The sequence below is a fragment of the Coturnix japonica genome, chromosome 22 (genome assembly GCF_054131305.1).
Source record: "Coturnix japonica strain WE chromosome 22, WE-NBRP24, whole genome shotgun sequence".
Classification (NCBI taxonomy): domain Eukaryota; kingdom Metazoa; phylum Chordata; class Aves; order Galliformes; family Phasianidae; genus Coturnix; species Coturnix japonica.
The window spans coordinates 303,350-587,237 of NC_140684.1; positions in this window are offsets into that span (position 1 = coordinate 303,350).

Below are 283,888 nucleotides of genomic sequence, written 5' to 3' on the forward strand. Positions count from 1 at the left end.
GTGCAAAATCTGCTGTTGGACTGATGTGGGTCAGATCTATGAGTTTGGAGCTGCTGTGGGGCACATGTGTGTCAGATCTATGGGCCAGGAGGTGCTGTGGGTCTGATTTGGGTCAGATCTATGGGTCAGCAGCTGCTGTGGGTCTGATTTGGGTCAGATCTATGGGGCAGGAGCTGCTGTGGGGCTGATGGGGGTCAGATATATGGGGCAGGAGATGCTGTGGGTCAGATCTATGGGGCAGGAGGTGCTGTGGGGAACATGTGGGTCAGGTCTATGGGGCAGGAGCTGCTGTGGGGCAGATGTGGGTCAGATCTATGGGTCAGCAGCTGCTGTGGGTCTGATGTGGGTCAGATCTATGTGGCAGGAGCTGCTGTGGGGCTGATGTGGGTCAGATCTATGGGGCAGGAGCTGCTGTGGGGCAGATGTAGGGCATATCTATGGGGCAGGAGCTGCCTTGAGGCTGATGGGTGTTAGATCTATGGGGAGGAACTGCTGTGGTGCAGATGTGGGTCAGAGCTATGTTGCAGGAGCTGCTGAGGGGCAGAAGTGGGTCAGATCTATGGTGTAGGAGCTGCTGTGGGGTTGATGTGTGTCAGATCTATGGGGCAGGAGCTACTGTGGGGCTGATGGGGGTCAGATCTATGGGGCAGGAGCTACTGTGGGGCTGATGTTGGTCTCATCTATGGGGCAGGAGCTGCTGTGCGACAGATGTGGGTCAGATCTATGGGGCAGGTGCTGCTGTGCGACATATGTGGGTCAGTTCTATGGGGCAGGATCTGCTGTGGGGCTGATGTGGGAAAGATCTATGGGGCAGGAGATGCTTTGGGGCAGATGTGGGTCAGATCTATGCGGCAGGAGTTGCTGTGGGGCTGATGTGGGTCAGATCCTTGGGGCTGAAGCTGCTGTGGGTCATATCTATTGGGCAGCAGCAGCTTTACATATGATGTGTGTCAGAACTATGGGGCAGGAGCTGCTGTGGGGCTGATGTGGGTCAGATCTATGGGGCAGGAGCTGTTGTGGGGCTGATGGGGTCAGATCTATGGGGCAGGAGCTACTGTGGGGCTGATGTTGGTCTGATCTATGGGGCAGGAGCTGCTGCGGGGCTGATTTGGGTCAGATCTATGGGGCAGGAGCTGCTGTGGGGCTGATGTGGGTTAGATATAGGGGGTAGAAGCTGCTGTGGGGCTGATGGGGGTAAGATCTATGGGGCAGGAGATGCTGTGTGTCAGATCTATGGGGCAGGAGCTGCTGTGGGGAACATGTGGATCAGGTCTATGGGGCAGGAGCTGCTGTGGGGCAGATGTAGGTCAGATCTATGGGTCAGCAGCTGCTGTGGGTCTGATGTGGGTCAGATTTATGGGGCAGGAGCTGCTGTGGGGCTGATGTGGGTCAGATCTAAGGGGCAGGAGCTGCTGTGGGTCAGATCTATTGGGCAGCAGCTACTTTACATATGATGTGTGTCAGATCTATGGGGCAGGAGCTGCTGTGGGGCTTATGTGGGTCAGATCTATGGGGCAGGAGCTGTTGTGGGGCTGATGGGGTCAGATCTATGGGGCAGGAGCTGCTGTGGGTCTGATGTGGGTTAGATCTATGGGGCAGGAGCTGTTGTGGGGCTGATGGGGGTCAGATCTATGGGGCAGGAGCTACTGTGGGGCAGATTTATGAGTCAGGAGCTGCTGTGTGGCTGATGTGGGTCAGATCTATGGGGCAGGAGCTGCTGTGGGGCATATGTGGGTCAGATCTATATGGCAGGAGCTGCTGTGGGGCACATGTGGGTCAGACCTATGGGGCAGGAGTTGCTGTGGGGCAAATGAGAGACATATCTATGGTGCAAAATCTGCTGTTGGACTGATGTGGGTCAGATCTAAGAGTTTGGAGCTGCTGTGGGGCACATGTGGGTCAGATCTATGGGCCAGGAGCTGCTGCGGGGCTGATTTGGGTCAGATCTATGGGGCAGGAGCTGCTGTGGGTCTGATGTGGGTCAGAGCTATGGGGCAGGAGCTGCTGTGTTGCAGATGTGGGTCAGATCTATGGGTCAGCAGCTGCTGTGGGTCTGATGTGGGTCAGATCTATGGGGCAGGAGCTGCTGTGGGTCAGATGTGGGTCAGATCTATGGGGCAGGAGCTGCTGTGGGTCAGATCTATGGGGCAGGAACAGATGTGGGCCTGATGTTGGTCAGATTTATGGAGCAGGAGCTGCTTTGTTGCAGATGTGGGTCAGATCTATGGTGCAGGAGCTGCTGTGGTTCAGATGTAGGGCATATCTATGAGGCAGGAGCTGCTGTGACGCTGATGGGTGTTAGATCTATGGGGAGGAGCTGCTGTGGTGTAGATGTGGGTCAGAGCTATGGGGCAGGAGGTGCTGTGGGGCAGAAGTGGGTAAGATCTATGGGGTAGGAGATGGTGTGTGGCAGATGTGGGTCAGATCTATGGTGTAGGAGCTGCTGTGGGGCTGATGTGGGTCAGATCTATGGGGCAGGAGCTGCTGTGGTTAAGATCTATTTGGCAGGATCTGCTGTGGGGCAGATTTGGGTCAGATCTATGGGGCAGGAGCTGCTGTGTGGCAAATGTGGGTCAGATCTATGGGGCAGGAGCTACTGTGGGGCAGATGTAGCGCTTATCTATGGGGCAGGAGCTGCTGTGAGGCTGATGGTTGTTAGATCTATGGGGAGGAGCTGCTGTGGTGTAGATGTGGGTCAGAGCTATGGGGCAGGAGCTGCTGTGGGGCAGAAGTGGGTAAGATCTATGGGGTAGGAGATGGTGTGTGGCAGATGTGGGTCAGATCTATGGTGTAGGAGCTGCTGTGGGGCTGATGTGTGTCAGATCTATGGGGCAGGAGCTACTGTGGGGCTGATGGGGGTCAGATCTATGGGGCAGGAGCTACTGTGGGGCTGATGTTGGTCTGATCTATGGGGCAGGAGCTGCTGCAGGGGCTGCTGTGGGTCAGATCTATGGGGCAGGAGCTGCTGTGGGGCTGATGTGGGTTAGATCTATGGGGCAGGAGCTGTTGTGGGGCTGATGGGGGTCAGATCTATGGGGCAGGAGCTACTGTGGGGCAGATTTATGAGTCAGGAGCTGCTGTGTAGCTGATGTGGGTCAGATCTATTGGGCAGGAGCTGCTGTGGGGCATATGTGGGTCAGATCTATATGGCAGGAGCTGCTGTGGGGCACATGTGGGTCAGACCTATGGGGCAGGAGTTGCTGTGGGGCAGATGAGGGACATATCTATGGTGCAAAATCTGCTGTTGGACTGATGTGGGTCAGATCTATGAGTTTGGAGCTGCTGTGGGGCACATGTTGGTCAGATCTATGGGCCAGGAGCTGCTGCGGGGATGATTTGGGTCAGATCTATGGGTCAGCAGCTGCTGTGGGTCTGATGTGGGTCAGATCTATGGGGCAGGAGCTGCTGTGGGGCTGATGTTGGTCAGATCTATGGGGCAGGAGATGCTGTGGGTCAGATCTATGGGGCAGGAGCTGCTGTGGGGAACATGTGGGTCAGGTCTATGGGGCAGGAGCTGCTGTGGGGCAGATGTGGGTCAGATCTATGGGTCAGCAGCTGCTGTGGGTCTGATGTGGGTCAGATCTACGGGGCAGGAGCTGCTGTGGGGCAGATATGGGTGAGATCTATGGGGCAGGAGCTGCTGTGGGTCAGATCTATGGGGCAGGAACAGATGTGGGCCTGATGTTGGTCAGATTTATGGAGCAGGAGCTGCTGTGTTGCAGATGTGGGTCAGATCTATGGTGCAGGAGCTGCTGTGGGGCAGATGTACGGCATATCTATGGGGCAGGAGCTGCTGTGAGGCTGATGGGTGTTAGATCTATGGGGAGGAGCTGCTGTGGTGCAGATGTGGGTCAGAGCTATGGGGCAGGAGCTGCTGTGGGTCAGAAGTGGGTAAGATCTATGGGGTAGGAGATGGTGTGTGGCAGATGTGGGTAAGATCTATGGTGTAGGAGCTGCTGTGGGGCTGATGTGGGTCAGATCTATGGGGCAGGAGATGCTGTGGGTCAGATCTATGGGGCAGGAGCTGCTGTGGGGCTGATGTGGGTCAGGTCTATGGGGCAGGAGCTGCTGTGGGGCAGATGTAGGGCATATCTATGGGGCAGGAGCCGCTGTGGGGCAGATGTGGGTCAGTTCTATGGTGCAGGAGCTGCTGTGGGGCAGATGTGTGTCAGATCTATGGGGCAGGGGCTGCTGTGGGGCAGATGTGGGTCAGATCTATGGGGCAGGAGCTGCTGTGGGTCAGATGTGGGTCAGATCTATAGGTCAGGAGCTGCTGTGGCTGCTGTGGGTCAGTTCTATGGGGCTGGAGATACTTTGGGGCTTATGTGGGTCAAATCAATGGGGCAGTGCTGCTCTGGGGCACATGTGGGTCAGATCTATGTAGCAGGAGCTGCTGTGGGGCAGATTTGAATCAGATCTATAGGGCAGGAGCTGCTGTGGGTCAGATCTATGGGCAGGAGCTGCTGTGGGGCACATGTGAGTTAGATCTATGGGGCAGGAGATGGTGTTGGGCAGATTTGGGTCAGATCTATGGGGCAGCAGCTGCTGTTGGGCTGATGTGGGTCAGATCTATGGGGCAGGAGCTGCTGTGGGGCTGATGTGGGTCAGATCTATGGGGCAGGAGGTGCTGTGGGTCAGATCTATGGGGCAGGAGCTGCTGTGGGGCTGATGTGGGTCAGATCTATGGGGCAGGAGCTGCTGTGGGGCTGATGTGGGTCAGATCTATGGGGCAGGAGCTGCTGTGGGGAACATGTGGGTCAGGTCTATGGGGCAGGAGCTGCTGTGGGGCAGATGTGGGTCAGATCTATGGGGCAGGAGCTGCTGTGGGGAACATGTTGGTCAGATCTATGGGGAAGAGCTGCTGTTGGTCTGATCAATGGGGCAGGAGCAGCAGTGGGGCAGATTTGAGTAAGATCTATAAGGCAGGAGCGGCTGTGGGGCTGATGTGGGTCAGATCTATGAGGTAGTAGCTGCTGTGGGCACATGTGGGTCAGATCTATTGGGCGAAGGCTGCTGTGAGGCACAAGTGAGGCAGATGTACGGGGCAGGAGCTGCTGTGTGGCAAATGTGATTCAGATCTATGGGGCAGGAGCTGCTGTGGGTCAGATCTATGGGGCAGGAACAGATGTGGGCCTGATGTTGGTCAGATTTATGGAGCAGGAGCTGCTGTGTTGCAGATGTGGGTCAAATCTATGGTGCAGGAGCTGCTGTGGGGCAGATGTAGGGCTTATCTATGGGGCAGGAGCTGCTGTGAGGCTGATGGGTGTTAGATCTATGGGGAGGAGCTGCTGTGGTGCAGATGTGGGTCAGAGCTATGGGGCAGGAGCTGCTGTGGGGCAGAAGTGGGTAAGATCTATGGGGTAGGAGATGGTGTGTTGCAGATGTGGGTCAGATCTATGGTGTAGGAGCTGCTGTGGGGCTGATGTGGGTCAGATCTATGGGGCAGGAGCTGCTGTGGTTAAGATCTATTTGGCAGGATCTGCTGTGGGGCAGATTTGGGTCAGATATATCGGGCAGGAGCAGCAGTGGGGCAGATGTGGTAAGATCTATTGGTCAGGAGCTGCAGTGGAGATGATGTACGTAAGATCTATGGGGCAGGAGCTGCTGTGGGGCTGCTGTGGGTCAGATCAATGGGGCTGAAGCTGCTGTGGGTCATATCTATTGGGCAGCAGCTGCTTTACATATGATGTGTGTCAGATCTATGGGGCAGGAGCTGCTGTGGGGCTGATATGGGTCAGATGTATGGGTCAGGAGCTGCTGTGTGGCTGATGAGGGTCAGATCTATGGGGCATGGGCTGCTGTGGGTCAGATCTACGGGACTGGAGCTGCAGTGGAGCACATGTGGGTCAGATCTATGGGGTAGAAGCTGCTGTGGGGCTGATGGGGGTCATATCTATAAGGCAGGAGCTGCTGTGGGGCTGACGTGGGTCAGATGTATGGGGCAGGAGCAGCTGTGCGACAGATGTGGGTCAGATCTATGGGGCAGGAGCTGCTGTGGGGCATATGTGGGTCAGATCTATGGGGCAGGAGCTGCTGTGGGGCTGATGTGGGTCAGATCCTTGGGGCTGAAGCTGCTGTGGGTCATATCTATTTGGCAGCAGCTGCTTTACATATGATGTGTGTCAGATCTATGGGGCAGGAGCTGCTGTGGGGCTGATGTGGGTCAGATCTATGGGGCAGGAGCTGTTGTGGGGCTGATGGGGGTCAGATCTATGGGGCAGGAGCTACTGTGGGGCTGATGTTGGTCTGATCTATGGGGCAGGAGCTTCTGTGCGACAGATGTGGGTCAGATCTATGGGGCAGGATCTGCTGTGGGGCTGATGTGGGAAAGATCTATGGGGCAGGAGATACTGTGGGCCATATGTCGGTCCGATCTATTGGGCAGGAGCTGCTGTGGGGCGCATGTGAATCAGGTCTATGGGGCAGGAGCTGCTGTGGGTCAGATTGTCATGGTTTAATAATGTTGTAATTTTGCTATCAGTATTCCACATCATAACATCATATAAAGCATGAATAATTTTACTGAATCTGCAACTTACAGAAGAAGACTACATCTCCCAGAGAGCAACACGATGGGTCACGGGACCTGGACTCTATATTAACTCTGTCGCAGAACAGACAGACGTCTTTCGAGTTCTGGCGTTCAGGGCAGTGTGTGGGAGCCTTCAGCCGTTCGCCCAGATTCACAGTAGGCCTCGGTTACGGGACTCATTCTCTCTCCTATTTTGCTTGATTCATTAGCTCAATTTTCAATTATATTGTATTCTATTGTGTTATCCTGTATTTCGATACAGTATTTAGTAAATAAGTGTGCCTCCTTACATCGTTGCCGCTGTTTTCTTTTCTTAATTAACTTTTTCTTTTCGGCTGAGGGCCCTTCAGGGGCCCACGGCCCTTGTCACGGACGCAGGTGGATTTTTCGTTCAAACCGTGACAGATTTGGTAGCAGAGGATGGTTCCACTGTTGCAGCCACCCCCATAAGGCATTTGCCACCATCCATGAATCAGTATAAAGATGAAGCATTGGCCACCTCTCCCGTTCAGCCACATCTAAAGCCAGCTGAACAGCCTTTACCTCTGCAAATTTGACTTGATTCTCCTTTACCTTCAGTGGCCTCTGCAACTTGTTGTGTGGGGCTCCATACAGCAGCTTTCCATCTGCGATGCTTCCCTACAATACGACATGATCCGTCTGTGAATAGGGCAAATTACTTTTCGTTTTCTGGTAGCTCATTGTATGGTGGTGCCTCTTTAGCACGTGATACCTCTTCTGTAGGTGGTGTTTCAATTTTTTTACTCTCAGGCCAGTCCATGATCACTTCTAGAATTCCAGGACGGCTGAGTTTTCCCATTCCAGCTCGTTGAGTAATTAATGAAATCCACTTACTCCAAGTGGCATCAGTAGCATGATGGGTGGAGGGAACCTGTCCTTTAAACATCCAATTTATTACTGGCAAGCGAGGTGCTAGAAGAAGCTGAACCTCTGTCCCAACTACTTCAGAAGCAGCCCGAACCCCCTCATACACGGCTAAGATCTCCTTCTTAGTCGGAGTGTAGCGCTCCTCAGACCCTTTATATGCTTGACTCCAAAATCCTAGCGGTCGGCCTCGGATCCTCACATCCTGCCCCGTCCGTACTGGCCCCAAGGCCACGGCACGGGCTATTTCTTGTTTTATCTGCTCAAAAGCCTGCTGCTGCTCAGGACCCCATGAGAAATTATTCTTCTTCTGTGTTACCTGATAGAGGGGGCTCACTATGTGGCTGTAGTTTGGGACATGCATTCTCCAAAAGCCCACTACTCCCAGAAAAGATTGGGTCTCTGTCTTGTCGGTAGGCGGAGACATAGCAGTGATTTTGTCAATCACATCTGCTGGGATGTGACGACGTCCATCTTGCCATTTTATACCTAAGAACTGGATTTCCTGGGCAGGCCCCTTCACCTTGCTGCGCTTAATGGCAAAACCAGCTTTCAAAAGAATTTGGATTATCTGTTTCCCTTTCTTGAAAACCTCTGCTGCTGTATGGCCCCACACTACAATATCATCAATATACTGCAAGTGCTCAGGAGCATCACCCTGTTCCAAAACAGCTTGGATCAATCCATGGCAAATTGTTGGGCTGTGCTTCCACCCCTGAGGTAAACGGTTCCAGGTGTACTGAATACCTCTCCAGGTAAAAGCAAACTGTGGCCTACATTTTGCAGCCAATGGGATGGAAAAGAAGGCATTAGCAATGTCAATGGTGGCATACCACCTAGCTTCTTTTGACTCCAGTTCATACTGGAGTTCTAGCATGTCTGGTACAGCAGCACTTAATGGAGGTGTGACTTCATTCAGGCCACGGTAATCCACCGTCAGCCTCCATTCCCCACTGGTTTTACACACTGGCCATATGGGGCTGTTAAAAGGCGAGTGAGTTTTGCTAATCACTCCCTGATTCTCTAATTGGCGAATTAGCTTGTGAATGGGGAGCAATGAGTCCCTATTGGTGCGGTACTGCCGTCTGTGAACCACTCTGGTGACAATTGGTACCTCTTGGTCTTTTACCTGGTGCAACCTCCCAGCACCCGCTGGGAGACCCGGCGCTCGCTGCGTTGCTTCCGTCCTCCGTTCGGGGGGTTCCGTGCGCCGGCGCTGGCGCGTGGAAAGGGGGTGTGCGGCTGGTCGCGCGCGGGCGCGTGCCAGGCCCCCTTTCGCCCGGTTTTTCCCTATCCATCCATCCATCCATGCATCCACCTTCCCGCTTCGTGGCGGCGCGGGGTAGACCTGGGCGACCATCCACCCGCTCGATCGGCGGGTGCAGTTTCCCGTCCATGCCGCGGGTAGACGTGTCGTCCGTAGCGGGGTCTCCGCCGTTCGTCCTCCCTCGGGCACGCTTGCTTCCTCCATTATTGTTGTGTGTTTTTTTTGTTTTTTGTTTTTTTTTAAATATTTTTGTTTCTTTTAAATTCTTTTTCCTTTTTTTCTCCTTTTTTTCCCCATTTTTTCTTTTTTTCCCTTTTTTCCCCTTTTTAAATATTTTTTTCTTTCTTTTTTTTAAAAATTTTCTTTTCCCCATATTTCCTTATTATTTATTTAGTTATTCATGCAATTATTAATATCGCTCTTCCGCTTTCCCATCTTTTTATTACTTTTATTTTATTTTATTTTATTGTTTTATTTTACCGCGACATTTTACGATCTATCTGTACTTTTTCACACCTTCTTCCTTTTTACTTTTCTTTGACTTCTGGCTTCCCTTCCCTTCCCTTCCCTTCCCTTCCCTTCCCTTCCCTTCCCTTCCCTTCCCTTCCCTTCCCTTCCCTTCCCTTCCCTTCCCTTCCCTTCCCTTCCCTTCCCTTCCCTTCCCCTCCCCTCCCCTCCCTTCCCCTCCCTTCCCTTCCCTTCCCTTCCCTTCCCTTCCCTTCCCTTCCCTTCCCTTCCCTTCCCTTCCCTTCCCTTCCCTTCCCTTCCCTTCCCTTCCCTTCCCTTCCCTTCCCTTCCCTTCCCTTCCCTTCCCTTCCCTTCCCTTCCCTTCCCTTCCCTTCCCTTCCCTTCCCTTCCCTTCCCTTCCCTTCCCTTCCCTTCCCTTCCCTTCCCTTCCCTTCCCTTCCCTTCCCTTCCCTTCCCTTCCCTTCCCTTCCCTTCCCTTCCCTTCCCTTCCCTTCCCTTCCCTTCCCTTCCCTTCCCTTCTCTTTCTCCTCATCACCCGCGCGTGAGTAGGCCCGGCACGGCCTCTGTCACGAAGAAGGGGGTCGCTTGCGTGGCCGGGGAGGGATGGAGGGGTCCGCGACGGGGTTGCGGGTATGCGGGTAGACCTGGCTGCCGGCTGGCGCCTGATCTTCCCGGCCACGCGTCCGTCTTCCACCTTCCCCCCCCCCAGTCCACACCGCACGAGTGGGAACCCGACCCGTACCCGACGGCGGCCTGCCTCCGCCTGCCCCCACCCTGGCCCTCACCCACAACCCGCCCTCTCCCGGACGCATCTCGCCCGACCGGCCCGCGACCGTGTTTTTTTATTTGTTTGTTTGTCTTTGTTTTTGTTTTTTTTTTTTTGTTTGGTCGGTCGGTCACTCGCTTGGTTATTTGTTTGGACCCGATTGGCCCGTTTGGTTTTTTTCTTTTCTTTCCTTTTTCCGCCGGGGTGCTCCTGACGGCTCAGCCCAATGGCGGCTCGACTCGGCGACCGGAGCCCGCCAAAACGCCTCGCCACCCCCCAGCCCCACCGCCACCACCGCCACCACCTCCTCCTCCCGCTGAAAATCCCACGTACCGTTCCACCTCATCTGCCGGCTGGGAGAGAGGCTAGGCGCGAACCCCGCGGGGGACGCGGCCGCCTCCCGCCGGCCCACCTCTCGCCGCTGCCGTCTTCCCGCCGCTCTTTCGCCATCCCTCGCCACGCGGCCTGCCCGCAGTCCGGATATCCGGCCCGAACGGACCCCTGGTGGGCGGGGACCGCGCACATTCCTGCAGAGCCGGGGAGGCGGGCGGGAGGCGGGGCGGCTTTTTCAAAAACTAAAAAAGGGGAAAGTAAAGAAGAACCCACGAGAAAAACAAACAAACAAACAAACAAACAAACAAACGGAAAATAATAAAACCGAGAGGGCGCGTGGGGGCACGGACAAACAATCGAACGGACCAAAGTACGAACGAACCGACGAACAAACAAGCACGCAGACAAAAGGGCAAAACCGCGATGGCGGTGGCGGGACGGCCAGCTTCAAGCAAGGCCGAACCGAGAAGCCCGGGTCCGCCCCGACCCGGCGTCTCCGTGGCGCCTCCGGTGCTCCGGCACGGTCAACACAGCTCGACCCCTGGCCATCGCGGCTCGAGTGCACCGGCACGGTCCAGCCTCTCCTGGTGGGCTCCGCTCGGCTTGGACGTTCCGCGGAAGTGGCCAAGTGTCGCTCTCGTGGCGGCTCCTCTGCGCTGGCACTGTCTACCCGGCTCCGAGCGTCTCCGTAAAGTGGGGGGGGGGGGGGGGGGCACGGCGTCGGCGGCTAGGCGTCGCTTCCCATGCGTCTCGACTAGGTCAGCACAGTCTACCCGGCTCCGAGCGGGACATGGTGCTCGGCGGCGGCTGAAAGAGGTCGCTGCCTATGCAGCTCGACTAGGTCAGCACGGTCTACCCGGCTCCGAGCGGGCCGTGGTGCTGGCGGGGCCTGCTAGAGGTCGCTGCCTATGCGGCTCGACTAGGTCGGCACGGTCTACCCTGCTCCGTGCGTGCGCGAGGGCTCGGCGGCGGTCGCTAGGTGTCGCTGCACGTCTGCCAGCCCGTCCGTCAGCGACCTCTAGCGTCCGTGGAGGAGCAGGGTAGACCGTGCCGACGTGTGGGTCAGATCTATGGGGCAGGAGCTGCTGTGGGGCTGATGTGGGTTAGATCTATGGGGCAGGAGCTGTTGTGGGGCTGATTTGGGTCAGATCTATGGGGCAGGAGCTGCTGTGGGGCTGATGTGGGTCAGATCTATGGGGCAGGAGCTGCTGTGGGGCTGATGTGGGTCAGATCTATGGGGCAGGAGCTGCTGTGGGTCAGATCTATGGGGCAGGAACAGATGTGGGCCTGATGTTGGTCAGATTTATGGAGCAGGAGCTGCTGTGTTGCAGATGTGGGTCAGATCGATGGTGCAGGAGATGCTGTGGGGCAGATGTAGGGCATATCTATGGGGCAGGAGCTGCTGTGAGGCTGATGGGCGTTAGATCTATGGGAGGAGCTGCTGTGGTGCAGATGTGGGTCAGATCTATGGGGCAGGTGCTGCTGTGCGACATATGTGGGTCAGATCTATGGGGCAGGATCTGCTGTGGGGCTGATGTGGGAAAGGTCTATGGGGCAGGAGATGCTTTGTGGCAGATGTGGCTCAGATCTATGGGGCAGAAGTTGCTGTGGGGCAGATGTAGGGCTTATCTATGGGGCAGGAGCTGCTGTGAGGCTGACGGGTGTTAGATCTATGGGGAGGAGCTGCTGTCGTGCAAATGTGGGTCAGAGCTATGGGGCAGGAGCTGCTGTGGGGCAGATGTGGGTCAGATCTATGGTGTAGGAGCAGCTGTGGGGCTGATGTGGGAAAGGTCTATGGGGCAGGAGATGCTTTGGGGCAGATGTGGGTCAAATCTATGGGGCAGGAGTTGCTGTGGGGCTGATGTGGGTCAGATCTCTTGGGCAGCAGCTGCTTTACATATGATGTGTGTCAGATCTATGGGGCAGGAGCTACTGTGGGTCTGATGTTGGTCTGATCTATGGGGCAGGAGCTGCTGCGGGGCTGATTTGGGTCAGATCTATGGGGCAGGAGCTGCTGTGGGGCTGATGTGGGTTAGATCTATGGGGCAGGAGCTGTTGTGGGGCTGATGTGGGTTAGATCTATGGGGCAGGAGCTGTTGTGGGTCATATCTACTGGGCAGCAGCTGCTTTACATATGATGTGTGTCAGATCTATGGGACAGGAGCTACTGTGGGGCTGATGTTGGTCTGATCTATGGGGCAGGAGCTGCTGCGGGGCTGATTTGGGTCAGATCTATGGGGCAGGAGCTGCTGTGGGGCTGATGTGGGTTAGATCTATGGGGCAGGAGCTGTTGTGGGGCTGATGGGGGTCAGATCTATGGGGCAGGAGATGCTGTGGGTCAGATCTATGGGGCAGGAGATGCTTTGGGGCAGATGTGGGTCAAATCTATGGGGCAGGAGTTGCTGTGGGGCTGATGTGGGTCAGATCTATTGGGCAGCAGCTGCTTTATATATGATGTGTGTCAGATCTATGGGGCAGGAGCTACTGTGTGTCTGATGTTGGTCTGATCTATGGGGCAGGAGCTGCTGCGGGGCTGATTTGGGTCAGATCTATGGGGCAGGAGCTGCTGTGGGGCTGATGTGGGTTAGATCTATGGGGCAGGAGCTGTTGTGGGGCTGATGGGGGTCAGATCTATGGGGCAGGAGATGCTGTGGGTCAGATCTATGGGGCAGGAGATGCTGTGGGTCAGATCTATGGGGCAGGAGATGCTGTGGGGCAGATGTGGGTCAGATCTATTGGGCAGCAGCTGCTTTACATATGATGTGTGTCAGATCTATGGGACAGGAGCTACTGTGGGGCTGATGTTGGTCTGATCTATGGGGCAGGAGCTGCTGCGGGGCTGATTTGGGTCAGATCTATGGGGCAGGAGCTGCTGTGGGGCTGATGTGGGTTAGATCTATGGGGCAGGAGCTGTTGTGGGGCTGATGGGGGTCAGATCTATTAGGCAGGAGATGCTGTGGGTCAGATCTATGGGGCAGGAGATGCTTTGGGGCAGATGTGGGTCAAATCTATGGGGCAGGAGCTGCTCTGGGGCTGATGTGGGTCAGATCTATTGGGCAGCAGCTGATTTACATATGATGTGTGTCAGATCTATGGGGCAGGAGCTACTGTGTGTCTGATGTTGGTCTGATCTATGGGGCAGGAGCTGCTGCGGGGCTGATTTGGGTCAGATCTATGGGGCAGGAGCTGCTGTGGGGCTGATGTGGGTTAGATCTATGGGGCAGGAGCTGTTGTGGGGCTGATGGGGGTCAGATCTATGGGGCAGGAGATGCTGTGGGTCAGATCTATGGGGCAGGAGATGCTGTGGGGCAGATGTGGGTCAGATCTATTGGGCAGCAGCTGCTTTACAAATGATGTGTGTCAGATCTATGGGACAGGAGCTACTGTGGGGCTGATGTTGGTCTGATCTATGGGGCAGGAGCTGCTGCGGGGCTGATTTGGGTCAGATCTATGGGGCAGGAGCTGCTGTGGGGCTGATGTGGGTTAGATCTATGGGGCAGGAGCTGTTGTGGGGCTGATGGGGGTCAGATCTATTAGGCAGGAGATGCTGTGGGTCAGATCTATGGGGCAGGAGATGCTTTGGGGCAGATGTGGGTCAAATCTATGGGGCAGGAGCTGCTCTGGGGCTGATGTGGGTCAGATCTATTGGGCAGCAGCTGATTTACATATGATGTGTGTCAGATCTATGGGGCAGGAGCTACTGTGGGTCTGATGTTGGTCTGATCTATGGGGCAGGAGCTGCTGTGGGGCTGATGTGGGTTAGATCTATGGGGCAGGAGCTGTTGTGGGGCTGATGTGGGTTAGATCTATGGGGCAGGAGCTGTTGTGGGTCATATCTACTGGGCAGCAGCTGCTTTACATATGATGTGTGTCAGATCTATGGGACAGGAGCTACTGTGGGGCTGATGTTGGTCTGATCTATGGGGCAGGAGCTGCTGCGGGGCTGATTTGGGTCAGATCTATGGGGCAGGAGCTGCTGTGGGGCTGATGTGGGTTAGATCTATGGGGCAGGAGCTGTTGTGGGGCTGATGGGGGTCAGATCTATGGGGCAGGAGATGCTGTGGGTCAGATCTATGGGGCAGGAGCTGCTGTGGGGAACATGTGTGTCAGGTCTATGGTGCAGGATCTGCTGTGGGGCAGATGTGGGTAAGATCTATGGGTCAGCAGCTGCTGTGGGTCTGATGTGGGTCAGATCTATGGGTCAGCAGCTGCTGTGGGTCTGATGTGGGTCAGATCTATGGGGCAGGAGCTGCTGTGAGGCTGATGGGTGTTAGATCTATGGGGAGGAGCTGCTGTGGTGCAGATGTGGGTCAGAGCTATGGGGCAGGAGCTGCTGTGGAGCTGATGTGGGTCAGATCTATGGGGCAGGAGCTGCTGTAGTTAAGATCTATTTGGCAGGATCTGCTGTGGGGCAGAATTGGGTCAGATCTATGGGGCAGGAGCTGCAGTGGAGATGATGTACGTCAGATCTATGGGTCAGGAGCTGCTGTGGGGCTGCTGTGGGTTAGATCTATGGGGCAGGAGCTGTTGTGGGTCATATCTATTGGGCAGCAGCTGCTTTACATATGATGTGTGTCAGATCTATGGGGCCGGAGCTGCTGTGGGGCTGATGGGGGTCAGATCTATGGGGCAGTATCTATTGTGGGGCTGATGTGGGTCAAATCAATGGGGCAGAGCTGCTCCTGGGAACATGTGGGTCAGATCTATGGGGCAGGATCTGCTGTGGGGCTGATGTGGGTTAGATCTATGGGGCAGGAGCTTTTGTGGGGCTGATGGGGGTCAGATCTATGGGGCAGGATCTACTGTGAGGCTGATGGGGGTCAGATCTATGGGGCAGGAGCTACTGTGGGGCTGATGTTGGTCTCATCTATGGGGCAGGAGCTGCTGTGCGACAGATGTGGGTCAGATCTATGGGGCAGGTGCTGCTGTGCGACATATGTGGGTCAGATCTATGGGGCAGGATCTGCTGTGGGGCTGATGTGGGAAAGATCTATGGGGCAGGAGATGCTTTGGGGCAGATGTGGGTCAGATCTATGGGGCAGGAGGTTCTGTGGGGCTGATGTGGGTCAGATCCTTGGGGCTGAAGCTACTGTGGGTCATATCTATTGGGCAGCAGCTGCTTTACATATGATGTGTGTCAGATCTATGGGGCAGGAGCTGCTGTGGGGCTGATGTGGGTTAGATCTATGGGGCAGGAGCTGTTGTGGGGCTGATGGGGGCCAGATCCTTAGGGCAGGAGCTACTGTGGGGCTGATGTTGGTCTGATCTATGGGGCAGGAGCTGCTGCGGGGCTGATTTGGGTCAGATCTATGGGGCAGGAGCTGCTGTGGTTCTGATGTGGGTTAGATCTATGGGGCAGGAGCTGTTGTGGGGCTGATGGGGGTCAGATCTATGGGGCAGGAGATGCTGTGGGTCAAATCTATGGGGCAGGAGCTGCTGTGGGGAACATGTGTGTCAAAATTATGGGGCAGGAGCTGCTGTGGGGCAGATGTGGGTCAGATCTATGGGTCAGCAGCTGCTGTGGGTCTGATGTGGGTCAGATCTATGGGTCAGCAGCTGCTGTAGGTCTGATGTGTGTCAGATCTATGGGGCAGGAGCTGCTGTGGGTCAGATCTATGGGGCAGGAACAGATGTGGGCCTGATGTTGGTCAGATTTATGGAGCAGGAGCTGCTGTGTTGCAGATGTGGGTCAGATCTATGGTGCAGGAGCTGCTGTGGGGCAGATGTAGGGCATATCTATGGGGCAGGAGCTGCTGTGAGGCTGATGGTTGTTAGATCTATGGGGAGGAGCTGCTGTGGTGCAGATGTGGGTCAGAGCTATGGGGCAGGAGCTGCTGTGTGGCAGATGTGGGTCAGATCTATGGTGTAGGAGCTGCTGTGGGGCTGATGTGGGTCAGATCTATGGGGCAGGAGCTGCTGTGGTTAAGATCTATTCGGCAGGATCTGCTGTGGGGCAGATTTGGGTCAGATCTATGGGGCAGGAGCTGCAGTGGAGATGATGTACGTCAGATCTATGGGGCAGGAGCTGCTGTGGGGCTGAATTGGGTTATATCTATTGGGCAGGAGCTGTTGTGGGGCTGATGGGGTCAGATCTATGGGGCAGCAGCTACTGTGGGGCTGATGTTTGTCTGATCTATGGGGCAGGAGCTGCTGCGGGGCTGATTTGGGTCAGATCTATGGGGCAGGAACTGCTGTGGGGCTGATGTGGGTTAGATCTATGGGGCAGGAGCTCTTGTGGGGCAGATGGGTGTCAGATCTATGGGGCAGGAGATGCTGTGGGTCAGATTTATGGAGCAGGAGCTGCTGTGTTGCAGATGTGGGTCAGATCTATGGTGCAGGAGCTGCTGTGTTGCAGATGTGAGTCAGAGCTATGGGGCAGGAGCTGCTGTGTGGAAGATGTGGGTCAGATCTATGGTGTAGGAGCTGCTGTGGGGCTGATGTGGGTCAGATCTATGGGGCAGGAGCTGCTGTGGTTAAGATCTATTTGGCAGGATCTGCTGTGGGGCAGATTTGGGTCAGATCTATGGGGCAGGAGCTGCAGTGGAGATGATGTACGTCAGATCTATGGGGCAGGAGCTGCTGTGGGGCTGCTGAGGGTTAGATCTATGGGGCAGGAGCTGTTGTGGGTCATATCTATTGGGCAGCAGCTGCTTTATATATGATGTACGTCAGATCTATGGGGCAGGAGCTGCTGTGGGGCTGATGTGGGTCAGATCCTTGGGGCTGAAGCTGCTGTGGGTCATATCTATTGGGCAGCAGCTGCTTTACATATGATGTGTGTCAGATCTATGGGGCAGGAGCTGCTGTGGGGCTTATGTGGGTTAGATCTATGGGGCAGGAGCTGTTGTGGGGCTGATGGGGGTCAGATCTATGGGGCAGGAGCTGCTGTGGGTCAGATCTATGGGGCAGGAGCTGCTGTGGGGTACATGTGGGTCAGGTCTGTGGGGCAGGAGCTGCTGTGGGGCAGATGTGGGTCAGATCTATGGGTCAGCAGCTGCTGTGGGTCTGATCTGGGTCAGATCTATGGGGCAGGAGCTGCTGTGCGGCTGATGTGGGTCAGATCTATGGGGCAGGAGCTGCTGTGGGGCAGAAATGGGTAAGTACTATGGGGTAGGAGCTGCTGTGGTTAAGATCTATTTGGCAGGATCTGCTGTGGGGCAGATTTGGGTCAGATCTATGGGGCAGGAGCTGCAGTGGAGATGATGTACGTCAGATCTATGGGGCTGGAGCTGCTGTGGGGCTGCTGTGGGTTAGATCTATGGGGCAGGAGCTGTTGTGGGTTATATCTATTGGGCAGCAGCTGCTTTACATATGATGTGTGTCAGATCTATGGGGCCGGAGCTGCAGTGGTGCTAATGGAGGTCAGATCTATGGGGAGGGAGCTACTGTGGGGCTGATGTGGGTCAAATCAATTTGGCAGAGCTGCTCTTGGGAACATGTGGGTCAGATCTACGGGGCAGGAGCTGCTGTGGGGCTGATGTGGGTCAGATCCTTGGGGCTGAAGCTGCTGTGGGTCATATCTATTGGGCAGCAGCTGTTTACATATGATGTGTGTCAGATCTATGGGGCAGGAGCTGCTGTGGGGAACATGTGGGTCAGGTCTATGGGGCAGGAGCTGCTGTGGGGCAGATGTGGGTCAGATCTATGGGTGAGCAGCTGCTGTGGGGCTGATGTGGGTCTGATCTATGGGGCAGGAGCTGCTGTTGGTCAGATCTATGGGGCAGGAACAGATGTGGGCCTGATGTTTGTCAGATTTATGGAGCAGGAGCTGCTGTGTTGCTGATGTGTGTCAGATCTATGGTGCAGGAGCTGCTGTGGGGCTGATGTGGGTGAGATCTATGGGGCAGGAGCTGCTGCGGTTAAGATCTATTTGGCAGGATCTGCTGTGGTGCAGATTTGGGTCAGATCTATGGGGCAGGAGCTGCTGTGTGGCAAATGTGGGTCAGATCTATGGGGCAGGAGCTGCTGTGGGTCAGATCTATGGGGCAGGAACAGATGTGGGCCTGATGTTTGTCAGATTTATGGAGCAGGAGCTGGTGTGTTGCAGATGTGGGTCAGATCTATGGTGTAGGAGCTACTGTGGGGCAGATGTAAGGCTTATCTATGGGGCAGGAGCTGCTGTGAGGCTGATGGGTGTTAGATCTATGGGGAGGCGCTGCTGTGGTGCAGATGTGGGTCAGAGCTATCGGGCAGGAGCTGCTGTGTGGCAGATGTGGGTCAGATCTATGGTGTAGGAGCTGCTGTGGGGCTGATGTTGGTCAGATCTATGGGGCAGGAGCAGCTGTGGTTAAGATTTATTTGGCAGGATCTGCTGTGCGGCAGATTTGGGTCAGATCTATGGGGCAGGAGCTGCAGTGGAGATGGTGTACGTCAGATCTATGGGGCAGGAGCTACTGTGGGGCTGATGTTGGTCTGATCTATGGGGCAGGAGCTGCTGTGCGACAGATGTGGGTCAGATCTATGGGGCAGGTGCTGCTGTGCGACATATGTGGGTCAGATCTATGGGGCAGGATCTGCTGTGGGGCTGATGTGGGAAAGATCTATGGGGCAGGAGCTGCTGTGGGGCTGATGTGGGTCAGATCTATGGGGCAGGAGTTGCTGTGGGGCTGATGTGGGTCAGATCCTTGGGGCTGAAGCTGCTGTGGGTCATATCTATTGGGCAGCAGCTGTTTACATATGATGTGTGTCAGATCAATGGGGCAGAAGCTGCTGTGGGGCTGATGTGGGTTAGATCTATGGGGCAGGAGCTGTTGTGGGGCTGATGGGGTCAGATCTATGGGGCAGGAGCTTCTGTGGGGCTGATGTTGGTCTGATCTATGGGGCAGGAGCTGCTGCGGGGCTGATTTGGGTCAGATCTATGGGGCAGGAGCTGCTGTGGGGCTGATGTGGGTTAGATCTATGGGGCAGGAGCTGTTGTGGGGCTGATGTGGGTCAAATCTATGGGGCAGGAGCTGTTGTGGGGCTGATGGGGGTTAGATCTATGGGGCAGGAGATGCTGTGGGTCAGATCTATGGGGCAGGAACAGATGTGGGCCTGATGTTGGTCAGAACTATGGAGCAGGAGCTGCTGTGGGGCAGATTTGAATCTGATCTATAGGGCAGGAGCTGCTGTGGGTCAGATCTAGGGGCAGGAGCTGCTGTGGGGCACATGTGTGTTAGATCTATGGGGCAGGAGATGGTGTGGGGCAGATGTGGTTCAGATCTATGGGGCAGGATCTCCTGGGGGCTGATGTGGTTCAGATCTGTGGGGTAAAATCTGCTGTGGGGCAGATGTGGTTCAGATGTATGGGGCAGGAGATGCTGTGGGTCAGATCTATGGGGCAGGAGCTGCTGTGGGGCAGATGTGGGTCAGATCTATGGGTCAGCAGCAGTTGTGGGTCTGATGTGGGTCAGATCTATGGGTCAGGAGCTGCTGTGGGGCAGATGTGGGTCTGTTCTATGGGGCAAGAGCTGCTGTGGTGCAGATGTGGGTCAGATCTATGGGGCAGGAGCTGCTGTGGGGCTCATACGGTTAAGATCTATGTAGCGGGAGATGCTGTGGGGCTGATGAGGGTCAGATCTATGGGGCAGGAACAGATGTGGGGCTGTTGTTGGTCAGATCTATAGGGCAGGAGCTGCTCTGGGGCAAAAGTGGGTCAGATCTATGGGGCAGGATCTCCTGTGGGGCTGCTGTGGGTTAGATCTATGGGGCAGGAGCTGTTGTGGGGCAGATGTGGGTCAGATCTATGGGGCAGGATCTGCTGTGGGGCTGATGTGGGTCAGATCCTTGGGGCTGAAGCTGCTGTGGGTCATATCTATTGGGCAGCAGCTGCTTTACATATGATGTAGGTCAGATCTATGGGGCAGGAGCTGCTGTGGGGCTGATGTGGGTCAGATCTATGGGGCAGGGGCTGCTGTGGGGCTGATACGGTTAAGATCTATGTAGCGGGAGATGCTGTGGGGCTGATGAGGGTCAGATCTATGGGGCAGGAGCTGATGTGGGGCTGATGTTGGTCAGATCTATAGGGCAGGAGTTGCAGTGGGGCTGATGTGGGTCAGATCTATGGGGCAGGATCTCCTGTGGGGCTGATGTGGGTCAAATCAATGGGGAAGAGCTGCTCTGGGGCACATGTGGGTCTGATCTATGGAGCAGGAGCTGCTGTGGGGCAGATTTGAATCAGATCTATAGGGCAGGAGCTGCTGGGGTCAGATCTATGGAGCAGGAGCTGCTGTGGGGCAGATTTGAATCAGATCTATAGGGCAGGAGCTGCTGTGGGTCAGATCTATGGAGCAGGAGCTGTTGTGGGTCATATCTATTGGGCAGCAGCTGCTTTACATATGATGTGTGTCAGATCTATTGGGCAGGAGCTGCTGTGGGGCTGATGTGGGTCAGATCTATGGGGCAGGAGCTGCTGTGGGGCAGATGTGGGTCAGATCTATGGGGCAGGAGCTGCTGTGGGTCAGATCTATGGGGCAGGAACAGATGTGGGCCTGATGTTGGTCAGATTTATGGAGCAGGAGCTGCTGTGTTGCAGATGTGGGTCAGATCTATGGTGCAGGAGCTGCTGTGGGGCAGATGTAGGGCTTATCTATGGGGCAGGAGCTGCTGTGAGGCTGATGGGTGTTAGATCTATGGGGAGGAGCTGCTGTGGTGCAGATGTGGGTCAGAGCTATGGGGCAGGAGCTGCTGTGGGGCAGAAGTGGGTAAGATCTATGGGGTAGGAGATGGTGTGTGGCAGATGTGGGTCAGATCTATGGTGTAGGAGCTGCTGTGGGGCTGATGTGGGTCAGATCTATGGGGCAGGAGCTGCTGTGGTTAAGATCTATTTGGCAGGATCTGCTGTGGGGCAGATTTGGGTCAGATCTATGGGGCAGGAGCTGCTGTGTGGCAAATGTGGGTCAGATCTATGGGGCAGGAGCTGCTGTGGGTCAGATCTATGGGGCAGGAACAGATGTGGGCCTGATGTTGGTGAGATTTATGGAGCAGGAGCTCCTGTGTTGCAGATGTGGGTCAGATCTATGGTGCAGGAGCTGCTGTGGGGCAGATGTAGGGCTTATCTATGGGGCAGGAGCTGCTGTGAGGCTGATGGGTGTTAGCTCTATGGGGAGGAGCTGCGGTGGTGCAGATGTGGGTCAGAGCTATGGGGCAGGAGCTGCTGTGGGGCAGATGTGGGTCAGATCTATGGTGTAGGAGCTGCTGTGGGGCTGATGTATGTCAGATCTATGGGGCAGGAGCTGCTGTGGTTAAGATCTATTTGGCAGGATCTGCTGTGGGGCAGATTTGGGTCAGATCTATGGGGCAGGAGCAGCAGTGGAGATGATGTACGTCAGATCTATGGGGCAGGAGCTGCTGTGGGGCTGCTGTGGGTTAGACCTATGGGGCAGGAGCTGTTGTGTGTCATATCTATTGGGCAGCAGCTGCTTTACATATGATGTGTGTCAGATCTATGGGGCCGGAGCTGCAGTGGGGCTGATGTGGGTCAGATCTATGGGGCAGGAGCTACTCTGGGGCTGATGTGGGTCAAATCAATGGGGCAGAGCTGCTCTTGGGAACATGTGGGTCAGAGCTATGGGGCAGGAGCTGCTGTGTGGCAGATGTGGGTCAGATCTATGAAGCAGGAGCTGCTGTGGGGCTGATGTGGGTTAGATCTATGGGGCAGGAGCTGCTGTGGGGCACATGTGGGTCAGACCTATGGGGCAGAGCTGCTCTTGGGAACATGTGGGTCAGATCTATGGGGCAGGAGCTGCTTTGGGGCTGATGTGGGTCAGATCTATGGGGCAGAAGCTGTTGTGGGGCTGATAGGGGTAAGATCTATGGGGCAGGAGCTACTGTGGGGCTGATGTGGGTTAGATCTATGGGGCAGGAGCTGTTGTGGGGCTGATGGTGGTCAGATCTATGGGGCAGGAGCTTATGTGGGGCTGATGTGGGTCAGATCTATGGGGCAGGAGCTGCTGTGGGGCTGATGTGGGTTAGATCTATGGGGCAGGAGCTGCTGTGGGGCTGATGTGGGAAAGATCTATGGGGCAGGATATACTTTGGGGCAGATGTGGGTCAGGTCTATGGGGCAGGAGCTGCTGTGGGGCTGATGTGGGTCAGATCCTTGGGGCTGAAGCTGCTGTGGGTCATATCTATTGGGCAGCAGCTGCTTTACATATGATGTGTGTCAGATCTATGGGGCAGGAGCTGCTGTGGGGCTTATGTGCGTCAGATCTATGGGGCAGGAGCTGTTGTGGGGCTGATGGGGTCAGATCTATGGGGCAGGAGCTACTGTTGGGCTGATGTTGGTCTGATCTATGGGGCAGGAGCTGCTGCTGGGCTGATTTGGGTCAGATCTATGGGGCAGGAGCTGCTGTGGTGCAGATGTGGGTCAGAGCTATGGGGCAGGAGCTGCTGTGGGGCATATGTGGGTCAGATCTATATGGCAGGAGCTGCTGTGGGGCACATGTGGGTCAGACCTATGGGGCAGGAGTTGCTGTGGGGCAGATGAGGGACATATCTAGGGTGCAAAATCTGCTGTTGGACTGATGTGGGTCAGATCTAAGAGTTTGGAGCTGCTGTGGGGCACATGTGGGTCAGGTCTATGGGGCAGGAGCTGCTGTGGGGCAGATGTGGGTCAGATCTATGGGTCAGCAGCTGCTGTGGGTCTGATGTGGGTCAGATCTATGTGGCAGGAGCTGCTGTGGGGCTGATGTGGGTCAGATCTATGGGGCAGGAGCTGCTGTGGGTCAGATCTATGGGACAGGAACAGATGTGGGCCTGATGTTGGTCAGATTTATGGAGCAGGAGCTGCTGTGTTGCAGATGTGGGTCAGAGCTATGTTGCAGGAGCTGCTGTGGGGCAGAAGTGGGTAAGATCTATGGGGTAGGAGATGGTGTGTGGCAGATGTGGGTCAGATCTATGGTGTAGGAGCTGCGGTGGGGTTGATGTGTGTCAGATCTATGGGGCAGGAGCTACTGTGGGGCTGATGGGGGTCAGATCTATGGGGCAGGAGCTACTGTGGGGCTGATGTTGGTCTCATCTATGGGGCAGCAGCTGCTGTGCGACAGATGTGGGTCAGATCTATGGGGCAGGTGCTGCTGTGCGACATATGTGGGTCAGATCTATGGGGCAGGATCTGCTGTGGGGCTGATGTGGGAAAGATCTATGGGGCAGGAGATGCTTTGGGGCAGATGTGGGTCAGATCTATGGGGCAGGAGTTGCTGTGGGGATGATGTGGGTCAGATCCTTGGGGCTGAAGCTGCTGTGGGTCATATCTATTGGGCAGCAGCTGCTTTACATATGATGTGTGTCAGATCTATGGGGCAGGAGCTGCTGTGGGGCATATGTAGCTCAGATCTATGGGTCAGCAGCTGCTGTGGGTCTGATGTGGGTCAGATTTATGGGGCAGGAGCTGCTGTGGGGCTGATGTGGGTCAGATCTATGGGGCAGGAGCTGTTGTGGGGCTGATGGGGTCAGATCTATGGGGCAGGAGCTGCTGTGGATCTGATGTGGGTTAGATCTATGGGGCAGGAGCTGTTGTGGGGCTGATGGGGGTCAGATCTATGGGGCAAGAGCTACTGTCGGTCAGATTTATGGGTCAGGAGCTGCTGTGTGGCTGATGTGGGTCAGATCTATGGGGCAGGAGCTGCTGTGGGGCATATGTGGGTCAGATCTATATGGCAGGAGCTGCTGTGGGGCACATGTGGGTCAGACCTATGGGGCAGGAGTTGCTGTGGGGCAGATGAGGGACATATCTATGGTGCAAAATCTGCTGTTGGACTGATGTGGGTCAGATCTAAGAGTTTGGAGCTGCTGTGGGGCACATGTGGGTCAGATCTATGGGCCAGGAGCTGCTGTGGGGAACATGTGGGTCAGGTCTATGGGGCAGGAGCTGCTGTGGGGCAGATGTGGGTCAGATCTATGTGGCAGGAGCTGCTGTGGGGCTGATGTGGGTCAGATCTATGGGGCAGGAGCTGCTGTGGGTCAGATCTATGGGACAGGAACAGATGTGGGCCTGATGTTGGTCAGATTTATGGAGCAGGAGCTGCTGTGTTGCAGATGTGGGTCAGAGCTATGTTGCAGGAGCTGCTGTGGGGCAGAAGTGGGTAAGATCTATGGGGTAGGAGATGGTGTGTGGCAGATGTGGGTCAGATCTATGGTGTAGGAGCTGCGGTGGGGTTGATGTGTGTCAGATCTATGGGGCAGGAGCTACTGTGGGGCTGATGGGGGTCAGATCTATGGGGCAGGAGCTACTGTGTGGCTGATGTGGGTCAGATCTATGGGGCAGGAGCTGCTGTGGGGCATATGTGGGTCAGATCTATATGGCAGGAGCTGCTGTGGGGCACATGTGGGTCAGACCTATGGGGCAGGAGTTGCTGTGAGGCAGATGAGGGACATATCTATGGTGCAAAATCTGCTGTTGGACTGATGTGGGTCAGATCTATGAGTTTGGAGCTGCTGTGGGGCACATGTGGGTCAGATCTATGGGCCAGGAGCTGCTGCGGGGATGATTTGGGTCAGATCTATGGGGCAGCAGCTGCTGTGGGTCTGATGTGGGTCAGATCTATGGGGCAGGAGCTGCTGTGGGGCTGATGTGGGTCAGATCTATGGGGCAGGAGATGCTGTGGGTCAGATCTATGGGGCAGGAGCTGCTGTGGGGAACATGTGGGTCAGGTCTATGGGGCAGGAGCTGCTGTGGGGCAGATGTGGGTCAGATCTATGGGTCAGCAGCTGCTGTGGGTCTGATGTGGGTCAGATCTATGGGGCAGGAGCTGCTGTGGGGCAGATGTGGGTGAGATCTATGGGGCAGGAGCTGCTGTGGGTCAGATCTATGGGGCAGGAACAGATGTGGGCCTGATGTTGGTCAGATTTATGGAGCAGGAGCTGCTGTGTTGCAGATGTGGGTCAGATCTATGGTGCAGGAGCTGCTGTGGGGCAGATGTAGGGCATATCTATGGGGCAGGAGCTGCTGTGAGGCTGATGTGGGTCAGATCTATGGGGCAGGAGATGCTGTGGGTCAGATCTATGGGGCAGGAGCTGCTGTGGGGAACATGTGGGTCAGGTCGATGGGGCAGGAGCTGCTGTGGGGCAGATGTGGGTCAGATCTATGGGTCAGCAGCTGCTGTGGGTCTGATGTGGGTCAGATCTATGGGGCAGGAGCTGCTGTGGGGCAGATGTGGGTGAGATCTATGGGGCAGGAGCTGCTGTGGGTCAGATCTATGGGGCAGGAACAGATGTGGGCCTGATGTTGGTGCAGATTTATTTAGCAGGAGCTGCTGTGTTGCAGATGTGGGTCAGATCTATGGTGAAGGAGCTGCTGTGGGGCAGATGTAGGGCATATCTATGGGGCAGGAGCTGCTGTGAGGCTGATGGGTGTTAGATCTATGGGGAGGAGCTGCTGTGGTGCAGATGTGGGTCAGAGCTATGGGGCAGGAGCTGCTGTGGGTCAGAAGTGGGTAAGATCTATGGGGTAGGAGATGGTGTGTGGCAGATGTGGGTAAGATCTATGGGTCAGCAGCTGCTGTGGGGCTGATGTGGGTCAGATCTATGGGGCAGGAGCTGCTGTGTGGCAAATGTGGGTCAGATCTATGGGGCAGGAGCTGCTGTGGGTCAGATCTATGGGGCAGGAACAGATGTGGGCCTGATGTTGGTCAGATTTATGGAGCAGGAGCTGCTGTGTTGCAGATGTGGGTCAGATCTATGGTGCAGGAGCTGCTGTGGGGCAGATGTAGGGCATATCTATGGGGCAGGAGCTGCTGTGAGGCTGATGGGTGTTAGATCTATGGGGAGGAGCTGCTGTGGTGCAGATGTGGGTCAGAGCTATGGGGCAGGAGCTGCTGTGGGGCAGAAGTGGGTAAGATCTATGGGGTAGGAGATGGTGTGTGGCAGATGTGGGTAAGATCTATGGGTCAGCAGCTGCTGTGGGGCTGATGTGGGTCAGATCTATGGGGCAGGAGCTGCTGTGTGGCAAATGTGGGTCAGATCTATGGGGCAGGAGCTGCTGTGGGTCAGATCTATGGGGCAGGAACAGATGTGGGCCTGATGTTGGTCAGATTTATGGAGCAGGAGCTGCTGTGTTGCAGATGTGGGTCAGATCTATGGTGCAGGAGCTGCTGTGGGGCAGATGTAGGGCTTATCTATGGGGCAGGAGCTGCTGTGAGGCTGATGGGTGTTAGATCTCTGGGGAGGAGCTGCTGTGGGGCTGATGTGGGTCAGAGCTATGGGGCCGGAGCTGCAGTGGGGCCGATGGGGGTCAGATCTATGGGGCAGGAGCTACTGTGGGGCTGATGTGAGTCAAATCAATGGGGCAGAGCTGCTCTTGGGAACATGTGGGTCAGATCTATGGGGCAGGAGCTGCTGTGGGGCTGATGTGGGTCAGATCTATAGGGCAGGAGCTGCTGTGCGACAGATGTGGGTCAGATCTATGGGGCAGGAGCTGCTGTGGGGCTGATGTGGGTCAGATCCTTGGGGCTGAAGCTGCTGTGGGTCATATCTATTGGGCAGCAGCTGCTTTAAATATGATGTGTGTCAGATCTATGGGGCAGGAGCTGCTGTGGGGCTGATGTGGGTTAGATCAATGGGGCAGGAGCTGTTGTGGGGCTGATGGGGGTCAGATCTATGGGGCAGGAGCTACTGTGGGTCTGATGGGGGTCAGATCTATGGGGCAGGAGCTACTGTGGGGCTGATGTTGGTCTCATCTATGGGGCAGGAGCTGCTGTGCGACAGATGTCGGTCAGATCTATGGGGCAGGTGCTGCTGTGCGACATATGTGGGTCAGATCTATGGGGCAGGATCTGCTGTGGGGCTGATGTTGGTCTGATCTGTGGGGCAGGAGATGCTTTGGGGCAGATGTGTGTCAGATCTATGGGGCAGGAGCTGCTGTGGGGCAGATGTGGGTTAGATCTATGGGACAGGAGATGTTGTGGGGCTGATGGGGTCAGATCTATGGGGCAGGAGCTACTGTGGGGCTGATGTTGGTGTGATCTAAGGGGCAGGAGCTGCTGTGGGGCAGATGTGGGTTAGATCTATGGGGCAGGAGCTGTTGTGGGGCTGATGGGGGTCAGATCTATGGGCAGGAGATGCTGTGTGTCAGATCTATGGGGCAGGAGCTGCTGTGGGGAACATGTGGGTCAGATCTATGGGGCAGGAGCTGCTGTGGGGCAGATGTGGGTCAGTTCTATGGGTCAGCAGCTTCTGTGGGTCTGATGTGGGTCAGATCTTTGGGGCAGGAGCTGCTGTGGGTCTGTTGTGGGTCAGATCTATGGGGCAGGAGCTGCTGTGGGGCTGATGTGGGTCAGATCTATGGGTCAGCAGCTGCTGTGGGGCAGATGTGGGTCAGATCTATGGGTCAGCAGCTGCTCTGGGTCTGATGTGGGTCAGATCTATGGGGCAGGAGCTGCTGTGGGGCTGCTGTGGGTCATACATATGGGACAGGAACAGATGTGGGCCTGATGTTGGTCAGATTTATGGAGCAGGAGCTGCTGTGTTGCAGATGTGGGTCAGATCTATGGGGCCGGAGCTGCAGTGGGGCTGATGGGGGTCAGATCTATGGGGCAGGAGCTACTCTGGGGCTGATGTGGGTCAAATCAATGGGGCAGAGCTGCTCTTGGGAACATGTGGGTCAGATCTATGGGGCAGGAGCTGCTGTGCGACAGATGTCGGTCAGATCTATGGGGCAGGATCTGCTGTGGGGCTGATGTGGGTCAGATCTATGGGGCAGGAGCTGCTGTGGGGCAGATATGGGTCAGATCTATAGGGCAGGATCTGCTGTGGGGCAGATGTGGGTCAGATCTATGGGGCAGGAGGTGCTGTGGGGCTGATGTGGGTCAGATCTATGGGGCAGGAGCTGCTGTGGGTCAGATCTATGGGGCAGGAACAGATGTGGGCCTGATGTTGGTCAGATTTATGGAGCAGGAGCTGCTGTGTTGCAGATGTGGGTCAGATCTATGGTGCAGGAGCTGCTGTGGGGCAGATGTAGGGCTTATATATGGGGCAGGAGCTGCTGTGAGGCTGATGGTTGTTAGATCTATGGGGAGGAGCTGCTGTGGTGCAGATGTGGGTCAGAACTATGGGGCAGGAGCTGCTGTGTGGCAGATGTGGTTCAGATCTATGGTGTAGGAGCTGCTGTGGGGCTGATGTGGGTCAGATCTATGGGGCAGGAGATGCTTTGGGGCAGATTTTAGTCAGATCTATGGGGCAGGAGTTGCTGTGGGTCTGATGTGGGTCAGATCCTTGGGGCTGAAGCTGCTGTGGGTCATATCTATTGGGCAGTAGCTGCTTTACATATGATGTGTGTCAGATCTATGGGGCAGGAGCTGCTGTGTGGCAAATGTGGGTCAGATCTATGGGGCAGGAGCTGCTGTGGGTCAGATCTATGGGGCAGGAACAGATGTGGGCCTGATGTTGGTCAGATTTATGGAGCAGGAGCTGCTGTGGTGCAGATGTGGGTCAGAGCTATGGGGCAGGAGCTGCTGTGGGGCATATGTGGGTCAGATCTATATGGCAGGAGCTGCTGTGGGGCACATGTGGGTCAGATAAATGGGCCAGGAGCTGCTGTTGGTCTGATGTGGGACAGATCTATGGGGCAGGAGCTGCTGTGGGGCTGCTGTGGGTTAGATCTATGGGGCAGGAGCTGTTGTGGGTCATATCTATTGGGCAGCAGCTGCTTTACATATGATGTGTGTCAGATCTATGGGGCCGGAGCTGCAGTGGGGCCGATGGGGGTCAGATCTATGGGGCAGGAGCTACTGTGGGGCTGATGTGGGTCAAATCAATGGGGCAGAGCTGCTCTTGGGAACATGTGGGTCAGATCTATGGGGCAGGAGCTGCTGTGGGGCTGATGTGGGTTAGATCTATGGGGCAGGAGATGTTGTGGGGATGATGGGGGTCAGATCTATGGGGCAGGAGCTACTTTGGGGCTGATGATGGTCTGATCTATGGGGCAGGATCTGCTGTGGGGCTGATGTGGGTTAGATCTATGGGGCAGGAGCTGTTGTGGGGCTGATGGGGGTCAGATCTATACGGCAGGAGCTGCTGTGGGGCATATGTGGGTCAGACCTATGGGGCAGAGCTGCTCTTGGGAACATGTGGGTCAGATCTATGGGGCAGGAGCTGCTGTGGGGCTGATGTGGGTCAGATCTATAGGGCAGGAGCTGCTGTGCGACAGATGTGGGTCAGATCTATGGGGCAGGAGTTGCTGTGGGTCAGATCTATGGGGCAGGAACAGATGTGGGCCTGATGTTGGTCAGATTTATGGAGCAGGAGCTGCTGTGGTGCAGATGTGGGTCAGAGCTATGGGGCAGGAGCTGCTGTGGGGCATATGTGGGTCAGATCTATATGGCAGGAGCTGCTGTGGGGCACATGTGGGTCAGATAAATGGGCCAGGAGCTGCTGTTGGTCTGATGTGGGACAGATCTATGGGGCAGGAGCTGCTGTGGGGCTGCTGTGGGTTAGATCTATGGGGCAGGAGCTGTTGTGGGTCATATCTATTGGGCAGCAGCTGCTTTACATATGATGTGTGTCAGATCTATGGGGCCGGAGCTGCAGTGGGGCCGATGGGGGTCAGATCTATGGGGCAGGAGCTACTGTGGGGCTGATGTGGGTCAAATCAATGGGGCAGAGCTGCTCTTGGGAACATGTGGGTCAGATCTATGGGGCAGGAGCTGCTGTGGGGCTGATGTGGGTCAGATCTATAGGGCAGGAGCTGCTGTGCGACAGATGTGGGTCAGATCTATGCGGCAGGAGCTGCTGTGCGACAGATGTGGGTCAGATCTATGGGGCAGGAGCTGCTGTGGGGCTGATGTGGGTCCGATCCTTGGGGCTGAAGCTGCTGTGGGTCATATCTATTGGGCAGCAGCTGCTTTACATATGATGTGTGTCAGATCTATGGGGCAGGAGCTGCTGTGGGGCTGATGTGGGTCAGATCTATGTGGCAGGAGCAGTTGTGGGGCTGATGTGGGTCAGATCTATGGGGCAGGAGCTACTGTGGGGCTGATGGGAGTCAGATCTATGGGGCAGGAGCTACTGTGGGGCTGATGGGGGTCAGATCTATGGGGCAGGAGCTGCTGTGCGACAGATGTGGGTCAGATCTATGGGGCAGGTACTGCTGTGCGACATATGTGGGTCAGATCTATGGGGCAGGATCTGCTGTGGGGCTGATGTGGGAAAGATCTATGGGGCAGGAGATGCTTTGGGGCAGATGTGGGTCAGATCTATGGGGCAGGAGCTGCTGTGGGGCTGATGTGTGTCAGATCCTTGGGGCGGAAGCTGCTTTGGCTCATATCTATTGGGCAGCAGCTGCTTTACATATGATGTGTGTCAGATCTATGGGGCAGGAGCTGTTGTGGGGCTGATGGGGGTCAGATCTATGGGGCAGGAGATGCTGTGGGTCAGATCTATGGGGCAGGAGCTGCTGTGGGGAACATGTGGGTCAGGTCTATGGGGCAGGAGCTGCTGTTGGGCAGATGTGGGTCAGATCTATGCGTCAGCAGCTGCTGTGGGGATGATGTGGGTCAGATCTATGGTGTAGGAGCTGCTGTGGGGCTGATGTGGGTCAGATCTATGGGGCAGGAGCTGCTGTGGGTCAGATCTATGGGGCAGGAACAGATGTGGGCCTGATGTTGGTCAGATTTATGGAGCAGGAGCTGCTGTGTTGCAGATGTGGGTCAGATCTATGGTGCAGGAGCTGCTGTGGGGCAGATGTAGGGCTTATCTATGGGGCAGGAGCTGCTGTGAGGCTGATGGGTGTTAGATCTATGGGGAGGAGCTGCTGTGGGGCTGATGTGGGTCAGAGCTATGGGGCCGGAGCTGCAGTGGGGCCGATGGGGGTCAGATCTATGGGGCAGGAGCTACTGTGGGGCTGATGTGGGTCAAATCAATGGGGCAGAGCTGCTCTTGGGAACATGTGGGTCAGATCTATGGGGCAGGAGCTGCTGTGGGGCTGATGTGGGTCAGATCAATAGGGCAGGAGCTGCTGTGCGACAGATGTGGGTCAGATCTATGGGGCAGGAGTTGCTGTGGGGCTGATGTGGGTCAGATCCTTGGGGCTGAAGCTGCTGTGGGTCATATCTATTGGGCAGCAGCTGCTTTACATATGATGTGTGTCAGATCTATGGGGCAGGAGCTGCTGTGGGGCTGATGTGGGTTAGATCAATGGGGCAGGAGCTGTTGTGGGGCTGATGGGGGTCAGATCTATGGGGCAGGAGCTACTGTGGGTCTGATGGGGGTCAGATCTATGGGGAAGGAGCTACTGTGGGGCTGATGTTGGTCTCATCTATGGGGCAGGAGCTGCTGTGCGACAGATGTCGGTCAGATCTATGGGGCAGGTGCTGCTGTGCGACATATGTGGGTCAGATCTATGGGGCAGGATCTGCTGTGGGGCAGATGTGGGTTAGATCTATGGGGCAGGAGATGCTTTGGGGAACATGTGGGTCAGGTCTATGTGGCAGGAGCTGCTGTGGGGCAGATGTGGGTCAGATCTATGGGGCATGAGCTGCTGTGGGGCTGATGTGGGTCAGATCTATGGGGCAGGAACAGCTGTGGGCCTGATGTTGGTCAGATTTATGGAGCAGGAGCTGCTGTGTTGCAGATTTGGGTCAGATCTATGGTGCAGGAGCTGCTGTGGGGCAGATGTAGGGCTTATCTATGGGGCATGAGCTGATGTGAGGCTGATGGGTGTTAGATCTATGGGTAGGAGCTGCTGTGAGGCAGATGTGGGTCAGATCTATGGGGCAGGAGCTGCTGTGGGGCAGAATTGACAAGATCTATGGGGTAGGAGATGGTGTGTTGCAGATGTGGGTGAGATCTATGGTGTAGGAGCTGCTGTGGGGCTGATTTGGGTCAGATCTATGGGGCAGGAGCTGCTGTGGGGCATATGTGGGTCAGATCTATATGGCAGGAGCTGCTGTGGGGCACATGTGGGTCAGACCTATGGGGCAGTAGCTGCTCTTGGGAACATGTGGGTCAGATCAATGGAGCAGGAGATGCTGTGGGGCTGATGTGGGTCAGATCCTTGGGGCTGAAGCTGCTGTGGGTCATATCTATTGGGCAGCAGCTGCTTTAAATATGATGTGTGTCAGGTCTATGGGGCAGGAGCTGCTGTGGGGCTGATGTGGGTCAGATCTATGGGGCAGGAGCTGTTGTGGGGCTGATGGGGGTCAGATCTATGGGGCAGGAGCTACTGTGGGGCTGTTGGGGGTCAGATCTATGGGGCAGGAGCTGCTGTGCGACAGATGTGGGTCAGATCTATGGGGCAGGAGCTGCTGTAAAGGCAGAAGTGGGTAAGATCTATGGGGTAGGAGATGGTGTGTGGCAGATGTGGGTCAGATCTATGGTGTAGGAGCTGCTGTGGGGCTGCTGTGGGTTAGATCTATGGGGCAGGAGCTGTTGTGGGTCATATCTATTGGGCAGCAGCTGCTTTACATATGATGTGTGTCAGATCTATGGGGCCGGAGCTGCAGTGGGGCTGATGGGGGTCAGATCTATGGGGCAGGAGCTACTGTGGGGCTGATGTGGGTCAAATCAATGGGGCAGAGCTGCTCTTGAAATCATGTGGGTCAGATCTATGGGGCAGGAGCTGCTGTGGGGCTGATGCGGGTCAGATCTATAGGGCAGGAGCTGCTGTGCGACAGATGTGGGTCAGATCTATGGGGCAGGAGCTGCTGTGGGGCTGATGTGGGTCAGATCCTTGGGGCTGAAGCTGCTGTGGGTCATATCTATTGGGCAGCAGCTGCTTTACATATGATGTGTGTCAGATCTATGGGGCAGGAGCTGCTGTGGGGCTGATGTGGGTTAGATCTATGGGGCAGGAGATGCTGTGGGTCAGATCTATAGGGCAGGAGCTGCTGTGGGGATCATGTGGGTCAGGTCTATGGGGCAGGTGCTGCTGTTGGGCAGATGTGGGTCAGATCTATGGGGCAGGAGCTGCTGTGGGGCTGATGTGGGTAATATCTATGGGGTAGGAGATGGTGTGTGGCAGATGTGGGTCAGATCTATGGTGTAGGAGCTGCTGTGGGGCTGATGTTGGTCAGATCTATGGGGCAGGAGCTGCTGTGGTTAAGATCTATTTGGCAGGATCTGCTGTGGGGAATATTTGGGTCAGATCTATGGGGCAGGAGCTGCTGTGTGGCAAATGTGGGTCAGATCTATGGGGCAGGAGCTGCTGTGGGTCAGATCTATGGGGCAGGAACAGATTTGGGCCTGATGTTGGTCAGATTTATGGAGCAGGAGCTGCTGTGTTGCAGATGTGGGTCAGATCTATGGTGCAGGAGCTGCTGTGGGGCAGATGTAGGGCTTATCTATGGGGCAGGAGCTGCTGTGAGGCTGATGGGTGTAAGATCTATGGGGAGGAGCTGCTGTGGTGCAGATGTGGGTCAGAGCTATGGGGCAGGAGCTGCTGTGGGGCTGATGTGGGAAAGATCTATGGGGCAGGAGATGCTTTGGGGCTGATGTGGGTCAGATCTATGGGGCAGGAGTTGCTGTGGGGCTGATGTGGGTCAGATCCTTGGGGCTGAAGCTGCTGTGGGTCATATCTATTGGGCAGCAGCTGCTTTACATATGATGTGTGTCAGATCTGTGGGGCAAAAGATACTGTGGGGCTGATGTGGGTTAGATCTATGGGGCAGGAGCTGTTGTGGGGCTGATGGGGGTCAGATCCATGGGGCAGGAGCTACTGTGGGGCACATGTGTGTCAGACCTATGGGGCAGAAGCTGCAGAGGGGATGATGTAGGTCAGATCTATGGGGCAGAAGTTGCTGTGGGGCAGATGAGGGACATATCTATGGTGCAAAATCTGCTGTTGGACTGATGTGGGTCAGATCTATGTGTTTGGAGCTGCTGTGGGGCACATGTGGGTCAGATCTATGGGCCAGGAGCTGCTGCGGGGCTGATTTGGGTCAGATCTATGGGGCAGGAGCTGCTGTGGGGCTGATGTGGGTCAGATCTATGGGGCAGGAGCTGCTGTGGGGCTGATGTGGGTCAGATCTATGGGGCAGGAGCTGCTGTGGGTCAGATCTATGGGGCAGGAACAGATGTGGGCCTGATGTTGGTCAGATTTATGGAGCAGGAGCTGCTGTGTTGCAGATGTGGGTCAGATCTATGGTGCAGGAGCTGCTGTGGGGCAGATATAGGGCATATCTATGGGGCAGGAGCTGCTGTGAGGCTGATGGGTGTTAGATCTATGGGGAGGAGCTGCTGTGGTGCAGATGTGGGTCAGAGCTATGGGGCAGGAGCTGCTGTGGGGCAGAAGTGGGTAAGATCTATGGGGTAGGAGATGGTGTGTGGCTGCTGTGGGTCAGATCTATGGGGCAGGAACAGATGTGGGCCTGATGTTGGTCAGATTTATGGAGCAGGAGCTGCTGTGTTGCAGATGTGGGTCAGATCTATGGTGTAGGAGCTGCTGTGGGGCTGATGTGGGTCAGATCTATGTGGCAGGAGCTGCTGTGGTTAAGATCTATTTGGCAGGATCTGCTGTGGGGAATATTTGGGTCAGATCTATGGGGCAGGAGCTGCTGTGTGGCAAATGTGGGTCAGATCTATGCGGCAGGAGCTGCTGTGGGTCAGATCTATGGGGCAGGAACAGATGTGGGCCTGATGTTGGTCAGATTTATGGAGCAGGAGCTGCTGTGTTGCAGATGTGGGTCAGATCTATGGTGCAGGAGCTGCTGTGGGGCAGATGTAGGGCTTATCTATGGGGCAGGAGCTGCTGTGAGGCTGATGGGTGTTAGATCTATGGGGAGGAGCTGCTGTGGTGCAGATGTGGGTCAGAGCTATGGGGCAGGAGCTGCAGTGGGGCCGATGGGGGTCAGATCTATGGGGCAGGAGCTACTGTGGGGCTGATGTGGGTCAAATCAATGGGGCAGAGCTGCTCTTGGGAACATGTGGGTCAGATCTATGGGGCAGGAGCTGCTGTGGGGCTGATGTGGGTCAGATCTATAGGGCAGGAGCTGCTGTGCGACAGATGTGGGTCAGATCTATGGGGCAGGAGCTGCTGTGGGGCTGATGTGGGTATGATCTATGGGGTAGGAGATGGTGTGTGGCAGATGTGGGTCAGATCTATGGTGTAGGAGCTGCTGTGGGGATGACGTGGGTCAGATCTATGGGGCAGGAGCTGCAGTGTTGCAGATGTGGGTAAGATCTATGGTGCAGGAGCTGCTGTGGGGCAGATGTGGGTCAGATCTATGGTGTAGGAGCTGCGGTGGGGCTGATGTGGGTCAGATCTATGGGGCAGGAGCTGCTGTGGTTAAGATCTATTTGGCAGGATCTGCTGTGGGGAATATTTGGGTCAGATCTATGGGGCAGGAGCTGCTGTGTGGCAAATGTGGGTCAGATCTATGGGGCAGGAGCTGCTGTGGGTCAGATCTATGGGGCAGGAACAGATGTGGGCCTGATGTTGGTCAGATTTATGGAGCAGGAGCTGCTGTGTTGCAGATGTGGGTCAGATCTATGGTGCAGGAGCTGCTGTGGGGCAGATGTAGGGCTTATCTATGCGGCAGGAGCTGCTGTGAGGCTGATGGGTGTTAGATCTATGGGGAGGAGCTGCTGTGGTGCAGATGTGGGTCAGAGCTATGGGGCAGGAGCTGCAGTGGGGCCGATGGGGGTCAGATCTATGGGGCAGGAGCTACTGTGGGGCTGATGTGGGTGAAATCAATGGGGCAGAGCTGCTCTTGGGAACATGTGGGTCAGATCTATGGGGCAGGAGCTGCTGTGGGGCTGATGTGGGTCAGATCTATAGGGCAGGAGCTGCTGTGCGACAGATGTGGGTCAGATCTATGGGGCAGGAGCTGCTGTGGGGCTGATGTGGGTAAGATCTATGGGGTAGGAGATGGTGTGTGGCAGATGTGGGTCAGATCTATGGTGTAGGAGCTGCTGTGGGGCTGACGTGGGTCAGATCTATGGGGCAGGAGCTGCTGTGGTTAAGATCTATTTGGCAGGATCTGCTGTGCGACAGATTTGGGTCAGATCTATGGGGCAGGAGCTGCAGTGGAGATGATGTACGTCAGATCTATGGGGCAGGAGCTACTGTGGGTCTGAAGTGGGTCAAATCAATGGGGCAGAGCTGCTCTTGGGAACATGTGGGTCAGATCTATGGGGCAGGAGCTGCTGTGGGGCTGATGTGGGTCAGATCTATGGGGCAGGAGCTACTGTGGGGCTGATGTTGGTCTGATCTATGGGGCAGGAGCTACTGTGCGACAGATGTGGGTCAGATCTATGGGGCAGGTGCTGCTGTGCGACATATGTGAGTCAGATCTATGGGGCAGGATCTGCTGTGGGGCTGATGTGGGAAAGATCTATGGGGCAGGAGATGCTTTGGGGCAGATGTGGGTCAGATCTATGGGGCAGGAGTTGCTGTGGGGCTGATGTGTGTCAGATCCTTCGGGCTGAAGCTGCTGTGGGTCATATCTATTGGGCAGCAGCTGCTTTACATATGATGTGTGTCAGATCTATGGGGCAGGAGCTGCTGTGGGTCAGATCCATGGGGCAGGAACAGATGTGGGCCTGATGTTGGTCAGATTTATGGAGCAGGAGCTGCTGTGTTGCAGATGTGGGTCAGATCTATGGTGCAGGAGCTGCTGTGGGGCAGATGTAGGGCTTATCTATGGGGCAGGAGCTGCTGTGAGGCTGATGGGTGTTAGATCTCTGGGGAGGAGCTGCTGTGGTACAGATGTGGGTCAGAGCTATGGGGCAGGAGCTGCTGTGGGGCTGATGTGGGTCAGATCTATGGTGTAGGAGCTGCTGTGGGGCTGATGTGGGTCAGATCTATGGGGCAGGTGCTGCTGTGCGACATATGTGGGTCAGATCTATGGGGCAGGATCTGCTGTGGGGCTGATGTGGGAAAGATCTATGGGGAAGGAGATGCTTTGGGGCAGATGTGGGTCAGATCTATGGGGCAGGAGTTGCTGTGGGGCTGATGTGTGTCAGATCCTTGGGGCTGAATCTGCTGTGGGTCATATCTATTGTGCTGCAGCTGCTTTACATATGTTGTGTGTCAGATCTATGGGTCAGGAGCTGTTGTGGGGCTGATGGGGGTCAGATCTATGGGGCAGGAGCTACTGTGGGGCACATGTGGGTCAGACCTATGGGGCAGAAGCTGAAGAGGGGATGATGTAGGTCAGATCTATGGGGCAGGAGCTGCTGTGGGGCAGATGAGGGACATATCTATGGTGCAAAATCTGCTGTTGGACTGATGTGGGTCAGATCTATGAGTTTGGAGCTGCTGTGGGGCACATGTGGGTCAGATCAATGGGCCAGGAGCTGCTGCGAGGCTGATTTGGGTCAGATCTATGGGGCAGGAGCTGCTGTGGGGCTGATGTGGGTCAGATCTATGGGGCAGGAGCTGCTGTGGGGCTGATGTGGGTCAGATCTATGGGGCAGGAGCTGCTGTGGGTCAGATCTATGGGGCAGGAACAGATGTGGGCCTGATGTGGGTCAGATTTATGGAGCAGGAGCTGCTGTGTGGCAGATGTGGGTCAGATCTATGGTGCAGGAGCTGCTGTGAGGCTGATGGGTGTTAGATCTATGGGGAGGAGCTGCTGTGGTGCAATTGTGGGTCAGAGCTATGGGGCAGGAGCTGCTGTGGGGCAGAAGTGGGTAAGATCTATGGGGTAGGAGATGGTGTGTGGCAGATGTGGGTCAGATCTATGGTGTAGGAGCTGCTGTGGAGCTGATGTGAGTGAGATCTATGGGGTAGGAGCTGCTGTGCGGCTGATGTGGGTCAGATCTATGGGCAGGAGCTGATGTAGGGAAGATTTGGGTCTGATCTATGGGTTAGGAACTGCTGTGGTTCAGATCTATGGGGCAGGAGTTGCTGTGGGGCTGATGTGTGTCAGATCCTTGGGGCTGAAGCTGCTGTGGGTCATATCTATTGGGCAGCAGCTGCTTTACATATGATGTGTGTCAGATCTATGGGGCAGGAGATACTGTGGGGCTGATGTTGGTCTGATCTATGGGGCAGGAGCTGCTGCGGGGCTGATTTGGGTCAGATCTATAGGGCAGGAGCTGCTGTGGGGCTGATGTGGGTTAGATCTATGGGGCAAGAGTTGTTGTGGGGCTGATGGGGGTCAGATCTATGGGGCAGGAGCTACTGTGGGGCTGATGTTGGTCTGATCTATGGGGCAGGAGCTGCTGTGCGACAGATGTGGGTCAGATCTATGGGGCAGGTCCTGCTTTGCGACATATGTGGGTCAGATCTATGGGGCAGGATCTGCTGTGGGGCTGATGTGGGAAAGATCTATGGGGCAGGAGCTGTTGTGGGGCTGATGGGGGTCAGATCTATGGGGCAGGAGCTACTGTGGGGCACATGTGGGTCAGAACTATGGAGCAGAAGCTGCAGAGGGGATGATGTGGGTCAGATGTATGGGGCAGGAGTTGCTGCGGGGCAGATGAGGGACATATCTATGGTGCAAAATCTGCTGTTGGACTGATGTGGGTAAGATCTATGAGTTTGGAGCTGCTGTGGGGCACATGTGTGTCAGGTCTATGGGCCAGGAGCTGCTGCGGGGCTGATTTGGGTCAGATCTATGAGGCAGGAGCTGCTGTGGGGCTGATGTGGGTCAGATCTATGTGGCAGGAGCTGCTGTGGGTCAGATCTATGGGGCAGGAACAGATGTGGGCCTGATGTTGGTCAGATTTTTGGAGCAGGAGCTGCTGTGTTGCAGATGTGGGTCAGATCTATGGTGCAGGAGCTGCTGTGGGGCAGATATAGGGCATATCTATGGGGCAGGAGCTGCTGTGAGGCTGATGGGTGTTAGATCTATGGGGAGGAGCTGCTGTGGTGCAGATGTGGGTCAGAGCTATGGGGCAGGAGCTGCTGTGGGGCAGAAGTGGGTAAGATCTATGGGGTAGGAGATGGTGTGTGGCAGATGTGGGTCAGATCGATGGTGTAGGAGCTGATGTGGGGCTGATGTGGGTCAGATCTATGGGGCAGGAGCTGCTGTGGTTAAGATCTATTTGGCAGGATCTGCTGTGGGGCAGATTTGGGTCAGATCTATTGGGCAAGAGCTGCTGTGTGGCAAATGTGGGTCAGATCTGTGGGGCAGGAGCTGCTGTGGGTCAGATCTATGGGGCAGGAACAGATGTGGGCCTGATGTTGGTCAGATTTATGGAGCAGGAGCTGCTGTGTTGCAGATGAGGGTCAGATCTATGGTGCAGGAGCTGCTGTGGGGCAGATGTAAGGCTTATCTATGAGGCAGGAGCTGCTGTGAGGCTGATGGGTGTTAGATCTATGGGGAGGAGCTGCTGTGGTGCAGATGTGGGTCAGAGCTATGGGGCAGGAGCTGCTGTGTGGCAGATGTGGGTCAGATCTATGGTGTAGGAGCTGCTGTGGGGCTGATGTGGGTCAGATCTACGGGGCAGGAGATGCTTTGGGGCAGATTTTAGTCAGATCTATGGGGCAGGAGTTGCTGTGGGTCTGATGTGGGTCAGATCCTTGGGTCTGAAGCTGCTGTGGGTCATATCTATTGGGCAGCAGCTGCTTTACATATGATGTGTGTCAGATCTATGGGGCAGGAGCTGCTCGGCGGCGGCTGCTGGAGGTCGCTGCCTATGCGGCTCGACTAGGTCGGCACGGTCTACCCGGCTCAGGGCAGGCCGTGGTGCTCGGCGGCGGCTGCTAGAGGTCGCTGACTATGCGGCTCGACTAGGTCGGCACGGTCTACCCGGCTCCGAGCGGGCCATGGTGCTCGGCGGCGGCTGCTAGAGGTCGCTGCCTATGCGGCTCGCCTAGGTCGGCACGGTCTACCCGGCTCAGGGCGTGCCGTGCTGCTCGGCGGCGGCTGCTAGAGGTTGCTGCCTATGCGGCTCGACTAGGTTGGCACAATCTACCCGGCTCCGAGCGGGCCATGGTGCTCGGCGGCGGCTGCTAGAGGTCGCTGCCTATGCGGCTTGACTAGGTCGGCACGGTCTACCCGGCTCCGAGCGGGCCGTGGTGCTCGGCGGCGGCTGCTAGAGGTCGCTGCCTATGCGGCTCGACTAGGTCAGCATGGTCTACCCGGCTCCGAGCGGGCCGTGGTGCTCGGCGGCGGATGTTAGAGGTCGCTGCCTATGCGGCTCGACTAGGTCGGCACGGTCTACCCGGCTCAGGGCAGGCCGTGGTGCTCGGCGGCGGCTGCTAGAGGTCTCTGCCTATGCGGCTCGACTAGGTCGGCACAGTCTACCCGGCTCCGAGCGGGCCGTGGTGCTCGGCGGCGGCTGCTAGAGGTCTCTGCCTATGAGGCTTGGCTAGGTCGGCACGGTCTACCCGGCTCCGAGCGGACCGTGGTGCTCGGTGGCGGCGGCTAGTGGTCGCTGCCCGTGCCTCTGGCGTGTAGCTGCCAGGTCTACCCGCTTTCGGCTAGGGTTTGAAGCCCTGTGAGATGGGGGGGCGCTAAAGCTTCGGAGCTTGCTGGGGGGTCGCTGTAGTTTCTTACCTACCGCTACGTCGACGTAGAGCGCCGCTTACCCTCGGCGCCGCTGCCGGTAGTCGGCGCCGTTCTTTTCCGAAGCCGTTTTTTCTTACGCCTTCCGTTTTCGTCTGCAGGAGCGAGCGCGTGCTCGTCTCCAGAGGCGGCAACGAGCGGGCGCAGGCGAGCGCGGTTGAGCGCCGGGCTGTGGATTTTTTCGGTTGCGGCTTCCCGCCGCTCTTTCGCCATCCCTCGCTACGCGGCCTGCCCGCAGTCCGGATTTCCGGCTCGAACGGACCCCGCTCAAGTGCGCCGGCACGGTCCAACCGCTCCCGGCGGGCACCGCTCGGCTCGGACGTTCCTCGGAATCAGCCAAATGTCGCTCCCGTGGCGTCTCCGCAGGCAAAAACGCATAGCCGGCGCCGCAAAGCTCGCGAGCCGCACCGAGCCGGGGAAACCGTGCCGTGGAGCAGCTGTGGGGCTGATGTGGGTGAGATCTATGGGGTAGGAGCTGCTGTGCGGCTGATGTGGGTCAGATCTATGGGCAGGAGCCGATGTAGGGAAGATTTGGGTCTGATCTATGGGTTAGGAACTGCTGTGGTTCAGATCTATGGGGCAGGAGCAGCTGTGGGGCACATGTGGGTCAGATCTATGGGTTAGGTGCTGCTTTGGGGAAAATGTGGGTCAGATCTATGGGGCAGGAGCTGCTGTGGGTCAGGTTTGGGTCAGATCTATGGGGCAGGAGCTGCTGTGGGTCAGATTTATGAGTCAGGAGCTGCTGTGTGGCTGATGTGGGTCAGATCTATGGGGCAGGAGCTGCTGTGGGGCATATGTGGGTCAGATCTATATGGCAGGAGCTGCTGTGGGGCACATGTGGGTCAGACCTATGGGGCAGAAGCTGCAGAGGGGATGATGTAGGTCAGATCTATGGGGCAGGAGTTGCTGTGGGGCAGATGAGGGACATATCTATGGTGCAAAATCTGCTGTTGGACTGATGTGGGTCAGATCTATGAGTTTGGAGCTGCTGTGGGGCACATGTGGGTCTGATCTATGGGCCAGGAGCTGCTGTGGGGCTGATGTGGGTCACATCTATGGGGCAGGAGCTGCTGTGGTTAAGAACTATTTGGCAGGATCTGCTGTGGGGCAGATTTGGGTCAGATCTATGGGGCAGGAGCTGCTGTGTGCAAATGTGAGTCCGATCTATGGGGCAGGAGCTGCTGTGGGTCAGATCTATGGGGCAGGAACAGATGTGGGCCTGATGTGGGTCAGATCTATGGAGCACGAGCTGCTGTGTTGCAGATGTGGGTCAGATCTATGGTGCAGGAGCTGCTGTGGGGCAGATGTAGGGCTTATCTATGGGGCAGGAGCTGCTGTATGGCAGATGTGGGTCAGATCTATGGTGTAGGAGCTGCTGTGGGGCTGATGTGGGTCAGATCTATGGGGCAGGAGTTGCTGTGGGGCAGATGAGGGACATATCTATGGTGCAAAATCTCCTGTTGGACTGATGTGGGTCAGATCTATGAGTTTGGAGCTGCTGTGGGGCACACGTGGGTCAGATCTATGGGCCAGGAGCTGCTGCGGGGCTGATTTGGGTCAGATCTATGGTTCAGCAGCTGCTGTGGGGCACATGTGGGTCAGACCTATGGGGCAGAAGCTGCAGAGGGGATGATGTGGGTCAGATCTATGGGGCAAGAGTTTCTGTGGGGCAGATGAGGGACATATCTATGGTGCAAAATCTGCTGTTGGACTGATGTGGGTCAGATCTATGAGTTTGGAGCTGCTGTGCGGCACATGTGGGTCAGATCTATGGGCCAGGAGCTGCTGCGGGGCTGATTTGGGTCAGATCTATGGGGCAGGAGCTGCTGTGGGGCTGATGTGGGTCAGATCTATGGGGCAGGAGCTGCTGTGGGTCAGATCTATGGGGCAGGAACAGATGTGGGCCTGATGTTGGTCAGATTTATGGAGCAGGAGCTGCTGAGTTGCAGATGTGGGTCAGATCTATGGTGCAGGAGCTGCTGTGGGGCAGATGTAGGGCTTATCTATGGGGCAGGAGCTGCTGTGAGGCTGATGGGTGTTAGATCTATGGGGAGGAGCTGCTGTGGTGCAGATGTGGGTCAGAACTATGGGGCAGGAGCTGCTGTGTGGCAGATGTGGGTCAGATCTATGGTGTAGGAGCTGCTGTGGGGCTGATGTGGGTCAGATCTATGGGGCAGGAGATGCTTTGGGGCAGATTTTAGTCAGATCTATGGGGCAGGAGTTGCTGTGGGTCTGATGTGGGTCAGATCCTTTGGGCTGAAGCTGCTGTGGGTCATATCTATTGGGCAGCAGCTGCTTTACATATGATGTGTGTCAGATCTATGGGGCAGGAGCTGCTGTGTGGCAAATGTGGGTCAGATCTATGGGGCAGGAGCTGCTGTGGGTCAGATCTATGGGGCAGGAACAGATGTGGGCCTGATGTTGGTCAGATTTATGGAGCAGGAGCTGCTGTGTTGCAGATGTGGGTCAGATCTATGGTGCAGGAGCTGCTGTGGGGCAGATATAGGGCATATCTATGGGGCAGGAGCTGCTGTGAGGCTGATGGGTGTTAGATCTATGGAAAGCAGCTGCTGTGGTGCAGATGTGGGTCAGAGCTATGGGGCAGGAGCTGCTGTGGGGCAGAAGTGGGTAAGATCTATGGGGTAGGAGATGGTGTGTGGCAGATGTGGGTCAGATCTATGGTGTAGGAGCTGCTGTGGGGCTGATGTGGGTCAGATCTATGGTGTAGGAGCTGCTGTGGGGCTGATGTGGGTCAGATCTATGGGGCAGGAGCTGCTGTGGTTAAGATCTATTTGGCAGGATCTGCAGTGGGGCAGATTTGGGTCAGATCTATGGGGCAGGAGCTGCTGTGTGGCAAATGTGGGTCAGATCTATGGGGCAGGAGCTGCTGTGGGTCAGATCTATGGGGCAGGAACAGATGTGGGCCTGATGTTGGTCAGATTTATGGAGCAGGAGCTGCTGTGTTGCAGATGAGGGTCAGATCTATGGTGCAGGAGCTGCTGTGGGGCAGATGTAGGGCTTATCTATGGGGCAGGAGCTGCTGTTAGGCTGATGGGTGTTAGATCTATGGGGAGGAGCTGCTGTGGTGCAGATGTGGGTCAGAGCTATGGGGCAGGAGCTCCTGTGTGGCAGATGTGGGTCAGATCTATGGTGTAGGAGCTGCTGTGGGGCTGATGTGGGTCAGATCTATGGGGCAGGAGATGCTTTGGGGCAGATTTTAGTCAGATCTATGGGGCAGGAGTTGCTGTGGGTCTGATGAGGGTCAGATCCTTGGGGCTGAATCTGCTGTGGGTCATATCTATTGGGCAGCAGCTGCTTTACATATGATGTGTTTCAGATCAATGGGGCAGGAGCTGCTCGGCGGCGGCTGCTAGAGGTCTCTGCCTATGCGGCTCGACTTGGTCGGCACGGTCTACCCGGCTCCGAGTGGGCCGTGGTGCTCGGCGGCGGCTGCTAGAGGTCGCTGCCTATGCGGCTCGACTAGGTCGGCATGGTCTACCCGGCTCAGGGCAGGCCGTGGTGCTCGGCGGCGGCTGCTAGAGGTCACTGCCTATGCGGCTCGACTAGGTCGGCACAGTCTACCCGGCTCCGAGCGGGCCGTGGTGCTCCGCGGCGGCCGCTAGAGGTCTCTGCCTATGCGGCTTGACTAGGTCGGCACGGTCTACCCGGCTCCGAGCGGACCGTGGTGCTCGGTGGCGGCGGCTAGGGGACGCTGCCCGTGCCTCTTGCGTGTAGCTGCCAGGTCTACCCGCTTTCGGCTAGGCTTTGCAGCCCTGTGAGATGGGGGGGCGCTAAAGCTTCGGAGCTTGCTGGGGGGTCGCTGTAGTTTCTTACCTACCGCTACGTCGACGTAGAGCGCCGCTTACCCTCGGCGCCGCTGCCGGTAGTCGGCGCCGTTCTTTTCCGAAGCCGTTTTTTCTTACGCCTTCCGTTTTCGTCTGCAGGAGCGAGCGCGGGCTCGTCTCCAGAGGCGGCAACGAGCGGGCGCAGGCGAGCGCGGTTGAGCGCCGGGCTGTGGATTTTTTCGGTTGCGGCTTCCCGCCGCTCTTTCGCCATCCCTCGCTACGCGGCCTGCCCGCAGTCCGGATTTCCGGCTCGAACGGACCCCGCTCAAGTGCGCCGGCACGGTCCAACCGCTCCCGGCGGGCACCGCTCGGCTCGGACGTTCCTCGGAATCAGCCAAATGTCGCTCCCGTGGCGTCTCCGCAGGCAAAAACGCATAGCCGGCGCCGCAAAGCTCACGAGCCGCACCGAGCCGAGGAAACCGTGCCGTGGAGCAGCTGTGGGGCTGATGTGGGTGAGATCTATGGGGTAGGAGCTGCTGTGCGGCTGATGTGGGTCAGATCTATGGGCAGGAGCTGATGTAGGGAAGATTTGGGTCTGATCTATGGGTTAGGAACTGCTGTGGTTCAGATCTATGGGGCAGGAGCAGCTGTGGGGCACATGTGGGTCAGATCTATGGGTTAGGTGCTGCTTTGGGGAAAATGTGGGTCAGATCTATGGGGCAGGAGCTGCTGTGGGTCAGATTTGGGTCAGATCTATGGGGCAGGAGCTGCTGTGGGTCAGATTTATGAGTCAGGAGCTGCTGTGTGGCTGATGTGGGTCAGATCTATGGGGCAGGAGCTGCTGTGGGGCATATGTGGGTCAGATCTATATGGCAGGAGCTGCTGTGGGGCACATGTGGGTCAGACCTATGGGGCAGAAGCTGCAGAGGGGATGATGTAGGTCAGATCTATGGGGCAGGAGTTGCTGTGGGGCAGATGAGGGACATATCTATGGTGCAAAATCTGCTGTTGGACTGATGTGGGTCAGATCTATGAGTTTGGAGCTGCTGTGGGGCACATGTGGGTCAGATCTATGGGCCAGGAGCTGCTGTGGGGCTGATGTGGGTCAGATCTATAAGGCAGGAGCTGCTGTGGTTAAGATCTATTTGGCAGGATCTGCTGTGGGGCAGATTTAAGTCAGATCTATGGGGCAGGAGCTGCTGTGTGGCAAATGTGGGTCAGATCTATGGGGCAGGAGCTGCTGTGGGTCAGATCTATGGGGCAGGAACAGATGTGGGCCTGATGTTGGTCAGATTTATGGAGCAGGAGCTGCTGTGTTGCAGATGTGGGTCAGTTCTATGGTGCAGGAGCTGCTGTGGGGCAGATATAGGGCATATCTATGGGGCAGGAGCTGCTGTGAGGCTGATGGGTGTTAGATCTATGGGGAGGAGCTGCTGTGGTGCAGATGTGGGTCAGAGCTATGGGGCAGGAGCTGCTGTGGGGCAGAAGTGGGTAAGATCTATCGGGTAGGAGATGGTGTGTGGCAGATGAGGTTCAGATCTATGGTGTAGGAGCTGCTGTGGGGCTGATGTGGGTCAGATCTATGGTGTAGGAGCTGCTGTGAGGCTGATGTGGGTCAGATCTATGGTGCAGGAGCTGCTGTGGTTAAGATCTATTTGGCAGGATCTGCTGTGGGGCAGATTTGGGTGAGATCTATGGGGCAGGAGCTGCAGTGGAGATGATGTACGTCAGATCTATAGGGCAGGAGCTGCTGTGGGGCTGCTGTGGGTCAAATCAGTGGGGCAGAGCTGCTCTTGGGAACATGTGGGTCAGATCTATGGGGCAGGAGATGCTGTGGGGCTGATGTGGGTCAGATCTATAGGGCAGGAGCTGCTGTGCGACAGATGTGGTTCAGATCTATGGGGCAGGAGCTGCTGTGGGGCTGATGTGGGTCAGGTCCTTGGGGCTGAAGCTGCTGTGGGTCATATCTATTGGGCAGCAGCTGCTTTACATATGATGTGTGTCAGATCTATGGGGCAGGAGCTGCTGTGGGCCTGATGTGGGTTAGACCTACGGGGCAGGAGCTGTTGTGGGGCTGATGGGGGTCAGATCTATGGGGCAGGAGCTACTGTGGGGCTGATGGGGGTCAGATCTATGGGGCAGGAGCTACTGTGGGGCTGATGTTGGTCTCATCTATGGGGCAGGAGCTGCTGTGCGACATATGTGTGTCAGATCTATGGGGCAGGATCTGCTGTGGGGCAGATGTGGGAAAGATCTATGGGGCAGGAGATGCTTTGGGGCAGATGGGGGTCAGATCTATGGGGCAGGAGCTGCTGTGGGGCTGATGTGGGTCAGATCCTTGGGGCTGAAGCTGCTGTGGGTCATATCTAATGGGCAGCAGCTGCTTTACATATGATGTGTGTCAGATCTATGGGGCAGGAGCTGCTGTGGGGCTGATGTTGGTCTGATCTATGGGACAGGAGCTGCTGCGGGGCTGATGGGGGTCAGATCTATGGGGCAGGAGCTGCTGTGGGGCTGATGTGGGTCAGATCTATGGGGCAGGAGATGCTGTGGGTCAGATCTATGGGGCAGGAGCTGCTGTGGGGCAGATGTGGGTTAGATCTATGGGGCAGGAGCTGTTGTGGGGCTGATGGGGGTCAGATCTATGGGGCAGGAGCTACTGTGGGTCAGATTTATGAGTCAGGAGCTGCTGTGTGGCTGATGTGGGTCAGATCTATGGGGCAGGAGCTGCTGTAGGGCTGATGTGGGTCAGATCTATATGGCAGGAGCTGCTGTGGGGCACATGTGGGTCAGACCTATGGGGCAGGAGTTGCTGTGGGGCAGATGTTGGTCTGATCTATGGGGCCGGAGCTGCAGTGGGGCCGATGGGGGTCAGATCTATGGGGCAGGAGCCACTCTGGGGCTGATGTGGGTCAAATCAATGGGGCAGAGCTGCTCTTGGGAACATGTGGGTCAGATCTATGGGGCAGGAGATGCTGTGGGTCAGATCTATGTGGCAGGAGCTGCTGTGGGGCAGATGTGGGTCAGATCTATGGGTCAGCAGCTGCTGTGGGTCTGCTGTGGGTCAGATGTATGGGGCAGGAACAGATGTGGGCCTGATGTTGGTCAGATTTATGGAGCAGGAGCTGCTGTGTTGCAGATGTGGGTCAGATCTATGGTGCAGGAGCTGCTGTGGGGCAGATGTAGGGCTTATCTATGGGGCAGGAGCTGCTGTGAGGCTGATGGGTGTTAGATCTATGGGGAGGAGCTGCTGTGGTGCAGATGTGGGTCAGTGCTATGGGGCAGGAGCTGCTGTGGGGCAGAAGTGGGTAAGATCTATGGGGTAGGAGATGGTGTGTGGCAGATGTGGGTCAGATCTATGGTGTAGGAGCTGCTGTGGGGCTGATGTGGGTCAGATCTATGGGGCAGGAGCTGCTGTGGTTAAGATCTATTTGGCAGGATCTGCTGTGGGGAATATTTGGGTCAGATCTATGGGGCAGGAGCTGCTGTGTGGCAACTGTGCGTCAGATCTATGGGGCAGGAGCTGCTGTGGGTCAGATCTATGGGGCAGGAACAGATGTGGGCCTGATGTTGGTCAGATTTATGGAGCAGGAGCTGCTGTGTTGCAGATGAGGGTCAGATCTATGGTGCAGGAGCTGCTGTGGGGCAGAGGTAGGGCTTATCTATGGGGCAGGAGCTGCTGTGAGGCTGATGGGTGTTAGATCTATGGGGAGGAGCTGCTGTGGTGCAGATGTGGGTCAGAGCTATGGGGCAGGAGCTGCTGTGTGGCAGATGTGGGTCAGATCTATGGTGTAGGAGCTGCTGTGGGGCCGATGTGGGTCAGATCTATGGGGCAGGAGATGCTTTGGGGCAGATTTTAGTCAGATCTATGGGGCAGGAGTTGCTGTGGGTCTGATGTGGGTCAGATCCTTGGGGCTGAAGCTGCTGTGGGTCATATCTATTGGGCAGCAGCTGCTTTACATATGATGTGTTTCAGATCTATGGGGCAGGAGCTGCTCGGCGGCGGCTGCTAGAGGTCGCTGCCTATGCGGCTTGACTAGTTCGGCACGGTCTACCCGGCTCCGAGCGGGCCGTGGTGCTCGGCGGCGGCTGCTAGAGGTCTCTGCCTATGCGGCTCGACTTGGTCGGCACGGTCTACCCGGCTCCGAGCGGGCCGTGGTGCTCGGCGGCGGCTGCTAGAGGTCGCTGCCTATGCGGCTCGACTAGGTCGGCATGGTCTACCCGGCTCAGGGCAGGCCGTGGTGCTCGGCGGCGGCTGCTAGAGGTCACTGCCTATGCGGCTCGACTAGGTCGGCACAGTCTACCCGGCTCCGAGCGGGCCGTGGTGCTCCGCGGCGGCCGCTAGAGGTCTCTGCCTATGCGGCTTGACTAGGTCGGCACGGTCTACCCGGCTCCGAGCGGACCGTGGTGCTCGGTGGCGGCGGCTAGGGGACGCTGCCCGTGCCTCTTCCGTGTAGCTGCCAGGTCTACCCGCTTTCGGCTAGGCTTTGCAGCCCTGTGAGATGGGGGGGCGCTAAAGCTTCGGAGCTTGCTGGGGGGTCGCTGTAGTTTCTTACCTACCGCTACGTCGACGTAGAGCGCCGCTTACCCTCGGCGCCGCTGCCGGTAGTCGGCGCCGTTCTTTTCCGAAGCCGTTTTTTCTTACGCCTTCCGTTTTCGTCTGCAGGAGCGAGCGCGTGCTCGTCTCCAGAGGCAACAACGAGCGGTCGCAGGCGAGCGCGGTTGAGCGCCGGGCTGTGGATTTTTTCGGTTGCGGCTTCCCGCCGCTCTTTCGCCATCCCTCGCTACGCGGCCTGCCCGCAGTCCGGATTTCCGGCTCGAACGGACCCCGCTCAAGTGCGCCGGCACGGTCCAACCGCTCCCGGCGGGCACCGCTCGGCTCGGACGTTCCTCGGAATCAGCCAAATGTCGCTCCCGTGGCGTCTCCGCAGGCAAAAACGCATAGCCGGCGCCGCAAAGCTCACGAGCCGCACCGAGCCGGGGAAACCGTGCCGTGGAGCAGCTGTGGGGCTGATGTTGGTGAGATCTATGGGGTAGGAGCTGCTGTGCGGCTGATGTGGGTCAGATCTATGGGCAGGAGCTGATGTAGGGAAGATTTGGGTCTGATCTATGGGTTAGGAACTGCTGTGGTTCAGATCTATGGGGCAGGAGCAGCTGTGGGGCACATGTGGGTCAGATCTATGGGTTAGGTGCTGCTTTGGGGAAAATGTGGGTCAGATCTATGGGGCAGGAGCTGCTGTGGGTCAGATTTGGGTCAGATCTATGGGGCAGGAGCTGCTGTGGGTCAGATTTATGAGTCAGGAGCTGCTGTGTGGCTGATGTGGGTCAGATCTATGGGGCAGGAGCTGCTGTGGGGCATATGTGGGTCAGATCTATATGGCAGGAGCTGCTGTGGGGCACATGTGGGTCAGACCTATGGGGCAGAAGCTGCAGAGGGGATGATGTAGGTCAGATCTATGGGGCAGGAGTTGCTGTGGGGCAGATGAGGGACATATCTATGGTGCAAAATCTGCTGTTGGACTGATGTGGGTCAGATCTATGAGTTTGGAGCTGCTGTGGGGCACATGTGGGTCAGATCTATGGGCCAGGAGCTGCTGTGGGGCTGATGTGGGTCAGATCTATAAGGCAGGAGCTGCTGTGGTTAAGATCTATTTGGCAGGATCTGCTGTGGGGCAGATTTAAGTCAGATCTATGGGGCAGGAGCTGCTGTGTGGCAAATGTGGGTCAGATCTATGGGGCAGGAGCTGCTGTGGGTCAGATCTATGGGGCAGGAACAGATGTGGCCCTGATGTTGGTCAGATTTATGGAGCAGGAGCTGCTGTGTTGCAGATGTGGGTCAGTTCTATGGTGCAGGAGCTGCTGTGGGGCAGATATAGGGCATATCTATGGGGCAGGAGCTGCTGTGAGGCTGATGGGTGTTAGATCTATGGGGAGGAGCTGCTGTGGTGCAGATGTGGGTCAGAGCTATGGGGCAGGAGCAGCTGTGGGGCAGAAGTGGGTAAGATCTATCGGGTAGGAGATGGTGTGTGGCAGATGTGGTTCAGATCTATGGTGTAGGAGCTGCTGTGGGGCTGATGTGGGTCAGATCTATGGTGTAGGAGCTGCTGTGAGGCTGATGTGGGTCAGATCTATGGTGCAGGAGCTGCTGTGGTTAAGATCTATTTGGCAGGATCTGCTGTGGGGCAGATTTGGGTGAGATCTATGGGGCAGGAGCTGCAGTGGAGATGATGTACGTCAGATCTATAGGGCAGGAGCTGCTGTGGGGCTGCTGTGGGTCAAATCAATGGGGCAGAGCTGCTCTTGGGAACATGTGGGTCAGATCTATGGGGCAGGAGCTGCTGTGGGGCTGATGTGGGTCAGGTCCTTGGGGCTGAAGCTGCTGTGGGTCATATCTATTGGGCAGCAGCTGCTTTACATATGATGTGTGTCAGATCTATGGGGCAGGAGCTGCTGTGGGGCTGATGTTGGTCTGATCTATGTGGCAGGAGCTGCTGCGGGGCTGATGTGGGACAGATCTATGGGGCAGGAGTTTCTGTGGGGCTGATGTGGGTCAGATCTATGGGGCAGGAGCTGCTGTGGGGCTGATGTGGGTTAGATCTATGGGGCAGGAGCTGTTGTGGGGCTGATGGGGGTAAGATCTATGGGGCAGGAGATGCTGTGGGTCAGATCTATGGGGCAGGAGCTGCTGTGGGGCAGATGTGGGTCAGATCTATGGGTCAGCATCTGCTGTGGGTCTGATGTGGGTCAGATCTATGGGGCAGGAGGTGCTGTGGGGCAGATGTGGGTCAGATCTATGGTGTAGGAGCTGCTGTGGGGCTGATGTGGGTCAGATCTATGGGGCAGGAGCTGCTGTGGTTAAGATCTATTTGGCAGGATCTGCTGTGGGGCAGGTTTGGGTCAGATCTATGGGGCAGGAGCTGCAGTGGAGATGATGTACATCAGATCTATGGGGTAGGAGCTGCTGTGGGGCTGATTTGTGTCAGATCTATGGGGCAGGAGCTGCTGCGGGGCTGATTTGGGTCAGATCTATGGGGCAGGAGCTGCTGTGGGGCTAATGTGGGTTAGATCTATGGGGCAGGAGCTGTTGTGGGGCTGATGGGGGTCAGATCTATGGGGCAGGAGCTACTGTGGGTCAGATTTATGAGTCAGGAGCTGCTGTGTGGCTGATGTGGGTCAGATCTATGGGGCAGGAGCTGCTGTGGGGCATATGTGGGTCAGATCTATATGGCAGCAGCTGCTGTGGGGCACATGTTGGTCAGACCTATGGGGCAGGAGTTGCTGTGGGGCAGATGAGGGACATATCTATGGTGCAAAATCTGCTGTTGGACTGATGTGGGTCAGATCTATGAGTTTGGAGCTGCTGTGGGGCACATGTGGGTCAGATCAATGGGCCAGGAGCTGCTGTGGGTCTGATGTGGGACAGATCTATGGGGCAGGAGCTGCTGTGGGGCTGCTGTGGGTTAGATCTATGGGGCAGGAGCTGTTGTGGGTCATATCTATTGGGCAGCAGCTGCTTTACATATGATGTGTGTCAGATCTATGGGGCCGGAGCTGCAGTGGGGCCGATGGGGGTCAGATCTATGGGGCAGGAGCTACTCTGGGGCTGATGTGGGTCAAATCAATGGGGCAGAGCTGCTCTTGGGAACATGTGGGTCAGATCTATGGGGCTGGAGCTGCTGTGGGGCTGATGTGGGTCAGATCTATGGGGCAGGAGCTGCTGTGGGGCTGATGTGGGTCAGATCTATGGGGCAGGAGATGCTGTGGGTCAGATCTATGGGGCAGGAGCTGCTGTGGGGAACATGTGGGTCAGGTCTATGTGGCAGGAGCTGCTGTGGGGCAGATGTGGGTCAGATCTATGGGTCAGCAGCTGCTGTGGGTCTGCTGTGGGTCAGATCTATGGGGCAGGAACAGATGTGGGCCTGATGTTGGTCAGATTTATGGAGCAGGAGCTGCTGTGTTGCAGATGTGGGTCAGATCTATGGGGCCGGAGCTGCAGTGGGGCTTATGGGGGTCAGATCTATGGGGCAGGAGCTGCTGTGCGACAGATGTCGGTCAGATCTATGGGGCAGGAGCTGCTGTGCGACATATGTGGGTCAGATCTATGGGGCAGGATCTGCTGTGGGGCTGATGTGGGTCAGATCTATGGGGCAGGAGCTGCTGTGTGGCAAATGTGGGTCAGATCTATGGGGCAGGAGCTGCTGTGGGTCAGATCTATGGGGCAGGAACAGATGTGGGCCTGATGTTGGTCAGATTTATAGAGCAGGAGCTGCTGTGTTGCAGATGTGGGTCAGATCTCTGGTGCAGGAGCTGCTGAGGGGCAGATGTAGGGCTTATCTATGGGGCAGGAGCTGCTGTGAGGCTGATGGGTGTTAGATCTATGGGGAGGAGCTGCTGTGGTGTAGATGTGGGTCAGATCTATGGGGCAGGAGCTGCTGTGTGGCAGATGTGGGTCAGATCTATGGGGCAGGATCTGCTGTGGGGCTGATGTGGGAAAGATCTATGGGGCAGGAGCTACTGTGAGGCTGATGTGGGTCAGATCTATGGGGCAGGAGCTGCTGTGGGGCTGTTGTGGGTCAGATCCTTGGGGCTGAAGCTGCTGTGTGTCATATCTATTGGGCAGCAGCTGCTTTACATATGATGTGTGTCAGATCTATGGGGCAGGAGCTGCTGTGGGGCTGATGGGGTCAGATCTATGGGGCAGGAGCTACTGTGGGGCTGATGTTGGTCTGATCTATGGGGCAGGAGCTGCTGTGGGGCAGATGTGGGTCAGAGCTATGGGGCAGGAGCTGCTGTGGGGCAGATGTAGGACTTATCTATGGGGCAGGAGCTGCTGTGGGGCTGATGTGGGTTAGATCTATGGGGCAGGAGCTACTGTGGGGCTGATGGGGGTCTGATCTATGGGGCAGGAGCTGCTGTGCGACAGATGTGGGTCAGATCTATGGGGCAGGTGCTGCTGTGCGACATATGTGGGTCAGATCTATGGGGCAGGAGATGCATTGGGGCAGATGTGGGTCAGATTAATGGGGCAGGAGTTGCTGTGGGGCTGATGTGTGTCAGATCCTTGGGGCTGAAGCTGCTGTGGGTCATATCTATTGGGCAGCAGCTGCTTTACATATGATGTGTGTCAGATCTATGGGGCAGGAGCTGCTGTGGGGCTGATGTGGGTTAGATCTATGGGGCAGGAGCTGCTGTGGGGCTGATGGGGGTCAGATCTATGGGGCAGGAGCTACTGTGGGGCACATGTGGGTCAGACCTATGGGGCAGAAGCTGAAGAGGGGATTATGTAGGTCAGATCTATGGGGAGGAGTTGCTGTGGGGCAGATGAGGGACATATCTATGGTGCAAAATCTGCAGTTGGACTGATGAGTGTCAGATCTATGAGTTTGGAGCTGCTGTGGGGCACATGTGGGTCAGATCTATGGGCCAGGATCTGCTGCGGGGCTTATTTGGGTCAGATCTATGGGGCAGGAGCTGCTGTGGGTCAGATCTATGGGGCAGGAACAGATGTGGGGCTGATGTGGGTCAGATCTATGGGGCAGGAGCTGCTGTGCGACAGATGTGGTTCAGATCTATGGGGCAGGAGCTGCTGTGGGGCTGATGTGGGTCAGGTCCTTGGGGCTGAAGCTGCTGTGGGTCATATCTATTTGGCAGCAGCTGCTTTACATATGATGTGTGTCAGATCTATGGGGCAGGAGCTGCTGTGGGCCTGATGTGGGTTAGATCTACGGGGCAGGAGCTGTTGTGGGGCTGATGGGGGTCAGATCTATGGGGCAGGAGCTACTGTGGGGCTGATGTTGGTCTCATCTATGGGGCAGGAGTTGCGGTGCGACAGATGTGTGTCAGATCTATGGGGCAGGAGCTGCTGTGGGGCTGATGTTGGTCAGATCTATGGGGCAGGAGCTGCTGTGGGTCTGATGTGGGTCAGATCTATGGGGCAGGAGCTGTTGTGGGGCTGATGGGGGTCAGATCTATGGGGCAGGAGATGCTGTGTGTCAGATCTATGGGGCAGGAGCTGCTCTGGGGCAGATGTGGGTCAGATCTATGGGGCAGGAGCTGCTGTGGGTCAGATCTATGGGGCAGGAACAGATGTGGGCCTGATGTTGGTCAGATTTATGGAGCAGGATCTGCTGTGTTGCAGATGTGGGTCAGATCTATGGTGCAGGAGCTGCTTTGGGGCAGATGTAGGGCTTATCTATGGGGCAGGAGCTGCTGTGGTTAAGATCTATGGTGCAGGATCTGCTGTGGGGCAGATTTGGGTCAGATCTATGGGGCAGGAGCTGCTGTGTGGCAAATGTGGGTCAGATCTATGGGGCAGGAGCTGCTGTGGGGCAGATGTAGGGCTTATCTATGGGGCAGGAGCTGCTGTGAGGCTGATGGGTGTTAGATCTATGGGGAGGAGCTGCTGTGGTGCAGATGTGGGTCAGAGCTATGGGGCAGGAGCTGCTGTGTGGCAGATGTGGGTCAGATCTATGGTGTAGGAGCCTCTTTGGGGCTGATGTGGGTCAGATCTATGGTGCAGGAGCTGCTGTGGTTAAGATCTATTTGGCAGGATCTGCTGTGGGGCAGATTTGGGTGAGATCTATGGGGCAGGAGCTGCAGTGGAGATGATGTACGTCAGATCTATGGGGCAGGAGCTGCTGTGGGGCTGCTGTGGGTCAAATCAATGGGGCAGAGCTGCTCTTGGGAACATGTGGGTCAGATCTATGGGGCAGGAGCTGCTGTGGGGCTGATGTGGGTCAGATCTATAGGGCAGGAGCTACTGTGCGACAGATGTGGTTCAGATCTATGGGGCAGGAGCTGCTGTGGGGCTGATGTGGGTCAGATCTATGGGGCAGGAGCTGCTGTGCGACAGATGTGGTTCAGATCTATGGGGCAGGAGCTGCTGTGGGGCTGATGTGGGTCAGGTCCTTGGGGCTGAAGCTGCTGTGGGTCATATCTATTTGGCAGCAGCTGCTTTACATATGATGTGTGTCAGATCTACGGGGCAGGAGCTGTTGTGGGGCTGATGGGGGTCAGATCTATGGGGCAGGAGCTACTGTGGGGCTGATGGGGGTCAGATCTATGGGGCAGGAGCTACTGTGGGGCTGATGTTGGTCTCATCTATGGGGCAGGAGCTGCTGTGCGACAGATGTGTGTCAGATCTATGGGGCAGGAGCTGCTGTGGGGCTGATGTTGGTCTGATCTATGGGGCAGGAGCTGCTGCGGGGCTGATGGGGGTCAGATCTATGGGGCAGGAGCTGCTGTGGGTCTGATGTGGGTCAGATCTATGGGGCAGGAGCTGTTGTGGGGCTGATGGGGGTCAGATCTATAGGGCAGGAGATGCTGTGGGTCAGATCTATGGGGCAGGAGCTGCTGTGGGGCAGATGTGGGTCAGATCTATGGGGCAGGAGCTGCTGTGGGTCAGATCTATGGGGCAGGAACAGATGTGGGCCTGATGTTGGTCAGATTTATGGAGCAGGATCTGTTGTGTTGCAGATGTGGGTCAGATCTATGGTGCAGGAGCTGCTTTGGGGCAGATGTAGGGCATATCTATGGGGCAGGAGCTGCTGTGAGGCTGATGGGTGTTAGATCTATGGGGAGGAGCTGCTGTGGTGCAGATGTGGGTCAGAGCTATGGGGCAGGAGCAGCTGTGGGTCAGAAGTGGGTAAGATCTATGGGGTAGGAGATGGTGTGTGGCAGATGTGGGTCAGATCTATGGTGTAGGAGCTGCTGTGGGGCTGACGTGTGTCAGATCTATGGGGCAGGAGCTGCTGTGGTTAAGATCTATTTGGCAGGATCTGCTGTGCGACAGATTTGAGTCAGATCTATGGGGCAGGAGCTGCAGTGGAGATGATGTACGTCAGATCTATGGGGCAGGAGCTGCTGTGGGGCTGCTGTGGGTTAGATCTATAGGGCAGGAGCTGTTGTGGGTCATATCTATTGGGCAGCAGCTGCTTTACATATGATGTGTGTCAGATCTATGGGGCCGGAGCTGCAGTGGGGCTGATGGGGGTCAGATCTATGGGGCAGGAGCTGCTGTGGGGAACATGTGGGTCAGGTCTATGTGGCAGGAGCTGCTGTGGGGCAGATGTGGGTCAGATCTATGGGTCAGCAGCTGCTGTGGGTCTGCTGTGGGTCAGATCTATGGTGCAGGAACAGATGTGGGCCTGATGTTGGTCAGATTTATGGAGCAGGAGCTGCTGTGTTGCAGATGTGGGTCAGATCTATGGTGCAGGAGCTGCTGTGGGGCAGATGTAGGGCTTATCTATGGGGCAGGAGCTGATGTGAGGCTGATGGGTGTTAGATCTATGGGGAGGAGCTGCTGTGGTGCAGATGTGGGTCAGTGCTATGGGGCAGGAGCTGCTGTGGGGCAGAAGTGGGTAAGATCTATGGGGTAGGATATGGTGTGTGGCAGATGTAGGTCAGATCTATGGTGTAGGAGCTGCTGTCGGGCTGATGTGGGTCAGATCTATGGGGCAGGAGCTGCTGTGGTTAAGATCTATTTGGCAGGATCTGCTGTGGGGCAGATTTGAGTCAGATCTATGGGGCAGGAGCTGCTGTGGGGCATATGTGGGTCATATCTATATGGCAGGAGCTGCTGTGGGGCACATGTGGGTCAGACCTATGGGGTAGGAGCTGCTCTTGGGAACATGTGGGTCAGATCTATGAGGCAGGAGCTGCTGTGGGGCTGATGTGGGTCAGATCCTTGGGGCTGAAGCTGCTGTGGGTCATATCTATTGGGCAGCAGCTGCTTTACATATGATGTGTGTCAGATCTATGGGGCAGGAGCTGCTGTGGGGCTGATGTGGGTCAGATCTATGGGGCAGGAGCTGTTGTGGGGCTGATGGGGGTCAGATCTATGGGGCAGGAGCTACTGTGGGGCTGTTGGGGGTCAGATCTATGGGGCAGGAGCTACTGTTGCGCTGATGTTGGTCTCATCTATGGGGCAGGAGCTGCTGTGCGACAGATGTGGGTCAGATCTATGAGGCAGGAGCTGCTGTGCGACATATGTGGGTCAGATCTATGGGGCAGGATCTGCTGTGGGGCTGATGTGGGTTAGATCTATGGGGCAGGATCTGCTGTGGGGCTGATGTGGGTCAGATCTATGGGGCAGGAGTTGCTGTGGGGCTGATGTGGGTCAGATCTATGGGGCAGGAGCTGCTGTGGGGCTGATGTGGGTTAGATCTATGGGGCAGGAGCTGTTGTGGGGCTGATGGGGTCAGATCTAAGAGGGCAGGAGCTACTGTGGGGCTGATGTTGGTCTGATCTATAAGGCAGGAGCTGCTGCGGGGCTGATTTGGGTCAGATCTATGGGGCAGGAGCTGCTGTGGGGCTGATATGGGTTAGATCTATGTGGCAGGAGCTGCTGTGGGGCAGATGTGGGTCAGATCTATGGGTCAGCTGCTGCTGTGGGTCAGATCTATGGGGCCGGAGCTGCTGTGGGGAACATGTGGGTCAGGTCTATGGGGCAGGAGCTGCTGTGGGGCAGATGTGGGTCAGATCTATGGGTCAGCATCTGCTGTGGGTCTGATGTGGGTCAGATCTATGGGGCAGGAGGTGCTGTGGGGCAGATGTGGGTTAGATCTATGGGGCAGGAGCTGTTAGGGGATGATGGGGGTCAGATCTATGGGGCAGGAGCTACTGTGGGGCTGATGTTGGTCTGATCTATGGGGCAGGATCTGCTGTGGGGCTGATGTGGGTTAGATCTATGGGGCAGGAGCTGTTGTGGGGCTGATGGGGGTCAGATCTATGGGGCAGGAGCTACTGTGGGTCAGATTTATGAGTCAGGAGCTGCTGTGTGGCTGATGTGGGTCAGATCTATGGAGCAGGAGCTGCTGTGGGGCATATGTGGGTCAGACCTATGGGGCAGAGCTGCTCTTGGGAACATGTGGGTCAGATCTATGGGGCAGGAGCTGTTGTGGGGCTGATGTGGGTCAGATCTATAGGGCAGGAGCTGCTGTGCGACAGATGTGGGTCAGATCTATGGGGCAGGAGCTGCTGTGCGACAGATGTGGGTCAGATCTATGGGGCAGGAGCTGCTGTGGGGCTTATGTGGGTCTGATCCTTGGGGCTGAAGCTGCTGTGGGTCATATCTATTGGGCAGCAGCTGCTTTACATATGATGTGTGTCAGATCTATGGGGCAGGAGCTGCTGTGGGGCTGATGTGGGTCAGATCTATGGGGCAGGAGCTGTTGTGGGGCTGATGTGGGTCAGATCTATGGGGCAGGAGCTACTGTGGGGCTGATGGGAGTCAGATCTATGGGGCAGGAGCTACTGTGGGGCTGATGGGGGTCAGATCTATGGGGCAGGAGCTACTGTGGGGCTGATGTTGGTCTCATCTATGGGGCAGGAGCTGCTGTGCGACAGATGTGGGTCAGATCTATGGGGCAGGTACAGCTGTGCGACATATGTGGGTCAGATCTATGGGGCAGGATCTGCTGTGGGGCTGATGTGGGAAAGATCTATGGGGCAGGAGATGCTTTGGGGCAGATGTGGGTCAGATCTATGGAGCAGGAGCTGCTGTGGGGCTGATGTGTGTCAGATCCTTGGGGCGGAAGCTGCTGTGGTTCATATCTATTGGGCAGCAGCTGCTTTACATATGATGTGTGTCAGATCTATGGGGCAGGAGCTACTGTGGGGCTGATGTTGGTCTGTTCCATGGGGCAGGAGCTGCTGCGGGGCTGATTTGGGTAAGATCTATGGGGCAAGAGCTGTTGTGGGGCTGCTGTGCGTTAGATCTAAGGGGCAGGAGCTGTTGTGGGGCTGATGGGGGTCAGATCTATGGGGCAGGAGATGCTGTGGGTCAGATCTATGGGGCAGGCGCTGCTGTGGGGAACATGTGGGTCAGATCTATGGGGCAGGAGCTGCTGTGGTGCAGATGTGGGTCAGATCTATGCGTCAGCAGCTGCTGTGGGTCTGATGTGGGTCAGATCTATGGGGCAGGAGCTGCTTTGGGGCTGATGTGGGTAATATCTATGGGGCAGGAACAGATGTGGGCCTGATGTTGGTCAGATTTATGGAGCAGGAGCTGCTGTGTTGCAGATGTGTGTAAGATCTATGGTGCAGGAGCTGCTGTGGGGCAGATGTGGGTCAGATCTATGGTGTAGGAGCTGCTGTGGGGCTGATGTGGGTCAGATCTATGGGGCAGGAGCTGCTGTGGGGCAGATGTAGGGCTTATCTATGGGGCAGGAGCTGCTGTGAGGCTGATGGGTGTTAGATCTATGGGGAGGAGCTGCTGTGGGGCTGAGTTGGGTCAGAGCTATGGGGCCGGAGCTGCAGTGGGGCCGATGGGGGTCAGATCTATGGGGCAGGAGCTACTGTGGGGCTGATGTGGGTCAAATCAATGGGGCAGAGCTGCTCTTGGGAACATGTGGGTCAGATCTATGGGGCAGGAGCTGCTGTGGGGCTGATGTGGGTCAGATCTATAGGGCAGGAGCTGCTGTGCGACAGATGTGGGTCAGATCTATGGGGCAGGAGCTGCTGTGGGGCTGATGTGGGTCAGATCCTTGGGGCTGAAGCTGCTGCGGGTCATATCTATTGGGCAGCAGCTGCTTTACATATGATGTGTGTCAGATCTATGGGGCAGGAGCTGCTGTGGGGCTGATGTGGGTTAGATCAATGGGGCAGGAGCTGTTGTGGGGCTGATGGGGGTCAGATCTATGGGGCAGGAGCTACTGTGGGTCTGATGGGGGTCAGATCTATGGGGCAGGAGCTACTGTGGGGCTGATGTTGGTCTCATCTATGGGGCAGGAGATGCTTTGGGGCAGATGTGTGTGGGAATACAAGAAAAGCTGTTCAGAGCAGCAGCTGTGGAGCAAGATAAACAGCATGGGAACCAAGGACACCTCTGCAAGGAGAAGAAGAGTCTCACAGCTCTGATTGGTTATGTGCCTGCATGGACAGTTGAAAAGTGTTTTGTAGAATGCTTTGTTGACATGTAAGATGTTTGGGAAAGTTGTAAGGGCGGATGGGAAAGTTAGAAAATAACAACTTGTGAAGGTATATAAGGGATGTGAGAACTTGTAATAAACGATTTGGATCGTTCACATCTGAGTCCGTGCCGAGTCGCTGCAAATGGCGCCCACAACGTGGAGCAAATCAACCCGCGGCTGAGCGAGCCCGGTCCGGCAGCGTCGCCCGACTGAACTTCGGAGAGACTGTTTCGCGCGCACCCGCACCGTTCTGCAGGACAGAAGGTGAGCAGTCGGGAACTATGGGGAGCTCACTAACGAAGGAGCAGAAAGTAAATCTCGAAGTATTGCGGTCAGTGTTACCATATCAGGATAAGACTGTGTCTACTAAAGCATTAGCTACTCTTCTTAAATGGATAAGCAAAAATGTCCCTGAATTTCCAAAAACTGAGTTCTCTCTCGATGGAGAACTTTGGGACAAAATCGGCTCAAAACTCTACGAGGCTTCTCTCGCTAAAGACAGAAAGGCTGCTAAGCTGTTGCCCGTTTGGAGCCGGATAATGGAAGGGATTAAGCAATCACGACGGGAAAGAATTTATTCCGACCATTCCCTGCCGCCCTCCGTCCCAACCCCGCCGCTGCCTCTCGCTGCGGGAAGCGGCCCGTGCCCGGATCCGACCGGCGGCTCCGACCCCTCCCCGATTCGGGGAGACGAGGGGCCGCGGCCGCCCCCCTTCGCGCTCCCGCCGTTCGCTCCTCCCCCGACGTTCGCCGCGTTGCCGCCCTCTACGGCGCCCTCGCCCTTCGCTCCGCCTACGACGTTCGTCGCGCCGCTTCTGCCCTCCTCCCCCCGCACGTCATGCGCTGCTGCGTCTGTGCAGCCGGCGTGTAACGTGGTTAAAGACACGGACGGATCGAAACCAGGGGATCGTTGTGACCCCGGTCCAGAAGATCCAGAAAGAGAATCGGACGCATTTCCTCCTGATGATACTTTGAAGGAAGCAGGAATGACAAATTTCCCTACAGCGTACTGTGATGTCTTAGAGCAATGCAAAAAAGAAACAATATTAAGAAGTAATGCTGACACGTTGCAGACCTTTCCTAATCAGGTCCCCCGTTTGGAATCTCTGCCTTATGAGGCACTGAAGGAGCTAAGGGAGTCAGTGAGAACATTCGGAGTTCAGTCAGCCTTTACATACAATCTTTTGGTTACAAACAGTGACAGTTACGCTATGACCCCTCACGATTGGAAAACTGTGTTAAGAATGATCCTCTCTCCTATGCAATACACCGTGTTTATGACTGAATATCAGCTACATAATTTGACTGATAGCTCTTTGCCTCAGACTCGGACAAATCCATGTGGCACAGCACCTCTTCAACTGTGTCAGACAGATGTCACTCACGTTCCTGAATTTGGCCGTCTAAAATATGCACGTGTAACAATAGATACTCATTCTTCTTACGTATTTTCCACAGCACATACAGGTGAATGCAGTCTCAAGATTTAGAGTTTAAGGCATTAGCTAGGATGTTGTGTGCTTCTTCTATTTTAGTAATAGATCAGATGTGTATTAAACAGGATTTGATCTAATCAATGCTAGAATCTACAGGAATAGCTCTTTTAATGTTTTAGTACTGTTTGGTTATGATGTTATTAGCCTATTAATTAGCTTTTCTTAATTTGCAAAGACAAAACCTGGAAAGGAATTCTAGACAAAGAGATGACCCTGTATCATAGAACGGATACCTCTTTTACATCCAATTAATTGGGATCTGAAAATATAACCATGCATCATTTTAGACAAAAGTGCACGCTAATAGAACTAAATTTGATGGTTTATTCTGTTTTCCAAGCAGGTGTTCCACTTGGGCTCTATATCACGCACTGGCCATGCGGATGTGGTGTACAACTGGAAGAAATCCTTCAGACCCTGAATGCAGGAGAGAATCTGTGATGGGTGAGAGAGGAAAGGTGCACCTTGAAGCAGGGGACGCCCTGCTGGCACTACCTGTCACATCCACCACCAACATGGCTTGCTGTTTCTCAAGGGTCAATAAGTAATAATGCCCTTAGTGATACTCTAGTACATTTGTCCTCTAAAATTGGTTCTATTTGACATGCTATTTCATTAAATTGTGCGATCATTATTCAATTATTAGCCCAGATAACTCAGTTGGTAGAGCATGGTTATGAACATCTTAAAAGCATTTACTGCACAAATTTTAGTGGTCATTAAAAATCAATATATCAGAGTATATAAAAATTGAAGCCTTTTCCTGATCAGTTACGGATTAACACAATGGGACCCTCATGGATTTATTTTCAGGTTGCAGAAACTTAGGTTGCAGTACAAACATGTTTGTTCTTTTTAGTGGGTTTAACAGTAATGCTGTTATGTTGTATTTGACTTGTCTCTTTTTTCACTTTTAGAGTATTGTCAATCGAGGCCTTGATTGAGTTATAATGATTATGTTATTAATATAATTAGTGTTATTATTTTATAGTATGGTAGTAGCTTGTCAATAAACAAAAAAGGGGGAATTGTGGGAATACAAGAAAAGCTGTTCAGAGCAGCAGCTGTGGAGCAAGATAAACAGCATGGGAACCAAGGACACCTCTGCAAGGAGAAGAAGAGTCTCACAGCTCTGATTGGTTATGTGCCTGCATGGACAGTTGAAAAGTGTTTTGTAGAATGCTTTGTTGACATGTAAGATGTTTGGGAAAGTTGTAAGGGCGGATGGGAAAGTTAGAAAATAACAACTTGTGAAGGTATATAAGGGATGTGAGAACTTGTAATAAACGATTTGGATCGTTCACATCTGAGTCCGTGCCGAGTCGCTGCAGATGTGTGTCAGATCTATGGGGCAGGAGCTGCTGTGGGGCAGATGTGGGTTAGATCTATTGGGCAGGAGATGTTGTGGGGCTGATGGGGTCAGATCTATGGGGCAGGAGCTACTGTGGGGTTGATGTTGGTGTGATCTATGGGGCAGGAGCTGCTGTGGGGCAGATGTGGGTTAGATCTATGGGGCAGGAGCTGTTGTGGGGCTGATGGGGGTCAGATCTATGGGGCAGGAGATGCTGTGTGTCAGATCTATGGGGCAGGAGCTGCTGTGGGGAACATGTGGGTCAGGTCTATGGGGCAGGAGCTGCTGTGGGGCAGATGTGGGTCAGTTCTATGGGTCAGCAGCTTCTGTGGGTCTGATGTGTGTCAGATCTATGGGGCAGGAGCTGCTGTGGGTCTGTTGTGGGTCAGATCTATGGGGCAGAAGCTGCTGTGGGGCTGATGTGGGTCAGATCTATGGGTCAGCAGCTGCTGTGGGGCAGATGTGGGTCAGATCTATGGGTCAGCAGCTGCTGTGGGTCTGATGTGGGTCAGATCTATGGGGCAGGAGCTGCTGTGGGGCTGCTGTGGGTCATATCTATGGGGCAGGAACAGATGTGGGCCTGATGTTGGTCAGATTTATGGAGCAGGAGCTGCTGTGTTGCAGATGTGGGTCAGATCTATGGGGCCGGAGCTGCAGTGGGGCTGATGGGGGTCAGATTTATGGGGCAGGAGCTACTCTGGGGCTGATGTGGGTCAAATCAATGGGGCAGAGCTGCTCTTGGGAACATGTGGGTCAGATCTATGGGGCAGGAGCTGCTGTGCGACAGATGTCGGTCAGATCTATGGGGCAGGAGCTGCTGTGCGACATATGTGGGTCAGATCTATGGGGCAGGATCTGCTGTGGGGCTGATGTGGGACAGATCTATGGGTCAGCAGCTGCTGTGGGTCTGATGTGGGTCAGATCTATGGGGCAGGAGCTGCTGTGGGGCAGATATGGGTCAGATCTATGGGGCAGGATCTGCTGTGGGGCAGATTTGGGTCAGATCTATGGGGCAGGAGCTGCTGTGGGGCTGATGTGGGTCAGATCTATGGGGCAGGAGCTGCTGTGTGGCAAATGTGGGTCAGATCTATGGGGCAGGAGCTGCTGTGGGTCAGATCTATGGGGCAGGAACAGATGTGGGCCTGATGTTGGTCAGATTTATAGAGCAGGAGCTGCTGTGTTGCAGATGTGGGTCAGATCTATGGTGCAGGAGCTGCTGTGGGGCAGATGTAGGGCATATCTATGGGGCAGGAGCTGCTGTGAGGCTGATGGGTGTTAGATCTATGGGGAGGAGCTGCTGTGGTGTAGATGTGGGTCAGATCTATGGGGCAGGAGCTGCTGTGGGGCTGATGTGGGTTAGATCTATGGGGCAGGAGCTGCTGTGTGGCAGATGTGGGTCAGATCTATGGGGCAGGAGCTGCTGTGGGGCTGATGTGTGTCAGATCCTTGGGGCGGAAGCTGCTGTGGGTCATATCTATTGGGCAGCATCTGCTTTACATATGATGTGTGTCAGATCTATGGGGCAGGAGCTGCTGTGGGGCTGCTGTGGGTCAGATCTATGGGGCAGGAGCTGTTGTGGGTCATATCTATTGGGCAGCAGCTGCTTTACATATGATGTGTGTCAGATCTATGGGGCAGGAGCTGCTGTGGGGCTGATGTGGGTTAGATCTATGTGGCAGGAGCTGTTGTGGGGGTGATGGGGTCAGATCTATGGGGCAGGAGCTACTGTGGGGCTGATGTTAGTCTGTTCTATGGGGCAGGAGCTGCTGCGGGGCTGATTTGGGTAAGATCTATGGGGCAGGAGCTGCTGTGGGGCTTATGTGCGTTAGATCTAAGGGGCAGGAGCTGTTGTGGGGCTGATGGGGGTCAGATCTATGGGGCAGGAGATGCTGTGGGTCAGATCTATGGGGCAGGAGCTGCTGTGGGGAACATGTGGGTCAGGTCTATGGGGCAGGAGCTGCTGTTGGGAAGATGTGGGTCAGATCTATGCGTCAGCAGCTGCTGTGGGTCTGATGTGGGTCAGATCTATGGGGCAGGAGCTGCTGTGGGGCTGATGTGGGTAATATCTATGGGGCAGGAACAGATGTGGGCCTGATGTTGGTCACTTATATGGAGCAGGAGCTGCTGTGTTGCAGATGTGGGTAAGATCTATGGTGCAGGAGCTGCTGTGGGGCTGATGTGGGTCAGATCTATGGGGCAGGAGCTGCTGTGGTTAAGATCTATTTGGCAGGATCTGCTTTGGGGCAGATTTGGATCAGATCTATAGGGCAGGAGCTGCTGTGGGGCAAATGTGGGTCAGATCTATGTGGCAGGTGCTGCTGTGGGTCAGATCTATGGGGCAGGAACAGATGTGGGCCTGATGTTGGTCAGATTTATGGAGCAGGAGCTGCTGTGTTGCAGATGTGGGTCAGATCTATGGTGCAGGAGCTGCTGTGGGGCAGATGTAGGGCTTATCTATGGGGCAGGAGCTGCTGTGAGGCTGATGGGTGTTAGATCAATGGGGAGGAGCTGCTGTGGTGCAGATGTGGGTCAGAGCTATGGGGTAGGAGCTGCTGTGGGGCAGATGTAGGGCTTATCTATGGGGCAGGAGCTGCTGTTGGGCTGATGTGGGTTAGATCTATTGGGCAGGAGCTGTTGTGGGGCTGATGGGGGTCAGATCTATGGGGCAGGAGCTACTGTGGGGCTGATGGGGGTCTGATCTATGGGGCAGGAGCTGCTGTGCGACAGATGTGGGTCAGATCTATGGGGCAGGTTCTGCTGTGCGACATATGTGGGTCAGATCTATGGGGCAGGATCTGCTGTGGGGCTGATGTGGGAAAGATCTATGGGGCAGGAGATGCTTTGGGGCAGATGTGGGTCAGATCTATGGGGCAGGAGTTGCTGTGGGGCTGATGTGTGTCAGATCCTTGGGGCTGAAGCTGCTGAGGGTCATATCTATTGGGCAGCAGCTGCTTTACATATGATGTGTGTCAGATCTATGGGGCAGGAGCTGTTGTGGGGCTGATGGGGGTCAGATCTATGGGGCAGGAGCTACTGTGGAACACATGTGGGTCAGACCTATGGGGCAGAAGCTGCAGTGGGGATGATGTAGGTCAGATCTATGGGGCAGGAGTGGTTGTGGGGCAGATGAGGGACATATCTATGGTGCAAAATCTGCTGTTGGACTGATGTGGGTCAGATCTATGGGCCAGGAGCTGCTGCGGGGCTTATTTGGGTCAGATCTATGGGGCAGGAGCTGCTGTGGGTCAGATCTATGGGGCAGGAACAGATGTGGGCCTGATGTTGGTCAGTTTTATGGAGCAGGAGCTGCTGTGTTGCAGATGTGGGTCAGATCTATGGTGCAGGAGCTGCTGTGGGGCAGATGTAGGGCTTATCTATGGGGCAGGAGCTGCTGTGAGGCTGATGGGTGTTAGATCTATGGGGAGGAGCTGCTGTGGGGCTGATGTGGGTCAGAGCTATGGGGCCGGAGCTGCTGTGTGGCAGATGTGGGTCAGATCTATGGGGCAGGAGCTGCTGTGTGGCAGATGTGGGTCAGATCTATGGTGTAGGAGCTGCTGTGGGGCTGATGTGGGTCAGATCTATGGGGCAGGAGATGCTTTGGGGCAGATGTGGGTCAGATCTATGGGGCAGGAGTTGCTCTGGGGCTGATGTGTGTCAGATCCTTGGGGCTGAAGCTGCTGTGGGTCATATCTATTGGGCAGCAGCTGCTTTACATATGATGTGTGTCAGATCTATGGGGCAGGAGCTGCTGTGGGGCTGATGTGGGTCAGATCTATGGGGCAGGAGCTGTTGTGGGGCTGATGGGGGTCAGATCTATGGGGCAGGAGCTACTGTGGGGCACATGTGGGTCAGACCTATGGGGCAGAAGCTGAAGAGGGGATGATGTAGGTCAGATCTATGGTGCAGGAGCTGCTGTGGGGCAGATGTAGGGCATATCTATGGGGCAGGAGCTGCTGTGAGGCTGATGGGTGTTAGATCTATGGGGAGGAGCTGCTGTGGTGCAGATGTGGGTCAGAGCTATGGGGCAGGAGCTGCTGTGGGTCAGAAGTGGGTAAGATCTATCGGGTAGGAGATGGTGTGTGGCAGATGTGGGTCAGATCTATGGTGTAGGAGCTGCTGTGGGGCTGATGTGGGTCAGATCTATGGGGCAGGAGCTGCTGTGGTTAAGATCTATGGTGCAGGATCTGCTGTGGGGCAGATTTGGGTCAGATCTATGGGGCAGGAGCTGCTGTGTGGCAAATGTGGGTCAGATCTATGGGTCAGGAGCTGCTGTGGGGCAGATGTCGGGCATATCTATGGTGCAGGAGCTGCTGTGAGGCTGATGGGTGTCAGATCTATGGGGCAGGAGCTGCTGTGTGGCAGATGTGGGTCAGATCTATGGTGTAGGAGCTGCTGTGGGGCTGATGTGGGTCTGATCTATGGGGCAGGAGCTGCTGTGGTTAAGATCTATTTGGCAGGATCTGCTGTGGGGCAGATTTGGGTGAGGTCTATGGGGCAGGAGCTGCAGTGGAGATGATGTACGTCAGATCTATGGGGCAGGAGCTGCTGTGGGGCTGCTGTGGGTCAAATCAATGGGGCAGAGCTGCTCTTGGGAACATGTGGGTCAGATCTATGGGGCAGGAGCTGCTGTGGGGCTGATGTGGGTCAGATCTATAGGGCAGGAGCTGCTGTGCGACAGATGTGGTTCAGATCTATGGGGCAGGAGCTGCTGTGGGGCTGATGTGGGTCAGATCTATGGGGCAGGAGCTGCAGTGGAGATGATGTACATCAGATCTATGGGGTAGGAGCTGCTGTGGGGCTGTTGTGGGTAAGATCTATGGGGCAGGAGCTGTTGTGGGTCATATCTATTGGGCAGCAGCTGCTTTACATATGATGTGTGTCAGATCTATGGGGCCGGAGCTGCAGTGGGGCTGATGGGGGTCAGATCTCTGGGGCAGGAGCTACTGTGGGGCTGATGTGGGTCAAATCAATGGGGCAGAGCTGCTCTTGGGAACATGTGTGTCAGATCTATGGGGCAGGAGCTGCTGTGGGGCTGATGTGGGTTAGATCTATGGGGCAGGAGCTGTTGTGGGGCTGATGGGGGTCAGATCTATGGGGCAGGAGCTACTGTGGGTCAGATTTATGAGTCAGGAGCTGCTGTGGGGCTGATGTGGGTCAGATCTATGGAGCAGGAGCTGCTGTGGGGCATATGTGGGTCAGACCTATGGGGCAGAGCTGCTCATGGGAACATGTGGGTCAGATCTATGGGGCAGGAGCTGCTGTGGGGCTGATGTGGGTCAGATCTATAGGGCAGGAGCTGCTGTGCGACAGATGTGGGTCAGATCTATGGGGCAGGAGCTGCTGTGCGACAGATGTGGGTCAGATCTATGGGGCAGGAGCTGCTGTGGGGCTGATGTGGGTCAGATCCTTGGGGCTGAAGCTGCTGTGGGTCATATCTATTGGGCAGCAGCTGCTTTACATATGATGTGTGTCAGATCTATGGGGCAGGAGCTGCTGTGGGGCTGATGTGGGTCAGATCTATGGGGCAGGAGCTGTTGTGGGGCATATGTGGGTCAGATCTATGGGGCAGGAGCTACTGTGGGGCTGATGTTGGTCTCATCTATGGGGCAGGAGCTGCTGTGCGACATATGTGGGTCAGATCTATGGGGCAGGATCTGCTGTGGGGCTGATGTGGGAAAGATCTATGGGGCAGGAGATGCTTTGGGGCAGATGTGGGTCAGATCTATGGGGCAGGAGCTGCTGTGGGGCTGATGTGTGTCAGATCCTTGGGGCGGAAGCTGCTGTGGGTCATATCTATTGGGCAGCATCTGCTTTACATATGATGTGTGTCAGATCTATGGGGCAGGAGCTGCTGTGGGGCTGCTGTGGGTCAGATCTATGGGGCAGGAGCTGTTGTGGGTCATATCTATTGGGCAGCACCTGCTTTACATATGATGTGTGTCAGATCTATGGGGCAGGAGCTGCTGTGGGGCTGATGTGGGTTAGATCTATGTGGCAGGAGCTGTTGTGGGGCTGATGGGGTCAGATCTATGGGGCAGGAGCTACTGTGGGGCTGATGTTGGTCTGTTCTATGGGGCAGGAGCTGCTGCGGGGCTGATTTGTGTAAGATCTATGGGGCAGGAGCTGCTGTGGGGCTGATGTGCGTTAGATCTAAGGGGCAGGAGCTGTTGTGGGGCTGATGGGGGTCAGATCTATGGGGCAGGAGATGCTGTGGGTCAGATCTATGGGGCAGGAGCTGCTGTGGGGAACATGTGGGTCAGGTATATGGGGCAGGAGCTGCTGTTGGGCAGATGTGGGTCAGATCTATGCGTCAGCAGCTGCTGTGGGTCTGATGTGGGTCAGATCTATGGGGCAGGAGCTGCTGTGGGGCTGATGTGGGTAATATCTATGGGGCAGGAACAGATGTGGGCCTGATGTTGGTCATTTATATGGAGCAGGAGCTGCTGTGTTGCAGATGTGGGTAAGATCTATGGTGCAGGAGCTGCTGTGGGGCTGATGTGGGTCAGATCTATGGGGCAGGAGCTGCTGTGGTTAAGATCTATTTGGCAGGATCTGCTGTGGGGCAGATTTGGATCAGATCTATAGGGCAGGAGCTGCTGTGGGGCAAATGTGGGTCAGATCTATGTGGCAGGTGCTGCTGTGGGTCAGATCTATGGGGCAGGAACAGATGTGGGCCTGATGTTGGTCAGATTTATGGAGCAGGAGCTGCTGTGTTGCAGATGTGGGTCAGATCTATGGTGCAGGAGCTGCTGTGGGGCAGATGTAGGGCTTATCTATGGGGCAGGAGCTGCTGTGAGGCTGATGGGTGTTAGATCTATGGGGAGGAGCTGCTGTGGTGCAGATGTGGGTCAGAGCTATGGGGCAGGAGCTGATGTGGGGCAGATGTAGGGCTTATCTATGGGGCAGGAGCTGCTGTGGGGCTGATGTGGGTTAGATCTATGGGGCAGGAGCTGTTGTGGGGCTGATGGGGGTCAGATCTATGGGGCAGGAGCTACTGTGGGGCTGATGGGGGTCTGATCTATGGGGCAGGAGCTGCTGTGCGACAGATGTGGGTCAGATCTATGGGGCAGGTTCTGCTGTGCGACATATGTGGGTCAGATCTATGGGGCAGGATCTGCTGTGGGGCTGATGTGGGAAAGATCTATGGGGCAGGAGTTGCTTTGGGGCAGATGTGGGTCAGATCTATGGGGCAGGAGTTGCTGTGGGGCTGATGTGTTTCAGATCCTTGGGGCTGAAGCTGCTGTGGGTCATATCTATTGGGCAGCAGCTGCTTTACATATGATGTGTGTCAGATCTTTGGGGCAGGAGCTGTTGTGGGGCTGATGGGGGTCAGATCTATGGGGCAGGAGCTACTGTGGAACACATGTGGGTCAGACCTATGGGGCAGAAGCTGCAGAGGGGATGATGTAGGTCAGATCTATGGGGCAGGAGTGGTTGTGGGGCAGATGAGGGACATATCTATGGTGCAAAATCTGCTGTTGGACTGATGTGGGTCAGATCTCTGAGTTTGGAGCTGATGTGGGGCACATGTGGGTCAGATCTATGGGCCAGGAGCTGCTGCGGGGCTTATTTGGGTCAGATCTATGGGGCAGGAGCTGCTGTGGGTCAGATCTATGGGGCAGGAACAGATGTGGGCCTGATGTTGGTCAGATTTATGGAGCAGGATCTGCTGTGTTGCAGATGTGGGTCAGATCTATGGTGCAGGAGCTGCTGTGGGGCAGATGTAGGGCTTATCTATGGGGCAGGAGCTGCTGTGAGGCTGATGGGTGTTAGATCTATGGGGAGGAGCTGCTGTGGGGCTGATGTGGGTCAGAGCTAAGGGGCCGGAGCTGCTGTGTGGCAGATGTGGGTCACATCTATGGGGCAGGAGCTGCTGTGTGGCAGATGTGGGTCAGATCTATGGTGTAGGAGCTGCTGTGGGGCTGATGTGGGTCAGATCTATGGGGCAGGTGCTGCTGTGCGACATATGTGGGTCAGATCTATGGGGCAGGATCTGCTGTGGGGCTGATGTGGGAAAGATCTATTGGGCAGGAGATGCTTTGGGGCAGATGTGGGTCAGATCTATGGGGCAGGAGTTGCTCTGGGGCTGATGTGTGTCAGATTCTTGGGGCTGAAGCTGCTGTGGGTCATATCTATTGGGCAGCAGCTGCTTTACATATGATGTGTGTCAGATCTATGGGGCAGGAGCTGCTGTGGGGCTGATGTGGGTCAGATCTATGGGGCAGGAGCTGCTGTGGGGCTGATGTGGGTTAGATCTATGGGGCAGGAGCTGTTGTGGGGCTGATGGGGGTCAGATCTATGGGGCAGGAGCTACTGTGGGGCACATATGGGTCAGACCTATGGGGCAGAAGCTGAAGAGGGGATGATGTAGGTCAGATCTATGGTGCAGGAGCTGCTGTGGGGCAGATATAGGGCATATCTATGGGGCAGGAGCTGCTGTGAGGCTGATGTGTGTTAGATCTATGGGGAGGAGCTGCTGTGGTGCAGATGTGGGTCAGAGCTATGGGGCAGGAGCTGCTGTGGGGCAGAAGTGGGTAAGATCTATCGGGTAGGAGATGGTGTGTGGCAGATGTGGGTCACATCTATGGGTCAGGAGCTGCTGTGGGGCAGATGTAGGGCATATCTATGGGGCAGGAGCTGCTGTGAGGCTGATGGGTGTTAGATCTATGGGGAGGAGCTGCTGTGGTGCAGATGTGGGTCAGAGCTATGGGGCAGGAGCTGCTGTGGGGCTTATGTGGGTCTGATCTATGGGGCAGGAGCTGCTGTGGTTAAGATCTATTTGGCAGGATCTGCTGTGGGGCAGATTTGGGTGAGATCTATGGGGCAGGAGCTGCAGTGGAGATGATGTACGTCAGATCTATGGGGCAGGAGCTGCTGTGGGGCTGCTGTGGGTCAAATCAATGGGGCAGAGCTGCTCTTGGGAACATGTGGGTCAGATCTATGGGGCAGGAGCTGCTGTGGGGCTGATGTGGGTCAGATCTATAGGGCAGGAGCTGCTGTGCGACAGATGTGGTTCAGATCTATGGGGCAGGAGCTGCTGTGGGGCTGATGTGGGTCAGGTCCTTGGGGCTGAAGCTGCTGTGGGTCATATCTATTGGGCAGCAGCTGCTTTACATATGATGTGTGTCAGATCTATGGGGCAGGAGCTGCTGTGGGGCTGATGTGGGTTAGATCTACGGGGCAGGAGCGGTTGTGGGGCTGATGGGGGTCAGATCTATGGGGCAGGAGCTACTGTGGGGCTGATGGGGGTCAGATCTATGGGGCAGGAGCTACTGTGGGGCTGATGTTGGTCTCTTCTATGGGGCAGGAGCTGCTGTGCGACAGATGTGTGTCAGATCTATGGGGCAGGTGCTGCTGTGCGACATATGTGTGTCAGATCTATGGGGCAGGATCTGCTGTGGGGCTGATGTGGGAAAGGTCTATGGGGCAGGAGCTGCTGTGGGGCTGATGTGGGTCAGATCCTTGGGGCTGAAGCTGCTGTGGGTCACATCTAATGGGCAGCAGCTGCTTTACATATGATGTGTGTCAGATCTATGGGGCAGGAGCTGCTCTGGGGCTGATGTTGGTCTGATCTATGGGGCAGGAGCTGCTGCGGGGCTGATGGGGGTCAGATCTATGGGGCAGGAGCTGCTGTGGGGCTGATGTGGGTCAGATCTATGGGGCAGGAGCTGTTGTGGGGCTGATGGGGGTCAGATCTATGGGGCAGGAGATGCTGTGGGTCAGATCTATGGGGCAGGAGCTGCTGTGGGGCAGATGTGGGTCAGATCTATGGGGCAGGAGCTGCTGTGGGTCAGATCTATGGTGCAGGAACAGATGTGGGCCTGATGTTGGTCAGATTTATGGAGCAGGAGCTGCTGTGTTGCAGATGTGGGTCAGATCTATGGTGCAGGAGCTGCTGTGGGGCAGATGTAGGGCATATCTATGGGGCAGGAGCTGCTGTGAGGCTGATGGGTGTTAGATCTATGGGGAGGAGCTGCTGAGGTGCAGATGTGGGTCAGACCTATGGGGCAGGAGCTGCTCTTGGGAACATGTGGGTCAGATCTATGGGGCAGGAGCTGCTGTGGGGCTGATGTGGGTCAGATCCTTGTGGCTGAAGCTGCTGTGGGTCATATCTATTGGGCAGCAGCTGCTTTACATATGATGTGTGTCAGATCTATGGGGCAGGAGCTGCTGTGGGGCTGATGTGGGTCAGATCTATGGGGCAGGAGCTGTTGTGGGGCTGATGGGGGTCAGATCTATGGGGCAGGAGCTGCTGTGGGGCTGATGTGGGTCAGATCTATGGGGCAGGAACAGATGTGTGCCTGATGTTGGTCAGATTTATGGAGCAGGAGCTGCTGTGTTGCAGATGTGGGTCAGATCTATGGTGCAGGAGCTGCTGTGGGGCAGATGTAAAGCAAATCTATGGGGCAGGAGCTGCTGTGGGGCTGATGGGTGTTAGATCTATGGGGAGGAGCTGCTGTGGTGCAGATGTGGGTCAGAGCTATGGGGCAGGAGCTGCTGTGGGGCAGAAGTGGGTAAGATCTATGGGGTAGGAGATGGTGTGTGGCAGATGTGGGTCAGATCTATGGTGTAGGAGCTGCTGTGGGGCTGATGTGGGTCAGATCTATGGGGCAGGAGCTGCTGTGGTTAAGATCTATTTGGCAGGATCTGCTGTGGGGCAGATTTGGGTCAGATCTATGGGGCAGGAGCTGCAGTGGAGATGATGTACATCAGATCTATGGGGTAGGAGCTGCTGTGGGGCTGCTGTGGGTTAGATCTATGGGGCAGGAGCTGCTGTGGGGATTATGTGGGTCAGATCTATGGGGCAGGAGCTCCTGTGGGGCTGATGGGAGTCAGATCTATGGGGCAGGAGCTACTGTGGGGCTGATGGGGGTCAGATCTATGGGGCAGGAGCTCCTGTGGGGCTGATGGGAGTCAGATCTATGGGGCAGGAGCTCCTGTGGGGCTGATGGGGGTCAGATCTATGGGGCAGGAGCTACTGTGGGGCTGATGGAGGTCAGATCTATGGGGCAGGAGCTACTGTGGGGCTGATGTTGGTCTCATCTATGGTGCAGGAGCTGCTGTGCGACAGATGTGGGTCAGATCTATGGGGCAGGTACTGCTGTGCGACATATGTGGGTCAGAACTATGGGGCAGGAGCTACTGTGGGGCACATGTGGGTCAGACCTATGGGGCAGAAGCTGCAGAGGGGATGATGTAGGTCAGATCTATGGGGCAGGAGTTGCTGTGGGGCAGATGAGGGACATATCTATGTTGCAAAATCTGCTGTTGGACTGATGTGGGTCAGATCTATGAGTTTGGAGCTGCTGTGGGGCACATGTGGGTCAGATCTATGGGCCAGGAGCTGCTGTGGGGCTGATGTGGGTCAGATCTATAAGGCAGGAGCTGCTGTGGTTAAGATCTATTTGGCAGGATCTGCTGTGGGGCAGATTTGGGTCAGATCTATGGGGCAGGAGCTGCTGTGTGGCAAATGTGGGTCAGATCTATGGGGCAGGAGCTGCTGTGGGTCAGATCTATGGGGCAGGAACAGATGTGGGCCTGATGTTGGTCAGATTTATGGAGCAGGAGCAGCTGTGTTGCAGATGTTGGTCAGATCTATGGTGCAGGAGCTGCTGTGGGGCAGATATAGGGCATATCTATGGGGCAGGAGCTGCTGTGAGGCTGATGGGTGTTAGATCTATGGGGAGGAGCTGCTGTGGTGCAGATGTGGGTCAGAGCTATGGGGCAGGAGCTGCTGTGGGGCTGATGTGGGTCAGATCCTTGGGGCTGAAGCTGCTGTGGGTCATATCTATTGGGCAGCAGCTGCTTTACATATGATGTGTGTCAGATCTATGGGGCCGGAGCTGCAGTGGGGCCGATGGGGGTCAGATCTATGGGGCAGGAGCTACTGTGGGGCTGATTTGGGTCAAATCAATGGGGCAGAGCTGCTCTTGGGAACATGTGGGTCAGATCTATGGGGCAGGAGCTGCTGTGGGGCTGATGTGGGTCAGATCTATAGGGCAGGAGCTGCTGTGCGACAGATGTGGGTCAGAGCTATGGGGCAGGAGCTGCTGTGGGGCAGATGTAGGGCTTATCTATGGGGCAGGAGCTGCTGTGGGGCTGATGTGGGTTAGATCTATGGGGCAGGAGCTGTTGTGGGGCTGATGGGGGTCAGATCTATGGGGCAGGAGCTACTGTGGGTCAGATTTATGAGTCAGGAGCTGCTGTGTGGCTGATGTGGGTCATATCTATGGGGCAGGAGCTGCTGTGGGGCATATGTGGGTCAGATCTATATGGCAGCAGCTGCTGTGGGGCACATGTGGGTCAGACCTATGGGGCAGGAGTTGCTGTGGGGCAGATGAGGGACATATCTATGGTGCAAAATCTGCTGTTGGACTGATGTGGGTCAGATCTATGAGTTTGGAGCTGCTGTGGGGCACATGTGGGTCAGATCAATGGGCCAGGAGCTGCTGTGGGTTAGATCTATGGGGCAGGAGCTGTTGTGCGTCATATCTATTGGGCAGCAGCTGCTTTACATATGATGTGTGTCAGATCTATGGGGCCGGAGCTGCAGTGGGGCCGATGGGGGTCAGATCTATGGGGCAGGAGCTACTCTGGGGCTGATGTAGGTCAAATCAATGGGGCAGAGCTGCTCTTGGGAACATGTGGGTCAGATCTATGGGGCAGGAGATGCTGTGGGTCAGATCTATGGGGCAGGAGCTGCTGTGGGGAACATGTGGGTCAGGTCTATGTGGCAGGTGCTGCTGTGGGGCAGATGTGGGTCAGATCTATGGGTCAGCAGCTGCTGTGGGTCTGCTGTGGGTCAGATCTATGGGGCAGGAACAGATGTGGGCCTGATGTTGGTCAGATTTATGGAGCAGGAGCTGCTGTGTTGCAGATGGGGGTCAGATCTGTGGTGCAGGAGCTGCTGTGGGGCAGATGTAGGGCTTATCTATGGGGCAGGAGCTGATGTGAGGCTGATGGGTGTTAGATCTATGGGAAGGAGCTGCTGTGGTGCAGATGTGGGTCAGAGCTATGGGGCAGGAGCTGCTGTGGGGCAGAAGTGGGTAAGATCTATGGGGTAGGAGATGGTGTGTGGCAGATGTGGGTCAGATCTATGGTGTAGGAGCTGCTGTGGTTAAGATCTATTTGGCAGGATCTGCTGTGGGGCAGATTTGAGTCAGATCTATGGGGCAGGAGCTGCTGTGGGGCAGATTTGAGTCAGATCTATGGGGCAGGAGCTGCTGTGGGGCATATGTGGGTCAGATCTATGGAGCAGGAGCTGCTGTGGGGCACATGTGGGTCAGACCTATGGGGCAGGAGCTGCTCTTGGGAACATGTGGGTCAGATCTATGGGGCAGGAGCTGCTGTGGGGCTGATGTGGGTCAGATCCTTGGGGCTGAAGCTGCTGTGGGTCATATCTATTGGGCAGCAGCTGCTTTACATATGATGTGTGTCAGATCTATGGGGCAGGAGCTGCTGTGGGGCTGATGTGGGTCAGATCTAAGGGGGAGGAGCTACAGTGGGGCTGTTGGGGGTCAGATCTATGGGGCAGGAGCTACTGTTGCGCTGATGTTGGTCTCATCTATGGGGCAGGAGCTGCTGTGCGACAGATGTGGGTCAGATCTATGGGGCAGGAGCTGCAGTGGAGATGATGTACGTCAGATCTATGGGGCAGGAGCTGCTGTGGGGCTGCTGTGGGTTAGATCTATGGGGCAGGAGCTGTTGTGGGTCATATCTATTGGGCAGCAGCTGCTTTACATATGATGTGTGTCAGATCTATGGGGCAGGAGCTGCTGTGGGGCTGATGTGGGTCAGATCTATGGGGCAGGAGCTGCTGTGGGGCTGATGTGGGTTAGATCTATGGGGCAGGAGCTGTTGTGGGGCTGATGGGGGTCAGATCTATGGGGCAGGAGCTACTGTGGGGCACATGTGGGTCAGACCTATGGGGCAGAAGCTGAAGAGGGGATGATGTAGGTCAGATCTATGGTGCAGGAGCTGCTGTGGGGCAGATATAGGGCATATCTATGGGGCAGGAGCTGCTGTGAGGCTGATGTGTGTTAGATCTATGGGGAGGAGCTGCTGTGGTGCAGATGTGGGTCAGAGCTATGGGGCAGGAGCTGCTGTGGGGCAGAAGTGGGTAAGATCTATGGGGTAGGAGATGGTGTGTGGCAGATGTGGGTCAGATCTATGGGTCAGGAGCTGCTGTGGGGCAGATGTAGGGCATATCTATGGGGCAGGAGCTGCTGTGAGGCTGATGGGTGTTAGATCTATGGGGAGGAGCTGCTGTGGTGCAGATGTGGGTCAGAGCTATGGGGCAGGAGCTGCTGTGGGGCTTATGTGGGTCAGATCTATGGGGCAGGAGCTGCTGTGGTTAAGATCTATTTGGCAGGATCTGCTGTGGGGCAGATTTGGGTGAGATCTATGGGGCAGGAGCTGCAGTGGAGATGATGTACGTCAGATCTATGGGGCAGGAGCTGCTGTGGGGCTGCTGTGGGTCAAATCAATGGGGCAGAGCTGCTCTTGGGAACATGTGGGTCAGATCTATGGGGCAGGAGCTGCTGTGGGGATGATGTGGGTCTGATCTATAGGGCAGGAGCTGCTGTGCGACAGATGTGGGTCAGATCTATGGGGCAGGAGCTGCTGTGGGGCTGATGTGGGTCAGGTGCTTGGGGCTGAAGCTGCTGTGGGTCATATCTATTGGGCAGCAGCTGCTTTACATATGATGTGTGTCAGATCTATGGGGCAGGAGCTGCTGTGGGGCTGATGTGGGTTAGATCTACGGGGCAGGAGCGGTTGTGGGGCTGATGGGGGTCAGATCTATGGGGCAGGAGCTGCTGTGCGACAGATGTGTGTCAGATCTATGGGGCAGGTGCTGCTGTGCGACATATGTGTGTCAGATCTATGGGGCAGGATCTGCTGTGGGGCTGATGTGGGAAAGGTCTATGGGGCAGGAGCTGCTGTGGGGCTGATGTGGGTCAGATCCTTGGGGCTGAAGCTGCTGTGGGTCATATCTAATGGGCAGCAGCTGCTTTACATATGATGTGTGTCAGATCTATGGGGCAGGAGCTGCTCTGGGGCTGATGTTGGTCTGATCTATGGGGCAGGAGCTGTTGTGGGGCTGATGGGGGTCAGATCAATGGGGCAGGAGCTGCTGTGGGGCTGATGTGGGTCAGATCTATGGGGCAGGAGCTGTTGTGGGGCTGATGGGGGTCAGATCTATGGGGCAGGAGATGCTGTGGGTCAGATCTATGGGGCAGGAGCTGCTGTGGGGCAGATGTGAGTCAGATCTATGGGGCAGGAGCTGCTGTGGGTCAGATCTATGGTGCAGGAACAGATGTGGGCCTGATGTTGGTCAGATTTATGGAGCAGGAGCTGCTGTGTTGCAGATGTGGGTCAGATCTATGGTGCAGGAGCTGCTGTGGGGCAGATGTAGGGCTTAACTATGGGGCAGGAGCTGCTGTGAGGCTGATGGGTGTTAGATCTATGGGGAGGAGCTGCTGTGGTGCAGATGTGGGTCAGAGCAATGGGGCAGGAGCTGCTGTGTGGCAGATGTGGGTCAGATCTATGGGGCAGGAGCTGCTGTGTGGCAGATGTGGGTCAGATCTATGGTGTAGGAGCTGCTGTGGGGCTGATGTGGGTCAGATCAATGGGGCAGGAGCTGCTGTGCGACATATGTGGGTCAGATCTATGGGGCAGGATCTGCTGTGGGGCTGATGTGGGTCAGATCTATGGGGCAGGAGTTGCTCTGGGGCTGATGTGTGTCAGATCTATGGGGCAGAAGCTGAAGAGGGGATGATGTAGGTCAGATCTATGGTGCAGGAGCTGCTGTGGGGCAGATATAGGGCATATCTATGGGGCAGGAGCTGCTGTGAGGCTGATGGGTGTTAGATCTATGGGGAGGAGCTGCTGTGGTGCAGATGTTGGTCAGAGCTATGGGGCAGGAGCTGCTGAGTGGCAGAAGTGGGTAAGATCTATGGGGTAGGAGATGGTGTGTGGCAGATGTGGGTCAGATCTATGGTGTAGGAGCTGCTGTGGGGCTGATGTGGGTCAGATCTATGGGGCAGGAGCTGCTGTGGTTAAGATCTATTTGGCAGGATCTGCTGTGGGGCAGATTTGGGTGAGATCTATGGGGCAGGAGCTGCTGTGTGGCAAATGTGGGTCAGATCTATGGGGCAGGAGCTGCTGTGGGGCAGATGTAGGGCATATCTATGGGGCAGGAGCTGCTGTGAGGCTGATGGGTGTTAGATCTATGGGGAGGAGCTGCTGTGGTGCAGATGTGGGTCAGAGCTATGGGGCAGGAAATGCTTTGTGGCAGATGTGGGTCAGATCTATGGTGTAGGAGCTGCTGTGGGGCTGATGTGGGTCAGATCTATGGGGCAGGAGCTGCTGTGGTTAAGATCTATTTGGCAGGATCTGCTGTGGGGCAGATTTGGGTGAGATCTATGGGGCAGGAGCTGCAGTGGAGATGATGTACGTCAGATCTATGGGGCAGGAGCTGCTGTGGGGCTGCTGTGGGTCAAATCAATGGGGCAGAGCTGCTCTTGGGAACATGTGGGTCAGATCTATGGGTCAGGAGCTGCTGTGGGGCTGATGTGGGTCAGATCTATCGGTCAGGAGCTGCTGTGGGGCTGATGTGGGTCAGGTCCTTGGGGCTGAAGCTGCTGTGGGTCATATCTATTGGGCAGCAGCTGCTTTACATATGATGTGTGTCAGATCTATGGGGCAGGAGCTGCTGTGGGGCTGATGTGGGTTAGATCTATGGGGCAGGAGCTGTTGTGGGGCTGATGGGTGTCAGATCTGAGCGGCAAGAGCTACTGTGGGGCTGCTGGGGGTCAGATCTATGGGGCAGGAGCTGCTGTGGGGCTGATGTTGGTCTGATCTATAGGGCAGGAGCTGCTGTGAGACATATGTGGGTCAGATCTATGGGGCAGGAGCTGCAGTGGAGATGATGTACGTCAGATCTATGGGGCAGGAGCTGCTGTGGGGCTGATGTGGGTCCGATCTATGGGGCAGGAGCTGCTGTGGGGTGATGTGGGTCAGATCCTTGGGGCTGAAGCTGCTGTGGGTCATATCTATTGGGCAGCAGCTGCTTTACATATGATGTGTGTCAGATCTATGGGGCAGGAGCTACTGTGGGGCTGATGGGGGTCAGATCTATGGGGCAGGAGCTACTGTGGGGCTGATGTTGGTCTGATCTATGGGGCAGGAGCTGCTGTGCGACAGATGTGGGTCAGATCTATGGGGCAGGTGCTGCTGTGCGACATATGTGGGTCAGATCTATGGGGCAGGTGCTGCTGTGCGACAGATGTGGGTCAGATCTATGGGGCAGGTGCTGCTGTGCAACATATGTGGGTCAGATCTATGGGGCAGGATCTGCTGTGGGGCTGATGTGGGAAAGATCTATGGGGCAGGAGCTGCTGTGGGGCTGATGTGGGTCTAATCTATGGGGCAGGAGCTGCTGTGCGACAGATGTGGGTCAGATCTATGGGGCAGGAGCTGCTGTGGGGCTGATGTGGGTCAGATCTATGGGGCAGGAGCTGCTGTGGGGCTGATGTGGGTCAGATCCTTGGGGCTGAAGCTGCTGTGGGTCATATCTATTGGGCAGCAGCTGCTTTACATATGATGTGTGTCAGAACTATGGGGCAGGAGCTGCTGTGGGGCTGATGTGGGATAGATCTATGGGGAAGGAACTGCTGTGCGACAGATGTGGGTCAGATCTATGGGGCAGGTGCTGCTGTGGGGCTGATGTGGGAAAGATCTATGGGGCAGGAGCTGCTGTGGGGCTGATGTGGGTCTGATCTATGGGGCAGGAGCTGCTGTGCGACAGATGTGGTTCAGATCTATAGAACAGGAGCTGCTGTGGGGCATATGTGGGTCAGATCTATGGGGCAGGAGCTGCTGTGGGGCTGATGTGGGTCAGATCCTTGGGGCTGAAGCTGCTGTGGGTCATATCTATTGGGCAACAGCTGCTTTACATATGATGTGTGTCAGATCTATGGGGCAGGAGCTGCAGTGGGGCTGATGGGGGTCAGATGTATGGGGCAGGAGCTACTGTGGGGCTGATGTGGGTCAAATCAATGGGGCAGAGCTGCTCTTGGGAACATGTGGGTCAGATCTGTGAGGCAGGAGCTGCTGTGGGGTGATGTGGGTCAGATCTATGGGGCAGGAGCTGCTGTGGGGCTTATGTGGTTCTGATCTATGGGGCAGGAGCTGTTGTGGGGCTGATGGGGGTCAGATCTATGGGGCAGGAGCTACTGTGGGGCTGATGGGGGTCAGATCTATGGGGCAGGAGCTACTGTGGGGCTGAAGTTGGTCTGATCTATGGGGCAGGAGCTGCTGTGCGACAGATGTGGGTCAGATCTATGGGGCAGGTGCTGCTGTGCGACATATGAGGGTCAGATCTATGGGGCAGGATCTGCTGTGGGGCTGATGTGGGAAAGATCTATGGGGCAGGAGCTGCTGTGCGACAGATGTGGGTCAGATCTATGGGGCAGGTGCTGCTGTGCAACATATGTGGGTCAGATCTATGGGGCAGGATCTGCTGTGGGGCAGATGTGGGAAAGATCTATGGGGCAGGAGCTGTTGTGGGGCTGATGTGGGTCTAATCTATGGGGCAGGAGCTGCTGTGCGACAGATGTGGGTCAGATCTATGGGGCAGGTGCTGCTGTGCGACATATGTGGCTCAGATCTATTTGGCAGGATCTGCTGTGGGGCTGATGTGGGAAAGATCTATGGGGCAGGAGCTGCTGTGGGGCTGATGTGGGTCTGATCTATGGGGCAGGAGCTGCTGTGCGACAGATGTGGGTCAGATCTATGGGGCAGGAGCTGCTGTGGGGAATATGTGGGTCAGATCTATGGGGCAGGAGCTGCTGTGGGGCAGATGTGGGAAAGATCTATGGGGCAGGAGCTGTTGTGGGGCTGATGTGGGTCTAATCTATGGGGCAGGAGCTGCTGTGCGACAGATGTGGGTCAGATCTATGGGGCAGGTGCTGCTGTGCGACATATGTGGGTCAGATCTATTTGGCAGGATCTGCTGTGGGGCTGATGTGGGAAAGATCTATGGGGCAGGAGCTGCTGTGGGGCTGATGTGGGTCTGATCTATGGGGCAGGAGCTGCTGTGCGACAGATGTGGGTCAGATCTATGGGGCAGGAGCTGCTGTGGGGAATATGTGGGTCAGATCTATGGGGCAGGAGCTGCTGTGGGGCTGATGTGGGTCAGATCCTTGGGGCTGAAGCTGCTGTGGGTCATATCTATTGGGCAGCAGCTGCTTTACATATGATGTGTGTCAGATCTATGGGGCAGGAGCTGCTGTGGGGCTGATGTGGGTTAGATCTATGGGGCAGGAGCTGCTGTGCGACAGATGTGGGTCAGATCTATGGGGCAGGTGCTGCTGTGCGACATATGTGGGTCAGATCTATGGGGCAGGATCTGCTGTGGGGCTGATGTGGGAAAGATCTATGGGGCAGGAGCTGCTGTGGGGCTGATGTGGGTCTGATCTATGGGGCAGGAGCTGCCGTGGGACTGATGTGGGTCTGATCCTTGGGGCTGAAGCTGCTGTGGGTCATATCTATTGGGCAGCAGCTGCTTTACATATGATGTGTGTCAGATCTATGGGGCAGGAGCTGCAGTGGGGCTGATGGGGGTCAGATCTATGGGGCAGGAGCTACTGTGGGGCTGATGTGGGAAGGATCTATGGGGCAGGAGCTGCTGTGGGGCTGATGTGGGTCTGATCTATGGCGCAGGAGCTGCTGTGGGGCTGATGTGGGTCAGATCCTTGGGGCTGAAGCTGCTGTGGGTCATATCTATTTGGCCGCAGCTGCTTTACATATGATGTGTGTCAGATCTATGGGGCAGGAGCTGCAGTGGGGCTGATGGGGGTCAGATGTATGGGGCAGGAGCTACTGTGGGGCTGATGTGGGTCAAATCAATGGGGCAGAGCTGCTCTTGGGAACATGTGGGTCAGATCTATAGGGCAGGAGCTGCTGTGGGTCAAATCTATTGGGCAGCAGATGCTTTACATATGATGTGTGTCAGATCTATGGGGCAGGAGCTGCTGTGGGGCTTATGTGGGTCAGATCCTTGGGGCTGAAGCTGCTGTGGGTCATATCTATTGGGCAGCAGCTGCTTTACATATGATGTGTGTCAGATCTATGGGGCAGGAGCTGCTGTGGGGCTGATGTGGGTCAGATCTATGGGGCAGGAGCTACTGTGAGGCTGAAGGGGGTCAGATCTATGGGCAGGAGCTACTGTGGGGCTGGTGTTGGTCTGATCTATGGGGCAGGAGCTGCTGTGCGACAGATGTGGGTCAGATCTATGGGGCAGAAGCTGCTGTGGGGCATATGTGGGTCAGATCTATGGGGCAGGAGCTGCTGTGCGACAGATGTGGGTCAGATCTATGGGGCAGGAGCTGCTGTGGGGCTGATGTGGGTCAGATCCTTGGGGCTGAAGCTGCTGTGGGTCATAACTATTGGGCAGCAGCTGCTTTACATATGATCTGTGTCAGATCTATGGGGCAGGAGCTGCTGTGGGGCTGATGGGGGTCAGATCTATGGGGCAGGTGCTGCTGTGCGACATATGTGGGTCAGATCTATGGGGCAGGATCTGCTGTGGGGCTGATGTGGGAAAGATCTATGGGGCAGGAGCTGCTGTGGGGCTGATGTGGTAAAGATCTATGGGGCAGGAACTGCTGTGGGGCTGATGTGGGTCTGATCTATGGGGCAGGAGCTGCTGTGGGGAATATGTGGGTCAGATCTATGGGGCAAGAGCTGCTGTGGGTCAGATTTGGGTCAGATCTATGGGGCAGGTTCTGCTGTGCGACATATGTGGGTCGGATCTATGGGGCAGGATCTGCTGTGGGGCTGATGTGGGAAAGATCTATGGGGCAGGAGCTGCTGTGGGGCTGATGTGGTAAAGATCTATGGGGCAGGAACTGCTGTGGGGCTGATGTGGGTCTGATCTATGGGGCAGGAGCTGCTGTGGGGAATATGTGGGTCAGATCTATGGGGCAAGAGCTGCTGTGGGTCAGATTTGGGTCAGATCTATGGGGCAGGAGCTGCTGTGGGTCAGATTTATGAGTCAGGAGCTGCTGTGTGGCTGATGTGGGTCAGATCTATGGGGCAGGAGCTGCTGTGGGGCATATGTGGGTCAGATCTATATGGCAGGAGCTGCTGTGGGGCACATGTGGGTCAGACCTATGGGGCAGAAGCTGCAGAGGGGATGATGTAGGTCAGATCTAGGGGGCAGGAGTTGCTGTGGGGCAGATGAGGGACATATCTATGGTGCAAAATCTGCTGTTGGACTGATGTGGGTCAGATCTATGAGTTTGGAGCTGCTGTGGGGCACATGTGGGTCAGATCTATTGGCCAGGAGCTGCTGCGGGGCTGATTTGGGTCAGATCTATAGGGCAGGAGATGCTGTGGGTCAGATCTATGGTGCAGGAACTGCTGTGGGGCTGATGTGGGTCAGATCTATGGGGCAGGAGCTGCTGTGGGTCAGATCTATGGGGCAGGAACAGATGTGGGCCTGATGTTGGTCAGATTTATGGAGCAGGAGCTGCTGTGTTGCAGATGTGGGTCAGATCTATGGTTCAGGAGCTGCTGTGGGGCAGATGTAAGGCTTATCTATGTGGCAGGAGCTGCTGTGAGGCTGATGGTTGTTAGATCTATGGGGAGGAGCTGCTGTGGTGCAGATGTGGGTCAGAGCTATGGGGCAGGAGCTGCTGTGTGGCAGATGTGGGTCAGATCAATGGTGAAGGAGCTGCTGTGGGGCTGATGTGGGTCAGATCTATGGGGCAGGAGCTGCTGTGGTTAAGATCTATTTGGCAGGATCTGCTGTGGGGCAGATTTGGGTCAGATCTATGGGGCAGGAGCTGCAGTGGAGATGATGTACGTCAGATCTATGGGGCAGGAGCTGCTGTGGGGCTGCTGTGGGTTAGATCTATGGGGCAGGAGCTGTTGTGGGTCATATCTATTGGGCAGCAGCTGCTTTACATATGATGTGTGTCAGATCTATGGGGCAGGAGCTGCTGTGGGGCTGATGTGGGTTAGATCTATGGGGCAGGATCTGTTGTGGGGCTGATGGGGGTCAGATCTATGGGGCAGGAGCTACTGTGGGGCTGATGGGGGTCAGATCTATGGGGCAGGAGCTACTGTGGGGCTGATGTGGGTCAGATCTATGGGGCAGGTGCTGCTGTGGGGCTGATGTGGGTCAGATCTATGGGGCAGGAGCTGCTGTGGGGCTGATGTGGGTCAGATCCTTGGGGCTGAAGCTGCTGTGGGTCATATCTATTGGGCAGCAGCTGCTTTACATATGATGTGTGTCAGATCTATGGGGCAGGAGCTGCTGTGGGGCTGATGTGGGTCAGATCTATGGGGCAGGAGCTTCTGTGGGGCTGATGTGGGTTAGATCTATAAGGCAGGAGCTGCTGTGGGGCTGATGGGGGTCAGATCTATGGGGCAGGAGCTACTGTGGGGCTGATGGGGGTCAGATCTATGGGGCAGGAGCTACTGTGGAGCTGCTGTGGGATAGATCTATGGGGCAGGAGCTGTTGTGGGTCATATGTATTGGGCAGCAGCTGCTTTACATATGATGTGTGTCAGATCTATGGGGCAGGAGCTGCAGTGGGGCTGATGGGGGTCAGATCTATGGGGTAGGAGCTACTGTGGGGCTGATGTGGGTCAAAGCAATGGGGCAGAGCAGCTCTTGGGAACATGTGGGTCAGATCTATGGGGCAGGAGCTGCTGTGGGGCTGATGTGGGTCATATCTATAGGGCAGGAGCTGCTGTGGGTCATATCTATTGGGCAGCAGCTGCTTTACATATGATGTGTGTCAGATCTATGGGGCAGGAGCTGCTGTGGGGCTGATGTGGGTTAGATCTATGGGGCAGGAGCTGTTTTGGGGCTGATGGGGGTCAGATCTATGGGGCAGGAGCTACTGTGGGGCTGATTTGGGTCAGATCTATGGGGCAGGAGCTACTGTGGGGCTGATGTTGGTCTGATCTATGGGGCAGGAGCTGCTGTGCGACAGATGTGGGTCAGATCTATGGGGCAGGTGCTGCTGTGCGACATATGTGGGTCAGATCTATGGGGCAGGAGCTGCTGTGGGGCTGATGTGGGAAAGATCTATGGGGCAGGAGCTGCTGTGGGTCTGATGTGGGTCTGATCTATGGGGCAGGAGCTGCTGTGCGACAGATGTGGGTCAGATCTATGGAGCAGGAGCTGCTGTGGGGCATATGTTGGTCAGATCTATGGGGCAGGAGCTGCTGTGAAGCTGATGTGGGTCTGATCTATGGGGCAGGAACAGATGTGGGCCTGATGTTGGTCAGATTTATGGAGCAGGAGCGGCTGTGTTGCAGATGTGGGTCAGATCTATGGTGCAGGAGCTGTTGTGGGGCAGATGTAGCGCTGATATATGGGGCAGGAGCTGCTGTGAGGCTGATGGGTGTTAGATCTATGGGGAGGAGCTGCTGTGGTGCAGATGTGGGTCTGAGCTATGGGGCAGGAGCTGCTGTGGGGCTGATGTGGGTCAGATCTATGGTGTAGGAGCTGCTGTGGGGCTGATGTGGGTCAGATCTATGGGGCAGGAGCTGCTGTGGTTAAGATCTATTTGGCAGGATCTGCTGTGGGGCAGATTTGGGTCAGATCTATGGGGCAGGAGCTGCAGTGGAGATGATGTACGTCAGATCTATGGGGCAGGAGCTGCTGTGGGGCTGCTGTGGGTTAGATCTTAGGGCAGGAGCTGTTGTGGGTCATATCTATTGGGCAGCAGCTGCTTTACATATGATGTGTGTCAGATCTATGGGGCAGGAGCTGCAGTGGGGCTGATGGGGGTCAGATCTATGGGGCAGGAGCTACTGTGGGGCTGATGTGGGTCAAATCAATGGGGCAGAGCAGCTCTTGGGAACTTGTGGGTCAGATCTATGGGGCAGGAGCTGCTGTGGGGCTGCTGTGGGTTAGATCTATGGGGCAGGAGCTGTTGTGGGTCATATCTATTGGGCAGCAGCTGCTTTACATATGATGTGTGTCAGATCTATGGGGCAGGAGCTGCAGTGGAGATGATGTACGTCAGATCTATGGGGCAGGAGCTGCTGTGGGGCTGATGTTGGTCAGATCTATAGGGCAGGAGCTGCTGTGGGTCATATCTATTGGGCAGCAGCTGCTTTACATATGATTTGTGTCAGATCTATGGGGCAGGAGCTGCTGTGGGGCTGATGTGGGTTAGATCTATAGGGCAGGAGTTGTTGTCGGGCTGATAGGGGTAAGATCTATGGGGCAGGAGCTACTGTGGGGCTGATGTGGGTCAGATCTATGGGGCAGGAGCTGCTGTGGGGCTGCTGTGGGTTAGATCTATGGGGCAGGAGCTGTTGTGGGTCATATCTATTGGGCAGCAGCTGCTTTACATATGATGTTTGTCAGATCTATGGGGCAGGAGCTGCAGTGGGGCTGATGGGGGTCAGATCTATGGGGCAGGAGCTACTGTGGGGCTGACGTGGGTCAAATCAATGGGGCAGAGCAGCTCTTGGGAACATGTGGGTCAGATCTATGGGGCAGGTGCTGCTGTGGGGCTGATGTGGGTCAGATCTATAGGGCAGGAGCTGCTGTGGGTCATATCTATTGGGCAGCAGCAGCTTTACATATGATGTGTGTCAGATCTATGGGGCAGGAGCTGCTGTGGGGCTGATGTGGGTTAGATCTATGGGGCAGGAGCTGTTGTGGGGCTGATGGGGGTCAGATCTATGGGGCAGGAGCTACTGTGGGGCTGATTTGGGTCAGATCTATGGGGCAGGAGCTACTGTGGGGCTGATGTGGGAAAGATCTTTGGGGCAGGAGCTGCTGTGGGGCTGATGTGGGTCTGATCTATGGGGCAGGAGCTGCTGTGGGGCTGATGTGGGTCAGATCCTTGGGGCTGAAGCTGCTGTGGGTTATATCTATTGGGCAGCAGCTGCTTTACATATGATGTGTGTCAGATCTATGGGGCAGGAGCTGCTGTGGGGCTGATGTGGGTCCTATCTATAGGGCAGGAGCTGCTGTGGGTCATATCTATTGGGCAGCAGCTGCTTTACATATGATGTGTGTCAGATCTATGGGGCAGGAGGTGCTGTGGGGCTTATGTGGGTTAGATCTATGGGGCAGGAGCTACTGTGGGGCTGATGTGGGTCAAATCAATGGGGCAAAGCTGCTCTTGGGAACATGTGGGTCAGATCTATGGGGCTGGAGCTGCTGTGGGGCTGATGTGGGTCAGATCTATAGGGCAGGAGCTACTGTGGGGCTGATGTTGGTCTGATCTATGGGGCAGGATCTGCTGTGCGACAGATGTGGGTAAGATCTATGGGGCAGGTGCTGCTGTGCGACATATGTAGGTCAGATCTATGGGGCAGGAGCTGCTGTGGGGCTGATGTGGGTCTGATCTATGGGGCAGGAGCTGCTGTGGGGCTGATGTTGGTCTGATCTATGGGGCAGGATCTGCTGTGCGACAGATGTGGGTAAGATCTATGGGGCAGGTGCTGCTGTGCGACAGATGTGGGTCAGATCTATGGGGCAGGAGCTGCTGTGGGGCATATGTGGGTCAGATCTATGGGGCAGGAGCTGCTGTGAAGCTGATGTGGGTCTGATCTATGGGGCAGGAACAGATGTGGGCCTGATGTTGGTCAGATTTATGGAGCAGGAGCGGCTGTGTTGCAGATGTGGGTCAGATCTATGGTGCAGTAGCTGCTGTGGGGCAGATGTAGGGCGTATCTATGGGGCAGGAGCTGCTGTGAGGCTGATGGTTGTTAGATCTTTGGGGAGGATCTGCTGTGGTGCAGATGTGGGTCTGAGCTATGGGGCAGGAGCTGCTGTGGGGCAGAAGTGGGTAAGATCTATGGGGTAAGAGATGGTGTGTGGCAGATGTGGGTCAGATCTATGGTGTAGGAGCTGCTGTGGGGCTGATGTGGGTCAGATCTATGGGGCAGGAGCTGCTGTGGTTAAGATCTATTTGGCAGGATCTGCTGTGGGGCAGATTTGGGTCAGATCTATGGGGCAGGAGCTGCTGTGTGGCAAATGTGGGTCAGATCTATGGGGCAGGAGCTGCTGTGGGGTTGATGTGGGTCAGATCTATGGGGCAGGAGCTGATGTGGGTCAGATCTATGGGGCAGGAACAGATGTGGGCCTGATGTTGGTCAGATTTATGGAGCAGGAGCTGCTGTGTTGCAGATGTTGGTCAGATCTATGGTGCAGGAGCTGCTGTGGGGCAGATGTAGCGCTGATCTATGGGGCAGGAGCTGCTGTGAGGCTGATGGGTGTTAGATCTATGGGGAGGAGCTGCTGTGGTACAGATGTGGGTCTGAGCTATGGGGCAGGAGCTGCTGTGCGACAGATGTGGGTCAGATCTATGGGGCAGGTTCTGCTGTGCGACAGATGTGGGTCAGATCTATGGGGCAGGATCTGCTGTGGGGCTGATGTTGGTCTGATCTATGGGACAGGATCTGCTGTGCGACAGATGTGGGTCAGATCTATGGGGCAGGAGCTGCTGTGGGGCTGATGTGGGTCAGATCTATGGTGTAGGAGCTGCTGTGGGGCTGATGTGGGTCAGATCTATGGGGCAGGAGCTGCTGTGGTTAAGATCTATTTGGCAGGATCTGCTGTGGGGCAGATTTGGGTCAGATCTATGGGGCAGGAGCTGCAGTGGAGATGATGTACGTCAGATCTATGGCGCAGGAGCTGCTGTGGGGCTGCTGTGGGTTAGATCTATGGGGCAGGAGCTGTTGTGGGTCATATCTATTGGGCAGCAGCTGCTTTACATATGATGTGTGTCAGATCTATGGGTCAGGAGCTGCAGTGGAGATGATGTACGTCAGATCTATTGGGCAGGAGCTGCTGTGGGGCTGATGTGGGTCAGATCTATAGGGCAGGAGCTGCTGTGGGTCATATCTATTGGGCAGCAGCTGCTTTACATATGATTTGTGTCAGATCTATGGGGCAGGAGCTGCTGTGGGGCTGATGTGGGTTAGATCTATGGGGCAGGAGCTGTTGTGGGGCTGATGTGGGTCAGATCTATGGGGCAGGAGCTACTGTGGGGCTGATTTTGGTCAGATCTATGAGGCAGGAACTACTGTGGTCCTGATGAGGGTCAGATCTATGGGGCAGGAGCTGCTGTGGGGCTGCTGTGGGTTAGATCTATGGGGCAGGAGCTTTTGTGGGTAATATCTATTGGGCAGCAGCTGCTTTACATATGATGTGTGTCAGATCTATGGGGCAGGAGCTGCAGTGGGGCTGATGGGGGTCAGATCTATGGGGCACGAGCTACTGTGGGGCTGAAGTGGGTCCAATCAATAGGGCAGAGCAGCTCTTGGGAACATGTGGGTCAGATCTATGGGGCAGGAGCTGCTGTGGGGCTGATGTGGGTCAGATCTATAGGGCAGGAGCTGCTGTGGGTCATATCTATTGGGCAGCAGCTGCTTTACATATGATGTGTGTCAGATCTATGGGGCAGGAGCTGCTGTGGGGCTGATGTGGGTTAGATCTATGGCGCAGGAGCTGTTGTGGGGCTGATGGGGGTCAGATCTATGGGGCAGGAGCTACTGTGGGGCTGATTTGGGTCAGATCTATGGGGCAGGAGCTACTGTGGGGCTGATGTGGGAAAGATCTTTGGGGCAGGAGCTGCAGTGGGGCCGATGGGGGTCAGATCTATGGGGCAGGAGCTACTGTGGGGCTGATGTGGGTCAAATCAATGGGGCAGAGCTGCTCTTGGGAACATGTGGGTCAGATCTATGGGGCAGGAGCTGCTGTGGGGCTGATGTGGGTCCGATCTATAGGGCAGGAGCTGCTGTGGGTCGTATCTATTGGGCAGCAGCTGCTTTACATATGATGTGTGTCAGATCTATGGGGCAGGAGCTGCTGTGGGGCTTATGTGGGTTAGATCTATGGGGCAGGAGCTACTGTGGGGCTGATGTGGGTCAAATCAATGGGGCAAAGCTGCTCTTGGGAACATGTGGGTCAGATCTATGGGGCTGGAGCTGCTGTGGGGCTGATGTGGGTCAGATCTATAGGTCAGGAGCTACTGTGGGGCTGATGTTGGTCTGATCTATGGGGCAGGAGCTGCTGTGCGACAGATGTGGGTCAGATCTATGGGGCAGGTGCTGCTGTGCGACATATGTGGGTCAGATCTATGGGGCAGGATCTGCTGTGGGGCTGATGTGGGAAAGATCTATGGGGCAGGAGCTGCTGTGGGGCTGATGTGGGTCTGATCTATGGGGCAGGAGCTGCTGTGCGACAGATGTGGGTCAGATCTATGGGGCAGGAGCTGCTGTGGGGCATATGTGGGTCAGATCTATGGGGCAGGAGCTGCTATGAGGCTGATGTGGGTCTGATCTATGGGGCAGGAACAGATGTGGGCCTGATATTGGTCAGATTTATGGAGCAGGATCTGCTGTGTTGCAGATGTGGGTCAGATCTATGGTGCAGGAACTGCTGTGGGGCAGATGTAGGGCGTATCTATGGGGCAGGAGCTGCTGTGAGGCTGATGGGTGTTAGATCTATGGGGAGGAGCTGCTGTGGTGCAGATGTCGGTCTGAGCTATGGGGCAGGAGCTGCTGTGGGGCAGAAGTGGGTAAGATCTATGGGGTAAGAGATGGTGTGTGGCAGATGTGGGTCAGATCTATGGTGTAGGAGCTGCTGTTGGGCTGATGTGGGTCAGGTCTATGGGGCAGGAGCTGCTGTGGTTAAGATCTATTTGGCAGGATCTGCTGTGGGGCAGATTTGGGTCAGATCTATGAGGCAGGAGCTGCAGTGGAGATGATGTACGTCAGATCTATGGGGCAGGAGCTGCTGTGGGGCTGCTGTGGGTTAGATCTATGGGGCAGGAGCTGTTGTGGGTCATATCTATTGGGCAGCAGCTGCTTTACATATGATGTGTGTCAGATCTATGGGGCAGGAGCTGCAGTGGGGCTGATGGGGGTAAGATCTATGGGGCAGGAGCTACTGTGGGTCTGATGTGGGTCAAATCAATGGGGCAGAGCAGCTCTTGGGAACATGTGGGTCAGATCTATGGGGCAGGAGCTGCTGTGGGGCTGATGTGGGTCAGATCTATAGGGCAGGAGCTGCTGTGGGTCATACCTATTGGGCAGCAGCTGCTCTACATATGATGTGTGTCAGATCTATGGGGCAGGAGCTCCTGTGGGGCTGATGTGGGTTAGATCTATGGGGCAGGAGCTGTTGTGGGGCTGATGGGGGTCAGATCTATGGGGCAGGAGCTACTGTGGGGCTGATTTTGGTCAGATCTATGGGGCAGGAGCTACTGTGGGGCTGATGTTGGTCTGATCTATGGGGCAGGAGCTGCTGTGCGACAGATGTGGGTCAGATCTATGGGGCAGGTGCTGCTGTGCGACATATGTGGGTGAGATCTATGGGGCAGGATCTGCTGTGGGGCTGATGTGGGTAAGATCTATGGGGTAGGAGATGGTGTGTGGCAGATGTGGGTCAGATCTATGGTGTAGGAGCTGCTGTGGGGCTGATGTGGGTTAGATCTATGGGGCAGGAGCTGTTGTGGGGCTGATGTGGGTCAGATCTATGGGGCAGGAGCTACTGTGGGGCTGATTTTGGTCAGATCTATGAGGCAGGAACTACTGTGGTCCTGATGTGGGTCAGATCTATGGGGCAGGAGCTGCTGTGGGGCTGCTGTGGGTTAGATCTATGGGGCAGGAGCTTTTGTGGGTCATATCTATTGGGCAGCAGCTGCTTTACATATGATGTGTGTCAGATCTATGGGGCAGGAGCTGCAGTGGGGCTGATGGGGGTCAGATCTATGGGGCAGGAGCTACTGTGGGGCTGAAGTGGGTCCAATCAATGGGGCAGAGCAGCTCTTGGGAACATGTGGGTCAGATCTATGAGGCAGGAGCTGCTGTGGGGCTGATGTGGGTCAGATCTATAGGGCAGGAGCTGCTCTGGGTCATATCTATTGGGCAGCAGCTGCTTTACATATGATGTGTGTCAGATCTATGGGGCAGGAGCTGCTGTGGGGCTGATGTGGGTTAGATCTATGGCGCAGGAGCTGTTGTGGGGCTGATGGGGGTCAGATCTATGGGGCAGGAGCTACTGTGGGGCTGATTTTGGTCAGATCTATGGGGCAGGAGCTACTGTGGGGCTGATGTGGGAAAGATCTTTGGGGCAGGAGCTGCTGTGGGGCTGATGTGGGTCTGATCTATGGGGCAGGAGCTGCTGTGGGGCTGATGTGGGTCAGATCCTTGGGGCTGAAGCTGCTGTGGGTTATATCTATTGGGCAGCAGCTGCTTTACATATGATGTGTGTCAGATCTATGGGGCAGGAGCTGCTGTGGGGCTGATGGGGGTCAGATCTATGGGGCAGGAGCTACTGTGGGGCTGATGTGGATCAAATCAATGGGGCAGATCTGCTCTTGGGAACATGTGGGTCAGATCTATGGGGCAGGAGCTGCTGTGGGGCTGATGTGGGTCCGATCTATAGGGCAGGAGCTGCTGTGGGTCGTATCTATTGGGCAGCAGCTGCTTTACATATTATGTGTGTCAGATCTATGGGGCAGGAGCTGCTGTGGGGCTTATGTGGGTTAGATCTATGGGGCAGGAGCTACTGTGGGGCTGATGTGGGTCAAATCAATGGGGCAAAGCTGCTCTTGGGAACATGTGGGTCAGATCTATGGGGCTGGAGCTGCTGTGGGGCTGATGTGGGTCAGATCTATAGGTCAGGAGCTACTGTGGGGCTGATGTTGGTCTGATCTATGGGGCAGGAGCTGCTGTGCGACAGATGTGGGTCAGATCTATGGGGCAGGTGCTGCTGTGCGACATATGTGGGTCAGATCTATGGGGCAGGATCTGCTGTGGGGCTGATGTGGGAAAGATCTATGGGGCAGGAGCTGCTGTGGGGCTGATGTGGGTCTGATCTATGGGGCAGGAGCTGCTGTGCGACAGATGTGGGTCAGATCTATGGGGCAGGAGCTGCTGTGGGGCATATGTGGGTCAGATCTATGGGGCAAGAGATGCTATGAGGCTGATGTGGGTCTGATCTATGGGGCAGGAACAGATGTGGGCCTGATGTTGGTCAGATTTATGGAGCAGGAGCGGCTGTGTTGCAGATGTGGGTCAGATCTATGGTGCAGGAACTGCTGTGGGGCAGATGTAGGGCGTATCTATGGGGCAGGAGCTGCTGTGAGGCTGATGGGTGTTAGATCTATGGGGAGGAGCTGCTGTGGTGCAGATGTCGGTCTGAGCTATGGGGCAGGAGCTGCTGTGTGGCAGAAGTGGGTAAGATCTATGGGGTAAGAGATGGTGTGTGGCAGATGTGGGTCAGATCTATGGTGTAGGAGCTGCTGTTGGGCTGATGTGGGTCAGGTCTATGGGGCAGGAGCTGCTGTGGTTAAGATCTATTTGTCAGGATCTGCTGTGGGGCAGATTTGGGTCAGATCTATGAGGCAGGAGCTGCAGTGGAGATGATGTACGTCAGATCTATGGGGCAGGAGCTGCTGTGGGGCTGCTGTGGGTTAGATCTATGGGGCAGGAGCTGTTGTGGGTCATATCTATTGGGCAGCAGCTGCTTTACATATGATGTGTGTCAGATCTATGGGGCAGGAGCTGCAGTGGGGCTGATGGGGGTAAGATCTATGGGGCAGGATCTACTGTGGGTCTGATGTGGGTCAAATCAATGGGGCAGAGCAGCTCTTGGGAACATGTGGGTCAGATCTATGGGGCAGGAGCTGCTGTGGGGCTGATGTGGGTCAGATCTATAGGGCAGGAGCTGCTGTGGGTCATACCTATTGGGCAGCAGCTGCTCTACATATGATGTGTGTCAGATCTATGGGGCAGGAGCTCCTGTGGGGCTGATGTGGGTTAGATCTATGGGGCAGGAGCTGTTGTGGGGCTGATGGGGGTCAGATCTATGGGGCAGGAGCTACTGTGGGGCTGATTTTGGTCAGATCTATGGGGCAGGAGCTACTGTGGGGCTGATGTTGGTCTGATCTATGGGGCAGGAGCTGCTGTGCGACAGATGTGGGTCAGATCTATGGGGCAGGTGCTGCTGTGCGACATATGTGGGTCAGATCTATGGGGCAGGATCTGCTGTGGGGCTGATGTGGGTAAGATCTATGGGGTAGGAGATGGTGTGTGGCAGATGTGGGTCAGATCTATGGTGTAGGAGCTGCTGTGGGGCTGATGTGGGTCAGATCTATGGGGCAGGAGCTGCTGTGGGGCTGCTGTGGGTTAGATCTATGGGGCAGGAGCTGCTGTGGGGCAGATGTAGGGCACATCTATGGGGCAGGAGCTGCTGTGGGGCTGATGTGGGTCAGATCCTTGGGGCTGAAGCTGCTGTGGGTCATATCTATTGGGCAGCAGCTGCTTTACATATGATGTGTGTCAGATCTATGGGGCAGGAGCTGCAGTGGGGCTGATGGGGGTCAGATCTATGGGGAAGGAGCTACTGTGGGGCTGATGTGGGAAAGATCTATGGGGCAGGAGCTGCTGTGGGGCTGATGTGGGTCAGATCCTTGGGGCTGAAGCTGCTGTGGGTCATATCTATTGGGCAGCAGCTGCTTTACATATGATGTGTGTCAGATCTATGGGGCAGGAGCTGCTGTGGGGCTGATGGGGGTTAGATCTATGGGGCAGGAGCTGTTGTGGGGCTGATGGGAGTCAGATCTATGGGGCGGGAGCTACTGTGGGGCTGATGTTGGTCTGATCTATGGGGCAGGAGCTGCTGTGCGACAGATGTGGGTCAGATCTATGGGGCAGGTGCTGCTGTGCGACATATGTGGGTCAGATCTATGGGGCAGGATCTCCTGTGGGGCTGATGTGGGAAAGATCTATGGGGCAGGAGATGCTTTGGGGCAGATGTGGGTCAAATCTATGGGGCAGGAGCTGCTGTGGGGCTGATGTGGGTCAGATCTATGGGGCAGGAGCTGCTGTGGGGCTGATGTGGGTCAGATCTATGGGGCTGGAGATGCTGTGGGTCAGATCTATGGGGCAGGAGCTGCTGTGGGGAACATGTGGGTCAGGTCTACGGGGCAGGAGCTGCTGTGGGGCAGATGCGGGTCAGATCTATGTGTCAGCAGCTGCTGTGGGTCTGATGTGGGTCAGATCTATGGGGCAGGAGATGCTGTGGGGCTGATGTGGGTCAGATATATGGGGCAGGAGCTGCTGTGGGTCAGATCTATGGGGCAGGAACAGATGTGGGCCTGATGTTGGTCAGATTTATGGAGCAGGAGCGGCTGTGTTACAGATGTGGGTCAGATCTATGGTGCAGGAGCTGCTGTGGGGCAGATGTAGGGCATATCTATGGGGCAGGAGCTGCTGTGAGGCTGATGGGTGTTAGATCTATGGGGAGGAGCTGCTGTGGTGCAGATGTGGGTCAGAGCTATGGGGCAGGAGCTGCTGTGGGGCTGATGTGGGTCAGATCTATGGGGCAGGAGCTGCTGTGGTTAAGATCTATTTGGCAGGATCTGCTGTGGGGCAGATTTGGGTCAGATCTATGGGGCAGGAGCTGCAATGGAGATTATGTACGTCAGATCTATGGGGCAGGAGCTGCTGAGGGGCTGATGTGGGTCAGATCTATGTGGCAGGTGCTGTTGTGGGGCTGATGGGGGTCAGATCTATGGGGCAGGAGCTACTGTGGGGCTGATGGGGGTCAGATCTATGGGGCAGGAGCTACTGTGGGGCTGATGTTGGTCTGATCTATGGGGCAGGAGCTGCTGTGCGACAGATGTGGGTCAGATCTATGGGGCAGGTGCTGCTGTGCGACATATGTGGGTCAGATCAATGGGGCAGGATCTGCTGTGGGGCTGATGTGGGAATGATCTATGGGGCAGGAGCTGCTGTGGGGCTGATGTGGGTCTGATCTATGGGGCAGGAGCTGCTGTGCGACAGATGTGGGTCAGATCTATGGGGCAGGAGCTGCTGTGGGGCATATGTGGGTCAGATCTATGGGGCAGGAGCTGCTGTGGGGCTGATGTGGGTCAGATCCTTGGGGCTGAAGCTGCTGTGGGTCATATCTATTGGGCAGCAGCTGCTTTACATATGATGTGTGTCAGATCTATGAGGCAGGAACAGATGTGGGCCTGATGTTGGTCAGATTTATGGAGCAGGAGTGGCTGTGTTGCAGATGTTGGTCAGATCTATGGTGCAGGAGCTGCTGTGGGGCAGATGTAGGGCATATCTATGGGGCAGGAGCTGCTGTGAGGCTGATGGGTGTTAGATCTATGGGGAGGAGCTGCTGTGGTGCAGATGTGGGTCAGGGCTATGGGGCAGGAGCTGCTGTAGGGCAGAAGTGGGTAAGATCTATGGGGTAGGAGCTGCTGTGGGGCTGATGTGGGTCAGATCTATGGGGCAGGAGCTGCTGTGGTTAAGATCTATTTGGCAGGATCTGCTGTGGGGCAGATTATGGTCAGATCTATGGGGCAGGAGCTGCTGTGTGGCAAATGTGGGTCAGATCTATGGGGCAGGAGCTGCTGTGGGTCAGATCTATGGGGCAGGAACAGATGTGGGCCTTTTGTTGGTCAGATTTATAGAGCAGGAGCTGCTGTGTTGCTGATGTGGGTCAGATCTATGGTGCAGGAGCTGCTGTGGGGCAGATGTAGGGCTTATCTATGAGGCAGGAGCTGCTGTGAGGCTGATGTGTGTTAGATCTATGGGGAGGAGCTGCTGTGGTGCAGATGTGGGTCAGGGCTATGGGGCAGGAGCTGCTGTGTGGCAGTTGTGGGTCAGATCTATGGTGTAGGAGCTGCTGTGTGGCAGATGTGGGTCAGATCTATGGTGTAGGAGCTGCTGTGGGGCTGATGTGGGTCAGATCTATGGGGCAGGAGCTGCTGTGGGGCTGATGTGGGTCAGATCCTTGGGGCTGAAGCTGCTGTGGGTCATATCTATCGGGCAGCAGCTGCTTTACATATGATGTGTGTCAGATCTATGGGGCAGGATCTGCAGTGGGGCTGATGGGGGTCAGATCTATGGGGCAGTAGCTGCAGTGGGGCTGATGGGGGTCAAATCAATGGGGCAGAGCTGCTCTTGGGAACATGTGGGTCAGATCTATGGGGCAGGAGCTGCTGTGGGGCTGATGTGGGTCCGATCTATAGGGCAGGAGCTGCTGTGGGTCATATCTATTGGGCAGCAGCTGCTTTACATATGATGTGTGTCAGATCTATGGGGCAGGAGCTGCTGTGGGGCTGATGCGGGTCAGATCTATGGGGCAGGAGCTACTGTGGGGCTGATGTGGGTCAAATCAATGGGGCAGAGCAGCTCTTGGGAACATGTGGGTCAGATCTATGGGGCAGGAGCTGCTGTGGGGCTGATGTGGGTCAGATCTATAGGGCAGGAGCTGCTGTGGGTCATATCTATTGGGCAGCAGCTGCTTTACATATGATGTGTGTCAAATCTATGGGGCAGGAGCTGCTGTGGGGCTGATGTGGGTTAGATCTATGGGGCAGGAGCTGTTGTGGGGCAGATGGGGGTCAGATCTATGTGGCAGGAGCTACTGTGGGGCGGATTTGGGTCAGATCTATGGGGCAGGAGCTACTGTGGGGCTGATGTTGGTCTGATCTATGGGGCAGGAGCTGCTGTGGGGCATATGTGGGTCAGATCTATGGGGCAGGAGCTACTGTGGGGCTGATGTTGGTCTGATCTATGGGGCAGGAGCTGCTGTGGGGCTGATGTGGGTCAGATCCTTGGGGCTGTAGCTGCTGTGGGTCATATCTATTGGGCAGCAGCTGCTTTACATATGATGTGTGTCAGATCTATGGGGTAGGAGATGGTGTGTGGCAGATGTGGGTCAGATCTATGGTGTAGGAGCTGCTGTGGGGCTGATGTTGGTCTGATCTATGGGGCAGGAGCTGCTGTGGGGCTGATGTGGGTCTGATCTATGGGGCAGGAGCTGCTGTGCGACAGATGTGGGTCAGATCTATGGGGCAGGAGCTGCTGTGGGGCATATGTGGGTCAGATCTATGGGGCAGGAGCTGCTGTGGGGCTGATGTGGGTCAGATCCTTGGGGCTGAAGCTGCTGTGGGTCATATCTATTGGGCAGCAGCTGCTTTACATATGATGTGTGTCAGATCTATGGGGCAGGAGCTGCAGTGGGGCAGATGGGGGTCAGATGTATGGGGCAGGAGCTACTGTGGGGCTGATGTGGGAAAGATCTATGGGGCAGGAGCTGCTGTGGGGCTGATGTGGGTCTGATCTATGCGGCAGGAGCTGCTGTGGGGCTGATGTGGGTCAGATCCTTGGGGCTGAAGCTGCTGTGGGTCATATCTATTGGGCAGCAGCTGCTTTACATATGATGTGTGTCAGATCTATGGGGCAGGATCTGCAGTGGGGCTGATGGGGGTCAGATCTATGGGGCAGTAGCTGCAGTGGGGCTGATGGGGGTCAAATCAATGGGGCAGAGCTGCTCTTGGGAACATGTGGGTCAGATCTATGGGGCAGGAGCTGCTGTGGGGCTGATGTGGGTCCGATCTATAGGGCAGGAGCTGCTGTGGGTCATATCTATTGGGCAGCAGCTGCTTTACATATGATGTGTGTCAGATCTATGGGGCAGGAGCTGCTGTGGGGCTGATGTGGGTTAGATCTATGGGGCAGGAGCTGTTGTGGGGCTGATGGGGGTCAGATCTATGGGGCAGGAGCTACTGTGGGGCTGATGTTGGTCTGATCTATGGGGCAGGAGCTGCTGTGCGACAGATGTGGGTCAGATCTATGGGGCAGGTGCTGCTGTGCGACAGATGTGGGTCAGATCTATGGGGCAGGATCTGCTGTGGGGCTGATGTGGGAAAGATCTATGGGGCAGGAGATGCTGTGGGTCAGATCTATGGGGCAGGAGCTGCTGTGGGGAACATGTGGGTCAGGTCTATGGGGCAGGAGCTGCTGTGGGGCAGATGCGGGTCAGATCTATGGGTCATTTGCTGCTGTGGGTCTGATGTGGGTCAGATCTATGGGGCAGGAGCTGCTGTGGGGCTGATGTGGGTCAGATCTATGGGGCAGGAGCTGCTGTGGGTCAGATCTATGAGGCAGGAACAGATGTGGGCCTGATGTTGGTCAGATTTATGGAGCAGGAGCGGCTGTGTTGCAGATGTGGGTCAGATCTATGGTGCAGGAGCTGCTGTGGGGCAGATGTAGGGCATATCTATGGGGCAGGAGCTGCTGTGAGGCTGATGGTTGTTAGATCTATGGGGAGGAGGTGCTGTGGTGCAGATGTGGGTCAGAGCTATGGGGCAGGAGCTGCTGTGGGGCTGATGTGGGTCAGATCTATGGGGCAGGAGCTGCTGTGGTTAAGATCTATTTGGCAGGATCTGCTGTGGGGCAGATTTGGGTCAGATCTATGGGGCAGGAGCTGCTGTGTGGCAAATGTGGGTCAGATCTATGGGGCAGGAGCTTCTGTGGGGCTGCTGTGGGTTAGATCTATGGGGCAGGAGCTGTTGTGGGTCATATCTATTGGGCAGCAGCTGCTTTACGTATGATGTGTGTCAGATCTATGGGGCAGGAGCTGCAGTGGGGCTGATGGGGGTCAGATCAATGGGGCAGGAGCTACTGTTGGGCTGATGTGGGTCAAATCAATGGGGCAGAGCTGCTCTTGGGAACATGTGGGTCAGATCTATGGGGCTGGAGCTGCTGTGGGGCTGATGTGGGTCAGATCTATAGGGCAGGAGCTGCTGTGGGTCATATCTATTGGGCAGCAGCTGCTTTACATATGATGTGTGTCAGATCTATGGGGCAGGAGCTGCTGTGGGGCTGATGTGGGTTAGATCTATGGGGCAGGAGCTGTTGTGGGGCTGATGGGGGTCAGATCTATGGGGCAGGAGCTACTGTGGGGCTGATGTTGGTCTGATCTATGGGGCAGGTGCTGCTGTGCGACAGATGTGGGTCAGATCTATGGGGCAGGAGCTGCTGTGCGACATATGTGGGTCAGATCTATGGGGCAGGAGATACTGTGGGCCATATGTCGGTCCGATCTATTGGGCAGGAGCTGCTGTGGGGCGCATGTGAATCAGGTCTATGGGGCAGGAGCTGCTGTGGGTCAGATTGTCATGGTTTAATAATGTTGTAATTTTGCTATCAGTATTCCACATCATAACATCATATAAAGCATGGATAATTTTACTGAATCTGCAACTTACAGAAGAAGACTACATCTCCCAGAGAGCAACACGATGGGTCACGGGACCTGGACTCTATATTAACTCTGTCGCAGAACAGACTGACGTCTTTCGAGTTCTGGCGTTCAGGGCAGTGTGTGGGAGCCTTCAGCCGTTCGCCCAGATTCACAGTAGGCCTCTCGGTTACGGGACTCATTCTCTCTCCTATTTTGCTTGATTCATTAGCTCAATTTTCAATTATATTGTATTCTATTGTGTTATCCTGTATTTCAATATAGTATTTAGTAAATAAGTGTGCCTCCTTACATCGTTGCCGCTGTTTTCTTAATTAACTTTTTCTTTTCGGCTGAGGGCCCTTCAGGGGCCCACGGTCCTTGTCACGGACGCAGGTGGATTTTTCGTTCAAACCGTGACAGATTTGGTAGCAGAGGATGGTTCCACTGTTGCAGCCACCCCCATAAGGCATTTGCCACCATCCATGAATCAGTATAAAGATATGAAGCATTGGCCACCTCTCCCGTTCAGCCACATCTAAAGCCAGCTGAACAGCCTTTACCTCTGCAAATTTGACTTGATTCTCCTTTACCTTCAGTGGCCTCTGCAACTTGTCGTGTGGGGCTCCATACAGCAGCTTTCCATCTGCGATGCTTCCCTACAATACGACGTGATCCGTCTGTGAATGGGGCAAATTACTTTTCGTTTTCTGGTAGCTCATTGTATGGTGGTGCCTCTTTAGCACGTGATACCTCTTCTGTAGGTGGTGTTTCAATTTTTTTACTCTCAGGCCAGTCCATGATCACTTCTAGAATTCCAGGACGGCTGAGTTTTCCCATTCAAGCTCGTTGTGTAATTAATGAAATCCACTTACTCCAAGTGGCATCAGTAGCATGATGGGTGGAGGGAACCTGTCCTTTAAACATCCAATTTATTACTGGCAAGCGAGGTGCTAGAAGAAGCTGAACCTCTGTCCCAACTACTTCAGAAGCAGCCCGAACCCCCTCATACACGGCTAAGATCTCCTTCTTAGTCGGAGTGTAGCGCTCCTCAGACCCTTTATATGCTTGACTCCAAAATCCTAGCGGTCGGCCTCGGATCCTCACATCCTGCCCCGTCCGTACTGGCCCCAAGGCCACGGCACGGGCTATTTCTTGTTTTATCTGCTCAAAAGCCTGCTGCTGCTCAGGACCCCATGAGAAATTATTCTTCTTCTGTGTTACCTGATAGAGGGGGCTCACTATGTGGCTGTAGTTTGGGACATGCATTCTCCAAAAGCCCACTACTCCCAGAAAAGATTGGGTCTCTGTCTTGTCGGTGGGCGGAGACATAGCAGTGATTTTGTCAATCACATCTGCTGGGATGTGACGACGTCCATCTTGCCATTTTATACCTAAGAACTGGATTTCCTGGGCAGGCCCCTTCACCTTGCTGCGCTTAATGGCAAAACCAGCTTTCAAAAGAATTTGGATTATCTGTTTCCCTTTCTTGAAAACCTCTGCTGCTGTATGGCCCCACACTACAATATCATCATTATACTGCAAGTGCTCAGGAGCATCACCCTGTTCCAAAACAGCTTGGATCAATCCATGGCAAATTGTTGGGCTGTGCTTCCACCCTTGAGGTAAACGGTTCCAGGTGTACTGAATACCTCTCCAGGTAAAAGCAAACTGTGGCCTACATTTTGCAGCCAATGGGATGGAAAAGAAGGCATTAGCAATGTCAATGGTGGCATACCACCTAGCTTCTTTTGACTCCAGTTCATACTGGAGTTCTAGCATGTCTGGTACAGCAGCACTTAATGGAGGTGTGACTTCATTCAGGCCATGGTAATCCACCGTCAGCCTCCATTCCCCACTGGTTTTACACACTGGCCAAATGGGGCTGTTAAAAGGCGAGTGAGTTTTGCTAATCACTCCCTGATTCTCTAATTGGCGAATTAGCTTGTGAATGGGGAGCAATGAGTCCCTATTGGTGCGGTACTGCCGTCTGTGAACCACTCTGGTGACAATTAATACCTCTTGGTCTTTTACCTGGTGCAACCTCCCAGCACCCGCTGGGAGACCCGGCGCTCGCTGCGTTGCTTCCGTCCTCCGTTTGGGGGGTTCCGTGCGCCGGCGCGTGGAAAAGGGGGTGTGCGGCTGGTCGCGCGTGGGCGCGTGCCAGGCCACCTTTCGCCCGGTTTTTCCCCATCCATCCATCCATCCATGCATCCACCTTCCCGCTTCGTGGCGGCGCGGGGTAGACCTGGGCGACCATCCACCCGCTCGATCGGCGGGTGCAGTTTCCCGTCCGTGCCGCGGGTAGACGTGTCGGCCGTAGCCGCGCGTCACGCAGCTGTGTCAAGCGATAAGCGTACGACGAACAGACAGCCGCCCCCCGACCCGACCCGACCCGACCCGACCTGACCCGACCCGACCCGACCGCTTCCGCCCTTGACCCACCCCCATCTTTTTATTACTTTTATTTTATTTTATTTTATTTTACCGCGACATTTTACGATCTATCTGTACTTTTTCACACCTTCTTCTCTTCTACTTTTCTTTGACTTCTGCCTTCCCTTCCCTTCCCTTCCCTTCCCTTCCCTTCCCTTCCCTTCCCTTCCCTTCCCTTCCCTTCCCTTCCCTTCCCTTCCCTTCCCTTCCCTTCCCTTCCCTTCCCTTCCCTTCCCTTCCCTTCCCTGCCCTTCCCTTCCCTGCCCTTCCCTTCCCTTCCATTCTCTTCTCTTTCTCCTCGTCGCCCGTGCGTGAGTAGGCCCGGCCCGGCCTGGACCGGCACTTCCTCTGTCACGAAGAAGGGGGTCGCTTGCGTGGCTGGGGGTCCGCGGCGGGGTTGCGGGTATGCGGGTAGACCTGGCTGCCGGCGCCTGATCTTCCCGGCCCCGCGTCCGTCTTCCACCTTCCCCCCCCCCCAGTCCACACCGCACGAGCGGGAACCTGACCCGTACCCGACGGCGGCCCGCCTCCGCCTGCCCCTACCCCGGCCCTCGCCCACAACCCGCCCTCTCCCGGACGCATCTCGTCCGACCGGCCCGCGACCGTGTTTTTTTATTTGTTTGTTTGTCTTTGTTTTTGTTTTTGTTTTTTTTTTGTTTGGTCGGTCACTCGCTCGGTTATTTGTTTGGACCCGATTGGCCCGTTTGGTTTTTTCCTTTTCTTTCCTTTTTCCGCCGGGGTGCTCCTGACGGCTCGGCCCAATGGCGGCTCGACTCGGCGACCGGAGCCCGCCAAAACGCCTCTCCAACCCCGAGCCCCTCTGCCACCACCGCCACCACCGCCACCACCTCCTTCTCCCGCCGAAAATCCCACGTACCGTTCCACCTCATCTGCCGGCTGGGAGAGAGGCTAGGCGCGAACCCCGCGGGGGACGCGGCCGCCTCCCGCCGGCCCACCTCTCGCCGCTGCCGTCTTCCCGCCGCTCTTTCGCCATCCCTCGCCACGCGGCCTGCCCGCAGTCCGGATATCCGGCCCGAACGGACCTTGGTGGGCGGGGACCGCGCACGCGCCCACGCTCTTCCTGCAGAGCCGGGGAGGCGGGGGGTGCGGGGCGGCTTTTTCAAAATCTAAAAAAGGGGAAAGTAAAGAAGAACCCACGAGAAAAACAAACAAACAAACAAACAAACAAACAAACAAACGGAAAATAATAAAACCGAGAGGGCGCGTGGGGGCACGGACAAACAATCGAACGGACCAAAGTACGAACGAACGGACGAACAAACAAACACGCAGACAAAAGGGCAAAACCGCGGTGGTGGTGGCGGGACGGCCAGCTTCAAGCAAGGCCGAACCGAGAAGCCCGGGAGCGCCCCAACCCGGCGAACAGCGGCCGGCTCATACGTGCACCCTGGTCGTTCCGCGGCTGCGGCCGAGTGGCATCTCCGTGGCGCCTCCGGTGCTCCGGCAGGGTCAACACAGCTCGACCCCTGGCCATCGCGGCTCGAGTGCGCCGGCACGGTCCAGCCTCTCCCGGCGGGCTCCGCTCGGCTCGGACGTTCCGCGGAAGTGGCCAAGTGTCGCTCTCGTGGCGGCTCCTCTGCGCTGGCACTGTCTACCTGGCTCCGAGCGTCTCCGGAGGGTGAGGGGAGGGGGGGGGGGGCACTGCGTCGGCGGCTAGGCGTCGCTTCCCATGCGTCTCGACTAGGTCGGCACGGTCTACCCGGCTCCGAGCGGGACATGGTGCTCGGCGGCGGCTGCTAGAGGTCGCTGCCTATGCGGCTCGACTAGGTCGGCACGGTCTACCCTGCTCCGTGCGTGCGCGAGGGATCAGCGGCGGTCGCTAGGTGTCGCTGCACGTCTGCCAGCCCGTCCGTCAGCGACCTCTAGCGTCCGCGGCGGAGCAGGGTAGACCGTGCCGACGTGAGCCGGCCGCCGCTCAGCGACCCCTGGCCGCCGCCGCATGAGCTTCGATCCGCTCGGAGCTGGGTAGACCGTGCCGACCAACTCGAGCCGGACGTGCAGCGACCGCTGGCCAGCGCGGAGGCTCGTGTGTGCCGGCACGGTCCAGCCTCTCCCGGCGGGCTCCGTTCGGTTCGGACGTTCCTCGGTGGTGTCCGGGGGGTCTCAGCCGCGGCGGCTCGAGTGCGCCGGCACTGCACAGCCCCTCCCTGCGGGCTCCGCTCGGCACGGACTTTCCTCGTCGGCGTCTGGCGATCTGAGCTGCGGCGGCTCGAGTGCGCCGGCACGGTCCAACCGCTCCCGGCGGGTTCCGCTCGGCTCGGACGCTCCTGGGCGGAGTCGGGCGATCTGAGCCGCGGCGGCTCGAGTGCGCCGGCACGGTCCAACCGCTCTCGGCAAGCTCGGCTCGGCTCGGACGTTCCGCGGCGGCGTCCGGGGGGTCTCAGCCACGGAGGCTCGGGTGCGCCGGCATGGTCCAGCCTCTCCCGGCCGGCTCCGCTCGGCTCGGACGTTCCTCGGCGGCGTCCGGCTATCTGAGCCGCGGAGGCTCGAGTGCGCCGGCACGGTCCAAACATGGAGTTACTGTGGGGCTGATGTTTGTCTGATCTATGGGGTAGGAGCTGCTGTGCGGCTGATGTGGGTCAGATCTATGGGCAGGAGCTGATGTAGGGAAGATTTGGGTCTGATCTATGGGTTAGGAACTGCTGTGGTTCAGATCTATGGGGCAGGAGCAGCTGTGGGGCACATGTGGGTCAGATCTATGGGTTAGGTGCTGCTTTGGGGAAAATGTGGGTCAGATCTATGGGGCAGGAGCTGCTGTGGGTCAGATTTGGGTCAGATCTATGGGGCAGGAGCTGCTGTGGGTCAGATTTATGAGTCAGGAGCTGCTGTGTGGCTGATGTGGGTCAGATCTATGGGGCAGGAGCTGCTGTGGGGCATATGTTGGTCAGATCTATATGGCAGGAGCTGCTGTGGGGCACATGTGGGTCAGACCTATGGGGCAGAAGCTGCAGAGGGGATGATGTAGGTCAGATCTGTGGGGCAGGAGTAGCTGTGGGGCAGATGAGTAACATATCTATGGTGTAAAATCTGCTGTTGGACTGATGTGGGTCAGATCTATGAGTTCGGAGCTGCTGTGGGGCACATGTGGGTCAGATCTATGGGCCAGGAGCTGCTGCGGGGCTGATTTGGGTCAGATCTATAGGGCAGGAGATGCTGTGGGTCTGATGTGGGTCAGATCTATGGGGCAGGAGATGCTGTGGGTCAGATCTATGGGGCAGGAGCTGCTGTGGGGAACATGTGGGTCAGGTCTATGGGGCAGGAGCTGCTGTGGGGCAGATGTGGGTCAGATCTATGGGTCAGCAGCTGCTGTGGGTCTGATGTGGGTCAGATCTATAGGGCAGGAGCTGCTGTAGGGCTGATGTGGGTCAGATCTATGGGGCAGGAGCTGCTGTGGGTCAGATCCATGGGGCAGGAACAGATGTGGGCCTGATGTTGGTCAGATTTATGGAGCAGGAGCTGCTGTGTTGCAGATGTGGGTCAGATCTATGGTGCAGGAGCTGCTGTGGTGCAGATGTAGGGCATATCTATGGGGCAGGAGCTGCTGTGAGGCTGATGGGTGTTAGATCTATGGGGAGTTGCTGCTGTGGTGCAGATGTGGGTCAGAGCTATGGGGCAGGAGCTGCTGTGGGGCAGAAGTGGGTAAGATCTATGGGGTAGGAGATGGTGTGTGGCAGATGTGGGTCAGATCTATGGTGTAGGAGCTGCTGTGGGGCTGATTTGGGTCAGATCTATGGGGCAGGAGCTGCTGTGGTTAAGATCTATTTGGCAGGATCTGCTGTGGGGCAGATTTGGGTCAGATCTATGGGGCAGGATCTGCAGTGGAGATGATGTACGTCAGATCTATGGGGCAGGAGCTGCTGTGGGGCTGCTGTGGGTTAGATCTATGGGGCAGGAGCTGTTGTGGGTCATATCTATTGGGCAGCAGGTGCTTTACATATGATGTGTGTCAGATCTATGGGGCAGGAGCTGTTGTGGGTCATATCTATTGAGCAGCAGCTGCTTTACATATGATGTGTGTCTGATCTATGGGGAAAAAGCTGCAGTGGGGCTGATGGGGGTCAGATCTTTGGGGCTGAAGCTGCTGTGGGTCATATCTATTGGGCAGCAGCTGCTTTACATATGATGTGTGTCAGATCTATGGGGCAGGATCTGCTGTGGGGTTGATGTGGGTTAGATCTATGGGGCAGGAGCTGCTGTGCGACAGATGTGGGTCAGATCTATGGGGCAGGTGCTGCTGTGCGACATATGTGGGTCAAATCTATGGGGCAGGAGCTGCTGTGGTTAAGATCTATTTGGCAGGATCTGCTGTGGGGCAGATTTGGGTCAGATCTATGGGGCAGGAGCTGCAGTGGAGATGATGTACGTCAGATCTATGGGGCAGGAGCTGCTGTGGGGCTGCTGTGGGTTAGATCTATGGGGCAGGAGCTGTTGTGGGTCATATCTATTGGGCAGCAGCTGCTTTACATATGATGTGTGTCAGATCTATGGGGCAGGAGCTGCTGTGGGGCTGATGTGGGTCAGATCTATAAGGCAGGAGCTGCTGTGGTTAAGATCTATTTGGCAGGATCTGCTGTGGGGCAGATTTGGGTCAGATCTATGGGGCAGGAGCTGCTGTGGGGTTGATGGGGGTCAGATCTATGGGGCAGGAGCTACTGTGGGGCAGAGGTTGGTCAAATCAATGGGGCAGGAGCTGCTCTTGGGAACATGTGGGTCAGATCTATGAGGCAGAAGCTGCTGTGGTGCTGATGTGGGTCATATCTATTGGGCAGCAGCTGCTTTACATATGATGTGTGTCAGATCTATGGGGCAGGAGCTGCTGTGGGGCTGATGTGGGTTAGATCTATGGGGCAGGAGCTGTTGTGGGTCAGATGGGTGTCAGATCTATGGGGCAGGAGATGCTGTGGTTAAGATCAATTTGGCAGGAACTGCTGTGTTGCAGATGTGGGTCAGATCTATGGGGCAGGTGCTGCTGTGCGACATATGTGGGTCAGATCTATGGGGCAGGATCTGCTGTGGGGCTGATGTGGGAAAGACCTATGGGGCAGGAGCTGCTGTGGGGCTGATGTGGGTCTGATCTATGGGGCAGGAGCTGCTGTGGGGCTGCTGTGGGACAGATCCTTAGGGCTGAAGCTGCTGTGGGTCATATCTATTGGGCAGCAGGTGCTTTACATATGATGTGTGTTAGATCTATGGGGCAGGAGCTGTTGAGGGGCTGATGGGGGTCAGATCTATGGGGCAGGAGCTACTGTGGGGCTGATGTTGGTCTGATCTATGGGGCAGGAGCTGCTGTGCGACAGATGTGGGTCAGATCTATGGGGCAGGTGCTGCTGTGCGACATATGTGGGTCAGATCTATGGGGCAGGAGCTGCACTGGAGATGATGTACGTCAGATCTATGGGGCAGGAGCTGCTGTGGGGCTGATGTGGTTCCGATCTATGGGGCAGGAGCTGCTGTGGGGCTGATGTGGGTCAGATCCTTGGGGCTGAAGCTGCTGTGGGGCATATCTATTGGGAAGCAGCTGCTTTACATATGATGTCTGTCAGATCTATGGGGCAGGAGCTGCAGTGGGGCTGATGGGGGTCAGATCTATTGGGCAGGAGCTACTGTGGGGCTGATGTGGGAAAGATCTATGGGGCAGGAGCTGCTGTGGGGCTGATGTGGGTCTGATCTATGGGGCAGGAGCTGCTGTGGGGCTGATGTGGGTCAGATCCTTGGGGCTGAAGCTGCTTTGGGTCATATCTATTGGGCAGCAGCTGCTTTACATATGATGTGTGTCAGATCTATGGGGCAGGAGCTGCAGTGGGGCTGATGGGGGTCAGATCTATGGGGCAGGAGCTACTGTGAGGCTGATGTGGGTCAAATCAATGGGGCAGAGCTGCTCTTGGGAACATGTGGGTCAGATCTATGGGGCAGGAGCTGCTGTGGGGCTGATGTGGGTCCGATCTATAGGGCAGGAGCTGCTGTGGGTCATATCTATTGGGCAGCAGCTGCTTTACATATGATGTGTGTCAGATCTATGGGGCAGGAGCTGCTGTGGGGCTGATGTGGGAAAGATCTATGGGGCAGGAGATGCTTTGGGGCAGATGTGGGTCAAATCTATGGGGCAGGAGCTGCTGTGGGGCTGATGTGGGTCAGATCAATGGGGCAGGAGCTGCTGTGGTTAAGATCTATTTGGCAGGATCTGCTGTGGGGCAGATTTGGGTCAGGTCTATGGGGCAGGAGCTGCAGTGGAGATGATGTGTGTCATATCTATGGGGCAGGAGCTGTTGTGGGGCTGATGGGGGTCAGATCTATGCGGCAGGAGCTACTGTGGGGCTGATGTTGGTCTGAACTATGGAGCAGGAGCTGCTGTGTTGCAGATGTGGGTCAGATCTATGGGGCAGGTGCTGCTGTGCGACATATGTGGGTCAGATCTATGGGGCAAGAGCTGCTTTGCGATAGATGTGGGTCAGATCTATGGGGCAGGTGCTGCTGTGGGGCTGATGAGGGTCAGATCTATGGGGCAGGAGCTGCTGTGGGGTTGATGTGGGAAAGATCTATGGGGCAGGAGCTGCTGTGGGGCTGATGTGGGTCTGATCTATGGGGCAGGAGCTGCTGTGCGACAGATGTGGGTCAGATCTATGGGGCAGGTGCTGCTGTGGGGCTGATGGGGGTCAGATCTATGGGGCAAGAGCTGCTGTGGGGCTGATGTGGGTCAGATCCTTGGGGCTGAATCTGCTGTGGGTCAAATCTATTGGGCAGCAGCTGCTTTACATATGATGTGTGTCAGATCTATGGGGCAGGAGCTGCAGTGGGGCTGATGGGGGTCAGATCTATGGGGCAGGAGCTGCTGTGGGGCTGATGTGGGTCAGATCTATGGGGCAGGAGCTGCTTTGCGACAGATGTGGGTCAGATCAATGGGGCAGGTGCTGCTGTGCGACATATGTGGGTCACATCTATGGGGCAGGAGCTGATGTGGGTCAGATCTATGAGGCAGGAACAGATGTGGGCCTGATGTTGGTCAGATTTATGGAGCAGGAGCTGCTGTGTTGCAGATGTTGGTCAGATCTATGGTGCAGGAGCTGCTGTGGGGCAGATGTAGCGCTGATCTATGGGGCAGGAGCTGCTGTGAGGCTGATGGGTGTTAGATCTATGGGGAGGAGCTGCTGTGGTGCAGATGTGGGTCAGATCTATGGGGCAGGTGCTGCTGTGCGACAGATGTGGGTCAGATCTATGGGGCAGGATCTGCTGTGGGGCTGATGTGGGAAAGATCTATGGGGCAGGAGCTGCTGTGGGGCTGATGTGGGTCTGATCTATGGGGCAGGAGCTGCTGTGCGACAGATGTGGGTCAGATCTATGGGGCAGGAGCTGCTGTGGGGCATATGTTGGTCAGATCTATGGGGCAGGAGCTGCTGTGGGGCTGATGGGGGTCAGATCTATGGGGCAGGAGCTGCTGTGGGGCTGATGGGGGTCAGATCTATGGGGCAGGAGCTGCTGTGGGGCTGATGTGGGTAAGATCCTTGGGGCTGAAGCTGCTGTGGGTCATATCTATTGGGCAGCAGCTGCTTTACATATGATGTGTGTCAGATCTATGGGGCAGGAGCTACTGTCGGGCTGCTGGGGGTCAGATCTATGGGGCAGGAGCTACAGTGGGGCTGATGTTGGTCTGATCTATGGGGCAGGAGCTGCTGTGCGACAGATGTGGGTCAGATCTATGGGGCAGGTGCTGCTGTGCGACATATGTGTGTCAGATCTATGGGGCAGGATCTGCTGTGGGGCTGATGTGGGAAAGATCTATGGGGCAGGAGATGCTTTGGGGCAGATGTGGGTCAGATCTATGGGGCAGGAGCTGCTGTGGGGCTGATGTGGGTCAGATCCTTGGGGCTGAAGCTGCTGTGGGTCATATCTAATGGGCAGCAGCTGCTTTACATATGATGTGTGTCAGATCTATGGGGCAGGAGCTGCTCTGGGGCTGATGTTGGTCTGATCTATGGGGCAGGAGCTGCTGCGGGGCTGATGGGGGTCAGATCTATGGGGCAGGAGCTGCTGTGGGGCTGATGTGGGTAAGATCTATGGGGCAGGAGCTGTTGTGGGGCTGATGGGGGTCAGATCTATGGGGCAGGAAATGCTGTGGGTCAGATCTATGGTGCAGGAGCTGCTGTGGGGCAGATGTGGGTCAGATCTATGGGGCAGGAGCTGCAGTGGGTCAGATCTATGGTGCAGGAACAGATGTGGGCCTGATGTTGGTCAGATTTATGGAGCAGGAGCTGCTGTGTTGCAGATGTGGGTCAGATCTATGGTGCAGGAGCTGCTGTGGGGCAGATGTAGGGCATATCTATGGGGCAGGAGCTGCTGTGAGGCTGATGGGTGTTAGATCTATGGGGAGGAGCTGCTGTGGTGCAGATGTGGGTCAGAGCTATGGGGCAGGAGCTGCTGTGGGGCAGAAGTGGGTAAGATCTATCGGGTAGGAGATGGTGTGTGGCAGATGTGGGTCAGATCTATGGTGTAGGAGCTGCTGTGGGGCTGATGTGGGTCAGATCTATGGGGCAGGAGCTGCTGTGGTTAAGATCTATTTGGCAGGATCTGCTGTGGGGCAGATTTGGGTGAGATCTATGGGGCAGGAGCTGCAGTGGAGATGATGTACGTCAGATCTATGGGGCAGGAGCTGCTGTGGGGCTGCTGTGGGTCAAATCAATGGGGCAGAGCTGCTCTTGGGAACATGTGGGTCAGATCTATGGGGCAGGAGCTGCTGTGGGGCTGATGTTGGTCTGATCTATGGGGCAGGAGCTGCTGTGGGGAACATGTGGGTCAGGTCTATGTGGCAGGAGCTGCTGTGGGGCAGATGTGGATACGATCTATGGGTCAGCAGCTGCCGTGGGTCTGATGTGGGTCAGATCTATGGGGCAGGATCTGCTGTGGGGCTGATGTGGGAAAGATCTATGGGGCAGGAGATGCATTGGGGCAGATGTGGGTCAGATCTATGGGGCAGGAGTTGCTGTGGGGCTGATGTGGGTCAGATCCTTGGGGCTGAAGCTGCTGTGGGTCATATATATTGGGCAGCAGCTGCTTTACATATGATGTGTGTCAGATCTATGGGGCAGGAGCTGCTGTGGGGCAGAAGTGGGTAAGATCTATGGGGTAGGAGATGGTGTGTGGCAGATGTGGGTTAGATCTATGGGGTAGAAGCTGCTGTGGGGCTGATGGGGGTCAGATCTATGGGGCAGGAGATGGTTTGTGTCAGATCTATGGGGCAGGAGCTGCTGTGGGGAACATGTGGGTCTGGTCTATGGGGCAGGAGCTGCTGTGGGGCAGATGTAGGTCAGATCTATGGGTCAGTAGCTGCTGTGGGTCTGATGTGGGTCAGATCTATGGGGCAGGAGCTGCTGTGATGCAGATGTGGGTCAGATCTATGGTGCAGGAGCTGCTGTGGGGCAGATATAGGGCATATCTATGGGGCAGGAGCTGCTGTGAGGCTGATGGGTGTTAGATCTATGGGGAGGAGCTGCTGTGGTGCAGATGTGGGTCAGAGCTATGGGGCAGGAGCTGCTGTGGGGCAGAAGTGGGTAAGATCTATGGGGTAGGAGATGGTGTGTGGCAGATGTGGGTCAGATCTATGGTGTAGGAGCTGCTGTGGGGCTGATGTGGGTCAGATCTATGGTGCAGGATCTGCTGTGGTTAAGATCTATTTGGCAGGATCTGCTGTGGGGCAGGTTTGGGTCAGATCTATGGGGCAGGAGCTGCAGTGGAGATGATGTACATCAGATCTATGGGGCAGGAGCTGCTGTGGGGCTGCTGTGGGTTAGATCTATGGGGCAGGAGCTGTGTTGGGTCATATCTATTGGGCAGCAGCTGCTTTACATATGATGTGTGTCAGATCTATGGGGCCGGAGCTGCAGTGGGGCTGATCGGGGTCAGATCTATGGGGCAGGAGCTACTGTGGGGCTGATGTGGGTCAAATCAATGGGGCAGAGCTGCTCTTGGGAACATGTGGGTCAGATCTATGGGGCAGGAGATGCTGTGGGTCAGATCTATGGGGCAGGAGCTGCTGTGGGGAACATGTGGGTCAGGTCTATGGGGCAGGAGCTGCTGTGGGGCAGATGTGGGTCAGATCTATGGGGCAGGAGCTGCTGTGGGTCAGATCTATGGGGCAGGAACAGATGTGGGCCTGATGTTGGTCAGATTTATGGAGCAGGAGCTGCTGTGTTGCAGATGTGGGTCAGATCTATGGTGCAGGGGCTGCTGTGGGGCCGATGTAGGGCATATCTATGGGGCAGGAGCTGCTGTGAGGCTGATGGGTGTTAGATCTATGGGGAGGAGCTGCTGTGGTGCAGATGTGGGTCAGAGCTATGGGGCAGGAGCTGCTGTGGGGCAGAAGTGGGTAAGATCTATGGGGTAGGAGATGGTGTGTGGCAGATGTGGGTCAGATCTATGGTGTAGGAGCTGCTGTGGGGCTGATGTGGGTCAGATCTATGGGGCAGGATCTGCTGTGGTTAAGATCTATTTGGCAGGATCTGCTGTGGGGCAGGTTTGGGTCAGATCTATGGGGCAGGAGCTGCAGTGGAGATGATGTACGTCAGATCTATGGGGCAGGAGTTGCTGTGGGGCTGATGTGGGTCAGATCCTTGGGGCTGAAGCTGCTGTGGGTCATATCTAATGGGCAGCAGCTGCTTTACATATGATGTGTGTCAGATCTATGGGGCAGGAGCTGCTGTGGGGCTGATGTTGTTCTGATCTAAGGGGCAGGAGCTGCTGCGGGGCTGATGGGGGTCAGATCTATTAGGCAGGAGCTACTGTGGGTCTGAAGTGGGTCAAATCAATGGGGCAGAGCTGCTCTTGGGAACATGTGGGTCAGATCTAAGGGGCAGGATCTGCTGTGGGTCTTATGTGGGTCAGATCTATGGGGCAGGAGCTACTGTGGGGCTGATGTTGGTCTGATCTATGGGGCAGGAGCTGCTGCGGGGCTGATTTGGGTCAGATCTATGGGGCAGGAGCTGCTGTGGGGCTGATGTGGGTTAGATCTATGGGGCAGGAGCTGTTGTGGGGCTGATGGGGGTCAGATCTATGGGGCAGGAGCTACTGTGGGTCAGATTTATGAGTCAGGAGCTGCTGTGTGGCTGATGTGGGTCATATCTATGGGGCAGGAGCTGCTGTGGGGCATATGTGGGTCAGATCTATATGGAAGCAGCTGCTGTGGGGCATATGTGGGTCAGATCTATATGGCAGCAGCTGCTGTGGGGCACATGTGGGTCAGACCTATGGGGCAGGAGTTGCTGTGGGGCAGATGAGGGACATATCTATGGTGCAAAATCTGCTGTTGGACTGATGTGGGTCAGATCTATGAGTTTGGAGCTGCTGTGGGGCACATGTGGGTCAGATCTATCAGGCAGGAGCTGCTGTGGGTCTGATGTGGGTCAGATCTATCAGGCAGGAGCTGCTGTGCGACAGATGTGGGTCAGATCTATGCGGCAGGAGCTGCTGTGCGAGATATGTGGGTCAGATCTATGGGGCAGGATCTGCTGTGGGGCTGATGTGGGAAAGAGCTATGGGGCAGGAGATGCTTTGGGGCAGATGTGGGTCAGATCTATGGGGCAGGAGTTGCTGTGGGGCTGATGTGGGTCAGATCTATGGGGCAGGAGCTGCTGTGGGGCTGATGTGGGTTAGATCTATGGGGCAGGAGCTGTTGTGGGGCTGATGGGGTCAGATCTAAGAGGGCAGGAGCTACTGTGGGGCTGATATTGGTCTTATCTATAAGGCAGGAGCTGCTGCGGGGCTGATTTGGGTCAGATCTATGGGGCAGGAGCTGCTGTGGGGCTGATATGGGTTAGATCTAGGGGGCAGGAGCTGTTGTGGGGCTGATGGGGGTCAGATCTATGGGGCAGGAGATGCTGTGGGTCAGATCTATGGGGCCGGAGCTGCTGTGGGGAATATGTGGGTCAGGTCTATGGGGCAGGAGCTGCTGTGGGGCAGAAATGGGTAAGTACTATGGGTCAGCACCTGCTGTGGGTCTGATGTGGGTCAGATCTATGGGGCAGGAGCTGCTGTGGGGCTGATGTGGGTCATATCTATGGGGCAGGAACAGATGTGGGCCTGATGTTGGTCAGATTTATGGAGCAGGAGCTGCTGTGTTGCAGATGTGGGTCAGATCTATGGTGCAGGAGCTGCTGTGGGGCAGATGTAGAGCATATCTATGAGGCAGGAGCTGCTGTGGGGCAGATGTAGAGCATATCTATGGGGCAGGAGCTGCTGTGAGGCTGATGGGTGTTAGATCTATGGTGTGGGAGCTGCTGTGGGGCTGATGTGGGTCAGATCTATGGGGCAGGAGCTGCTGTGGTTAAGATCTATTTGGCAGGATCTGCTGTGGGGCAGATTTGGGTCAGATCTATGGGGCAGGAGCTGCAGTGGAGATGATGTACATCAGATCTATGGGGTAGGAGCTGCTGTGTGGCTGCTGTGGGTTAGATCTATGGGGCAGGAGCTGTTGTGGGTCATATCTATTGGGCAGCAGCTGCTTTACATATGATGTGTGTCAGATCTATGGGGCCGGAGCTACTGTGGGGCTGATGGGGGTCAGATCTCTGGGGCAGGAGCTACTGTGGGGCTGATGTGGGTCAGAGCTATGGGGCAGGAGCTGCTGTGGGGCATATGTGGGTCAGACCTATGGGGCAGAGCAGCTCTTGGGAATATGTGGGTCAGATCTATGGGGCAGGAGCTGCTGTGGGGCTGATGTGGGTCAGATCTATTGGGCAGCAGCTGCTGTGCGACAGATGTGGGTCAGATCTATGGGGCAGGAGCTGCTGTGCGACAGATGTGGGTCAGATCTATGGGGCAGGAGCTGCTGTGGGGCTGATGTGTGTCAGATCCTTGGGGCTGAAGCTGCTGTGGGTCATATCTATTGGGCAGCAGCTGCTTTACATATGATGTGTGTCAGATCTATGGGGCAGGAGCTGCTGTGGGGCTGCTGTGGGTCAGATCTATGGGGCAGGAGCTGTTGTGGGTCATATCTATTGGGCAGCAGCTGCTTTACATATGATGTGTGTCAGATCTATGGGGCTGGAGCTGCTGTGGGGCTGATGTGTGTTAGATCTATGGGGCAGGAGCTACTGTGGGGCTGATGGGGTCAGATCTATGGGGCAGGAGCTACTGTGGGGCTGATGTTGGTCTGTTCTATGGGGCAGGAGCTGCTGCGGGGCTGATTTGGGTAAGATCTATGGGGCAGGAGCTGCTGTGGGGCTGATGTGCATTAGATCTAAGGGGCAGGAGCTGTTGTGGGGCTGATGGGGGTCAGATCTATGGGGCAGGAGATGCTGTGGGTCAGATCTATGGGGCCGGAGCTGCTGTGGGGAACATGTGGGTCAGGTCTATGGGGCAGGAGCTGCTGTTGGGCAGATGTGGGTCAGATCTATGCGTCAGCAGCTGCTGTGGGTCTGATGTGGGTAATATCTATGGGGCAGGAACAGATGTGGGCCTGATGTTGGTCAGATTTATGGAGCAGGAGCTGCTGTGGGGCTGATGTGGGTCAGATCCTTGGGGCTGAAGCTGCTGTGGGTCATATCTATTGGGCAGCAGCTGCTTTACATTTGATGTGTGTCAGATCTATGGGGCAGGAGCTGCTGTGGGGCTGATGTGGGTTAGATCAATGGGGCAGGAGCTGTTGTGGGGCTGATGGGGGTCAGATCTATGGGGCAGGAGCTACTGTGGGTCTGATGAGGGTCAGATCTATGGGGCAGGGGCTACTGTGGGGCTGATGTTGGTCTCATCTATGGGGCAGGAGCTGCTGTGCGACGGATGTCGGTCAGATCTATGGGGCAGGTGCTGCTGTGCGACATATGTGGGTCAGATCTATGGGGCAGGATCTGCTGTGGGGCTGATGTTGGTCTGATCTATGGGGCAGGAGATGCTTTGGGGCAGATCTGTGTCAGATCTATGGGGCAGGAGCTGCTGTGGGGCAGATGTGGGTTAGATCTATGGGGCAGGAGATGTTGTGGGGCTGATGGGGTCAGATCTATGGGGCAGGAGCTACTGTGGGGCTGATGTTGGTGTGATCTATGGGGCAGGAGCTGCTGTGGGGCAGATGTGGGTTAGATCTATGGGGCAGGAGCTGTTGTGGGGCTGATGGGGGTCAGATCTATGGGGCAGGAGATGCTGTGTGTCAGATCTATGGGGCAGGAGCTGCTGTGGGGAACATGTGGGTCAGGTCTATGGGGCAGGAGCTGCTGTGGGGCAGATGTGGGTCAGTTCTATGGGTCAGCAGCTACTGTGGGTCTGATGTGGGTCAGATCTATGGGGCAGGAGCTGCTGTGGGTCTGTTGTGGGTCAGATCTATGGGGCATGAGCTGCTGTGGGGCTGATGTGGGTCAGATCTATGGGGCAGGAGCTGCTGTGGGGCTGATGTGGGTCAGATCTATGGGGCAGGAACAGATGTGGGCCTGATGTTGGTCAGATTTATGGAGCAGGAGCTGCTGTGTTGCAGATGTGTGTCAGATCTATGGGGCAGGAGCTGCTGTGGGTCTGTTGTGGGTCAGATCTATGGGGCATGAGCTGCTGTGGGGCTGATGTGGGTCAGATCTATGGGGCAGGAGCTGCTGTGGGGCTGATGTGGGTCAGATCTATGGGGCAGGAACAGATGTGGGCCTGATGTTGGTCAGATTTATGGAGCAGGAGCTGCTGTGTTGCAGATGTGTGTCAGATCTATGGGGCCGGAGCTGCAGTGGGGCTGATGGGGGTCAGATCTATGGGGCAGGAGCTACTCTGGGGCTGATGTGGGTCAAATCAATGGGGCAGAGCTGCTCTTGGGAACATGTGGGTCAGATCTATGGGGCAGGAGCTGCTGTGCGACAGATGTCGGTCAGATCTATGGGGCAGGAGCTGCTGTGCGACATATGTGGGTCAGATCTATGGGGCAGGATCTGCTGTGGGGCTGATGTGGGACAGATCTATGGGTCAGGAGCTGCTGTGGGTCTGATGTGGGTCAGATCTATGGGGCAGGAGCTGCTGTGGGGCAGATATGGGTCAGATCTATGGGGCAGGATCTGCTGTGGGGCAGATTTGGGTCAGATCTATGGGGCAGGAACTGCTGTGGGGCTGATGTGGGTCAGATCTATGGGGCAGGAGCTGCTGTGTGGCAAATGTGGGTAAGATCTATGGGGCAGGAGCTGCTGTGGGTCAGATCTATGGGGCAGGAACAGATGTGGGCCTGATGTTGGTCAGATTTATAGAGCAGGAGATGCTGTGTTGCAGATGTGGGTCAGATCTATTGTGCAGGAGCTGCTGTGGGGCAGATATAGGGCATATCTATGGGGCAGGAGCTGCTGTGAGGCTGAAGAGTGTTAGATCTATGGGGAGGAGCTGCCATGGTGTAGATGTGGGACAGATCTATGGGGCAGGAGCTGCTGTGGGGCTGATGTGGGTTAGATCTATGGGGCAGGAGCTGCTGTGTGGCAGATGTGGGTCAGATCTATGGGGCAGGAGCTGCTGTGGGGCTGATGTGGGTTAGATCTATGGGGCAGGATCTGCTGTGGGGCTGATGTGGGAAAGATCTATGGGGCAGGAGCTACTGTGAGGCTGATGTGGGTCAGATCTATGGGGCAGGAGCTGTTGTGAGGCTGATGTGGGTTAGATCTATGGGGCAGGAGCTGCTGTGGGGCTGATGTGGGAAAGATCTATGGGGCAGGAGATGCTTTGGGGCAGATGTGGGTCAGATTGATGGGGCAGGAGCTGCTGTGGGGCTGTTGTGGGTCAGATCCTTGGGGCTGAAGCTGCTGTGGGTCATATCTATTGGGCAGCAGCTGCTTTACATATGATGTGTGTCAGATCTATGGGGCAGGAGCTGCTGTGGGGCGTATGTGGGTCAGATCTATGGGGCAGGAGCTGTTGTGGGGCTGATGGGGTCAGATCTATGGGGCAGGAGCTACTGTGGGGCTGATGTTGGTCTGATCTATGGGGCAGGAGCTGCTGTGGGGAACATGTGGGTCAGGTCTATGGGGCAGGAGCTGCTGTGGGGCAGATGTGGGTACGATCTATGGGTCAGCAGCTGCCGTGGGTCTGATGTGGGTCAGATCTATGGGGCAGGAGCTGCTGTGGGGCTGATGTGGGTCAGATCTATGGGGCAGGAGCTGCTGTGGGTCAGATCTATGGGGCAGGAACAGATGTGGGCCTGATGTTGGTCAGATTTATGGAGCAGGAGCTGCTGTGTTGCAGATGTGGGTCAGATCTATGGTGCAGGAGCTGCTGTGGGGCAGATGTAGGGCATATCTATGGGGCAGGAGCTGCTGTGAGGCTGATGGGTGTTAGATCTATGGGGAGGAACTGCTGTGGTGCAGATGTGGGTCAGAGCTATGGGGCAGGAGCTGCTGTGGGGCTGAAGTGGGTAAGATCTATGGGGTAGGAGATGGTGTGTGGCAGATGTGGGTCAGATCTATGGTGTAGGAGCTGCTGTGGGGCTGATGTGCGTCAGATCTATGGGGCAGGAGCTACTGTGGGACTGATGGGGGTCAGATCTATGGGGCAGGAGCTACTGTGGGGCTGATGTTGGTCTCATCTTTGGGGCAGGAGCTGCTGTGCGACAGATGTGGGTCAGATCTATGGGGCAGTTGCTGCTGTGCGACATATGTGGGTCAGATCTATGGGGCAGGATCTGCTGTGGGGCTGATGTGGGAAAGATCTATGGGGCAGGAGATGCATTGGGGCAGATGTGGGTCAGATCTATGGGGCAGGAGTTGCTGTGGGGCTGATGTGTGTCAGATCCTTGGGGCTGAAGCTGCTGTGGGTCATATCTATTGGGCAGCAGCTGCTTTACATATGATGTGTGTCAGATCTATGGGGCAGGAGCTGCTCGGCGGCGGCTGCTAAAGGTCGCTGCCTATGCGGCTCGACCAGGTCGGCACGGTCTACCCGGCTCCGAGCGGGCCGTGGTGCTCGGCGGCTGCTGCTAGAGGTTGCTGCCTATGCGGCTCGACTAGGTCGGCACAATCTACCCGGCTCCGAGTGGGCCGTGGTGCTCGGCGGCGGCTGCTAGAGGTCGCTGCCTATGCGGCTCGACCAGGTCGGCACGGTCTACCCGGCTCAGGGCGTGCCGTGGTGCTCGGCGGCGGCTGCTAGAGGTCGCTGCCTATGCGGCTCGACTAGGTCGGCACGGTCTACCCGGCTCCGAGCGGGCCGTGATGCTCGGCGGCGGATGCTAGAGGTCGCTGCCTATGCGGCTCGACCAGGTCGGCACGGTCTACCCGGCTCCGAGCGGGCCGTGGTGCTCGGCGGCGGCTGCTAGAGGTCGCTGGCTATGCAGCTCGCCTAGGTCGGCACGGTCTACCCGGCTCCGAGCGGGCCGTGGTGCTCGGCGGCGGCTGCTAGAGGTCGCTGGCTATGCGGCTCGACTAGGTCGGCATGGTCTACCCGGCTCCGAGCGGGCCGTGGTGCTCCGCGGCGGCTGCTAGAGGTCTCTGCCTATGCGGCTTGACTAGGTCGGCACGGTCTACCCGGCTCCGAGCGGGCCGTGGTGCTCGGCGTCGGCTGCTAGAGGTCTCTGCCTATGCGGCTCGACTTGGTCGGCACGGTCTACCCGGCTCCGAGCGGGCCGTGGTGCTCGGCGGCGGCTGCTAGAGGTCGCTGCCTATGCAGCTCGCCTAGGTCGGCACGGTCTACCCGGCTCCGAGCGGGCCGTGGTGCTCGGCGGCGGCTGCTAGAGGTCGCTGCCTATGCGGCTCGACTAGGTCGGCAAGGTCTACCCGGCTCAGGGCAGGCCGTGGTGCTCGGCGGCGGCTGCTAGAGGTCACTGCCTATGCGGCTCGACTAGGTCGGCACGGTCTACCCGGCTCCGAGCGGACCGTGGTGCTCGGCGGCGGCGGCTAGGGGTCGCTGCCCGTGCCTCTTGCGTGTAGTTGCCAGGTCTACCCACTTTCGGCTAGGCTTTGCAGCCCTGTGAGATGGGGGGGCGCTAAAGCTTCGGAGCTTGCTGGGGGGTCGCTGTAGTTTCTTACCTACCGCTACGTCGACGTAGAGCGCCGCTTACCCTCGGCGCCGCTGCCGGTAGTCGGCGCCGTTCTTTTCCGAAGCCGTTTTTTCTTACACCTTCCGTTTTCGTCTGCAGGAGCGAGCGCGTGCTCGTCTCCAGAGGCGGCAACGAGCGGGCGCAGGCGAGCGCGGTTGAGCGCCGGGCTGTGGATTTTTTCGGTTGCGGCTTCCCGCCGCTCTTTCGCCATCCCTCGCTACGCGGCCTGCCCGCAGTCCGGATTTCCGGCTCGAACGGACCCCGCTCAAGTGCGCCGGCACGGTCCAACCGCTCCCGGCGGGCACCGCTCGGCTCGGACGTTCCTCGGAATCAGCCAAATGTCGCTCCCGTGGCGTCTCCGCAGGCAAAAACGCATAGCCGGCGCCGCAAAGCTCGCGAGCCGCACCGAGCCGGGGAAACGGTGCCGTGGAGCAGCTGTGGGGCTGATGTGGGTGAGATCTATGGGGTAGAAGCTGCTGTGCGGCTGATGTGGGTCAGATCTATGGGCAGGAGCTGATGTAGGGAAGATTTGGGTCTGATCTATGGGTTAGGAACTGCTGTGGTTCAGATCTATGGGGCAGGAGCAGCTGTGGGGCACATGTGGGTCAGATCTATGGGTTAGGTGCTGCTTTGGGGAAAATGTGGGTCAGATCTATGGGGCAGGAGCTGCTGTGGGTCAGATTTGGGTCAGATCTATGGGGCAGGAGCTGCTGTGGGTCAGATTTATGAGTCAGGAGCTGCTGTGTGGCTGATGTGGGTCAGATCTATGGGGCAGGAGCTGCTGTGGGGCATATGTGGGTCAGATCTATATGGCAGGAGCTGCTGTGGGGCACATGTGGGTCAGACCTATGGGGCAGAAGCTGCAGAGGGGATGATGTAGGTCAGATCTATGGGGCAGGAGTTGCTGTGGGGCAGATGAGGGACATATCTATGGTGCAAAATCTGCTGTTGGAGTGATGTGGGTCAGATCTATGAGTTTGGAGCTGCTGTGGGGCACATGTGGGTCAGTTCTATGGGCCAGGAGCTGCTGTGGGGCTGATGTGGGTCAGATCTATAAGGCAGGAGCTGCTGTGGTTAAGATCTATTTGGCAGGATCTGCTGTGGGGCAGATTTAAGTCAGATCTATGGGGCAGGAGCTGCTGTGTGGCAAATGTGGGTCAGATCTATGGGGCAGGAGCTGCTGTGGGTCAGATCTATGGGCAGGAACAGATGTGGGCCTGATGTTGGTCAGATTTATGGAGCAGGAGCTGCTGTGTTGCAGATGTGGGTCAGTTCTATGGTGCAGGAGCTGCTGTGGGGCAGATATAGGGCATATCTATGGGGCAGGAGCTGCTGTGAGGCTGATGGGTGTTAGATCTATGGGGAGGAGCTGCTGTGGTGCAGATGTGGGTCAGAGCTATGGGGCAGGAGCTGCTGTGGGGCAGAAGTGGGTAAGATCTATCGGGTAGGAGATGGTGTGTGGCAGATGTGGTTCAGATCTATGGTGTAGGAGCTGCTGTTGGGGCTGATGTGGGTCAGATCTATGGTGTAGGAGCTGCTGTGAGGCTGATGTGGGTCAGATCTATGGTGCAGGAGCTGCTGTGGTTAAGATCTATTTGGCAGGATCTGCTGTGGGGCAGATTTGGGTGAGATCTATGGGGCAGGAGCTGCAGTGGAGATGATGTACGTCAGATCTATGGGGCAGGAGCTGCTGTGGGGCTGCTGTGGGTCAAATCAATGGGGCAGAGCTGCTCTTGGGAACATGTGGGTCAGAGCTATGGGGCAGGAGATGCTGTGGGGCTGATGTGGGTCAGATCTATAGGGCAGGAGCTGCTGTGCGACAGATGTGGTTCAGATCTATGGGGCAGGAGCTGCTGTGGGGCTGATGTGGGTCAGGTCCTTGGGGCTGAAGCTGCTGTGGGTCATATCTATTGGGCAGCAGCTGCTTTACATATGATGTGTGTCAGATCTATGGGGCAGGAGCTGCTGTGGGCCTGATGTGGGTTAGACCTACGGGGCAGGAGCTGTTGTGGGGCTGATGGGGGTCAGATCTATGGGGCAGGAGCTACTGTGGGGCTGATGGGGGTCAGATCTATGGGGCAGGAGCTACTGTGGGGCTGATGTTGGTCTCATCTATGGGGCAGGAGCTGCTGTGCGACATATGTGTGTCAGATCTATGGGGCAGGATCTGCTGTGGGGCTGATGTGGGAAAGATCTATGGGGCAGGAGATGCTTTGGGGCAGATGTGGGTCAGATCTATGGGGCAGGAGCTGCTGTGGGGCTGATGTGGGTCAGATCCTTGGGGCTGAAGCTGCTGTGGGTCATATCTAATGGGCAGCAGCTGCTTTAGATATGATGTGTGTCAGATCTATGGGGCAGGAGCTGCTGTGGGGCTGATGTTAATCTGATCTATGGGACAGGAGCTGCTGCGGGGCTGATGGGGGTCAGATCTATGGGGCAGGAGCTGCTGTGGGGCTGATGTGGGTCAGATCTATGGGGCAGGAGATGCTGTGGGTCAGATCTATGGGGCAGGAGCTGCTGTGGGGCAGATGTGGGTTAGATCTATGGGGCAGGAGCTGCTGTGGGTCAGATCTATGGGGCAGGAACAGATGTGGGCCTGATGTTGGTCAGATTTATGGAGCAGGATCTGCTGTGTTGCAGATGTGGGTCAGATCTATGGTGCAGGAGCTGCTGTGGGGCAGATGTAGGGCATATCTATGGGGCAGGAGCTGCTGTGAGGCTGATGGGTGTTAGATCTATGGGGAGGAGCTGCTGTGGTGCAGATGTGGGTCAGAGCTATGGGGCAGGAGCAGCTGTGGGTCAGAAGTGGGTAAGATCTATGGGGTAGGAGATGGTGTGTGGCAGATGTGGGTCAGATCTATGGTGTAGGAGCTGCTGTGGGGCTGATGTGGGTCAGATCTATGGGGCAGGAGCTGCTGTGGTTAAGATCTATTTGGCAGGATCTGCTGTGCGACAGATTTGGGTCAGATCTATGGGGCAGGAGCTGCAGTGGAGATGATGTACGTCAGATCTATGGGGCAGGAGCTGCTGTGGGGCTGCTGTGGGTTAGATCTATGGGGCAGGAGCTGTTGTGGGTCATATCTATTGGGCAGCAGCTGCTTTACATATGATGTGTGTCAGATCTATGGGGCCGGAGCTGCAGTGGGGCTGATGGGGGTCAGATCTATGGGGCAGGAGCTTATGTGGGTCTGAAGTGGGTCAAATCAATGGGGCAGAGCTGCTCTTGGGAACATGTGGGTCAGATCTATGGGGCAGGATCTGCTGTGGGGCTGATGTGGGTCAGATCTATGGGGCAGGAGCTACTGTGGGGCTGATGTTGGTCTGATCTATGGGGCAGGAGCTGCTGCGGGGCTGATGTGGGTCAGATCTATGGGGCACGAGCTGCTGTGGGGCTGATGTGGGTTAGATCTATGGGGCAGGAGCTGTTGTGGGGCTGATGGGGGTCAGATCTATGGGGCAGGAGCTACTGTGGGTCAGATTTATGAGTCAGGAGCTGCTGTGTGGCTGATGTGGGTCAGATCTATGGGGCAGGAGCTGCTGTAGGGCTGATGTGGGTCAGATCTATATGGCAGGAGCTGCTGTGGGGCACATGTGGGTCAGACCTATGGGGCAGGAGTTGCTGTGGGGCAGATGTTGGTCTGATCTATGGGGCCGGAGCTGCAGTGGGGCCGATGGGGGTCAGATCTATGGGGCAGGAGCCACTCTGGGGCTGATGTGGGTCAAATCAATGGGGCAGAGCTGCTCTTGGGAACATGTGGGTCAGATCTATGGGGCAGGAGATGCTGTGGGTCAGATCTATGGGGCAGGAGCTGCTGTGGGGAATATGTGGGTCAGGTCTATGTGGCAGGAGCTGCTGTGGGGCAGATGTGGGTCAGATCTATGGGTCAGCAGCTGCTGTGGGTCTGATGTGGGTCAGATGTATGGGGCAGGAACAGATGTGGGCCTGATGTTGGTCAGATTTATGGAGCAGGAGCTGCTGTGTTGCAGATGTGGGTCAGATCTATGGTGCAGGAGCTGCTGTGGGGCAGATGTAGGGCTTATCTATGGGGCAGGAGCTGCTGTGAGGCTGATGGGTGTTAGATCTATGGGGAGGAGCTGCTGTGGTGCAGATGTGGGTCAGATCTATGGGGCAGGAGCTGCTGTGGGGCAGAAGTGGGTAAGATCTATGGGGTAGGAGATGGTGTGTGGCAGATGTGGGTCAGATCTATGGTGTAGGAGCTGCTGTGGGGCTGATGTGGGTCAGACCTATGGGGCAGAGCTGCTCTTGGGAACATGTGGGTCAGATCTATGGGGCAGGAGCTGCTGTGGGGCTGATGTGGGTCAGATCTATAGGGCAGGAGCTGCTGTGCGACAGATGTGGGTCAGATCTATGGGGCAGGAGCTGCTGTGCGACAGATGTGGGTCAGATCTATGGGGCAGGAGCTGCTGTGGGGCTGATGTGGGTCAGATCCTTGGGGCTGAAGCTGCTGTGGGTCATATCTATTGGGCAGCAGCTGCTTTACATATGATGTGTGTCAGATCTATGGGGCAGGACCTGCTGTGGGGCTGATGTGGGTCAGATCTATGGGGCAGGAGCTGTTGTGGGGCTGATGTGGGTCAGATCTATGGGGCAGGAGCTACTGTGGGGCTGATGGGAGTCAGATCTATGGGGCAGGAGCTACTGTGGGGCTGATGGGGGTCAGATCTATGGGGCAGGAGCTACTGTGGGGCTGATGTTGGTCTCATCTATGGGGCAGGAGCTGCTGTGCGACAGATGTGGGTCAGATCTATGGGGCAAGTACTGCTGTGCGACATATGTGGGTCAGATCTATGGGGCAGGATCTGCTGTGGGGCTGATGTGGGAAAGATCTATGGGGCAGGAGATGCTTTGGGGCAGATGTGGGTCAGATCTATGGGGCAGGAGCTGCTGTGGGGCTGATGTGTGTCAGATCCTTGGGGCGGAAGCTGCTGTGGGTCATATCTATTGGGCAGCAGCTGCTTTACATATGATGTGTGTCAGATCTATGGGGCAGGAGCTACTGTGGGGCTGATGAGGGTTAGATCTATGGGGCAGGAGCTGTTGTGGGGCTGATGGGGGTCAGATCTATGGGGCAGGAGATGCTGTGGGTCAGATCTATGGGGCAGGAGCTGCTGTGGGGCTGATGTGGGTTAGATCTATGTGGCAGGAGCTGTTGTGGGGCTGATGGGGGTCAGATCTATGGGGCAGGAGATGCTGTGGGTCAGATCTATGGGGCAGGAGCTGCTGTGGGGAACATGTGGGTCATGTCTATGGGGCAGGAGCTGCTGTTGGGCAGATGTGGGTCAGATCTATGCGTCAGCAGCTGCTGTGGGTCTGATGTGGGTCAGATCTATGGGGCAGGAGCTGCTGTGGGGCAAATGTGGGTCAGATCTATAGGGCAGCAGCTGCTTTACATATGATGTGTGTCAGATCTATGGGGCAGGAGCTACTGTGGGGCTGATGAGGGTTAGATCTATGGGGCAGGAGCTGTTATGGGTCTGATGTGGGTCAGATCTATGGGGCAGGAGCTGCTGTGGGTCAGATCTATGGGGCAGGAACAGATGTGGGCCTGATGTTGGTCAGATTTATGGAGCAGGAGCTGCTGTGTTGCAGATGTGGGTAAGATCTATGGTGCAGGAGCTGCTGTGGGTCAGAAGTGGGTAAGATCTATGGGGTAGGAGATGGTGTGTGGCAGATGTGGGTCAGATCTATGGTGTAGGAGCTGCTGTTGGGCTGATGTGGGTCAGGTCTATGGGGCAGGAGCTGCTGTGGTTAAGATCTATTTGGCAGGATCTGCTGTGGGGCAGATTTGGGTCAGATCTATGAGGCAGGAGCTGCAGTGGAGATGATGTATGTCAGATCTATGGGGCAGGAGCTGCTGTGGGGCTGCTGTGGGTAAGATCTATGGGGCAGGAGCTGTTGTGGGTCATATCTATTGGGCAGCAGCTGCTTTACATATGATGTGTGTCAGATCTATGGGGCAGGAGCTGCAGTGGGGCTGATGGGGGTAAGATCTATGGGGCAGGAGCTACTGTGGGTCTGATGTGGGTCAAATCAATGGGGCAGAGCAGCTCTTGGGAACATGTGGGTCAGATCTATGGGGCAGGAGCTGCTGTGGGGCTGATGTATGGCTTATCTATGGGGCAGGAGCTGCTGTGGGTCATACCTATTGGGCAGCAGCTGCTCTACATATGATGTGTGTCAGATCTATGGGGCAGGAGCTCCTGTGGGGCTGATGTGGGTTAGATCTATGGGGCAGGAGCTGTTGTGGGGCTGATGGGGGTCAGATCTATGGGGCAGGAGCTACTGTGGGGCTGATTTTGGTCAGATCTATGGGGCAGGAGCTACTGTGGGGCTGATGTTGGTCTGATCTATGGGGCAGGAGCTGCTGTGCGACAGATGTGGGTCAGATCTATGGGGCAGGTGCTGCTGTGCGACATATGTGGGTCAGATCTATGGGGCAGGATCTGCTGTGGGGCTGATGTGGGTAAGATCTATGGGGTAGGAGATGGTGTGTGGCAGATGTGGGTCAGATCTATGGTGTAGGAGCTGCTGTGGGGCTGATGTGGGTCAGATCTATGGGGCAGGAGCTGCTGTGGGGCTGCTGTGGGTTAGATCTATGGGGCAGGTGCTGCTGTGGGGCAGATGTAGGGCACATCTATGGGGCAGGAGCTGCTGTGGGGCTGATGTGGGTCAGATCCTTGGGGCTGAAGCTGCTGTGGGTCATATCTATTGGGCAGCAGCTGCTTTACATATGATGTGTGTCAGATCTATGGGGCAGGAGCTGCAGTGGGGCTGATGGGGGTCAGATCTATGGGGAAGGAGCTACTGTGGGGCTGATGTGGGAAAGATCTATGGGGCAGGAGCTGCTGTGGGGCTGATGTGGGTCAGATCCTTGGGGCTGAAGCTGCTGTGGGTCATATCTATTGGGCAGCAGCTGCTTTACATATGATGTGTGTCAGATCTATGGGGCAGGAGCTGCTGTGGGGCTGATGGGGGTTAGATCTATGGGGCAGGAGCTGTTGTGGGGCTGATGGGAGTCAGATCTATGGGGCGGGAGCTACTGTGGGGCTGATGTTGGTCTGATCTATGGGGCAGGAGCTGCTGTGCGACAGATGTGGGTCAGATCTATGGGGCAGGTGCTGCTGTGCGACATATGTGGGTCAGATCTATGGGGCAGGATCTCCTGTGGGGCTGATGTGGGAAAGATCTATGGGGCAGGAGATGCTTTGGGGCAGATGTGGGTCAAATCTATGGGGCAGGAGCTGCTGTGGGGCTGATGTGGGTCAGATCTATGGGGCAGGAGCTGCTGTGGGGCTGATGTGGGTCAGATCTATGGGGCAGGAGATGCTGTGGGTCAGATCTATGGGGCAGGAGCTGCTGTGGGGAACATGTGGGTCAGGTCTATGGGGCAGGAGCTGCTGTGGGTCTGATGTGGGTCAGATCTATGGGGCAGGAGCTGCTGTGGGGCTGATGTGGGTCAGATATATGGGGCAGGAGCTGCTGTGGGTCAGATCTATGGGGCAGGAACAGATGTGGGCCTGATGTTGGTCAGATTTATGGAGCAGGAGCGGCTGTGTTACAGATGTGGGTCAGATCTATGGTGCAGGAGCTGCTGTGGGGCAGATGTAGGGCATATCTATGGGGCAGGAGCTGCTGTGAGGCTGATGGGTGTTAGATCTATGGGGAGGAGCTGCTGTGGTGCAGATGTGGGTCAGAGCTATGGGGCAGGAGCTGCTGTGGGGCTGATGTGGGTCAGATCTATGGGGCAGGAGCTGCTGTGGTTAAGATCTATTTGGCAGGATCTGCTGTGGGGCAGATTTGGGTCAGATCTATGGGGCAGGAGCTGCAATGGAGATTATGTACGTCAGATCTATGGGGCAGGAGCTGCTGAGGGGCTGATGTGGGTCAGATCTATGGGGCAGGAGCTGCTGTGAGGCTGATGTGGGTCAGATCTATGTGGCAGGTGCTGTTGTGGGGCTGATGGGGGTCAGATCTATGGGGCAGGAGCTACTGTGGGGCTGATGGGGGTCAGATCTATGGGGCAGGTGCTACTGTGGGGCTGATGTTGGTCTGATCTATGGGGCAGGAGCTGCTGTGCGACAGATGTGGGTCAGATCTATGGGGCAGGTGCTGCTGTGCGACATATGTGGGTCAGATCAATGGGGCAGGATCTGCTGTGGGGCTGATGTGGGAATGATCTATGGGGCAGGAGCTGCTGTGGGGCTGATGTGGGTCTGATCTATGGGGCAGGAGCTGCTGTGCGACAGATGTGGGTCAGATCTATGGGGCAGGAGCTGCTGTGGGGCATATGTGGGTCAGATCTATGGGGCAGGAGCTGCTGTGGGGCTGATGTGGGTCAGATCCTTGGGGCTGAAGCTGCTGTGGGTCATATCTATTGGGCAGCAGCTGCTTTACATATGATGTGTGTCAGATATATGAGGCAGGAACAGATGTGGGCCTGATGTTGGTCAGATTTATGGAGCAGGAGTGGCTGTGTTGCAGATGTTGGTCAGATCTATGGTGCAGGAGCTGCTGTGGGGCAGATGTAGGGCATATCTATGGGGCAGGAGCTGCTGTGAGGCTGATGGGTGTTAGATCTATGGGGAGGAGCTGCTGTGGTGCAGATGTGGGTCAGGGCTATGGGGCAGGAGCTGCTGTAGGGCAGAAGTGGGTAAGATCTATGGGGTAAGAGATGGTGTGTGGCAGATGTGGGTCAGATCTATGGTGTAGGAGCTGCTGTGGGGCTGATGTGGGTCAGATCTATGGGGCAGGAGCTGCTGTGGTTAAGATCTATTTGGCAGGATCTGCTGTGGGGCAGATTATGGTCAGATCTATGGGGCAGGAGCTGCTGTGTGGCAAATGTGGGTCAGATCTATGGGGCAGGAGCTGCTGTGGGTCAGATCTATGGGGCAGGAACAGATGTGGGCCTTTTGTTGGTCAGATTTATAGAGCAGGAGCTGCTGTGTTGCTGATGTGGGTCAGATCTATGGTGCAGGAGCTGCTGTGGGGCAGATGTAGGGCTTATCTATGAGGCAGGAGCTGCTGTGAGGCTGATGTGTGTTAGATCTATGGGGAGGAGCTGCTGTGGTGCAGATGTGGGTCAGGGCTATGGGGCAGGAGCTGCTGTGTGGCAGTTGTGGGTCAGATCTATGGTGTAGGAGCTGCTGTGTGGCAGATGTGGGTCAGATCTATGGTGTAGGAGCTGCTGTGGGGCTGATGTGGGTCAGATCTATGGGGCAGGAGCTGCTGTGGGGCTGATGTGGGTCAGATCCTTGGGGCTGAAGCTGCTGTGGGTCATATCTATTGGGCAGCAGCTGCTTTACATATGATGTGTGTCAGATCTATGGGGCAGGATCTGCAGTGGGGCTGATGGGGGTCAGATCTATGGGGCAGTAGCTGCAGTGGGGCTGATGGGGGTCAAATCAATGGGGCAGAGCTGCTCTTGGGAACATGTGGGTCAGATCTATGGGGCAGGAGCTGCTGTGGGGCTGATGTGGGTCCGATCTATAGGGCAGGAGCTGCTGTGGGTCATATCTATTGGGCAGCAGCTGCTTTACATATGATGTGTGTCAGATCTATGGGGCAGGAGCTGCTGTGGGGCTGATGCGGGTCAGATCTATGGGGCAGGAGCTACTGTGGGGCTGATGTGGGTCAAATCAATGGGGCAGAGCAGCTCTTGGGAACATGTGGGTCAGATCTATGGGGCAGGAGCTGCTGTGGGGCTGATGTGGGTCAGATCTATAGGGCAGGAGCTGCTGTGGGTCATATCTATTGGGCAGCAGCTGCTTTACATATGATGTGTGTCAGATCTATGGGGCAGGAGCTGCTGTGGGGCTGATGTGGGTTAGATCTATGGGGCAGGAGCTGTTGTGGGGCAGATGGGGGTCAGATCTATGTGGCAGGAGCTACTGTGGGGCGGATTTGGGTCAGATCTATGGGGCAGGAGCTACTGTGGGGCTGATGTTGGTCTGATCTATGGGGCAGGAGCTGCTGTGGGGCATATGTGGGTCAGATCTATGGGGCAGGAGCTACTGTGGGGCTGATGTTGGTCTGATCTATGGGGCAGGAGCTGCTGTGGGGCTGATGTGGGTCAGATCCTTGGGGCTGTAGCTGCTGTGGGTCATATCTATTGGGCAGCAGCTGCTTTACATATGATGTGTGTCAGATCTATGGGGTAGGAGATGGTGTGTGGCAGATGTGGGTCAGATCTATGGTGTAGGAGCTGCTGTGGGGCTGATGTTGGTCTGATCTATGGGGCAGGAGCTGCTGTGGGGCTGATGTGGGTCTGATCTATGGGGCAGGAGCTGCTGTGCGACAGATGTGGGTCAGATCTATGGGGCAGGAGCTGCTGTGGGGCATATGTGGGTCAGATCTATGGGGCAGGAGCTGCTGTGGGGCTGATGTGGGTCAGATCCTTGGGGCTGAAGCTGCTGTGGGTCATATCTATTGGGCAGCAGCTGCTTTACATATGATGTGTGTCAGATCTATGGGGCAGGAGCTGCAGTGGGGCAGATGGGGGTCAGATGTATGGGGCAGGAGCTACTGTGGGGCTGATGTGGGAAAGATCTATGGGGCAGGAGCTGCTGTGGGGCTGATGTGGGTCTGATCTATGCGGCAGGAGCTGCTGTGGGGCTGATGTGGGTCAGATCCTTGGGGCTGAAGCTGCTGTGGGTCATATCTATTGGGCAGCAGCTGCTTTACATATGATGTGTGTCAGATCTATGGGGCAGGATCTGCAGTGGGGCTGATGGGGGTCAGATCTATGGGGCAGTAGCTGCAGTGGGGCTGATGGGGGTCAAATCAATGGGGCAGAGCTGCTCTTGGGAACATGTGGGTCAGATCTATGGGGCAGGAGCTGCTGTGGGGCTGATGTGGGTCCGATCTATAGGGCAGGAGCTGCTGTGGGTCATATCTATTGGGCAGCAGCTGCTTTACATATGATGTGTGTCAGATCTATGGGGCAGGAGCTGCTGTGGGGCTGATGTGGGTTAGATCTATGGGGCAGGAGCTGTTGTGGGGCTGATGGGGGTCAGATCTATGGGGCAGGAGCTACTGTGGGGCTGATGTTGGTCTGATCTATGGGGCAGGAGCTGCTGTGCGACAGATGTGGGTCAGATCTATGGGGCAGGTGCTGCTGTGCGACAGATGTGGGTCAGATCTATGGGGCAGGATCTGCTGTGGGGCTGATGTGGGAAAGATCTATGGGGCAGGAGATGCTGTGGGTCAGATCTATGGGGCAGGAGCTGCTGTGGGGAACATGTGGGTCAGGTCTATGGGGCAGGAGCTGCTGTGGGGCAGATGCGGGTCAGATCTATGGGTCATTTGCTGCTGTGGGTCTGATGTGGGTCAGATCTATGGGGCAGGAGCTGCTGTGGGGCTGATGTGGGTCAGATCTATGGGGCAGGAGCTGCTGTGGGTCAGATCTATGAGGCAGGAACAGATGTGGGCCTGATGTTGGTCAGATTTATGGAGCAGGAGCGGCTGTGTTGCAGATGTGGGTCAGATCTATGGTGCAGGAGCTGCTGTGGGGCAGATGTAGGGCATATCTATGGGGCAGGAGCTGCTGTGAGGCTGATGGTTGTTAGATCTATGGGGAGGAGGTGCTGTGGTGCAGATGTGGGTCAGAGCTATGGGGCAGGAGCTGCTGTGGGGCTGATGTGGGTCAGATCTATGGGGCAGGAGCTGCTGTGGTTAAGATCTATTTGGCAGGATCTGCTGTGGGGCAGATTTGGGTCAGATCTATGGGGCAGGAGCTGCTGTGTGGCAAATGTGGGTCAGATCTATGGGGCAGGAGCTTCTGTGGGGCTGCTGTGGGTTAGATCTATGGGGCAGGAGCTGTTGTGGGTCATATCTATTGGGCAGCAGCTGCTTTACGTATGATGTGTGTCAGATCTATGGGGCAGGAGCTGCAGTGGGGCTGATGGGGGTCAGATCAATGGGGCAGGAGCTACTGTGGGGCTGATGTGGGTCAAATCAATGGGGCAGAGCTGCTCTTGGGAACATGTGGGTCAGATCTATGGGGCTGGAGCTGCTGTGGGGCTGATGTGGGTCAGATCTATAGGGCAGGAGCTGCTGTGGGTCATATCTATTGGGCAGCAGCTGCTTTACATATGATGTGTGTCAGATCTATGGGGCAGGAGCTGCTGTGGGGCTGATGTGGGTTAGATCTATGGGGCAGGAGCTGTTGTGGGGCTGATGGGGGTCAGATCTATGGGGCAGGAGCTACTGTGGGGCTGATGTTGGTCTGATCTATGGGGCAGGTGCTGCTGTGCGACAGATGTGGGTCAGATCTATGGGGCAGGAGCTGCTGTGCGACATATGTGGGTCAGATCTATGGGGCAGGAGATACTGTGGGCCATATGTCGGTCCGATCTATTGGGCAGGAGCTGCTGTGGGGCGCATGTGAATCAGGTCTATGGGGCAGGAGCTGCTGTGGGTCAGATTGTCATGGTTTAATAATGTTGTAATTTTGCTATCAGTATTCCACATCATAACATCATATAAAGCATGGATAATTTTACTGAATCTGCAACTTACAGAAGAAGACTACATCTCCCAGAGAGCAACACGATGGGTCACGGGACCTGGACTCTATATTAACTCTGTCGCAGAACAGACTGACGTCTTTCGAGTTCTGGCGTTCAGGGCAGTGTGTGGGAGCCTTCAGCCGTTCGCCCAGATTCACAGTAGGCCTCTCGGTTACGGGACTCATTCTCTCTCCTATTTTGCTTGATTCATTAGCTCAATTTTCAATTATATTGTATTCTATTGTGTTATCCTGTATTTCAATATAGTATTTAGTAAATAAGTGTGCCTCCTTACATCGTTGCCGCTGTTTTCTTAATTAACTTTTTCTTTTCGGCTGAGGGCCCTTCAGGGGCCCACGGTCCTTGTCACGGACGCAGGTGGATTTTTCGTTCAAACCGTGACAGATTTGGTAGCAGAGGATGGTTCCACTGTTGCAGCCACCCCCATAAGGCATTTGCCACCATCCATGAATCAGTATAAAGATATGAAGCATTGGCCACCTCTCCCGTTCAGCCACATCTAAAGCCAGCTGAACAGCCTTTACCTCTGCAAATTTGACTTGATTCTCCTTTACCTTCAGTGGCCTCTGCAACTTGTCGTGTGGGGCTCCATACAGCAGCTTTCCATCTGCGATGCTTCCCTACAATACGACGTGATCCGTCTGTGAATGGGGCAAATTACTTTTCGTTTTCTGGTAGCTCATTGTATGGTGGTGCCTCTTTAGCACGTGATACCTCTTCTGTAGGTGGTGTTTCAATTTTTTTACTCTCAGGCCAGTCCATGATCACTTCTAGAATTCCAGGACGGCTGAGTTTTCCCATTCAAGCTCGTTGTGTAATTAATGAAATCCACTTACTCCAAGTGGCATCAGTAGCATGATGGGTGGAGGGAACCTGTCCTTTAAACATCCAATTTATTACTGGCAAGCGAGGTGCTAGAAGAAGCTGAACCTCTGTCCCAACTACTTCAGAAGCAGCCCGAACCCCCTCATACACGGCTAAGATCTCCTTCTTAGTCGGAGTGTAGCGCTCCTCAGACCCTTTATATGCTTGACTCCAAAATCCTAGGGGTCGGCCTCGGATCCTCACATCCTGCCCCGTCCGTACTGGCCCCAAGGCCACGGCACGGGCTATTTCTTGTTTTATCTGCTCAAAAGCCTGCTGCTGCTCAGGACCCCATGAGAAATTATTCTTCTTCTGTGTTACCTGATAGAGGGGGCTCACTATGTGGCTGTAGTTTGGGACATGCATTCTCCAAAAGCCCACTACTCCCAGAAAAGATTGGGTCTCTGTCTTGTCGGTGGGCGGAGACATAGCAGTGATTTTGTCAATCACATCTGCTGGGATGTGACGACGTCCATCTTGCCATTTTATACCTAAGAACTGGATTTCCTGGGCAGGCCCCTTCACCTTGCTGCGCTTAATGGCAAAACCAGCTTTCAAAAGAATTTGGATTATCTGTTTCCCTTTCTTGAAAACCTCTGCTGCTGTATGGCCCCACACTACAATATCATCATTATACTGCAAGTGCTCAGGAGCATCACCCTGTTCCAAAACAGCTTGGATCAATCCATGGCAAATTGTTGGGCTGTGCTTCCACCCTTGAGGTAAACGGTTCCAGGTGTACTGAATACCTCTCCAGGTAAAAGCAAACTGTGGCCTACATTTTGCAGCCAATGGGATGGAAAAGAAGGCATTAGCAATGTCAATGGTGGCATACCACCTAGCTTCTTTTGACTCCAGTTCATACTGGAGTTCTAGCATGTCTGGTACAGCAGCACTTAATGGAGGTGTGACTTCATTCAGGCCATGGTAATCCACCGTCAGCCTCCATTCCCCACTGGTTTTACACACTGGCCAAATGGGGCTGTTAAAAGGCGAGTGAGTTTTGCTAATCACTCCCTGATTCTCTAATTGGCGAATTAGCTTGTGAATGGGGAGCAATGAGTCCCTATTGGTGCGGTACTGCCGTCTGTGAACCACTCTGGTGACAATTAATACCTCTTGGTCTTTTACCTGGTGCAACCTCCCAGCACCCGCTGGGAGACCCGGCGCTCGCTGCGTTGCTTCCGTCCTCCGTTTGGGGGGTTCCGTGCGCCGGCGCGTGGAAAAGGGGGTGTGCGGCTGGTCGCGCGTGGGCGCGTGCCAGGCCACCTTTCGCCCGGTTTTTCCCCATCCATCCATCCATCCATGCATCCACCTTCCCGCTTCGTGGCGGCGCGGGGTAGACCTGGGCGACCATCCACCCGCTCGATCGGCGGGTGCAGTTTCCCGTCCGTGCCGTGGGTAGACGTGTCGGCCGTAGCCGCGCGTCACGCAGCTGTGTCAAGCGATAAGCGTATGACGAACAGCCAGCCGCCCCCCGACCCGACCCGACCCGACCCGACCTGACCCGACCCGACCCGACCGCTTCCGCCCTTGACCCACCCCCATCTTTTTATTACTTTTATTTTATTTTATTTTATTTTACCGCGACATTTTACGATCTATCTGTACTTTTTCACACCTTCTTCTCTTCTACTTTTCTTTGACTTCTGCCTTCCCTTCCCTTCCCTTCCCTTCCCTTCCCTTCCCTTCCCTTCCCTTCCCTTCCCTTCCCTTCCCTTCCCTTCCCTTCCCTTCCCTTCCCTTCCCTGCCCTTCCCTTCCCTGCCCTTCCCTTCCCTTCCATTCTCTTCTCTTTCTCCTCGTCGCCCGCGCGTGAGTAGGCCCGGCCCGGCCTGGACCGGCACTTCCTCTGTCACGAAGAAGGGGGTCGCTTGCGTGGCCGGGGGTCCGCGGCGGGGTTGCGGGTATGCGGGTAGACCTGGCTGCCGGCGCCTGATCTTCCCGGCCCCGCGTCCGTCTTCCACCTTCCCCCCCCCCCAGTCCACACCGCACGAGCGGGAACCCGACCCGTACCCGACGGCGGCCCGCCTCCGCCTGCCCCTACCCCGGCCCTCGCCCACAACCCGCCCTCTCCCGGACGCATCTCGTCCGACCGGCCCGCGACCGTGTTTTTTTATTTGTTTGTTTGTCTTTGTTTTTGTTTTTGTTTTTTTTTTGTTTGGTCGGTCACTCGCTCGGTTATTTGTTTGGACCCGATTGGCCCGTTTGGTTTTTTTCTTTTCTTTCCTTTTTCCGCCGGGGTGCTCCTGACGGCTCGGCCCAATGGCGGCTCGACTCGGCGACCGGAGCCCGCCAAAACGCCTCTCCAACCCCGAGCCCCTCTGCCACCACCGCCACCACCGCCACCACCTCCTTCTCCCGCCGAAAATCCCACGTACCGTTCCACCTCATCTGCCGGCTGGGAGAGAGGCTAGGCGCGAACCCCGCGGGGGACGCGGCCGCCTCCCGCCGGCCCACCTCTCGCCGCTGCCGTCTTCCCGCCGCTCTTTCGCCATCCCTCGCCACGCGGCCTGCCCGCAGTCCGGATATCCGGCCCGAACGGACCTTGGTGGGCGGGGACCGCGCACGCGCCCACGCTCTTCCTGCAGAGCCGGGGAGGCGGGGGGTGCGGGGCGGCTTTTTCAAAATCTAAAAAAGGGGAAAGTAAAGAAGAACCCACGAGAAAAACAAACAAACAAACAAACAAACAAACAAACGGAAAATAATAAAACCGAGAGGGCGCGTGGGGGCACGGACAAACAATCGAACGGACCAAAGTACGAACGAACGGACGAACAAACAAACACGCAGACAAAAGGGCAAAACCGCAGTGGTGGTGGCGGGACGGCCAGCTTCAAGCAAGGCCGAACCGAGAAGCCCGGGAGCGCCCCAACCCGGCGAACAGCGGCCGGCTCATACGTGCACCCTGGTCGTTCCGCGGCTGCGGCCGAGTGGCATCTCCGTGGCGCCTCCGGTGCTCCGGCAGGGTCAACACAGCTCGACCCCTGGCCATCGCGGCTCGAGTGCGCCGGCACGGTCCAGCCTCTCCCGGCGGGCTCCGCTCGGCTCGGACGTTCCGCGGAAGTGGCCAAGTGTCGCTCTCGTGGCGGCTCCTCTGCGCTGGCACTGTCTACCTGGCTCCGAGCGTCTCCGGAGGGTGAGGGGAGGGAGGGGGGGGCACTGCGTCGGCGGCTAGGCGTCGCTTCCCATGCGTCTCGACTAGGTCGGCACGGTCTACCCGGCTCCGAGCGGGACATGGTGCTCGGCGGCGGCTGCTAGAGGTCGCTGCCTATGCGGCTCGACTAGGTCGGCACGGTCTACCCTGCTCCGTGCGTGCGCGAGGGATCAGCGGCGGTCGCTAGGTGTCGCTGCACGTCTGCCAGCCCGTCCGTCAGCGACCTCTAGCGTCCGCGGCGGAGCAGGGTAGACCGTGCCGACGTGAGCCGGCCGCCGCTCAGCGACCCCTGGCCGCCGCCGCATGAGCTTCGATCCGCTCGGAGCTGGGTAGACCGTGCCGACCAACTCGAGCCGGACTTGCAGCGACCGCTGGCCAGCGCGGAGGCTCGTGTGTGCCGGCACGGTCCAGCCTCTCCCGGCGGGCTCCGTTCGGTTCGGACGTTCCTCGGTGGTGTCCGGGGGGTCTCAGCCGCGGCGGCTCGAGTGCGCCGGCACTGCACAGCCCCTCCCTGCGGGCTCCGCTCGTCACGGACTTTCCTCGTCGGCGTCTGGCGATCTGAGCTGCGGCGGCTCGAGTGCGCCGGCACGGTCCAACCGCTCCCGGCGGGTTCCGCTCGGCTCAGACGCTCCTGGGCGGAGTCGGGCGATCTGAGCCGCAGCGGCTCGAGTGCGCCGGCACGGTCCAACCGCTCTCGGCAAGCTCGGCTCGGCTCGGACGTTCCGCGGCGGCGTCCGGGGGGTCCCAGCCACGGAGGCTCGGGTGCGCCGGCATGGTCCAGCCTCTCCCGGCCGGCTCCGCTCGGCTCGGACGTTCCTCGGCGGCGTCCGGCTATCTGAGCCGCGGAGGCTCGAGTGCGCCGGCACGGTCCAAACATGGAGCTACTGTGGGGCTGATGTTTGTCTGATCTATGGGGTAGGAGCTGCTGTGCGGCTGATGTGGGTCAGATCTATGGGCAGGAGCTGATGTAGGGAAGATTTGGGTCTGATCTATGGGTTAGGAACTGCTGTGGTTCAGATCTATGGGGCAGGAGCAGCTGTGGGGCACATGTGGGTCAGATCTATGGGTTAGGTGCTGCTTTGGGGAAAATGTGGGTCAGATCTATGGGGCAGGAGCTGCTGTGGGTCAGATTTGGGTCAGATCTATGGGGCAGGAGCTGCTGTGGGTCAGATTTATGAGTCAGGAGCTGCTGTGTGGCTGATGTGGGTCAGATCTATGGGGCAGGAGCTGCTGTGGGGCATATGTTGGTCAGATCTATATGGCAGGAGCTGCTGTGGGGCACATGTGGGTCAGACCTATGGGGCAGAAGCTGCAGAGGGGATGATGTAGGTCAGATCTGTGGGGCAGGAGTAGCTGTGGGGCAGATGAGTAACATATCTATGGTGTAAAATCTGCTGTTGGACTGATGTGGGTCAGATCTATGAGTTTGGAGCTGCTGTGGGGCACATGTGGGTCAGATCTATGGGCCAGGAGCTGCTGCGGGGCTGATTTGGGTCAGATCTATGGGGCAGGAGATGCTGTGGGTCTGATGTGGGTCAGATCTATGGGGCAGGAGCTGCTGTGGGGCTGATGTGGGTCAGATCTATGGGGCAGGAGATGCTGTGGGTCAGATCTATGGGGCAGGAGCTGCTGTGGGGAACATGTGGGTCAGGTCTATGGGGCAGGAGCTGCTGTGGGGCAGATGTGGGTCAGATCTATGGGTCAGCAGCTGCTGTGGGTCTGATGTGGGTCAGATCTATAGGGCAGGAGCTGCTGTAGGGCTGATGTGGGTCAGATCTATGGGGCAGGAGCTGCTGTGGGTCAGATCCATGGGGCAGGAACAGATGTGGGCCTGATGTTGGTCAGATTTATGGAGCAGGAGCTGCTGTGTTGCAGATGTGGGTCAGATCTATGGTGCAGGAGCTGCTGTGGGGCAGATGTAGGGCATATCTATGGGGCAGGAGCTGCTGTGAGGCTGATGGGTGTTAGATCTATGGGGAGTTGCTGCTGTGGTGCAGATGTGGGTCAGAGCTATGGGGCAGGAGCTGCTGTGGGGCAGAAGTGGGTAAGATCTATGGGGTAGGAGATGGTGTGTGGCAGATGTGGGTCAGATCTATGGTGTAGGAGCTGCTGTGGGGCTGATTTGGGTCAGATCTATGGGGCAGGAGCTGCTGTGGTTAAGATCTATTTGGCAGGATCTGCTGTGGGGCAGATTTGGGTCAGATCTATGGGGCAGGATCTGCAGTGGAGATGATGTACGTCAGATCTATGGGGCAGGAGCTGCTGTGGGGCTGCTGTGGGTTAGATCTATGGGGCAGGAGCTGTTGTGGGTCATATCTATTGGGCAGCAGCTGCTTTACATATGATGTGTGTCAGATCTATGGGGCAGGATCTGCTGTGGGGTTGATGTGGGTTAGATCTATGGGGCAGGAGCTGCTGTGCGACAGATGTGGGTCAGATCTATGGGGCAGGTGCTGCTGTGCGACATATGTGGGTCAGATCTATGGGGCAGGATCTGCTGTGGGGCTGATGTGGGAAAGACCTATGGGGCAGGAGCTGCTGTGGGGCTGATGTGGGTCTGATCTATGGGGCAGGAGCTGCTGTGCGACAGATGTGGGTCAAATCTATGGGGCAGGAGCTGCTGTGGGGCATATGTGGGTCAGATCTATGGGGCAGGAGCTGCTGTGGGGCTGCTGTGGGACAGATCCTTAGGGCTGAAGCTGCTGTGTGTCATATCTATTGGGCAGCAGGTACTTTACATATGATGTGTGTTAGATCTATGGGGCAGGAGCTGTTGAGGGGCTGATGGGGGTCAGATCTATGGGGCAGGAGCTACTGTGGGGCTGATGTTGGTCTGATCTATGGGGCAGGAGCTGCTGTGCGACAGATGTGGGTCAGATCTATGGGGCAGGTGCTGCTGTGCGACATATGTGGGTCAGATCTATGGGGCAGGAGCTGCACTGGAGATGATGTACGTCAGATCTATGGGGCAGGAGCTGCTGTGGGGCTGATGTGGTTCCGATCTATGGGGCAGGAGCTGCTGTGGGGCTGATGTGGGTCAGATCCTTGGGGCTGAAGCTGCTGTGGGGCATATCTATTGGGAAGCAGCTGCTTTACCTATGATGTCTGTCAGATCTATGGGGCAGGAGCTGCTGTGGGGCTGATGTGTGTCTGATCTATGGGGCAGGAGCTGCTGTGGGGCTGATGTGGGTCAGATCCTTGGGGCTGAAGCTGCTTTGGGTCATATCTATTGGGCAGCAGCTGCTTTACATATGATGTGTGTCAGATCTATGGGGCAGGAGCTGCAGTGGGGCTGATGGGGGTCAGATCTATGGGGCAGGAGCTACTGTGAGGCTGATGTGGGTCAAATCAATGGGGCAGAGCTGCTCTTGGGAACATGTGGGTCAGATCTATGGGGCAGGAGCTGCTGTGGGGCTGATGTGGGTCCGATCTATAGGGCAGGAGCTGCTGTGGGTCATATCTATTGGGCAGCAGCTGCTTTACATATGATGTGTGTCAGATCTATGGGGCAGGAGCTGCTGTGGGGCTGATGTGGGAAAGATCTATGGGGCAGGAGATGCTTTGGGGCAGATGTGGGTCAAATCTATGGGGCAGGAGCTGCTGTGGGGCTGATGTGGGTCAGATCTATGGGGCAGGAGCTGCTGTGGTTAAGATCTATTTGGCAGGATCTGCTGTGGGGCAGATTTGGGTCAGGTCTATGGGGCAGGAGCTGCAGTGGAGATGATGTACGTCAGATCTATGGGGCAGGAGCTGCTGTGGGGCTGCTGTGGGTTAGATCTATGGGGCAGGAGCTGTTGTGGGTCATATCTATTGGGCAGCAGCTGCTTTACATATGATGTGTGTCATATCTATGGGGCAGGAGCTCTTGTGGGGCTGATGGGGGTCAGATCTATGGGGCAGGAGCTACTGTGGGGCTGATGTTGGTCTGAACTATGGAGCAGGAGCTGCTGTGTTGCAGATGTGGGTCAGATCTATGGGGCAGGTGCTGCTGTGCGACATATGTGGGTCAGATCTATGGGGCAAGAGCTGCTTTGCGATAGATGTGGGTCAGATCTATGGGGCAGGTGCTGCTGTGGGGCTGATGAGGGTCAGATCTATGGGGCAGGAGCTGCTGTGGGGCTGATGTGGGAAAGATCTATGGGGCAGGAGCTGCTGTGGGGCTGATGTAAGTCTGATCTATGGGGCAGGAGCTGCTGTGCGACAGATGTGGGTCAGATCTATGGGGCAGGTGCTGCTGTGGGGCTGATGGGGGTCAGATCTATGGGGCAAGAGCTGCTGTGGGGCTGATGTGGGTCAGATCCTTGGGGCTGAATCTGCTGTGGGTCAAATCTATTGGGCAGCAGCTGCTTTACATATGATGTGTGTCAGATCTATGGGGCAGGAGCTGCAGTGGGGCTGATGGGGGTCAGATCTATGGGGCAGGAGCTGCTGTGGGGCTGATGTGGGTCAGATCTATGGGGCAGGAGCTGCTTTGCGACAGATGTGGGTCAGATCAATGGGGCAGGTGCTGCTGTGCGACATATGTGGGTCACATCTATGGGGCAGGAGCTGATGTGGGTCAGATCTATGAGGCAGGAACAGATGTGGGCCTGATGTTGGTCAGATTTATGGAGCAGGAGCTGCTGTGTTGCAGATGTTGGTCAGATCTATGGTGCAGGAGCTGCTGTGGGGCAGATGTAGCGCTGATCTATGGGGCAGGAGCTGCTGTGAGGCTGATGGGTGTTAGATCTATGGGGAGGAGCTGCTGTGGTGCAGATGTGGGTCAGATCTATGGGGCAGGTGCTGCTGTGCGACAGATGTGGGTCAGATCTATGGGGCAGGATCTGCTGTGGGGCTGATGTGGGAAAGATCTATGGGGCAGGAGCTGCTGTGGGGCTGATGTGGGTCTGAGCTATGGGGCAGGAGCTGCTGTGCGACAGATGTGGGTCAGATCTATGGGGCAGGAGCTGCTGTGGGGCATATGTGGGTCAGATCTATGGGGCAGGAGCTGCTGTGGGGCTGATGTGGGTCAGATCCTTGGGGCTGAAGCTGCTGTGGGTCATATCTATTGGGCAGCAGCTGCTTTACATATGATGTGTGTCAGATCTATGGGGCAGGAGCTGCAGTGGGGCTGATGGGGGTCAGATCTATGGGGCAGGAGCTGCTGTGGGGCTGATGTGGGTAAGATCCTTGGGGCTGAAGCTGCTGTGGGTCATATCTATTGGGCAGCAGCTGCTTTACATATGATGTGTGTCAGATCTATGGGGCAGGAGCTACTGTCGGGCTGCTGGGGGTCAGATCTATGGGGCAGGAGCTACAGTGGGGCTGATGTTGGTCTGATCTATGGGGCAGGAGCTGCTGTGCGACAGATGTGGGTCAGATCTATGGGGCAGGTGCTGCTGTGCGACATATGTGTGTCAGATCCATGGGGCAGGATCTGCTGTGGGGCTGATGTGGGAAAGATCTATGGGGCAGGAGATGCTTTGGGGCAGATGTGGGTCAGATCTATGGGGCAGGAGCTGCTGTGGGGCTGATGTGGGTCAGATCCTTGGGGCTGAAGCTGCTGTGGGTCATATCTAATGGGCAGCAGCTGCTTTACATATGATGTGTGTCAGATCTATGGGGCAGGAGCTGCTCTGGGGCTGATGTTGGTCTGATCTATGGGGCAGGAGCTGCTGCGGGGCTGATGGGGGTCAGATCTATGGGGCAGGAGCTGCTGTGGGGCTGATGTGGGTCAGATCTATGGGGCAGGAGCTGTTGTGGGGCTGATGGGGGTCAGATCTATGGGGCAGGAGATGCTGTGGGTCAGATCTATGGGGCAGGAGCTGCTGTGGGGCAGATGTGGGTCAGATCTATGGGGCAGGAGCTGCAGTGGGTCAGATCTATGGTGCAGGAACAGATGTGGGCCTGATGTTGGTCAGATTTATGGAGCAGGAGCTGCTGTGTTGCAGATGTGGGTCAGATCTATGGTGCAGGAGCTGCTGTGGGGCAGATGTAGGGCATATCTATGGGGCAGGAGCTGCTGTGAGGCTGATGGGTGTTAGATCTATGGGGAGGAGCTGCTGTGGTGCAGATGTGGGTCAGAGCTATGGGGCAGGAGCTGCTATGGGGCAGAAGTGGGTAAGATCTATGGGGTAGGAGATGGTGTGTGGCAGATGTGGGTCAGATCTATGGTGTAGGAGCTGCTGTGGGGCTGATGTGGGTCAGATCTATGGGGCAGGAGCTGCTGTGGTTAAGATCTATTTGGCAGGATCTGCTGTGGGGCAGATTTGGGTCAGATCTATGGGGCAGGAGCTGCAGTGGAGATGATGTACATCAGATCTATGGGGTAGGAGCTGCTGTGGGGCAGATATAGGGCATATCTATGGGGCAGGAGCTGCTGTGAGGCTGATGGGTGTTAGATCTATGGGGAGGAGCTGCTGTGGTGCAGATGTGGGTCAGAGCTATGGGGCAGGAGCTGCTGTGGGGCAGAAGTGGGTAAGATCTATCGGGTAGGAGATGGTGTGTGGCAGATGTGGGTCAGATCTATGGTGTAGGAGCTGCTGTGGGGCTGATGTGGGTCAGATCTATGGGGCAGGAGCTGCTGTGGTTAAGATCTATTTGGCAGGATCTGCTGTGGGGCAGATTTGGGTGAGATCTATGGGGCAGGAGCTGCAGTGGAGATGATGTACGTCAGATCTATGGGGCAGGAGCTGCTGTGGGGCTGCTGTGGGTCAAATCAATGGGGCAGAGCTGCTCTTGGGAACATGTGGGTCAGATCTATGGGGCAGGAGCTGCTGTGGGGCTGATGTTGGTCTGATCTATGGGGCAGGAGCTGCTGTGGGGAACATGTGGGTCAGGTCTATGTGGCAGGAGCTGCTGTGGGGCAGATGTGGATACGATCTATGGGTCAGCAGCTGCCGTGGGTCTGATGTGGGTCAGATCTATGGGGCAGGATCTGCTGTGGGGCTGATGTGGGAAAGATCTATGGGGCAGGAGATGCATTGGGGCAGATGTGGGTCAGATCTATGGGGCAGGAGTTGCTGTGGGGCTGATGTGGGTCAGATCCTTGGGGCTGAAGCTGCTGTGGGTCATATATATTAAGCAGCAGCTGCTTTACATATGATGTGTGTCAGATCTATGGGGCAGGAGCTGCTGTGGGGCAGTAGTGGGTAAGATCTATGGGGTAGGAGATGGTGTGTGGCAGATGTGGGTTAGATCTATGGGGTAGAAGCTGCTGTGGGGCTGATGGGGGTCAGATCTATGGGGCAGGAGATGGTTTGTGTCAGATCTATGGGGCAGGAGCTGCTGTGGGGAACATGTGGGTCTGGTCTATGGGGCAGGAGCTGCTGTGGGGCAGATGTAGGTCAGATCTATGGGTCAGTAGCTGCTGTGGGTCTGATGTGGGTCAGATCTATGGGGCAGGAGCTGCTGTGATGCAGATGTGGGTCAGATCTATGGTGCAGGAGCTGCTGTGGGGCAGATATAGGGCATATCTATGGGGCAGGAGCTGCTGTGAGGCTGATGGGTGTTAGATCTATGGGGAGGAGCTGCTGTGGTGCAGATGTGGGTCAGAGCTATGGGGCAGGAGCTGCTGTGGGGCAGAAGTGGGTAAGATCTATGGGGTAGGAGATGGTGTGTGGCAGATGTGGGTCAGATCTATGGTGTAGGAGCTGCTGTGGGGCTGATGTGGGTCAGATCTATGGGGCAGGATCTGCTGTGGTTAAGATCTATTTGGCAGGATCTGCTGTGGGCAGGTTTGGGTCAGATCTATGGGGCAGGAGCTGCAGTGGAGATGATGTACATCAGATCTATGGGGCAGGAGCTGCTGTGGGGCTGCTGTGGGTTAGATCTATGGGGCAGGAGCTGTGTTGGGTCATATCTATTGGGCAGCAGCTGCTTTACATATGATGTGTGTCAGATCTATGGGGCCGGAGCTGCAGTGGGGCTGATCGGGGTCAGATCTATGGGGCAGGAGCTACTGTGGGGCTGATGTGGGTCAAATCAATGGGGCAGAGCTGCTCTTGGGAACATGTGGGTCAGATCTATGGGGCAGGAGATGCTGTGGGTCAGATCTATGGGGCAGGAGCTGCTGTGGGGAACATGTGGGTCAGGTCTATGGGGCAGGAGCTGCTGTGGGGCAGATGTGGGTCAGATCTATGGGGCAGGAGCTGCTGTGGGTCAGATCTATGGGGCAGGAGCTGCTGTGGGGAACATGTGGGTCAGGTCTATGGGGCAGGAGCTGCTGTGCGACAGATGTGGGTCAGATCTATGGGGCAGGAGCTGCTGTGGGGCTGATGTGGGTCAGATCCTTGGGGCTGAAGCTGCTGTGGGTCATATCTAATGGGCAGCAGCTGCTTTACATATGATGTGTGTCAGATCTATGGGGCAGGAGCTGCTGTGGGGCTGATGTTGGTCTGATCTATGGGGCAGGAGCTGCTGCGGGGCTGATGGGGGTCAGATCTATTAGGCAGGAGCTACTGTGGGTCTGAAGTGGGTCAAATCAATGGGGCAGAGCTGCTCTTGGGAACATGTGGGTCAGATCTATGGGGCAGGAGCTACTGTGGGGCTGATGTTGGTCTGATCTATGGGGCAGGAGCTGCTGCGGGGCTGATTTGGGTCAGATCTATGGGGCAGGAGCTGCTGTGGGGCTGATGTGGGTTAGATCTATGGGGCAGGAGCTGCTGTGTGGCTGATGTGGGTCAGATCTATGTGGCAGGAGCTGCTGTGGGGCATATGTGGGTCAGATCTATATGGAAGCAGCTGCTGTGGGGCATATGTGGGTCAGATCTATATGGCAGCAGCTGCTGTGGGGCACATGTGGGTCAGACCTATGGGGCAGGAGTTGCTGTGGGGCAGATGAGGGACATATCTATGGTGCAAAATCTGCTGTTGGACTGATGTGGGTCAGATCTATGACTTTGGAGCTGCTGTGGGGCACATGTTGGTCAGATCAATGGGCCAGGAGCTGCTGTGGGTCTGATGTGGGACAGATCTATGGGGCAGGAACAGATGTGGGCCTGATGTTTGTCAGATTTATGGAGCAGGAGATGCTGTGTTGCAGATGTGGGTCAGATCTATGGTACAGGAGCTGCTGTGGGGCAGATGTAGGGCTTATCTATGGGGCAGGAGCTGATGTGAGGCTGACGGGTGTTAGATCTATGGGGAGGAGCTGCTGTGGTGCAGATGTGGGTCAGAGCTATGGGGCAGGAGCTGCTGTGGGGCAGAAGTGGGTAAGATCTATGGGGTAGGAGATGGTGTGTGGCAGATGTGGGTCAGATCTATGGTGTAGGAGCTGCTGTGGGGCTGATGTGGGTCAGATCTATGGGGCAGGATCTGCTGTGGTTAAGATCTATTTGGCAGGATCTGCTGTGGGGCAGGTTTGGGTCAGATCTATGGGGCAGGAGCTGCAGTGGAGATGATGTACATCAGATCTATGGGGCAGGAGCTGCTGTGGGGCTGCTGTGGGTTAGATCTATGGGGCAGGAGCTGTGTTGGGTCATATCTATTGGGCAGCAGCTGCTTTACATATGATGTGTGTCAGATCTATGGGGCCGGAGCTGCAGTGGGGCTGATCGGGGTCAGATCTATGGGGCAGGAGCTACTGTGGGGCTGATGTGGGTCAAATCAATGGGGCAGAGCTGCTCTTGGGAACATGTGGGTCAGATCTATGGGGCAGGAGATGCTGTGGGTCAGATCTATGGGGCAGGAGCTGCTGTGGGGAACATGTGGGTCAGGTCTATGGGGCAGGAGCTGCTGTGGGGCAGATGTGGGTCAGATCTATGGGGCAGGAGCTGCTGTGGGTCAGATCTATGGGGCAGGAGCTGCTGTGGGGAACATGTGGGTCAGGTCTATGGGGCAGGAGCTGCTGTGCGACAGATGTGGGTCAGATCTATGGGGCAGGAGCTGCTGTGGGGCTGATGTGGGTCAGATCCTTGGGGCTGAAGCTGCTGTGGGTCATATCTAATGGGCAGCAGCTGCTTTACATATGATGTGTGTCAGATCTATATGGCAGGAGCTGCTGTGGGGCTGATGTTGGTCTGATCTATGGGGCAGGAGCTGCTGCGGGGCTGATGGGGGTCAGATCTATTAGGCAGGAGCTACTGTGGGTCTGAAGTGGGTCAAATCAATGGGGCAGAGCTGCTCTTGGGAACATGTGGGTCAGATCTATGGGGCAGGAGCTACTGTGGGGCTGATGTTGGTCTGATCTATGGGGCAGGAGCTGCTGCGGGGCTGATTTGGGTCAGATCTATGGGGCAGGAGCTGCTGTGGGGCTGATGTGGGTTAGATCTATGGGGCAGGAGCTGCTGTGTGGCTGATGTGGGTCAGATCTATGGGGCAGGAGCTGCTGTGGGGCATATGTGGGTCAGATCTATATGGAAGCAGCTGCTGTGGGGCATATGTGGGTCAGACCTATGGGGCAGGAGCTGCTCTTGGGAACATGTGGGTCAGATCTATGGGGCAGGAGCTACTGTGGGGCTGATGTGGGTCAGATCCTTGGGGCTGAAGCTGCTGTGGGTCATATCTATTGGGCAGCAGCTGCTTTACATATGATGTGTGTCAGATCTATGGGGCAGGAGCTGCTGTGGGGCTGATGTGGGTCAGATCTATGGGGCAGGAGCTACTGTGGGGCTGTTGGGGGTCAGATCTATGGGGCAGGAGCTACTGTTGCGCTGATCTTGGTCTCATCTATGGGGCAGGAGCTGCTGTGCGACAGATGTGGGTCAGATCTATGCGGCAGGAGCTGCTGTGCGAGATATGTGGGTCAGATCTATGGGGCAGGATCTGCTGTGGGGCTGATGTGGGAAAGAGCTATGGGGCAGGAGATGCTTTGGGGCAGATGTGGGTCAGATCTATGGGGCAGGAGTTGCTGTGGGGCTGATGTGGGTCAGATCTATGGGGCAGGAGCTGCTGTGGGGCTGATGTGGGTTAGATCTATGGGGCAGGAGCTGTTGTGGGGCTGATGGGGTCAGATCTAAGAGGGCAGGAGCTACTGTGGGGCTGATATTGGTCTTATCTATAAGGCAGGAGCTGCTGCGGGGCTGATTTGGGTCAGATCTATGGGGCAGGAGCTGCTGTGGGGCTGATACGGGTTAGATCTAGGGGGCAGGAGCTGTTGTGGGGCTGATGGGGGTCAGATCTATGGGGCAGGAGATGCTGTGGGTCAGATCTATGGGGCCGGAGCTGCTGTGGGGAATATGTGGGTCAGGTCTATGGGGCAGGAGCTGCTGTGGGGCAGATGTGGGTCAGATCTATGGGTCAGCACCTGCTGTGGGTCTGATGTGGGTCAGATCTATGGGGCAGGAGCTGCTGTGGGGCTGATGTGGGTCATATTAATGGGGCAGGAACAGATGTGGGCCTGATGTTGGTCAGATTTATGGAGCAGGAGCTGCTGTGTTGCAGATGTGGGTCAGATCTATGGTGCAGGAGCTGCTGTGGGGCAGATGTAGAGCATATCTATGGGGCAGGAGCTGCTGTGGGGCAGATGTAGAGCATATCTATGGGGCAGGAGCTGCTGTGAGGCTGATGGGTGTTAGATCTATGGTGTGGGAGCTGCTGTGGGGCTGATGTGGGTCAGATCTATGGGGCAGGAGCTGCTGTGGTTAAGATCTATTTGGCAGGATCTGCTGTGGGGCAGATTTGGGTCAGATCTATGGGGCAGGAGCTGCAGTGGAGATGATGTACATCAGATCTATGGGGTAGGAGCTGCTGTGTGGCTGCTGTGGGTTAGATCTATGGGGCAGGAGCTGTTGTGGGTCATATCTATTGGGCAGCAGCTGCTTTACATATGATGTGTGTCAGATCTATGGGGCAGGAGCTACTGTGGGGCTGATGTGGGTCAGAGCTATGGGGCAGGAGCTGCTGTGGGGCATATGTGGGTCAGACCTATGGGGCAGAGCAGCTCTTGGGAATATGTGGGTCAGATCTATGGGGCAGGAGCTGCTGTGGGGCTGATGTGGGTCAGATCTATTGGGCAGCAGCTGCTGTGCGACAGATGTGGGTCAGATCTATGGGGCAGGAGCTGCTGTGCGACAGATGTGGGTCAGATCTATGGGGCAGGAGCTGCTGTGGGGCTGATGTGTGTCAGATCCTTGGGGCTGAAGCTGCTGTGGGTCATATCTATTGGGCAGCAGCTGCTTTACATATGATGTGTGTCAGATCTATGGGGCAGGAGCTGCTGTGGGGCTGCTGTGGGTCAGATCTATGGGGCAGGAGCTGTTGTGGGTCATATCTATTGGGCAGCAGCTGCTTTACATATGATGTGTGTCAGATCTATGGGGCTGGAGCTGCTGTGGGGCTGATGTGGGTTAGATCTATGGGGCAGGAGCTACTGTGGGGCTGATGGGTTCAGATCTATGGGGCAGGAGCTACTGTGGGGCTGATGTTGGTCTGTTCTATGGGGCAGGAGCTGCTGCGGGGCTGATTTGGGTAAGATCTATGGGGCAGGAGCTGCTGTGGGGCTGATGTGCATTAGATCTAAGGGGCAGGAGCTGTTGTGGGGCTGATGGGGGTCAGATCTATGGGGCAGGAGATGCTGTGGGTCAGATCTATTGGGCCGGAGCTGCTGTGGGGAACATGTGGGTCAGGTCTATGGGGCAGGAGCTGCTGTTGGGCAGATGTGGGTCAGATCTATGCGTCAGCAGCTGCTTTGGGTCTGATGTGGGTCAGATCTATGGGGCAGGAGGTGCTGTGGGGCTGATGTGGGTAATATCTATGGGGCAGGAACAGATGTGGGCCTGATGTTGGTCAGATTTATGGAGCAGGAGCTGCTGTGGGGCTGATGTGGGTCAGATCCTTGGGGCTGAAGCTGCTGTGGGTCATATCTATTGGGCAGCAGCTGCTTTACATTTGATGTGTGTCAGATCTATGGGGCAGGAGCTGCTGTGGGGCTGATGTGGGTTAGATCAATGGGGCAGGAGCTGTTGTGGGGCTGATGGGGGTCAGATCTATGGGGCAGGAGCTACTGTGGGTCTGATGAGGGTCAGATCTATGGGGCAGGGGCTACTGTGGGGCTGATGTTGGTCTCATCTATGGGGCAGGAGCTGCTGTGCGACGGATGTCGGTCAGATCTATGGGGCAGGTGCTGCTGTGCGACATATGTGGGTCAGATCTATGGGGCAGGATCTGCTGTGGGGCTGATGTTGGTCTGATCTATGGGGCAGGAGATGCTTTGGGGCAGATCTGTGTCAGATCTATGGGGCAGGAGCTGCTGTGGGGCAGATGTGGGTTAGATCTATGGGGCAGGAGATGTTGTGGGGCTGATGGGGTCAGATCTATGGGGCAGGAGCTACTGTGGGGCTGATGTTGGTGTGATCTATGGGGCAGGAGCTGCTGTGGGGCAGATGTGGGTTAGATCTATGGGGCAGGAGCTGTTGTGGGGCTGATGGGGGTCAGATCTATGGGGCAGGAGATGCTGTGTGTCAGATCTATGGGGCAGGAGCTGCTGTGGGGAACATGTGGGTCAGGTCTATGGGGCAGGAGCTGCTGTGGGGCAGATGTGGGTCAGTTCTATGGGTCAGCAGCTACTGTGGGTCTGATGTGGGTCAGATCTATGGGGCAGGAGCTGCTGTGGGTCTGTTGTGGGTCAGATCTATGGGGCATGAGCTGCTGTGGGGCTGATGTGGGTCAGATCTATTGGGCAGGAGCTGCTGTGGGGCTGCTGTGGGTCATATCTATGGGGCAGGAACAGATGTGGGCCTGATGTTGGTCAGATTTATGGATCAGGAGCTGCTGTGTTGCAGATGTGTGTCAGATCTATGGGGCCGGAGCTGCAGTGGGGCTGATGGGGGTCAGATCTATGGGGCAGGAGCTACTCTGGGGCTGATGTGGGTCAAATCAATGGGGCAGAGCTGCTCTTGGGAACATGTGGGTCAGATCTATGGGGCAGGAGCTGCTGTGCGACAGATGTCGGTCAGATCTATGGGGCAGGAGCTGCTGTGCGACATATGTGGGTCAGATCTATGGGGCAGGATCTGCTGTGGGGCTGATGTGGGACAGATCTATGGGTCAGGAGCTGCTGTGGGTCTGATGTGGGTCAGATCTATGGGGCAGGAGCTGCTGTGGGGCAGATATGGGTCAGATCTATGGGGCAGGATCTGCTGTGGGGCAGATTTGGGTCAGATCTATGGGGCAGGAACTGCTGTGGGGCTGATGTGGGTCAGATCTATGGGGCAGGAGCTGCTGTGTGGCAAATGTGGGTAAGATCTATGGGGCAGGAGCTGCTGTGGGTCAGATCTATGGGGCAGGAACAGATGTGGGCCTGATGTTGGTCAGATTTATAGAGCAGGAGATGCTGTGTTGCAGATGTGGGTCAGATCTATTGTGCAGGAGCTGCTGTGGGGCAGATATAGGGCATATCTATGGGGCAGGAGCTGCTGTGAGGCTGAAGGGTGTTAGATCTATGGGGAGGAGCTGCCATGGTGTAGATGTGGGTCAGATCTATGGGGCAGGAGCTGCTGTGGGGCTGATGTGGGTTAGATCTATGGGGCAGGAGCTGCTGTGTGGCAGATGTGGGTCAGATCTATGGGGCAGGAGCTGCTGTGGGGCTGATGTGGGTTAGATCTATGGGGCAGGATCTGCTGTGGGGCTGATGTGGGAAAGATCTATGGGGCAGGAGCTACTGTGAGGCTGATGTGGGTCAGATCTATGGGGCAGGAGCTGTTGTGAGGCTGATGTGGGTTAGATCTATGGGGCAGGAGCTGCTGTGGGGCTGATGTGGGAAAGATCTATGGGGCAGGAGATGCTTTGGGGCAGATGTGGGTCAGATTGATGGGGCAGGAGCTGCTGTGGGGCTGTTGTGGGTCAGATCCTTGGGGCTGAAGCTGCTGTGGGTCATATCTATTGGGCAGCAGCTGCTTTACATATGATGTGTGTCAGATCTATGGGGCAGGAGCTGCTGTGGGGCGTATGTGGGTCAGATCTATGGGGCAGGAGCTACTGTGGGGCTGATGTTGGTCTCATCTTTGGGGCAGGAGCTGCTGTGCGACAGATGTGGGTCAGATCTATGGGGCAGTTGCTGCTGTGCGACATATGTGGGTCAGATCTATGGGGCAGGATCTGCTGTGGGGCTGATGTGGGAAAGATCTATGGGGCAGGAGATGCATTGGGGCAGATGTGGGTCAGATCTATGGGGCAGGAGTTGCTGTGGGGCTGATGTGTGTCAGATCCTTGGGGCTGAAGCTGCTGTGGGTCATATCTATTGGGCAGCAGCTGCTTTACATATGATGTGTGTCAGATCTATGGGGCAGGAGCTGCTCGGCGGCGGCTGCTAGAGGTCGCTGCCTATGCGGCTCGACCAGGTCGGCACGGTCTACCCGGCTCCGAGCGGGCCGTGGTGCTCGGCGGCGGCTGCTAGAGGTCGCTGCCTATGCGGCTCGACCAGGTCGGCACGGTCTACCCGGCTCCGAGCGGGCCGTGGTGCTCGGCGGCGGCTGCTAGAGGTCGCTGCCTATGCGGCTCGACTAGGTCGGCACGGTCTACCCGGCTCAGGGCGTGCCGTGCTGCTCGGCGGCGGCTGCTAGAGGTCGCTGCCTATGCAGCTCGCCTAGGTCGGCACGGTCTACCCGGCTCCGAGCGGGCCGTGGTGCTCGGCGGCGGCTGCTAGAGGTCGCTGGCTATGCGGCTCGACTAGGTCGGCATGGTCTACCCGGCTCCGAGCGGGCCGTGGTGCTCCGCGGCGGCTGCTAGAGGTCTCTGCCTATGCGGCTTGACTAGGTCGGCACGGTCTACCCGGCTCCGAGCGGGCCGTGGTGCTCGGCGTCGGCTGCTAGAGGTCTCTGCCTATGCGGCTCGACTAGGTCGGCACGGTCTACCTGGCTCCGAGCGGGCCGTGGTGCTCGGCGGCGGCTGCTAGAGGTCGCTGCCTATGCGGCTTGCCTAGGTCGGCACGGTCTACCCGGCTCAGGGCGTGCCTTGCTGCTCGGCGGCGGCTGCTAGAGGTCATTGCCTATGCGGCTCGACTAGGTCGTCACGGTCTACCCGGCTCCGAGCGGACCGTGGTGCTCGGCGGCGGCTGCTAGAGGTCGCTGCCTATGCAGCTCGCCTAGGTCGGCAAGGTCTTCCCGGCTCCGAGCGGACCGTGGTGCTCGGCGGCGGCGGCTAGGGGTCGCTGCCCGTGCCTCTTGCGTGTAGCTGCCAGGTCTACCCGCTTTCGGCTAGGCTTTGCAGCCCTGTGAGATGGGGGGGCGCTAAAGCTTCGGAGCTTGTGGATTTTTTCGGTTGCGGCTTCCCGCCGCTCTTTCGCCATCCCTCGCTACGCGGCCTGCCCGCAGTCCGGATTTCCGGCTCGAACGGACCCCGCTCAAGTGCGCCGGCACGGTCCAACCGCTCCCGGCGGGCACCGCTCGGCTCGGACGTTCCTCGGAATCAGCCAAATGTCGCTCCCGTGGCGTCTCCGCAGGCAAAAACGCATAGCCGGCGCCGCAAAGCTCACGAGCCGCACCGAGCCGAGGAAACCGTGCCGTGGAGCAGCTGTGGGGCTGATGTGGGTGAGATCTATGGGGTAGGAGCTGCTGTGCGGCTGATGTGGGTCAGATCTATGGGCAGGAGCTGATGTAGGGAAGATTTGGGTCTGATCTATGGGTTAGGAACTGCTGTGGTTCAGATCTATGGGGCAGGAGCAGCTGTGGGGCACATGTGGGTCAGATCTATGGGTTTGGTGCTGCTTTGGGGAAAATGTGGGTCAGATCTATGGGGCAGGAGCTGCTGTGGGTCAGATTTGGGTCAGATCTATGGGGCAGGAGCTGCTGTGGGTCAGATTTATGAGTCAGGAGCTGCTGTGTGGCTGATGTGGGTCAGATCTATGGGGCAGGAGCTGCTGTGGGGCATATGTGGGTCAGATCTATATGGCAGGAGCTGCTGTGGGGCACATGTGGGTCAGACCTATGGGGCAGAAGCTGCAGAGGGGATGATGTAGGTCAGATCTATGGGGCAGGAGTTGCTGTGGGGCAGATGAGGGACATATCTATGGTGCAAAATCTGCTGTTGGACTGATGTGGGTCAGATCTATGAGTTTGGAGCTGCTGTGGGGCACATGTGGGTCAGATCTATGGGCCAGGAGCTGCTGTGGGGCTGATGTGGGTCAGATCTATAAGGCAGGAGCTGCTGTGGTTAAGATCTATTTGGCAGGATCTGCTGTGGGGCAGATTTAAGTCAGATCTATGGGGCAGGAGCTGCTGTGTGGCAAATGTGGGTCAGATCTATGGGGCAGGAGCTGCTGTGGGTCAGATCTATGGGGCAGGAACAGATGTGGGCCTGATGTTGGTCAGATTTATGGAGCAGGAGCTGCTGTGTTGCAGATGTGGGTCAGTTCTATGGTGCAGGAGCTGCTGTGGGGCAGATATAGGGCATATCTATGGGGCAGGAGCTGCTGTGAGGCTGATGGGTGTTAGATCTATGGGGAGGAGCTGCTGTGGTGCAGATGTGGGTCAGAGCTATGGGGCAGGAGCTGCTGTGGGGCAGAAGTGGGTAAGATCTATCGGGTAGGAGATGGTGTGTGGCAGATGAGGTTCAGATCTATGGTGTAGGAGCTGCTGTGGGGCTGATGTGGGTCAGATCTATGGTGTAGGAGCTGCTGTGAGGCTGATGTGGGTCAGATCTATGGTGCAGGAGCTGCTGTGGTTAAGATCTATTTGGCAGGATCTGCTGTGGGGCAGATTTGGGTGAGATCTATGGGGCAGGAGCTGCAGTGGAGATGATGTACGTCAGATCTATAGGGCAGGAGCTGCTGTGGGGCTGCTGTGGGTCAAATCAATGGGGCAGAGCTGCTCTTGGGAACATGTGGGTCAGATCTATGGGGCAGGAGATGCTGTGGGGCTGATGTGGGTCAGATCTATAGGGCAGGAGCTGCTGTGCGACAGATGTGGTTCAGATCTATGGGGCAGGAGCTGCTGTGGGGCTGATGTGGGTCAGGTCCTTGGGGCTGAAGCTGCTGTGGGTCATATCTATTGGGCAGCAGCTGCTTTACATATGATGTGTGTCAGATCTATGGGGCAGGAGCTGCTGTGGGCCTGATGTGGGTTAGACCTACGGGGCAGGAGCTGTTGTGGGGCTGATGGGGGTCAGATCTATGGGGCAGGAGCTACTGTGGGGCTGATGGGGGTCAGATCTATGGGGCAGGAGCTACTGTGGGGCTGATGTTGGTCTCATCTATGGGGCAGGAGCTGCTGTGCGACATATGTGTGTCAGATCTATGGGGCAGGATCTGCTGTGGGGCAGATGTGGGAAAGATCTATGGGGCAGGAGATGCTTTGGGGCAGATGGGGGTCAGATCTATGGGGCAGGAGCTGCTGTGGGGCTGATGTGGGTCAGATCCTTGGGGCTGAAGCTGCTGTGGGTCATATCTAATGGGCAGCAGCTGCTTTACATATGATGTGTGTCAGATCTATGGGGCAGGAGCTGCTGTGGGGCTGATGTTGGTCTGATCTATGGGACAGGAGCTGCTGCGGGGCTGATGGGGGTCAGATCTATGGGGCAGGAGCTGCTGTGGGGCTGATGTGGGTCAGATCTATGGGGCAGGAGATGCTGTGGGTCAGATCTATGGGGCAGGAGCTGCTGTGGGGCAGATGTGGGTTAGATCTATGGGGCAGGAGCTGTTGTGGGGCTGATGGGGGTCAGATCTATGGGGCAGGAGCTACTGTGGGTCAGATTTATGAGTCAGGAGCTGCTGTGTGGCTGATGTGGGTCAGATCTATGGGGCAGGAGCTGCTGTAGGGCTGATGTGGGTCAGATCTATATGGCAGGAGCTGCTGTGGGGCACATGTGGGTCAGACCTATGGGGCAGGAGTTGCTGTGGGGCAGATGTTGGTCTGATCTATGGGGCCGGAGCTGCAGTGGGGCCGATGGGGGTCAGATCTATGGGGCAGGAGCCACTCTGGGGCTGATGTGGGTCAAATCAATGGGGCAGAGCTGCTCTTGGGAACATGTGGGTCAGATCTATGGGGCAGGAGATGCTGTGGGTCAGATCTATGGGGCAGGAGCTGCTGTGGGGAACATGTGGGTCAGGTCTATGTGGCAGGAGCTGCTGTGGGGCAGATGTGGGTCAGATCTATGGGTCAGCAGCTGCTGTGGGTCTGCTGTGGGTCAGATGTATGGGGCAGGAACAGATGTGGGCCTGATGTTGGTCAGATTTATGGAGCAGGAGCTGCTGTGTTGCAGATGTGGGTCAGATCTATGGTGCAGGAGCTGCTGTGGGGCAGATGTAGGGCTTATCTATGGGGCAGGAGCTGCTGTGAGGCTGATGGGTGTTAGATCTATGGGGAGGAGCTGCTGTGGTGCAGATGTGGGTCAGTGCTATGGGGCAGGAGCTGCTGTGGGGCAGAAGTGGGTAAGATCTATGGGGTAGGAGATGGTGTGTGGCAGATGTGGGTCAGATCTATGGTGTAGGAGCTGCTGTGGGGCTGATGTGGGTCAGATCTATGGGGCAGGAGCTGCTGTGGTTAAGATCTATTTGGCAGGATCTGCTGTGGGGAATATTTGGGTCAGATCTATGGGGCAGGAGCTGCTGTGTGGCAACTGTGCGTCAGATCTATGGGGCAGGAGCTGCTGTGGGTCAGATCTATGGGGCAGGAACAGATGTGGGCCTGATGTTGGTCAGATTTATGGAGCAGGAGCTGCTGTGTTGCAGATGAGGGTCAGATCTATGGTGCAGGAGCTGCTGTGGGGCAGAGGTAGGGCTTATCTATGGGGCAGGAGCTGCTGTGAGGCTGATGGGTGTTAGATCTATGGGGAGGAGCTGCTGTGGTGCAGATGTGGGTCAGAGCTATGGGGCAGGAGCTGCTGTGTGGCAGATGTGGGTCAGATCTATGGTGTAGGAGCTGCTGTGGGGCCGATGTGGGTCAGATCTATGGGGCAGGAGATGCTTTGGGGCAGATTTTAGTCAGATCTATGGGGCAGGAGTTGCTGTGGGTCTGATGTGGGTCAGATCCTTGGGGCTGAAGCTGCTGTGGGTCATATCTATTGGGCAGCAGCTGCTTTACATATGATGTGTTTCAGATCTATGGGGCAGGAGCTGCTCGGCGGCGGCTGCTAGAGGTCGCTGCCTATGCGGCTTGACTAGTTCGGCACGGTCTACCCGGCTCCGAGCGGGCCGTGGTGCTCGGCGGCGGCTGCTAGAGGTCTCTGCCTATGCGGCTCGACTTGGTCGGCACGGTCTACCCGGCTCCGAGCGGGCCGTGGTGCTCGGCGGCGGCTGCTAGAGGTCGCTGCCTATGCGGCTCGACTAGGTCGGCATGGTCTACCCGGCTCAGGGCAGGCCGTGGTGCTCGGCGGCGGCTGCTAGAGGTCACTGCCTATGCGGCTCGACTAGGTCGGCACAGTCTACCCGGCTCCGAGCGGGCCGTGGTGCTCCGCGGCGGCCGCTAGAGGTCTCTGCCTATGCGGCTTGACTAGGTCGGCACGGTCTACCCGGCTCCGAGCGGACCGTGGTGCTCGGTGGCGGCGGCTAGGGGACGCTGCCCGTGCCTCTTCCGTGTAGCTGCCAGGTCTACCCGCTTTCGGCTAGGCTTTGCAGCCCTGTGAGATGGGGGGGCGCTAAAGCTTCGGAGCTTGCTGGGGGGTCGCTGTAGTTTCTTACCTACCGCTACGTCGACGTAGAGCGCCGCTTACCCTCGGCGCCGCTGCCGGTAGTCGGCGCCGTTCTTTTCCGAAGCCGTTTTTTCTTACGCCTTCCGTTTTCGTCTGCAGGAGCGAGCGCGTGCTCGTCTCCAGAGGCAACAACGAGCGGTCGCAGGCGAGCGCGGTTGAGCGCCGGGCTGTGGATTTTTTCGGTTGCGGCTTCCCGCCGCTCTTTCGCCATCCCTCGCTACGCGGCCTGCCCGCAGTCCGGATTTCCGGCTCGAACGGACCCCGCTCAAGTGCGCCGGCACGGTCCAACCGCTCCCGGCGGGCACCGCTCGGCTCGGACGTTCCTCGGAATCAGCCAAATGTCGCTCCCGTGGCGTCTCCGCAGGCAAAAACGCATAGCCGGCGCAGCAATACTCACGAGCCGCACCGAGCCGGGGAAACCGTGCCGTGGAGCAGCTGTGGGGCTGATGTTGGTGAGATCTATGGGGTAGGAGCTGCTGTGCGGCTGATGTGGGTCAGATCTATGGGCAGGAGCTGATGTAGGGAAGATTTGGGTCTGATCTATGGGTTAGGAACTGCTGTGGTTCAGATCTATGGGGCAGGAGCAGCTGTGGGGCACATGTGGGTCAGATCTATGGGTTAGGTGCTGCTTTGGGGAAAATGTGGGTCAGATCTATGGGGCAGGAGCTGCTGTGGGTCAGATTTGGGTCAGATCTATGGGGCAGGAGCTGCTGTGGGTCAGATTTATGAGTCAGGAGCTGCTGTGTGGCTGATGTGGGTCAGATCTATGGGGCAGGAGCTGCTGTGGGGCATATGTGGGTCAGATCTATATGGCAGGAGCTGCTGTGGGGCACATGTGGGTCAGACCTATGGGGCAGAAGCTGCAGAGGGGATGATGTAGGTCAGATCTATGGGGCAGGAGTTGCTGTGGGGCAGATGAGGGACATATCTATGGTGCAAAATCTGCTGTTGGACTGATGTGGGTCAGATCTATGAGTTTGGAGCTGCTGTGGGGCACATGTGGGTCAGATCTATGGGCCAGGAGCTGCTGTGGGGCTGATGTGGGTCAGATCTATAAGGCAGGAGCTGCTGTGGTTAAGATCTATTTGGCAGGATCTGCTGTGGGGCAGATTTAAGTCAGATCTATGGGGCAGGAGCTGCTGTGTGGCAAATGTGGGTCAGATCTATGGGGCAGGAGCTGCTGTGGGTCAGATCTATGGGGCAGGAACAGATGTGGCCCTGATGTTGGTCAGATTTATGGAGCAGGAGCTGCTGTGTTGCAGATGTGGGTCAGTTCTATGGTGCAGGAGCTGCTGTGGGGCAGATATAGGGCATATCTATGGGGCAGGAGCTGCTGTGAGGCTGATGGGTGTTAGATCTATGGGGAGGAGCTGCTGTGGTGCAGATGTGGGTCAGAGCTATGGGGCAGGAGCAGCTGTGGGGCAGAAGTGGGTAAGATCTATCGGGTAGGAGATGGTGTGTGGCAGATGTGGTTCAGATCTATGGTGTAGGAGCTGCTGTGGGGCTGATGTGGGTCAGATCTATGGTGTAGGAGCTGCTGTGAGGCTGATGTGGGTCAGATCTATGGTGCAGGAGCTGCTGTGGTTAAGATCTATTTGGCAGGATCTGCTGTGGGGCAGATTTGGGTGAGATCTATGGGGCAGGAGCTGCAGTGGAGATGATGTACGTCAGATCTATAGGGCAGGAGCTGCTGTGGGGCTGCTGTGGGTCAAATCAATGGGGCAGAGCTGCTCTTGGGAACATGTGGGTCAGATCTATGGGGCAGGAGCTGCTGTGGGGCTGATGTGGGTCAGGTCCTTGGGGCTGAAGCTGCTGTGGGTCATATCTATTGGGCAGCAGCTGCTTTACATATGATGTGTGTCAGATCTATGGGGCAGGAGCTGCTGTGGGGCTGATGTTGGTCTGATCTATGTGGCAGGAGCTGCTGCGGGGCTGATGTGGGACAGATCTATGGGGCAGGAGTTTCTGTGGGGCTGATGTGGGTCAGATCTATGGGGCAGGAGCTGCTGTGGGGCTGATGTGGGTTAGATCTATGGGGCAGGAGCTGTTGTGGGGCTGATGGGGGTAAGATCTATGGGGCAGGAGATGCTGTGGGTCAGATCTATGGGGCAGGAGCTGCTGTGGGGCAGATGTGGGTCAGATCTATGGGTCAGCATCTGCTGTGGGTCTGATGTGGGTCAGATCTATGGGGCAGGAGGTGCTGTGGGGCAGATGTGGGTCAGATCTATGGTGTAGGAGCTGCTGTGGGGCTGATGTGGGTCAGATCTATGGGGCAGGAGCTGCTGTGGTTAAGATCTATTTGGCAGGATCTGCTGTGGGGCAGGTTTGGGTCAGATCTATGGGGCAGGAGCTGCAGTGGAGATGATGTACATCAGATCTATGGGGTAGGAGCTGCTGTGGGGCTGATTTGTGTCAGATCTATGGGGCAGGAGCTGCTGCGGGGCTGATTTGGGTCAGATCTATGGGGCAGGAGCTGCTGTGGGGCTAATGTGGGTTAGATCTATGGGGCAGGAGCTGTTGTGGGGCTGATGGGGGTCAGATCTATGGGGCAGGAGCTACTGTGGGTCAGATTTATGAGTCAGGAGCTGCTGTGTGGCTGATGTGGGTCAGATCTATGGGGCAGGAGCTGCTGTGGGGCATATGTGGGTCAGATCTATATGGCAGCAGCTTCTGTGGGGCACATGTTGGTCAGACCTATGGGGCAGGAGTTGCTGTGGGGCAGATGAGGGACATATCTATGGTGCAAAATCTGCTGTTGGACTGATGTGGGTCAGATCTATGAGTTTGGAGCTGCTGTGGGGCACATGTGGGTCAGATCAATGGGCCAGGAGCTGCTGTGGGTCTGATGTGGGACAGATCTATGGGGCAGGAGCTGCTGTGGGGCTGCTGTGGGTTAGATCTATGGGGCAGGAGCTGTTGTGGGTCATATCTATTGGGCAGCAGCTGCTTTACATATGATGTGTGTCAGATCTATGGGGCCGGAGCTGCAGTGGGGCCGATGGGGGTCAGATCTATGGGGCAGGAGCTACTCTGGGGCTGATGTGGGTCAAATCAATGGGGCAGAGCTGCTCTTGGGAACATGTGGGTCAGATCTATGGGGCAGGAGATGCTGTGGGTCAGATCTATGGGGCAGGAGCTGCTGTGGGGAACATGTGGGTCAGGTCTATGTGGCAGGAGCTGCTGTGGGGCAGATGTGGGTCAGATCTATGGGTCAGCAGCTGCTGTGGGTCTGTTGTGGGTCAGATCTATGGGGCAGGAACAGATGTGGGCCTGATGTTGGTCAGATTTATGGAGCAGGAGCTGCTGTGTTGCAGATGTGGGTCAGATCTATGGGGCCGGAGCTGCAGTGGGGCTGATGGGGGTCAGATCTATGGGGCAGGAGCTGCTGTGCGACAGATGTCGGTCAGATCTATGGGGCAGGAGCTGCTGTGCGACATATGTAGGTCAGATCTATGGGGCAGGATCTGCTGTGGGGCTGATGTGGGTCAGATCTATGGGTCAGCAGCTGCTGTGGGTCTGATGTGGGTCAGATCTATGGGGCAGGAGCTGCTGTGGGGCAGATATTGGTCAGATCTATGGGGCAGGATCTGCTGTGGGGCAGATTTGGGTCAGATCTATGGGGCAGGAGCTGCTGTGGGGCTGATGTGGGTCAGATCTATGGGGCAGGAGCTGCTGTGTGGCAAATGTGGGTCAGATCTATGGGGCAGGAGCTGCTGTGGGTCAGATCTATGGGGCAGGAACAGATGTGGGCCTGATGTTGGTCAGATTTATAGAGCAGGAGCTGCTGTGTTGCAGATGTGGGTCAGATCTATGGTGCAGGAGCTGCTGAGGGGCAGATGTAGGGCTTATCTATGGGGCAGGAGCTGCTGTGAGGCTGATGGGTGTTAGATCTATGAGGAGGAGCTGCTGTGGTGTAGATGTGGGTCAGATCTATGGGGCAGGAGCTGCTGTGTGGCAGATGTGGGTCAGATCTATGGGGCAGGAGCTGCTGTGGTGCTGATGTGGGTTAGATCTATGGGGCAGGATCTGCTGTGGGGCTGATGTGGGTTAGATCTATGGGGCAGGAGCTGTTGTGGGGCTGATGGGGGTAAGATCTATGGGGCAGGAGATGCTGTGGGTCAGATCTATGGGGCAGGAGCTGCTGTGGGGCAGAGGTGGGTCAGATCTATGGGTCAGCATCTGCTGTGGGTCTGATGTGGGTCAGATCTATGGGGCAGGAGGTGCTGTGGGGCAGATGTGGGTCAGATCTATGGTGTAGGAGCTGCTGTGGGGCTGATGTGGCTCAGGTCTATGGGGCAGGAGCTGCTGTGGTTAAGATCTATTTGGCAGGATCTGCTGTGGGGCAGGTTTGGGTCAGATCTATGGGGCAGGAGCTGCAGTGGAGATGATGTACATCAGATCTATGGGGTAGGAGCTGCTGTGGGGCTGATTTGTGTCAGATCTATGGGGCAGGAGCTGCTGCGGGGCTGATTTGGGTCAGATCTATGGGGCAGGAGCTGCTGTGGGGCTGATGTGGGTTAGATCTATGGGGCAGGAGCTGTTGTGGGGCTGATGGGGGTCAGATCTATGGGGCAGGAGCTACTGTGGGTCAGATTTATGAGTCAGGAGCTGCTGTGTGGCTGATGTGGGTCAGATCTATGGGGCAGGAGCTGCTGTGGGGCATATGTGGGTCAGATCTATATGGCAGGAGCTGCTGTGGGGCTGATGTGGGTCAGACCTATGGGGCAGGAGTTGCTGTGGGGCAGATGAGGGACATATCTATGGTGCAAAATCTGCTGTTGGACTGATGTGGGTCAGATCTATGAGTTTGGAGCTGCTGTGGGGCACATGTGGGTCAGATCAATGGGCCAGGAGCTGCTGTGGGTCTGATGTGGGACAGATCTATGGGGCAGGAGCTGCTGTGGGGCTGCTGTGGGTTAGATCTATGGGGCAGGAGCTGTTGTGGGTCATATCTATTGGGCAGCAGCTGCTTTACATATGATGTGTGTCAGATCTATGGGGCCGGAGCTGCAGTGGGGCCGATGGGGGTCAGATCTATGGGGCAGGAGCTACTCTGGGGCTGATGTGGGTCAAATCAATGGGGCAGAGCTGCTCTTGGGAACATGTGGGTCAGATCTATGGGGCTGGAGCTGCTGTGGGGCTGATGTGGGTCAGATCTATGGGGCAGGAGCTGCTGTGGGGCTGATGTGGGTCAGATCTATGGGGCAGGAGATGCTGTGGGTCAGATCTATGGGGCAGGAGCTGCTGTGGGGAACATGTGGGTCAGGTCTATGTGGCAGGAGCTGCTGTGGGGCAGATGTGGGTCAGATCTATGGGTCAGCAGCTGCTGTGGGTCTGCTGTGGGTCAGATCTATGGGGCAGGAACAGATGTGGGCCTGATGTTGGTCAGATTTATGGAGCAGGAGCTGCTGTGTTGCAGATGTGGGTCAGATCTATGGGGCCGGAGCTGCAGTGGGGCTGATGGGGGTCAGATCTATGGGGCAGGAGCTGCTGTGCGACAGATGTCGGTCAGATCTATGGGGCAGGAGCTGCTGTGCGACATATGTGGGTCAGATCTATGGGGCAGGATCTGCTGTGGGGCTGATGTGGGTCAGATCTATGGGTCAGCAGCTGCTGTGGGTCTGATGTGGGTCAGATCTATGGGGCAGGAACAGATGTGGGCCTGATGTTGGTCAGATTTATGGAGCAGGAGCTGCTGTGTTGCAGATGTGGGTCAGATCTATGGGGCAGGAGCTGCTGTGGGGCTGATGTGGGTCAGATCTATGGGGCAGGAGCTGCTGTGTGGCAAATGTGGGTCAGATCTATGGGGCAGGAGCTGCTGTGGGTCAGATCTATGGGGCAGGAACAGATGTGGGCCTGATGTTGGTCAGATTTATAGAGCAGGAGCTGCTGTGTTGCAGATGTGGGTCAGATCTCTGGTGCAGGAGCTGCTGAGGGGCAGATGTAGGGCTTATCTATGGGGCAGGAGCTGCTGTGAGGCTGATGGGTGTTAGATCTATGGGGAGGAGCTGCTGTGGTGTAGATGTGGGTCAGATCTATGGGGCAGGAGCTGCTGTGTGGCAGATGTGGGTCAGATCTATGGGGCAGGATCTGCTGTGGGGCTGATGTGGGAAAGATCTATGGGGCAGGAGCTACTGTGAGGCTGATGTGGGTCAGATCTATGGGGCAGGAGCTGCTGTGGGGCTGTTGTGGGTCAGATCCTTGGGGCTGAAGCTGCTGTGTGTCATATCTATTGGGCAGCAGCTGCTTTACATATGATGTGTGTCAGATCTATGGGGCAGGAGCTGCTGTGGGGCTGATGGGGTCAGATCTATGGGGCAGGAGCTACTGTGGGGCTGATGTTGGTCTGATCTATGGGGCAGGAGCTGCTGTGGGGCAGATGTGGGTCAGAGCTATGGGGCAGGAGCTGCTGTGGGGCAGATGTAGGGCTTATCTATGGGGCAGGAGCTGCTGTGGGGCTGATGTGGGTTAGATCTATGGGGCAGGAGCTACTGTGGGGCTGATGGGGGTCTGATCTATGGGGCAGGAGCTGCTGTGCGACAGATGTGGGTCAGATCTATGGGGCAGGTGCTGCTGTGCGACATATGTGGGTCAGATCTATGGGGCAGGAGATGCATTGGGGCAGATGTGGGTCAGATTAATGGGGCAGGAGTTGCTGTGGGGCTGATGTGTGTCAGATCCTTGGGGCTGAAGCTGCTGTGGGTCATATCTATTGGGCAGCAGCTGCTTTACATATGATGTGTGTCAGATCTATGGGGCAGGAGCTGCTGTGGGGCTGATGTGGGTTAGATCTATGGGGCAGGAGCTGCTGTGGGGCTGATGGGGGTCAGATCTATGGGGCAGGAGCTACTGTGGGGCACATGTGGGTCAGACCTATGGGGCAGAAGCTGAAGAGGGGATTATGTAGGTCAGATCTATGGGGAGGAGTTGCTGTGGGGCAGATGAGGGACATATCTATGGTGCAAAATCTGCAGTTGGACTGATGAGTGTCAGATCTATGAGTTTGGAGCTGCTGTGGGGCACATGTGGGTCAGATCTATGGGCCAGGATCTGCTGCGGGGCTTATTTGGGTCAGATCTATGGGGCAGGAGCTGCTATGGGTCAGATCTATGGGGCAGGAACAGATGTGGGGCTGATGTGGGTCAGATCTATGGGGCAGGAGCTGCTGTGCGACAGATGTGGTTCAGATCTATGGGGCAGGAGCTGCTGTGGGGCTGATGTGGGTCAGGTCCTTGGGGCTGAAGCTGCTGTGGGTCATATCTATTTGGCAGCAGCTGCTTTACATATGATGTGTGTCAGATCTATGGGGCAGGAGCTGCTGTGGGCCTGATGTGGGTTAGATCTACGGGGCAGGAGCTGTTGTGGGGCTGATGGGGGTCAGATCTATGGGGCAGGAGCTACTGTGGGGCTGATGTTGGTCTCATCTATGGGGCAGGAGTTGCGGTGCGACAGATGTGTGTCAGATCTATGGGGCAGGAGCTGCTGTGGGGCTGATGTTGGTCAGATCTATGGGGCAGGAGCTGCTGTGGGTCTGATGTGGGTCAGATCTATGGGGCAGGAGCTGTTGTGGGGCTGATGGGGGTCAGATCTATGGGGCAGGAGATGCTGTGTGTCAGATCTATGGGGCAGGAGCTGCTCTGGGGCAGATGTGGGTCAGATCTATGGGGCAGGAGCTGCTGTGGGTCAGATCTATGGGGCAGGAACAGATGTGGGCCTGATGTTGGTCAGATTTATGGAGCAGGATCTGCTGTGTTGCAGATGTGGGTCAGATCTATGGTGCAGGAGCTGCTTTGGGGCAGATGTAGGGCTTATCTATGGGGCAGGAGCTGCTGTGGTTAAGATCTATGGTGCAGGATCTGCTGTGGGGCAGATTTGGGTCAGATCTATGGGGCAGGAGCTGCTGTGTGGCAAATGTGGGTCAGATCTATGGGGCAGGAGCTGCTGTGGGGCAGATGTAGGGCTTATCTATGGGGCAGGAGCTGCTGTGAGGCTGATGGGTGTTAGATCTATGGGGAGGAGCTGCTGTGGTGCAGATGTGGGTCAGAGCTATGGGGCAGGAGCTGCTGTGTGGCAGATGTGGGTCAGATCTATGGTGTAGGAGCCTCTGTGGGGCTGATGTGGGTCAGATCTATGGTGCAGGAGCTGCTGTGGTTAAGATCTATTTGGCAGGATCTGCTGTGGGGCAGATTTGGGTGAGATCTATGGGGCAGGAGCTGCAGTGGAGATGATGTACGTCAGATCTATGGGGCAGGAGCTGCAGTGGGGCTGCTGTGGGTCAAATCAATGGGGCAGAGCTGCTCTTGGGAACATGTGGGTCAGATCTATGGGGCAGGAGCTGCTGTGGGGCTGATGTGGGTCAGATCTATAGGGCAGGAGCTACTGTGCGACAGATGTGGTTCAGATCTATGGGGCAGGAGCTGCTGTGGGGCTGATGTGGGTCAGATCTATGGGGCAGGAGCTGCTGTGCGACAGATGTGGTTCAGATCTATGGGGCAGGAGCTGCTGTGGGGCTGATGTGGGTCAGGTCCTTGGGGCTGAAGCTGCTGTGGGTCATATCTATTTGGCAGCAGCTGCTTTACATATGATGTGTGTCAGATCTACGGGGCAGGAGCTGTTGTGGGGCTGATGGGGGTCAGATCTATGGGGCAGGAGCTACTGTGGGGCTGATGGGGGTCAGATCTATGGGGCAGGAGCTACTGTGGGGCTGATGTTGGTCTCATCTATGGGGCAGGAGCTGCTGTGCGACAGATGTGTGTCAGATCTATGGGGCAGGAGCTGCTGTGGGGCTGATGTTGGTCTGATCTATGGGGCAGGAGCTGCTGCGGGGCTGATGGGGGTCAGATCTATGGGGCAGGAGCTGCTGTGGGTCTGATGTGGGTCAGATCTATGGGGCAGGAGCTGTTGTGGGGCTGATGGGGGTCAGATCTATAGGGCAGGAGATGCTGTGGGTCAGATCTATGGGGCAGGAGCTGCTGTGGGGCAGATGTGGGTCAGATCTATGGGGCAGGAGCTGCTGTGGGTCAGATCTATGGGGCAGGAACAGATGTGGGCCTGATGTTGGTCAGATTTATGGAGCAGGATCTGTTGTGTTGCAGATGTGGGTCAGATCTATGGTGCAGGAGCTGCTTTGGGGCAGATGTAGGGCATATCTATGGGGCAGGAGCTGCTGTGAGGCTGATGGGTGTTAGATCTATGGGGAGGAGCTGCTGTGGTGCAGATGTGGGTCAGAGCTATGGGGCAGGAGCAGCTGTGGGTCAGAAGTGGGTAAGATCTATGGGGTAGGAGATGGTGTGTGGCAGATGTGGGTCAGATCTATGGTGTAGGAGCTGCTGTGGGGCTGACGTGTGTCAGATCTATGGGGCAGGAGCTGCTGTGGTTAAGATCTATTTGGCAGGATCTGCTGTGCGACAGATTTGAGTCAGATCTATGGGGCAGGAGCTGCAGTGGAGATGATGTACGTCAGATCTATAGGGCAGGAGCTGCTGTGGGGCTGCTGTGGGTTAGATCTATAGGGCAGGAGCTGTTGTGGGTCATATCTATTGGGCAGCAGCTGCTTTACATATGATGTGTGTCAGATCTATGGGGCCGGAGCTGCAGTGGGGCTGATGGGGGTCAGATCTATGGGGCAGGAGCTGCTGTGGGGAACATGTGGGTCAGGTCTATGTGGCAGGAGCTGCTGTGGGGCAGATGTGGGTCAGATCTATGGGTCAGCAGCTGCTGTGGGTCTGCTGTGGGTCAGATCTATGGTGCAGGAACAGATGTGGGCCTGATGTTGGTCAGATTTATGGAGCAGGAGCTGCTGTGTTGCAGATGTGGGTCAGATCTATGGTGCAGGAGCTGCTGTGGGGCAGATGTAGGGCTTATCTATGGGGCAGGAGCTGCTGTGAGGCTGATGGGTGTTAGATCTATGGGGAGGAGCTGCTGTGGTGCAGATGTGGGTCAGTGCTATGGGGCAGGAGCTGCTGTGGGGCAGAAGTGGGTAAGATCTATGGGGTAGGATATGGTGTGTGGCAGATGTAGGTCAGATCTATGGTGTAGGAGCTGCTGTCGGGCTGATGTGGGTCAGATCTATGGGGCAGGAGCTGCTGTGGTTAAGATCTATTTGGCAGGATCTGCTGTGGGGCAGATTTGAGTCAGATCTATGGGGCAGGAGCTGCTGTGGGGCATATGTGGGTCATATCTATATGGCAGGAGCTGCTGTGGGGCACATGTGGGTCAGACCTATGGGGTAGGAGCTGCTCTTGGGAACATGTGGGTCAGATCTATGAGGCAGGAGCTGCTGTGGGGCTGATGTGGGTCAGATCCTTGGGGCTGAAGCTGCTGTGGGTCATATCTATTGGGCAGCAGCTGCTTTACATATGATGTGTGTCAGATCTATGGGGCAGGAGCTGCTGTGGGGCTGATGTGGGTCAGATCTATGGGGCAGGAGCTGTTGTGGGGCTGATGGGGGTCAGATCTATGGGGCAGGAGCTACTGTGGGGCTGTTGGGGGTCAGATCTATGGGGCAGGAGCTACTGTTGCGCTGATGTTGGTCTCATCTATGGGGCAGGAGCTGCTGTGCGACAGATGTGGGTCAGATCTATGAGGCAGGAGCTGCTGTGCGACATATGTGGGTCAGATCTATGGGGCAGGATCTGCTGTGGGGCTGATGTGGGTTAGATCTATGGGGCAGGATCTGCTGTGGGGCTGATGTGGGTCAGATCTATGGGGCAGGAGTTGCTGTGGGGCTGATGTGGGTCAGATCTATGGGGCAGGAGCTGCTGTGGGGCTGATGTGGGTTAGATCTATGGGGCAGGAGCTGTTGTGGGGCTGATGGGGTCAGATCTAAGAGGGCAGGAGCTACTGTGGGGCTGATGTTGGTCTGATCTATAAGGCAGGAGCTGCTGCGGGGCTGATTTGGGTCAGATCTATGGGGCAGGAGCTGCTGTGGGGCTGATATGGGTTAGATCTATGTGGCAGGAGCTGCTGTGGGGCAGATGTGGGTCAGATCTATGGGTCAGCTGCTGCTGTGGGTCAGATCTATGGGGCCGGAGCTGCTGTGGGGAACATGTGGGTCAGGTCTATGGGGCAGGAGCTGCTGTGGGGCAGATGTGGGTCAGATCTATGGGTCAGCATCTGCTGTGGGTCTGATGTGGGTCAGATCTATGGGGCAGGAGGTGCTGTGGGGCAGATGTGGGTTAGATCTATGGGGCAGGAGCTGTTAGGGGATGATGGGGGTCAGATCTATGGGGCAGGAGCTACTGTGGGGCTGATGTTGGTCTGATCTATGGGGCAGGATCTGCTGTGGGGCTGATGTGGGTTAGATCTATGGGGCAGGAGCTGTTGTGGGGCTGATGGGGGTCAGATCTATGGGGCAGGAGCTACTGTGGGTCAGATTTATGAGTCAGGAGCTGCTGTGTGGCTGATGTGGGTCAGATCTATGGAGCAGGAGCTGCTGTGGGGCATATGTGGGTCAGACCTATGGGGCAGAGCTGCTCTTGGGAACATGTGGGTCAGATCTATGGGGCAGGAGCTGTTGTGGGGCTGATGTGGGTCAGATCTATAGGGCAGGAGCTGCTGTGCGACAGATGTGGGTCAGATCTATGGGGCAGGAGCTGCTGTGCGACAGATGTGGGTCAGATCTATGGGGCAGGAGCTGCTGTGGGGCTTATGTGGGTCTGATCCTTGGGGCTGAAGCTGCTGTGGGTCATATCTATTGGGCAGCAGCTGCTTTACATATGATGTGTGTCAGATCTATGGGGCAGGAGCTGCTGTGGGGCTGATGTGGGTCAGATCTATGGGGCAGGAGCTGTTGTGGGGCTGATGTGGGTCAGATCTATGGGGCAGGAGCTACTGTGGGGCTGATGGGAGTCAGATCTATGGGGCAGGAGCTACTGTGGGGCTGATGGGGGTCAGATCTATGGGGCAGGAGCTACTGTGGGGCTGATGTTGGTCTCATCTATGGGGCAGGAGCTGCTGTGCGACAGATGTGGGTCAGATCTATGGGGCAGGTACAGCTGTGCGACATATGTGGGTCAGATCTATGGGGCAGGATCTGCTGTGGGGCTGATGTGGGAAAGATCTATGGGGCAGGAGATGCTTTGGGGCAGATGTGGGTCAGATCTATGGAGCAGGAGCTGCTGTGGGGCTGATGTGTGTCAGATCCTTGGGGCGGAAGCTGCTGTGGTTCATATCTATTGGGCAGCAGCTGCTTTACATATGATGTGTGTCAGATCTATGGGGCAGGAGCTACTGTGGGGCTGATGTTGGTCTGTTCCATGGGGCAGGAGCTGCTGCGGGGCTGATTTGGGTAAGATCTATGGGGCAAGAGCTGTTGTGGGGCTGCTGTGCGTTAGATCTATGGGGCAGGAGCTGTTGTGGGGCTGATGGGGGTCAGATCTATGGGGCAGGAGATGCTGTGGGTCAGATCTATGGGGCAGGCGCTGCTGTGGGGAACATGTGGGTCAGATCTATGGGGCAGGAGCTGCTGTGGTGCAGATGTGGGTCAGATCTATGCGTCAGCAGCTGCTGTGGGTCTGATGTGGGTCAGATCTATGGGGCAGGAGCTGCTTTGGGGCTGATGTGGGTAATATCTATGGGGCAGGAACAGATGTGGGCCTGATGTTGGTCAGATTTATGGAGCAGGAGCTGCTGTGTTGCAGATGTGTGTAAGATCTATGGTGCAGGAGCTGCTGTGGGGCAGATGTGGGTCAGATCTATGGTGTAGGAGCTGCTGTGGGGCTGATGTGGGTCAGATCTATGGGGCAGGAGCTGCTGTGGGGCAGATGTAGGGCTTATCTATGGGGCAGGAGCTGCTGTGAGGCTGATGGGTGTTAGATCTATGGGGAGGAGCTGCTGTGGGGCTGAGTTGGGTCAGAGCTATGGGGCCGGAGCTGCAGTGGGGCCGATGGGGGTCAGATCTATGGGGCAGGAGCTACTGTGGGGCTGATGTGGGTCAAATCAATGGGGCAGAGCTGCTCTTGGGAACATGTGGGTCAGATCTATGGGGCAGGAGCTGCTGTGGGGCTGATGTGGGTCAGATCTATAGGGCAGGAGCTGCTGTGCGACAGATGTGGGTCAGATCTATGGGGCAGGAGCTGCTGTGGGGCTGATGTGGGTCAGATCCTTGGGGCTGAAGCTGCTGCGGGTCATATCTATTGGGCAGCAGCTGCTTTACATATGATGTGTGTCAGATCTATGGGGCAGGAGCTGCTGTGGGGCTGATGTGGGTTAGATCAATGGGGCAGGAGCTGTTGTGGGGCTGATGGGGGTCAGATCTATGGGGCAGGAGCTACTGTGGGTCTGATGGGGGTCAGATCTATGGGGCAGGAGCTACTGTGGGGCTGATGTTGGTCTCATCTATGGGGCAGGAGATGCTTTGGGGCAGATGTGTGTGGGAATACAAGAAAAGCTGTTCAGAGCAGCAGCTGTGGAGCAAGATAAACAGCATGGGAACCAAGGACACCTCTGCAAGGAGAAGAAGAGTCTCACAGCTCTGATTGGTTATGTGCCTGCATGGACAGTTGAAAAGTGTTTTGTAGAATGCTTTGTTGACATGTAAGATGTTTGGGAAAGTTGTAAGGGCGGATGGGAAAGTTAGAAAATAACAACTTGTGAAGGTATATAAGGGATGTGAGAACTTGTAATAAACGATTTGGATCGTTCACATCTGAGTCCGTGCCGAGTCGCTGCAAATGGCGCCCACAACGTGGAGCAAATCAACCCGCGGCTGAGCGAGCCCGGTCCGGCAGCGTCGCCCGACTGAACTTCGGAGAGACTGTTTCGCGCGCACCCGCACCGTTCTGCAGGACAGAAGGTGAGCAGTCGGGAACTATGGGGAGCTCACTAACGAAGGAGCAGAAAGTAAATCTCGAAGTATTGCGGTCAGTGTTACCATATCAGGATAAGACTGTGTCTACTAAAGCATTAGCTACTCTTCTTAAATGGATAAGCAAAAATGTCCCTGAATTTCCAAAAACTGAGTTCTCTCTCGATGGAGAACTTTGGGACAAAATCGGCTCAAAACTCTACGAGGCTTCTCTCGCTAAAGACAGAAAGGCTGCTAAGCTGTTGCCCGTTTGGAGCCGGATAATGGAAGGGATTAAGCAATCACGACGGGAAAGAATTTATTCCGACCATTCCCTGCCGCCCTCCGTCCCAACCCCGCCGCTGCCTCTCGCTGCGGGAAGCGGCCCGTGCCCGGATCCGACCGGCGGCTCCGACCCCTCCCCGATTCGGGGAGACGAGGGGCCGCGGCCGCCCCCCTTCGCGCTCCCGCCGTTCGCTCCTCCCCCGACGTTCGCCGCGTTGCCGCCCTCTACGGCGCCCTCGCCCTTCGCTCCGCCTACGACGTTCGTCGCGCCGCTTCTGCCCTCCTCCCCCCGCACGTCATGCGCTGCTGCGTCTGTGCAGCCGGCGTGTAACGTGGTTAAAGACACGGACGGATCGAAACCAGGGGATCGTTGTGACCCCGGTCCAGAAGATCCAGAAAGAGAATCGGACGCATTTCCTCCTGATGATACTTTGAAGGAAGCAGGAATGACAAATTTCCCTACAGCGTACTGTGATGTCTTAGAGCAATGCAAAAAAGAAACAATATTAAGAAGTAATGCTGACACGTTGCAGACCTTTCCTAATCAGGTCCCCCGTTTGGAATCTCTGCCTTATGAGGCACTGAAGGAGCTAAGGGAGTCAGTGAGAACATTCGGAGTTCAGTCAGCCTTTACATACAATCTTTTGGTTACAAACAGTGACAGTTACGCTATGACCCCTCACGATTGGAAAACTGTGTTAAGAATGATCCTCTCTCCTATGCAATACACCGTGTTTATGACTGAATATCAGCTACATAATTTGACTGATAGCTCTTTGCCTCAGACTCGGACAAATCCATGTGGCACAGCACCTCTTCAACTGTGTCAGACAGATGTCACTCACGTTCCTGAATTTGGCCGTCTAAAATATGCACGTGTAACAATAGATACTCATTCTTCTTACGTATTTTCCACAGCACATACAGGTGAATGCAGTCTCAAGATTTAGAGTTTAAGGCATTAGCTAGGATGTTGTGTGCTTCTTCTATTTTAGTAATAGATCAGATGTGTATTAAACAGGATTTGATCTAATCAATGCTAGAATCTACAGGAATAGCTCTTTTAATGTTTTAGTACTGTTTGGTTATGATGTTATTAGCCTATTAATTAGCTTTTCTTAATTTGCAAAGACAAAACCTGGAAAGGAATTCTAGACAAAGAGATGACCCTGTATCATAGAACGGATACCTCTTTTACATCCAATTAATTGGGATCTGAAAATATAACCATGCATCATTTTAGACAAAAGTGCACGCTAATAGAACTAAATTTGATGGTTTATTCTGTTTTCCAAGCAGGTGTTCCACTTGGGCTCTATATCACGCACTGGCCATGCGGATGTGGTGTACAACTGGAAGAAATCCTTCAGACCCTGAATGCAGGAGAGAATCTGTGATGGGTGAGAGAGGAAAGGTGCACCTTGAAGCAGGGGACGCCCTGCTGGCACTACCTGTCACATCCACCACCAACATGGCTTGCTGTTTCTCAAGGGTCAATAAGTAATAATGCCCTTAGTGATACTCTAGTACATTTGTCCTCTAAAATTGGTTCTATTTGACATGCTATTTCATTAAATTGTGCGATCATTATTCAATTATTAGCCCAGATAACTCAGTTGGTAGAGCATGGTTATGAACATCTTAAAAGCATTTACTGCACAAATTTTAGTGGTCATTAAAAATCAATATATCAGAGTATATAAAAATTGAAGCCTTTTCCTGATCAGTTACGGATTAACACAATGGGACCCTCATGGATTTATTTTCAGGTTGCAGAAACTTAGGTTGCAGTACAAACATGTTTGTTCTTTTTAGTGGGTTTAACAGTAATGCTGTTATGTTGTATTTGACTTGTCTCTTTTTTCACTTTTAGAGTATTGTCAATCGAGGCCTTGATTGAGTTATAATGATTATGTTATTAATATAATTAGTGTTATTATTTTATAGTATGGTAGTAGCTTGTCAATAAACAAAAAAGGGGGAATTGTGGGAATACAAGAAAAGCTGTTCAGAGCAGCAGCTGTGGAGCAAGATAAACAGCATGGGAACCAAGGACACCTCTGCAAGGAGAAGAAGAGTCTCACAGCTCTGATTGGTTATGTGCCTGCATGGACAGTTGAAAAGTGTTTTGTAGAATGCTTTGTTGACATGTAAGATGTTTGGGAAAGTTGTAAGGGCGGATGGGAAAGTTAGAAAATAACAACTTGTGAAGGTATATAAGGGATGTGAGAACTTGTAATAAACGATTTGGATCGTTCACATCTGAGTCCGTGCCGAGTCGCTGCAGATGTGTGTCAGATCTATGGGGCAGGAGCTGCTGTGGGGCAGATGTGGGTTAGATCTATTGGGCAGGAGATGTTGTGGGGCTGATGGGGTCAGATCTATGGGGCAGGAGCTACTGTGGGGTTGATGTTGGTGTGATCTATGGGGCAGGAGCTGCTGTGGGGCAGATGTGGGTTAGATCTATGGGGCAGGAGCTGTTGTGGGGCTGATGGGGGTCAGATCTATGGGGCAGGAGATGCTGTGTGTCAGATCTATGGGGCAGGAGCTGCTGTGGGGAACATGTGGGTCAGGTCTATGGGGCAGGAGCTGCTGTGGGGCAGATGTGGGTCAGTTCTATGGGTCAGCAGCTTCTGTGGGTCTGATGTGTGTCAGATCTATGGGGCAGGAGCTGCTGTGGGTCTGTTGTGGGTCAGATCTATGGGGCAGAAGCTGCTGTGGGGCTGATGTGGGTCAGATCTATGGGTCAGCAGCTGCTGTGGGGCAGATGTGGGTCAGATCTATGGGTCAGCAGCTGCTGTGGGTCTGATGTGGGTCAGATCTATGGGGCAGGAGCTGCTGTGGGGCTGCTGTGGGTCATATCTATGGGGCAGGAACAGATGTGGGCCTGATGTTGGTCAGATTTATGGAGCAGGAGCTGCTGTGTTGCAGATGTGGGTCAGATCTATGGGGCCGGAGCTGCAGTGGGGCTGATGGGGGTCAGATTTATGGGGCAGGAGCTACTCTGGGGCTGATGTGGGTCAAATCAATGGGGCAGAGCTGCTCTTGGGAACATGTGGGTCAGATCTATGGGGCAGGAGCTGCTGTGCGACAGATGTCGGTCAGATCTATGGGGCAGGAGCTGCTGTGCGACATATGTGGGTCAGATCTATGGGGCAGGATCTGCTGTGGGGCTGATGTGGGACAGATCTATGGGTCAGCAGCTGCTGTGGGTCTGATGTGGGTCAGATCTATGGGGCAGGAGCTGCTGTGGGGCAGATATGGGTCAGATCTATGGGGCAGGATCTGCTGTGGGGCAGATTTGGGTCAGATCTATGGGGCAGGAGCTGCTGTGGGGCTGATGTGGGTCAGATCTATGGGGCAGGAGCTGCTGTGTGGCAAATGTGGGTCAGATCTATGGGGCAGGAGCTGCTGTGGGTCAGATCTATGGGGCAGGAACAGATGTGGGCCTGATGTTGGTCAGATTTATAGAGCAGGAGCTGCTGTGTTGCAGATGTGGGTCAGATCTATGGTGCAGGAGCTGCTGTGGGGCAGATGTAGGGCATATCTATGGGGCAGGAGCTGCTGTGAGGCTGATGGGTGTTAGATCTATGGGGAGGAGCTGCTGTGGTGTAGATGTGGGTCAGATCTATGGGGCAGGAGCTGCTGTGGGGCTGATGTGGGTTAGATCTATGGGGCAGGAGCTGCTGTGTGGCAGATGTGGGTCAGATCTATGGGGCAGGAGCTGCTGTGGGGCTGATGTGTGTCAGATCCTTGGGGCGGAAGCTGCTGTGGGTCATATCTATTGGGCAGCATCTGCTTTACATATGATGTGTGTCAGATCTATGGGGCAGGAGCTGCTGTGGGGCTGCTGTGGGTCAGATCTATGGGGCAGGAGCTGTTGTGGGTCATATCTATTGGGCAGCAGCTGCTTTACATATGATGTGTGTCAGATCTATGGGGCAGGAGCTGCTGTGGGGCTGATGTGGGTTAGATCTATGTGGCAGGAGCTGTTGTGGGGGTGATGGGGTCAGATCTATGGGGCAGGAGCTACTGTGGGGCTGATGTTAGTCTGTTCTATGGGGCAGGAGCTGCTGCGGGGCTGATTTGGGTAAGATCTATGGGGCAGGAGCTGCTGTGGGGCTTATGTGCGTTAGATCTAAGGGGCAGGAGCTGTTGTGGGGCTGATGGGGGTCAGATCTATGGGGCAGGAGATGCTGTGGGTCAGATCTATGGGGCAGGAGCTGCTGTGGGGAACATGTGGGTCAGGTCTATGGGGCAGGAGCTGCTGTTGGGAAGATGTGGGTCAGATCTATGCGTCAGCAGCTGCTGTGGGTCTGATGTGGGTCAGATCTATGGGGCAGGAGCTGCTGTGGGGCTGATGTGGGTAATATCTATGGGGCAGGAACAGATGTGGGCCTGATGTTGGTCACTTATATGGAGCAGGAGCTGCTGTGTTGCAGATGTGGGTAAGATCTATGGTGCAGGAGCTGCTGTGGGGCTGATGTGGGTCAGATCTATGGGGCAGGAGCTGCTGTGGTTAAGATCTATTTGGCAGGATCTGCTTTGGGGCAGATTTGGATCAGATCTATAGGGCAGGAGCTGCTGTGGGGCAAATGTGGGTCAGATCTATGTGGCAGGTGCTGCTGTGGGTCAGATCTATGGGGCAGGAACAGATGTGGGCCTGATGTTGGTCAGATTTATGGAGCAGGAGCTGCTGTGTTGCAGATGTGGGTCAGATCTATGGTGCAGGAGCTGCTGTGGGGCAGATGTAGGGCTTATCTATGGGGCAGGAGCTGCTGTGAGGCTGATGGGTGTTAGATCTATGGGGAGGAGCTGCTGTGGTGCAGATGTGGGTCAGAGCTATGGGGTAGGAGCTGCTGTGGGGCAGATGTAGGGCTTATCTATGGGGCAGGAGCTGCTGTTGGGCTGATGTGGGTTAGATCTATTGGGCAGGAGCTGTTGTGGGGCTGATGGGGGTCAGATCTATGGGGCAGGAGCTACTGTGGGGCTGATGGGGGTCTGATCTATGGGGCAGGAGCTGCTGTGCGACAGATGTGGGTCAGATCTATGGGGCAGGTTCTGCTGTGCGACATATGTGGGTCAGATCTATGGGGCAGGATCTGCTGTGGGGCTGATGTGGGAAAGATCTATGGGGCAGGAGATGCTTTGGGGCAGATGTGGGTCAGATCTATGGGGCAGGAGTTGCTGTGGGGCTGATGTGTGTCAGATCCTTGGGGCTGAAGCTGCTGAGGGTCATATCTATTGGGCAGCAGCTGCTTTACATATGATGTGTGTCAGATCTATGGGGCAGGAGCTGTTGTGGGGCTGATGGGGGTCAGATCTATGGGGCAGGAGCTACTGTGGAACACATGTGGGTCAGACCTATGGGGCAGAAGCTGCAGTGGGGATGATGTAGGTCAGATCTATGGGGCAGGAGTGGTTGTGGGGCAGATGAGGGACATATCTATGGTGCAAAATCTGCTGTTGGACTGATGTGGGTCAGATCTATGGGCCAGGAGCTGCTGCGGGGCTTATTTGGGTCAGATCTATGGGGCAGGAGCTGCTGTGGGTCAGATCTATGGGGCAGGAACAGATGTGGGCCTGATGTTGGTCAGTTTTATGGAGCAGGAGCTGCTGTGTTGCAGATGTGGGTCAGATCTATGGTGCAGGAGCTGCTGTGGGGCAGATGTAGGGCTTATCTATGGGGCAGGAGCTGCTGTGAGGCTGATGGGTGTTAGATCTATGGGGAGGAGCTGCTGTGGGGCTGATGTGGGTCAGAGCTATGGGGCCGGAGCTGCTGTGTGGCAGATGTGGGTCAGATCTATGGGGCAGGAGCTGCTGTGTGGCAGATGTGGGTCAGATCTATGGTGTAGGAGCTGCTGTGGGGCTGATGTGGGTCAGATCTATGGGGCAGGTGCTGCTGTGCGACATATGTGGGTCAGATCTATGGGGCAGGATCTGCTGTGGGGCTGATGTGGGAAAGATCTATTGGGCAGGAGATGCTTTGGGGCAGATGTGGGTCAGATCTATGGGGCAGGAGTTGCTCTGGGGCTGATGTGTGTCAGATCCTTGGGGCTGAAGCTGCTGTGGGTCATATCTATTGGGCAGCAGCTGCTTTACATATGATGTGTGTCAGATCTATGGGGCAGGAGCTGCTGTGGGGCTGATGTGGGTCAGATCTATGGGGCAGGAGCTGTTGTGGGGCTGATGGGGGTCAGATCTATGGGGCAGGAGCTACTGTGGGGCACATGTGGGTCAGACCTATGGGGCAGAAGCTGAAGAGGGGATGATGTAGGTCAGATCTATGGTGCAGGAGCTGCTGTGGGGCAGATGTAGGGCATATCTATGGGGCAGGAGCTGCTGTGAGGCTGATGGGTGTTAGATCTATGGGGAGGAGCTGCTGTGGTGCAGATGTGGGTCAGAGCTATGGGGCAGGAGCTGCTGTGGGTCAGAAGTGGGTAAGATCTATCGGGTAGGAGATGGTGTGTGGCAGATGTGGGTCAGATCTATGGTGTAGGAGCTGCTGTGGGGCTGATGTGGGTCAGATCTATGGGGCAGGAGCTGCTGTGGTTAAGATCTATGGTGCAGGATCTGCTGTGGGGCAGATTTGGGTCAGATCTATGGGGCAGGAGCTGCTGTGTGGCAAATGTGGGTCAGATCTATGGGTCAGGAGCTGCTGTGGGGCAGATGTCGGGCATATCTATGGTGCAGGAGCTGCTGTGAGGCTGATGGGTGTCAGATCTATGGGGCAGGAGCTGCTGTGTGGCAGATGTGGGTCAGATCTATGGTGTAGGAGCTGCTGTGGGGCTGATGTGGGTCTGATCTATGGGGCAGGAGCTGCTGTGGTTAAGATCTATTTGGCAGGATCTGCTGTGGGGCAGATTTGGGTGAGGTCTATGGGGCAGGAGCTGCAGTGGAGATGATGTACGTCAGATCTATGGGGCAGGAGCTGCTGTGGGGCTGCTGTGGGTCAAATCAATGGGGCAGAGCTGCTCTTGGGAACATGTGGGTCAGATCTATGGGGCAGGAGCTGCTGTGGGGCTGATGTGGGTCAGATCTATAGGGCAGGAGCTGCTGTGCGACAGATGTGGTTCAGATCTATGGGGCAGGAGCTGCTGTGGGGCTGATGTGGGTCAGATCTATGGGGCAGGAGCTGCAGTGGAGATGATGTACATCAGATCTATGGGGTAGGAGCTGCTGTGGGGCTGTTGTGGGTAAGATCTATGGGGCAGGAGCTGTTGTGGGTCATATCTATTGGGCAGCAGCTGCTTTACATATGATGTGTGTCAGATCTATGGGGCCGGAGCTGCAGTGGGGCTGATGGGGGTCAGATCTCTGGGGCAGGAGCTACTGTGGGGCTGATGTGGGTCAAATCAATGGGGCAGAGCTGCTCTTGGGAACATGTGTGTCAGATCTATGGGGCAGGAGCTGCTGTGGGGCTGATGTGGGTTAGATCTATGGGGCAGGAGCTGTTGTGGGGCTGATGGGGGTCAGATCTATGGGGCAGGAGCTACTGTGGGTCAGATTTATGAGTCAGGAGCTGCTGTGGGGCTGATGTGGGTCAGATCTATGGAGCAGGAGCTGCTGTGGGGCATATGTGGGTCAGACCTATGGGGCAGAGCTGCTCATGGGAACATGTGGGTCAGATCTATGGGGCAGGAGCTGCTGTGGGGCTGATGTGGGTCAGATCTATAGGGCAGGAGCTGCTGTGCGACAGATGTGGGTCAGATCTATGGGGCAGGAGCTGCTGTGCGACAGATGTGGGTCAGATCTATGGGGCAGGAGCTGCTGTGGGGCTGATGTGGGTCAGATCCTTGGGGCTGAAGCTGCTGTGGGTCATATCTATTGGGCAGCAGCTGCTTTACATATGATGTGTGTCAGATCTATGGGGCAGGAGCTGCTGTGGGGCTGATGTGGGTCAGATCTATGGGGCAGGAGCTGTTGTGGGGCATATGTGGGTCAGATCTATGGGGCAGGAGCTACTGTGGGGCTGATGTTGGTCTCATCTATGGGGCAGGAGCTGCTGTGCGACATATTTGGGTCAGATCTATGGGGCAGGATCTGCTGTGGGGCTGATGTGGGAAAGATCTATGGGGCAGGAGATGCTTTGGGGCAGATGTGGGTCAGATCTATGGGGCAGGAGCTGCTGTGGGGCTGATGTGTGTCAGATCCTTGGGGCGGAAGCTGCTGTGGGTCATATCTATTGGGCAGCATCTGCTTTACATATGATGTGTGTCAGATCTATGGGGCAGGAGCTGCTGTGGGGCTGCTGTGGGTCAGATCTATGGGGCAGGAGCTGTTGTGGGTCATATCTATTGGGCAGCACCTGCTTTACATATGATGTGTGTCAGATCTATGGGGCAGGAGCTGCTGTGGGGCTGATGTGGGTTAGATCTATGTGGCAGGAGCTGTTGTGGGGCTGATGGGGTCAGATCTATGGGGCAGGAGCTACTGTGGGGCTGATGTTGGTCTGTTCTATGGGGCAGGAGCTGCTGCGGGGCTGATTTGTGTAAGATCTATGGGGCAGGAGCTGCTGTGGGGCTGATGTGCGTTAGATCTAAGGGGCAGGAGCTGTTGTGGGGCTGATGGGGGTCAGATCTATGGGGCAGGAGATGCTGTGGGTCAGATCTATGGGGCAGGAGCTGCTGTGGGGAACATGTGGGTCAGGTATATGGGGCAGGAGCTGCTGTTGGGCAGATGTGGGTCAGATCTATGCGTCAGCAGCTGCTGTGGGTCTGATGTGGGTCAGATCTATGGGGCAGGAGCTGCTGTGGGGCTGATGTGGGTAATATCTATGGGGCAGGAACAGATGTGGGCCTGATGTTGGTCATTTATATGGAGCAGGAGCTGCTGTGTTGCAGATGTGGGTAAGATCTATGGTGCAGGAGCTGCTGTGGGGCTGATGTGGGTCAGATCTATGGGGCAGGAGCTGCTGTGGTTAAGATCTATTTGGCAGGATCTGCTGTGGGGCAGATTTGGATCAGATCTATAGGGCAGGAGCTGCTGTGGGGCAAATGTGGGTCAGATCTATGTGGCAGGTGCTGCTGTGGGTCAGATCTATGGGGCAGGAACAGATGTGGGCCTGATGTTGGTCAGATTTATGGAGCAGGAGCTGCTGTGTTGCAGATGTGGGTCAGATCTATGGTGCAGGAGCTGCTGTGGGGCAGATGTAGGGCTTATCTATGGGGCAGGAGCTGCTGTGAGGCTGATGGGTGTTAGATCTATGGGGAGGAGCTGCTGTGGTGCAGATGTGGGTCAGAGCTATGGGGCAGGAGCTGATGTGGGGCAGATGTAGGGCTTATCTATGGGGCAGGAGCTGCTGTGGGGCTGATGTGGGTTAGATCTATGGGGCAGGAGCTGTTGTGGGGCTGATGGGGGTCAGATCTATGGGGCAGGAGCTACTGTGGGGCTGATGGGGGTCTGATCTATGGGGCAGGAGCTGCTGTGCGACAGATGTGGGTCAGATCTATGGGGCAGGTTCTGCTGTGCGACATATGTGGGTCAGATCTATGGGGCAGGATCTGCTGTGGGGCTGATGTGGGAAAGATCTATGGGGCAGGAGTTGCTTTGGGGCAGATGTGGGTCAGATCTATGGGGCAGGAGTTGCTGTGGGGCTGATGTGTTTCAGATCCTTGGGGCTGAAGCTGCTGTGGGTCATATCTATTGGGCAGCAGCTGCTTTACATATGATGTGTGTCAGATCTTTGGGGCAGGAGCTGTTGTGGGGCTGATGGGGGTCAGATCTATGGGGCAGGAGCTACTGTGGAACACATGTGGGTCAGACCTATGGGGCAGAAGCTGCAGAGGGGATGATGTAGGTCAGATCTATGGGGCAGGAGTGGTTGTGGGGCAGATGAGGGACATATCTATGGTGCAAAATCTGCTGTTGGACTGATGTGGGTCAGATCTCTGAGTTTGGAGCTGATGTGGGGCACATGTGGGTCAGATCTATGGGCCAGGAGCTGCTGCGGGGCTTATTTGGGTCAGATCTATGGGGCAGGAGCTGCTGTGGGTCAGATCTATGGGGCAGGAACAGATGTGGGCCTGATGTTGGTCAGATTTATGGAGCAGGATCTGCTGTGTTGCAGATGTGGGTCAGATCTATGGTGCAGGAGCTGCTGTGGGGCAGATGTAGGGCTTATCTATGGGGCAGGAGCTGCTGTGAGGCTGATGGGTGTTAGATCTATGGGGAGGAGCTGCTGTGGGGCTGATGTGGGTCAGAGCTAAGGGGCCGGAGCTGCTGTGTGGCAGATGTGGGTCAGATCTATGGGGCAGGAGCTGCTGTGTGGCAGATGTGGGTCAGATCTATGGTGTAGGAGCTGCTGTGGGGCTGATGTGGGTCAGATCTATGGGGCAGGTGCTGCTGTGCGACATATGTGGGTCAGATCTATGGGGCAGGATCTGCTGTGGGGCTGATGTGGGAAAGATCTATTGGGCAGGAGATGCTTTGGGGCAGATGTGGGTCAGATCTATGGGGCAGGAGTTGCTCTGGGGCTGATGTGTGTCAGATTCTTGGGGCTGAAGCTGCTGTGGGTCATATCTATTGGGCAGCAGCTGCTTTACATATGATGTGTGTCAGATCTATGGGGCAGGAGCTGCTGTGGGGCTGATGTGGGTCAGATCTATGGGGCAGGAGCTGCTGTGGGGCTGATGTGGGTTAGATCTATGGGGCAGGAGCTGTTGTGGGGCTGATGGGGGTCAGATCTATGGGGCAGGAGCTACTGTGGGGCACATATGGGTCAGACCTATGGGGCAGAAGCTGAAGAGGGGATGATGTAGGTCAGATCTATGGTGCAGGAGCTGCTGTGGGGCAGATATAGGGCATATCTATGGGGCAGGAGCTGCTGTGAGGCTGATGTGTGTTAGATCTATGGGGAGGAGCTGCTGTGGTGCAGATGTGTGTCAGAGCTATGGGGCAGGAGCTGCTGTGGGGCAGAAGTGGGTAAGATCTATCGGGTAGGAGATGGTGTGTGGCAGATGTGGGTCACATCTATGGGTCAGGAGCTGCTGTGGGGCAGATGTAGGGCATATCTATGGGGCAGGAGCTGCTGTGAGGCTGATGGGTGTTAGATCTATGGGGAGGAGCTGCTGTGGTGCAGATGTGGGTCAGAGCTATGGGGCAGGAGCTGCTGTGGGGCTTATGTGGGTCTGATCTATGGGGCAGGAGCTGCTGTGGTTAAGATCTATTTGGCAGGATCTGCTGTGGGGCAGATTTGGGTGAGATCTATGGGGCAGGAGCTGCAGTGGAGATGATGTACGTCAGATCTATGGGGCAGGAGCTGCTGTGGGGCTGCTGTGGGTCAAATCAATGGGGCAGAGCTGCTCTTGGGAACATGTGGGTCAGATCTATGGGGCAGGAGCTGCTGTGGGGCTGATGTGGGTCAGATCTATAGGGCAGGAGCTGCTGTGCGACAGATGTGGTTCAGATCTATGGGGCAGGAGCTGCTGTGGGGCTGATGTGGGTCAGGTCCTTGGGGCTGAAGCTGCTGTGGGTCATATCTATTGGGCAGCAGCTGCTTTACATATGATGTGTGTCAGATCTATGGGGCAGGAGCTGCTGTGGGGCTGATGTGGGTTAGATCTACGGGGCAGGAGCGGTTGTGGGGCTGATGGGGGTCAGATCTATGGGGCAGGAGCTACTGTGGGGCTGATGGGGGTCAGATCTATGGGGCAGGAGCTACTGTGGGGCTGATGTTGGTCTCTTCTATGGGGCAGGAGCTGCTGTGCGACAGATGTGTGTCAGATCTATGGGGCAGGTGCTGCTGTGCGACATATGTGTGTCAGATCTATGGGGCAGGATCTGCTGTGGGGCTGATGTGGGAAAGGTCTATGGGGCAGGAGCTGCTGTGGGGCTGATGTGGGTCAGATCCTTGGGGCTGAAGCTGCTGTGGGTCACATCTAATGGGCAGCAGCTGCTTTACATATGATGTGTGTCAGATCTATGGGGCAGGAGCTGCTCTGGGGCTGATGTTGGTCTGATCTATGGGGCAGGAGCTGCTGCGGGGCTGATGGGGGTCAGATCTATGGGGCAGGAGCTGCTGTGGGGCTGATGTGGGTCAGATCTATGGGGCAGGAGCTGTTGTGGGGCTGATGGGGGTCAGATCTATGGGGCAGGAGATGCTGTGGGTCAGATCTATGGGGCAGGAGCTGCTGTGGGGCAGATGTGGGTCAGATCTATGGGGCAGGAGCTGCTGTGGGTCAGATCTATGGTGCAGGAACAGATGTGGGCCTGATGTTGGTCAGATTTATGGAGCAGGAGCTGCTGTGTTGCAGATGTGGGTCAGATCTATGGTGCAGGAGCTGCTGTGGGGCAGATGCAGGGCATATCTATGGGGCAGGAGCTGCTGTGAGGCTGATGGGTGTTAGATCTATGGGGAGGAGCTGCTGAGGTGCAGATGTGGGTCAGACCTATGGGGCAGGAGCTGCTCTTGGGAACATGTGGGTCAGATCTATGGGGCAGGAGCTGCTGTGGGGCTGATGTGGGTCAGATCCTTGGGGCTGAAGCTGCTGTGGGTCATATCTATTGGGCAGCAGCTGCTTTACATATGATGTGTGTCAGATCTATGGGGCAGGAGCTGCTGTGGGGCTGATGTGGGTCAGATCTATGGGGCAGGAGCTGTTGTGGGGCTGATGGGGGTCAGATCTATGGGGCAGGAGCTGCTGTGGGGCTGATGTGGGTCAGATCTATGGGGCAGGAACAGATGTGTGCCTGATGTTGGTCAGATTTATGGAGCAGGAGCTGCTGTGTTGCAGATGTGGGTCAGATCTATGGTGCAGGAGCTGCTGTGGGGCAGATGTAAAGCAAATCTATGGGGCAGGAGCTGCTGTGGGGCTGATGGGTGTTAGATCTATGGGGAGGAGCTGCTGTGGTGCAGATGTGGGTCAGAGCTATGGGGCAGGAGCTGCTGTGGGGCAGAAGTGGGTAAGATCTATGGGGTAGGAGATGGTGTGTGGCAGATGTGGGTCAGATCTATGGTGTAGGAGCTGCTGTGGGGCTGATGTGGGTCAGATCTATGGGGCAGGAGCTGCTGTGGTTAAGATCTATTTGGCAGGATCTGCTGTGGGGCAGATTTGGGTCAGATCTATGGGGCAGGAGCTGCAGTGGAGATGATGTACATCAGATCTATGGGGTAGGAGCTGCTGTGGGGCTGCTGTGGGTTAGATCTATGGGGCAGGAGCTGCTGTGGGGATTATGTGGGTCAGATCTATGGGGCAGGAGCTCCTGTGGGGCTGATGGGAGTCAGATCTATGGGGCAGGAGCTACTGTGGGGCTGATGGGGGTCAGATCTATGGGGCAGGAGCTCCTGTGGGGCTGATGGGAGTCAGATCTATGGGGCAGGAGCTCCTGTGGGGCTGATGGGGGTCAGATCTATGGGGCAGGAGCTACTGTGGGGCTGATGGAGGTCAGATCTATGGGGCAGGAGCTACTGTGGGGCTGATGTTGGTCTCATCTATGGTGCAGGAGCTGCTGTGCGACAGATGTGGGTCAGATCTATGGGGCAGGTACTGCTGTGCGACATATGTGGGTCAGAACTATGGGGCAGGAGCTACTGTGGGGCACATGTGGGTCAGACCTATGGGGCAGAAGCTGCAGAGGGGATGATGTAGGTCAGATCTATGGGGCAGGAGTTGCTGTGGGGCAGATGAGGGACATATCTATGTTGCAAAATCTGCTGTTGGACTGATGTGGGTCAGATCTATGAGTTTGGAGCTGCTGTGGGGCACATGTGGGTCAGATCTATGGGCCAGGAGCTGCTGTGGGGCTGATGTGGGTCAGATCTATAAGGCAGGAGCTGCTGTGGTTAAGATCTATTTGGCAGGATCTGCTGTGGGGCAGATTTGGGTCAGATCTATGGGGCAGGAGCTGCTGTGTGGCAAATGTGGGTCAGATCTATGGGGCAGGAGCTGCTGTGGGTCAGATCTATGGGGCAGGAACAGATGTGGGCCTGATGTTGGTCAGATTTATGGAGCAGGAGCAGCTGTGTTGCAGATGTTGGTCAGATCTATGGTGCAGGAGCTGCTGTGGGGCAGATATAGGGCATATCTATGGGGCAGGAGCTGCTGTGAGGCTGATGGGTGTTAGATCTATGGGGAGGAGCTGCTGTGGTGCAGATGTGGGTCAGAGCTATGGGGCAGGAGCTGCTGTGGGGCTGATGTGGGTCAGATCCTTGGGGCTGAAGCTGCTGTGGGTCATATCTATTGGGCAGCAGCTGCTTTACATATGATGTGTGTCAGATCTATGGGGCCGGAGCTGCAGTGGGGCCGATGGGGGTCAGATCTATGGGGCAGGAGCTACTGTGGGGCTGATTTGGGTCAAATCAATGGGGCAGAGCTGCTCTTGGGAACATGTGGGTCAGATCTATGGGGCAGGAGCTGCTGTGGGGCTGATGTGGGTCAGATCTATAGGGCAGGAGCTGCTGTGCGACAGATGTGGGTCAGAGCTATGGGGCAGGAGCTGCTGTGGGGCAGATGTAGGGCTTATCTATGGGGCAGGAGCTGCTGTGGGGCTGATGTGGGTTAGATCTATGGGGCAGGAGCTGTTGTGGGGCTGATGGGGGTCAGATCTATGGGGCAGGAGCTACTGTGGGTCAGATTTATGAGTCAGGAGCTGCTGTGTGGCTGATGTGGGTCATATCTATGGGGCAGGAGCTGCTGTGGGGCATATGTGGGTCAGATCTATATGGCAGCAGCTGCTGTGGGGCACATGTGGGTCAGACCTATGGGGCAGGAGTTGCTGTGGGGCAGATGAGGGACATATCTATGGTGCAAAATCTGCTGTTGGACTGATGTGGGTCAGATCTATGAGTTTGGAGCTGCTGTGGGGCACATGTGGGTCAGATCAATGGGCCAGGAGCTGCTGTGGGTTAGATCTATGGGGCAGGAGCTGTTGTGCGTCATATCTATTGGGCAGCAGCTGCTTTACATATGATGTGTGTCAGATCTATGGGGCCGGAGCTGCAGTGGGGCCGATGGGGGTCAGATCTATGGGGCAGGAGCTACTCTGGGGCTGATGTAGGTCAAATCAATGGGGCAGAGCTGCTCTTGGGAACATGTGGGTCAGATCTATGGGGCAGGAGATGCTGTGGGTCAGATCTATGGGGCAGGAGCTGCTGTGGGGAACATGTGGGTCAGGTCTATGTGGCAGGTGCTGCTGTGGGGCAGATGTGGGTCAGATCTATGGGTCAGCAGCTGCTGTGGGTCTGCTGTGGGTCAGATCTATGGGGCAGGAACAGATGTGGGCCTGATGTTGGTCAGATTTATGGAGCAGGAGCTGCTGTGTTACAGATGGGGGTCAGATCTGTGGTGCAGGAGCTGCTGTGGGGCAGATGTAGGGCTTATCTATGGGGCAGGAGCTGATGTGAGGCTGATGGGTGTTAGATCTATGGGAAGGAGCTGCTGTGGTGCAGATGTGGGTCAGAGCTATGGGGCAGGAGCTGCTGTGGGGCAGAAGTGGGTAAGATCTATGGGGTAGGAGATGGTGTGTGGCAGATGTGGGTCAGATCTATGGTGTAGGAGCTGCTGTGGTTAAGATCTATTTGGCAGGATCTGCTGTGGGGCAGATTTGAGTCAGATCTATGGGGCAGGAGCTGCTGTGGGGCAGATTTGAGTCAGATCTATGGGGCAGGAGCTGCTGTGGGGCATATGTGGGTCAGATCTATGGAGCAGGAGCTGCTGTGGGGCACATGTGGGTCAGACCTATGGGGCAGGAGCTGCTCTTGGGAACATGTGGGTCAGATCTATGGGGCAGGAGCTGCTGTGGGGCTGATGTGGGTCAGATCCTTGGGGCTGAAGCTGCTGTGGGTCATATCTATTGGGCAGCAGCTGCTTTACATATGATGTGTGTCAGATCTATGGGGCAGGAGCTGCTGTGGGGCTGATGTGGGTCAGATCTATGGGGCAGGAGCTACAGTGGGGCTGTTGGGGGTCAGATCTATGGGGCAGGAGCTACTGTTGCGCTGATGTTGGTCTCATCTATGGGGCAGGAGCTGCTGTGCGACAGATGTGGGTCAGATCTATGGGGCAGGAGCTGCAGTGGAGATGATGTACGTCAGATCTATGGGGCAGGAGCTGCTGTGGGGCTGCTGTGGGTTAGATCTATGGGGCAGGAGCTGTTGTGGGTCATATCTATTGGGCAGCAGCTGCTTTACATATGATGTGTGTCAGATCTATGGGGCAGGAGCTGCTGTGGGGCTGATGTGGGTCAGATCTATGGGGCAGGAGCTGCTGTGGGGCTGATGTGGGTTAGATCTATGGGGCAGGAGCTGTTGTGGGGCTGATGGGGGTCAGATCTATGGGGCAGGAGCTACTGTGGGGCACATGTGGGTCAGACCTATGGGGCAGAAGCTGAAGAGGGGATGATGTAGGTCAGATCTATGGTGCAGGAGCTGCTGTGGGGCAGATATAGGGCATATCTATGGGGCAGGAGCTGCTGTGAGGCTGATGTGTGTTAGATCTATGGGGAGGAGCTGCTGTGGTGCAGATGTGGGTCAGAGCTATGGGGCAGGAGCTGCTGTGGGGCAGAAGTGGGTAAGATCTATGGGGTAGGAGATGGTGTGTGGCAGATGTGGGTCAGATCTATGGGTCAGGAGCTGCTGTGGGGCAGATGTAGGGCATATCTATGGGGCAGGAGCTGCTGTGAGGCTGATGGGTGTTAGATCTATGGGGAGGAGCTGCTGTGGTGCAGATGTGGGTCAGAGCTATGGGGCAGGAGCTGCTGTGGGGCTTATGTGGGTCAGATCTATGGGGCAGGAGCTGCTGTGGTTAAGATCTATTTGGCAGGATCTGCTGTGGGGCAGATTTGGGTGAGATCTATGGGGCAGGAGCTGCAGTGGAGATGATGTACGTCAGATCTATGGGGCAGGAGCTGCTGTGGGGCTGCTGTGGGTCAAATCAATGGGGCAGAGCTGCTCTTGGGAACATGTGGGTCAGATCTATGGGGCAGGAGCTGCTGTGGGGATGATGTGGGTCTGATCTATAGGGCAGGAGCTGCTGTGCGACAGATGTGGGTCAGATCTATGGGGCAGGAGCTGCTGTGGGGCTGATGTGGGTCAGGTGCTTGGGGCTGAAGCTGCTGTGGGTCATATCTATTGGGCAGCAGCTGCTTTACATATGATGTGTGTCAGATCTATGGGGCAGGAGCTGCTGTGGGGCTGATGTGGGTTAGATCTACGGGGCAGGAGCGGTTGTGGGGCTGATGGGGGTCAGATCTATGGGGCAGGAGCTACTGTGGGGCTGATGTTGGTCTCTTCTATGGGGCAGGAGCTGCTGTGCGACAGATGTGTGTCAGATCTATGGGGCAGGTGCTGCTGTGCGACATATGTGTGTCAGATCTATGGGGCAGGATCTGCTGTGGGGCTGATGTGGGAAAGGTCTATGGGGCAGGAGCTGCTGTGGGGCTGATGTGGGTCAGATCCTTGGGGCTGAAGCTGCTGTGGGTCATATCTAATGGGCAGCAGCTGCTTTACATATGATGTGTGTCAGATCTATGGGGCAGGAGCTGCTCTGGGGCTGATGTTGGTCTGATCTATGGGGCAGGAGCTGTTGTGGGGCTGATGGGGGTCAGATCAATGGGGCAGGAGCTGCTGTGGGGCTGATGTGGGTCAGATCTATGGGGCAGGAGCTGTTGTGGGGCTGATGGGGGTCAGATCTATGGGGCAGGAGATGCTGTGGGTCAGATCTATGGGGCAGGAGCTGCTGTGGGGCAGATGTGAGTCAGATCTATGGGGCAGGAGCTGCTGTGGGTCAGATCTATGGTGCAGGAACAGATGTGGGCCTGATGTTGGTCAGATTTATGGAGCAGGAGCTGCTGTGTTGCAGATGTGGGTCAGATCTATGGTGCAGGAGCTGCTGTGGGGCAGATGTAGGGCTTAACTATGGGGCAGGAGCTGCTGTGAGGCTGATGGGTGTTAGATCTATGGGGAGGAGCTGCTGTGGTGCAGATGTGGGTCAGAGCAATGGGGCAGGAGCTGCTGTGTGGCAGATGTGGGTCAGATCTATGGGGCAGGAGCTGCTGTGTGGCAGATGTGGGTCAGATCTATGGTGTAGGAGCTGCTGTGGGGCTGATGTGGGTCAGATCAATGGGGCAGGAGCTGCTGTGCGACATATGTGGGTCAGATCTATGGGGCAGGATCTGCTGTGGGGCTGATGTGGGTCAGATCTATGGGGCAGGAGTTGCTCTGGGGCTGATGTGTGTCAGATCTATGGGGCAGAAGCTGAAGAGGGGATGATGTAGGTCAGATCTATGGTGCAGGAGCTGCTGTGGGGCAGATATAGGGCATATCTATGGGGCAGGAGCTGCTGTGAGGCTGATGGGTGTTAGATCTATGGGGAGGAGCTGCTGTGGTGCAGATGTTGGTCAGAGCTATGGGGCAGGAGCTGCTGAGTGGCAGAAGTGGGTAAGATCTATGGGGTAGGAGATGGTGTGTGGCAGATGTGGGTCAGATCTATGGTGTAGGAGCTGCTGTGGGGCTGATGTGGGTCAGATCTATGGGGCAGGAGCTGCTGTGCTTAAGATCTATTTGGCAGGATCTGCTGTGGGGCAGATTTGGGTGAGATCTATGGGGCAGGAGCTGCAGTGGAGATGATGTACGTCAGATCTATGGGGCAGGAGCTGCTGTGGGGCTGCTGTGGGTCAAATCAATGGGGCAGAGCTGCTCTTGGGAACATGTGGGTCAGGTCTATGGGTCAGGAGCTGCTGTGGGGCTGATGTGGGTCAGATCTATCGGTCAGGAGCTGCTGTGGGGCTGATGTGGGTCAGGTCCTTGGGGCTGAAGCTGCTGTGGGTCATATCTATTGGGCAGCAGCTGCTTTACATATGATGTGTGTCAGATCTATGGGGCAGGAGCTGCTGTGGGGCTGATGTGGGTTAGATCTATGGGGCAGGAGCTGTTGTGGGGCTGATGGGTGTCAGATCTGAGCGGCAAGAGCTACTGTGGGGCTGCTGGGGGTCAGATCTATGGGGCAGGAGCTGCTGTGGGGCTGATGTTGGTCTGATCTATAGGGCAGGAGCTGCTGTGAGACATATGTGGGTCAGATCTATGGGGCAGGAGCTGCAGTGGAGATGATGTACGTCAGATCTATGGGGCAGGAGCTGCTGTGGGGCTGATGTGGGTCCGATCTATGGGGCAGGAGCTGCTGTGGGGTGATGTGGGTCAGATCCTTGGGGCTGAAGCTGCTGTGGGTCATATCTATTGGGCAGCAGCTGCTTTACATATGATGTGTGTCAGATCTATGGGGCAGGAGCTACTGTGGGGCTGATGGGGGTCAGATCTATGGGGCAGGAGCTACTGTGGGGCTGATGTTGGTCTGATCTATGGGGCAGGAGCTGCTGTGCGACAGATGTGGGTCAGATCTATGGGGCAGGTGCTGCTGTGCGACATATGTGGGTCAGATCTATGGGGCAGGTGCTGCTGTGCGACAGATGTGGGTCAGATCTATGGGGCAGGTGCTGCTGTGCAACATATGTGGGTCAGATCTATGGGGCAGGATCTGCTGTGGGGCTGATGTGGGAAAGATCTATGGGGCAGGAGCTGCTGTGGGGCTGATGTGGGTCTAATCTATGGGGCAGGAGCTGCTGTGCGACAGATGTGGGTCAGATCTATGGGGCAGGAGCTGCTGTGGGGCTGATGTGGGTCAGATCTATGGGGCAGGAGCTGCTGTGGGGCTGATGTGGGTCAGATCCTTGGGGCTGAAGCTGCTGTGGGTCATATCTATTGGGCAGCAGCTGCTTTACATATGATGTGTGTCAGAACTATGGGGCAGGAGCTGCTGTGGGGCTGATGTGGGTTAGATCTATGGGGCAGGAACTGCTGTGCGACAGATGTGGGTCAGATCTATGGGGCAGGTGCTGCTGTGGGGCTGATGTGGGAAAGATCTATGGGGCAGGAGCTGCTGTGGGGCTGATGTGGGTCTGATCTATGGGGCAGGAGCTGCTGTGCGACAGATGTGGTTCAGATCTATAGAACAGGAGCTGCTGTGGGGCATATGTGGGTCAGATCTATGGGGCAGGAGCTGCTGTGGGGCTGATGTGGGTCAGATCCTTGGGGCTGAAGCTGCTGTGGGTCATATCTATTGGGCAACAGCTGCTTTACATATGATGTGTGTCAGATCTATGGGGCAGGAGCTGCAGTGGGGCTGATGGGGGTCAGATGTATGGGGCAGGAGCTACTGTGGGGCTGATGTGGGTCAAATCAATGGGGCAGAGCTGCTCTTGGGAACATGTGGGTCAGATCTGTGAGGCAGGAGCTGCTGTGGGGTGATGTGGGTCAGATCTATGGGGCAGGAGCTGCTGTGGGGCTTATGTGGTTCTGATCTATGGGGCAGGAGCTGTTGTGGGGCTGATGGGGGTCAGATCTATGGGGCAGGAGCTACTGTGGGGCTGATGGGGGTCAGATCTATGGGGCAGGAGCTACTGTGGGGCTGAAGTTGGTCTGATCTATGGGGCAGGAGCTGCTGTGCGACAGATGTGGGTCAGATCTATGGGGCAGGTGCTGCTGTGCGACATATGAGGGTCAGATCTATGGGGCAGGATCTGCTGTGGGGCTGATGTGGGAAAGATCTATGGGGCAGGAGCTGCTGTGCGACAGATGTGGGTCAGATCTATGGGGCAGGTGCTGCTGTGCAACATATGTGGGTCAGATCTATGGGGCAGGATCTGCTGTGGGGCAGATGTGGGAAAGATCTATGGGGCAGGAGCTGTTGTGGGGCTGATGTGGGTCTAATCTATGGGGCAGGAGCTGCTGTGCGACAGATGTGGGTCAGATCTATGGGGCAGGTGCTGCTGTGCGACATATGTGGCTCAGATCTATTTGGCAGGATCTGCTGTGGGGCTGATGTGGGAAAGATCTATGGGGCAGGAGCTGCTGTGGGGCTGATGTGGGTCTGATCTATGGGGCAGGAGCTGCTGTGCGACAGATGTGGGTCAGATCTATGGGGCAGGAGCTGCTGTGGGGAATATGTGGGTCAGATCTATGGGGCAGGAGCTGCTGTGGGGCAGATGTGGGAAAGATCTATGGGGCAGGAGCTGTTGTGGGGCTGATGTGGGTCTAATCTATGGGGCAGGAGCTGCTGTGCGACAGATGTGGGTCAGATCTATGGGGCAGGTGCTGCTGTGCGACATATGTGGCTCAGATCTATTTGGCAGGATCTGCTGTGGGGCTGATGTGGGAAAGATCTATGGGGCAGGAGCTGCTGTGGGGCTGATGTGGGTCTGATCTGTGGGGCAGGAGCTGCTGTGCGACAGATGTGGGTCAGATCTATGGGGCAGGAGCTGCTGTGGGGAATATGTGGGTCAGATCTATGGGGCAGGAGCTGCTGTGGGGCTGATGTGGGTCAGATCCTTGGGGCTGAAGCTGCTGTGGGTCATATCTATTGGGCAGCAGCTGCTTTACATATGATGTGTGTCAGATCTATGGGGCAGGAGCTGCTGTGGGGCTGATGTGGGTTAGATCTATGGGGCAGGAGCTGCTGTGCGACAGATGTGGGTCAGATCTATGGGGCAGGTGCTGCTGTGCGACATATGTGGGTCAGATCTATGGGGCAGGATCTGCTGTGGGGCTGATGTGGGAAAGATCTATGGGGCAGGAGCTGCTGTGGGGCTGATGTGGGTCTGATCTATGGGGCAGGAGCTGCCGTGGGACTGATGTGGGTCTGATCCTTGGGGCTGAAGCTGCTGTGGGTCATATCTATTGGGCAGCAGCTGCTTTACATATGATGTGTGTCAGATCTATGGGGCAGGAGCAGCAGTGGGGCTGATGGGGGTCAGATCTATGGGGCAGGAGCTACTGTGGGGCTGATGTGGGAAGGATCTATGGGGCAGGAGCTGCTGTGGGGCTGATGTGGGTCTGATCTATGGCGCAGGAGCTGCTGTGGGGCTGATGTGGGTCAGATCCTTGGGGCTGAAGCTGCTGTGGGTCATATCTATTTGGCCGCAGCTGCTTTACATATGATGTGTGTCAGATCTATGGGGCAGGAGCTGCAGTGGGGCTGATGGGGGTCAGATGTATGGGGCAGGAGCTACTGTGGGGCTGATGTGGGTCAAATCAATGGGGCAGAGCTGCTCTTGGGAACATGTGGGTCAGATCTATAGGGCAGGAGCTGCTGTGGGTCAAATCTATTGGGCAGCAGATGCTTTACATATGATGTGTGTCAGATCTATGGGGCAGGAGCTGCTGTGGGGCTTATGTGGGTCAGATCCTTGGGGCTGAAGCTGCTGTGGGTCATATCTATTGGGCAGCAGCTGCTTTACATATGATGTGTGTCAGATCTATGGGGCAGGAGCTGCTGTGGGGCTGATGTGGGTCAGATCTATGGGGCAGGAGCTACTGTGAGGCTGAAGGGGGTCAGATCTATGGGCAGGAGCTACTGTGGGGCTGGTGTTGGTCTGATCTATGGGGCAGGAGCTGCTGTGCGACAGATGTGGGTCAGATCTATGGGGCAGAAGCTGCTGTGGGGCATATGTGGGTCAGATCTATGGGGCAGGAGCTGCTGTGCGACAGATGTGGGTCAGATCTATGGGGCAGGAGCTGCTGTGGGGCTGATGTGGGTCAGATCCTTGGGGCTGAAGCTGCTGTGGGTCATAACTATTGGGCAGCAGCTGCTTTACATATGATCTGTGTCAGATCTATGGGGCAGGAGCTGCTGTGGGGCTGATGGGGGTCAGATCTATGGGGCAGGTGCTGCTGTGCGACATATGTGGGTCAGATCTATGGGGCAGGATCTGCTGTGGGGCTGATGTGGGAAAGATCTATGGGGCAGGAGCTGCTGTGGGGCTGATGTGGTAAAGATCTATGGGGCAGGAACTGCTGTGGGGCTGATGTGGGTCTGATCTATGGGGCAGGAGCTGCTGTGGGGAATATGTGGGTCAGATCTATGGGGCAAGAGCTGCTGTGGGTCAGATTTGGGTCAGATCTATGGGGCAGGTGCTGCTGTGCGACATATGTGGGTCGGATCTATGGGGCAGGATCTGCTGTGGGGCTGATGTGGGAAAGATCTATGGGGCAGGAGCTGCTGTGGGGCTGATGTGGTAAAGATCTATGGGGCAGGAACTGCTGTGGGGCTGATGTGGGTCTGATCTATGGGGCAGGAGCTGCTGTGGGGAATATGTGGGTCAGATCTATGGGGCAAGAGCTGCTGTGGGTCAGATTTGGGTCAGATCTATGGGGCAGGAGCTGCTGTGGGTCAGATTTATGAGTCAGGAGCTGCTGTGTGGCTGATGTGGGTCAGATCTATGGGGCAGGAGCTGCTGTGGGGCATATGTGGGTCAGATCTATATGGCAGGAGCTGCTGTGGGGCACATGTGGGTCAGACCTATGGGGCAGAAGCTGCAGAGGGGATGATGTAGGTCAGATCTAGGGGGCAGGAGTTGCTGTGGGGCAGATGAGGGACATATCTATGGTGCAAAATCTGCTGTTGGACTGATGTGGGTCAGATCTATGAGTTTGGAGCTGCTGTGGGGCACATGTGGGTCAGATCTATGGGCCAGGAGCTGCTGCGGGGCTGATTTGGGTCAGATCTATAGGGCAGGAGATGCTGTGGGTCAGATCTATGGTGCAGGAACTGCTGTGGGGCTGATGTGGGTCAGATCTATGGGGCAGGAGCTGCTGTGGGTCAGATCTATGGGGCAGGAACAGATGTGGGCCTGATGTTGGTCAGATTTATGGAGCAGGAGCTGCTGTGTTGCAGATGTGGGTCAGAGCTATGGGGCAGGAGCTGCTGTGTGGCAGATGTGGGTCAGATCAATGGTGAAGGAGCTGCTGTGGGGCTGATGTGGGTCAGATCTATGGGGCAGGAGCTGCTGTGGTTAAGATCTATTTGGCAGGATCTGCTGTGGGGCAGATTTGGGTCAGATCTATGGGGCAGGAGCTGCAGTGGAGATGATGTACGTCAGATCTATGGGGCAGGAGCTGCTGTGGGGCTGCTGTGGGTTAGATCTATGGGGCAGGAGCTGTTGTGGGTCATATCTATTGGGCAGCAGCTGCTTTACATATGATGTGTGTCAGATCTATGGGGCAGGAGCTGCTGTGGGGCTGATGTGGGTTAGATCTATGGGGCAGGATCTGTTGTGGGGCTGATGGGGGTCAGATCTATGGGGCAGGAGCTACTGTGGGGCTGATGGGGGTCAGATCTATGGGGCAGGAGCTACTGTGGGGCTGATGTGGGTCAGATCTATGGGGCAGGTGCTGCTGTGGGGCTGATGTGGGTCAGATCTATGGGGCAGGAGCTGCTGTGGGGCTGATGTGGGTCAGATCCTTGGGGCTGAAGCTGCTGTGGGTCATATCTATTGGGCAGCAGCTGCTTTACATATGATGTGTGTCAGATCTATGGGGCAGGAGCTGCTGTGGGGCTGATGTGGGTCAGATCTATGGGGCAGGAGCTTCTGTGGGGCTGATGTGGGTTAGATCTATAAGGCAGGAGCTGCTGTGGGGCTGATGGGGGTCAGATCTATGGGGCAGGAGCTACTGTGGGGCTGATGGGGGTCAGATCTATGGGGCAGGAGCTACTGTGGAGCTGCTGTGGGATAGATCTATGGGGCAGGAGCTGTTGTGGGTCATATGTATTGGGCAGCAGCTGCTTTACATATGATGTGTGTCAGATCTATGGGGCAGGAGCTGCAGTGGGGCTGATGGGGGTCAGATCTATGGGGTAGGAGCTACTGTGGGGCTGATGTGGGTCAAAGCAATGGGGCAGAGCAGCTCTTGGGAACATGTGGGTCAGATCTATGGGGCAGGAGCTGCTGTGGGGCTGATGTGGGTCATATCTATAGGGCAGGAGCTGCTGTGGGTCATATCTATTGGGCAGCAGCTGCTTTACATATGATGTGTGTCAGATCTATGGGGCAGGAGCTGCTGTGGGGCTGATGTGGGTTAGATCTATGGGGCAGGAGCTGTTTTGGGGCTGATGGGGGTCAGATCTATGGGGCAGGAGCTACTGTGGGGCTGATTTGGGTCAGATCTATGGGGCAGGAGCTACTGTGGGGCTGATGTTGGTCTGATCTATGGGGCAGGAGCTGCTGTGCGACAGATGTGGGTCAGATCTATGGGGCAGGTGCTGCTGTGCGACATATGTGGGTCAGATCTATGGGGCAGGAGCTGCTGTGGGGCTGATGTGGGAAAGATCTATGGGGCAGGAGCTGCTGTGGGTCTGATGTGGGTCTGATCTATGGGGCAGGAGCTGCTGTGCGACAGATGTGGGTCAGATCTATGGAGCAGGAGCTGCTGTGGGGCATATGTTGGTCAGATCTATGGGGCAGGAGCTGCTGTGAAGCTGATGTGGGTCTGATCTATGGGGCAGGAACAGATGTGGGCCTGATGTTGGTCAGATTTATGGAGCAGGAGCGGCTGTGTTGCAGATGTGGGTCAGATCTATGGTGCAGGAGCTGTTGTGGGGCAGATGTAGCGCTGATATATGGGGCAGGAGCTGCTGTGAGGCTGATGGGTGTTAGATCTATGGGGAGGAGCTGCTGTGGTGCAGATGTGGGTCTGAGCTATGGGGCAGGAGCTGCTGTGGGGCTGATGTGGGTCAGATCTATGGTGTAGGAGCTGCTGTGGGGCTGATGTGGGTCAGATCTATGGGGCAGGAGCTGCTGTGGTTAAGATCTATTTGGCAGGATCTGCTGTGGGGCAGATTTGGGTCAGATCTATGGGGCAGGAGCTGCAGTGGAGATGATGTACGTCAGATCTATGGGGCAGGAGCTGCTGTGGGGCTGCTGTGGGTTAGATCTTAGGGCAGGAGCTGTTGTGGGTCATATCTATTGGGCAGCAGCTGCTTTACATATGATGTGTGTCAGATCTATGGGGCAGGAGCTGCAGTGGGGCTGATGGGGGTCAGATCTATGGGGCAGGAGCTACTGTGGGGCTGATGTGGGTCAAATCAATGGGGCAGAGCAGCTCTTGGGAACTTGTGGGTCAGATCTATGGGGCAGGAGCTGCTGTGGGGCTGCTGTGGGTTAGATCTATGGGGCAGGAGCTGTTGTGGGTCATATCTATTGGGCAGCAGCTGCTTTACATATGATGTGTGTCAGATCTATGGGGCAGGAGCTGCAGTGGAGATGATGTACGTCAGATCTATGGGGCAGGAGCTGCTGTGGGGCTGATGTTGGTCAGATCTATAGGGCAGGAGCTGCTGTGGGTCATATCTATTGGGCAGCAGCTGCTTTACATATGATTTGTGTCAGATCTATGGGGCAGGAGCTGCTGTGGGGCTGATGTGGGTTAGATCTATAGGGCAGGAGTTGTTGTCGGGCTGATAGGGGTAAGATCTATGGGGCAGGAGCTACTGTGGGGCTGATGTGGGTCAGATCTATGGGGCAGGAGCTGCTGTGGGGCTGCTGTGGGTTAGATCTATGGGGCAGGAGCTGTTGTGGGTCATATCTATTGGGCAGCAGCTGCTTTACATATGATGTTTGTCAGATCTATGGGGCAGGAGCTGCAGTGGGGCTGATGGGGGTCAGATCTATGGGGCAGGAGCTACTGTGGGGCTGACGTGGGTCAAATCAATGGGGCAGAGCAGCTCTTGGGAACATGTGGGTCAGATCTATGGGGCAGGAGCTGCTGTGGGGCTGATGTGGGTCAGATCTATAGGGCAGGAGCTGCTGTGGGTCATATCTATTGGGCAGCAGCAGCTTTACATATGATGTGTGTCAGATCTATGGGGCAGGAGCTGCTGTGGGGCTGATGTGGGTTAGATCTATGGGGCAGGAGCTGTTGTGGGGCTGATGGGGGTCAGATCTATGGGGCAGGAGCTACTGTGGGGCTGATTTGGGTCAGATCTATGGGGCAGGAGCTACTGTGGGGCTGATGTGGGAAAGATCTTTGGGGCAGGAGCTGCTGTGGGGCTGATGTGGGTCTGATCTATGGGGCAGGAGCTGCTGTGGGGCTGATGTGGGTCAGATCCTTGGGGCTGAAGCTGCTGTGGGTTATATCTATTGGGCAGCAGCTGCTTTACATATGATGTGTGTCAGATCTATGGGGCAGGAGCTGCTGTGGGGCTGATGTGGGTCCTATCTATAGGGCAGGAGCTGCTGTGGGTCATATCTATTGGGCAGCAGCTGCTTTACATATGATGTGTGTCAGATCTATGGGGCAGGAGGTGCTGTGGGGCTTATGTGGGTTAGATCTATGGGGCAGGAGCTACTGTGGGGCTGATGTGGGTCAAATCAATGGGGCAAAGCTGCTCTTGGGAACATGTGGGTCAGATCTATGGGGCTGGAGCTGCTGTGGGGCTGATGTGGGTCAGATCTATAGGGCAGGAGCTACTGTGGGGCTGATGTTGGTCTGATCTATGGGGCAGGATCTGCTGTGCGACAGATGTGGGTAAGATCTATGGGGCAGGTGCTGCTGTGCGACATATGTGGGTCAGATCTATGGGGCAGGAGCTGCTGTGGGGCTGATGTGGGTCTGATCTATGGGGCAGGAGCTGCTGTGGGGCTGATGTTGGTCTGATCTATGGGGCAGGATCTGCTGTGCGACAGATGTGGGTAAGATCTATGGGGCAGGTGCTGCTGTGCGACAGATGTGGGTCAGATCTATGGGGCAGGAGCTGCTGTGGGGCATATGTGGGTCAGATCTATGGGGCAGGAGCTGCTGTGAAGCTGATGTGGGTCTGATCTATGGGGCAGGAACAGATGTGGGCCTGATGTTGGTCAGATTTATGGAGCAGGAGCGGCTGTGTTGCAGATGTGGGTCAGATCTATGGTGCAGTAGCTGCTGTGGGGCAGATGTAGGGCGTATCTATGGGGCAGGAGCTGCTGTGAGGCTGATGGTTGTTAGATCTTTGGGGAGGATCTGCTGTGGTGCAGATGTGGGTCTGAGCTATGGGGCAGGAGCTGCTGTGGGGCAGAAGTGGGTAAGATCTATGGGGTAAGAGATGGTGTGTGGCAGATGTGGGTCAGATCTATGGTGTAGGAGCTGCTGTGGGGCTGATGTGGGTCAGATCTATGGGGCAGGAGCTGCTGTGGTTAAGATCTATTTGGCAGGATCTGCTGTGGGGCAGATTTGGGTCAGATCTATGGGGCAGGAGCTGCTGTGTGGCAAATGTGGGTCAGATCTATGGGGCAGGAGCTGCTGTGGGGTTGATGTGGGTCAGATCTATGGGGCAGGAGCTGATGTGGGTCAGATCTATGGGGCAGGAACAGATGTGGGCCTGATGTTGGTCAGATTTATGGAGCAGGAGCTGCTGTGTTGCAGATGTTGGTCAGATCTATGGTGCAGGAGCTGCTGTGGGGCAGATGTAGCGCTGATCTATGGGGCAGGAGCTGCTGTGAGGCTGATGGGTGTTAGATCTATGGGGAGGAGCTGCTGTGGTACAGATGTGGGTCTGAGCTATGGGGCAGGAGCTGCTGTGCGACAGATGTGGGTCAGATCTATGGGGCAGGTTCTGCTGTGCGACAGATGTGGGTCAGATCTATGGGGCAGGATCTGCTGTGGGGCTGATGTTGGTCTGATCTATGGGACAGGATCTGCTGTGCGACAGATGTGGGTCAGATCTATGGGGCAGGAGCTGCTGTGGGGCTGATGTGGGTCAGATCTATGGTGTAGGAGCTGCTGTGGGGCTGATGTGGGTCAGATCTATGGGGCAGGAGCTGCTGTGGTTAAGATCTATTTGGCAGGATCTGCTGTGGGGCAGATTTGGGTCAGATCTATGGGGCAGGAGCTGCAGTGGAGATGATGTACGTCAGATCTATGGCGCAGGAGCTGCTGTGGGGCTGCTGTGGGTTAGATCTATGGGGCAGGAGCTGTTGTGGGTCATATCTATTGGGCAGCAGCTGCTTTACATATGATGTGTGTCAGATCTATGGGTCAGGAGCTGCAGTGGAGATGATGTACGTCAGATCTATTGGGCAGGAGCTGCTGTGGGGCTGATGTGGGTCAGATCTATAGGGCAGGAGCTGCTGTGGGTCATATCTATTGGGCAGCAGCTGCTTTACATATGATTTGTGTCAGATCTATGGGGCAGGAGCTGCTGTGGGGCTGATGTGGGTTAGATCTATGGGGCAGGAGCTGTTGTGGGGCTGATGTGGGTCAGATCTATGGGGCAGGAGCTACTGTGGGGCTGATTTTGGTCAGATCTATGAGGCAGGAACTACTGTGGTCCTGATGAGGGTCAGATCTATGGGGCAGGAGCTGCTGTGGGGCTGCTGTGGGTTAGATCTATGGGGCAGGAGCTTTTGTGGGTAATATCTATTGGGCAGCAGCTGCTTTACATATGATGTGTGTCAGATCTATGGGGCAGGAGCTGCAGTGGGGCTGATGGGGGTCAGATCTATGGGGCACGAGCTACTGTGGGGCTGAAGTGGGTCCAATCAATAGGGCAGAGCAGCTCTTGGGAACATGTGGGTCAGATCTATGGGGCAGGAGCTGCTGTGGGGCTGATGTGGGTCAGATCTATAGGGCAGGAGCTGCTGTGGGTCATATCTATTGGGCAGCAGCTGCTTTACATATGATGTGTGTCAGATCTATGGGGCAGGAGCTGCTGTGGGGCTGATGTGGGTTAGATCTATGGCGCAGGAGCTGTTGTGGGGCTGATGGGGGTCAGATCTATGGGGCAGGAGCTACTGTGGGGCTGATTTGGGTCAGATCTATGGGGCAGGAGCTACTGTGGGGCTGATGTGGGAAAGATCTTTGGGGCAGGAGCTGCAGTGGGGCCGATGGGGGTCAGATCTATGGGGCAGGAGCTACTGTGGGGCTGATGTGGGTCAAATCAATGGGGCAGAGCTGCTCTTGGGAACATGTGGGTCAGATCTATGGGGCAGGAGCTGCTGTGGGGCTGATGTGGGTCCGATCTATAGGGCAGGAGCTGCTGTGGGTCGTATCTATTGGGCAGCAGCTGCTTTACATATGATGTGTGTCAGATCTATGGGGCAGGAGCTGCTGTGGGGCTTATGTGGGTTAGATCTATGGGGCAGGAGCTACTGTGGGGCTGATGTGGGTCAAATCAATGGGGCAAAGCTGCTCTTGGGAACATGTGGGTCAGATCTATGGGGCTGGAGCTGCTGTGGGGCTGATGTGGGTCAGATCTATAGGTCAGGAGCTACTGTGGGGCTGATGTTGGTCTGATCTATGGGGCAGGAGCTGCTGTGCGACAGATGTGGGTCAGATCTATGGGGCAGGTGCTGCTGTGCGACATATGTGGGTCAGATCTATGGGGCAGGATCTGCTGTGGGGCTGATGTGGGAAAGATCTATGGGGCAGGAGCTGCTGTGGGGCTGATGTGGGTCTGATCTATGGGGCAGGAGCTGCTGTGCGACAGATGTGGGTCAGATCTATGGGGCAGGAGCTGCTGTGGGGCATATGTGGGTCAGATCTATGGGGCAGGAGCTGCTATGAGGCTGATGTGGGTCTGATCTATGGGGCAGGAACAGATGTGGGCCTGATATTGGTCAGATTTATGGAGCAGGAGCGGCTGTGTTGCAGATGTGGGTCAGATCTATGGTGCAGGAACTGCTGTGGGGCAGATGTAGGACGTATCTATGGGGCAGGAGCTGCTGTGAGGCTGATGGGTGTTAGATCTATGGGGAGGAGCTGCTGTGGTGCAGATGTCGGTCTGAGCTATGGGGCAGGAGCTGCTGTGGGGCAGAAGTGGGTAAGATCTATGGGGTAAGAGATGGTGTGTGGCAGATGTGGGTCAGATCTATGGTGTAGGAGCTGCTGTTGGGCTGATGTGGGTCAGGTCTATGGGGCAGGAGCTGCTGTGGTTAAGATCTATTTGGCAGGATCTGCTGTGGGGCAGATTTGGGTCAGATCTATGAGGCAGGAGCTGCAGTGGAGATGATGTACGTCAGATCTATGGGGCAGGAGCTGCTGTGGGGCTGCTGTGGGTTAGATCTATGGGGCAGGAGCTGTTGTGGGTCATATCTATTGGGCAGCAGCTGCTTTACATATGATGTGTGTCAGATCTATGGGGCAGGAGCTGCAGTGGGGCTGATGGGGGTAAGATCTATGGGGCAGGAGCTACTGTGGGTCTGATGTGGGTCAAATCAATGGGGCAGAGCAGCTCTTGGGAACATGTGGGTCAGATCTATGGGGCAGGAGCTGCTGTGGGGCTGATGTGGGTCAGATCTATAGGGCAGGAGCTGCTGTGGGTCATACCTATTGGGCAGCAGCTGCTCTACATATGATGTGTGTCAGATCTATGGGGCAGGAGCTCCTGTGGGGCTGATGTGGGTTAGATCTATGGGGCAGGAGCTGTTGTGGGGCTGATGGGGGTCAGATCTATGGGGCAGGAGCTACTGTGGGGCTGATTTTGGTCAGATCTATGGGGCAGGAGCTACTGTGGGGCTGATGTTGGTCTGATCTATGGGGCAGGAGCTGCTGTGCGACAGATGTGGGTCAGATCTATGGGGCAGGTGCTGCTGTGCGACATATGTGGGTGAGATCTATGGGGCAGGATCTGCTGTGGGGCTGATGTGGGTAAGATCTATGGGGTAGGAGATGGTGTGTGGCAGATGTGGGTCAGATCTATGGTGTAGGAGCTGCTGTGGGGCTGATGTGGGTTAGATCTATGGGGCAGGAGCTGTTGTGGGGCTGATGTGGGTCAGATCTATGGGGCAGGAGCTACTGTGGGGCTGATTTTGGTCAGATCTATGGGGCAGGAGCTACTGTGGGGCTGATGTGGGAAAGATCTTTGGGGCAGGAGCTGCTGTGGGGCTGATGTGGGTCTGATCTATGGGGCAGGAGCTGCTGTGGGGCTGATGTGGGTCAGATCCTTGGGGCTGAAGCTGCTGTGGGTTATATCTATTGGGCAGCAGCTGCTTTACATATGATGTGTGTCAGATCTATGGGGCAGGAGCTGCTGTGGGGCTGATGGGGGTCAGATCTATGGGGCAGGAGCTAATGTGGGGCTGATGTGGATCAAATCAATGGGGCAGATCTGCTCTTGGGAACATGTGGGTCAGATCTATGGGGCAGGAGCTGCTGTGGGGCTGATGTGGGTCCGATCTATAGGGCAGGAGCTGCTGTGGGTCGTATCTATTGGGCAGCAGCTGCTTTACATATTATGTGTGTCAGATCTATGGGGCAGGAGCTGCTGTGGGGCTTATGTGGGTTAGATCTATGGGGCAGGAGCTACTGTGGGGCTGATGTGGGTCAAATCAATGGGGCAAAGCTGCTCTTGGGAACATGTGGGTCAGATCTATGGGGCTGGAGCTGCTGTGGGGCTGATGTGGGTCAGATCTATAGGTCAGGAGCTACTGTGGGGCTGATGTTGGTCTGATCTATGGGGCAGGAGCTGCTGTGCGACAGATGTGGGTCAGATCTATGGGGCAGGTGCTGCTGTGCGACATATGTGGGTCAGATCTATGGGGCAGGATCTGCTGTGGGGCTGATGTGGGAAAGATCTATGGGGCAGGAGCTGCTGTGGGGCTGATGTGGGTCTGATCTATGGGGCAGGAGCTGCTGTGCGACAGATGTGGGTCAGATCTATGGGGCAGGAGCTGCTGTGGGGCATATGTGGGTCAGATCTATGGGGCAGGAGATGCTATGAGGCTGATGTGGGTCTGATCTATGGGGCAGGAACAGATGTGGGCCTGATGTTGGTCAGATTTATGGAGCAGGAGCGGCTGTGTTGCAGATGTGGGTCAGATCTATGGTGCAGGAACTGCTGTGGGGCAGATGTAGGGCGTATCTATGGGGCAGGAGCTGCTGTGAGGCTGATGGGTGTTAGATCTATGGGGAGGAGCTGCTGTGGTGCAGATGTCGGTCTGAGCTATGGGGCAGGAGCTGCTGTGTGGCAGAAGTGGGTAAGATCTATGGGGTAAGAGATGGTGTGTGGCAGATGTGGGTCAGATCTATGGTGTAGGAGCTGCTGTTGGGCTGATGTGGGTCAGGTCTATGGGGCAGGAGCTGCTGTGGTTAAGATCTATTTGTCAGGATCTGCTGTGGGGCAGATTTGGGTCAGATCTATGAGGCAGGAGCTGCAGTGGAGATGATGTACGTCAGATCTATGGGGCAGGAGCTGCTGTGGGGCTGCTGTGGGTTAGATCTATGGGGCAGGAGCTGTTGTGGGTCATATCTATTGGGCAGCAGCTGCTTTACATATGATGTGTGTCAGATCTATGGGGCAGGAGCTGCAGTGGGGCTGATGGGGGTAAGATCTATGGGGCAGGAGCTACTGTGGGTCTGATGTGGGTCAAATCAATGGGGCAGAGCAGCTCTTGGGAACATGTGGGTCAGATCTATGGGGCAGGAGCTGCTGTGGGGCTGATGTGGGTCAGATCTATAGGGCAGGAGCTGCTGTGGGTCATACCTATTGGGCAGCAGCTGCTCTACATATGATGTGTGTCAGATCTATGGGGCAGGAGCTCCTGTGGGGCTGATGTGGGTTAGATCTATGGGGCAGGAGCTGTTGTGGGGCTGATGGGGGTCAGATCTATGGGGCAGGAGCTACTGTGGGGCTGATTTTGGTCAGATCTATGGGGCAGGAGCTACTGTGGGGCTGATGTTGGTCTGATCTATGGGGCAGGAGCTGCTGTGCGACAGATGTGGGTCAGATCTATGGGGCAGGTGCTGCTGTGCGACATATGTGGGTCAGATCTATGGGGCAGGATCTGCTGTGGGGCTGATGTGGGTAAGATCTATGGGGTAGGAGATGGTGTGTGGCAGATGTGGGTCAGATCTATGGTGTAGGAGCTGCTGTGGGGCTGATGTGGGTCAGATCTATGGGGCAGGAGCTGCTGTGGGGCTGCTGTGGGTTAGATCTATGGGGCAGGAGCTGCTGTGGGGCAGATGTAGGGCACATCTATGGGGCAGGAGCTGCTGTGGGGCTGATGTGGGTCAGATCCTTGGGGCTGAAGCTGCTGTGGGTCATATCTATTGGGCAGCAGCTGCTTTACATATGATGTGTGTCAGATCTATGGGGCAGGAGCTGCAGTGGGGCTGATGGGGGTCAGATCTATGGGGAAGGAGCTACTGTGGGGCTGATGTGGGAAAGATCTATGGGGCAGGAGCTGCTGTGGGGCTGATGTGGGTCAGATCCTTGGGGCTGAAGCTGCTGTGGGTCATATCTATTGGGCAGCAGCTGCTTTACATATGATGTGTGTCAGATCTATGGGGCAGGAGCTGCTGTGGGGCTGATGGGGGTTAGATCTATGGGGCAGGAGCTGTTGTGGGGCTGATGGGAGTCAGATCTATGGGGCGGGAGCTACTGTGGGGCTGATGTTGGTCTGATCTATGGGGCAGGAGCTGCTGTGCGACAGATGTGGGTCAGATCTATGGGGCAGGTGCTGCTGTGCGACATATGTGGGTCAGATCTATGGGGCAGGATCTGCTGTGGGGCTGATGTGGGAAAGATCTATGGGGCAGGAGATGCTTTGGGGCAGATGTGGGTCAAATCTATGGGGCAGGAGCTGCTGTGGGGCTGATGTGGGTCAGATCTATGGGGCAGGAGCTGCTGTGGGGCTGATGTGGGTCAGATCTATGGGGCTGGAGATGCTGTGGGTCAGATCTATGGGGCAGGAGCTGCTGTGGGGAACATGTGGGTCAGGTCTACGGGGCAGGAGCTGCTGTGGGGCAGATGCGGGTCAGATCTATGTGTCAGCAGCTGCTGTGGGTCTGATGTGGGTCAGATCTATGGGGCAGGAGCTGCTGTGGGGCTGATGTGGGTCAGATATATGGGGCAGGAGCTGCTGTGGGTCAGATCTATGGGGCAGGAACAGATGTGGGCCTGATGTTGGTCAGATTTATGGAGCAGGAGCGGCTGTGTTACAGATGTGGGTCAGATCTATGGTGCAGGAGCTGCTGTGGGGCAGATGTAGGGCATATCTATGGGGCAGGAGCTGCTGTGAGGCTGATGGGTGTTAGATCTATGGGGAGGAGCTGCTGTGGTGCAGATGTGGGTCAGAGCTATGGGGCAGGAGCTGCTGTGGGGCTGATGTGGGTCAGATCTATGGGGCAGGAGCTGCTGTGGTTAAGATCTATTTGGCAGGATCTGCTGTGGGGCAGATTTGGGTCAGATCTATGGGGCAGGAGCTGCAATGGAGATTATGTACGTCAGATCTATGGGGCAGGAGCTGCTGAGGGGCTGATGTGGGTCAGATCTATGTGGCAGGTGCTGTTGTGGGGCTGATGGGGGTCAGATCTATGGGGCAGGAGCTACTGTGGGGCTGATGGGGGTCAGATCTATGGGGCAGGAGCTACTGTGGGGCTGATGTTGGTCTGATCTATGGGGCAGGAGCTGCTGTGCGACAGATGTGGGTCAGATCTATGGGGCAGGTGCTGCTGTGCGACATATGTGGGTCAGATCAATGGGGCAGGATCTGCTGTGGGGCTGATGTGGGAATGATCTATGGGGCAGGAGCTGCTGTGGGGCTGATGTGGGTCTGATCTATGGGGCAGGAGCTGCTGTGCGACAGATGTGGGTCAGATCTATGGGGCAGGAGCTGCTGTGGGGCATATGTGGGTCAGATCTATGGGGCAGGAGCTGCTGTGGGGCTGATGTGGGTCAGATCCTTGGGGCTGAAGCTGCTGTGGGTCATATCTATTGGGCAGCAGCTGCTTTACATATGATGTGTGTCAGATCTATGAGGCAGGAACAGATGTGGGCCTGATGTTGGTCAGATTTATGGAGCAGGAGTGGCTGTGTTGCAGATGTTGGTCAGATCTATGGTGCAGGAGCTGCTGTGGGGCAGATGTAGGGCATATCTATGGGGCAGGAGCTGCTGTGAGGCTGATGGGTGTTAGATCTATGGGGAGGAGCTGCTGTGGTGCAGATGTGGGTCAGGGCTATGGGGCAGGAGCTGCTGTAGGGCAGAAGTGGGTAAGATCTATGGGGTAAGAGATGGTGTGTGGCAGATGTGGGTCAGATCTATGGTGTAGGAGCTGCTGTGGGGCTGATGTGGGTCAGATCTATGGGGCAGGAGCTGCTGTGGTTAAGATCTATTTGGCAGGATCTGCTGTGGGGCAGATTATGGTCAGATCTATGGGGCAGGAGCTGCTGTGTGGCAAATGTGGGTCAGATCTATGGGGCAGGAGCTGCTGTGGGTCAGATCTATGGGGCAGGAACAGATGTGGGCCTTTTGTTGGTCAGATTTATAGAGCAGGAGCTGCTGTGTTGCTGATGTGGGTCAGATCTATGGTGCAGGAGCTGCTGTGGGGCAGATGTAGGGCTTATCTATGAGGCAGGAGCTGCTGTGAGGCTGATGTGTGTTAGATCTATGGGGAGGAGCTGCTGTGGTGCAGATGTGGGTCAGGGCTATGGGGCAGGAGCTGCTGTGTGGCAGTTGTGGGTCAGATCTATGGTGTAGGAGCTGCTGTGTGGCAGATGTGGGTCAGATCTATGGTGTAGGAGCTGCTGTGGGGCTGATGTGGGTCAGATCTATGGGGCAGGAGCTGCTGTGGGGCTGATGTGGGTCAGATCCTTGGGGCTGAAGCTGCTGTGGGTCATATCTATCGGGCAGCAGCTGCTTTACATATGATGTGTGTCAGATCTATGGGGCAGGATCTGCAGTGGGGCTGATGGGGGTCAGATCTATTGGGCAGTAGCTGCAGTGGGGCTGATGGGGGTCAAATCAATGGGGCAGAGCTGCTCTTGGGAACATGTGGGTCAGATCTATGGGGCAGGAGCTGCTGTGGGGCTGATGTGGGTCCGATCTATAGGGCAGGAGCTGCTGTGGGTCATATCTATTGGGCAGCAGCTGCTTTACATATGATGTGTGTCAGATCTATGGGGCAGGAGCTGCTGTGGGGCTGATGCGGGTCAGATCTATGGGGCAGGAGCTACTGTGGGGCTGATGTGGGTCAAATCAATGGGGCAGAGCAGCTCTTGGGAACATGTGGGTCAGATCTATGGGGCAGGAGCTGCTGTGGGGCTGATGTGGGTCAGATCTATAGGGCAGGAGCTGCTGTGGGTCATATCTATTGGGCAGCAGCTGCTTTACATATGATGTGTGTCAAATCTATGGGGCAGGAGCTGCTGTGGGGCTGATGTGGGTTAGATCTATGGGGCAGGAGCTGTTGTGGGGCAGATGGGGGTCAGATCTATGTGGCAGGAGCTACTGTGGGGCTGATGTTGGTCTGATCTATGGGGCAGGAGCTGCTGTGGGGCATATGTGGGTCAGATCTATGGGGCAGGAGCTACTGTGGGGCTGATGTTGGTCTGATCTATGGGGCAGGAGCTGCTGTGGGGCTGATGTGGGTCAGATCCTTGGGGCTGTAGCTGCTGTGGGTCATATCTATTGGGCAGCAGCTGCTTTACATATGATGTGTGTCAGATCTATGGGGTAGGAGATGGTGTGTGGCAGATGTGGGTCAGATCTATGGTGTAGGAGCTGCTGTGGGGCTGATGTTGGTCTGATCTATGGGGCAGGAGCTGCTGTGGGGCTGATGTGGGTCTGATCTATGGGGCAGGAGCTGCTGTGCGACAGATGTGGGTCAGATCTATGGGGTAGGAGCTGCTGTGGGGCATATGTGGGTCAGATCTATGGGGCAGGAGCTGCTGTGGGGCTGATGTGGGTCAGATCCTTGGGGCTGAAGCTGCTGTGGGTCATATCTATTGGGCAGCAGCTGCTTTACATATGATGTGTGTCAGATCTATGGGGCAGGATCTGCAGTGGGGCTGATGGGGGTCAGATCTATGGGGCAGTAGCTGCAGTGGGGCTGATGGGGGTCAAATCAATGGGGCAGAGCTGCTCTTGGGAACATGTGGGTCAGATCTATGGGGCAGGAGCTGCTGTGGGGCTGATGTGGGTCCGATCTATAGGGCAGGAGCTGCTGTGGGTCATATCTATTGGGCAGCAGCTGCTTTACATATGATGTGTGTCAGATCTATGGGGCAGGAGCTGCTGTGGGGCTGATGTGGGTTAGATCTATGGGGCAGGAGCTGTTGTGGGGCTGATGGGGGTCAGATCTATGGGGCAGGAGCTACTGTGGGGCTGATGTTGGTCTGATCTATGGGGCAGGAGCTGCTGTGCGACAGATGTGGGTCAGATCTATGGGGCAGGTGCTGCTGTGCGACAGATGTGGGTCAGATCTATGGGGCAGGATCTGCTGTGGGGCTGATGTGGGAAAGATCTATGGGGCAGGAGATGCTGTGGGTCAGATCTATGGGGCAGGAGCTGCTGTGGGGAACATGTGGGTCAGGTCTATGGGGCAGGAGCTGCTGTGAGGCTGATGTGGGTCAGATCTATGTGGCAGGTGCTGTTGTGGGGCTGATGGGGGTCAGATCTATGGGGCAGGAGCTACTGTGGGGCTGATGGGGGTCAGATCTATGGGGCAGGAGCTACTGTGGGGCTGATGTTGGTCTGATCTATGGGGCAGGAGCTGCTGTGCGACAGATGTGGGTCAGATCTATGGGGCAGGTGCTGCTGTGCGACATATGTGGGTCAGATCAATGGGGCAGGATCTGCTGTGGGGCTGATGTGGGAATGATCTATGGGGCAGGAGCTGCTGTGGGGCTGATGTGGGTCTGATCTATGGGGCAGGAGCTGCTGTGCGACAGATGTGGGTCAGATCTATGGGGCAGGAGCTGCTGTGGGGCATATGTGGGTCAGATCTATGGGGCAGGAGCTGCTGTGGGGCTGATGTGGGTCAGATCCTTGGGGCTGAAGCTGCTGTGGGTCATATCTATTGGGCAGCAGCTGCTTTACATATGATGTGTGTCAGATATATGAGGCAGGAACAGATGTGGGCCTGATGTTGGTCAGATTTATGGAGCAGGAGTGGCTGTGTTGCAGATGTTGGTCAGATCTATGGTGCAGGAGCTGCTGTGGGGCAGATGTAGGGCATATCTATGGGGCAGGAGCTGGTGTGAGGCTGATGGGTGTTAGATCTATGGGGAGGAGCTGCTGTGGTGCAGATGTGGGTCAGGGCTATGGGGCAGGAGCTGCTGTAGGGCAGAAGTGGGTAAGATCTATGGGGTAAGAGATGGTGTGTGGCAGATGTGGGTCAGATCTATGGTGTAGGAGCTGCTGTGGGGCTGATGTGGGTCAGATCTATGGGGCAGGAGCTGCTGTGTGGCAAATGTGGGTCAGATCTATGGGGCAGGAGCTGCTGTGGGTCAGATCTATGGGGCAGGAACAGATGTGGGCCTTTTGTTGGTCAGATTTATAGAGCAGGAGCTGCTGTGTTGCTGATGTGGGTCAGATCTATGGTGCAGGAGCTGCTGTGGGGCAGATGTAGGGCTTATCTATGAGGCAGGAGCTGCTGTGAGGCTGATGTGTGTTAGATCTATGGGGAGGAGCTGCTGTGGTGCAGATGTGGGTCAGGGCTATAGGGCAGGAGCTGCTGTGTGGCAGTTGTGGGTCAGATCTATGGTGTAGGAGCTGCTGTGTGGCAGATGTGGGTCAGATCTATGGTGTAGGAGCTGCTGTGGGGCTGATGTGGGTCAGATCTATGGGGCAGGAGCTGCTGTGGGGCTGATGTGGGTCAGATCCTTGGGGCTGAAGCTGCTGTGGGTCATATCTATTGGGCATCAGCTGCTTTACATATGGTGTGTGTCAGATCTATGGGGCAGGATCTGCAGTGGGGCTGATGGGGGTCAGATCTATGGGGCAGTAGCTGCAGTGGGGCTGATGGGGGTCAAATCAATGGGGCAGAGCTGCTCTTGGGAACATGTGGGTCAGATCTATGGGGCAGGAGCTGCTGTGGGGCTGATGTGGGTCCGATCTATAGGGCAGGAGCTGCTGTGGGTCATATCTATTGGGCAGCAGCTGCTTTACATATGATGTGTGTCAGATCTATGGGGCAGGAGCTGCTGTGGGGCTGATGCGGGTCAGATCTATGGGGCAGGAGCTACTGTGGGGCTGATGTGGGTCAAATCAATGGGGCAGAGCAGCTCTTGGGAATATGTGGGTCAGATCTATGGGGCAGGAGCTGCTGTGGGGCTGATGTGGGTCAGATCTATAGGGCAGGAGCTGCTGTGGGTCATATCTATTGGGCAGCAGCTGCTTTACATATGATGTGTGTCAGATCTATGGGGCAGGAGCTGCTGTGGGGCTGATGTGGGTTAGATCTATGGGGCAGGAGCTGTTGTGGGGCAGATGGGGGTCAGATCTATGTGGCAGGAGCTACTGTGGGGCGGATTTGGGTCAGATCTATGGGGCAGGAGCTACTGTGGGGCTGATGTTGGTCTGATCTATGGGGCAGGAGCTGCTGTGGGGCATATGTGGGTCAGATCTATGGGGCAGGAGCTACTGTGGGGCTGATGTTGGTCTGATCTATGGGGCAGGAGCTGCTGTGGGGCTGATGTGGGTCAGATCCTTGGGGCTGTAGCTGCTGTGGGTCATATCTATTGGGCAGCAGCTGCTTTACATATGATGTGTGTCAGATCTATGGGGTAGGAGATGGTGTGTGGCAGATGTGGGTCAGATCTATGGTGTAGGAGCTGCTGTGGGGCTGATGTTGGTCTGATCTATGGGGCAGGAGCTGCTGTGGGGCTGATGTGGGTCTGATCTATGGGGCAGGAGCTGCTGTGCGACAGATGTGGGTCAGATCTATGGGGCAGGAGCTGCTGTGGGGCATATGTGGGTCAGATCTATGGGGCAGGAGCTGCTGTGGGGCTGATGTGGGTCAGATCCTTGGGGCTGAAGCTGCTGTGGGTCATATCTATTGGGCAGCAGCTGCTTTACATATGATGTGTGTCAGATCTATGGGGCAGGATCTGCAGTGGGGCTGATGGGGGTCAGATCTATGGGGCAGTAGCTGCAGTGGGGCTGATGGGGGTCAAATCAATGGGGCAGAGCTGCTCTTGGGAACATGTGGGTCAGATCTATGGGGCAGGAGCTGCTGTGGGGCTGATGTGGGTCCGATCTATAGGGCAGGAGCTGCTGTGGGTCATATCTATTGGGCAGCAGCTGCTTTACATATGATGTGTGTCAGATCTATGGGGCAGGAGCTGCTGTGGGGCTGATGTGGGTTAGATCTATGGGGCAGGAGCTGTTGTGGGGCTGATGGGGGTCAGATCTATGGGGCAGGAGCTACTGTGGGGCTGATGTTGGTCTGATCTATGGGGCAGGAGCTGCTGTGCGACAGATGTGGGTCAGATCTATGGGGCAGCAGCTGCTTTACATTTGATGTGTGTCAGATCTATGGGGCAGGATCTGCTGTGGGGCTGATGTGGGAAAGATCTATGGGGCAGGAGATGCTGTGGGTCAGATCTATGGGGCAGGAGCTGCTGTGGGGAACATGTGGGTCAGGTCTATGGGGCAGGAGCTGCTGTGGGGCAGATGCGGGTCAGATCTATGGGTCATTTGCTGCTGTGGGTCTGATGTGGGTCAGATCTATGGGGCAGGAGCTGCTGTGGGGCTGATGTGGGTCAGATCTATGGGGCAGGAGCTGCTGTGGGTCAGATCTATGAGGCAGGAACAGATGTGGGCCTGATGTTGGTCAGATTTATGGAGCAGGAGCGGCTGTGTTGCAGATGTGGGTCAGATCTATGGTGCAGGAGCTGCTGTGGGGCTGATGTAGGGCATATCTATGGGGCAGGAGCTGCTGTGAGGCTGATGGTTGTTAGATCTATGGGGAGGAGGTGCTGTGGTGCAGATGTGGGTCAGAGCTATGGGGCAGGAGCTGCTGTGGGGCTGATGTGGGTCAGATCTATGGGGCAGGAGCTGCTGTGGTTAAGATCTATTTGGCAGGATCTGCTGTGGGGCAGATTTGGGTCAGATCTATGGGGCAGGAGCTGCTGTGTGGCAAATGTGGGTCAGATCTATGGGGCAGGAGCTTCTGTGGGGCTGCTGTGGGTTAGATCTATGGGGCAGGAGCTGTTGTGGGTCATATCTATTGGGCAGCAGCTGCTTTACGTATGATGTGTGTCAGATCTATGGGGCAGGAGCTGCAGTGGGGCTGATGGGGGTCAGATCAATGGGGCAGGAGCTACTGTTGGGCTGATGTGGGTCAAATCAATGGGGCAGAGCTGCTCTTGGGAACATGTGGGTCAGATCTATGGGGCTGGAGCTGCTGTGGGGCTGATGTGGGTCAGATCTATAGGGCAGGAGCTGCTGTGGGTCATATCTATTGGGCAGCAGCTGCTTTACATATGATGTGTGTCAGATCTATGGGGCAGGAGCTGCTGTGGGGCTGATGTGGGTTAGATCTATGGGGCAGGAGCTGTTGTGGGGCTGATGGGGGTCAGATCTATGGGGCAGGAGCTACTGTGGGGCTGATGTTGGTCTGATCTATGGGGCAGGTGCTGCTGTGCGACAGATGTGGGTCAGATCTATGGGGCAGGAGCTGCTGTGCGACATATGTGGGTCAGATCTATGGGGCAGGAGATACTGTGGGCCATATGTCGGTCCGATCTATTGGGCAGGAGCTGCTGTGGGGCGCATGTGAATCAGGTCTATGGGGCAGGAGCTGCTGTGGGTCAGATTGTCATGGTTTAATAATGTTGTAATTTTGCTATCAGTATTCCACATCATAACATCATATAAAGCATGGATAATTTTACTGAATCTGCAACTTACAGAAGAAGACTACATCTCCCAGAGAGCAACACGATGGGTCACGGGACCTGGACTCTATATTAACTCTGTCGCAGAACAGACTGACGTCTTTCGAGTTCTGGCGTTCAGGGCAGTGTGTGGGAGCCTTCAGCCGTTCGCCCAGATTCACAGTAGGCCTCTCGGTTACGGGACTCATTCTCTCTCCTATTTTGCTTGATTCATTAGCTCAATTTTCAATTATATTGTATTCTATTGTGTTATCCTGTATTTCGATATAGTATTTAGTAAATAAGTGTGCCTCCTTACATCGTTGCCGCTGTTTTCTTAATTAACTTTTTCTTTTCGGCTGAGGGCCCTTCAGGGGCCCACGGTCCTTGTCACGGACGCAGGTGGATTTTTCGTTCAAACCGTGACAGATTTGGTAGCAGAGGATGGTTCCACTGTTGCAGCCACCCCCATAAGGCATTTGCCACCATCCATGAATCAGTATAAAGATATGAAGCATTGGCCACCTCTCCCGTTCAGCCACATCTAAAGCCAGCTGAACAGCCTTTACCTCTGCAAATTTGACTTGATTCTCCTTTACCTTCAGTGGCCTCTGCAACTTGTCGTGTGGGGCTCCATACAGCAGCTTTCCATCTGCGATGCTTCCCTACAATACGACGTGATCCGTCTGTGAATGGGGCAAATTACTTTTCGTTTTCTGGTAGCTCATTGTATGGTGGTGCCTCTTTAGCACGTGATACCTCTTCTGTAGGTGGTGTTTCAATTTTTTTACTCTCAGGCCAGTCCATGATCACTTCTAGAATTCCAGGACGGCTGAGTTTTCCCATTCAAGCTCGTTGTGTAATTAATGAAATCCACTTACTCCAAGTGGCATCAGTAGCATGATGGGTGGAGGGAACCTGTCCTTTAAACATCCAATTTATTACTGGCAAGCGAGGTGCTAGAAGAAGCTGAACCTCTGTCCCAACTACTTCAGAAGCAGCCCGAACCCCCTCATACACGGCTAAGATCTCCTTCTTAGTCGGAGTGTAGCGCTCCTCAGACCCTTTATATGCTTGACTCCAAAATCCTAGCGGTCGGCCTCGGATCCTCACATCCTGCCCCGTCCGTACTGGCCCCAAGGCCACGGCACGGGCTATTTCTTGTTTTATCTGCTCAAAAGCCTGCTGCTGCTCAGGACCCCATGAGAAATTATTCTTCTTCTGTGTTACCTGATAGAGGGGGCTCACTATGTGGCTGTAGTTTGGGACATGCATTCTCCAAAAGCCCACTACTCCCAGAAAAGATTGGGTCTCTGTCTTGTCGGTGGGCGGAGACATAGCAGTGATTTTGTCAATCACATCTGCTGGGATGTGACGACGTCCATCTTGCCATTTTATACCTAAGAACTGGATTTCCTGGGCAGGCCCCTTCACCTTGCTGCGCTTAATGGCAAAACCAGCTTTCAAAAGAATTTGGATTATCTGTTTCCCTTTCTTGAAAACCTCTGCTGCTGTATGGCCCCACACTACAATATCATCATTATACTGCAAGTGCTCAGGAGCATCACCCTGTTCCAAAACAGCTTGGATCAATCCATGGCAAATTGTTGGGCTGTGCTTCCACCCTTGAGGTAAACGGTTCCAGGTGTACTGAATACCTCTCCAGGTAAAAGCAAACTGTGGCCTACATTTTGCAGCCAATGGGATGGAAAAGAAGGCATTAGCAATGTCAATGGTGGCATACCACCTAGCTTCTTTTGACTCCAGTTCATACTGGAGTTCTAGCATGTCTGGTACAGCAGCACTTAATGGAGGTGTGACTTCATTCAGGCCATGGTAATCCACCGTCAGCCTCCATTCCCCACTGGTTTTACACACTGGCCAAATGGGGCTGTTAAAAGGCGAGTGAGTTTTGCTAATCACTCCCTGATTCTCTAATTGGCGAATTAGCTTGTGAATGGGGAGCAATGAGTCCCTATTGGTGCGGTACTGCCGTCTGTGAACCACTCTGGTGACAATTAATACCTCTTGGTCTTTTACCTGGTGCAACCTCCCAGCACCCGCTGGGAGACCCGGCGCTCGCTGCGTTGCTTCCGTCCTCCGTTTGGGGGGTTCCGTGCGCCGGCGCGTGGAAAAGGGGGTGTGCGGCTGGTCGCGCGTGGGCGCGTGCCAGGCCACCTTTCGCCCGGTTTTTCCCCATCCATCCATCCATCCATGCATCCACCTTCCCGCTTCGTGGCGGCGCGGGGTAGACCTGGGCGACCATCCACCCGCTCGATCGGCGGGTGCAGTTTCCCGTCCGTGCCGCGGGTAGACGTGTCGGCCGTAGCCGCGCGTCACGCAGCTGTGTCAAGCGATAAGCGTACGACGAACAGCCAGCCGCCCCCCGACCCGACCCGACCCGACCCGACCTGACCCGACCCGACCCGACCGCTTCCGCCCTTGACCCACCCCCATCTTTTTATTACTTTTATTTTATTTTATTTTATTTTATTTTACCGCGACATTTTACGATCTATCTGTACTTTTTCACACCTTCTTCTCTTCTACTTTTCTTTGACTTCTGCCTTCCCTTCCCTTCCCTTCCCTTCCCTTCCCTTCCCTTCCCTTCCCTTCCCTTCCCTTCCCTTCCCTTCCCTTCCCTTCCCTTCCCTTCCCTTCCCTTCCCTTCCCTTCCCTTCCCTTCCCTTCCCTTCCCTTCCCTGCCCTTCCCTTCCCTGCCCTTCCCTTCCCTTCCATTCTCTTCTCTTTCTCCTCGTCGCCCGTGCGTGAGTAGGCCCGGCCCGGCCTGGACCGGCACTTCCTCTGTCACGAAGAAGGGGGTCGCTTGCGTGGCTGGGGGTCCGCGGCGGGGTTGCGGGTATGCGGGTAGACCTGGCTGCCGGCGCCTGATCTTCCCGGCCCCGCGTCCGTCTTCCACCTTCCCCCCCCCCCAGTCCACACCGCACGAGCGGGAACCTGACCCGTACCCGACGGCGGCCCGCCTCCGCCTGCCCCTACCCCGGCCCTCGCCCACAACCCGCCCTCTCCCGGACGCATCTCGTCCGACCGGCCCGCGACCGTGTTTTTTTATTTGTTTGTTTGTCTTTGTTTTTGTTTTTGTTTTTTTTTTGTTTGGTCGGTCACTCGCTCGGTTATTTGTTTGGACCCGATTGGCCCGTTTGGTTTTTTTCTTTTCTTTCCTTTTTCCGCCGGGGTGCTCCTGACGGCTCGGCCCAATGGCGGCTCGACTCGGCGACCGGAGCCCGCCAAAACGCCTCTCCAACCCCGAGCCCCTCTGCCACCACCGCCACCACCGCCACCACCTCCTTCTCCCGCCGAAAATCCCACGTACCGTTCCACCTCATCTGCCGGCTGGGAGAGAGGCTAGGCGCGAACCCCGCGGGGGACGCGGCCGCCTCCCGCCGGCCCACCTCTCGCCGCTGCCGTCTTCCCGCCGCTCTTTCGCCATCCCTCGCCACGCGGCCTGCCCGCAGTCCGGATATCCGGCCCGAACGGACCTTGGTGGGCGGGGACCGCGCACGCGCCCACGCTCTTCCTGCAGAGCCGGGGAGGCGGGGGGTGCGGGGCGGCTTTTTCAAAATCTAAAAAAGGGGAAAGTAAAGAAGAACCCACGAGAAAAACAAACAAACAAACAAACAAACAAACAAACGGAAAATAATAAAACCGAGAGGGCGCGTGGGGGCACGGACAAACAATCGAACGGACCAAAGTACGAACGAACGGACGAACAAACAAACACGCAGACAAAAGGGCAAAACCGCGGTGGTGGTGGCGGGACGGCCAGCTTCAAGCAAGGCCGAACCGAGAAGCCCGGGAGCGCCCCAACCCGGCGAACAGCGGCCGGCTCATACGTGCACCCTGGTCGTTCCGCGGCTGCGGCCGAGTGGCATCTCCGTGGCGCCTCCGGTGCTCCGGCAGGGTCAACACAGCTCGACCCCTGGCCATCGCGGCTCGAGTGCGCCGGCACGGTCCAGCCTCTCCCGGCGGGCTCCGCTCGGCTCGGACGTTCCGCGGAAGTGGCCAAGTGTCGCTCTCGTGGCGGCTCCTCTGCGCTGGCACTGTCTACCTGGCTCCGAGCGTCTCCGGAGGGTGAGGGGAGGGGGGGGGGGGCACTGCGTTGGCGGCTAGGCGTCGCTTCCCATGCGTCTCGACTAGGTCGGCACGGTCTACCCGGCTCCGAGCGGGACATGGTGCTCGGCGGCGGCTGCTAGAGGTCGCTGCCTATGCGGCTCGACTAGGTCGGCACGGTCTACCCTGCTCCGTGCGTGCGCGAGGGATCAGCGGCGGTCGCTAGGTGTCGCTGCACGTCTGCCAGCCCGTCCGTCAGCGACCTCTAGCGTCCGCGGCGGAGCAGGGTAGACCGTGCCGACGTGAGCCGGCCGCCGCTCAGCGACCCCTGGCCGCCGCCGCATGAGCTTCGATCCGCTCGGAGCTGGGTAGACCGTGCCGACCAACTCGAGCCGGACGTGCAGCGACCGCTGGCCAGCGCGGAGGCTCGTGTGTGCCGGCACGGTCCAGCCTCTCCCGGCGGGCTCCGTTCGGTTCGGACGTTCCTCGGTGGTGTCCGGGGGGTCTCAGCCGCGGCGGCTCGAGTGCGCCGGCACTGCACAGCCCCTCCCTGCGGGCTCCGCTCGGCACGGACTTTCCTCGTCGGCGTCTGGCGATCTGAGCTGCGGCGGCTCGAGTGCGCCGGCACGGTCCAACCGCTCCCGGCGGGTTCCGCTCGGCTCGGACGCTCCTGGGCGGAGTCGGGCGATCTGAGCCGCGGCGGCTCGAGTGCGCCGGCACGGTCCAACCGCTCTCGGCAAGCTCGGCTCGGCTCGGACGTTCCGCGGCGGCGTCCGGGGGGTCTCAGCCACGGAGGCTCGGGTGCGCCGGCATGGTCCAGCCTCTCCCGGCCGGCTCCGCTCGGCTCGGACGTTCCTCGGCGGCGTCCGGCTATCTGAGCCGCGGAGGCTCGAGTGCGCCGGCACGGTCCAAACATGGAGTTACTGTGGGGCTGATGTTTGTCTGATCTATGGGGTAGGAGCTGCTGTGCGGCTGATGTGGGTCAGATCTATGGGCAGGAGCTGATGTAGGGAAGATTTGGGTCTGATCTATGGGTTAGGAACTGCTGTGGTTCAGATCTATGGGGCAGGAGCAGCTGTGGGGCACATGTGGGTCAGATCTATGGGTTAGGTGCTGCTTTGGGGAAAATGTGGGTCAGATCTATGGGGCAGGAGCTGCTGTGGGTCAGATTTGGGTCAGATCTATGGGGCAGGAGCTGCTGTGGGTCAGATTTATGAGTCAGGAGCTGCTGTGTGGCTGATGTGGGTCAGATCTATGGGGCAGGAGCTGCTGTGGGGCATATGTTGGTCAGATCTATATGGCAGGAGCTGCTGTGGGGCACATGTGGGTCAGACCTATGGGGCAGAAGCTGCAGAGGGGATGATGTAGGTCAGATCTGTGGGGCAGGAGTAGCTGTGGGGCAGATGAGTAACATATCTATGGTGTAAAATCTGCTGTTGGACTGATGTGGGTCAGATCTATGAGTTCGGAGCTGCTGTGGGGCACATGTGGGTCAGATCTATGGGCCAGGAGCTGCTGCGGGGCTGATTTGGGTCAGATCTATAGGGCAGGAGATGCTGTGGGTCTGATGTGGGTCAGATCTATGGGGCAGGAGATGCTGTGGGTCAGATCTATGGGGCAGGAGCTGCTGTGGGGAACATGTGGGTCAGGTCTATGGGGCAGGAGCTGCTGTGGGGCAGATGTGGGTCAGATCTATGGGTCAGCAGCTGCTGTGGGTCTGATGTGGGTCAGATCTATAGGGCAGGAGCTGCTGTAGGGCTGATGTGGGTCAGATCTATGGGGCAGGAGCTGCTGTGGGTCAGATCCATGGGGCAGGAACAGATGTGGGCCTGATGTTGGTCAGATTTATGGAGCAGGAGCTGCTGTGTTGCAGATGTGGGTCAGATCTATGGTGCAGGAGCTGCTGTGGTGCAGATGTAGGGCATATCTATGGGGCAGGAGCTGCTGTGAGGCTGATGGGTGTTAGATCTATGGGGAGTTGCTGCTGTGGTGCAGATGTGGGTCAGAGCTATGGGGCAGGAGCTGCTGTGGGGCAGAAGTGGGTAAGATCTATGGGGTAGGAGATGGTGTGTGGCAGATGTGGGTCAGATCTATGGTGTAGGAGCTGCTGTGGGGCTGATTTGGGTCAGATCTATGGGGCAGGAGCTGCTGTGGTTAAGATCTATTTGGCAGGATCTGCTGTGGGGCAGATTTGGGTCAGATCTATGGGGCAGGATCTGCAGTGGAGATGATGTACGTCAGATCTATGGGGCAGGAGCTGCTGTGGGGCTGCTGTGGGTTAGATCTATGGGGCAGGAGCTGTTGTGGGTCATATCTATTGGGCAGCAGGTGCTTTACATATGATGTGTGTCAGATCTATGGGGCAGGAGCTGTTGTGGGTCATATCTATTGAGCAGCAGCTGCTTTACATATGATGTGTGTCTGATCTATGGGGAAAAAGCTGCAGTGGGGCTGATGGGGGTCAGATCTTTGGGGCTGAAGCTGCTGTGGGTCATATCTATTGGGCAGCAGCTGCTTTACATATGATGTGTGTCAGATCTATGGGGCAGGATCTGCTGTGGGGTTGATGTGGGTTAGATCTATGGGGCAGGAGCTGCTGTGCGACAGATGTGGGTCAGATCTATGGGGCAGGTGCTGCTGTGCGACATATGTGGGTTAGATCTATGGGGCAGGATCTGCTGTGGGGCTGCTGTGGGTTAGATCTATGGGGCAGGAGCTGTTGTGGGTCATATCTATTGGGCAGCAGCTGCTTTACATATGATGTGTGTCAGATCTATGGGGCAGGAGCTGCTGTGGGGCTGATGTGGGTCAGATCTATAAGGCAGGAGCTGCTGTGGTTAAGATCTATTTGGCAGGATCTGCTGTGGGGCAGATTTGGGTCAGATCTATGGGGCAGGAGCTGCTGTGGGGTTGATGGGGGTCAGATCTATGGGGCAGGAGCTACTGTGGGGCAGAGGTTGGTCAAATCAATGGGGCAGGAGCTGCTCTTGGGAACATGTGGGTCAGATCTATGAGGCAGAAGCTGCTGTGGTGCTGATGTGGGTCATATCTATTGGGCAGCAGCTGCTTTACATATGATGTGTGTCAGATCTATGGGGCAGGAGCTGCTGTGGGGCTGATGTGGGTTAGATCTATGGGGCAGGAGCTGTTGTGGGTCAGATGGGTGTCAGATCTATGGGGCAGGAGATGCTGTGGTTAAGATCAATTTGGCAGGAACTGCTGTGTTGCAGATGTGGGTCAGATCTATGGGGCAGGTGCTGCTGTGCGACATATGTGGGTCAGATCTATGGGGCAGGATCTGCTGTGGGGCTGATGTGGGAAAGACCTATGGGGCAGGAGCTGCTGTGGGGCTGATGTGGGTCTGATCTATGGGGCAGGAGCTGCTGTGCGACAGATGTGGGACAAATCTATGGGGCAGGAGCTGCTGTGGGGCATATGTGGGTCAGATCTATGGGGCAGGAGCTGCTGTGGGGCTGCTGTGGGACAGATCCTTAGGGCTGAAGCTGCTGTGGGTCATATCTATTGGGCAGCAGGTGCTTTACATATGATGTGTGTTAGATCTATGGGGCAGGAGCTGTTGAGGGGCTGATGGGGGTCAGATCTATGGGGCAGGAGCTACTGTGGGGCTGATGTTGGTCTGATCTATGGGGCAGGAGCTGCTGTGCGACAGATGTGGGTCAGATCTATGGGGCAGGTGCTGCTGTGCGACATATGTGGGTCAGATCTATGGGGCAGGAGCTGCACTGGAGATGATGTACGTCAGATCTATGGGGCAGGAGCTGCTGTGGGGCTGATGTGGTTCCGATCTATGGGGCAGGAGCTGCTGTGGGGCTGATGTGGGTCAGATCCTTGGGGCTGAAGCTGCTGTGGGGCATATCTATTGGGAAGCAGCTGCTTTACATATGATGTCTGTCAGATCTATGGGGCAGGAGCTGCAGTGGGGCTGATGGGGGTCAGATCTATTGGGCAGGAGCTACTGTGGGGCTGATGTGGGAAAGATCTATGGGGCAGGAGCTGCTGTGGGGCTGATGTGGGTCTGATCTATGGGGCAGGAGCTGCTGTGGGGCTGATGTGGGTCAGATCCTTGGGGCTGAAGCTGCTTTGGGTCATATCTATTGGGCAGCAGCTGCTTTACATATGATGTGTGTCAGATCTATGGGGCAGGAGCTGCAGTGGGGCTGATGGGGGTCAGATCTATGGGGCAGGAGCTACTGTGAGGCTGATGTGGGTCAAATCAATGGGGCAGAGCTGCTCTTGGGAACATGTGGGTCAGATCTATGGGGCAGGAGCTGCTGTGGGGCTGATGTGGGTCCGATCTATAGGGCAGGAGCTGCTGTGGGTCATATCTATTGGGCAGCAGCTGCTTTACATATGATGTGTGTCAGATCTATGGGGCAGGAGCTGCTGTGGGGCTGATGTGGGAAAGATCTATGGGGCAGGAGATGCTTTGGGGCAGATGTGGGTCAAATCTATGGGGCAGGAGCTGCTGTGGGGCTGATGTGGGTCAGATCAATGGGGCAGGAGCTGCTGTGGTTAAGATCTATTTGGCAGGATCTGCTGTGGGGCAGATTTGGGTCAGGTCTATGGGGCAGGAGCTGCAGTGGAGATGATGTGTGTCATATCTATGGGGCAGGAGCTGTTGTGGGGCTGATGGGGGTCAGATCTATGCGGCAGGAGCTACTGTGGGGCTGATGTTGGTCTGAACTATGGAGCAGGAGCTGCTGTGTTGCAGATGTGGGTCAGATCTATGGGGCAGGTGCTGCTGTGCGACATATGTGGGTCAGATCTATGGGGCAAGAGCTGCTTTGCGATAGATGTGGGTCAGATCTATGGGGCAGGTGCTGCTGTGGGGCTGATGAGGGTCAGATCTATGGGGCAGGAGCTGCTGTGGGGTTGATGTGGGAAAGATCTATGGGGCAGGAGCTGCTGTGGGGCTGATGTGGGTCTGATCTATGGGGCAGGAGCTGCTGTGCGACAGATGTGGGTCAGATCTATGGGGCAGGTGCTGCTGTGGGGCTGATGGGGGTCAGATCTATGGGGCAAGAGCTGCTGTGGGGCTGATGTGGGTCAGATCCTTGGGGCTGAATCTGCTGTGGGTCAAATCTATTGGGCAGCAGCTGCTTTACATATGATGTGTGTCAGATCTATGGGGCAGGAGCTGCAGTGGGGCTGATGGGGGTCAGATCTATGGGGCAGGAGCTGCTGTGGGGCTGATGTGGGTCAGATCTATGGGGCAGGAGCTGCTTTGCGACAGATGTGGGTCAGATCAATGGGGCAGGTGCTGCTGTGCGACATATGTGGGTCACATCTATGGGGCAGGAGCTGATGTGGGTCAGATCTATGAGGCAGGAACAGATGTGGGCCTGATGTTGGTCAGATTTATGGAGCAGGAGCTGCTGTGTTGCAGATGTTGGTCAGATCTATGGTGCAGGAGCTGCTGTGGGGCAGATGTAGCGCTGATCTATGGGGCAGGAGCTGCTGTGAGGCTGATGGGTGTTAGATCTATGGGGAGGAGCTGCTGTGGTGCAGATGTGGGTCAGAGCTATGGGGCAGGAGCTGCTGTGGGGCTTATGTGGGTCAGATCTATGGGGCAGGAGCTGCTGTGGTTAAGATCTATTTGGCAGGATCTGCTGTGGGGCAGATTTGGGTGAGATCTATGGGGCAGGAGCTGCAGTGGAGATGATGTACGTCAGATCTATGGGGCAGGAGCTGCTGTGGGGCTGCTGTGGGTCAAATCAATGGGGCAGAGCTGCTCTTGGGAACATGTGGGTCAGATCTATGGGGCAGGAGCTGCTGTGGGGATGATGTGGGTCTGATCTATAGGGCAGGAGCTGCTGTGCGACAGATGTGGGTCAGATCTATGGGGCAGGAGCTGCTGTGGGGCTGATGTGGGTCAGGTGCTTGGGGCTGAAGCTGCTGTGGGTCATATCTATTGGGCAGCAGCTGCTTTACATATGATGTGTGTCAGATCTATGGGGCAGGAGCTGCTGTGGGGCTGATGTGGGTTAGATCTACGGGGCAGGAGCGGTTGTGGGGCTGATGGGGGTCAGATCTATGGGGCAGGAGCTACTGTGGGGCTGATGTTGGTCTCTTCTATGGGGCAGGAGCTGCTGTGCGACAGATGTGTGTCAGATCTATGGGGCAGGTGCTGCTGTGCGACATATGTGTGTCAGATCTATGGGGCAGGATCTGCTGTGGGGCTGATGTGGGAAAGGTCTATGGGGCAGGAGCTGCTGTGGGGCTGATGTGGGTCAGATCCTTGGGGCTGAAGCTGCTGTGGGTCATATCTAATGGGCAGCAGCTGCTTTACATATGATGTGTGTCAGATCTATGGGGCAGGAGCTGCTCTGGGGCTGATGTTGGTCTGATCTATGGGGCAGGAGCTGTTGTGGGGCTGATGGGGGTCAGATCAATGGGGCAGGAGCTGCTGTGGGGCTGATGTGGGTCAGATCTATGGGGCAGGAGCTGTTGTGGGGCTGATGGGGGTCAGATCTATGGGGCAGGAGATGCTGTGGGTCAGATCTATGGGGCAGGAGCTGCTGTGGGGCAGATGTGAGTCAGATCTATGGGGCAGGAGCTGCTGTGGGTCAGATCTATGGTGCAGGAACAGATGTGGGCCTGATGTTGGTCAGATTTATGGAGCAGGAGCTGCTGTGTTGCAGATGTGGGTCAGATCTATGGTGCAGGAGCTGCTGTGGGGCAGATGTAGGGCTTAACTATGGGGCAGGAGCTGCTGTGAGGCTGATGGGTGTTAGATCTATGGGGAGGAGCTGCTGTGGTGCAGATGTGGGTCAGAGCAATGGGGCAGGAGCTGCTGTGTGGCAGATGTGGGTCAGATCTATGGGGCAGGAGCTGCTGTGTGGCAGATGTGGGTCAGATCTATGGTGTAGGAGCTGCTGTGGGGCTGATGTGGGTCAGATCAATGGGGCAGGAGCTGCTGTGCGACATATGTGGGTCAGATCTATGGGGCAGGATCTGCTGTGGGGCTGATGTGGGTCAGATCTATGGGGCAGGAGTTGCTCTGGGGCTGATGTGTGTCAGATCTATGGGGCAGAAGCTGAAGAGGGGATGATGTAGGTCAGATCTATGGTGCAGGAGCTGCTGTGGGGCAGATATAGGGCATATCTATGGGGCAGGAGCTGCTGTGAGGCTGATGGGTGTTAGATCTATGGGGAGGAGCTGCTGTGGTGCAGATGTTGGTCAGAGCTATGGGGCAGGAGCTGCTGAGTGGCAGAAGTGGGTAAGATCTATGGGGTAGGAGATGGTGTGTGGCAGATGTGGGTCAGATCTATGGTGTAGGAGCTGCTGTGGGGCTGATGTGGGTCAGATCTATGGGGCAGGAGCTGCTGTGCTTAAGATCTATTTGGCAGGATCTGCTGTGGGGCAGATTTGGGTGAGATCTATGGGGCAGGAGCTGCAGTGGAGATGATGTACGTCAGATCTATGGGGCAGGAGCTGCTGTGGGGCTGCTGTGGGTCAAATCAATGGGGCAGAGCTGCTCTTGGGAACATGTGGGTCAGGTCTATGGGTCAGGAGCTGCTGTGGGGCTGATGTGGGTCAGATCTATCGGTCAGGAGCTGCTGTGGGGCTGATGTGGGTCAGGTCCTTGGGGCTGAAGCTGCTGTGGGTCATATCTATTGGGCAGCAGCTGCTTTACATATGATGTGTGTCAGATCTATGGGGCAGGAGCTGCTGTGGGGCTGATGTGGGTTAGATCTATGGGGCAGGAGCTGTTGTGGGGCTGATGGGTGTCAGATCTGAGCGGCAAGAGCTACTGTGGGGCTGCTGGGGGTCAGATCTATGGGGCAGGAGCTGCTGTGGGGCTGATGTTGGTCTGATCTATAGGGCAGGAGCTGCTGTGAGACATATGTGGGTCAGATCTATGGGGCAGGAGCTGCAGTGGAGATGATGTACGTCAGATCTATGGGGCAGGAGCTGCTGTGGGGCTGATGTGGGTCCGATCTATGGGGCAGGAGCTGCTGTGGGGTGATGTGGGTCAGATCCTTGGGGCTGAAGCTGCTGTGGGTCATATCTATTGGGCAGCAGCTGCTTTACATATGATGTGTGTCAGATCTATGGGGCAGGAGCTACTGTGGGGCTGATGGGGGTCAGATCTATGGGGCAGGAGCTACTGTGGGGCTGATGTTGGTCTGATCTATGGGGCAGGAGCTGCTGTGCGACAGATGTGGGTCAGATCTATGGGGCAGGTGCTGCTGTGCGACATATGTGGGTCAGATCTATGGGGCAGGTGCTGCTGTGCGACAGATGTGGGTCAGATCTATGGGGCAGGTGCTGCTGTGCAACATATGTGGGTCAGATCTATGGGGCAGGATCTGCTGTGGGGCTGATGTGGGAAAGATCTATGGGGCAGGAGCTGCTGTGGGGCTGATGTGGGTCTAATCTATGGGGCAGGAGCTGCTGTGCGACAGATGTGGGTCAGATCTATGGGGCAGGAGCTGCTGTGGGGCTGATGTGGGTCAGATCTATGGGGCAGGAGCTGCTGTGGGGCTGATGTGGGTCAGATCCTTGGGGCTGAAGCTGCTGTGGGTCATATCTATTGGGCAGCAGCTGCTTTACATATGATGTGTGTCAGAACTATGGGGCAGGAGCTGCTGTGGGGCTGATGTGGGTTAGATCTATGGGGCAGGAACTGCTGTGCGACAGATGTGGGTCAGATCTATGGGGCAGGTGCTGCTGTGGGGCTGATGTGGGAAAGATCTATGGGGCAGGAGCTGCTGTGGGGCTGATGTGGGTCTGATCTATGGGGCAGGAGCTGCTGTGCGACAGATGTGGTTCAGATCTATAGAACAGGAGCTGCTGTGGGGCATATGTGGGTCAGATCTATGGGGCAGGAGCTGCTGTGGGGCTGATGTGGGTCAGATCCTTGGGGCTGAAGCTGCTGTGGGTCATATCTATTGGGCAACAGCTGCTTTACATATGATGTGTGTCAGATCTATGGGGCAGGAGCTGCAGTGGGGCTGATGGGGGTCAGATGTATGGGGCAGGAGCTACTGTGGGGCTGATGTGGGTCAAATCAATGGGGCAGAGCTGCTCTTGGGAACATGTGGGTCAGATCTGTGAGGCAGGAGCTGCTGTGGGGTGATGTGGGTCAGATCTATGGGGCAGGAGCTGCTGTGGGGCTTATGTGGTTCTGATCTATGGGGCAGGAGCTGTTGTGGGGCTGATGGGGGTCAGATCTATGGGGCAGGAGCTACTGTGGGGCTGATGGGGGTCAGATCTATGGGGCAGGAGCTACTGTGGGGCTGAAGTTGGTCTGATCTATGGGGCAGGAGCTGCTGTGCGACAGATGTGGGTCAGATCTATGGGGCAGGTGCTGCTGTGCGACATATGAGGGTCAGATCTATGGGGCAGGATCTGCTGTGGGGCTGATGTGGGAAAGATCTATGGGGCAGGAGCTGCTGTGCGACAGATGTGGGTCAGATCTATGGGGCAGGTGCTGCTGTGCAACATATGTGGGTCAGATCTATGGGGCAGGATCTGCTGTGGGGCAGATGTGGGAAAGATCTATGGGGCAGGAGCTGTTGTGGGGCTGATGTGGGTCTAATCTATGGGGCAGGAGCTGCTGTGCGACAGATGTGGGTCAGATCTATGGGGCAGGTGCTGCTGTGCGACATATGTGGCTCAGATCTATTTGGCAGGATCTGCTGTGGGGCTGATGTGGGAAAGATCTATGGGGCAGGAGCTGCTGTGGGGCTGATGTGGGTCTGATCTATGGGGCAGGAGCTGCTGTGCGACAGATGTGGGTCAGATCTATGGGGCAGGAGCTGCTGTGGGGAATATGTGGGTCAGATCTATGGGGCAGGAGCTGCTGTGGGGCAGATGTGGGAAAGATCTATGGGGCAGGAGCTGTTGTGGGGCTGATGTGGGTCTAATCTATGGGGCAGGAGCTGCTGTGCGACAGATGTGGGTCAGATCTATGGGGCAGGTGCTGCTGTGCGACATATGTGGCTCAGATCTATTTGGCAGGATCTGCTGTGGGGCTGATGTGGGAAAGATCTATGGGGCAGGAGCTGCTGTGGGGCTGATGTGGGTCTGATCTGTGGGGCAGGAGCTGCTGTGCGACAGATGTGGGTCAGATCTATGGGGCAGGAGCTGCTGTGGGGAATATGTGGGTCAGATCTATGGGGCAGGAGCTGCTGTGGGGCTGATGTGGGTCAGATCCTTGGGGCTGAAGCTGCTGTGGGTCATATCTATTGGGCAGCAGCTGCTTTACATATGATGTGTGTCAGATCTATGGGGCAGGAGCTGCTGTGGGGCTGATGTGGGTTAGATCTATGGGGCAGGAGCTGCTGTGCGACAGATGTGGGTCAGATCTATGGGGCAGGTGCTGCTGTGCGACATATGTGGGTCAGATCTATGGGGCAGGATCTGCTGTGGGGCTGATGTGGGAAAGATCTATGGGGCAGGAGCTGCTGTGGGGCTGATGTGGGTCTGATCTATGGGGCAGGAGCTGCCGTGGGACTGATGTGGGTCTGATCCTTGGGGCTGAAGCTGCTGTGGGTCATATCTATTGGGCAGCAGCTGCTTTACATATGATGTGTGTCAGATCTATGGGGCAGGAGCAGCAGTGGGGCTGATGGGGGTCAGATCTATGGGGCAGGAGCTACTGTGGGGCTGATGTGGGAAGGATCTATGGGGCAGGAGCTGCTGTGGGGCTGATGTGGGTCTGATCTATGGCGCAGGAGCTGCTGTGGGGCTGATGTGGGTCAGATCCTTGGGGCTGAAGCTGCTGTGGGTCATATCTATTTGGCCGCAGCTGCTTTACATATGATGTGTGTCAGATCTATGGGGCAGGAGCTGCAGTGGGGCTGATGGGGGTCAGATGTATGGGGCAGGAGCTACTGTGGGGCTGATGTGGGTCAAATCAATGGGGCAGAGCTGCTCTTGGGAACATGTGGGTCAGATCTATAGGGCAGGAGCTGCTGTGGGTCAAATCTATTGGGCAGCAGATGCTTTACATATGATGTGTGTCAGATCTATGGGGCAGGAGCTGCTGTGGGGCTTATGTGGGTCAGATCCTTGGGGCTGAAGCTGCTGTGGGTCATATCTATTGGGCAGCAGCTGCTTTACATATGATGTGTGTCAGATCTATGGGGCAGGAGCTGCTGTGGGGCTGATGTGGGTCAGATCTATGGGGCAGGAGCTACTGTGAGGCTGAAGGGGGTCAGATCTATGGGCAGGAGCTACTGTGGGGCTGGTGTTGGTCTGATCTATGGGGCAGGAGCTGCTGTGCGACAGATGTGGGTCAGATCTATGGGGCAGAAGCTGCTGTGGGGCATATGTGGGTCAGATCTATGGGGCAGGAGCTGCTGTGCGACAGATGTGGGTCAGATCTATGGGGCAGGAGCTGCTGTGGGGCTGATGTGGGTCAGATCCTTGGGGCTGAAGCTGCTGTGGGTCATAACTATTGGGCAGCAGCTGCTTTACATATGATCTGTGTCAGATCTATGGGGCAGGAGCTGCTGTGGGGCTGATGGGGGTCAGATCTATGGGGCAGGTGCTGCTGTGCGACATATGTGGGTCAGATCTATGGGGCAGGATCTGCTGTGGGGCTGATGTGGGAAAGATCTATGGGGCAGGAGCTGCTGTGGGGCTGATGTGGTAAAGATCTATGGGGCAGGAACTGCTGTGGGGCTGATGTGGGTCTGATCTATGGGGCAGGAGCTGCTGTGGGGAATATGTGGGTCAGATCTATGGGGCAAGAGCTGCTGTGGGTCAGATTTGGGTCAGATCTATGGGGCAGGTGCTGCTGTGCGACATATGTGGGTCGGATCTATGGGGCAGGATCTGCTGTGGGGCTGATGTGGGAAAGATCTATGGGGCAGGAGCTGCTGTGGGGCTGATGTGGTAAAGATCTATGGGGCAGGAACTGCTGTGGGGCTGATGTGGGTCTGATCTATGGGGCAGGAGCTGCTGTGGGGAATATGTGGGTCAGATCTATGGGGCAAGAGCTGCTGTGGGTCAGATTTGGGTCAGATCTATGGGGCAGGAGCTGCTGTGGGTCAGATTTATGAGTCAGGAGCTGCTGTGTGGCTGATGTGGGTCAGATCTATGGGGCAGGAGCTGCTGTGGGGCATATGTGGGTCAGATCTATATGGCAGGAGCTGCTGTGGGGCACATGTGGGTCAGACCTATGGGGCAGAAGCTGCAGAGGGGATGATGTAGGTCAGATCTAGGGGGCAGGAGTTGCTGTGGGGCAGATGAGGGACATATCTATGGTGCAAAATCTGCTGTTGGACTGATGTGGGTCAGATCTATGAGTTTGGAGCTGCTGTGGGGCACATGTGGGTCAGATCTATGGGCCAGGAGCTGCTGCGGGGCTGATTTGGGTCAGATCTATAGGGCAGGAGATGCTGTGGGTCAGATCTATGGTGCAGGAACTGCTGTGGGGCTGATGTGGGTCAGATCTATGGGGCAGGAGCTGCTGTGGGTCAGATCTATGGGGCAGGAACAGATGTGGGCCTGATGTTGGTCAGATTTATGGAGCAGGAGCTGCTGTGTTGCAGATGTGGGTCAGAGCTATGGGGCAGGAGCTGCTGTGTGGCAGATGTGGGTCAGATCAATGGTGAAGGAGCTGCTGTGGGGCTGATGTGGGTCAGATCTATGGGGCAGGAGCTGCTGTGGTTAAGATCTATTTGGCAGGATCTGCTGTGGGGCAGATTTGGGTCAGATCTATGGGGCAGGAGCTGCAGTGGAGATGATGTACGTCAGATCTATGGGGCAGGAGCTGCTGTGGGGCTGCTGTGGGTTAGATCTATGGGGCAGGAGCTGTTGTGGGTCATATCTATTGGGCAGCAGCTGCTTTACATATGATGTGTGTCAGATCTATGGGGCAGGAGCTGCTGTGGGGCTGATGTGGGTTAGATCTATGGGGCAGGATCTGTTGTGGGGCTGATGGGGGTCAGATCTATGGGGCAGGAGCTACTGTGGGGCTGATGGGGGTCAGATCTATGGGGCAGGAGCTACTGTGGGGCTGATGTGGGTCAGATCTATGGGGCAGGTGCTGCTGTGGGGCTGATGTGGGTCAGATCTATGGGGCAGGAGCTGCTGTGGGGCTGATGTGGGTCAGATCCTTGGGGCTGAAGCTGCTGTGGGTCATATCTATTGGGCAGCAGCTGCTTTACATATGATGTGTGTCAGATCTATGGGGCAGGAGCTGCTGTGGGGCTGATGTGGGTCAGATCTATGGGGCAGGAGCTTCTGTGGGGCTGATGTGGGTTAGATCTATAAGGCAGGAGCTGCTGTGGGGCTGATGGGGGTCAGATCTATGGGGCAGGAGCTACTGTGGGGCTGATGGGGGTCAGATCTATGGGGCAGGAGCTACTGTGGAGCTGCTGTGGGATAGATCTATGGGGCAGGAGCTGTTGTGGGTCATATGTATTGGGCAGCAGCTGCTTTACATATGATGTGTGTCAGATCTATGGGGCAGGAGCTGCAGTGGGGCTGATGGGGGTCAGATCTATGGGGTAGGAGCTACTGTGGGGCTGATGTGGGTCAAAGCAATGGGGCAGAGCAGCTCTTGGGAACATGTGGGTCAGATCTATGGGGCAGGAGCTGCTGTGGGGCTGATGTGGGTCATATCTATAGGGCAGGAGCTGCTGTGGGTCATATCTATTGGGCAGCAGCTGCTTTACATATGATGTGTGTCAGATCTATGGGGCAGGAGCTGCTGTGGGGCTGATGTGGGTTAGATCTATGGGGCAGGAGCTGTTTTGGGGCTGATGGGGGTCAGATCTATGGGGCAGGAGCTACTGTGGGGCTGATTTGGGTCAGATCTATGGGGCAGGAGCTACTGTGGGGCTGATGTTGGTCTGATCTATGGGGCAGGAGCTGCTGTGCGACAGATGTGGGTCAGATCTATGGGGCAGGTGCTGCTGTGCGACATATGTGGGTCAGATCTATGGGGCAGGAGCTGCTGTGGGGCTGATGTGGGAAAGATCTATGGGGCAGGAGCTGCTGTGGGTCTGATGTGGGTCTGATCTATGGGGCAGGAGCTGCTGTGCGACAGATGTGGGTCAGATCTATGGAGCAGGAGCTGCTGTGGGGCATATGTTGGTCAGATCTATGGGGCAGGAGCTGCTGTGAAGCTGATGTGGGTCTGATCTATGGGGCAGGAACAGATGTGGGCCTGATGTTGGTCAGATTTATGGAGCAGGAGCGGCTGTGTTGCAGATGTGGGTCAGATCTATGGTGCAGGAGCTGTTGTGGGGCAGATGTAGCGCTGATATATGGGGCAGGAGCTGCTGTGAGGCTGATGGGTGTTAGATCTATGGGGAGGAGCTGCTGTGGTGCAGATGTGGGTCTGAGCTATGGGGCAGGAGCTGCTGTGGGGCTGATGTGGGTCAGATCTATGGTGTAGGAGCTGCTGTGGGGCTGATGTGGGTCAGATCTATGGGGCAGGAGCTGCTGTGGTTAAGATCTATTTGGCAGGATCTGCTGTGGGGCAGATTTGGGTCAGATCTATGGGGCAGGAGCTGCAGTGGAGATGATGTACGTCAGATCTATGGGGCAGGAGCTGCTGTGGGGCTGCTGTGGGTTAGATCTTAGGGCAGGAGCTGTTGTGGGTCATATCTATTGGGCAGCAGCTGCTTTACATATGATGTGTGTCAGATCTATGGGGCAGGAGCTGCAGTGGGGCTGATGGGGGTCAGATCTATGGGGCAGGAGCTACTGTGGGGCTGATGTGGGTCAAATCAATGGGGCAGAGCAGCTCTTGGGAACTTGTGGGTCAGATCTATGGGGCAGGAGCTGCTGTGGGGCTGCTGTGGGTTAGATCTATGGGGCAGGAGCTGTTGTGGGTCATATCTATTGGGCAGCAGCTGCTTTACATATGATGTGTGTCAGATCTATGGGGCAGGAGCTGCAGTGGAGATGATGTACGTCAGATCTATGGGGCAGGAGCTGCTGTGGGGCTGATGTTGGTCAGATCTATAGGGCAGGAGCTGCTGTGGGTCATATCTATTGGGCAGCAGCTGCTTTACATATGATTTGTGTCAGATCTATGGGGCAGGAGCTGCTGTGGGGCTGATGTGGGTTAGATCTATAGGGCAGGAGTTGTTGTCGGGCTGATAGGGGTAAGATCTATGGGGCAGGAGCTACTGTGGGGCTGATGTGGGTCAGATCTATGGGGCAGGAGCTGCTGTGGGGCTGCTGTGGGTTAGATCTATGGGGCAGGAGCTGTTGTGGGTCATATCTATTGGGCAGCAGCTGCTTTACATATGATGTTTGTCAGATCTATGGGGCAGGAGCTGCAGTGGGGCTGATGGGGGTCAGATCTATGGGGCAGGAGCTACTGTGGGGCTGACGTGGGTCAAATCAATGGGGCAGAGCAGCTCTTGGGAACATGTGGGTCAGATCTATGGGGCAGGAGCTGCTGTGGGGCTGATGTGGGTCAGATCTATAGGGCAGGAGCTGCTGTGGGTCATATCTATTGGGCAGCAGCAGCTTTACATATGATGTGTGTCAGATCTATGGGGCAGGAGCTGCTGTGGGGCTGATGTGGGTTAGATCTATGGGGCAGGAGCTGTTGTGGGGCTGATGGGGGTCAGATCTATGGGGCAGGAGCTACTGTGGGGCTGATTTGGGTCAGATCTATGGGGCAGGAGCTACTGTGGGGCTGATGTGGGAAAGATCTTTGGGGCAGGAGCTGCTGTGGGGCTGATGTGGGTCTGATCTATGGGGCAGGAGCTGCTGTGGGGCTGATGTGGGTCAGATCCTTGGGGCTGAAGCTGCTGTGGGTTATATCTATTGGGCAGCAGCTGCTTTACATATGATGTGTGTCAGATCTATGGGGCAGGAGCTGCTGTGGGGCTGATGTGGGTCCTATCTATAGGGCAGGAGCTGCTGTGGGTCATATCTATTGGGCAGCAGCTGCTTTACATATGATGTGTGTCAGATCTATGGGGCAGGAGGTGCTGTGGGGCTTATGTGGGTTAGATCTATGGGGCAGGAGCTACTGTGGGGCTGATGTGGGTCAAATCAATGGGGCAAAGCTGCTCTTGGGAACATGTGGGTCAGATCTATGGGGCTGGAGCTGCTGTGGGGCTGATGTGGGTCAGATCTATAGGGCAGGAGCTACTGTGGGGCTGATGTTGGTCTGATCTATGGGGCAGGATCTGCTGTGCGACAGATGTGGGTAAGATCTATGGGGCAGGTGCTGCTGTGCGACATATGTGGGTCAGATCTATGGGGCAGGAGCTGCTGTGGGGCTGATGTGGGTCTGATCTATGGGGCAGGAGCTGCTGTGGGGCTGATGTTGGTCTGATCTATGGGGCAGGATCTGCTGTGCGACAGATGTGGGTAAGATCTATGGGGCAGGTGCTGCTGTGCGACAGATGTGGGTCAGATCTATGGGGCAGGAGCTGCTGTGGGGCATATGTGGGTCAGATCTATGGGGCAGGAGCTGCTGTGAAGCTGATGTGGGTCTGATCTATGGGGCAGGAACAGATGTGGGCCTGATGTTGGTCAGATTTATGGAGCAGGAGCGGCTGTGTTGCAGATGTGGGTCAGATCTATGGTGCAGTAGCTGCTGTGGGGCAGATGTAGGGCGTATCTATGGGGCAGGAGCTGCTGTGAGGCTGATGGTTGTTAGATCTTTGGGGAGGATCTGCTGTGGTGCAGATGTGGGTCTGAGCTATGGGGCAGGAGCTGCTGTGGGGCAGAAGTGGGTAAGATCTATGGGGTAAGAGATGGTGTGTGGCAGATGTGGGTCAGATCTATGGTGTAGGAGCTGCTGTGGGGCTGATGTGGGTCAGATCTATGGGGCAGGAGCTGCTGTGGTTAAGATCTATTTGGCAGGATCTGCTGTGGGGCAGATTTGGGTCAGATCTATGGGGCAGGAGCTGCTGTGTGGCAAATGTGGGTCAGATCTATGGGGCAGGAGCTGCTGTGGGGTTGATGTGGGTCAGATCTATGGGGCAGGAGCTGATGTGGGTCAGATCTATGGGGCAGGAACAGATGTGGGCCTGATGTTGGTCAGATTTATGGAGCAGGAGCTGCTGTGTTGCAGATGTTGGTCAGATCTATGGTGCAGGAGCTGCTGTGGGGCAGATGTAGCGCTGATCTATGGGGCAGGAGCTGCTGTGAGGCTGATGGGTGTTAGATCTATGGGGAGGAGCTGCTGTGGTACAGATGTGGGTCTGAGCTATGGGGCAGGAGCTGCTGTGCGACAGATGTGGGTCAGATCTATGGGGCAGGTTCTGCTGTGCGACAGATGTGGGTCAGATCTATGGGGCAGGATCTGCTGTGGGGCTGATGTTGGTCTGATCTATGGGACAGGATCTGCTGTGCGACAGATGTGGGTCAGATCTATGGGGCAGGAGCTGCTGTGGGGCTGATGTGGGTCAGATCTATGGTGTAGGAGCTGCTGTGGGGCTGATGTGGGTCAGATCTATGGGGCAGGAGCTGCTGTGGTTAAGATCTATTTGGCAGGATCTGCTGTGGGGCAGATTTGGGTCAGATCTATGGGGCAGGAGCTGCAGTGGAGATGATGTACGTCAGATCTATGGCGCAGGAGCTGCTGTGGGGCTGCTGTGGGTTAGATCTATGGGGCAGGAGCTGTTGTGGGTCATATCTATTGGGCAGCAGCTGCTTTACATATGATGTGTGTCAGATCTATGGGTCAGGAGCTGCAGTGGAGATGATGTACGTCAGATCTATTGGGCAGGAGCTGCTGTGGGGCTGATGTGGGTCAGATCTATAGGGCAGGAGCTGCTGTGGGTCATATCTATTGGGCAGCAGCTGCTTTACATATGATTTGTGTCAGATCTATGGGGCAGGAGCTGCTGTGGGGCTGATGTGGGTTAGATCTATGGGGCAGGAGCTGTTGTGGGGCTGATGTGGGTCAGATCTATGGGGCAGGAGCTACTGTGGGGCTGATTTTGGTCAGATCTATGAGGCAGGAACTACTGTGGTCCTGATGAGGGTCAGATCTATGGGGCAGGAGCTGCTGTGGGGCTGCTGTGGGTTAGATCTATGGGGCAGGAGCTTTTGTGGGTAATATCTATTGGGCAGCAGCTGCTTTACATATGATGTGTGTCAGATCTATGGGGCAGGAGCTGCAGTGGGGCTGATGGGGGTCAGATCTATGGGGCACGAGCTACTGTGGGGCTGAAGTGGGTCCAATCAATAGGGCAGAGCAGCTCTTGGGAACATGTGGGTCAGATCTATGGGGCAGGAGCTGCTGTGGGGCTGATGTGGGTCAGATCTATAGGGCAGGAGCTGCTGTGGGTCATATCTATTGGGCAGCAGCTGCTTTACATATGATGTGTGTCAGATCTATGGGGCAGGAGCTGCTGTGGGGCTGATGTGGGTTAGATCTATGGCGCAGGAGCTGTTGTGGGGCTGATGGGGGTCAGATCTATGGGGCAGGAGCTACTGTGGGGCTGATTTGGGTCAGATCTATGGGGCAGGAGCTACTGTGGGGCTGATGTGGGAAAGATCTTTGGGGCAGGAGCTGCAGTGGGGCCGATGGGGGTCAGATCTATGGGGCAGGAGCTACTGTGGGGCTGATGTGGGTCAAATCAATGGGGCAGAGCTGCTCTTGGGAACATGTGGGTCAGATCTATGGGGCAGGAGCTGCTGTGGGGCTGATGTGGGTCCGATCTATAGGGCAGGAGCTGCTGTGGGTCGTATCTATTGGGCAGCAGCTGCTTTACATATGATGTGTGTCAGATCTATGGGGCAGGAGCTGCTGTGGGGCTTATGTGGGTTAGATCTATGGGGCAGGAGCTACTGTGGGGCTGATGTGGGTCAAATCAATGGGGCAAAGCTGCTCTTGGGAACATGTGGGTCAGATCTATGGGGCTGGAGCTGCTGTGGGGCTGATGTGGGTCAGATCTATAGGTCAGGAGCTACTGTGGGGCTGATGTTGGTCTGATCTATGGGGCAGGAGCTGCTGTGCGACAGATGTGGGTCAGATCTATGGGGCAGGTGCTGCTGTGCGACATATGTGGGTCAGATCTATGGGGCAGGATCTGCTGTGGGGCTGATGTGGGAAAGATCTATGGGGCAGGAGCTGCTGTGGGGCTGATGTGGGTCTGATCTATGGGGCAGGAGCTGCTGTGCGACAGATGTGGGTCAGATCTATGGGGCAGGAGCTGCTGTGGGGCATATGTGGGTCAGATCTATGGGGCAGGAGCTGCTATGAGGCTGATGTGGGTCTGATCTATGGGGCAGGAACAGATGTGGGCCTGATATTGGTCAGATTTATGGAGCAGGAGCGGCTGTGTTGCAGATGTGGGTCAGATCTATGGTGCAGGAACTGCTGTGGGGCAGATGTAGGACGTATCTATGGGGCAGGAGCTGCTGTGAGGCTGATGGGTGTTAGATCTATGGGGAGGAGCTGCTGTGGTGCAGATGTCGGTCTGAGCTATGGGGCAGGAGCTGCTGTGGGGCAGAAGTGGGTAAGATCTATGGGGTAAGAGATGGTGTGTGGCAGATGTGGGTCAGATCTATGGTGTAGGAGCTGCTGTTGGGCTGATGTGGGTCAGGTCTATGGGGCAGGAGCTGCTGTGGTTAAGATCTATTTGGCAGGATCTGCTGTGGGGCAGATTTGGGTCAGATCTATGAGGCAGGAGCTGCAGTGGAGATGATGTACGTCAGATCTATGGGGCAGGAGCTGCTGTGGGGCTGCTGTGGGTTAGATCTATGGGGCAGGAGCTGTTGTGGGTCATATCTATTGGGCAGCAGCTGCTTTACATATGATGTGTGTCAGATCTATGGGGCAGGAGCTGCAGTGGGGCTGATGGGGGTAAGATCTATGGGGCAGGAGCTACTGTGGGTCTGATGTGGGTCAAATCAATGGGGCAGAGCAGCTCTTGGGAACATGTGGGTCAGATCTATGGGGCAGGAGCTGCTGTGGGGCTGATGTGGGTCAGATCTATAGGGCAGGAGCTGCTGTGGGTCATACCTATTGGGCAGCAGCTGCTCTACATATGATGTGTGTCAGATCTATGGGGCAGGAGCTCCTGTGGGGCTGATGTGGGTTAGATCTATGGGGCAGGAGCTGTTGTGGGGCTGATGGGGGTCAGATCTATGGGGCAGGAGCTACTGTGGGGCTGATTTTGGTCAGATCTATGGGGCAGGAGCTACTGTGGGGCTGATGTTGGTCTGATCTATGGGGCAGGAGCTGCTGTGCGACAGATGTGGGTCAGATCTATGGGGCAGGTGCTGCTGTGCGACATATGTGGGTGAGATCTATGGGGCAGGATCTGCTGTGGGGCTGATGTGGGTAAGATCTATGGGGTAGGAGATGGTGTGTGGCAGATGTGGGTCAGATCTATGGTGTAGGAGCTGCTGTGGGGCTGATGTGGGTTAGATCTATGGGGCAGGAGCTGTTGTGGGGCTGATGTGGGTCAGATCTATGGGGCAGGAGCTACTGTGGGGCTGATTTTGGTCAGATCTATGGGGCAGGAGCTACTGTGGGGCTGATGTGGGAAAGATCTTTGGGGCAGGAGCTGCTGTGGGGCTGATGTGGGTCTGATCTATGGGGCAGGAGCTGCTGTGGGGCTGATGTGGGTCAGATCCTTGGGGCTGAAGCTGCTGTGGGTTATATCTATTGGGCAGCAGCTGCTTTACATATGATGTGTGTCAGATCTATGGGGCAGGAGCTGCTGTGGGGCTGATGGGGGTCAGATCTATGGGGCAGGAGCTAATGTGGGGCTGATGTGGATCAAATCAATGGGGCAGATCTGCTCTTGGGAACATGTGGGTCAGATCTATGGGGCAGGAGCTGCTGTGGGGCTGATGTGGGTCCGATCTATAGGGCAGGAGCTGCTGTGGGTCGTATCTATTGGGCAGCAGCTGCTTTACATATTATGTGTGTCAGATCTATGGGGCAGGAGCTGCTGTGGGGCTTATGTGGGTTAGATCTATGGGGCAGGAGCTACTGTGGGGCTGATGTGGGTCAAATCAATGGGGCAAAGCTGCTCTTGGGAACATGTGGGTCAGATCTATGGGGCTGGAGCTGCTGTGGGGCTGATGTGGGTCAGATCTATAGGTCAGGAGCTACTGTGGGGCTGATGTTGGTCTGATCTATGGGGCAGGAGCTGCTGTGCGACAGATGTGGGTCAGATCTATGGGGCAGGTGCTGCTGTGCGACATATGTGGGTCAGATCTATGGGGCAGGATCTGCTGTGGGGCTGATGTGGGAAAGATCTATGGGGCAGGAGCTGCTGTGGGGCTGATGTGGGTCTGATCTATGGGGCAGGAGCTGCTGTGCGACAGATGTGGGTCAGATCTATGGGGCAGGAGCTGCTGTGGGGCATATGTGGGTCAGATCTATGGGGCAGGAGATGCTATGAGGCTGATGTGGGTCTGATCTATGGGGCAGGAACAGATGTGGGCCTGATGTTGGTCAGATTTATGGAGCAGGAGCGGCTGTGTTGCAGATGTGGGTCAGATCTATGGTGCAGGAACTGCTGTGGGGCAGATGTAGGGCGTATCTATGGGGCAGGAGCTGCTGTGAGGCTGATGGGTGTTAGATCTATGGGGAGGAGCTGCTGTGGTGCAGATGTCGGTCTGAGCTATGGGGCAGGAGCTGCTGTGTGGCAGAAGTGGGTAAGATCTATGGGGTAAGAGATGGTGTGTGGCAGATGTGGGTCAGATCTATGGTGTAGGAGCTGCTGTTGGGCTGATGTGGGTCAGGTCTATGGGGCAGGAGCTGCTGTGGTTAAGATCTATTTGTCAGGATCTGCTGTGGGGCAGATTTGGGTCAGATCTATGAGGCAGGAGCTGCAGTGGAGATGATGTACGTCAGATCTATGGGGCAGGAGCTGCTGTGGGGCTGCTGTGGGTTAGATCTATGGGGCAGGAGCTGTTGTGGGTCATATCTATTGGGCAGCAGCTGCTTTACATATGATGTGTGTCAGATCTATGGGGCAGGAGCTGCAGTGGGGCTGATGGGGGTAAGATCTATGGGGCAGGAGCTACTGTGGGTCTGATGTGGGTCAAATCAATGGGGCAGAGCAGCTCTTGGGAACATGTGGGTCAGATCTATGGGGCAGGAGCTGCTGTGGGGCTGATGTGGGTCAGATCTATAGGGCAGGAGCTGCTGTGGGTCATACCTATTGGGCAGCAGCTGCTCTACATATGATGTGTGTCAGATCTATGGGGCAGGAGCTCCTGTGGGGCTGATGTGGGTTAGATCTATGGGGCAGGAGCTGTTGTGGGGCTGATGGGGGTCAGATCTATGGGGCAGGAGCTACTGTGGGGCTGATTTTGGTCAGATCTATGGGGCAGGAGCTACTGTGGGGCTGATGTTGGTCTGATCTATGGGGCAGGAGCTGCTGTGCGACAGATGTGGGTCAGATCTATGGGGCAGGTGCTGCTGTGCGACATATGTGGGTCAGATCTATGGGGCAGGATCTGCTGTGGGGCTGATGTGGGTAAGATCTATGGGGTAGGAGATGGTGTGTGGCAGATGTGGGTCAGATCTATGGTGTAGGAGCTGCTGTGGGGCTGATGTGGGTCAGATCTATGGGGCAGGAGCTGCTGTGGGGCTGCTGTGGGTTAGATCTATGGGGCAGGAGCTGCTGTGGGGCAGATGTAGGGCACATCTATGGGGCAGGAGCTGCTGTGGGGCTGATGTGGGTCAGATCCTTGGGGCTGAAGCTGCTGTGGGTCATATCTATTGGGCAGCAGCTGCTTTACATATGATGTGTGTCAGATCTATGGGGCAGGAGCTGCAGTGGGGCTGATGGGGGTCAGATCTATGGGGAAGGAGCTACTGTGGGGCTGATGTGGGAAAGATCTATGGGGCAGGAGCTGCTGTGGGGCTGATGTGGGTCAGATCCTTGGGGCTGAAGCTGCTGTGGGTCATATCTATTGGGCAGCAGCTGCTTTACATATGATGTGTGTCAGATCTATGGGGCAGGAGCTGCTGTGGGGCTGATGGGGGTTAGATCTATGGGGCAGGAGCTGTTGTGGGGCTGATGGGAGTCAGATCTATGGGGCGGGAGCTACTGTGGGGCTGATGTTGGTCTGATCTATGGGGCAGGAGCTGCTGTGCGACAGATGTGGGTCAGATCTATGGGGCAGGTGCTGCTGTGCGACATATGTGGGTCAGATCTATGGGGCAGGATCTGCTGTGGGGCTGATGTGGGAAAGATCTATGGGGCAGGAGATGCTTTGGGGCAGATGTGGGTCAAATCTATGGGGCAGGAGCTGCTGTGGGGCTGATGTGGGTCAGATCTATGGGGCAGGAGCTGCTGTGGGGCTGATGTGGGTCAGATCTATGGGGCTGGAGATGCTGTGGGTCAGATCTATGGGGCAGGAGCTGCTGTGGGGAACATGTGGGTCAGGTCTACGGGGCAGGAGCTGCTGTGGGGCAGATGCGGGTCAGATCTATGTGTCAGCAGCTGCTGTGGGTCTGATGTGGGTCAGATCTATGGGGCAGGAGCTGCTGTGGGGCTGATGTGGGTCAGATATATGGGGCAGGAGCTGCTGTGGGTCAGATCTATGGGGCAGGAACAGATGTGGGCCTGATGTTGGTCAGATTTATGGAGCAGGAGCGGCTGTGTTACAGATGTGGGTCAGATCTATGGTGCAGGAGCTGCTGTGGGGCAGATGTAGGGCATATCTATGGGGCAGGAGCTGCTGTGAGGCTGATGGGTGTTAGATCTATGGGGAGGAGCTGCTGTGGTGCAGATGTGGGTCAGAGCTATGGGGCAGGAGCTGCTGTGGGGCTGATGTGGGTCAGATCTATGGGGCAGGAGCTGCTGTGGTTAAGATCTATTTGGCAGGATCTGCTGTGGGGCAGATTTGGGTCAGATCTATGGGGCAGGAGCTGCAATGGAGATTATGTACGTCAGATCTATGGGGCAGGAGCTGCTGAGGGGCTGATGTGGGTCAGATCTATGTGGCAGGTGCTGTTGTGGGGCTGATGGGGGTCAGATCTATGGGGCAGGAGCTACTGTGGGGCTGATGGGGGTCAGATCTATGGGGCAGGAGCTACTGTGGGGCTGATGTTGGTCTGATCTATGGGGCAGGAGCTGCTGTGCGACAGATGTGGGTCAGATCTATGGGGCAGGTGCTGCTGTGCGACATATGTGGGTCAGATCAATGGGGCAGGATCTGCTGTGGGGCTGATGTGGGAATGATCTATGGGGCAGGAGCTGCTGTGGGGCTGATGTGGGTCTGATCTATGGGGCAGGAGCTGCTGTGCGACAGATGTGGGTCAGATCTATGGGGCAGGAGCTGCTGTGGGGCATATGTGGGTCAGATCTATGGGGCAGGAGCTGCTGTGGGGCTGATGTGGGTCAGATCCTTGGGGCTGAAGCTGCTGTGGGTCATATCTATTGGGCAGCAGCTGCTTTACATATGATGTGTGTCAGATCTATGAGGCAGGAACAGATGTGGGCCTGATGTTGGTCAGATTTATGGAGCAGGAGTGGCTGTGTTGCAGATGTTGGTCAGATCTATGGTGCAGGAGCTGCTGTGGGGCAGATGTAGGGCATATCTATGGGGCAGGAGCTGCTGTGAGGCTGATGGGTGTTAGATCTATGGGGAGGAGCTGCTGTGGTGCAGATGTGGGTCAGGGCTATGGGGCAGGAGCTGCTGTAGGGCAGAAGTGGGTAAGATCTATGGGGTAAGAGATGGTGTGTGGCAGATGTGGGTCAGATCTATGGTGTAGGAGCTGCTGTGGGGCTGATGTGGGTCAGATCTATGGGGCAGGAGCTGCTGTGGTTAAGATCTATTTGGCAGGATCTGCTGTGGGGCAGATTATGGTCAGATCTATGGGGCAGGAGCTGCTGTGTGGCAAATGTGGGTCAGATCTATGGGGCAGGAGCTGCTGTGGGTCAGATCTATGGGGCAGGAACAGATGTGGGCCTTTTGTTGGTCAGATTTATAGAGCAGGAGCTGCTGTGTTGCTGATGTGGGTCAGATCTATGGTGCAGGAGCTGCTGTGGGGCAGATGTAGGGCTTATCTATGAGGCAGGAGCTGCTGTGAGGCTGATGTGTGTTAGATCTATGGGGAGGAGCTGCTGTGGTGCAGATGTGGGTCAGGGCTATGGGGCAGGAGCTGCTGTGTGGCAGTTGTGGGTCAGATCTATGGTGTAGGAGCTGCTGTGTGGCAGATGTGGGTCAGATCTATGGTGTAGGAGCTGCTGTGGGGCTGATGTGGGTCAGATCTATGGGGCAGGAGCTGCTGTGGGGCTGATGTGGGTCAGATCCTTGGGGCTGAAGCTGCTGTGGGTCATATCTATCGGGCAGCAGCTGCTTTACATATGATGTGTGTCAGATCTATGGGGCAGGATCTGCAGTGGGGCTGATGGGGGTCAGATCTATTGGGCAGTAGCTGCAGTGGGGCTGATGGGGGTCAAATCAATGGGGCAGAGCTGCTCTTGGGAACATGTGGGTCAGATCTATGGGGCAGGAGCTGCTGTGGGGCTGATGTGGGTCCGATCTATAGGGCAGGAGCTGCTGTGGGTCATATCTATTGGGCAGCAGCTGCTTTACATATGATGTGTGTCAGATCTATGGGGCAGGAGCTGCTGTGGGGCTGATGCGGGTCAGATCTATGGGGCAGGAGCTACTGTGGGGCTGATGTGGGTCAAATCAATGGGGCAGAGCAGCTCTTGGGAACATGTGGGTCAGATCTATGGGGCAGGAGCTGCTGTGGGGCTGATGTGGGTCAGATCTATAGGGCAGGAGCTGCTGTGGGTCATATCTATTGGGCAGCAGCTGCTTTACATATGATGTGTGTCAAATCTATGGGGCAGGAGCTGCTGTGGGGCTGATGTGGGTTAGATCTATGGGGCAGGAGCTGTTGTGGGGCAGATGGGGGTCAGATCTATGTGGCAGGAGCTACTGTGGGGCTGATGTTGGTCTGATCTATGGGGCAGGAGCTGCTGTGGGGCATATGTGGGTCAGATCTATGGGGCAGGAGCTACTGTGGGGCTGATGTTGGTCTGATCTATGGGGCAGGAGCTGCTGTGGGGCTGATGTGGGTCAGATCCTTGGGGCTGTAGCTGCTGTGGGTCATATCTATTGGGCAGCAGCTGCTTTACATATGATGTGTGTCAGATCTATGGGGTAGGAGATGGTGTGTGGCAGATGTGGGTCAGATCTATGGTGTAGGAGCTGCTGTGGGGCTGATGTTGGTCTGATCTATGGGGCAGGAGCTGCTGTGGGGCTGATGTGGGTCTGATCTATGGGGCAGGAGCTGCTGTGCGACAGATGTGGGTCAGATCTATGGGGTAGGAGCTGCTGTGGGGCATATGTGGGTCAGATCTATGGGGCAGGAGCTGCTGTGGGGCTGATGTGGGTCAGATCCTTGGGGCTGAAGCTGCTGTGGGTCATATCTATTGGGCAGCAGCTGCTTTACATATGATGTGTGTCAGATCTATGGGGCAGGATCTGCAGTGGGGCTGATGGGGGTCAGATCTATGGGGCAGTAGCTGCAGTGGGGCTGATGGGGGTCAAATCAATGGGGCAGAGCTGCTCTTGGGAACATGTGGGTCAGATCTATGGGGCAGGAGCTGCTGTGGGGCTGATGTGGGTCCGATCTATAGGGCAGGAGCTGCTGTGGGTCATATCTATTGGGCAGCAGCTGCTTTACATATGATGTGTGTCAGATCTATGGGGCAGGAGCTGCTGTGGGGCTGATGTGGGTTAGATCTATGGGGCAGGAGCTGTTGTGGGGCTGATGGGGGTCAGATCTATGGGGCAGGAGCTACTGTGGGGCTGATGTTGGTCTGATCTATGGGGCAGGAGCTGCTGTGCGACAGATGTGGGTCAGATCTATGGGGCAGGTGCTGCTGTGCGACAGATGTGGGTCAGATCTATGGGGCAGGATCTGCTGTGGGGCTGATGTGGGAAAGATCTATGGGGCAGGAGATGCTGTGGGTCAGATCTATGGGGCAGGAGCTGCTGTGGGGAACATGTGGGTCAGGTCTATGGGGCAGGAGCTGCTGTGAGGCTGATGTGGGTCAGATCTATGTGGCAGGTGCTGTTGTGGGGCTGATGGGGGTCAGATCTATGGGGCAGGAGCTACTGTGGGGCTGATGGGGGTCAGATCTATGGGGCAGGAGCTACTGTGGGGCTGATGTTGGTCTGATCTATGGGGCAGGAGCTGCTGTGCGACAGATGTGGGTCAGATCTATGGGGCAGGTGCTGCTGTGCGACATATGTGGGTCAGATCAATGGGGCAGGATCTGCTGTGGGGCTGATGTGGGAATGATCTATGGGGCAGGAGCTGCTGTGGGGCTGATGTGGGTCTGATCTATGGGGCAGGAGCTGCTGTGCGACAGATGTGGGTCAGATCTATGGGGCAGGAGCTGCTGTGGGGCATATGTGGGTCAGATCTATGGGGCAGGAGCTGCTGTGGGGCTGATGTGGGTCAGATCCTTGGGGCTGAAGCTGCTGTGGGTCATATCTATTGGGCAGCAGCTGCTTTACATATGATGTGTGTCAGATATATGAGGCAGGAACAGATGTGGGCCTGATGTTGGTCAGATTTATGGAGCAGGAGTGGCTGTGTTGCAGATGTTGGTCAGATCTATGGTGCAGGAGCTGCTGTGGGGCAGATGTAGGGCATATCTATGGGGCAGGAGCTGGTGTGAGGCTGATGGGTGTTAGATCTATGGGGAGGAGCTGCTGTGGTGCAGATGTGGGTCAGGGCTATGGGGCAGGAGCTGCTGTAGGGCAGAAGTGGGTAAGATCTATGGGGTAAGAGATGGTGTGTGGCAGATGTGGGTCAGATCTATGGTGTAGGAGCTGCTGTGGGGCTGATGTGGGTCAGATCTATGGGGCAGGAGCTGCTGTGTGGCAAATGTGGGTCAGATCTATGGGGCAGGAGCTGCTGTGGGTCAGATCTATGGGGCAGGAACAGATGTGGGCCTTTTGTTGGTCAGATTTATAGAGCAGGAGCTGCTGTGTTGCTGATGTGGGTCAGATCTATGGTGCAGGAGCTGCTGTGGGGCAGATGTAGGGCTTATCTATGAGGCAGGAGCTGCTGTGAGGCTGATGTGTGTTAGATCTATGGGGAGGAGCTGCTGTGGTGCAGATGTGGGTCAGGGCTATAGGGCAGGAGCTGCTGTGTGGCAGTTGTGGGTCAGATCTATGGTGTAGGAGCTGCTGTGTGGCAGATGTGGGTCAGATCTATGGTGTAGGAGCTGCTGTGGGGCTGATGTGGGTCAGATCTATGGGGCAGGAGCTGCTGTGGGGCTGATGTGGGTCAGATCCTTGGGGCTGAAGCTGCTGTGGGTCATATCTATTGGGCATCAGCTGCTTTACATATGGTGTGTGTCAGATCTATGGGGCAGGATCTGCAGTGGGGCTGATGGGGGTCAGATCTATGGGGCAGTAGCTGCAGTGGGGCTGATGGGGGTCAAATCAATGGGGCAGAGCTGCTCTTGGGAACATGTGGGTCAGATCTATGGGGCAGGAGCTGCTGTGGGGCTGATGTGGGTCCGATCTATAGGGCAGGAGCTGCTGTGGGTCATATCTATTGGGCAGCAGCTGCTTTACATATGATGTGTGTCAGATCTATGGGGCAGGAGCTGCTGTGGGGCTGATGCGGGTCAGATCTATGGGGCAGGAGCTACTGTGGGGCTGATGTGGGTCAAATCAATGGGGCAGAGCAGCTCTTGGGAATATGTGGGTCAGATCTATGGGGCAGGAGCTGCTGTGGGGCTGATGTGGGTCAGATCTATAGGGCAGGAGCTGCTGTGGGTCATATCTATTGGGCAGCAGCTGCTTTACATATGATGTGTGTCAGATCTATGGGGCAGGAGCTGCTGTGGGGCTGATGTGGGTTAGATCTATGGGGCAGGAGCTGTTGTGGGGCAGATGGGGGTCAGATCTATGTGGCAGGAGCTACTGTGGGGCGGATTTGGGTCAGATCTATGGGGCAGGAGCTACTGTGGGGCTGATGTTGGTCTGATCTATGGGGCAGGAGCTGCTGTGGGGCATATGTGGGTCAGATCTATGGGGCAGGAGCTACTGTGGGGCTGATGTTGGTCTGATCTATGGGGCAGGAGCTGCTGTGGGGCTGATGTGGGTCAGATCCTTGGGGCTGTAGCTGCTGTGGGTCATATCTATTGGGCAGCAGCTGCTTTACATATGATGTGTGTCAGATCTATGGGGTAGGAGATGGTGTGTGGCAGATGTGGGTCAGATCTATGGTGTAGGAGCTGCTGTGGGGCTGATGTTGGTCTGATCTATGGGGCAGGAGCTGCTGTGGGGCTGATGTGGGTCTGATCTATGGGGCAGGAGCTGCTGTGCGACAGATGTGGGTCAGATCTATGGGGCAGGAGCTGCTGTGGGGCATATGTGGGTCAGATCTATGGGGCAGGAGCTGCTGTGGGGCTGATGTGGGTCAGATCCTTGGGGCTGAAGCTGCTGTGGGTCATATCTATTGGGCAGCAGCTGCTTTACATATGATGTGTGTCAGATCTATGGGGCAGGATCTGCAGTGGGGCTGATGGGGGTCAGATCTATGGGGCAGTAGCTGCAGTGGGGCTGATGGGGGTCAAATCAATGGGGCAGAGCTGCTCTTGGGAACATGTGGGTCAGATCTATGGGGCAGGAGCTGCTGTGGGGCTGATGTGGGTCCGATCTATAGGGCAGGAGCTGCTGTGGGTCATATCTATTGGGCAGCAGCTGCTTTACATATGATGTGTGTCAGATCTATGGGGCAGGAGCTGCTGTGGGGCTGATGTGGGTTAGATCTATGGGGCAGGAGCTGTTGTGGGGCTGATGGGGGTCAGATCTATGGGGCAGGAGCTACTGTGGGGCTGATGTTGGTCTGATCTATGGGGCAGGAGCTGCTGTGCGACAGATGTGGGTCAGATCTATGGGGCAGCAGCTGCTTTACATTTGATGTGTGTCAGATCTATGGGGCAGGATCTGCTGTGGGGCTGATGTGGGAAAGATCTATGGGGCAGGAGATGCTGTGGGTCAGATCTATGGGGCAGGAGCTGCTGTGGGGAACATGTGGGTCAGGTCTATGGGGCAGGAGCTGCTGTGGGGCAGATGCGGGTCAGATCTATGGGTCATTTGCTGCTGTGGGTCTGATGTGGGTCAGATCTATGGGGCAGGAGCTGCTGTGGGGCTGATGTGGGTCAGATCTATGGGGCAGGAGCTGCTGTGGGTCAGATCTATGAGGCAGGAACAGATGTGGGCCTGATGTTGGTCAGATTTATGGAGCAGGAGCGGCTGTGTTGCAGATGTGGGTCAGATCTATGGTGCAGGAGCTGCTGTGGGGCTGATGTAGGGCATATCTATGGGGCAGGAGCTGCTGTGAGGCTGATGGTTGTTAGATCTATGGGGAGGAGGTGCTGTGGTGCAGATGTGGGTCAGAGCTATGGGGCAGGAGCTGCTGTGGGGCTGATGTGGGTCAGATCTATGGGGCAGGAGCTGCTGTGGTTAAGATCTATTTGGCAGGATCTGCTGTGGGGCAGATTTGGGTCAGATCTATGGGGCAGGAGCTGCTGTGTGGCAAATGTGGGTCAGATCTATGGGGCAGGAGCTTCTGTGGGGCTGCTGTGGGTTAGATCTATGGGGCAGGAGCTGTTGTGGGTCATATCTATTGGGCAGCAGCTGCTTTACGTATGATGTGTGTCAGATCTATGGGGCAGGAGCTGCAGTGGGGCTGATGGGGGTCAGATCAATGGGGCAGGAGCTACTGTTGGGCTGATGTGGGTCAAATCAATGGGGCAGAGCTGCTCTTGGGAACATGTGGGTCAGATCTATGGGGCTGGAGCTGCTGTGGGGCTGATGTGGGTCAGATCTATAGGGCAGGAGCTGCTGTGGGTCATATCTATTGGGCAGCAGCTGCTTTACATATGATGTGTGTCAGATCTATGGGGCAGGAGCTGCTGTGGGGCTGATGTGGGTTAGATCTATGGGGCAGGAGCTGTTGTGGGGCTGATGGGGGTCAGATCTATGGGGCAGGAGCTACTGTGGGGCTGATGTTGGTCTGATCTATGGGGCAGGTGCTGCTGTGCGACAGATGTGGGTCAGATCTATGGGGCAGGAGCTGCTGTGCGACATATGTGGGTCAGATCTATGGGGCAGGAGATACTGTGGGCCATATGTCGGTCCGATCTATTGGGCAGGAGCTGCTGTGGGGCGCATGTGAATCAGGTCTATGGGGCAGGAGCTGCTGTGGGTCAGATTGTCATGGTTTAATAATGTTGTAATTTTGCTATCAGTATTCCACATCATAACATCATATAAAGCATGGATAATTTTACTGAATCTGCAACTTACAGAAGAAGACTACATCTCCCAGAGAGCAACACGATGGGTCACGGGACCTGGACTCTATATTAACTCTGTCGCAGAACAGACTGACGTCTTTCGAGTTCTGGCGTTCAGGGCAGTGTGTGGGAGCCTTCAGCCGTTCGCCCAGATTCACAGTAGGCCTCTCGGTTACGGGACTCATTCTCTCTCCTATTTTGCTTGATTCATTAGCTCAATTTTCAATTATATTGTATTCTATTGTGTTATCCTGTATTTCGATATAGTATTTAGTAAATAAGTGTGCCTCCTTACATCGTTGCCGCTGTTTTCTTAATTAACTTTTTCTTTTCGGCTGAGGGCCCTTCAGGGGCCCACGGTCCTTGTCACGGACGCAGGTGGATTTTTCGTTCAAACCGTGACAGATTTGGTAGCAGAGGATGGTTCCACTGTTGCAGCCACCCCCATAAGGCATTTGCCACCATCCATGAATCAGTATAAAGATATGAAGCATTGGCCACCTCTCCCGTTCAGCCACATCTAAAGCCAGCTGAACAGCCTTTACCTCTGCAAATTTGACTTGATTCTCCTTTACCTTCAGTGGCCTCTGCAACTTGTCGTGTGGGGCTCCATACAGCAGCTTTCCATCTGCGATGCTTCCCTACAATACGACGTGATCCGTCTGTGAATGGGGCAAATTACTTTTCGTTTTCTGGTAGCTCATTGTATGGTGGTGCCTCTTTAGCACGTGATACCTCTTCTGTAGGTGGTGTTTCAATTTTTTTACTCTCAGGCCAGTCCATGATCACTTCTAGAATTCCAGGACGGCTGAGTTTTCCCATTCAAGCTCGTTGTGTAATTAATGAAATCCACTTACTCCAAGTGGCATCAGTAGCATGATGGGTGGAGGGAACCTGTCCTTTAAACATCCAATTTATTACTGGCAAGCGAGGTGCTAGAAGAAGCTGAACCTCTGTCCCAACTACTTCAGAAGCAGCCCGAACCCCCTCATACACGGCTAAGATCTCCTTCTTAGTCGGAGTGTAGCGCTCCTCAGACCCTTTATATGCTTGACTCCAAAATCCTAGCGGTCGGCCTCGGATCCTCACATCCTGCCCCGTCCGTACTGGCCCCAAGGCCACGGCACGGGCTATTTCTTGTTTTATCTGCTCAAAAGCCTGCTGCTGCTCAGGACCCCATGAGAAATTATTCTTCTTCTGTGTTACCTGATAGAGGGGGCTCACTATGTGGCTGTAGTTTGGGACATGCATTCTCCAAAAGCCCACTACTCCCAGAAAAGATTGGGTCTCTGTCTTGTCGGTGGGCGGAGACATAGCAGTGATTTTGTCAATCACATCTGCTGGGATGTGACGACGTCCATCTTGCCATTTTATACCTAAGAACTGGATTTCCTGGGCAGGCCCCTTCACCTTGCTGCGCTTAATGGCAAAACCAGCTTTCAAAAGAATTTGGATTATCTGTTTCCCTTTCTTGAAAACCTCTGCTGCTGTATGGCCCCACACTACAATATCATCATTATACTGCAAGTGCTCAGGAGCATCACCCTGTTCCAAAACAGCTTGGATCAATCCATGGCAAATTGTTGGGCTGTGCTTCCACCCTTGAGGTAAACGGTTCCAGGTGTACTGAATACCTCTCCAGGTAAAAGCAAACTGTGGCCTACATTTTGCAGCCAATGGGATGGAAAAGAAGGCATTAGCAATGTCAATGGTGGCATACCACCTAGCTTCTTTTGACTCCAGTTCATACTGGAGTTCTAGCATGTCTGGTACAGCAGCACTTAATGGAGGTGTGACTTCATTCAGGCCATGGTAATCCACCGTCAGCCTCCATTCCCCACTGGTTTTACACACTGGCCAAATGGGGCTGTTAAAAGGCGAGTGAGTTTTGCTAATCACTCCCTGATTCTCTAATTGGCGAATTAGCTTGTGAATGGGGAGCAATGAGTCCCTATTGGTGCGGTACTGCCGTCTGTGAACCACTCTGGTGACAATTAATACCTCTTGGTCTTTTACCTGGTGCAACCTCCCAGCACCCGCTGGGAGACCCGGCGCTCGCTGCGTTGCTTCCGTCCTCCGTTTGGGGGGTTCCGTGCGCCGGCGCGTGGAAAAGGGGGTGTGCGGCTGGTCGCGCGTGGGCGCGTGCCAGGCCACCTTTCGCCCGGTTTTTCCCCATCCATCCATCCATCCATGCATCCACCTTCCCGCTTCGTGGCGGCGCGGGGTAGACCTGGGCGACCATCCACCCGCTCGATCGGCGGGTGCAGTTTCCCGTCCGTGCCGCGGGTAGACGTGTCGGCCGTAGCCGCGCGTCACGCAGCTGTGTCAAGCGATAAGCGTACGACGAACAGCCAGCCGCCCCCCGACCCGACCCGACCCGACCCGACCTGACCCGACCCGACCCGACCGCTTCCGCCCTTGACCCACCCCCATCTTTTTATTACTTTTATTTTATTTTATTTTATTTTATTTTACCGCGACATTTTACGATCTATCTGTACTTTTTCACACCTTCTTCTCTTCTACTTTTCTTTGACTTCTGCCTTCCCTTCCCTTCCCTTCCCTTCCCTTCCCTTCCCTTCCCTTCCCTTCCCTTCCCTTCCCTTCCCTTCCCTTCCCTTCCCTTCCCTTCCCTTCCCTTCCCTTCCCTTCCCTTCCCTTCCCTTCCCTTCCCTTCCCTGCCCTTCCCTTCCCTGCCCTTCCCTTCCCTTCCATTCTCTTCTCTTTCTCCTCGTCGCCCGTGCGTGAGTAGGCCCGGCCCGGCCTGGACCGGCACTTCCTCTGTCACGAAGAAGGGGGTCGCTTGCGTGGCTGGGGGTCCGCGGCGGGGTTGCGGGTATGCGGGTAGACCTGGCTGCCGGCGCCTGATCTTCCCGGCCCCGCGTCCGTCTTCCACCTTCCCCCCCCCCCAGTCCACACCGCACGAGCGGGAACCTGACCCGTACCCGACGGCGGCCCGCCTCCGCCTGCCCCTACCCCGGCCCTCGCCCACAACCCGCCCTCTCCCGGACGCATCTCGTCCGACCGGCCCGCGACCGTGTTTTTTTATTTGTTTGTTTGTCTTTGTTTTTGTTTTTGTTTTTTTTTTGTTTGGTCGGTCACTCGCTCGGTTATTTGTTTGGACCCGATTGGCCCGTTTGGTTTTTTTCTTTTCTTTCCTTTTTCCGCCGGGGTGCTCCTGACGGCTCGGCCCAATGGCGGCTCGACTCGGCGACCGGAGCCCGCCAAAACGCCTCTCCAACCCCGAGCCCCTCTGCCACCACCGCCACCACCGCCACCACCTCCTTCTCCCGCCGAAAATCCCACGTACCGTTCCACCTCATCTGCCGGCTGGGAGAGAGGCTAGGCGCGAACCCCGCGGGGGACGCGGCCGCCTCCCGCCGGCCCACCTCTCGCCGCTGCCGTCTTCCCGCCGCTCTTTCGCCATCCCTCGCCACGCGGCCTGCCCGCAGTCCGGATATCCGGCCCGAACGGACCTTGGTGGGCGGGGACCGCGCACGCGCCCACGCTCTTCCTGCAGAGCCGGGGAGGCGGGGGGTGCGGGGCGGCTTTTTCAAAATCTAAAAAAGGGGAAAGTAAAGAAGAACCCACGAGAAAAACAAACAAACAAACAAACAAACAAACAAACGGAAAATAATAAAACCGAGAGGGCGCGTGGGGGCACGGACAAACAATCGAACGGACCAAAGTACGAACGAACGGACGAACAAACAAACACGCAGACAAAAGGGCAAAACCGCGGTGGTGGTGGCGGGACGGCCAGCTTCAAGCAAGGCCGAACCGAGAAGCCCGGGAGCGCCCCAACCCGGCGAACAGCGGCCGGCTCATACGTGCACCCTGGTCGTTCCGCGGCTGCGGCCGAGTGGCATCTCCGTGGCGCCTCCGGTGCTCCGGCAGGGTCAACACAGCTCGACCCCTGGCCATCGCGGCTCGAGTGCGCCGGCACGGTCCAGCCTCTCCCGGCGGGCTCCGCTCGGCTCGGACGTTCCGCGGAAGTGGCCAAGTGTCGCTCTCGTGGCGGCTCCTCTGCGCTGGCACTGTCTACCTGGCTCCGAGCGTCTCCGGAGGGTGAGGGGAGGGGGGGGGGGGCACTGCGTTGGCGGCTAGGCGTCGCTTCCCATGCGTCTCGACTAGGTCGGCACGGTCTACCCGGCTCCGAGCGGGACATGGTGCTCGGCGGCGGCTGCTAGAGGTCGCTGCCTATGCGGCTCGACTAGGTCGGCACGGTCTACCCTGCTCCGTGCGTGCGCGAGGGATCAGCGGCGGTCGCTAGGTGTCGCTGCACGTCTGCCAGCCCGTCCGTCAGCGACCTCTAGCGTCCGCGGCGGAGCAGGGTAGACCGTGCCGACGTGAGCCGGCCGCCGCTCAGCGACCCCTGGCCGCCGCCGCATGAGCTTCGATCCGCTCGGAGCTGGGTAGACCGTGCCGACCAACTCGAGCCGGACGTGCAGCGACCGCTGGCCAGCGCGGAGGCTCGTGTGTGCCGGCACGGTCCAGCCTCTCCCGGCGGGCTCCGTTCGGTTCGGACGTTCCTCGGTGGTGTCCGGGGGGTCTCAGCCGCGGCGGCTCGAGTGCGCCGGCACTGCACAGCCCCTCCCTGCGGGCTCCGCTCGGCACGGACTTTCCTCGTCGGCGTCTGGCGATCTGAGCTGCGGCGGCTCGAGTGCGCCGGCACGGTCCAACCGCTCCCGGCGGGTTCCGCTCGGCTCGGACGCTCCTGGGCGGAGTCGGGCGATCTGAGCCGCGGCGGCTCGAGTGCGCCGGCACGGTCCAACCGCTCTCGGCAAGCTCGGCTCGGCTCGGACGTTCCGCGGCGGCGTCCGGGGGGTCTCAGCCACGGAGGCTCGGGTGCGCCGGCATGGTCCAGCCTCTCCCGGCCGGCTCCGCTCGGCTCGGACGTTCCTCGGCGGCGTCCGGCTATCTGAGCCGCGGAGGCTCGAGTGCGCCGGCACGGTCCAAACATGGAGTTACTGTGGGGCTGATGTTTGTCTGATCTATGGGGTAGGAGCTGCTGTGCGGCTGATGTGGGTCAGATCTATGGGCAGGAGCTGATGTAGGGAAGATTTGGGTCTGATCTATGGGTTAGGAACTGCTGTGGTTCAGATCTATGGGGCAGGAGCAGCTGTGGGGCACATGTGGGTCAGATCTATGGGTTAGGTGCTGCTTTGGGGAAAATGTGGGTCAGATCTATGGGGCAGGAGCTGCTGTGGGTCAGATTTGGGTCAGATCTATGGGGCAGGAGCTGCTGTGGGTCAGATTTATGAGTCAGGAGCTGCTGTGTGGCTGATGTGGGTCAGATCTATGGGGCAGGAGCTGCTGTGGGGCATATGTTGGTCAGATCTATATGGCAGGAGCTGCTGTGGGGCACATGTGGGTCAGACCTATGGGGCAGAAGCTGCAGAGGGGATGATGTAGGTCAGATCTGTGGGGCAGGAGTAGCTGTGGGGCAGATGAGTAACATATCTATGGTGTAAAATCTGCTGTTGGACTGATGTGGGTCAGATCTATGAGTTCGGAGCTGCTGTGGGGCACATGTGGGTCAGATCTATGGGCCAGGAGCTGCTGCGGGGCTGATTTGGGTCAGATCTATAGGGCAGGAGATGCTGTGGGTCTGATGTGGGTCAGATCTATGGGGCAGGAGATGCTGTGGGTCAGATCTATGGGGCAGGAGCTGCTGTGGGGAACATGTGGGTCAGGTCTATGGGGCAGGAGCTGCTGTGGGGCAGATGTGGGTCAGATCTATGGGTCAGCAGCTGCTGTGGGTCTGATGTGGGTCAGATCTATAGGGCAGGAGCTGCTGTAGGGCTGATGTGGGTCAGATCTATGGGGCAGGAGCTGCTGTGGGTCAGATCCATGGGGCAGGAACAGATGTGGGCCTGATGTTGGTCAGATTTATGGAGCAGGAGCTGCTGTGTTGCAGATGTGGGTCAGATCTATGGTGCAGGAGCTGCTGTGGTGCAGATGTAGGGCATATCTATGGGGCAGGAGCTGCTGTGAGGCTGATGGGTGTTAGATCTATGGGGAGTTGCTGCTGTGGTGCAGATGTGGGTCAGAGCTATGGGGCAGGAGCTGCTGTGGGGCAGAAGTGGGTAAGATCTATGGGGTAGGAGATGGTGTGTGGCAGATGTGGGTCAGATCTATGGTGTAGGAGCTGCTGTGGGGCTGATTTGGGTCAGATCTATGGGGCAGGAGCTGCTGTGGTTAAGATCTATTTGGCAGGATCTGCTGTGGGGCAGATTTGGGTCAGATCTATGGGGCAGGATCTGCAGTGGAGATGATGTACGTCAGATCTATGGGGCAGGAGCTGCTGTGGGGCTGCTGTGGGTTAGATCTATGGGGCAGGAGCTGTTGTGGGTCATATCTATTGGGCAGCAGGTGCTTTACATATGATGTGTGTCAGATCTATGGGGCAGGAGCTGTTGTGGGTCATATCTATTGAGCAGCAGCTGCTTTACATATGATGTGTGTCTGATCTATGGGGAAAAAGCTGCAGTGGGGCTGATGGGGGTCAGATCTTTGGGGCTGAAGCTGCTGTGGGTCATATCTATTGGGCAGCAGCTGCTTTACATATGATGTGTGTCAGATCTATGGGGCAGGATCTGCTGTGGGGTTGATGTGGGTTAGATCTATGGGGCAGGAGCTGCTGTGCGACAGATGTGGGTCAGATCTATGGGGCAGGTGCTGCTGTGCGACATATGTGGGTTAGATCTATGGGGCAGGATCTGCTGTGGGGCTGCTGTGGGTTAGATCTATGGGGCAGGAGCTGTTGTGGGTCATATCTATTGGGCAGCAGCTGCTTTACATATGATGTGTGTCAGATCTATGGGGCAGGAGCTGCTGTGGGGCTGATGTGGGTCAGATCTATAAGGCAGGAGCTGCTGTGGTTAAGATCTATTTGGCAGGATCTGCTGTGGGGCAGATTTGGGTCAGATCTATGGGGCAGGAGCTGCTGTGGGGTTGATGGGGGTCAGATCTATGGGGCAGGAGCTACTGTGGGGCAGAGGTTGGTCAAATCAATGGGGCAGGAGCTGCTCTTGGGAACATGTGGGTCAGATCTATGAGGCAGAAGCTGCTGTGGTGCTGATGTGGGTCATATCTATTGGGCAGCAGCTGCTTTACATATGATGTGTGTCAGATCTATGGGGCAGGAGCTGCTGTGGGGCTGATGTGGGTTAGATCTATGGGGCAGGAGCTGTTGTGGGTCAGATGGGTGTCAGATCTATGGGGCAGGAGATGCTGTGGTTAAGATCAATTTGGCAGGAACTGCTGTGTTGCAGATGTGGGTCAGATCTATGGGGCAGGTGCTGCTGTGCGACATATGTGGGTCAGATCTATGGGGCAGGATCTGCTGTGGGGCTGATGTGGGAAAGACCTATGGGGCAGGAGCTGCTGTGGGGCTGATGTGGGTCTGATCTATGGGGCAGGAGCTGCTGTGCGACAGATGTGGGACAAATCTATGGGGCAGGAGCTGCTGTGGGGCATATGTGGGTCAGATCTATGGGGCAGGAGCTGCTGTGGGGCTGCTGTGGGACAGATCCTTAGGGCTGAAGCTGCTGTGGGTCATATCTATTGGGCAGCAGGTGCTTTACATATGATGTGTGTTAGATCTATGGGGCAGGAGCTGTTGAGGGGCTGATGGGGGTCAGATCTATGGGGCAGGAGCTACTGTGGGGCTGATGTTGGTCTGATCTATGGGGCAGGAGCTGCTGTGCGACAGATGTGGGTCAGATCTATGGGGCAGGTGCTGCTGTGCGACATATGTGGGTCAGATCTATGGGGCAGGAGCTGCACTGGAGATGATGTACGTCAGATCTATGGGGCAGGAGCTGCTGTGGGGCTGATGTGGTTCCGATCTATGGGGCAGGAGCTGCTGTGGGGCTGATGTGGGTCAGATCCTTGGGGCTGAAGCTGCTGTGGGGCATATCTATTGGGAAGCAGCTGCTTTACATATGATGTCTGTCAGATCTATGGGGCAGGAGCTGCAGTGGGGCTGATGGGGGTCAGATCTATTGGGCAGGAGCTACTGTGGGGCTGATGTGGGAAAGATCTATGGGGCAGGAGCTGCTGTGGGGCTGATGTGGGTCTGATCTATGGGGCAGGAGCTGCTGTGGGGCTGATGTGGGTCAGATCCTTGGGGCTGAAGCTGCTTTGGGTCATATCTATTGGGCAGCAGCTGCTTTACATATGATGTGTGTCAGATCTATGGGGCAGGAGCTGCAGTGGGGCTGATGGGGGTCAGATCTATGGGGCAGGAGCTACTGTGAGGCTGATGTGGGTCAAATCAATGGGGCAGAGCTGCTCTTGGGAACATGTGGGTCAGATCTATGGGGCAGGAGCTGCTGTGGGGCTGATGTGGGTCCGATCTATAGGGCAGGAGCTGCTGTGGGTCATATCTATTGGGCAGCAGCTGCTTTACATATGATGTGTGTCAGATCTATGGGGCAGGAGCTGCTGTGGGGCTGATGTGGGAAAGATCTATGGGGCAGGAGATGCTTTGGGGCAGATGTGGGTCAAATCTATGGGGCAGGAGCTGCTGTGGGGCTGATGTGGGTCAGATCAATGGGGCAGGAGCTGCTGTGGTTAAGATCTATTTGGCAGGATCTGCTGTGGGGCAGATTTGGGTCAGGTCTATGGGGCAGGAGCTGCAGTGGAGATGATGTGTGTCATATCTATGGGGCAGGAGCTGTTGTGGGGCTGATGGGGGTCAGATCTATGCGGCAGGAGCTACTGTGGGGCTGATGTTGGTCTGAACTATGGAGCAGGAGCTGCTGTGTTGCAGATGTGGGTCAGATCTATGGGGCAGGTGCTGCTGTGCGACATATGTGGGTCAGATCTATGGGGCAAGAGCTGCTTTGCGATAGATGTGGGTCAGATCTATGGGGCAGGTGCTGCTGTGGGGCTGATGAGGGTCAGATCTATGGGGCAGGAGCTGCTGTGGGGTTGATGTGGGAAAGATCTATGGGGCAGGAGCTGCTGTGGGGCTGATGTGGGTCTGATCTATGGGGCAGGAGCTGCTGTGCGACAGATGTGGGTCAGATCTATGGGGCAGGTGCTGCTGTGGGGCTGATGGGGGTCAGATCTATGGGGCAAGAGCTGCTGTGGGGCTGATGTGGGTCAGATCCTTGGGGCTGAATCTGCTGTGGGTCAAATCTATTGGGCAGCAGCTGCTTTACATATGATGTGTGTCAGATCTATGGGGCAGGAGCTGCAGTGGGGCTGATGGGGGTCAGATCTATGGGGCAGGAGCTGCTGTGGGGCTGATGTGGGTCAGATCTATGGGGCAGGAGCTGCTTTGCGACAGATGTGGGTCAGATCAATGGGGCAGGTGCTGCTGTGCGACATATGTGGGTCACATCTATGGGGCAGGAGCTGATGTGGGTCAGATCTATGAGGCAGGAACAGATGTGGGCCTGATGTTGGTCAGATTTATGGAGCAGGAGCTGCTGTGTTGCAGATGTTGGTCAGATCTATGGTGCAGGAGCTGCTGTGGGGCAGATGTAGCGCTGATCTATGGGGCAGGAGCTGCTGTGAGGCTGATGGGTGTTAGATCTATGGGGAGGAGCTGCTGTGGTGCAGATGTGGGTCAGATCTATGGGGCAGGTGCTGCTGTGCGACAGATGTGGGTCAGATCTATGGGGCAGGATCTGCTGTGGGGCTGATGTGGGAAAGATCTATGGGGCAGGAGCTGCTGTGGGGCTGATGTGGGTCTGATCTATGGGGCAGGAGCTGCTGTGCGACAGATGTGGGTCAGATCTATGGGGCAGGAGCTGCTGTGGGGCATATGTTGGTCAGATCTATGGGGCAGGAGCTGCTGTGGGGCTGATGGGGGTCAGATCTATGGGGCAGGAGCTGCTGTGGGGCTGATGGGGGTCAGATCTATGGGGCAGGAGCTGCTGTGGGGCTGATGTGGGTAAGATCCTTGGGGCTGAAGCTGCTGTGGGTCATATCTATTGGGCAGCAGCTGCTTTACATATGATGTGTGTCAGATCTATGGGGCAGGAGCTACTGTCGGGCTGCTGGGGGTCAGATCTATGGGGCAGGAGCTACAGTGGGGCTGATGTTGGTCTGATCTATGGGGCAGGAGCTGCTGTGCGACAGATGTGGGTCAGATCTATGGGGCAGGTGCTGCTGTGCGACATATGTGTGTCAGATCTATGGGGCAGGATCTGCTGTGGGGCTGATGTGGGAAAGATCTATGGGGCAGGAGATGCTTTGGGGCAGATGTGGGTCAGATCTACGGGGCAGGAGCTGCTGTGGGGCTGATGTGGGTCAGATCCTTGGGGCTGAAGCTGCTGTGGGTCATATCTAATGGGCAGCAGCTGCTTTACATATGATGTGTGTCAGATCTATGGGGCAGGAGCTGCTCTGGGGCTGATGTTGGTCTGATCTATGGGGCAGGAGCTGCTGCGGGGCTGATGGGGGTCAGATCTATGGGGCAGGAGCTGCTGTGGGGCTGATGTGGGTAAGATCTATGGGGCAGGAGCTGTTGTGGGGCTGATGGGGGTCAGATCTATGGGGCAGGAAATGCTGTGGGTCAGATCTATGGTGCAGGAGCTGCTGTGGGGCAGATGTGGGTCAGATCTATGGGGCAGGAGCTGCAGTGGGTCAGATCTATGGTGCAGGAACAGATGTGGGCCTGATGTTGGTCAGATTTATGGAGCAGGAGCTGCTGTGTTGCAGATGTGGGTCAGATCTATGGTGCAGGAGCTGCTGTGGGGCAGATGTAGGGCATATCTATGGGGCAGGAGCTGCTGTGAGGCTGATGGGTGTTAGATCTATGGGGAGGAGCTGCTGTGGTGCAGATGTGGGTCAGAGCTATGGGGCAGGAGCTGCTGTGGGGCAGAAGTGGGTAAGATCTATCGGGTAGGAGATGGTGTGTGGCAGATGTGGGTCAGATCTATGGTGTAGGAGCTGCTGTGGGGCTGATGTGGGTCAGATCTATGGGGCAGGAGCTGCTGTGGTTAAGATCTATTTGGCAGGATCTGCTGTGGGGCAGATTTGGGTGAGATCTATGGGGCAGGAGCTGCAGTGGAGATGATGTACGTCAGATCTATGGGGCAGGAGCTGCTGTGGGGCTGCTGTGGGTCAAATCAATGGGGCAGAGCTGCTCTTGGGAACATGTGGGTCAGATCTATGGGGCAGGAGCTGCTGTGGGGCTGATGTTGGTCTGATCTATGGGGCAGGAGCTGCTGTGGGGAACATGTGGGTCAGGTCTATGTGGCAGGAGCTGCTGTGGGGCAGATGTGGATACGATCTATGGGTCAGCAGCTGCCGTGGGTCTGATGTGGGTCAGATCTATGGGGCAGGATCTGCTGTGGGGCTGATGTGGGAAAGATCTATGGGGCAGGAGATGCATTGGGGCAGATGTGGGTCAGATCTATGGGGCAGGAGTTGCTGTGGGGCTGATGTGGGTCAGATCCTTGGGGCTGAAGCTGCTGTGGGTCATATATATTGGGCAGCAGCTGCTTTACATATGATGTGTGTCAGATCTATGGGGCAGGAGCTGCTGTGGGGCAGAAGTGGGTAAGATCTATGGGGTAGGAGATGGTGTGTGGCAGATGTGGGTTAGATCTATGGGGTAGAAGCTGCTGTGGGGCTGATGGGGGTCAGATCTATGGGGCAGGAGATGGTTTGTGTCAGATCTATGGGGCAGGAGCTGCTGTGGGGAACATGTGGGTCTGGTCTATGGGGCAGGAGCTGCTGTGGGGCAGATGTAGGTCAGATCTATGGGTCAGTAGCTGCTGTGGGTCTGATGTGGGTCAGATCTATGGGGCAGGAGCTGCTGTGATGCAGATGTGGGTCAGATCTATGGTGCAGGAGCTGCTGTGGGGCAGATATAGGGCATATCTATGGGGCAGGAGCTGCTGTGAGGCTGATGGGTGTTAGATCTATGGGGAGGAGCTGCTGTGGTGCAGATGTGGGTCAGAGCTATGGGGCAGGAGCTGCTGTGGGGCAGAAGTGGGTAAGATCTATGGGGTAGGAGATGGTGTGTGGCAGATGTGGGTCAGATCTATGGTGTAGGAGCTGCTGTGGGGCTGATGTGGGTCAGATCTATGGTGCAGGATCTGCTGTGGTTAAGATCTATTTGGCAGGATCTGCTGTGGGGCAGGTTTGGGTCAGATCTATGGGGCAGGAGCTGCAGTGGAGATGATGTACATCAGATCTATGGGGCAGGAGCTGCTGTGGGGCTGCTGTGGGTTAGATCTATGGGGCAGGAGCTGTGTTGGGTCATATCTATTGGGCAGCAGCTGCTTTACATATGATGTGTGTCAGATCTATTGGGCCGGAGCTGCAGTGGGGCTGATCGGGGTCAGATCTATGGGGCAGGAGCTACTGTGGGGCTGATGTGGGTCAAATCAATGGGGCAGAGCTGCTCTTGGGAACATGTGGGTCAGATCTATGGGGCAGGAGATGCTGTGGGTCAGATCTATGGGGCAGGAGCTGCTGTGGGGAACATGTGGGTCAGGTCTATGGGGCAGGAGCTGCTGTGGGGCAGATGTGGGTCAGATCTATGGGGCAGGAGCTGCTGTGGGTCAGATCTATGGGGCAGGAACAGATGTGGGCCTGATGTTGGTCAGATTTATGGAGCAGGAGCTGCTGTGTTGCAGATGTGGGTCAGATCTATGGTGCAGGGGCTGCTGTGGGGCCGATGTAGGGCATATCTATGGGGCAGGAGCTGCTGTGAGGCTGATGGGTGTTAGATCTATGGGGAGGAGCTGCTGTGGTGCAGATGTGGGTCAGAGCTATGGGGCAGGAGCTGCTGTGGGGCAGAAGTGGGTAAGATCTATGGGGTAGGAGATGGTGTGTGGCAGATGTGGGTCAGATCTATGGGGCAGGAGCTGCTGTGGGGCTGATGTGGGTCAGATCTATGGGGCAGGAGCTGCTGTGGTTAAGATCTATTTGGCAGGATCTGCTGTGGGGCAGGTTTGGGTCAGATCTATGGGGCAGGAGCTGCAGTGGAGATGATGTACGTCAGATCTATGGGGCAGGAGTTGCTGTGGGGCTGATGTGGGTCAGATCCTTGGGGCTGAAGCTGCTGTGGGTCATATCTAATGGGCAGCAGCTGCTTTACATATGATGTGTGTCAGATCTATGGGGCAGGAGCTGCTGTGGGGCTGATGTTGTTCTGATCTAAGGGGCAGGAGCTGCTGCGGGGCTGATGGGGGTCAGATCTATTAGGCAGGAGCTACTGTGGGTCTGAAGTGGGTCAAATCAATGGGGCAGAGCTGCTCTTGGGAACATGTGGGTCAGATCTAAGGGGCAGGATCTGCTGTGGGTCTTATGTGGGTCAGATCTATGGGGCAGGAGCTACTGTGGGGCTGATGTTGGTCTGATCTATGGGGCAGGAGCTGCTGCGGGGCTGATTTGGGTCAGATCTATGGGGCAGGAGCTGCTGTGGGGCTGATGTGGGTTAGATCTATGGGGCAGGAGCTGTTGTGGGGCTGATGGGGGTCAGATCTATGGGGCAGGAGCTACTGTGGGTCAGATTTATGAGTCAGGAGCTGCTGTGTGGCTGATGTGGGTCATATCTATGGGGCAGGAGCTGCTGTGGGGCATATGTGGGTCAGATCTATATGGAAGCAGCTGCTGTGGGGCATATGTGGGTCAGATCTATATGGCAGCAGCTGCTGTGGGGCACATGTGGGTCAGACCTATGGGGCAGGAGTTGCTGTGGGGCAGATGAGGGACATATCTATGGTGCAAAATCTGCTGTTGGACTGATGTGGGTCAGATCTATGAGTTTGGAGCTGCTGTGGGGCACATGTGGGTCAGATCTATCAGGCAGGAGCTGCTGTGGGTCTGATGTGGGACAGATCTATGGGGCAGGAACAGATGTGGGCCTGATGTTTGTCAGATTTATGGAGCAGGAGCTGCTGTGTTGCAGATGTGGGTCAGATCTATGGTGCAGGAGCTGCTGTGGGGCAGATGTAGGGCTTATCTATGGGGCAGGAGCTGATGTGAGGCTGATGGGTGTTAGATCTATGGGGAGGAGCTGCTGTGGTGCAGATGTGGGTCAGAGCTATGGGGCAGGAGCTGCTGTGGGGCAGAAGTGGGTAAGATCTATGGGGTAGGAGATGGTGTGTGGCAGATGTGGGTCAGATCTATGGTGTAGGAGCTGCTGTGGGGCTGATGTGGGTCAGATCTATGGGGCAGGAGCTGCTGTGGTTAATATCTATTTGGCAGGATCTGCTGTGGGGCAGATTTGAGTCAGATCTATGGGGCAGGAGCTGCTGTGGGGCATATGTGGGTCAGATCTATGGAGCAGGAGCTGCTGTGGCCACATGTGGGTCAGACCTATGGGGCAGGAGCTGCTCTTGGGAACATGTGGGTCAGATCTATGGGGCAGGAGCTGCTGTGGGGCTGATGTGGGTCAGATCCTTGGGGCTGAAGCTGCTGTGGGTCATATCTATTGGGCAGCAGCTGCTTTACATATGATGTGTGTCAGATCTATGGGGCAGGAGCTGCTGTGGGGCTGATGTGGGTCAGATCTATGGGGCAGGAGCTACTGTGGGGCTGTTGGGGGTCAGATCTATGGGGCAGGAGCTACTGTTGCGCTGATCTTGGTCTCATCTATGGGGCAGGAGCTGCTGTGCGACAGATGTGGGTCAGATCTATGCGGCAGGAGCTGCTGTGCGAGATATGTGGGTCAGATCTATGGGGCAGGATCTGCTGTGGGGCTGATGTGGGAAAGAGCTATGGGGCAGGAGATGCTTTGGGGCAGATGTGGGTCAGATCTATGGGGCAGGAGTTGCTGTGGGGCTGATGTGGGTCAGATCTATGGGGCAGGAGCTGCTGTGGGGCTGATGTGGGTTAGATCTATGGGGCAGGAGCTGTTGTGGGGCTGATGGGGTCAGATCTAAGAGGGCAGGAGCTACTGTGGGGCTGATATTGGTCTTATCTATAAGGCAGGAGCTGCTGCGGGGCTGATTTGGGTCAGATCTATGGGGCAGGAGCTGCTGTGGGGCTGATATGGGTTAGATCTAGGGGGCAGGAGCTGTTGTGGGGCTGATGGGGGTCAGATCTATGGGGCAGGAGATGCTGTGGGTCAGATCTATGGGGCCGGAGCTGCTGTGGGGAATATGTGGGTCAGGTCTATGGGGCAGGAGCTGCTGTGGGGCAGAAATGGGTAAGTACTATGGGTCAGCACCTGCTGTGGGTCTGATGTGGGTCAGATCTATGGGGCAGGAGCTGCTGTGGGGCTGATGTGGGTCATATCTATGGGGCAGGAACAGATGTGGGCCTGATGTTGGTCAGATTTATGGAGCAGGAGCTGCTGTGTTGCAGATGTGGGTCAGATCTATGGTGCAGGAGCTGCTGTGGGGCAGATGTAGAGCATATCTATGAGGCAGGAGCTGCTGTGGGGCAGATGTAGAGCATATCTATGGGGCAGGAGCTGCTGTGAGGCTGATGGGTGTTAGATCTATGGTGTGGGAGCTGCTGTGGGGCTGATGTGGGTCAGATCTATGGGGCAGGAGCTGCTGTGGTTAAGATCTATTTGGCAGGATCTGCTGTGGGGCAGATTTGGGTCAGATCTATGGGGCAGGAGCTGCAGTGGAGATGATGTACATCAGATCTATGGGGTAGGAGCTGCTGTGTGGCTGCTGTGGGTTAGATCTATGGGGCAGGAGCTGTTGTGGGTCATATCTATTGGGCAGCAGCTGCTTTACATATGATGTGTGTCAGATCTATGGGGCCGGAGCTACTGTGGGGCTGATGGGGGTCAGATCTCCGGGGCAGGAGCTACTGTGGGGCTGATGTGGGTCAGAGCTATGGGGCAGGAGCTGCTGTGGGGCATATGTGGGTCAGACCTATGGGGCAGAGCAGCTCTTGGGAATATGTGGGTCAGATCTATGGGGCAGGAGCTGCTGTGGGGCTGATGTGGGTCAGATCTATTGGGCAGCAGCTGCTGTGCGACAGATGTGGGTCAGATCTATGGGGCAGGAGCTGCTGTGCGACAGATGTGGGTCAGATCTATGGGGCAGGAGCTGCTGTGGGGCTGATGTGTGTCAGATCCTTGGGGCTGAAGCTGCTGTGGGTCATATCTATTGGGCAGCAGCTGCTTTACATATGATGTGTGTCAGATCTATGGGGCAGGAGCTGCTGTGGGGCTGCTGTGGGTCAGATCTATGGGGCAGGAGCTGTTGTGGGTCATATCTATTGGGCAGCAGCTGCTTTACATATGATGTGTGTCAGATCTATGGGGCTGGAGCTGCTGTGGGGCTGATGTGTGTTAGATCTATGGGGCAGGAGCTACTGTGGGGCTGATGGGGTCAGATCTATGGGGCAGGAGCTACTGTGGGGCTGATGTTGGTCTGTTCTATGGGGCAGGAGCTGCTGCGGGGCTGATTTGGGTAAGATCTATGGGGCAGGAGCTGCTGTGGGGCTGATGTGCATTAGATCTAAGGGGCAGGAGCTGTTGTGGGGCTGATGGGGGTCAGATCTATGGGGCAGGAGATGCTGTGGGTCAGATCTATGGGGCCGGAGCTGCTGTGGGGAACATGTGGGTCAGGTCTATGGGGCAGGAGCTGCTGTTGGGCAGATGTGGGTCAGATCTATGCGTCAGCAGCTGCTGTGGGTCTGATGTGGGTAATATCTATGGGGCAGGAACAGATGTGGGCCTGATGTTGGTCAGATTTATGGAGCAGGAGCTGCTGTGGGGCTGATGTGGGTCAGATCCTTGGGGCTGAAGCTGCTGTGGGTCATATCTATTGGGCAGCAGCTGCTTTACATTTGATGTGTGTCAGATCTATGGGGCAGGAGCTGCTGTGGGGCTGATGTGGGTTAGATCAATGGGGCAGGAGCTGTTGTGGGGCTGATGGGGGTCAGATCTATGGGGCAGGAGCTACTGTGGGTCTGATGAGGGTCAGATCTATGGGGCAGGGGCTACTGTGGGGCTGATGTTGGTCTCATCTATGGGGCAGGAGCTGCTGTGCGACGGATGTCGGTCAGATCTATGGGGCAGGTGCTGCTGTGCGACATATGTGGGTCAGATCTATGGGGCAGGAGCTACTGTGGGGCTGATGTTGGTGTGATCTATGGGGCAGGAGCTGCTGTGGGGCAGATGTGGGTTAGATCTATGGGGCAGGAGCTGTTGTGGGGCTGATGGGGGTCAGATCTATGGGGCAGGAGATGCTGTGTGTCAGATCTATGGGGCAGGAGCTGCTGTGGGGAACATGTGGGTCAGGTCTATGGGGCAGGAGCTGCTGTGGGGCAGATGTGGGTCAGTTCTATGGGTTAGCAGCTACTGTGGGTCTGATGTGGGTCAGATCTATGGGGCAGGAGCTGCTGTGGGTCTGTTGTGGGTCAGATCTATGGGGCATGAGCTGCTGTGGGGCTGATGTGGGTCAGATCTATGGGGCAGGAGCTGCTGTGGGGCTGATGTGGGTCAGATCTATGGGGCAGGAACAGATGTGGGCCTGATGTTGGTCAGATTTATGGAGCAGGAGCTGCTGTGTTGCAGATGTGTGTCAGATCTATGGGGCCGGAGCTGCAGTGGGGCTGATGGGGGTCAGATCTATGGGGCAGGAGCTACTCTGGGGCTGATGTGGGTCAAATCAATGGGGCAGAGCTGCTCTTGGGAACATGTGGGTCAGATCTATGGGGCAGGAGCTGCTGTGCGACAGATGTCGGTCAGATCTATGGGGCAGGAGCTGCTGTGCGACATATGTGGGTCAGATCTATGGGGCAGGATCTGCTGTGGGGCTGATGTGGGACAGATCTATGGGTCAGGAGCTGCTGTGGGTCTGATGTGGGTCAGATCTATGGGGCAGGAGCTGCTGTGGGGCAGATATGGGTCAGATCTATGGGGCAGGATCTGCTGTGGGGCAGATTTGGGTCAGATCTATGGGGCAGGAACTGCTGTGGGGCTGATGTGTGTCAGATCTATGGGGCAGGAGCTGCTGTGTGGCAAATGTGGGTAAGATCTATGGGGCAGGAGCTGCTGTGGGTCAGATCTATGGGGCAGGAACAGATGTGGGCCTGATGTTGGTCAGATTTATAGAGCAGGAGATGCTGTGTTGCAGATGTGGGTCAGATCTATTGTGCAGGAGCTGCTGTGGGGCAGATATAGGGCATATCTATGGGGCAGGAGCTGCTGTGAGGCTGAAGAGTGTTAGATCTATGGGGAGGAGCTGCCATGGTGTAGATGTGGGACAGATCTATGGGGCAGGAGCTGCTGTGGGGCTGATGTGGGTTAGATCTATGGGGCAGGAGCTGCTGTGTGGCAGATGTGGGTCAGATCTATGGGGCAGGAGCTGCTGTGGGGCTGATGTGGGTTAGATCTATGGGGCAGGATCTGCTGTGGGGCTGATGTGGGAAAGATCTATGGGGCAGGAGCTACTGTGAGGCTGATGTGGGTCAGATCTATGGGGCAGGAGCTGTTGTGAGGCTGATGTGGGTTAGATCTATGGGGCAGGAGCTGCTGTGGGGCTGATGTGGGAAAGATCTATGGGGCAGGAGATGCTTTGGGGCAGATGTGGGTCAGATTGATGGGGCAGGAGCTGCTGTGGGGCTGTTGTGGGTCAGATCCTTGGGGCTGAAGCTGCTGTGGGTCATATCTATTGGGCAGCAGCTGCTTTACATATGATGTGTGTCAGATCTATGGGGCAGGAGCTGCTGTGGGGCGTATGTGGGTCAGATCTATGGGGCAGGAGCTGTTGTGGGGCTGATGGGGTCAGATCTATGGGGCAGGAGCTACTGTGGGGCTGATGTTGGTCTGATCTATGGGGCAGGAGCTGCTGTGGGGAACATGTGGGTCAGGTCTATGGGGCAGGAGCTGCTGTGGGGCAGATGTGGGTACGATCTATGGGTCAGCAGCTGCCGTGGGTCTGATGTGGGTCAGATCTATGGGGCAGGAGCTGCTGTGGGGCTGATGTGGGTCAGATCTATGGGGCAGGAGCTGCTGTGGGTCAGATCTATGGGGCAGGAACAGATGTGGGCCTGATGTTGGTCAGATTTATGGAGCAGGAGCTGCTGTGTTGCAGATGTGGGTCAGATCTATGGTGCAGGAGCTGCTGTGGGGCAGATGTAGGGCATATCTATGGGGCAGGAGCTGCTGTGAGGCTGATGGGTGTTAGATCTATGGGGAGGAACTGCTGTGGTGCAGATGTGGGTCAGAGCTATGGGGCAGGAGCTGCTGTGGGGCTGAAGTGGGTAAGATCTATGGGGTAGGAGATGGTGTGTGGCAGATGTGGGTCAGATCTATGGTGTAGGAGCTGCTGTGGGGCTGATGTGCGTCAGATCTATGGGGCAGGAGCTACTGTGGGACTGATGGGGGTCAGATCTATGGGGCAGGAGCTACTGTGGGGCTGATGTTGGTCTCATCTTTGGGGCAGGAGCTGCTGTGCGACAGATGTGGGTCAGATCTATGGGGCAGTTGCTGCTGTGCGACATATGTGGGTCAGATCTATGGGGCAGGATCTGCTGTGGGGCTGATGTGGGAAAGATCTATGGGGCAGGAGATGCATTGGGGCAGATGTGGGTCAGATCTATGGGGCAGGAGTTGCTGTGGGGCTGATGTGTGTCAGATCCTTGGGGCTGAAGCTGCTGTGGGTCATATCTATTGGGCAGCAGCTGCTTTACATATGATGTGTGTCAGATCTATGGGGCAGGAGCTGCTCGGCGGCGGCTGCTAAAGGTCGCTGCCTATGCGGCTCGACCAGGTCGGCACGGTCTACCCGGCTCCGAGCGGGCCGTGGTGCTCGGCGGCTGCTGCTAGAGGTTGCTGCCTATGCGGCTCGACTAGGTCGGCACAATCTACCCGGCTCCGAGTGGGCCGTGGTGCTCGGCGGCGGCTGCTAGAGGTCGCTGCCTATGCGGCTCGACCAGGTCGGCACGGTCTACCCGGCTCAGGGCGTGCCGTGGTGCTCGGCGGCGGCTGCTAGAGGTCGCTGCCTATGCGGCTCGACTAGGTCGGCACGGTCTACCCGGCTCCGAGCGGGCCGTGGTGCTCGGCGGCGGCTGCTAGAGGTCGCTGCCTATGCGGCTCGACCAGGTCGGCACGGTCTACCCGGCTCCGAGCGGGCCGTGGTGCTCGGCGGCGGCTGCTAGAGGTCGCTGGCTATGCAGCTCGCCTAGGTCGGCACGGTCTACCCGGCTCCGAGCGGGCCGTGGTGCTCGGCGGCGGCTGCTAGAGGTCGCTGGCTATGCGGCTCGACTAGGTCGGCATGGTCTACCCGGCTCCGAGCGGGCCGTGGTGCTCCGCGGCGGCTGCTAGAGGTCTCTGCCTATGCGGCTTGACTAGGTCGGCACGGTCTACCCGGCTCCGAGCGGGCCGTGGTGCTCGGCGTCGGCTGCTAGAGGTCTCTGCCTATGCGGCTCGACTTGGTCGGCACGGTCTACCCGGCTCCGAGCGGGCCGTGGTGCTCGGCGGCGGCTGCTAGAGGTCGCTGCCTATGCAGCTCGCCTAGGTCGGCACGGTCTACCCGGCTCCGAGCGGGCCGTGGTGCTCGGCGGCGGCTGCTAGAGGTCGCTGCCTATGCGGCTCGACTAGGTCGGCAAGGTCTACCCGGCTCAGGGCAGGCCGTGGTGCTCGGCAGCGGCTGCTAGAGGTCACTGCCTATGCGGCTCGACTAGGTCGGCACGGTCTACCCGGCTCCGAGCGGACCGTGGTGCTCGGTGGCGGCGGCTAGGGGACGCTGCCCGTGCCTCTTGCGTGTAGTTGCCAGGTCTACCCGCTTTCGGCTAGGCTTTGCAGCCCTGTGAGATGGGGGGGCGCTAAAGCTTCGGAGCTTGCTGGGGGGTCGCTGTAGTTTCTTACCTACCGCTACGTCGACGTAGAGCGCCGCTTACCCTCGGCGCCGCTGCCGGTAGTCGGCGCCGTTCTTTTCCGAAGCCGTTTTTTCTTACACCTTCCGTTTTCGTCTGCAGGAGCGAGCGCGTGCTCGTCTCCAGAGGCAACAACGAGCGGGCGCAGGCGAGCGCGGTTGAGCGCCGGGCTGTGGATTTTTTCGGTTGCGGCTTCCCGCCGCTCTTTCGCCATCCCTCGCTACGCGGCCTGCCCGCAGTCCGGATTTCCGGCTGGAACGGACCCCGCTCAAGTGCGCCGGCACGGTCCAACCGCTCCCGGCGGGCACCGCTCGGCTCGGACGTTCCTCGGAATCAGCCAAATGTCGCTCCCGTGGCGTCTCCGCAGGCAAAAACGCATAGCCGGCGCCGCAAAGCTCGCGAGCCGCACCGAGCCGGGGAAACCGTGCCGTGGAGCAGCTGTGGGGCTGATGTGGGTGAGATCTATGGGGTAGGAGCTGCTGTGCGGCTGATGTGGGTCAGATCTATGGGCAGGAGCTGATGTAGGGAAGATTTGGGTCTGATCTATGGGTTAGGAACTGCTGTGGTTCAGATCTATGGGGCAGGAGCAGCTGTGGGGCACATGTGGGTCAGATCTATGGGTTAGGTGCTGCTTTGGGGAAAATCTGGGTCAGATCTATGGGGCAGGAGCTGCTGTGGGTCAGATTTATGAGTCAGGAGCTGCTGTGTGGCTGATGTGGGTCAGATCTATGGGGCAGGAGCTGCTGTGGGGCAGATGAGGGATATATCTATGGTGCAAAATCTGCTGTTGGACTGATGTGGGTCAGATCTATGAGGCAAGAGCTGCTGTGGGGCACATGTGGGTCAGATCTATGGGCCAGGAGCTGCTGTGGCTGCTGTGGGTCAGTTCAATGGGGCAGGAGATGCTGTGGGGCTGATGTGGGTCAAATCAATGAGGCAGAGCTGCTCTGGGGCACATGTGGGTCAGATCTATAGGTCAGGAGCTGCTGTGGGGCAGATTTGAATCAGATCTATAGGGCAGGAGCTGCTGTGGGTCAGATCTATGGAGAAGGAGCTGCTGTGGGGCACATGTGAGTTAGATCTAAGGGGCAGGAGATTGTGTGGGGCAGATTTGGGTCAGATGTATGGGGCAGGAGTTGATGTGGGGCTGATGTTGGTCATTTCTATAGGGCAGGAGCTGCAGTGGGGCTGATGTGGGTCAAATCAATGGGGCAGAGCTGCTCTGGGGCACATGTGGGTCAGATCTATGGAGCAGGAGCTGCTGTGGGGCAGATTTGAATCAGATCTATAGGGCAGGAGCTGCTGTGGGTCAGATCTATGGAGCAGGAGCTGCTGTGGGGCACATGTGAGTTAGATCTATGGGGCAGGAGATGGTGTGGGGCAGATGTGGGTCAGATCTATGGGGCAGGAGCTGATGTGGGGCACATGTGAGTTAGATCTATGGGGCAGGAGATGTTGTGGGGCAGATTTGGGTCAGATGTATGGGTCAGGAGCTGCTGTGTGCCTAATGAGGGTCAGATCTATGGGGCATGGGCTGCTGTGGGTCAGATCTACGGGACTGGAGCTGCAGTGGAGAACATGTGGGTCAGATCTATGGGGTAGAAGCTGCTGTGGGGCTGATGGGGGTCATATCTATAAGGCAGGAGCTGCTGTGGGGCTGACGTGGGTCAGATCTATGAGGCAAGAGCTGCTGTGGGGCAGATTTGGGTAAATTCTATGGGGCAGGAGCTGCTGTGGGGCAGATGTGGGTCAGATCTATTGGGCAGGGGCTGCTGTGGGGCAGATGTGGGTCAGATCTATGGGGCAGGAGCTGCAGTGGGGCTGATGTGGTCAGATCTATGGGTCAGGAGCTGCAGTGGAGATGATGTACGTCAGATCTTTGGGGCAGGGGCTGCTGTGGGGCTGCTGGGGGTCAGATCAATGGGGCAGGAGCTGCTGTGGGTCAGATGTGGGTCAGATCTATGGGGCAGGAGCTGCTGTGGGGCAGATTTGAATCAGATATATAGGGCAGGAGCTGCTGTGGGTCAGATCTATGGAGCAGGAGCTGCTGTGGGGCACATGTGAGTTAGATCTATGGGGCAGGAGATGGTGTGGGGCAGATGTGGGTCAGATCTATGGTTCAGGATCTCCTGGGGGCTGATGTGGGTCAGATCTGTGGGGTAAAATCTGCTGTGGGGCAGATGTGGTTCAGATCTATAGGGCATAAGCTGCTGTGGGTCAGATCTATGGAGCAGGAGCTGCTGTGGGGCACATGTGAGTTAGATCTATGGGGCAGGAGATGGTGTGGGGCAGATGTGGGTCAGATCTATGGGGCAGGATCTCCTGTGGGGCTGATGTGGGTCAAATCAATGGGGCAGAGCTGCTCTGGGGCACATGTGGGTCAGATCTATGGAGCAGGAGCTGCTGTGGGGAAGATTTGAATCAGATCTATGGGGCAGGAGCTGCTGTGGGTCAGATCTATGGAGCAGGAGCTGCTGTGGGGCACATGTGAGTTAGATCTATGGGGCAGGAGATGGTGTGGGGCAGATGTGGGTCAGATCTATGGGGCAGGATCTCCTGGGGGCTGATGTGGGTCAGATCTGTGGGGTAAAATCTGCTGTGGGGCAAATGTGGTTCAGATCTATGGGGCAGGAGCTTCTGTGGGGTTGATGTGGGTTAGATCTATGGGTCAGGAGCTGCTGTGGGGCAGATGTGGGTTAGTTCTATGGGGCAAGAGCTGCTGTGGTGCAGATGTGGGTCAGATCTATAGGTCAGGAGCTGCTGTGGCTGCTGTGGGTAAGTTCTATGGGGCAGGAGATGCTGTGGGGCTGATGTGGGTCAAATCAATGGGGCAGAGCTGCTCTGGGGCACATGTGGGTCAGATCTATGGAGCAGGAGCTGCTGTGGGGCAGATCTGAATCAGATCTATAGGGCAGGAGCTGCTGTGGGTCAGATCTATGGAGCAGGAGCTGCTGTGGGGCACATGTGAGTTAGATCTATGGGGCAGGAGATGGTGTGGGGCAGATTTGGGTCAGATCTATGGGGCAGGAGCTGCTGTGGGGCTGATACGGTTAAGATCTATGGTGCGGGAGATGCTATCGGGCTGATGAGGGTCAGATCTATGGGGCAGGAGCTGATGTGGGGCTGATGTTGGTCAGATCCTTGGGGCAGGGGCTGCTGTGGGGCTGATGTGGGTCAGATCTATGGGGCAGGAGCTGCTGTGGGTCAGATGTGGGTCAGATCTATAGGCCAGGAGCTGCTGTGGCTGCTGTGGGTCAGTTCTATTGGGCAGGAGATGCTGTGGGTCTGATGTGGGTCAAATCAATGGGGCAGAGCTGCTCTGGGGCACATGTGGGTCAGATCTATGGAGCAGGAGCTGCTGTGGGGCTGATACGGTTAAGATCTATGGAGCGGGAGAGTCTATGGGGCTGATGAGGGTCAGATCTATAGGGCAGGAGCTGCAGTGGGGCTGATGTGGGTCAAATCAATGGGGCAGAGCTTCTCTGGAACACATGTGGGTCAGATCTATGGAGCAGGGGCTGCTGTGGGGCAGATTTGAATCAGATCTATAGGGCAGGAGCTGCTGTGGGTCAGATCTATGGAGCAGAAGCTGCTGTGGGGCACATGTGAGTTAGATCTATGGGGCAGGAGATGGTGTGGGGCAGATTTGGGTCAGATCTATGGGGCAGGAGCTGATGTGGGGCTGATGTTGGTAAGATCTATAGGGCAGGAGCTGCAGTGGGGCTGATGTGGGTCAGATCTATAGGGCAGGAGCTGCAGTGGGGCTGATGTGGGTCAAATCAATGGGGCAGAGCTGCTCTGGGGCACATGTGGGTCAGATCTATGGAGCAGGAGCTGCTGTGGGGCAGATTTGAATCAGATCTATAGGGCAGGAGCTGCTGTGGGTCAGATCTATGGAGCAGAAGCTGCTGTGGGGCACATGTGAGTTAGATCTATGGGGCAGGAGATGGTGTGGGGCAGATTTGGGTCAGATCTATGGGGCAGGAGCTGATGTGGGGCTGATGTTGGTCAGATCTATAGGGCAGGAGCTGCAGTGGGGCTGATGTGGGTCAGATCTATAGGGCAGGAGCTGCAGTGGGGCTGATGTTGGTCAGATCTATGGGGCAGGGGCTGCTGTGGAGCAGATGTGGGTCAGATCTATGGGGCAGGAGCTGCTGTGGGTCAGATGTGGGTCAGATCTATAGGTCAGGAGCTGCTGCGGGGCTGATGTGGGTCAGATCTATAGGGCTGGAGATGCTGTGGGGCACATGTGAGTTAGATCTATGGAGCAGGAGATGGTGTGGGGCAGATTTGGGTCAAATGCATGGGGCAGGAGCTAATGTGGGGCTGATGTTGGTCAGATCTATGGGGCAGGAGATGCTGTGGGGCTGATGTGGGTCAAATCAATGGGGCAGAGCTGCTCTGGGGCACATGTGGGTCAGATCTATGGAGCAGGAGCTGCTGTGGGGCAGATTTGAATCAGATCTATAGGGCAGGAGCTGCTGTGGGTCAGATCTATGGAGCAGGAGCTGCTGTGGGGCACATGTGAGTTAGATCTATGGGGCAGGAGATGGTGTGGGGCAGATGTGGGTCAGATCTATGGGGCAGGATCTCCTGGGGGCTGATGTGAGTCAGATCTGTGGGGTAAAATCTGCTGTGGGGCAGATGTGGTTCAGATCTATGGGGCAGGAGCTTCTGTGGGGTGGATGTGGGTCAGATCTATGGGTCAGGAGCTGCTGTGGGGCAGATGTGGGTCAGTTCTATGGTGCAAGAGCTGCTGTGGTGCAGATGTGGGTCAGATCTATGGGGCAGGAGCTGCTGTGGGGCTGATACGGTTAAGATCTATGGTGCGGGAGATGCTATCGGGCTGATGAGGGTCAGATCTATGGGGCAGGAGCTGATGTGGGGCTGATCTTGGTCAGATCTATGGGGCAGGGGCTGCTGTGGGGCAGATGTGGGTCAGATCTATGGGGCAGGAGCTGCTGCGGGTCAGATGTGGGTCAGATCTATAGGTCAGGAGCTTCTGTGGCTTCTGTGGGTCAGTTCTATGGGGCAGGAGATGCTGTGGGGCTGATGTGGGTCAAATCAATGGGGCAGAGCTGCTCTGGGGCACATGTGGGTCAGATCTATGGAGCAGGAGCTGCTGTGGGGCTGATACAGTTAAGATCTATGGAGCGGGAGATGCTATGGGGCTGATGAGGGTCAGATCTATCGGTCAGGAGCTGCAGTGGGGCTGATGTGGGTCAAATCAATGGGGCAGAGCTTCTCTGGGGCACATGTGGGTCAGATCTATGGAGCAGGAGCTGCTGTGGGGCAGATTTGAATCAGATCTATAGGGCAGGAGCTGCTGTGGGTCAGATCTATGGAGCAGGAGCTGCTGTGGGGCACATGTGAGTTAGATCTATGGGGCAGGAGATGGTGTGGGGCAGATTTGGGTCAGATCTATGGGGCAGGAGCTGATGTGGGGCTGATGTTGGTCAGATCTATAGGGCAGGAGCTGCAGTGGGGCTGATGTGGGTCAGATCTATAGGGCAGGAGCTGCAGTGGGGCTGATGTGCGTCAGATCTATAGGGCAGGAGCTGCAGTGGGGCTGATGGGGGTCAAATCAATGGGGAAGAGCTGCTCTGGGGCACATGTGGGTCAGATCTATGGAGCAGGAGCTGCTGTGGGGCAGATTTGAATCAGATCTATGGGGCAGGCGCTGCTGTGGGGCAGATGTGGGTCAGATCTATGGGGCAGGAGCTGCTGTGGGTCAGATGTGGGTCAGATCTATAGGTCAGGAGCTGCTGCGGGGCTGATGTGGGTCAGATCTATAGGGCTGGAGATGCTGTGGGGCTGATGTCGGTCAAATCAATGGGGCAGAGCTGCTCTGGGGCACATGTGGGTCAGATCTATGGAGCAGGAGCTGCTGTGGGGCAGATTTGAATCAGATCTATAGGGCAGGAGCTGCTGTGGGTCAGATCTATGGAGCAGGAGCTGCTGTGGGGCACATGTGAGTTAGATCTATGGGGCAGGAGATGGTGTGGGGCAGATGTGGGTCAGATCTATGGGGCAGGATCTCCTGGGGGCTGATGTGGGTCAGATCTGTGGGGTAAAATCTGCTGTTGGGCAGATGTGGTTCAGATCTATGGGGCAGGAGCTTCTGTGCGGTGGATGTTGGTCAGATCTATGGGTCAGGAGCTGCTGTGGGGCAGATGTGGGTCAGTTCTATGGGGCAAGAGCTGCTGTGGTGCAGATGTGGGTCAGATCTATGGGGCAGGAGCTGCTGTGGGGCTGATACGGTTAAGATCTATGGTGCGGGAGATGCTGTGGGGCTGATGAGGTTCAGATCTATGGGGCAGGAGCTGATGTGGGGCTGATGTTGGTCAGATCTATGGGGCAGGGGCTGCTGTGGGGCAGATGTGGGTCAGATCTATGGGGCAGGAGCTGCTGTGGGTCAGATGTGGGTCAGATCTATAGGTCAGGAGCTGCTGTGGCTGCTGTGGGTCAGTTCTATGGGGCAGGAGATGCTGTGGGGCTGATGTGGGTAAAATCAATGGAGCAGAGCTGCTCTGGGGCACATGTGGGTCAGATCTATGGAGCAGGAGCTGCTGTGGGGCAGATTTGAATCAGATCTATAGGGCAATAGCTGCTGTGGGTCAGATCTATGGAGCAGGAGCTGCTGTGGGGCACATGTGAGTTAGATCTATGGGGCAGGGGCTGCTGTGGGGCAGATGTGGGTCAGATCTATGGGGCAGGAGCTGCTGTGGGTCAGATGTGGGTCAGATCTATAGGGCAGGAGATGCTGTGGCTGCTGTGGGTCAGTTCTATGGGGCAGGAGATGCTGTGGGGCTGATGTGGGTCAAATCAATGGGGCAGAGCTGCTCTGGGGCACATGTGGGTCAGATCTATGGAGCAGGAGCTGCTGTGGGGCAGATTTGAATCAGATCTATAGGGCAGGAGCTGCTGTGGGTCAGATCTATGGAGCAGGAGCTGCTGTGGGGCACATGTGAGTTAGATCTATGGGGCATGAGATGGTGTGGGGCAGATTTGGGTCAGATGTATGGGGCAGGAGCTGATGCGGGGCTGATGTTGGTCAGATCTATAGGGCAGGAGCTGCAGTGGGGCTGATGTGGGTCAAATCAATGGGGCAGAGCTGCTCTGGGGCACATGTGGGTCAGATCTATGGAGCAGGAGCTCCTCTGGGGCAGATTTGAATCAGATCTATAGGGCAGGAGCTGCTGTGGCTCAGATCTATGGAGCAGGAGCTGCTGTGGGGCACATGTGAGTTAGATCTATGGGGCAGGAGATGGTGTGGGGCAGATGTGGGTCAGATCTATGGGGCAGGATCTCCTGGGGGCTGATGTGGGTCAGATCTGTGGAATGTAATCTGCTGTGGGGCAGATGTGGTTCAGATCTACGGGGCAGGAGCTTCTGTGGGGTTGATGTGGGTCAGTTCTATGGGTCAAGAGCTGCTGTGGTGCAGATGTGGGTCAGATCTATGGGGCAGGAGCTGCTGTGGGGCTGATACGGTTAAGATCTATGGTGCGGGAGATGCTATCGGGCTGATGAGAGTCAGATCTATGGGGCAGGAGCTGATGTGGGGCTGATGTTGGTCAGATCTATGGGGCAGGGGCTGCTGTGGGGCAGATGTGGGTCAGATCTATGGGGCAGGAGCTGCTGTGGGTCAGATGTGGGTCAGATCTATAGGTCAGGAGCTGCTGTGGCTGCTGTGGGTCAGTTCTATGGGGCAGGAGATGCTGTGGGGCTGATGTGGGTAAAATCAATGGGGCAGAGCTGCTCTGGGGCACATGTGGGTCAGATCTATGGAGCAGGAGCTGCTGTGGGGCTGATACGGTTAAGATCTATGGAGCGGGAGATGCTATGGGGCTGATGTGGGTCAGATCTATGGGGCAGGATCTCCTGTGGGGCTGATGTGGGTCAAACCAATGGGGCAGAGCTGCTCTGGGGCACATGTGGGTCAGATCTATGGAGCAGGAGCTGCTGTGGGGCAGATTTGAATCAGATCTATAGGGCAATAGCTGCTGTGGGTCAGATCTATGGAGCAGGAGCTGCTGTGGGGCACATGTGGGTCAGATCTATAGGTCAGGAGCTGCTGTGGCTGCTGTGGGTCAGTACTATTTGGCAGGAGATGCTGTGGGGCTGATGTGGGTCAAATCAATGGGGCAGAGCTGCTCTGGGGCACATGTGGGTCAGATCTATGGAGCAGGAGCTGCTGTGTGGCAGATTTGAATCAGATCTATAGGGCAGGAGCTGCTGTGGGTCAGATCTATGAAGCAGGAGCTGCTGTGGGGCACATGTGAGTTAGATCTATGGAGCAGGAGATGGTGTGGGGCAGATTTGGGTCAGATGCATGGGGCAGGATCTCCTGTGGGGCTGATGTTGGTCAGATCTATGGGGCAGGAGATGCTGTGGGGCTGATGTGGGTCAAATCAATGGGGCAGAGCTGCTCTGGGGCACATGTGGGTCAGATCTATGGAGCAGGAGCTTCTGTGGGGCAGATTTGAATCAGATCTATAGGGCAGGAGCTGCTGTGGGTCAGATCTATGGAGCAGGAGCTGCTGTGGGGCACATGTGAGTTAGATCTATGGGGCAGGAGATGGTGTGGGGCAGATGTGGGTCAGATCTATGGGGCAGGATCTCCTGGGGGCTGATGTGAGTCAGATCTGTGGGGTAAAATCTGCTGTGGGGCAGATGTGGTTCAGATCTATGGGGCAGGAGCTTCTGTGGGGTGGATGTGGGTCAGATCTATGGGTCAGGAGCTGCTGTGGGGCAGATGTGGGTCAGTTCTATGGTGCAAGAGCTGCTGTGGTGCAGATGTGGGTCAGATCTATGGGGCAGGAGCTGCTGTGGGGCTGATACGGTTAAGATCTATGGTGCGGGAGATGCTATCGGGCTGATGAGGGTCAGATCTATGGGGCAGGAACTGATGTGGGGCTGATGTTGGTCAGATCTATGGGGCAGGGGCTGCTGTGGGGCAGATGTGGGTCAGATCTATGGGGCAGGAGCTGCTGTGGGTCAGATGTGGGTCAGATCTATAGGTCAGGAGCTGCTGTGGCTGCTGTGGGTCAGTTCTATGGGGCAGGAGATGCTGTGGGGCTGATGTGGGTCAAATCAATGGGGCAGAGCTGCTCTGGGGCACATGTGGGTCAGATCTATGGAGCAGGAGCTGCTGTGGGGCTGATACGGTTAAGATCTATGGAGCGGGAGATGCTATGGGGTTGATGAGGGTCAGATCTATGGGGCAGGAGCTGATGTGGGGCTGATGTTGGTCAGATCTATAGGGCAGGAGCTGCAGTGGGGCTGATGTGGGTCAAATCAATGGGGCAGAGCTTCTCTGGGGCACATGTGGGTCAGATCTATGGAGCAGGAGCTGCTGTGGGGCAGATTTGAATCAGATCTATAGGGCAGGAGCTGCTGTGGGTCAGATCTATGGAGCAGGAGCTGCTGTGGGGTACATGTGAGTTAGATCTATGGGGCAGGAGATGGTGTGGGGCAGATTTGGGTCAGATCTATGGGGCAGGAGCTGATGTGGGGCTGAATTTGGTCAGATCTATAGGGCAGGAGCTGCAGTGGGGCTGATGTGGGTCAGATCTATAGGGCAGGAGCTGCAGTGGGGCTGATGTGGGTCAGATCTATAGGGCAGGAGCTGCAGTGGGGCTGATGTGGGTCAAATCAATGGGGAAGAGCTGCTCTGGGGCACATGTGGGTCAGATCTATGGAGCAGGAGCTGCTGTGGGGCAGATTTGAATCAGATCTATGGGGCAGGGGCTGCTGTGGGGCAGATGTGGGTCAGATCTATGGGGCAGGAGCTGCTGTGGGTCAGATGTGGGTCAGATCTATAGGTCAGGAGCTGCTGCGGGGCTGATGTGGGTCAGATCTATAGGGCTGGATATGCTGTGGGGCTGATGTCGGTCAAATCAATGGGGCAGAGCTGCACTGGGGCACATGTTGGTCAGATCTATGGAGCAGGAGCTGCTGTGGGGCAGATTTGAATCAGATCTATGGGGCAGGAGCTGCTGTGGGTCAGATCTATGGAGCAGGAGTTGCTGTGGGGCAGATTTGAATCAGATCTATAGGGCAGGAGCTGCTGTGGGTCAGATCTATGGAGCAGGAGTTGCTGTGGGGCACATGTGAGTTAGATCTAGGGGGCAGGAGATGGTGTGGGGCAGATGTGGGTCAGATCTATGGGGCAGGATCTCCTGGGGGCTGATGTGGGTCAGATCTGTGGGGTAAAATCTGCTGTGGGGCAGATGTGGTTCAGATCTATGGGGCAGGAGCTTCTGTGGGGTGGATGTGGGTCAGATCTATGGGTCAGGAGCTGCTGTGGGGCAGATGTGGGTCAGTTCTATGGGGCAAGAGCTGCTGTGGTGCAGATGTGGGTCAGATCTATGGGGCAGGAGCTGCTGTGGGGCTGATACGGTTAAGATCTATGGTGCGGGAGATGCTGTGGGGCTGATGAGGGTCAGATCTATGGGACAGGAGCTGATGTGGGGCTGATGTTGGTCAGATCTATGGGGCAGGGGCTGCTGTGGGGCAGATGTGGTTCAGATCTATGGGGCAGGAGCTGCTGTGGGTCAGATGTGGGTCAGATCTATAGGTCAGGAGCTGCTGTGGCTGCTGTGGGTCAGTTCTATGGGGCAGGAGATGCTGTGGGGCTGATGTGGGTCAAATCAATGGAGCAGAGCTGCTCTGGGGCACATGTGGGTCAGATCTATGGAGCAGGAGCTGCTGTGGGGCTGATACGGTTAAGATCTATGGAGCGGGAGATGCTATGGGGCTGATGAGGGTCAGATCTATGGGGCAGGAGCTGATGTGGGGCTGATGTTGGTCAGATCTGTAGGGCAGGAGCTGCAGTGGGGCTGATGTGGGTCAGATCTATAGGTCAGGAGCTGCTGTGGCTGCTGTGGGTCAGTTCTATGGGGCAGGAGATGCTGTGGGGCTGATGTTGGTCAGATCTATGGGACAGGGGTTGCTGTGGGGCAGATGTGGGTCAGATCTATGGAGTAGGAGCTGCTGTGGGGCAGATTTGAATCAGATCTATAGGGCAGGAGCTGCTGTGGGTCAGATGTATGGAGCAGGAGCTGCTGTGGGGCACATGTGAGTTAGATCTATGGGGCAGGAGATGGTGTGGGGCAGATGTGGGTCAGATCTAAGGGGCAGGATCTCCTGGGGGCTGATGTGGGTCAGATCTGTGGGGTAAAATCTGCTGTGGGACAGATGTGGTTCAGATCTATGGGGCAGGAGCTTCTGTGGGGTTGATGTGGGTCAGATCTATGGGTCAGGAGCTGCTGTGGGGCAGATGTGGGTTAGTTCTATGGGGCAAGAGCTGCTGTGGTGCAGATGTGGGTCAGATCTATAGGTCAGGAGCTGCTGTGGCTGCTGTGGGTAAGTTCTATGGGGCAGGAGATGCTGTGGGGCTGATGTGGGTCAAATCAATGGGGCAGAGCTGCTCTGGGGCACATGTGGGTCAGATCTATGGAGCAGGAGCTGCTGTGGGGCAGATTTGAATCAGATCTATAGGGCAGGAGCTGCTGTGGGTCAGATCTATGGAGCAGGAGCTGCTGTGGGGCACATGTGAGTTAGATCTATGGGGCAGGAGATGGTGTGGGGCTGATGTGGGTCAGATCTTTGGGGCAGGATCTCCTGGGGGCTGATGTGGGTCAGATCTGTGGGGTAAAATCTGCTGTGGGACAGATGTGGTTCAGATCTATGGGGCAGGAGCTTCTGTGGGGTTGATGTGGGTCAGATCTATGGGTCAGGAGCTGCTGTGGGGCAGATGTGGGTTAGTTCTATGGGGCAGGAGCTGCTGTGGGTCAGATGTGGGTCAGATCTATAGGTCAGGAGCTGCTGTGGCTGCTGTGGGTCAGTTCTATGGGGCAGGAGATGCTGTGGGTCTGATGTGGGTCAAATCAATGGGGCAGAGCTGCTCTGGGGCACATGTGGGTCAGATCTATGGAGCAGGAGCTGCTGTGGGGCAGATTTGAATCAGATCTATAGGGCAGGAGCTGCTGTGGGTCAGATCTATGGAGCAGGAGCTGCTGTGGGGCACATGTGAGTTAGATATATGGGGCAGGAGATGGTGTGGGGCAGATTTGGGTCAGATGTATGGGGCAGGAGCTGATGCGGGGCTGATATTGGTCAGATCTATGGGGCAGGATCTCCTGGGGGCTGATGTGGGTCAGATCTGTGGGGTGTAATCTGCAGTGGGGCAGATGTGGTTCAGATCTACGGGGCAGGAGCTTCTGTGGGGTTGATGTGGGTCAGTTCTATGGGGCAAGAGCTGCTGTGGTGCAGATGTGGGTCAGATCTATGGGGCAGGAGCTGCTGTGGGGCTGATACGGTTAAGATCTATGGTGCGGGAGATGCTATCGGGCTGATGAGGGTCAGATCTATGGTGCGGGAGCTGATGTAGGGCTGATGTTGGTCAGATCTATGAGGCAGGGGCTGCTGTGGGGCAGATGTGGGTCAGATCTATGGGGCAGGAGCTGCTGTGGGTCAGATGTGGGTCAGATCTATATGTCAGGAGCTGCTGTGGCTGCTGTGGGTCAGTTCTATGGGGCAGGAGATGCTGTGGGGCTGATGTGGGTCAAATCAATGGGGCAGAGCTGCTCTGGGGCACATGTGGGTCAGATCTATGGAGCAGGAGCTGCTGTGGGGCTGATACGGTTAAGATCTATGGAGCGGGAGATGCTATGGGGC